This window comes from Pogona vitticeps, chromosome 2 (assembly GCF_051106095.1).
Source record: "Pogona vitticeps strain Pit_001003342236 chromosome 2, PviZW2.1, whole genome shotgun sequence".
NCBI lineage: Eukaryota > Metazoa > Chordata > Lepidosauria > Squamata > Agamidae > Pogona > Pogona vitticeps.
In genome coordinates this window covers 19,408,198-19,633,335 of record NC_135784.1, presented here as the reverse complement: position 1 = coordinate 19,633,335, position 225,138 = coordinate 19,408,198, and the positions used below count along the sequence as shown (strand labels likewise).

At 45.6% G+C, this 225,138-nt stretch overlaps 10 protein-coding genes and 2 long non-coding RNA genes across 20 annotated transcripts; 7 read left to right on the top strand and 5 right to left on the bottom strand.

Annotated features, from left to right (window-relative positions):
* Positions 1–16,713: 16,713 nt before the first annotated feature.
* Positions 16,714–19,021, bottom strand: LOC144587496 (uncharacterized). Its single transcript, XR_013542651.1, has 2 exons — positions 18,321–19,021; positions 16,714–17,905 (listed from the first exon to the last, which is right to left on the bottom strand). It is a non-coding gene; the product is annotated as an uncharacterized LOC144587496 (long non-coding RNA).
* Positions 19,022–19,147: 126 nt separating this feature from the next.
* Positions 19,148–31,891, top strand: LOC110070280 (uncharacterized). Its single transcript, XM_072988310.2, has 4 exons — positions 19,148–19,235; positions 22,896–24,063; positions 26,365–27,145; positions 31,021–31,891. The coding sequence occupies exons 2-4, from the start codon at positions 23,386–23,388 to the stop codon at positions 31,782–31,784; spliced, it is 2,223 nt and encodes a 740-aa protein (XP_072844411.2). The 5' UTR covers positions 19,148–19,235; positions 22,896–23,385; the 3' UTR covers positions 31,785–31,891.
* A 4,759-nt stretch (positions 31,892–36,650) lies between these two features.
* On the top strand, positions 36,651–48,322 carry LOC110070279 (uncharacterized). Of its 2 annotated transcripts, none has more exons than XM_072988295.2 (4): positions 36,651–36,713; positions 39,118–39,958; positions 43,535–43,661; positions 45,992–48,322. In XM_072988295.2, the coding sequence occupies exons 2-4, from the start codon at positions 39,242–39,244 to the stop codon at positions 47,434–47,436; spliced, it is 2,289 nt and encodes a 762-aa protein (XP_072844396.2). In that variant the 5' UTR covers positions 36,651–36,713; positions 39,118–39,241; the 3' UTR covers positions 47,437–48,322. The 2 variants fall into 2 exon arrangements, with proteins under 2 accessions (XP_072844396.2, XP_020633607.3); XM_020777948.3 differs by having other exon boundaries at positions 36,695–36,842.
* Positions 48,323–59,756: 11,434 nt separating this feature from the next.
* Positions 59,757–83,360, bottom strand: LOC110070284 (uncharacterized). Its single transcript, XM_078386816.1, has 7 exons — positions 77,739–83,360; positions 76,449–77,270; positions 74,085–74,211; positions 70,101–71,284; positions 63,482–64,237; positions 62,946–63,075; positions 59,757–61,183 (listed from the first exon to the last, which is right to left on the bottom strand). Exons 1-7 carry the CDS (start codon positions 77,745–77,747, stop codon positions 60,459–60,461), a joined length of 3,753 nt encoding a protein of 1,250 aa, XP_078242942.1. The 5' UTR covers positions 77,748–83,360; the 3' UTR covers positions 59,757–60,458.
* Positions 83,361–86,354: 2,994 nt separating this feature from the next.
* On the top strand, positions 86,355–102,740 carry LOC110091639 (uncharacterized). Its single transcript, XM_072988225.2, has 5 exons — positions 86,355–86,480; positions 90,529–90,595; positions 92,883–93,604; positions 95,168–95,306; positions 98,201–102,740. The coding sequence occupies exons 1-5, from the start codon at positions 86,418–86,420 to the stop codon at positions 101,071–101,073; spliced, it is 3,864 nt and encodes a 1,287-aa protein (XP_072844326.2). The 5' UTR covers positions 86,355–86,417; the 3' UTR covers positions 101,074–102,740.
* A 1,715-nt stretch (positions 102,741–104,455) lies between these two features.
* Positions 104,456–113,869, bottom strand: LOC110091642 (uncharacterized). The gene is made up of 4 exons (XM_072988386.2): positions 113,462–113,869; positions 110,462–111,338; positions 109,228–109,306; positions 104,456–106,543 (listed from the first exon to the last, which is right to left on the bottom strand). The coding sequence occupies exons 2-4, from the start codon at positions 111,173–111,175 to the stop codon at positions 105,804–105,806; spliced, it is 1,533 nt and encodes a 510-aa protein (XP_072844487.2). The 5' UTR covers positions 111,176–111,338; positions 113,462–113,869; the 3' UTR covers positions 104,456–105,803.
* Positions 113,870–115,856: 1,987 nt separating this feature from the next.
* LOC144587469 (uncharacterized) lies at positions 115,857–124,041 on the bottom strand. The gene is made up of 3 exons (XR_013542624.1): positions 123,918–124,041; positions 122,394–122,558; positions 115,857–119,308 (listed from the first exon to the last, which is right to left on the bottom strand). It is a non-coding gene; the product is annotated as an uncharacterized LOC144587469 (long non-coding RNA).
* On the top strand, positions 123,978–147,522 carry LOC110091645 (uncharacterized). Of its 2 annotated transcripts, none has more exons than XM_072988390.2 (4): positions 123,978–124,281; positions 132,761–133,691; positions 137,475–137,601; positions 145,729–147,522. In XM_072988390.2, exons 2-4 carry the CDS (start codon positions 132,903–132,905, stop codon positions 146,301–146,303), a joined length of 1,491 nt encoding a protein of 496 aa, XP_072844491.2. In that variant the 5' UTR covers positions 123,978–124,281; positions 132,761–132,902; the 3' UTR covers positions 146,304–147,522. The 2 variants fall into 2 exon arrangements, with proteins under 2 accessions (XP_072844491.2, XP_072844492.2); XM_072988391.2 differs by lacking the exon at positions 123,978–124,281 and adding an exon at positions 124,830–125,222.
* A 2,256-nt stretch (positions 147,523–149,778) lies between these two features.
* On the top strand, positions 149,779–162,072 carry LOC110091646 (zinc finger and SCAN domain-containing protein 9). Its single transcript, XM_072988392.2, has 3 exons — positions 149,779–154,174; positions 157,443–157,563; positions 158,676–162,072. The coding sequence occupies exons 1-3, from the start codon at positions 153,404–153,406 to the stop codon at positions 159,257–159,259; spliced, it is 1,476 nt and encodes a 491-aa protein (XP_072844493.2). The 5' UTR covers positions 149,779–153,403; the 3' UTR covers positions 159,260–162,072.
* A 3,737-nt stretch (positions 162,073–165,809) lies between these two features.
* Positions 165,810–189,159, bottom strand: LOC110091643 (uncharacterized). 5 transcript variants are annotated; one of them, XM_020815831.3, is made up of 4 exons: positions 189,019–189,159; positions 185,208–186,257; positions 178,462–178,612; positions 165,810–175,456 (listed from the first exon to the last, which is right to left on the bottom strand). In XM_020815831.3, exons 2-4 carry the CDS (start codon positions 186,021–186,023, stop codon positions 174,153–174,155), a joined length of 2,271 nt encoding a protein of 756 aa, XP_020671490.3. In that variant the 5' UTR covers positions 186,024–186,257; positions 189,019–189,159; the 3' UTR covers positions 165,810–174,152. The 5 variants fall into 5 exon arrangements, with proteins under 5 accessions (XP_020671490.3, XP_020671493.3, XP_020671492.3 ...); XM_020815834.3 differs by having other exon boundaries at positions 165,810–175,453; XM_020815833.3 differs by having other exon boundaries at positions 189,023–189,089.
* Positions 189,160–189,162: 3 nt separating this feature from the next.
* LOC110091644 (zinc finger protein 213) lies at positions 189,163–204,981 on the top strand. 3 transcript variants are annotated; one of them, XM_078388155.1, is made up of 7 exons: positions 189,194–189,239; positions 190,741–190,900; positions 193,545–194,103; positions 194,295–194,418; positions 195,855–195,940; positions 196,248–196,377; positions 203,430–204,981. In XM_078388155.1, the coding sequence occupies exons 3-7, from the start codon at positions 193,690–193,692 to the stop codon at positions 204,419–204,421; spliced, it is 1,746 nt and encodes a 581-aa protein (XP_078244281.1). In that variant the 5' UTR covers positions 189,194–189,239; positions 190,741–190,900; positions 193,545–193,689; the 3' UTR covers positions 204,422–204,981. The 3 variants fall into 3 exon arrangements, with proteins under 3 accessions (XP_020671494.3, XP_078244281.1, XP_072844471.2); XM_020815835.3 differs by lacking the exon at positions 190,741–190,900 and having other exon boundaries at positions 189,163–189,239; XM_072988370.2 differs by lacking the exon at positions 189,194–189,239 and having other exon boundaries at positions 189,257–190,900.
* Positions 204,982–210,113: 5,132 nt separating this feature from the next.
* On the top strand, positions 210,114–220,131 carry LOC140703999 (uncharacterized). Its single transcript, XM_072988420.2, has 4 exons — positions 210,114–212,824; positions 214,545–215,042; positions 218,103–218,197; positions 219,542–220,131. Exons 1-4 carry the CDS (start codon positions 212,791–212,793, stop codon positions 219,575–219,577), a joined length of 663 nt encoding a protein of 220 aa, XP_072844521.2. The 5' UTR covers positions 210,114–212,790; the 3' UTR covers positions 219,578–220,131.
* Positions 220,132–225,138: the final 5,007 nt, after the last annotated feature.

Sequence of the window (225,138 nt, the reverse complement as noted above, 5' to 3'; positions counted from 1 at the left end):
AGACTCAAACCCAAAAAGGCTGAGTGTTGTAATAAAATCAAAAGGCACTTCGACAAAATATTAGTTTAAGGGTGTGCACACAGATGCAACCATATTATTAAAGTTTTTTTATTTTTACTTCACCTAAAAGACTTCAGTTTGTTGTTCAACTGAGTTGTACAGCTCATAGGTCTCATTAAAGATGGAAAAAATTCTGAAATGATTTATCTTTGTCTCATTTTTTTTACCTCAGATACTCTTGACCAGTGGTTCTTAACGTGGGCGATAATGCCCCCCAGGGGGCGATTTCATTTTTCAGGGGGGCAGTAGAATGAAAAGGGGCGGCAGGGGGGCGCTGGAGCAGAAAGGGGGCGGTAGGGGGGCGCTGGAGCAAGCCAAACCTGTGAAGATGGCTGCAACCTTTTTACAATGTGCATGAATATATATTTTCCTCCAATCTTAATTTAGTTTCAGAGTTTTCGTCTTGAAATTTTTAGTTCCTGTATTGCGGTTTGTTTTTATGCTTTTTAATATTTCTTTTTCTGTCTTAAAATTCGCTTGCAATTAATCATTAAATGTTACTTTTTGGGGGCATTTCATTTTCTTGGAATTGAATTTTGTTTTCAGGTGTCATTGGATTTAAGTGTCTTAAATAAATAAATAAATAAATAAATAAATAAATAAATAAATAAATAAATAAATAAATAAATAAATAAATAAATAAATAAATATCATCACCGCAGGGAGGGGGGGGCGATGATAACTTCCTCAATGGCTCAAGGGGGCGTTTCTTTCAAAAAGGTTAAGAACCACTGCTCTTGACATTTTAACAGGGGTGTGTAAACTTTTTATATCCATTGTAAGTCAGAATTAACTTGACAGTAAACAATATTATTAAGACAACTTCCTATGGTGCTAGTCCTCAGCAAGAATGCAGAAGACCTTGGCAAGTCATTTGCCAGTTTACTGCAACCCCTCTGCTTGCTTGTTAATGAGAGAACACCTCTCAAGTCCCTCTCCCTACTGAAGACCAAGTAGTTGCTACTGATTTAGCAGCTAAACTCTAGGAACAGTTGTTCTGAGCGTAACCATTGATCCACCTCGCCCAGTTTCATCAACTCTGTAAGTCAGCAGCTTTGGCTGTTCTTGAGACCAATTGTTTCAACTGTCTTTCGTCCACACAGATCTACAAAACATGGCGAGGGAAAAGACACAAGACTGAAAGAAAAAAAACAGAATGGCCTGGCTTCCACAAAGCTGTTTGTTTTATTCAAAATATTTACCATACCTATTATTATGCCAACACTGAAAGCCATTTAGGTCAGTGGTTCTTAACCTTTTTGAAAGAAACGCCCCCTTGAGCCATTGAGGAAGTTATCATCGCCCCCCTCCCTGCGGTGATGATATCTTTTATTTATTTATTTATTTATTTATTTATTTATTTATTTATTTATTTATTTATTTATTTATTTATTTATTTATTTATTTATTTGTTTGTTTGTTTGTTTGTTTGTTTGTTTGTTTATTACACTTAAATCCAATAACCCCCCTGAAAACAAAATTCAATTGCAAGAAAATGAAATGCCCCCAAAAGGTAACATTTTATGATTTAGTTGCAAGTGAATTTTAAGATGCAAAAAGAAATATAAAAAGGGCATAAAACAAACTGCAATGCAGGAACTAAAAATTTCAAGACGAAAACTCTGAAACTAAATTAAAATTGGAGGAAAATATATATTCATGCACACTGTAAAAAGGTTGCAGCCGTCTTCAGAGGTTCGGCTTGCTCCAGCGCCCCCCTACCGCCCCCCTTCTGCTCCAGTGCCCCCACGCCGCCCCTTTTCGTTCTACCACCCCCCTGAAAAATGAAATCGCCCCCTGGGGGGCATTATCGCCCACGTTAAGAACCACTGATTTAGGTCATAAATATCAATCTTAAAAAAATTTATTTTAATAAACATTTTTTATAAAGTTAAAAAAATAAAGCAAAACAAAGCATTAAAAACAAACAACAATGTAAATGTAGAAAATCAGCACAGAAAGCCTGGACAACGTTGATCATAATAATCTTGTGCCTTCAAGTTAATGGTGACACATGAAAGGGTTGTCATAAGTCAGAATTGATTGAATGGCAGATTATTATTATTATTATTATTATTATTATTATTATTATTATTATTATTATTATTATTATTATTATTATTATTATTATTATTATTATTATTGTTATTGTTATTGTTGTTGTTGTTGTTGTTGTTGTTGTTGTTGTTGTTGTTGTTGTTATTTCTACTTAAATATGAAGTGGCCAAGTGTCTAAAAAGGATTTATTGTTTATTTATTTATTTTATTTTAGGCATTAAGTCGTGTCCGACTCTTCGTCACCCCATGGAGCAGAGCATGCCAGGCCCTCTTGTCTTCCACTGCCTCCCGGAGTTTGGTCAAATTCATGCTGGTAGCTTCGGTGCCACTGTCCAACCATCTTGTCCTCTGTTGTCCCCCTTCTCCTTTTCCTTTCACGGATTGCTGCCTTGTCATGGCTAAGGGGCTTGAGTAATTCAGAGAAGCTATGGGCTATGCCCGTGCAGAGACACCCAAGACAGACAGGTCATAGTGGAGAGTTCGGACTAAATGCGATCCACCTGGAGCAGGAACTGGCAAGCCACTCCAGTATCTTTGCCAAGAAAACCCCATGGACAGAAACAAAAGGCTTAAAAGGGATACCCCATGAGCAGTTGTGCCCAGAAATGCTGCTGGAGCAACCAAGCTAAAGAGGAAAAATACCCTCTTAAAACTCTCTTTCTCACAGAAAAGTCACCAAATATTTTCTCCAACACTTCCCCACTACACATATCACAGAAGCGCCTTCTGCAGTATTTCTGTGAAAAGCGTTTGCGTGCAAAAACTGGGAAATGAATTTGAGCCCAATGGCATTGCACATCAAGTTTTAAATTATACCCAATCGCTGCTGTTCTTGTGGCTGTTTATCTTCAAGGGAATACTTTCAAAACAATCGGTTTGACAATATATGAGATGCTCATGGGAGAATATTTAGCCAAACTTAATTTGATTGGCTAAATGCTCACTTGTGCACCATTTTGAACAGGAGCATGTAAAGGGAATGGGAGTATGGCGGTCATTGTGTGGGGGAAAAGATCAAACTCTTCATTCTTTCTCCTGCCCTCAAATGTGACAGGTCTTAGAGCTTCTAATATAAGAAGCACACATAGTCATTCCACAGAATGTAAGAGGCACACAAAGTTGTTCCACAGAATGGCAATAGTTCACTCCTGAATCACCACTTTTCTTTCCACAATGAAGACAGCTATGTCTGTAGTTCTAACCCCTGCTGGATTGGAAACCCCACTGATTGCCAGCAAGCAACCTCAAGTCGCCCCAGGTGTTAGAAAGCTAACTAGCAGGGCGTTCTGAGCTCCCACAAGATGTTGCCTCCAGCTGAAACTGCTCCCCACATTCAAAAGCTCTGATATTGTCATTCAGCTTGTACGCTTTCTGAGGCAACCCACGTGACCCATGCTGATTTACATTTTGACTGAATGCAGGGCCTTTAGAGGATTTCTCACCAGCATGAACTCTCAGGTGGTAAATAAGACTGGGTTGTTTGGAAAAACCTCGGTTACAGTCTGTATTTTTATGCATTTTCTCCTCCGTGTGGATTCTTTGATGAGAAGCAAGATAGGTGCTCCGACTGAAACTGTTTCCGCACTCCATGCATTTGTGGGGTTTTTCTCCAGTGTGAATTCGCTGGTGTGCATTAAGGATTCCTTTCTGACTGAAGCTCTTGCCACACTCAATACACACATAGGGCTTCTCACCCGTGTGAATCCTACGGTGTTTAATGAGAGTGGACAGGTCACAGAAGCTTTTTCCACAGTACGAGCAGCTATACGGTTTCTCCCCGGTGTGGATCCTTTGGTGTGAAGCCAGGAGGTCACTCCGAATGAAGCTCTTCCCACATTCCAAGCATTTATACGGTTTCTCTCCTGTGTGGATTCTCAGGTGTATTTTCAGGCTTGACTTATAACTGAAAAATTTCCCACAGACGCTGCACTTATACTTTCTCTTTTCATTTTGTTTCTCTTCTGGAACAGACGTGTTATGGAATGTGACACTCTGGCAAACCATGGCGTTTTTTCCCCACTTATCGGTCTGGTAGTTTCTTATCTTCCTCCTGGGACTTTCAAGGTTCATGTCCAGTTTTTGCTGCCCCACCCTTTCTGAGGGGGCCTCTGAGATGTCATCTCTACTGTTTTCATTCTGCCAAATATCACCAGCTGAAATAAGTTCAAAAGGCAGATAAACAATCTCTACAGCAGGAAATGAACAAAATAACCAAACCCATAAATAAGCTAAAAAAAAGTTGTCATTCTGCTAAATGATACATTTCTATACTAGTGGATGACAAAAGCAAAAAAAAAAAAAAAAAAGCATGCTACTTATATACTGCCCCATAGCGCTTCAAGCACACTCTGGGAGGTTTAGAAGTTAATCATGCAGGCTACACATTGCCCCCCCCCAGCGAGCTGAGTGCTCATTTTACCGACCTTGGAGGGCTAGAAGGCTGAGTGAACCTTGAGTTGGCTACCTGGGATTGAACCACAAGTCATGAGCACACTTTTGGCTGTAGGACTGGAGTTTAACCACTGCACCACAAGAAACCTCTTCCCACAGTCAACACAAAAATACTGCCTCATGCCTGATCCATCCTTTCTCCACCAGCCTGCTGTAGTTGCTTTCTGGTAATACAGTGGTGCCTCGCTTAGCGATGTTAATCGCTGCAGCAAAAATCGCTGCTAAGCGATTTCATCGCTAAGCAATTTTAAAAAGCCCATAGAAACGCATTAAAACACGTTTAATGCGTTCCGATGGGCTTAAAAACTAACCTTATGCGAAAATCCTCCATTGCAGCAGCCATTTTCGGTGCCTCTAAAGCAAGGCAGCACAGCGGGCGGCCATTTTGGAACTGCCGATCAGCTGGCCAAAAATGGGGGCTTTGTGATGATCACTTCCCTGTGATCATCGCAAAGTGAATTTCCCGCATAGGGGCCATCGCAAAGCAATCGCTTTTGCAATCACCAAAACAGCGTCACAAAGCGATTTCGCCGTAAAACGGTGCCATCGCTATGCGAGGCACCACTGTATACGAAGAGGAATTTCTTTGTGTTCACCTATTCTGAACTTCTAGTCACCCTTGGCAATCAGACATTGTAACAGCAAAGCTGGACTGTGGTTTTTTTTCAAAGACAAGTCCTACGTCTATCTTTCTACTTTTCTTGTTCCTTCTCAAATTTTATCTAACAGAGACAGACCTACCCCTTCCATAATTACATTTTTATTTATTTATTTATTTATTTATTTATTTATTTATTTATTTATTTATTTATTTATTTATTTATTTATTTATTTATTTATATTTAATGTATATGCTGCCCACACTACCCAAAGTTCTCTGGGTGGCATACAACATTTAAAATACAATGAAAATTTAGAACAATTTATATATATATATATATATATATATATATATATATATATATATATATATATATATATATATATATATATATATATATATATATATATATATATATATATATATATATATATATATATATATAAGCTAATATTATTTCAATTAAAAGCCTTCTGGAACAGGAAGGTTTTGACCTGGTGCCGAAATGTCATCAGCATCGGCGCCAGACGAATCTCAGTCGGGAGGGCATTCCATAGTCTGGGGGCAGCTGCCGAAAAGGCCCTTTGTCTACAAGCCATCCCTCTTACCTCCTTAAGGGACGGCTCTTTCAAAAGGGCCCCCTGGCTAGATCTTAATTGCTGGGTAGGTTCATATGGAAGGAGGCAGTCCTTCAGGTATTCAGGGCCCAAGCCGTTTATTACAGTAATATTAATATATTAGGGTAGAATTAAGGTGGTGCCTCACAAGACAATTTTAATTCGTTCCGCGAAAATCGTCGTGTTACGAAAACATCGTCTTACGAAACACGGCTCTCCACTGGAATGCACTGAAATCTAATGTGTTCCAATGGGCAAAAAAAATCGTCTTGTGGGAAAAAAAATCTTGCAAAACGCGGTTTCCCATAGAAATGCATTGAGGTCTAATTAATGCATTCCCATGGGCAAAAAAAGTCCGAACAAAGTCAAATTTGGTTTACAAAGGGTTTATTAAATGCTCTTTAACGTCAAAAATACTGTGCAGGTAATTTCAAAAAATTCAATCAAAAACTTTAACTTTATAAATATCATAGAAAAACATTTTAAAATCAGCAAACATGTGGCAGGAACATCTGCCTTCATTGAAACTGAACAGGAACAGTCACTATAACAGTCATTGGATTGTGCAAACTCTTCAGAAAGTCCGTAAACGTACAGAAACCAACAGTACAGAAACTTTTTACATTTCACATTTTAAAACTGAACAAGTGAGGCTGAAGTCTCTAAACCACCAGGACCAGTGTTTTAATTGGGGAAACTGGAGGCACACAGAGCTGTCCCCACATCACAGCAGCAGTCTTCTAGGAGGAGGAGGAGGAGGAGGAAGAGGAAGAAGGCAACTGGGCACCGTTGGTGGAAGCAGCACGTTCCTCTTCCTGCCTCGGCCTCTTCGTGAGGACCTTCTCCACAGTCATCTGCTTCTGCCGCCTTTTCAGCATCCTTCTGAAAGGGGATATGACCCTCGCGTCAAATGTGTTAACAAGGTCATGCGCCACAGCCTTGTCCGGGTGGTATTGCTGCGCTATAGTCTGCACGTTTCGCCACTGGTCTAAGAACTCTTTCAGTTTCCTGGTGGGCAGCTGTCCCTGCCCTGGCTCTTCTTCCTCACCCACAGAGGCCTGCTCCTCCATAGCCTCTGCTTGCAGCTCGACCAAGTCCTGGGTGGACAGATCCTGGTCGTGGCCCTCCACCAGTTCCCAGATGTCCTCCTCTGTGACCTCGAGGCCCATGATCCTCCCCAAGGTCACAATGTCCTCCATCAATGTTGACTCTGGTGCCGGCGCAGAAACACCAGAGTCACTTGTTGCCACGCAGTCTGGCCAGAGGTTGCGCCAAGCGGAGTTCAGATTCCTCTGGCTGATCCCGTCCCAGGCCGCGGCGATCATCTTGAGGCAGCTGACGATGTCGAAGTGCTCCTTCCAGAATTCACGCAGGGTGAGGTCGGTGGAATCGGTCACCTCGAAGCAGCGCCGGAAAAGCTCCTTGGTGTACCTTTTCTTGAAATTAGTAATCACCTGCTGGTCCATCGGCTGGAGTACCAGGGTGGTGTTAGGTGGAAGAAACATGATTTTAATGAACTTGAACTCCTCCAACAAGTCCTCCTCAAGGCCTGGAGTATGAGCTGGGGCACTGTCCATGAGGAGCAGGGCCTTGAGTGGCAGGTCCTTCTCCACCAGGTAACGCTTGACAGCTGGGCCAAAAGCAAGATTGAGCCAGTCCACAAAGAGGACGTGGGTGACCCAAGCCTTAACGCTGGATCGCCACAACACGCTCAGCTGGCCTTTGTTCACCTTGTGCTTCTTGAAAGCCCGTGGGTTCTCCGAGTGGTACACCAGCAAGGGCTTAATCTTCAGGTCCCCGCTGGCGTTGGCGCACAAGAGGAGGGTCAGACGGTCCTTCATGGGCTTGTGGCCAGGCAGCTTGCACTCCTCTTGAGTCAGGAAGGTCCTTTTGGGCATCCTCTTCCAAAACAGCCCGGTCTCGTCGCAGTTGAAGACCTGCTGTGGAAAGTAGCCCTGTGTTGTCACCACCTCCAGGAACTCCGTGGCAAAGTCCTCAGCCGCAGTAACATCGGAACTGGCAGCCTCTCCGTGCCTGACCACGGTGTGGATTCCAGATCGGGTTTTGAAGCGTTCTAACCAGCCTCTGCTTGCCTTGAAGACTTCTGGCTCGGCTGAGGTTCCTGGCTGTTGCTGCACGAGGTCTGTGTACAAGGCCTTGGCCTTCTCGCAAATGACAGCGTCAGTCACTGTGTCCCCTGAACGATGCTTCTCCTGCATCCAGATGAGCAGCAACTTCTCCACCTCATCTAGAACAGGTGGCCGGTTCTTCGCAATCCTGGTGACTCCCTTGGCTGTATTTGTGGCAAGGATCTTCTCCCTCATCTTCACGATGGTCCCGATGGTGGATGGATTCCTCCCGTACTCTCTGGCGATGTCCGCGATGCGTGTGCCCCTGTCGTACTTCCTGATGATCTCCTTCTTCATCTCAAGGGTAATCTTCTCCTTCGTCATCTTCCCGGCCTCTGCAGAAGCAGGCTTCTTGGGACCCATGTCAGCAGCTGCTACGTTCACAAAAACAAAAGGCAGTGCTTTACATCCGCTTCACCTTCCCAAACACCTTCCCACCACTGGCCAAAAGTGCCCTGGACAAACAAGTAGCATAACACACACATCCCAGCACAAGCTAAGAAGAAAAAATAAATAAAACTTGGCATAATACCCACCCACACCAACACAGGAGAAGAAATGCACACCTACCTTTTGCTGGCCAAAAAGTTCTGGAAAACTCCAACTTCACCGAAGACCACACCTACCTCAACAAAGACAGGATGTCTTACCAAAAAATTTTAAAAAAAATCAAACTTGGCATCAAATCCACCCCCAGCAGAAGTTGATCCTCTAACTTTCCTGTGCATCTTACCAAAAAAATAAAAAAATTTCAAACTTGGCCTCAAACTCCCCCCCAACACAAGCTAACCCCCTAACTTTCCTACGCAAGTTACCAAAGAAATAAAAAAAATCAAACTTTGCATGAAATCCCCCACCAGCAGAAGCTAACCCCCTAACTTTTCTCTGCAACTTAACAAAAAAAATACAGTAAAACTTTCAAATTCATGATGTTTTCAGAACTTTTTGGCCAGCAAAACCAGAATGCCCCACAACACAGACCACAGTTGCTCCTCACGAAGTCAACCTTGGAACTGCACGTGGAAAAGTGAACCCAGGCTGCACTGGGGAGGCTTTTTAAACCTTCCTGGCACAATGCACAATGCATCCTGGGTATTAACGGTTGAGATTTGAACCAAAACAGGGTCAAGGACCCTAATGGCAAAAACACTGTCTTGCAAAGTATCGGTCTAAAAATAAATCGTCTTGCGAAGCATGGACCCAAACATCATCTTGCGAAAATCGCCCACAGAAAACATCGTCTTGCGAAGCACCACAGCAATTGCAAAAACTAATCGTCATGCGGATTAATCTTCCTGCGAGGCAATCGTCTTGCGAGGCACCACTGTATATTCAAAAATATATGGGACATGGTGGTGCTGCAGATTAAACCAATGAAGCCTCTATGTTGCAAAGCCAGAAGACCTGCAGTTGTAAGATCGAATCCTAAGATCGAATCCACACAACGGAGTGAGCCCCCGTCGCTTGTCCCAGCTCCCGCCAACCTAGCGGTTCAAAAGCATGCAAAATGCGAGTAGATAAATAGGTACCACCTCAGTGGCAAGGTAAACGGCATTCCGTATCTAGTCACGCTGGCCACGTGACCACGGAGGATTGTCTGCAGACAAACAATAGCTCTATGAGTTGGAAACGGAGATGAGCACCGCCACTTCGAGTCGGACACGACTGGACAAATTGTCAAGGGGAACCTTTACCTTTTTATATTCAAAAAAATATTTTAATGTCTTTTCTTTACCCTATTAAAAGTGCCTTTTTATGCAAATATGGTGAGGGATCACAGGTTACTTGGATATTATAAAAGGGGGTCTTGATTTGAAAAAGGTTGGGAAACGTGTTTTAATCATTCAGCCTATGAACTGGCAATCATGGTTTTCAGTCCCTTGGTGTTTCACTCACTGTCTGAGTTGATATCTTCAGGATCGGTCTCCTCTTTGATCACCACGTTCAGAGTCCTCCTCCCAGTATCAGACAGAACCGGCTGCATTTCATCCAAGGGTGCAGCTTCCGTCACCACCTGAAACAGCACGCAGGATCACAACATGAGACGGGACTGAGTAATGGAGCCGGGAGCAGGGCAACGAGAAAGAAGGGTCCGGTGTTTCCTCCTCACCCCAAACCTGCCACAACAAATATACATCCCTCCACAATCTACAACCAGGAGACCCCGGGGATCCATCTAGATGATTACAGTGGACCCTCTACTTACGGAATTAATCCGTATTGGAACGGTGGCTGCAGGTCGAAAAGTCTGTAGGTCGAGTCTCCATTGACTTACAATGCATTGAAAACCGATTAATCTGTAACCGGCCGGTTTTGTTTCATTTTGGGTTTTTTCTGGTCTGTAGGTCGATTCTCCGGCTGCAAGTCGAACCTGAATTTTGCGGCCAGAGAAGCCTGTAACTCGAAAAGTCTGTAAGTCGAGCCGTCTGTAAGTCGAGGGTCCACTGTATGTGGGGCTCATGACACTACAATTCCCAGAAGCCCTAGCTGACACAGCAAACAGTCAGGAGCTTCTGGGAGATGTCGTGCAAACATGGCTGGCGTCCCGTTTCGGAATTCCTGTTCCAGTGGTTTGACATCCTTTTCAGATGTCTAGATCCTGCAGAATCTTGAAATCTGTAGTTCCATGAGATGGGTTTAAATCGCCTGCTGCCATTCAGGAGAGAGTGGAATGCAGCTCTCCATTTCACTTCCCCAAACTACAAGTCCCAGGATTCTGTAGGAGGCAACCATGGCACTAACAAGGGGTACCAACCTGGTGCTCTTTTGTGGTGTAGATGCACCTCTTCCAGGTCCACCTCTGGAAGGATGAAGCCCAAGGGTGCTGAGGCAGTGGGATGGGCTGCCCAGCACCTGCAGACTTGTGGGTAGGTGGGCTTGTTTATTCTGAAGGACCACCGAAAAGCTGAAACCGTATGAAACCATATGTGGGCTGCTTCAAAATGGCCACCACCCACCTCCACCCTCCTCAGATCTGTGTCCAAGTGGAAAGTGGCTTTTTTTCTTCTCTTGGGCATCGGATCTTCCTCTCCTCCTGAAAGGAGCAATGTGGTTTACGGTGGTATGAGAGAGGCCGTGGGGGGAAAGGTGGCTCTGTCTTTCTTTCTTTCTTTCTTTCTTTCTTTCTTTCTTTCTTTCTTTCTTTCTTTCTTTCTTTCTTTCTTTCTTTCTTTCTTTCTTTCTTTCTTTCTTTCTCTATTTTTGTGTTGTAATTTGTTATTGGAAGGCTTTATGTATTATTCTTGTGTTATTTTATTGTTCTTTATGTTATATTGGAAACTGCCTAGAGTGGTCGCATAGACCAGATGGGCGTGATACAAATCAAATCAAATAAATAAATAAATATAAATAAATAAATAAATTCAGAGGGAACAGGAGGGCAGATGCCATCCAGGACCTGCGGCCTGGCCTGGTGACGACACTCTGCCTCATGGTAGGGCCGGCCTTGCCTTGCCTAGACCTCCCTCCCCCCAGAAGACTCATCAAGAGCAAGAGAGGACCCACCTGCTTCTCCCATCGCTTAGACTCCCTTTGCATCCAGAGGAAATCCTCAGCGAGGGCCACCGCTTGGGGACAAGACCCGGGGCCGCGTTCCCTCACCCAGTCCTGGATCTCTGGGGGCAGGACGGTCAAGAACTGCTCCAGGATGAGCAGCTCCAGGATCTGCTCCTTGGAGTGACTCTCCACTTTCAGCCACCGGCGGCAAAGCTCTTGGAGACGGTCATACGCCCCCCTCGGCCCCTCGGCCTCGTGGTAGCGGAAATGGCGGAAGTGCTGGCGCTGTCTCTCCCGACGGATGGCGTCCCCTTGCAAGATGGCCCCCTTCACCTTCTGGTAATCCTTCTGGTCACTGCCTTCGAGGCGGCTAAAAGCCTGCTTGGCTTCTCCCCGGAGGGCTGGGAGGAGGCGGGCCGCCCACTCTTCTTCCGGCCACCGGCAAGCTTCGGCCACTTGCTCGAAGGAGGTTAGGAAACCCTTGGCGTCATCCCATGGCGTGGGCTCTTCCAGGATCTCTGGGACCCCTTGCCCTGTCTGAGAGGACTCCACAGTCTGCAGGAACTCCTGCCACTGGGATTCCCACTCTTGAAGCACTCCTTTACAGGGCTCCTGTTTAATCTCTTCTCCTGGATTCCTCTGAAGAAATTCCTGAATACTCTCCTCCTGGAACGTACAAGGTGTCTGCGGGGCAGCCATCTTCCAAAAGAGACTCTTACGTCCCTCAGGCAATAAGACTCTCCTGAATGGGTCCAACAAATGGAGGGATTCTCACCCGGTTCTTAAATGTTCTTTACTTGCAGCCCAATAGACTTCAATTTGATATGATTCACGCAGTATCAAATGAAAATGGCAGGCATTGCCTTCCAGAAAATGTTAAATGTTTCCCTTCCTGTAAGGGAGGAGGAAAAAAAAACCTTTTTAGAAAGAGGAGGAAGAATAAACAAAGTATATACAGAGGTGTCGTGAAGGAAGTGCCAGGGAAGACTGCTGAATTTACTGTCTGGAGGTCGCAAAAAACAGAACACAGAGTGAAGCTTAGTAATACAGTGGTACCTCACTTAACGATTACCTCATTAAATGACGAAACCGCTTGACAATGAAGTTTTTGCGATTGCTTTTGCAATCACAAAACAATGTTTTAATGGTAAAAATTCCCTTAACAATGATCGGTCCCCTGGTTCGGGAACAGATTTTTCGCTAAATGACAATTTTGAAACAGCTGGTCAGCGGCTCTAAAATGGCTCCCCACTGTGTTTTCAGGCACCGAAAATGGCCGCCCTATGGAGGATCTGAGGACGCTGAGGTATTTAGCCCATTGGAACGCACTGAACCAGTTTCAATGCATTTCAATGGGCTTTTTCATTTCACTTGACGAGGATTTCGCTTAACAGCTATTTCAACGGAACGAATTATCCTCATCAAGCAAGGCAGCATTGTAAACAAAAAACGTGATAGCTTTCAAAAGCAGATTCACTCACACACACACACACACACACACACACACACACACACACACACACACGGTATATGTGTACAGTGAGTCTCACCAAATAACAGAAGAGTTTACTCTTCCAAGCTCCAAATTTTCTTGGACTACAACGCCCAGAAATCCTGGCCATCACAGCTAGTGAAGGATCTGGGAGTTCAAGAATATCTCGGGACCCAAAGTTGGGAAGCACTTAGCATTTATCACATGTTTATCCTTCCAAACAGCTGAGAGATATGAATTTTCTCCTCCCTCCTTTCTCCTGACAACTAAGAAGAGCAGATCAGCCTAAAAATTTGTGACTCACCCCAAGTACCTTTTATATCTAATTTGGGGGACCAGACTTGGGTCTGCCCTTCTAACCATGACACCCCAACACTGAACGCCCTCCTTACTTTCTGATAAATCTGGGGTGGGTGGGTTCAGGATTTGTCTATTCAGAAAAGTCACATTTAATTTGCTGGGGCTTCTTCCCCCCTTTTTAAACTACATGGCCATTTTCCTACTTCTAGTCCTAACTAAGAGCAGAGCCATCTGATCTAATGCTGAACAATAAGTCCCATTAAATCAAAGGGTTCGGCAAAGTATTTATTTGATTTTGTAATTATGTCATTCTGTACTCTTCAGTAGTTTTGCTCTTCTATATATATTTTTAAATCTAGGTCTAAATTTTGTCAACTGCTGGGTAAGCTCAGTAGCATCTGGTTGTGGACCACCAGGTTCTGAGTTCGATTCACATGTGCCTCCATGATAAGGTCTGGACTCAATGATCCATAGGGTCTCTTCCAGCTCTGCAGTTCTAAAATAATCATTTGTTAACTACATTAACAAAATTAATTACACCTTAACAAAGTTAATTCTTTAACCTAGTTATGGAGCTCTTATGCCATCACATTTCTAATATGTGTCTTTTGTAAGGTACTATGTTATCTTTCAATAACGGAGAGGGTTGGGGAGTCCTACAAAAATCTGATTCCCACAAACGTGTGACCCTCTGAAGGTTTTGGTGCTCCATTCCTTTAAAAAAACCCAAACTAGCCATTTGTCAAGGATGATGGGCTTTGTAGTCCTCCTTCCGCTCCCGAGATTCCCCAGTTCTAGTGTGTAAAACTGGATAATAATCATAACATTCAAGCTAAATCCTCTTCGGGAATCAGAGAAGGAAGCAAAGTCTCCCTGTGCCCACGATCCGCCTTTCTCTCCTTCCAGCTTTCCTTCTTGCACGTTCACACGTGCATTTCCTGCTCCTCTTGGGAACGCAGCGCCACTCACCAGTCTGTCCCTCTCCCAACGAGGACTTCCCTTTCTTTCCAGATCTTCGAGGCTACAGCTATTATTCCCGTTCGGGTGTTACGAGTAGAAGCGGGAAGCACATTCACAAGACTCCCTTATCCGGAGGAGGAGCAGACACGACAGGAAGGGGCTGGGCCAGATCTGGAAAGAGACTGTCTAGGAAGTGGCTAAATTGACTTGTTCCTGGGAGTTTTAACTACAGACCTCAATTCCAGCTCTGTGAAAGGCAGATTGCGTGGCAGTCCCTTTGTTTGAAGAGAGGGGCCATCAATTCCAAACTGCTCTCTGGGAAGGAACTTGGAAACAACCTGCATACTGCACTCTCTCCATCCAGGAAAGGAACTTCAGCATCATCAACCATGTAGATTTGGGACACTAGTAACAGCACACGAGTTTGGAACGACCCCCAAGAACTTGATGCACAGCCCTGAAGAAGATGTTTTATCCTTGAAAGCTCGATGTTTGTTCCAAACGCATGTGCTGTTATTATATCATGTGAACAGCACATGATTTTATTTATTTGTTTATTATTTGATTTGATTTGATTTGATTTGTATCCCGCCCATCTGGTTGAAACAACCACTCTAGGATATAAACCAGAAAACAAACAGGGAGCTTTCAATTATAAAACATATTCTTCAAGGCCGTGCCTTGAATACAGGAACAGGTGATACCTTTAATCAACCATTAAGGAGATCTCTCTCTCTCTCCCTCTCTCCTTAATAATGGTCAATTAAAGGTATCACCTGTTCCTGTGTTTGTATTTTTTTTTCCACGACCTTGCAGTCTTTTCCTGAATTGGAAACTAGGACTACAGAAAAAAAAATATTAAAAAGGCCGTGAGGTCGTTAAGATTTACGCGTGATGCTTTAAAAAGTGAGCCAACCATAAAATCCATTTCTCTTCTATGCCAATATTTTAAGGGTAATGCAGAAAAATTGTAAATAATAGTATCAAAAATTCATGGCAGATGTCTGGGCCAAGTTTGCTTGAGGTGAGTTGAAACAATTAAATAAATTTTGTTTGTACGCTTATTTACAATTTTCTACATCACCCAAGGGATATGGTGGCACTGTGGGTTAAACCGCAGAAGCCTCTGTGCTGCAAGATCAGAAGACCAGCCGTCGTAAGATCGAATCCACTCGACGGAGTGAGCGTAGAATATACCAGATGGGCCGGATATTAATTAATTAATTAATTAATTAATTGTCCCATCTCCTGCCAACCTAGCAGTTCGAAAGCATGTAAAAATGTGAGTAGGTACCACCTACTCACATTTTTACCGCCACAGTGGGAAGGTGACGGCGTTCCTTGTCTAGTCGCGCCGGCCATGTGGCAATGGAAACTGTCTTCAGACAAATGCCGGCTCTACAGCTTGGAAACGGGGATGAGCACCGCCCCCTAGAGTTGGACACGACTGGACATTTGTCAAGGGGAACCTTTACCTTTACATCATCCATAAAAATATAAACCTGAACAGGTGGATGTTATCTTGCGATTGGCCTGATTTTTTTAAAAGTAGTCTCATAAAGGTATCACTTGCTCTTGCAACTTGGACTACAACTCCAATCCCCTCTGGTTGGCGTTAATGGAAATTGTAGTCAAGAGCTTGAATGGGGATACACCTGGCAATGGGAAGGCTGACTTAAATACTACATCTGTAATCCTGGGCCATCTTTCTTGAGAATGAAGTTTCATTTGATTTCAATAAGACTCTCTCCTGAGCAAACATACATCATCAGACAATGAGATGTAACGTTGTCCAGTTTTAGTTGGGTTTCGTTAAGTTTGGCTGAACTGAATAGAACTTGTTTCTGAATACAGATGCATTGAAGGACCTTCTGAGTAGCAAATACAGATTTGGGATGGTGTTTCGAAGAAGAAAGGAAGGGTAAACCCGTCCTCTGTATTCTCTACCTAGAAAACCCTGGAAAGGGTCACCATATTTGACTTGACAGCTCTCAACTGTTATTATTATGGTGGCCAGATCCCTTTTCAGAATTTCGTTGTTGTTATTGTCACTATTAAAAAGGAATAATAAAGCAGGTAAGGCTCAAGGAAGGAGATTCTGTCTTCGGTTTAAACCCTCCCCCCCCAAAAAAAATTCAATTGTCTAGTATAATATTGTCCTTAGTGAGGTAATGGGCACTGAGTGACAGCCTAGGCCTCGAAGTCCAGGGTTCGAATCCCCACTTAACCATAGAAACTCTCTGGGAGACTGAAACTGGTAAAACCATTCCATAAACATCTCCCTTACCTTGAAAGCATCATTAAGGTCACTTACCTTCAATTGCTGATTATATCAATCTTTGGCTTGCGGAGCCAGGAGAGAAATGCCAGCCAAGAGCTACTAGGGGTGGAGTTTGGAGCCGGCATTTTTAAAAAAATCACCTTTAAGAAACAGACCTGGCACAGACATCTGTCCAAATTTAGGGAGGCTCTCAGGTTGGGAGTTGGACTTCCCAATGTGTATCCCAGAAAAGCCAACCTATGTTGCCTTGTGCAAGCTGCACAGTCCTAGGGCATGCTCAGAATTATTTATTTATTTACATTTTAACTCTGCCCATCTACAGTATTAGCAAAGCAACTACTCTGGGCAGCTTACAACCGAAATAGGAAAAGGAATGGTAAACCACTTCTGTGTATTTTCTACGTGGAGAACCCTGAAAAGGGAGCCAGAGGCTGGGAATTAAATTCTCCCCTGTCCCTCCTGAGGGAAGAGCCAGCCTGTGTGGCCTTCAGCCAGCTGCCCATCCCCAGGGTGGCACCAGAAGAAGGGAAGAATAAACCACTTCTGTGTATTCTTTACCTAGAAAACACTGGAAAGGATGGCCATAAGTCAGAATTCACTTGATGGCACATTATTATTCAAAAACATCAGGCACAGTCAATCAAAAATTTTAAAACATTTACTGTTATTATATAACAAATAAAAGTTTTAACCAAAAACCTAAGTCTCTGTTAAATATCGGCACAGTATGTATACTATTCCTAATATTCCTGTTTTCTGTAGTTCTGATGGTGTTATTTCTGAGATCTGCAACTGCTTACAGTATAATGCTAAGTTAAATTTCTTGATATTGTTCCCAGATCCCCAGTGACTATGGGGACCCCTGAAGTATGTGTCTCATCCACAATCATCCACAAGTGCAAGGTTTCAATTGCCAAGTCTCTGTATTTTGTTAGTTTTTCCAATTCTTTATTTTCAGTTCTGGCATCTCCAAGAATTGCAATCTCAACGATTCAAGACATTTCTTCCTTTTATTACTACTATGTCTTGTGTGTTGTGTTCAAGGTGTCTATCCGTTTGGATCCAGAAATCCCAAAGGATCTTGATGTCATCATTTTTTGACACTTCTGCTTGGTATTCCCTTGGGTTTTTGCAATCTGGCAAGTTATATTTTTTTGCATAATGACCAGTGAAGTGATTTTGCCACTCTGTCGTGTCTAATTTTGTAATCTGTTTTTGCAGTCTTTGGACATTCACAGATGAGGTGTGACAGAGTTTCATCTCTTTCCTTGGCAGAGTCGACATTTGCTGTTAGCATAAATTCCTTGGATCTTATCTTTCATCGCATCAATCTGGAGCTCTTGTCCTTGTACAGCAAAAAGAACAGAAGAAATGGGCTGCCGTCATGGAAAGCAGGGGGCACATAAAAGGTGCTAGTCCTCAAGGGATCACATGACTCTTGGTCACATTTGTTGCTGCCTGCTACAGAGATTTGAAAAAAATGAAAAGTCAAATTTCAGTAAAAAAACAAACAACCCCAAATCTGTTGGGAGGGAAGGAGACAAACGAAACAACTGAAAGGAAATCAGGTCCAAGGAGTCAAACTGAATTTATACTTCTTTATTCAAGAAGGGGGGCTTGTTTACAGCATCTTCCATCATCCCTACATTTCAAGTGAGAGAGAAAAAAACTATAGCTGTCATTTTTCCTCCCCTTTTCGTTTCCTTCCTTTTCTGGTCTGTTTTGTGTGTGGCTTTTAAATGATCTATCAACCTCCCCAAAACCCCGACTTCGCTCTCTGTTACTTCCTGTCCTTTTTTAACCTCTAGTGAGAGCTATCCCATTTGGCTTCTGACAACTTACAGGTCACCCTCTAAAACAGGAAGACTGTCCTTACTTTTTGTTTCTTCGTCTCCAGGTGAACCTTTCATGTTTCTTGGCTTCCGTAGACCTTTGTTATTATTTATTTAACCTAACACAATCCTAAAATTAAGCTCTCCACTTTAGCTGATGTGGACGTTGCCATGTTCTTCTGTGCTTCTGCTCCCTGGGGATACAGGAGCCTTGTGTTTCTGCCAAAGACAATACCACTCTTTGTCTGCTAAGAGGGATGAAGGCTGTTGATTCAGCCTCCATCCAGAGCTGTGTACAGTAATCTAATATCCCTGCACCTATAACTGATTCCACCCACCCACCCTCTCCCGTCCCACTGCCAAGTCTTTTTATTGCTATGTGCTGTCAAGTTGCCTCTGGCTTAGGGCAACTCTGTGAATGAGGAATCTCCCAGATGTCCTGTCCTCAAGGACCCTGCTCAGCACTTGTAAACTCAAGCCTGTGGCTTCCTTTAGGGAGCCAGTCTATCTCGTATTTGATCTTCCTCTTTTCCTACTGCTTTCCACCTTTCCCATCGTTATTGTCTTTCCGAGACAGTCCTGAAGTGCCCACCGTAAATCAACCTTTTGCATCCAGAGATAGTTCAGGTTTGATTTGATCTTGGACCCACTTGTTTTTTTTTTTTTTAAATTTCTGGCTGTCCAGGGTAGTATTCAGAAAGCTCTTCTATATCTAGACCACTTTGCATTTAGATGAAGCACTGAAAGAGGGCTGACTCCGGATTCCTAGACAGTCCTGGGGGGGGGGGAAGAGTGCAAGCTCCGAGTCGAACCCCCCCATCCCGTCATGATGTCAAAGGGCTAATCCGTCCCCTTCCTGCTTTGCTCCCTCCCTCCGCCTTCCCCGCGTGCGTGGGAAACTAGAGTCCGGATTTTCCCAGGAGCTGGAAGAGGGAAGTTTGGGAGTGAAAAAAAAACGGGTGAGTTGAGTGCGCCTGGGATGCAGGGAAGGGCAAATCCACATTATTTTCTTCTTTCCTCCCTCTTTTGTTTTTAATTTGTTTTGTTTTACAATCCCTACTCCATCCAAAAAAAAACCAAAAAGCAGATTCCCAAATCAAAATAATTATTATTTTTGATATTTTAATTTATTTGCATTCCGCCGGATCGCGTTGGCACATTGTGGTTACGATCCATTTGATTTGGTGATGTGTAAGTACAGCGCCTAGCGCACAGATCCTTAGCGCGCAGGATTTGAGGAGCGGAGCAAGGCTGCGCAGGCGCGCGGGGGAGCGCGTGGGGGGGGGAAAGAAAAAAGGTGGGGCTGCCCTCGCGCTGTCTCGTGACGCGGCTTTCCTGTCAGATTTTTTTGAGGAGGTGCGGAAACCCCGCCCTTGGCAGCCGCTTCTAGGCATGCGCGGATGGAGAGAGAGAGAGAGGAAGCGCGGTCTGTGTGTGTGTGTGTGTGTGTGTCTATTTTTGTGGGCATGCTCGGAAGAGTGTAGTGAAGGCGGACCGTGCCCTTCGTGGCGCCCTCTGGTGTTGAGGTCTTAATACGCGTTTTATATACAGTACTGTACTGTACTTAGTGGCTCCCTGGAGGAAATAAAAAGAGAAGGTCGGAGGCTTGGGTGTCTTTTGAAGAAGTTATAGAAGGAAAAGTACATGTGCTTGGAGAAAGAAATGTTTTTATTACCTCCAGGAGAAAAAAAATAAAATGGGTTTATACCCATTTTTGCAGCCTGACCACTGAGGACAAGAGAGTTTGCATAAGAAAATGGAGGAGGCTTTTAAATAAAATAAAATAAATTCCATTCTTGAGATTGCGATCCTATTCAACCCGGCATTTCCCCCAACCTCTGCCCCCTTTTGGCTCTTTATGGGCTGCAGTTCTCATCTTCCCTGGCTAGTGCCTATGCTGGCTGGGCTGAGACTGATGGGAGTTGTAGTCCATCCATTGTCAGGCTTGGGTGAGGCTGTGAGGCAGACTTGTGGTTCAATTGACAGTGATGTTTTGTGGTGCTTGGAAAAGACTCTGGCTCTGGGGGATGACTCCCAGAACCTTGCGTCAGTGTGCCTCTCCCCCCCACCCCCCAAAAAGGAATTTTCCCCAGCCCTGTTAGCTGGGAAATGCTGATAGCTGTCATCCAGAGAAATAACGTTGCAGCATAGCGGTGAGCGTTGGGAGTTTTTGGGAAAAAGGAATTCCCAGCCTCATAATTGAATAGGAACGTGTGGGCACAAGCCAACGTTTGGGCCTGAAAACCACCCAACAGCAGAGCGGCCCTCTTCCCTTCATGCTGAGTCACGAGAGCGCACAGGGAAGCAGATCCCCATGTGGGCTGCATCATTGTGGGTTTCTCACTAAACTGTGGAATTGGGAGATACCCTCCCATACACAAACTCCCATCTCTAAGAGTTGCTAAGTAGTGACTGTAGGCCAACCCACTTCACAGGGTTGTCGCGTGGATGAAAAAAAAATGAGACGAGCCAGGTAGGTACTGTATGTCATTTTGAGCTCTGTGGAGGGAAAGATGATAGAAATGTAACCGGTGGCCCTGATTTTTGTTGTGCTAAAATCCTCTGGCATTGTTACGTCAAAGGCTTAACTTTTGGAGATAAATCACCTCAAGCTAAGAAGACATAGGCATTGTCTGTTGTACAGTGGTGCCTCGCTTAACTATTACCTCATTAAACGATGGAACCGCTTGACGATGAAGTTTTGCGATCGCAAAATGATGTTCTAATAGGGAAAAATCACTTAACAATGATCGATTCCTTGCTTCGGGAACCAATTTTTCACTAGACGATTATTTTAAAACAGCTGATCAGCAGCTCTAAAATGGTCGCCCGCTGTGCAAAATGGCTCCCCACTGTGATTTAGGATGGATTCCTCACTTTACAGGTGCAAAAAATGGCCACCCCCATGGAGGATCTTTGCTGGACGCTGAGGTATTTAGCCCAATCGAATGCATTGAACCGGTTTCAATGCATTTCAATGGACTTTTTCGTTTCACTTGACGAGGATTTCGCTTAACAGCAATTTCAATGGAACGAATTATCCTCATCAAGCGAGGCACCACTGTACATTGAGGTCACACAGTGACAGATGGAAGTGCAGCCTACCAGATGATGTTGGACTGCAAAGGTAGCAAGCTACCTTGAGTGATACTTTGTAGTGGAAAGGTGGGATATAATGTAATACAGTAGGAGTCCTGTATAAAGGGGGGATCAGTATCAGCTGATCTACTTATCCATGATCTGAAAATATTAAAAATAAAATTAAAATCCTAGAATTTTTTTAAAGATGAAGTTACCAAAAATAGCCAGTAGACAGAGCAGGAGACAAGGCCATCCAGTCCAACCCCCTGCTCAATGCAGGAATACAATCAAAGCATATCTGCCAGGTGATTGTCCAAGTTTTTCTTGAATGCCTCCAGTGTTGGAGCCCTCACCAACTCCTGAAGTAACTGGTTCCACTGTCACACTGCTCTAACAGGAGGTTTTTCCTGATACTCGACCGAAATCTGGCTTCCTTTGAGCCCATTGTTGCATGTCCTGCATTCTGGGATGATTGAGAACAGATCTTGCCCCTCCTCTGTATGACAGCCTCTCAAATATTTGAAAAGTGCTATCATATCACCGCTCAAGTCTTCTTTTCTCAAGGCTAAACATGCCCAATTCTTTCAGTCCTTCCTTAGAGGGCTTGGTTTCCAGCCCCCTGATGATCCTTGTGGCCCTCCTCTGAACTTGTTCCAGTTTGTTAGCATCCTTCTTGAACTGCGGTGTCCAGAACTAGATACAATAAGGCAGTGGTTCTTAACGTTTGTTACTCGGATGTTTTTGAACTGCAACTCCCAGAAACCCCAGCCAGCACAGTTGGTGGTGAAGGCTTCTGGGAGTTGCAGTCCAAAACTCCTGAGTAACCCAAGGTTAAGAACCAGTGCAATAAGGTGAGGCCTAACCAGACGGAGACTAGCACCTTGTGGGATTTGGAAACTATACTTCTATTAATGCAGTCCAAAATAGCATTAGCCTTTTTTGAAGCCTCATTACAATGTTGGCTCCTATTTAGCTTGTGATCTATGACAATTCCAAGATCCTTCTCGCTCAAAGTTTTGCTGAGCCAGGTATCCCCCATCTTGTAACTGTGCAATTGGTTTCTTTTTCCGAGTTGCAGTACTTTACGCTTATCCCTTTTGAATTTCATTCTGTTACTTTCGGCCCAGCGCTCCATCCTATCAAGGTGAATTTTGAATTTTGTTTCTGTATTCTAGGGTATTAGCTATTCTGCCCAATTTGGTATCATTTGCAGATTTGACAAGCATTCCCTGCACTCCCTCATCTAAGTCATTAATAAAAATATCAAAGAGCATTTGCTATTAAAATAGCACTCACTATAATATGCATTTTTCAACATCTGTACGGAAGGCTTGGAACCAATTCCCCCAGGACACAGAGGTCCCACTGTAAATAAAACAATGTAATATACACCCCCACTGCAACCACTACACCACACAGGTTATCAATATAATACAAGTATATATTTTTAATTCTATTCTGCTCATCAATAGCAGCTTTACTGTTTAAAATCAAGTGATTTGTGTGACATCACAATGATTTTTTTTCTTCCTACTCAGAGTAAAACCTAACCCTCTGGAACTAGAATACCCTTGTTTGCTGTATTGCTCCCCATCAGGACCACAGTATCCTCCATTTCCTCAGATAGAGAGGGAGAAAGCCAACAGCAAGAGAAGCGCATTGCCTGAAAGAGATGTTTGGAACACAACCAGTCTCAGAATTGAAGGGTTTGGGGTTAGACCCCAATGAAAGTTTGCCCATTTTCTGAGACTTAGCAAGAAAAAGAATCATAGAATCATTGAGTTGGAAGAGGCCTACGGGTCCATCGAGCCCCGTCCCCCAGCGCGAGGCAGGAATCCAAATCAAAGCAGATGCGCAAGATGATTGTCCCAAGTTTTTCTTGAATGCCTCTAGCGTTGCAGCACTCACCGCCTCCCGAGTTCATTGGTCCCATTGAACGTCCAACAGTTAAGGACTTTTTCCTGAAAAAATCAGTTTAGGTAAAAGCTGGCATTGGCTTCACATTTGAGGGCAAAAATTCCTCCGGGAATGAAAACGGAAAATCAGTGCCCAGAAGACATGAAAAGCAAGGTCAAAGGCCTTCGTGCTGCTCATTTTGGGACCACCAGAGTGTCTCTTGGAGGGGTACCATCACAGCAGGTGAAGCAGGAGCCCGACGAGGGCCTGGGCCGATCCTGGGAGATCCAGTTGGAAGACTTTCCCAAAGTAGGTCAGTCCCCACAGTCTGGACGGGGAACCCTACAACTGCTAGATCCGCCCCCCTGGGATGGCACCAAGGCATTTCTTCCGTCTTTCAAGGTAGCTGCAGAAACTAGCCAGGGATCTCAAGAAAGAAAGGCCCTTGAACTTGCTTCGGGGCTCCAAAAGGGTGTCTTGAGAGCAGCCAAGGACGAGGTCTCAGGGGAGGACGGCCCGAGCAGAGACGCTCTCCGACGGCTCTTCCGGGAGTTCCGATACCAGGAGGCGGAGGGACCCCGTGAGGCCTGCGGGCGCCTCTGGTACCTCGGCCATCGGTGGCTGAAGCCGGAGAGATTCTCCAAAGAGCAGATCTTGGAACAGGTGATCCTGGAGCAATTCCTGACCATCTTGCCGTCCGAGGTCCAAAGCTGGACGAGGCGAAGTAATCCGGAAACCTGCTCTGAAGCTGTTGGCCTAGCGGAGGACTTCCTGCAGATGAAACAAGAGATGGAGGCTGAGGAACAAAAGGTAAGGAACCGACAGTAATTGTGACTCCCCCATGTCCATCCGGTGAGCAATGGGTCAACACTGTGTGACCTTACACCAAATCAGATGTTTTTTTCTCTCTCTCTATCTTTAGGCAATGAAATCAAGTATCTCTAGGGCATAAATGACAGCGGCAAATTGCAAAACAAAAGAAAAGTTAAAACAAGACAAAAATGTTCTGGCACGTTACAGACCGACTGCTCTATTTCAGCGGGATTTTTTGTGGACGAGTCCACTTCTTCCATTTTTTTTGTCTTCTTTATTGCTCATTTTGTTTTTGCCATAGGTAAGGATGCTACGCAACAACATGGCATTGGAGATTTTTTTGGAATTCAGCCCCTAGATATCTGCTGCAATTCCTTTAGCCAGATTTCTCAGGACTTTAGGCGAAACAAACAAAAAATAATATGTTCAGGTGTCTGCAATCAGTTTCAGTGGTGAAGTAGTGGTTTCTCTCAGATCGGGCAAAGATGAAAGAAGTGGCTGAGTGGGGCTAAGTTCTAAGTTTCTATTTTTATTTTATTTTTTTTTAAAAAAATTGCTAACCCCCCTGGAAATCTGACTGGGGAATTCCTACAAACATTATGGGGCTGTAGTCCATGAATTCTGAAAATCTCATGCCTGGATATCAGCTAGGTGGATACATGTCTAGAGAAAAGCAACCCAGGATCTGAAAGCCAATTTTGTAAGGACTCTTGAAGGAGTTGAATATCGTTAGCCTGAAAAAGAGAAGAAAACTGTACAACTCTGTTCTTTTGAATAAAGTAGGATCTCCATATCTACGGGAGGGTTGGTTCCAACCCATCCCCTGCACAGATACTGAAAAAGGCAGATTATAGTGAAGGCTATACATAGCATGCCGACCTAGCAGTTCGAAAGCATGTAAATGCAAGTACATAAAATAGGTGCCACCATGGTGAGAAGGTCATGGCATTCCGTGTCTAGTCACACTGGCCACGTGACCATGGAAACGGTCTACAGACAAACATTGGCTCTACGGCAGGGGTGGGCAAAATGCAGCCCTCCAGATGTTGCTGAACTGCAACTCCCATAATTCCTAGCCCACACAGCCAAAAGTGAGGAGAGTTGGGCCTAGCCCACACAGTGAGGAATGTTGAGATTTGCAGTTCAGGAACATCTGGAGGGGCGCACTTTGCCCTGGTCTGCTCTACGCTTTGGAAACGGGGATGAGCACTGCCCCCTATAGTCAGACTCAACTGGACTAAATGTCAAGGGGAACCTTTACCTTTACCTAGGTCCTATACAGTCGTGCCCTGCTTAACGATTACCCCGCATTACAACGAATCCGCTTCACAACGATGTTTTTTGCGATTGCAAATGGTTTTTTTTTCGCTTTGCGAAGATCGGTTCCCTGCTTTGGGAACCGATTCTTCGCATTACGACAATCAAAACAGCTGATCGTTGGGTTCTCAAAATGGCCATCCGGTGCTCAAAATGGCTCCCCGCTGTGCTTAGGGACGGATTCCTTGCTATACAGGCATCGAAAATGGCCGCTGTATGGAGGATCTTTGCTGGACAGTGAGTTTTTAGCCCATTGGAACGCATTAACCAGGTTTTAATGTGTTTCAATTGTTTTTTTATTTTCGCTTTACGACGTTTTCGCTTTACAGCTGGAACGAATTAACGTCATTAAGCGAGGCACCACTGTACATAGCATGGTCTCTCGCTCCCTCTAGTGGATAGTTCTGTTATTGACATTGTGGAAATAGATTTCTTTATTGAATGCTATACATGGCATGGACTCTGGCTCTATTGGCCAGTTCTAGTAACTCCAACTTTAGAAATATACAGGCGCTCCTCACTTAATGACTAAGTTCTATTCTTATGACTTGGCCATTAAGCAAATTGGTCCTTAAGTGAGGAGCAAGAAGGCAGAAGCAAGAAAGAGCTGGATCTGGAACTAGCTGGAGGAGCAGCACCGGGGTTGCCACTGGCTTGGTGAATAAAAACAAATAAAAGTTTCTCCATTGCTCCTGGTTGCATTGAGTTTGGTCATTGGTCCTGGCTAGTTTGGTGGTGGAATGAAACAAAGACTGAGAAAGGGGATGACCTTCGCTAGAGAACTGGTCGTTAAGTCGGAGTGGTTGTAAAACAGGTAAGTCATTAAGTGAGGAGTGCCTGTATTTCTAGGATATTGCTTTTAATATTTTCAGACTGTGGATAAGTGAATCAGCAGATACTGATCCCGTGGATAAGAGGTTTCTGCTGTACTTTTCTTAACAGTCTGGCTCATAAGGTCTTTCTTTGGCTTATTTCTTTCAGCAAATGGATGTAGAAGCTGAGGCCGAGACCTCTTGCTTAGCTGCTACAGAGCTCTTCTCTTTGTCCGACTCTCTCCCGAGCCCTACGGATGTTGACCTTCCCTCTCCAGAGCCCCGGCGGAGGAGGGACGCCTGGTCGCGCAAGGAGACCATTGCTTTCATTGACATCTGGAAAGCGGAGGACATCCAGATGGCCTTGGGACAGCAATACCGAAATATGAAGCTCTTTGCGTGGATTGCAGACCGCCTGCGTGAGCGGGGCTTCGAGCGAGACGCGGAGCAGTGCCGGAGCCGGGCGAAGGACCTCAAGCGGGGCTACAAAGAAATTAAGTGTGGCAACCTCCATTCGGGACGGGCCCCCAAAACAGCCCCGTATTTTAAGCTTTTGGAGCAGTTCCTGTGCCTCCGGAAGGGCATCGTCTGTGGGAAAGTCTGTGGGTCCGGCGTGGTGGAACGCCTGGATAAGCGGCGCAAAAGGCTTCCCCTCAATCCCATGGCGGCCACCCAGATCGCCCGCGAAGCCCTCTCGGCCACCCCAGACGCCACCGAGACGGGAGGGTTCAAGCGGCGGCTTGTCGCGCCATCGCTCCGGGCGGGTTTGCCCAAAGAAATTCAGAAAAGTCCTGGCAAAGAGATTCGAGAAATCCCCACTGACCAAAGGCAGATGGCTGAGAGCACCCCAAAAGAGGAGGGCGCACAGATTGTGGAGAAAGAGGACTCAACCCGGGGGGCTCGTGTTTCATTGCCCTCCAAGGAGATTCCAATTGAACCTCAAGTGGCAGGTGAGGGCCCCAAACTACTCTTTAATTATGAATTTGTATTATTAACCATGTAAGGGCAACTTTTATACATGGGGGGAGGTGGTCACCCAACCACCCCTGCCAAACGTGGAGGCTCTCTATCGCCCCACCGCATTTTTAAAAGCCAAACAAGACCCATAATGCTTTGTAGGATGTACAATAGGACCCCCATAGCTGCAGAGAACCAATTTCCAAGCCCCACCCCTGCGGTTGCTGAAACATGCCTATCATAGAGAATGTCATTCGTAGCATGGGCTCTGGCTCCCTCTAGTGGCCAGTTCTAGTAAAAACATTGATAAAAATATATACAGTTTGTGTCTCGCTAGACGACGAATCCGCATCGCAAAACGATGTTTTAAATGGCGATTTTCATTTGATGATGATCGGTTCCCTGTTTCGGGAACCGATTTTTCACTTTATGACGATCAGCAAATAGCTGATCGTCGGTTTTCAAAATGGCCGCCGGCTTTCAAAATGGCCCCCTGCTGTTTTCTAGGACGGATACCTTGCTATACAGGCATCAAAAATGGTCGCTGTATGGAGGATCTTCGCTGGACAGTGAGTTTTTCAGCCCATTGGAACACATTGAACGGGTTTTCAATGCTTTTCAATGGAATTTTTTCGTTTCGTTTGATGATGTTTTCGCTCTACGGCGATTTCGCTGGAACGAATTAACATTGTCAAGCGAGGCACATCTGTATTTCCATGAAATTTTGTTTTGATATTTTTAGCATTTTCAAACCATGGATAAGGGAATCAAAAAATACTGATGCCATAGATACAGGGGTCGTACTGTATTTGTTGTTTTTTTTACATGCCACCAACTTGCCTCCGACTTACGGTGACCTTCTAAACGAGTGATCTCCAAAATGTCGTGTTCTCAACAGACCTGCTCAACTCTTGCAAACTCAAGCTTCTGTTATTTATTCTTTAGGGAGTCTGTCCATCTCGTATTTGGCCTTCCTCTTTTCCTGCTGCCTTCAGCCTTTCCCAGCTTTATGATCTTTTCCAGAGAATCCTGCCTTCTCAGGATGGGCCTCAAGTAGGACAACCCCAGGATGTATAGGGTGATTTGGGGTCTCACTGATCCTGTTTTTTAAACCTGTGGCTGGCTTCCTAATAAGAGGACGTTGTGTCCATTTTTAAAAAAAATTGTCTTCACGCGGCTCCCAGAGCTATGGGGAGAATAGAACAAAACTGACACTTGTCCACCCAAAAGGGTACGAGGGGTAATTTTTGTGATCACAAAACTTCATCGTCAAGCAGTTTCATCGTTTAATGAGGTAATCGTTAAGCAAGGCACCACTGTACCACACTAAAACATGGTAAACAAAAACAGCATCAAAAAAACACAATGCAATAAGGCACAACCATCCATTTAAAAATCTTACTCGGGCAGCTAGTCAGTCAGGGAAAGCGTGCCTGAAGAGAAAGGTCTTTGCCTGCTTGTGGAGGGTTTCCTGTCTCTGAATGGAGCCGGGGGAACCTGTCCAGACACGTTCCAAAGCCGTGTCTATGAGACAGAATCGGCTTGGGCTCCATCCATGTGGTTGTCCATTTGCTTGACAATATGCAACCATGTCAATTGAGCATGGCCTTTTGGGAACTGTAACAAGATGTTGCAGCATGTCCTGCTGCTGCTTGGGGTTCCAGCCACTCCATCCAATCCCAGCCTCCCTCTTCCTTCTTTTCCATTCATGAGCCCACCACCGTTAAACCGATCTCTCTGTGTCCACCAAGATACTCAGTCTTCTCTGAGTTGCATTTGTGTTCAGTTTTCGTCCCACCCCAAGATGTTTTGGTAATGTTGTAAAACACTGAGGTTCTCCTAAACTTGTTAATACCGTCCTTGTCTTGTAAAAAAGATGCACACATCCAAAGTGGGGCAGTATCCTTACCCGATTATCTGCAGTTTTGCTTTATGTTTCTAGGATTATGAGTTATCCTGCCATGGAATGATCTTCCTTCCTTCCTTCCTTCCTTCCTTCCTTCCTTCCTTCCTTCCTTCCTTCCTTCCTTCCTTCCTTCCTTCCTTCCTTCCTTCCTTCCTTCCTTCCTTCCTTCCTATCCAAGAATTTTACAATTTAAAATTACAAAATAGAAGTAATTTGTAAAAATAAAATTAAAATGTTAAGAGAATTAGACTTTTTTTTTTGCCCAGAAGAGGACAACTTTGATAGTATCACCCCAGGCGTTGGCTAGACCTTCTTTTCTATCCGGCTTGCCGTCTCTTGACTTTACTTAAGTAAATAATGAAGAATTAATTTCCAGCTTTGCTAATATTTTTAAGATGCCATGTTCCTTCTTGCTTTCTTCCTGTCAAAATCCTGGGCCCCTTTGCTCACGACGTGAAATGGATCAGATCTAGGCACCGCTCCAGAGAACCAGGGTGGATAAAAATCAGTGATTTTTAAACCACAATTTAGTTTAAAAGATGTATTTTTTCAAAATGTAAATAATCTAAAACACTATTTTAAAAAAAAATAATGAATCATGATTTAAATCAGTTTGATTTAAATCAAATCTACCCTTCAGGCAACTAACATCCATCACCATTTACAAAGGGGAGAAATCATTGTTGTTTCAGTAGACCAAATGGATCACGTTATTTGGGGGTACATCAATAAACCCTCCGTGTCCCGGGGCCATTTTTCCAGCCTCAGGATGTTTCGACACCAGCCTCTCAAAGTGGTGCCTTGTGTTGAAGGGGGGGAAAAACCCTTCCAAATTTTTTTTTGGGGGGGGGGGGAAGAAATCCTGGGAGGGAGGGGGCTGGTAAACTAAAATATTTATAGGAGGCTCCATGCCTTACATTACAGGAGAAATGTGCCACTGGTGGTGCAGTTCTCTGGCTTTGGGGTGTGTGTGTGTGACTATTTAAACAATGTGGTGTTGTGGATAAAGCGATGGACTATGGCTCGGGAGACCAGGGTTTGATTCCCTGCTTGGCCATGAAAACTCACTTAGGGGAATGGAAGTGGTAAAAATATCTCACTTACCTTGAAAGCCCTGTTTGAGTCGATATAAGTTGATCCAGACTCAATGGCACTTGGCACACAGACATTAAAACAGGGTATGCTGGGGTGTAGGGACCTAGTGTGGTGTACAGTGGTGCCTGGCTTAACAATGTTAATTAGTTCCAGCAAAATCGCTGTAGAGCAAAAACGTCGTAAAGTGAAAATAAAAAACCAATTGAAACACATTAAAACCCAGTTAATGCGTTCCAATGGGCGAAAAACTCACTGTCCAGCGAAGATCCTCCATACGGCGGCCATTTTCGGTGCCTGTATAGCGAGGAATCTGTCCCTAAGCACAGTGGGGAGCCATTTTGAGCACCCGGCAGCCATTTTGAAAATCCAATGATCAGCTGTTTTGATCGTTGTAATGCGAAGAATCAGTTCCCGAAGCAGGGAACCAATCTTCACAAAGCGAAAAGACCTCATTTAAAACATTATTTTGCGATCACAATTGCGATCGCAAAAACATCGTCATGAAGCGGATTCATCATAATGCGGGGGTATCGTTAGGCAGGGCAGGACTGTACTGGATAGAGTGATGGACTAGGACTCCGGAGACCAGGGTTCGAATCCCCCTCAGCCATGGGAACCGACTGAGGAAAGTGGAACTGGTAAAACCGCTCTTTAAATTCCTCACTTACCTTGAAAGCCCGACCCTCCTCTTAAGGTCAGTAGAAATCACTTCCGACTTGACAGCTTGGAACGGCAACAACATGCTGGGTTATATGGCTTAGGAGCCAGAAAAGCTCCCTTAGGGACCGCATCCATTCCTGGCCATAGGTTCCACAAAAGAAAATAAAAAGTATGACTGATGATCTCTCCCGCTTGGTTTCCCCCCAGAGGTTGTGGAAGAGCCCAGGAGAGGGCTTGTTGGCGGCACGGAGCGCGTGCGCTACAGGCGGGAGCGGAACTGGAGGCAGCGCGTGGAGTCCACCAGGCGCCCGATGGAGTCCTCCTCCTCGTCGTCGTCGTCTTCTCCCAAAGGGAATCCTGACCTCGTGGAGGCCCTCCGCCAGCTGCACCAGCAGGACCTGCGGGCCTTCGAGACCACGAGGCGGGAGGAGCGGGTGGAGGACAAGCGGGAGCGTCAGCTGGAGAAGCGGGAGCGCGAGCAGGACCGGGCCACAACCCACCGCATGATCGCCGCCATCGAGCGCTCGCACCAGACCCTGGCCGACCTCATGGGGAGGCAGACCTCTGCCATGGAGGCTATCGCCACGGCCTTTTCCAGCCAGAGGCATCCTTCCTCTGGCTCCTTTCCAGCCTACGATACGTGTCTTGGATTTGGCCTGGCCAGGTCTTCTCAGAAATCGGCCCCGAATTCTGGCAAGAGGCCAGTCGAGACATCCGGAAGCAACACGCCATCGCTACATTTGCCAGCCCTGGAGGAGGAGCCTGGAGCAGACATTCCCGCAGTGGTGCAAAATGATCCTGCAGAGCCCGACCCAGCCCAGCCCTTCCTCAGCCCTTCTGCTGGTGTCCCCACAGGCCCTGATCCTCCATTGATCCCGAGTTCGAAAGGCATCTCGGGGGGTCCGCCCACCCCCCCTCACCCCATCAGTGCCAGTCCAAAGCGGGTCACCAAGAGGAAGAATTCTGACTGAGATAAATATTGGGTTTGTGCACTTTTAAATCTGACTACCACCACCCGTCCCCTCAGTCTCTTCCAAATGATCTTCCTCCATTTTGAATTAAAAAGATGGATTCTGTTGATGTCGTTTCAAATTCATGTCCCATTCTCAGGTATTTCCTTTGCAAAAGGACTTTTGGGCCTCGGCTGGGGAACCTCTGGCCTTCCAGAGGTCTTTTTAGCTCCAATCACTACTTTTGGCCATGCTGATGGGGATGATGGGGAGCTGTAGAGCAATAGACCCTGCATGCCAAAGGTTTCCCCTCTGAAATATCCACTTTGACTTTGTTCTGTGTGACTAGCCTTAATGCACAGGGGTCGGCAACTAAGAAACTGCAGGGCCCAGCCCTGCCTCCTTCCTCCTCTATGGCATTTTTTTAAAATTGTTGTTTCTTTTTCCCAGAAATTTTCTCAACACCACCTAAGGACAAAAAGGAGTGTCAGTAGAATCGGAGCATTTCAGGTTTTATGTTTATTTATTTAAAACATGTTTCTAGTTCCCATGGAAGTCTATACGAGCTGGCCCCATGAAATCTGGATAGATCAGAGGCGTTATTCAATAATTCTTGCCATGGTCAGAAAGTGAGAGCAGCGGAGCAGCAAGAGGGAAAGAAGAATGTGATTGTCTGCAGAGTTCAGGATACATATTTTTCTCCTTCCTTTTTCTCATATTCTTCCCCGCAAAAGTGAGTTAGCGTTCTACGACCATAGAACACATTCATTCTGTTCCTCCTTCTACTTAGATCTCTCTCTCCCTCATTTTCCATTTCTGCAAATTTCAGCATTTTGCCAAGTTTGTTGATGTAAAAGGCTCAGAAATACGTACAGAAATACCAGGCTGCACAAGCAGCTTTCATGCCACTCTCTGAGATGATTGGGGGTTGGTGGGTTGTCTCTGTCCTTATTTGGTGGTTCAGGGAATGCACTCTGTAGCTGCTTTGGAGTCGTTCCCTCTCGTCTTGCGTTCAGCCATCTGGGGTCAATCCTGCCTCGAAAGGCAAATATTGGAATTGAACACCCACGACCCCCTGCTGTAAATGTTCTTCTCCTGATTTCAGGAAGAACCTGAGGTAAGTTAGTGGAATAATAATATCCGTTGTGGAGAAAATGGGGAAAGAGTTTATTTCCCCCTCTCTGCCCTGGAATAAGGGGGCGGGGTGGTGCTGCAGGCTAAACTGCAGAAGCCTTTGTGAGCTGCAGGATCAGAAGACCTGCAGTCGTAAGATCGAATCCAAATGACGGAGTGAGCTCCCATCGCTTTGTCCCAGCTCCTCACCAACCTAGCAGTTCGAAAGCATGCAAATGCAAGTAGATAAATAGGTACCACCTCAGTGAGAAGGTAAAATGGCGTTCCCTAGTCACGCTGGCCACGTGGCAATGGAAACTGTCTTCGGACAAGTGCTGGCTCTACGGCTTGAAAATGGGATGAGCACCACCCCCTAGAGTCGGACACAACTGGACTGAAAATGTCAAGGGGAACCTTTACCTTTACCTTTTTTGCCCTGGAATAATAGAACCCCTTCGGGCCACCCAATGTGGACGGTTTAAGGCAGAGAAAAGTGGGAATGGACTCACTGTCAAATTGGACTTGAGTCTCACCAGTGACTTGACTCAGGCTTTGTTTTTTTCAGTGACTCAGACTCTACTTAGAACCCACCTGCTCTCTCTCCCCCTTTTTTTCTGGGAGGAAAAAAACATGTTTTTAATAAGGACTCAGAGATGGGACTTGGTGCCAAAGGCTCAGACCCAAAGACTTGACAACATCCCTGGAAATGTACAGGAGAGAGTTAGTTAAACTGTGGAATTCACTGCCACATGATTTAGTGGCAGCTGCCCATTTAGATGCTTTTAAAAAGCACTTGGATCAGTTTGTGGATGCAAGGGCCATTAATCATCGTCTTAGGACTGCAGAGCTGGAAGGAACTCTATGGATCATCAAGTCCAGCCCCTGTCAAGGAGGCCCAGTGGGGGAAATCAAATTCCCACTTTTAGTTCCACAGCCAGGTGCCTAAACGACTGAGCTATCCATTAATGTCTACTGGCAGAGAGATCATTAGTAATCTTGACACCAAGGGCAGGTGGCCCTGTCTCCTCTCTGCTCTTCCCTGAGGCGTGGATGCGCCTCCTCCAAGAAAAAGAGGGGTGAATAGAGTATTCCCTCCCAAAGCAAGAGGAAGCCTATGGATTTGGAAAAAGAGAAGTGAATAGGGCCAGGAGGTGTGTCACTATTTTATTTTCACCAATATTTATTTATTTATTTATTTATTTATTTATTTATTTATTTATTTATTTATTTATTTATTTATTAAATTTATACCCCGCCCCTCTAGACCATGTCTACTCGGGGCAGCTTACAACATAAAAATCAATATATATATAATCATTAAAAATACAGTTACTATATTAATTAAAACAATTAATTTAAGAAAAAAAATTACCAAGATGGGTAAGATAAGGAGAGAAGAAATAAAAAGACTTAGCTGACTGGAGGGAAGGCCTGCCTAAATAGCCAAGTTTTTAACTGTCTTTTACAAACACCCAGCGAGGGTGCCAGCCGAATTTCTGTTGGGAGGGCATTCCACAGCCGAGGGGCCACTGCCGAGAAGGCCCGGTTTCTAGTTTTCTCCTTCCGAGCCTCTCTCGGCGTCAGGCCCCTCAGCCGTCCCTGTTGGCTATGGCGGGTGATTCGGGTAGATCTGGGTGGGAGAAGACGATCTGCCAAATATTGAGGTCCCAAACCGTTTAGGTTTACCTCTAGATTTTGGTGCTCCCTAAATTTTGGCGCCTCAGTTGCCCTGCCCCAGTGATGAGCCTGGTGACCAGTTTGGGTGGCTGCAGACCACCTCCAGGATGAGACACGACATGCCCCTCCCAAGTCATTTGCCAGGGGAACGTGAGGGTGCAGCCAAGGCCGGCTGGTGGCTGCCCAGGTTGGCTTCTGGTTAACACGATCCTTTCCAAAAACAAAATAGTGGACTCGGTGAGCCTCTCATGACATTCCACATGGCTGTCCTTAATCTTATTTTAATTTATGCCATTTATTATTATCAATCAAGGCAGCATTTATGTACTGCCTTGGAACAAAACTTTGGTGGATTCAGAAACCCATCCTGCTGCATCAAAGAGACACAAAGCAGGCTGGCGGAAAAGAATGAATAATTCCCCCTTAGTCCATTTTTCACACTTTTGCCCATGAAATGCAAGATGAGCGGATGCAGAACAAATATATATCCAGATACCATTTTAATTCAGCCTCCTAGGGCTGATGCACCATATTTCTCTGCCTGGAATGAAACAGTTTTAGAAGGGGCAGCTGTGAAAACATATCAGGCAAATGCTAAAGAAACAAAACAAGACAAAAGCATGTGGCACTTTAAAGACTACTATATTTTAATCTCTGGAAGATGAGTCATGGCAACTGGACTTCTTATTCTTATCAGATTGAAGAAGCTACTTGGATGAGTAGCGAAATGTTTCAACCGAATAATAAAGAAGTCCAGTTGCCAGGACTCAGCTTCTAGATAAACTCAAACCACCTGGATGACTGAGAACCTTCACAGAATTATACAGTATTTTTAATGTGAGCTTTCATGGACAAGTCCACTTTGTCAGAGATATGGAACAAAAAATCAAAAACCAAAAGAACCTCACCCCAAAATGTAAACTTCATCATTCCCTTATTTGGGGGGGGGGGTTGCCCTGGGACTGTGCAATTTGCCCAAGGCTGCATAGGCTGGATCTTTTCCCAGCACGGCCAGTGGAAGAATCGAACTCCCAATGTTTGGCTGGGCAGCCAGATATCTAAACCCCGCAGTCAGCCCACAGAGACAAGGCTGGAAAATTTTGCAGGCAACAGGAAAAGAGAAAGCCTGAGTAGGAGATGGATTGAGTGAATACCGCAGCCTTGAGCTGGAAAGACCTGGAGCAGGGCTGTTACTGATACAAACTCATTTCATAGGGTTGGTTGCCTTTGGTCAGGATGACTGGGTAGCCACCACAGACCCAAAGCCCGCCAAATTATTTTAACACTTGAGGCAGGAAATCCAGAGGTAGCTTGTGATCGCCCCTTAAATTTTGGGGTGAGTTTTTTTTCTCCTTAACACACAGTCCGCGGGGCACTCTCAAGAACCCTAGGCAGTCACAATACACGAACCCATGAAATACAAACAGTCAAGTGCTTTTTGCTGACACCCAAAAATCTGCCACCTGAGGACACTGCCTCAGGTTGGAGGCCAGCCCTGTATTCTTGAACTCAGGACAGGCTCTGTTTCGTCCCCTTTCTGGAGAAGGAGGCGGGAAAGCCTTTTCAAAATTCGCGAAGACCTCCAAAGATGGAATGTGTCCATGATTTAGTGCTAAGGTTCTTAACTTTTGTTACTCAAGTGTTTTTGAACTGCAACTCCCAGAAACACCAGCCAGCACAACTGGTGGTGAAGGCTTCTGGGAGCTGCAGTCCAAAACTCCCGAGTAACCCAAGGTTAAGAACCAGTGAGTGTGGTTCTTAACCTTTGTTACTCAGGTGTTTTTGAACTGCAACTCCCAGAAACCCCAGCCAGCAGAGCTGGTGGTGAAGGCTTCTGGGAGCTGCAGTCCAAAACTCCTGAGTAACCCAAGGTTAAGAACCAGTGAGTGTGGTTCTTAACCTTTGTTACTCAGGTGTTTTTGAACTGCAACTCCCAGAAACCCCAGCCAGCAGAGCTGGTGGTGAAGGCTTCTGGGAGTTGCAGTCCAAAAACATCTGAGTAACCCAAGGTTAACCAGTGATTTTAGGTGACTGAGAGCCCTCCGCTAAGGGTTAAAGCGACCAAGTTGGTGGTTGCTAGAGAGACCAGGGAGGAGAGAGAGAGAGTCCGTTCGAAGGCTTGCATGTTCCTTCCTGTTCCTGGAGGGGAGGAGAAAAGAGGTTAGTTGTAAAGGAGGAGGGCGGGAGGAGGGGGGGCGCGCGAGCAGGCGGTTTGCATTTTGTATGAACCTCCCGCTTCAAAGGGCTGTGCAGGAGGCACGCGAGGGGTGGGGGAGTCTCGTTGCAAAGGTGAGTTATTGCCCTCATGAATGGGGAGAAATTAATGCATCATTAATTATTTTAATGTCAGTAACTGATCTGTACAGGAGGGAAACTCGGGGGAAAAAAAGAAGAAAAGAAGAAGAAAAATTAATTCGCTGGCTTCTTTCCTTCATCATCACCCCCACCAGCATCATTCACAAGATCATCATCACCATCATCCGTCTCCCTTTCACTCCATGAAGGACAGACAGTGGGATTGACTTCTGAGTGGATCGTGCCTGAAACTGGTTCGGAACAATGCAAGCCTGGGTCGGGTCGTGGCAGAAGTCAATCCCACTGTGTCAAAAGGTGTGTGTGTGTGTGTGTGTGTGTGTGTGTGTGTGTGCTTCTGGGTAACGGGACTCAGGATCGTTACTTTAAGAGTCCCGAGTTCTGCCCGTTAGGAGTCAAACGAGGTACAGTGGTTAGACCAGCCCTCTTCAAACTGGTGGCTTTCAGGGGTGTTGGGACTACAAACGCTATCATTCCCAGCCAGAACCCACAGACACTTTGGAGAAGGCTGGTGTAGAGAGTGTGGAAAGAGCTGGGTTCAAGTTCCACCTCAGGCTTCAGGGCACACCCAGTGAGACTGAAGGTTGATCACAGTTATATCTCTATCTGATCTACCTCACAGGGGGTGGATAAAACAAGATCAGGGGATGAGTCCGCCTATGCTGCTTGGAGAAAGGGCAGCATGAATGGAATCAATGAATAAATTAAATCTGGCGAAGCATATTTATTGGCTTGACACTTTGATCTGAGATAATTTGAGTTGGGATGTTACCTCTGAAGCTCATTGAGTGCCTTGCAGCCTCAAGCCTCACAACTATAATAATGGGCTAAAAATAATATCGACTGTCAAGAGCGTGAAATAGGCAATATACAATATATGGAAAGTTAAGTAGTTTTCTTTCCAGAAATTCCTTTATCTTTGTAGCCTTGGGGCAGATATGTATTAGGGTCCAGCTGGCTTCTGGATTTACGTTCTGGTTGCTGTGTCTTTTAGGGCTAGGAATCTTCTATTGTTCTTTAAAATTGCACGTGTCCGACTGATGATGATCAGCCATGAACTGCAGTTGAAAGACACAAGTGCAATAAATAGATGAATTAAAAGGCATTTGATCCACCCTCTGTGTCCTTTTCTAGAAGAAGGACTGGATCTACCCCATCGTTTTTCACTACTTTGTGAGCAGCCTGGGGAACATCCATTTGCACTTAAAATGCAGGATATATATGTGTCACGCACCCCCAGTTCCCTTGTTTGTTGTTCTACACACCCAAGTTCCCTTTTGGGCACGACATGTACTTTTCACCCTTTTTCGCTGCCAGTTTGCTTTTGAAAGTGAAAAGCGAAAAGTTTGCTTTTCACCGACTATTAGATCAGTGTTGTCAAATATAACAATGTTTGGTTGTTGTGGGTTTGTCGGGCTCTTTGGCCGTGGTCTGAAGGTTGTTCTTCCTAACGTTTCGCCAGCCTCTGTGGCCGGCATCTTCAGAGGACAGCACAATAACAATGTTTATTTATGGGTTTGTAGGTAAATCAGATAAAGGAAATCATGGATGGGCTTTTATTATTCATTCAATAAACGTTGCTTTGATTACATTTATGTTTGCTTATGTAGATTCACTTTAATCATGGTATTACTATATTCAACTATTTATTTATTTCTTAGCATTTTAAACTCTTTCCAATCTCAATTACACCAACTTTCCAAGTTCTTGTTTTCTATCCTTCCCTAACTATTCCTCTTAACTTTTTCAATCTCTCTCTAGATATCTCTGTCTCATCTTCTCTCTAACTGTCCAACTCCCTAACTGCTCTAACTGTCATTTTTCCCCCTCTTAGTTCCGTTAGTTCTGCTCCTCCTGTCCTGTCATAGGCTCCCACACCAGAGCTCTAACCTGACGGACAGGAGTGATGTGTGAGCTGTCCGTCACAATATGTAATTAAATTGTACTTAAAATATCCTTTAGTATATTTTAGATCCCTCAATATGAGAGGGGTAGATTGCAGAAAGGAAGCCATGGCCTTCAGCTTGCGTAACCTGATAGCATCTTTTGGAAGCCATTAATCCATCAACAACAACAACAACAACTGCTGTCTAGATATAAAGTTTTTGGTCATGAAGGCTTCTGGGAATTGCAGCTCAAGAATTATTGGGTTACCCAAGGATGGGAAGCACAGCATTAAAGCCCGGTGCTTCTCCACAGACCATTTAACTCAATGGAAAAGTAAATTATGCTCTCTTTTTTTGTCACACAGATTTGTGTAGCAAAAGGTGGGCCCCGACCATAACCTTCTTGGCCCACCACTGTTGATTTTGGCTACCTGACCCAAAAACGACAAGGGGTCGGCACTGAGGCGGAAGCGATCTGAGCAAGAAGGAATGGCTTCGAGGGAGGATGAAGAGGTGGCTGTCCCGTTGGGTTTCCGGGAATACTTTCCCATGGAACAAGCCAGCGAGAAAATGGCGGAGCCGAGCCCCCCAAGTCCTCAACATGTTTCGAGGGGAACCGGAATGAGCAACAACATAGACCTGGTTAAAGATGAAGCTATTACAGTATGTAAACGAGAACCCACCATGGAGATGATAGAAATGGCTCCTTTGGAACCAGAACAGCCCCTGCTCCCGGACCCCCCACGCTGGGACGATATATTTCTGACTTCTGTTGAAAAGGCAGTCAATACTGAGCCAGGGAAATGGATGTCCCCGCTCATCACAGGACTCATAGAGGAAGGGCAGAGATTTGAGGAAAGAGACGTGGGGGATTATGGGAAGGTGAAGGCGGCCATCTTGCGGGTGGACGCGATCAGCACTGAGGTCCAGCGGCAGCACTTCCGGCGTTTTCAGTACCGAGAAGCCGACGGGCCTCGCGAAGCCTGCAGCCGGCTTTGGTTCCTCTGCCACCGATGGCTGAAACCAGAGAGACACTCCAAGGAGCAGATCCTGGAGTTGTTGATCCTGGAGCAGTTCCTGGCCATCCTGCCCCAAGAGATCCAGAGCTGGGTCAAAGATGGCTGCCCGGAGACCTGCGCTCAGGCAGTGACGTTGGCAGAGGATTTCCTCCTGAAGCAACAAGAAGCTGAGAGGCCAGCACAGCAGGTGAGATCTTTCTGGCCTAGGAGGTATAGTTCCAGTCAGGGATCTAGCATAGTTGCCAGATTCCTATATTGACTAAGTAATCTCTTTAAGATTGTCTTTCAGCTATAATAATAATAATGTGCTGTCAAGTCATTTCTGACTGACGGCCACCCTTTTCAGGGTTTTCCAGGTATACTCAGAAGTGGTTGCCCCTTCCCTTCCTCTAGGGAGGAGACTTGGGACTGTGCAGCTCGCCCAAGGCTACATAGGTTGGCTCTACTCGCAGGAGGCTCAGTGGGGGAATCAGACTCCCCGCCTCTGGCTCCACAGCCAGATGCCCAAACCACTGAGCTATCCAGCCAACTCTCCCAACTGCACTGGTGCCTTGCAAGACTAATTTAATTCATTCCGCAGTTAATGTTGTTTTGCGAAAAATTCATCTTGCGAAATGTGTTTTCCCATAGGAATGCATTGAAATCTAATTAATGCGTTCCTATGGGCAAAACAAGTCAGAACAAAGTCACATTTGGTTTACAAAGGGTTTATTAAGTGCTCTTTAAAGCCATATATATTTTCAATCAAAAAACTTTAACTTTTTAAACATCATAGAAAAACATTTAAAAATCAGCAAACACGAGGCAGGAACAAAAAATGGAAAACATTCGTCTTGTGAAGCACAGCCATAGGAACATTTGTCTTGCAGGTCATCAACCCCCATCGCCAAAACCATTCATCTTGCGAGTTTTTTGTCCTGCGAGGCATTTGTCTTGTGAGGCACCACTGTATATAATTCTGTAAGAAAACCTCGTGGCACCTTAAAGACAAACTAATTTTATTTGTCATTGACATTTTGTGAACTACAACCCACTTCATTACATGCACAGAGTGTCACCTGAAGTAGGTGCATATTTATACCAAAGCTTGGAAATAACTAATTACAGGTAACACAGTTATTTGTAACATGGTTGTCTGTAGTTACTTTTTAGGGTAACGATTGCGTAGTGAACCTACGTTTGAAAACGAGGATAACAAGTAGGATCAGAGTTACTTTGTGTAATGAGTAACAGATCCTAATTTGTTGTGCACAAGGTAAGAAGGGAAAAGGAGTATTAATGCTTCTCTCAGTAGCGGAGTAAACATTATGTAGACATGTGGGCTGTTGGTCCCACTGTATAGCAAATAATAATAATCATCTGCCATCAAGTGAATTCTGACTTACGGCAACCCTTCTCAGGGTTTTCCAGGTAGAGAATACACAGGAGTGTTTTTTTTCATTCCCTTTTGGGGTGTCCCAGGACTGTGCAGCTTGCCCAAGGCCAGCCAGGCTGGCTCTACTCACAGGAGGCCCAGTCGGACTGCTCCCAACCTCTGGCTCTGCAGCCGGGTATCTAAAGGACTGAGGTATCCAACTAGCTATAAAGGAAGTAGAAGCAGTTAAAACAAACAACAAATAATTATTCTATTCAAGGTAAAGGTTCCCCTTGACAATTTTTGTACAGTCGTGTTCGACTTTAGGGGGTGGTGCTCATCCCCGTTTCCAAGCCATAGAGCCAGCGTTTTTGTCAGAAGACAATTTTCCATGGTCACATGGCCAGTGCGACTTAGACATGGAATGTTGATACCTTCCCACCGAGGTGGTCCCTATTTATCTACTTGCATTTGCATGCTTTCGAACCGCTAGGTTGGCGGGAGCTGGGACAAGCGACGGGCGCTCACTCCATCGCGTGGATTCGATCTTATGACTGCTTGGTCTTCTGACCCTGCAGCACAGGCTTCTGCGGTTTTAGCCCGCAGCGCCACCACGTCCCTATATTCAAGGTAGAAGAGTTTAAACCCTTTGTTTAAAGGAAGTAGAAGCAGTTAAAACAAACAACAGATGATTATTATATTCAAGGTAGAAGAGTTTAAACCCTTTGTTGTTGTTTAGTCGTGTCCGACTCGTGCCAGGCCCTCCTGTCTTCCACTGCCTCCCGGAGTTGGGTCAAATTCATTCTAGTAGCTTCGATGACACTGTCCAACCATCACGTCCTCTGTTGTCCCCTTCTCCTCTTGCCTTCACACTTTCCAAACATCAAGGTCTTTTCCAAGGAGTCTTCTCTTCTCATGAGATGGCCAAAGTATTGGAGCCTCAGCTTCAGGATCTAGTTTAAACCCTAGTTCTAACTAAATAAACATAGAAGGCACCCAGAAAAGGGCAAAAGGAGGAGAAGCGGGATGGACAGAGCAGACCTGTGCATATCGGTCTAACGAGAGACAAAGCAGGGAACAGAGGTCACCGAGTCTCTCCCTTCCTGACCCATAGATGCTCCTTTTGGTCAACTGGGCTGGATAAGTGCTACGTGGTGGTGCTTGGGGGGCTTTCAGGCCAACAGTTACTTCCAACGGTTACTTTTAAAGGGTACTTTGGTTGGCTGGTTCAGTGGTTTAGATCTCTGGCTACGGAGCCAGTGGTTGGGAGTTCAGTTCCCCCACTGTGCCTCTGGGGAAGTAAAGCCAGTCTGGGTGGCCTTGGGCCAGCTGCACAGTCCTAGAAATACTCCCATAGGAAGGGAAGGGTACTCTCTACCTTGAAAAGGGTCACCGTAAGTTAGAACTGACCCGGGGGGCCACCAATTATTCTTTTAAGTCATTTTTAGATTTATCGCAACAGGATGTTTTACAAACTAGAGATGTACGTAGGCTGAGGAGGCAAATTAATTGAAAGTAAAAAGCAGCCCAACCTATACTGTAACAAGGTACTTTTTCAGTGATGGAACAAGTAAAAGCAATGAGGTGCTTTTCAAACGCAGTATTGTACTGTGTAACAGCCACATGCTACCTTTAAAGTCACTTTCCATGCTTTAGTTTGTACAGATGGGGGGGGGGGAAGCAAAGCCTGCCGTGTATACAGTGGTGCCTCGCTTAATGATTGCCCCACATTACGACAAATCCGCAAAACGATGGTCTAAATGGGGGAATTTTGCTTAGCGATGATCAGTTCCCTGCTTCGGGAACCGATTTTTGCTTTACGATGATCGAAAACAGCTGATCGTCGGGTTTTCAAAATGGCCACCAGGTGCTTAAAATGGCTCCCCGCTGTGTTTTAGGATTGATTCCTCGCTATACAGGCAGCGAAAATGGCTGCCGTATGGAGGATCTTCGCTGGACAGTGAGTTTTTACCCCATTGGAACACATTGAACGGGTTTCAATGCGTTTCAATGGGGTTTTTAATTTCGCTTTACGATGTTTTCGCTTAACGGCGATTTTCTTGGAACGGATTATCGTTGTTAAGCTAGGCACCACTGTATACCGTCCCATAGTGCTTAAAGCACTCTCTGGGCAATTTACAAGTTAATTATGCAGGCTGCGCAGGGAAATCAGAATGCAAAAGGTCTGAATGTTGAGGATTCCCTGTCATTGTTTAACCAACCTTTCTTCGGAGGCGAGAAGGACGTCTGAGCCCAGATAAGCAGATTCCACACGTCTTCAGGGATGAAGTGCATCTGTCCAATCGAAATACAGGTGACAGAGTTTAAACCTTGCTGACTAAGGGATTCTGGGATTGGTAGTCCAGAGAAATCTAACCTTTCTGTTTTCTAATCCTTTGTTACTTTTAGGTGCCAGGATTGTTTGAAGAGACTGAAGGTTGCTCCCCAAATGGGGACGAAGCTCCATCAGACGGTGACCAAGGGAGGACGTCTCTCGAGGTCAAGCAGGAACGTCCTGTGAACAATACCAGCTTAGGTAAAGTGCTCCATCTGTTATAAATGTTACGTTTCCTTGCAATACGTTTTTTTCATATTTAAAGTTGAAATCCAGAGAACCCTTGAATGGCAAAGAGGTATCTCGGAGATACATGCTCTTTGGTTTTTGAGCCAGTTGGGAGAGAGGGGTGTCAGAGGGGAGCAGCCCTCCAGGGTCTGGGGGAGGAAAAGCAATGGCCCCAGAACCTCGGAAATTGCTCACCCCTCAGTTACGAGGTCCGATGCTGAGCTCCCAGAGCAACTCACGGGACTAATATCTTTTTGGTAGCATGTCATCTCTCCTGTAAAGGGTCCCGTGACTGAACTGCTGGATAGCTCTGTGGTTTGGGTCTCTGGCTGTGAAGCCAGAGGTTGGGAGTTTGATTCCCCGCTTCTGCCTCCTCGGCAGGGGTTGGACTAGATGATCCACAGGGTCCCTTTCCGCTCGGCAGTTCTAAGGTGGTTAAAATGACTCTCTTGTTATACAGCAAGCTGGATGCAGGGATATACATCAAAGAATCATTGCAGGGGAGGTTCAGGGGAGGGGTCACCCAATAAAGGAAGCCACGGCTTTCGATTTGCAGGAGCTGAGCAAGGTTGTGAATTATAAGACTTTTTGGACATCACCCGTACATAGGATTGCCCTAAGTTGGAGGCAGCCTTGACGGTATGTAACGACAACAGGTCAGTGGTGGAGCGCCTGTCTTTTAAGTAGCAACCTCCAGGCTTCCTTCCTCTCTAGTACCTCCAGTTTACCTAAGGATTAGGTGAGCAGATGATGGCAGCTGGTGGGTTAGTTTGATCCTGACATATTAGCAAGTTCAGTTCAAAATCCTGTGGCAAGTGAACTTTGGCGGAGAAGCAAAAGAGCTTAATAATCCTGCATAATGTGCCGGTAATATTTATCATTTGAAAAATGTTTACCCTGTCTTTCTCTTTAAAGAGGACCAAGGGCAGCTTACATCATTAAAATATAGCATTTAAAAGCTAAAAACAGTATGCAAGTATACAAACAGTAAGTATACAAATACTAAGAAGGATCAAACAAACACTGGAGTAAAAAAAAAGGATAATCAGGGGAGAATCTTGGTTCCCCGACCTTCATGGGTCCATTTGGTGGACACCTGGGAAAGGGGTCTTCTCCGTGGCTGCTCCCAGCCTCTGGAACTCCCTCCCACTGGAAGCCAAGCTGGCCCCATCTTTGCTTGTCACTTCAAGCAAGCTTTCAGTGACTGGCTTCCTGACTAGGGTTTTTAAATAGATTATTGTGTCTTTACTGCCTTGAATGTGTTTTTGGTGTTGTTTTTGTTTATCATTTTTTGGTGTGGTGTTTGTTTGTTAGTATTTCTATACTTAACTGTTTTTAGCGTTATATGTTGTCTTTGAAAGATGTAAACTCCCCTGGGTACTTTTTAAGGAGAAAGGCAGCGTAAAAATATATGAAAGAAATTAAAAAAGAAATGACAGCCACATGGGGATGGACAGAGGCATGGATTTAAAACATTGACAGCCTGCCCTATCTTGCAAGATCTCAAGAGCAGGTGACTGAGCTGTGTAAGATGATTTAAAAACGTAAAATATTTAAAACAGTTTAACATTAAAACTGTTTGAAATATGTACAATTAGAACATTAAACCATTGCATTAAAACCTGCGCAGGCCAAGATCTTCAGCCCTGCAAAACATCTGGTAAATAAGCATGTTTCGACTTGGCATTGAAATGGTGCCAGTGTCAATGCCAATCAAGCCTTTTAGAGGAGAAAGCTATTTTAGCATCTGCACTGAAGAATCATTTACTTTGTCTTATGTAATGCGTATTGCCACAATATCCTCTGGTTGAAACTGAGCTGCATAATTTACACTGTGTAAGGCTGATAATGTTATTGCCTATGAGATATACAATATATAAAATTAAAATTTCCGATTCTAACCTCTCCCGAAGGTCTTGAACCCCCTCTTGGGGGTTCCTTTTCTTATAGGGAAAATGTTGGGGGCCATGAAGCAGTAGAAGCAGTCTTTATTTTACGGACATTGCCACCAGAATGACTGTATCTGTGAGGGTGATTTTTGGAAATTAAAGACCTCTCCCCGATTCTGTTTCCCACCAACCCATGACAAAACGGATCCCAAAGGAGCCTCAGAACATTTTGTGGGTGGGTAATCAGAAAAATTTAATTTCAAAAAAAAAGTGCTAATGACATCAACAGCCTTAAGCAGCTTAAGTTACAGCTACAGGATTTCAGTCACTGCACACAGGATCTGTTTATAAATGATACACCTGGCGGCCTACCCAGGGAGACTGGTGATACTCATCCTCTTCTGTTTTCTTCAGGGGTTTTCCCTGTTCCCTCAGATAATCTTCACAAGAGTGAGAACGATGTGGAGAGTCCGGAGCTGCAGAAAAGCGATCACGAGGAAACGCATGGGCCGTCGGGGGACGTTACTGGAGACATGTTTCCCCTCTTTTGTGGGCAAGGAGATGCATCTGAAAGTCATCAGAAACTAGAGAAACCGCCAAAAAAGCCTCTGAGGAAAAGAGTCCAAAAAACTATTCCATTGATGGGTGGCTATGAAGATCTCCCAATGACTGCAACGGAAAAAAACCCCAGTGATGGTGAGGTGCCCATGAAAGTATGTGAAGAAACGTTCAGCCCAGGTTCCGACGCGGCAGGAGAGAAAATTCACAAGTGCCCCGTGTGCGGCAAGTGCTTCAGCCTCCGCTCACGGCTGATCGTCCACGAGAGAACCCACACGGGGGAGAAACCCTACACGTGCTCCGATTGCGGGAGAAGCTTCAGCGTGAGCTCGAGTCTCATTGCTCATCGGAGGACTCACACAGGAGAGAAGCCCTACAAATGCACTCATTGTGCGAAAAGCTTCAGCGTGAAGTCAGGTTTGATTGCTCACGAGCGAACCCATACTGGAGAGAAGCCGTACAAATGCTTGTACTGCAGTAAGAGCTTCCGTCGCAATTCGGGCCTGGTTAGTCACCAGAGAATCCACACCGGGGACAAGCCGTACCAGTGCTCGGTGTGTGAGAAGAGCTTCAGCGATATCTCGAATCTCATAACGCATCACCGGATCCACACAGGGGAGAAGCCGTATAAGTGTTTGGAGTGTGGCAAAAGCTTCAGCCAGAGCTCGTATCTCAACAGCCACCAGCGAATCCATACAGGAGAAAAGCCGTACGAATGTTCGGAATGTGGGAAAACCTTTAGTGTGAGCTCACGCCTTAGGAAGCACCAGAGGAGCCACACAGGGGAGAGACCGTTTGTATGTCTGGACTGTGGCAAAACTTTCAGCGAAAGCTCGGATCTCCTTGCCCACGAGAGAGCCCACACTGGGGAGAAGCCCTATCGGTGTTCGTTCTGTGGGAAGAGCTTCTTGCGCAGCTCCGAGGTGGTGAGCCATGAGAGAATCCACACCGGTGAGAAACCGTATCACTGTGGGGAGTGTGGGAAAAGCTTCAGCGTGAGCTCACGCCTTAGCGCCCACCGGAGAATCCACACAGGAGAAAAGCCTTTTCAGTGTATGGTGTGCGAGAGGAGCTTCAGTTACAAATCACACCTCATCACGCATCAGAGGATCCACACGGGGGAGAAACCCTTCCAGTGCTCCGTCTGTGGGAAGAGTTTCCGTGGCAGCTCCAGCCTCGTGGCTCACGAGAGGACACACACAGGGGAGAAGCCTTACCGATGCTTAGACTGTGGAAAAAGCTTTACACAGAGCTCTAACCTCATTAGCCATCAGAGAATCCACACAGAAGGTCATTCCTGAAGATTCAGTCTGACAAACCTCAGAAGAGACTAAGCAATTCTCCTTACTTCCTGTTTTCTTAATAGGACTCGGTTCTTTGTTAGTGGCTGCTCTTCCGTTCTCTGGAAGGACCATTTTTGAGCACTTGTGCAATAGCAATTAAATCTCTCTACCCCCCAACCCGCCCCAGAACAAGCCACCAACATAAACCAGTTTTAAAACAAATAGGGGTTTTATCATTCCCTCCAAACTGAAACGGGTGGAACTTAGTAACTGCGGATCAATTGCTCCACAGAGATTGATGAATTGAGTACACATCAAAATGCAGATGGATAAATTCGTTTCTTAAATGCCTCACCTGGCTGTAGGCCAGACCTTTGGACGTTTTCCCTCCTTTTTTTTTCACTCTGCAAGTAAGAGCGCCACCTCCAGGTTGAAACAGGACGGTTGAGAGTGCAAAAGAAGCCCTAAAAATCAGCCAAGAGAGATCTGAGCTTTCGAATCTAAACCTGACCGCTTTGCCTTGTATTTCTGGGTTACCTGCACAATGATAAGAATTCGAATGGTCGAATCCCACTTTGAAAAGGGACCAATTCTGTCCAGCGGGAAGCAAAGCACTCTTGCGAAAAAGTTGCAAGCAGAACTTAGAATCTCTTGAGGGCTATCAGCTTCCCAGCAGTGAGATGCCATAAAGCTGGAGACTGGGGTAGGGGTGGGGACGTGGAACCTGTAGTTTCATTTCATAACCTTAACTCTAGAAATTCCAATTTGTTGTCCCTCTCCCAAATCTACAGCCTTGGGTTTTAAGATATTGTATATGTATGGCTTAGGTTCCAATGTGGATGATCCCTAGAGGGCCTGAAAGACAGTGGAAAGCAGAAATACATCTTTAGGTTCTTTTTTAAAATATGTTTTCCCTTCCTTTGTTCTTAACTAACCAAAAAGCAAGTTTGTCAAATCTACAGAGTCACTTGGTAAATCTTGACTTGGGAATGTACCATGTTAGTCTGCACCAGAATAAGTCTTAACAGGGAAGAATATTGCCCAAAATGCGAAACAAACAAACAAACAAAACATTAAAAAATATCCTCGGCGGTAGATAAATGACATGTAAGGGCATAACAGCCAGTTTGAGGCTGTCTTCTTGATCCACATATAGGTTTACCCCCCATTCTCCCACCTCGAGAAGTATACAAGCATATGGGTTCTTCCCCCCCTTTCCAGCTGGAAGTGGTAGAGTCCAAAATGGCATTATTCATGGGTTTTGCTGATCGTATAACCTGGTCAAAATATAGGAATGGGAAGGTGGGTGCTTTAAAACAAACAAAAAATAGACATGGAGGATTTAGTTTAGGTTGGGATGCTTTGTTGAGCAAGCCTAGGGAAAATGAGGTGGAGTGGAATCGCAGATCTGGAAGAAGTTAATGTATGGAAGGAGGAATCTTTCATCGAGGGAGTTTCTATGTGAATATTTATTTTAAAAATTATTTGGGTTTTTTTTTTTTGCCTGAAACTGGTGCAAACATGCAAACAGGATGTGGCCAAAGATATTTTGCTGCCTGAGGGAAAGGGCAAAAGTTCTTCCCTATCTGATTTCCTGTCCAGATGTTGACCGGATGTTCACTGTTGAATCCATAGCAAGAGTCATTCTACAATGAAGCGAAGGCAGGTTAAGCTTCAGGCCCTGAATCCCGGAGGGGCCCCAGAAGCAACTGGAGTCCATACTTTTTTTAAAAAAATGTGGTCCTTTGTGGTGAACAGCCCCACTGAAGAAGGGAACAGCGATTCCCAGACCTCGTTGCTGGTTGCAAATGAGCCCCCATAATAGTTCAAGCTTCAGGGTCTGCACTGACCAATAGCTTGGGTCCTTGCTACTATTGCCTTGGATTGATCCATCCGTGTCAACTCGTCACATTCTGTGTTAATTACACATGCACGTTAACTCTTCTAGGCTGAATAGCCTTCCATGCCCTCAGAAAGAGCCCTCACCTCCTGTCCTACTTCTGTTCTTTTAAAGGAAATTCAAACCAGGCAACGTCATGGGTGACTTTCCTGAAATCCTGCTCGCAATTCTGAAACCTTCCTGAAAGCTTTTATGGTGTAGTTTTGGGCATGTCATAGAGCGCTGTGGCATCTAATATGAGCTCTAGAGCAGTGAGTGGTTCTGGATCTTGGGTCCCTGGAGGTTCCTGGACTACAACTCCCAGAAATCCTGGCCAGCACAGCTAGGGGTGAAGGCTTCTGGGAGTTGAAGTCCGAAGAACATCTAGGGTTCCCAAGGTTTGGGAACCACGGCGGTAGGGCGTTTCAGAGCTATACGAGGTCTGCCGGCTGCTGTGGAATTCACACCATTAATACTTCTGGGAGTTTTCCCAGAATAATAGAATGATTTGACAAGAAGCTGTGCTCATCCCATGTGGCTCGCATTTTGGTTTAAAGAAAAGCTAGTGAAAGAAGGACTCCCAAGAGAAGAGATCTGTTTTGAGGTTGAAAGTGGAATATCTCACACCTAATGATGGCGAATGTGGGGATTCCTATGCGTGTTGGGGACAAAGGAACATTTGGACTCGCCTGATCTGGATCAGGGTTGGTGATGTTGGGCAGTTGTAATCCACCACAAGGAACTTGTTGTGGGTAACATAATATTTTAATGCATTACTTCCAAGCCCTGGGAGAATATTCCTTCAAAACTGGCAACACAGCAGCATCCTCTAAATAATAGTAATTTATTGTCATTGTAAGTATATACACATACAACGAAATTCAGGTGACTTAGGAAGTCCAAGACAGGTCCTGTGAGATTTACCTTGTCCTCTAACAGAGGAGAAGACCTGGGGAAAGAAACATAAGAACAGCCAAGTCGCTGTCCTCCATTATCTGCCACCTGAGGCCATCATCTCCCTATCTCCTAGCAGGGTCAGCTTTGGCCAACAACTTTGGAAGTAGCAGTTTGAGTTGGTATCCTGATGAGAAGGTATTTAAAGAGAGAGAGAGAATATTCTTGTTTGCTGGAATCCTGTTGAAACAGTTCAGCTTTTGTGGCTGCATTGGTGTTAACTTCCCCTCTCTCTATGAATGGGCCTGACGTTCAGGCCTCACCAGGTGAGTCAGTGTAGCCTGTCCGTGTCCGTCTTCCATTTCCTGGCAGACTTTTGGCTTAACAAAATCAAATGTTGCTTTCCTCTTGTCTATGAAAAGGGCAGACTTTTGAGTACAGTAGGACCCCCATATCTGCTGGGGATTGGTTCCAAGCCCCTGCGGATACCAAAAAAATGTGGATAATCACAAATGCTGGAGAGAGAGAGAGAAAGCATGGTAAAAGGAGAGAAAAAAAGACTTTCACGTGCATTATCAGACCTGGACATTAGAGGGCGCCAGAGACCATGCTGTATAACAGTGAACCTATGGCACGCGTGCCACACCTGGCATGCAGAGTACTCTCTGTGGGCACGCAAGCTATAAGACACTGGATTACTACTCTTCCCCCCCCCCCCCCGCCCAGCAGCCAAACCTGAGGAGGCAGCTGCAGCCACGGCCAGGATCTGGAGCAGCTGGCGCTGGTGGCAGATCTGGAGTGGGGTCTTGAGGCACCTCCGTGCCCAGGATTCCTCCTCCTGCTGCCACTTCCAGTTCCGCCACTGCCCCTTCTGATTCCACTGCCGCCCATCACCCGCTGATTTTTTTTACCCCAGTTTGGACACTCAGGCCCAAAAAGGTTTGCTGTCAGTGCTATATAATCTTCATCTTCATAGCATGGTCTCAAGCTCCCTCTAGTGACTGATTCTGGTAATGCATGTGAAAATAGGGTTTTTTTTTTTCTTTTAATATTTTAAAAATATTTTTATACCGTAGATATGTGAATCAGTGGATACTGACCCCATGGATAAAAGGGTCCTACTGTATTTTTTAATTCCCTCGCTCCTTTTAAAAAATGAGGGGCAATTGATTTTTCAGGTGAGACATTTATTTCCACACCACCAATTGTCAAAAGAACTGGATTCCTATATCTTTCAAAAGACATACACGTACCTGATTCACCTCTGTCTCTTCCATTTCATCTTGAATGAAATGGAAACCATTTCACCACGTGAACTGGAGAGCACTTAAGTGGGGAGATGGTGGAACTTTTTTGTTTCCTCAAGGAGGGTTTCCATTCAGGTGAAGAAAATCCATCTCTGTATAAATTTTCATTTAGTTTTACCTTTTTAGTATTCTTATTTTCTTTGAAAATACAGTAGGAACCCCTTCTCTGCAGGATCAGTATTCGCTGATTCACTTATCCAGGGTCTGAAAATACGTATTAAAAATAATAAAAGGAAAATCCCCAAAATAGATACAGTACAGTATTTATAATGATAAACTGGCCACTAGAGGGAGCCAGAGACCATGTGTTTGCTATTATAATTGCATCTGCTATAATTTGCTTTTTTGAGCTTCTGTGGAGGGACTTTTCCCTCCCTTCATTTTATGTGTTTTACCAATTTCTTGCTTTTGAGACATGGCATACAGGCTGGACCTACCTGAAACACTGCAGCTTCTGTTTCCGCTGTTTTCTTCCATTATCTCCCCAACAGCCCCCCCCCCGCTTCCTTTTTAAGTACTCCCATCCTCAGGAGTCTTTCGGGGTTTCTCTCTTAATTTTTTATTGGGGGGGGGAGGGTGTATTAATGCTGCATGCCTCAGGTTCCTTTGAGGCTGCAGCTTGGGAAGACTATTTCTGGGAATTACAACTTCAGAAATCCCCAGCTGACATGACCAGGGTATGAGGAGTGCATATAATTTATTTTTTTATTTGTTTGTTATGTGGTTTTGCTTATCTCTCACCCAATTTAGTGAGGGCACTGTTCTGGGCAGTCATGACGATATTTAGAGATGGGCACGAACTGGTTCAGCCCAGTTCATCAAGGCGGCTGCTCTCCTCCCCTGCTTCCTCTGGTTCAATCATCCACTTGTGTGCTGGCTTCTGGCCCCTCCTCAACTAATCTTCCGATCTCAGCAACAGCTTAGCCTTCTCTGCCCCGCCCTCTTGGCTGATCGCCCACTCAGGCAAAAGGGCGGGGCAGAGAAGTCTGTGCTCCTGCTCCTGATTGGGAGATCAGCCGAGGAGGTGGAAAGAGCAAGCAAGCTGGACCTGGTGACTGGCTGGCTGGCTGAGGAGGCCTTTATGAATTGGGACGAACTGGTTCATGCCCATCTCTAAATATGAAGACAGAGGGGCGACACGATAACACTTTTCAAATACTTTAAAGGCTGTCATACAGAGGAGGAGCAGGGTGATCTGTTCTCGATCATCCCAGAGTGCAGGACACACGACAGTGGGCTCAAGTTAAAGGAAGCCAGATTACAATTGAATATCAGGAAAAACTTCCTAGCTGTTAGAGCAGTACAGTAATGGAACCAATGATCTTGGGAGGTGGTGGGTACTCCAACACTTGAGGCATTCAGGAGAAAGTTACCATCTGGCAGATATCCTTTGATTTACAGTGGTGCCTCGCTTACCGAGCGCACCGTTTAACGACGAATCCGCATAGCGATGTCGCTTTTACGATCGCAAAAGCGATCGCATTGCGACGTTTAGATAGGCAAAAACTCGTATTGCAATGATCGGTAAACGTTTCGCTTACCGATCTTCGCATTGCGATGTTTTTACAACAGCTGATCGGCGGTTCCAAAATGGCCACCGAGTGCCCAAAATAGCCGCCGCAAGTGTTTTCACACCCTGTACTCACTTACCGAGGGCGCGAAAATGGCGGCGCTATGGAGGAACTTCGCTGTGAGTTTGGGCCCCATAGGAACGCATTAAACTAAGTTTAATGCATTCCTATGGGGTTTTTCGATCCGTTTAGCAATGTTTTTGCATAGCGACGATTAATCTGGAATGGATTAACGTTGCTATGCGGGGCACCACTGTATATTCCTGCATTGGTTGGATTTATAGGCCGCTTCCAGTTTCATTAATTTATGATTATATCTACATAAACACTAAACCCCACCCAACCATTCCCCAACCCAATAAATAAAAAATAAACCCCAAACTAATCAAGCAAACCAGGTAAACAAAATGAACAGAACTAAGTGGTGGCGACAGCCTTCAAGTAGCACAGTTACCAATGTAACTGAAGGGGAGAATATCCTTCAAGGTTTCACTAAACATTTGTCATCTAGAACTCTGTAGGGCGGAGGCCTACCAGATCACAAGTGGAAGACCGCTCCAAAATGTGGAGGCAGCTACCAAGAAGGCACATGTTCTAGCTGAAGCCTTGCTTGCCTCCCTCAGCGTGGCGATGTGCAGCAGCGGGACCAAGGAAGATCGAGTGGAACAGGCAGCATTTCTGTAGGAGAGATTTTGACGAGTAGCGAGGTCCTTAACCATTAAGGGCTTTGTGTGTTAAAACTAACACCTTGATCCTGGCCTGGGACACAACAGGCAGCCAATGCCGTCGAGCCTGGACTGGGGATATGTCATCAAACTTTCTTCCAGTAATCAACCTGGTCGCCACATTTTGTACCTTCTGTAATCTCTTGGTTAGCTTCAAGGGAAGTCCCATGCAGAAGGCATTATAGTAGTCAATCTATAACAGAACCAACGTTGTCAGAGACTCCCAATCCAGGAAGAGGTGCAACTGCATAATCTGCTGGATGTGACAAAAAGCAGACCTAACCACACCCAAAATTTAGTGTTCCACTGGAACTGGATCTAGGATTGCTCCCAGGATGCGCAAACCATCCAGCCTAGGGTTGGAGGGCGACACCATCCAGCCTAGGGACAGTTACACTCAACCAATCGGGAGCGTCCCAACAGGAAGATCTCCATCTTGTCTGCGTTCCACTTCAGCCTGCTAGCCTCCAACTATGTCCAGACTTTGGACCTGGACAGCATCCACTGCAGAAAAGAGCGATAGAGCTCTGTCACTGGCATATTGATGACAGTGCAATCCACAACTCTGGATGACGCCCCCCCCCCGAGTCTCATATAGATGTTAAAGAGCATTCAGGAGAGCGGCGAGACCAGCTAGCCCTGGACAACCTGTCCAGGAAAGACACCTATAGCAAGTGCTTAGGAAGCTATGGTGGTTTTTTTTTACATTTTGTACCTCCCCTTTTTTAAAAAAACTTTTTTTTTTGTAGGTTTAACATAACAATATAAACTTAAATTACACTAAAAAAAGTTTAAAATGAACAAAACAGAACCAAGTGAATAAAACAAACAGATGGACAAAAGGTCAATACAATACAAAATAGTATGGTATTATACACGTTCACAATAAATTATCTTATGCATTTACAATGAGTCAATGAAAGGCTTCCATATATCTACATAGATATCCTCATGGAGTTGCTTTCTGTACGATATTCGTTCAAATTAGGCTAATTGTTGCAGATCTTCTGACCATTGTGTGAAGGGCTTCTCTTCAGAGCGTATAAATCATTTGCCTTTTACATTTTGTCCCTCCTGAGGGAATGAGTTTTAGAACCTGGGAGCAGCTACAGAGAAACATCCTCATCAGATGTGTTTGTGAAAACAGTGGGGCCAATGTACAGTATACCAAATTTAGTGATAAGGGACTAGAGCAGTGTTTCCCAACCACTGAGTGAACAGATGCTCTTGGACTACAACTCCCAGAAATCCTGGCCAGCACAGCTAGGGGTGAAGGCTTCTGGGAGTTGTAGTCCAAGAACGTCTGTTGACTCCAGGGTTTGGAAACTACTGGACTAGAGCTGTTTTGTCTGTGGAAATTATTTTCCTCATTCCCACCCTCACTGAGAGGATTCCCTACATCCGACATTCCTCTTCCTGTTTACCGAAATGCAAACTGGGTGTGTATGTGTAAAGGTAAAAGGTAAAGGTTCCCCTTGACAATTTTTGTCCAGTCGTGTTCGACTCTAGGGGGCAGTGCTCATCCCCATTTCCAAGCCATATAACCAGCGTTTTGTCCGAAGACAATCTTCTGTGGTCACATGGCCAGTGCGACTTAGACACGGAACGCTGTTACCTTCCCACCGAGGTGGTCCCTATTTATCTACTTGCATTTTCATGCTTTCGAACCGCTAGGTTGGCGGGAGCTGGGACAAGCGACAGGCGCTCACTCCGTCACGTGGATTCGATCTTACGACTGCTTGGTCTTCTGACCCTGCAGCACAGGCTTCTGTGTTTTAGCCCACAGCGCCACCACGTCCCCTACGTGTGTGTATGAATAACAATTGCAAAAAAGAAAAGAAAAAAACAGGTAAAAATAGCCATGAAAGGAATGGAGAACATTCTACAGGATCTAAAAACACAACGCTTGAAATTGATGCTTCTTGGAGGTTAACCATGATTCATGGGCAGCACTGATGTTCTTCCAGAAGCTCCATCGCAACCATCATTACAGTCCATGTCTGAGGCCTCTCTTCACATGGCTCAGTTAATATGCCACGTGGATTCTCTGGTGTCTATTCAGGCCAGTGTTGCAGAAGGAGTACGACAGTGGGACCACTTACTAGAGGAATGCGACAGTGGAACCAGTGACCTCGGGAGTTGGCGGGTGCTCCAACACTGGAGGCATTCAAGAAAAACTTAAATCACCCAGCAGACATGCTTTGATTGTATTCCTGCATTGGGCAGGCGGTTGGACTGGATGGCCTTGTAGGCCCTTCCAACTTCACTATTTCTATTAATCTCTTCGCATGCTCTGTGCACATGCGTGGCTTTTTCCCCATGGGGATCCGACTGTGGGTATTCAGGTTGGCCTTCTGGCTGAAGCTCCTCCCACAGCGCAAGTACTCGTAAGGTCTCCCCCCGGTGTGGCTTCTCTGGTGAGTATTGAGGTAAGATCTGTGAGAGAATCGCTTCCCACAGACGGGACACTCGTGAGGCCTTTTGCGTTCGCATCTTTTCTGACCAAACCTCTTCCCACAGTCCGAGCATTTGAAGGGCTTCTCAGTCAACAAGGGTACTTTCATGTTTAAGGAAGCTTGGGCTCTGACCAAATCTTTTCCTAAATGCATTGCTCATATTTTGTCTCTTACCAATGTGGATCCTCTGCAGGAACACATCTGCCTTGAGACCCTGGAAGGGTCTCCCAAACGGAAGAGATGCAGCTACTTCTTGCCCTGACTTGGTCTTTAGATGCCTCCCGAGAGCCCTCCTTTGCTCGCCAAATTGGGGGTGGGGGCGGGGGGAGGACGACGTTGTCTTCTCCTCCTCCCCAAATCCTCAGCCCAGGTGACTGCAATCCCTCCATGATGTTTCCCCCCTTCACTGATATTTAACCATCCTTGAGCTCCTGAAAGAAAGAGTCAAATCAGTTCTGGACACCACCCTTTAAGAAGGATGCTACAAACTGGAAGAAACTGAGAGGAAGGCAGGCAGAATGATCAGGGGACAGGAAAACAAGCCCTGTGAGGAAAGACTGAAAGAAATGGTCACGTTTAGCCTTGAGAAAAGAAGACTGAGATGAGATAAGATAGCACTTTTCAAATAATTGAAAGGTAGTCATACAGACGAGGGGGAGGACCTGCTCTCAGTCACCCCAAAGTGCAAGACATGTAATAATGGACTCAAGTTACAGGAAGCCAGATTGAGGCTGAATATCAGGAAAAACCTCTTAACTGTTAGAGCAGTACAGTGGTGCCTCACTTGACGAGGATAATTCGTTCAATTGAAATCGCTGTTAAGCGAAATCCTCGTCAAGCGAAACGAAAAAGGCCATTGAAATGCATTGAAAACCACTTCAATGCGTTCCAATGGGCTAAATACCTCAGCGTCCAGCAAAGATTCTCCATAGGGGTGGCCATTTTCGGTGCCTGTAAAGCGAGGAATCCATCCTAAAGCACAGTGGGGAGCCATTTTGCACAGCGGGCGAACATTTTAGAGCGACCAATCAGCTGTATTAAAATCATCGTCTAGCGAAAAATCGGTTCCCGAAGCAGGGAACCGATCATCATCAAGCAAAATTTCCCTATCGTTTTGCGATCACTATTGCGATCGCAAAAACCTCACCATAAAGTGGATTTGTCGTTTAACGAGGTAATCGTTAAGCGAGGCACCACTGTACAACAATGGAACCAATTACCTTGGGAGGTATTCAGCGCTCTAACACTGGAGGTCTTCAAGAGAAAACTGGACAATCCTCTGTCAGATTTGCTTTGCTTTGGATTCCTGCCTCGTGCAGGGAGTTGGATTCAATGACAATATAGAATCGTGGAATAGTTTTGTTTCAAGAGGCCAAACTCAACATTTCCTGGTCTTACACCAGCAGAAGAGGAAGCGTTTGAGTGCATTGGCAACCCTGCCATTAGGCTGAGCGTGGCGATGACTTCAGGGGTGGGGCCACAAGGAGTGGCAAATTTTGCTGCTTTCTCCATATCGGTCTCCAACGGCGTACATGTTGATTCCCCTTTTAAACAAGCTGGAGCTCCTGCCACAATACCCTAATGAACCAAATCACCATCTTTACCAAACTCGAATATGACTTCCCACATACACTTCCCCAATTGCGAGGGCAAGACATCACAGATATTTTCACAGTTGCTGGGAAAGGCTGAGGAAATGATGACCTTGTTTTTATCAAACAAGCAGAAGTCACACATCAGAAATGTTACTATCCAAGGAGAAAGCCAAGCTGCCAAGCTCCTGCCAGGATTTGCATTCAAAAAAAGTGCATAGAAACCTCACAAGATAACAGAAGACACTGTCATGGATACCTCATAGTACAGTAGTCTGGTATTATAAATCTGATTTTTCAAGGTGGCTTATGGAATACATCTGCCACTATGTACTTTTTCTTGTAGCTTTACCTTCTAACTTTTTCGAACGTAGCAAAATATTTTATAGTAGAGAAATTCATTTCAGCCTTATCTCAGACTGATTCCTTATTGCTTGTATTAATTATATATTGTTGTTGTTATTTAGTCATTGTGTCCGACTCTTTGTGACCCCATGGACGAGCACGCCAGGCCCTCCTGTCTTCCACTGCCTCCCGGAGTTGGGTCAAATTCATGTTGGTTGATTCGCAGACACTGTCCATCCATCTCATCCTCAGTCGTCCCCTTCTCCTATTTCCTTCACACTTTCCAAACATCAGGGTCTTTTCCAGGGAGTCTTCTCTTCTCATGAGATGGCCAAAGTATTGGAGCCTCAGCGTCAGGATCTGTCCTTCCAGTGACCACTCAGGGTTGATTTCCTTTAGAATTGATAGGTTTGTTCTCCTTGCAGTCCAGGGGACTTTCAAGAGTCTCCTCCAGCACCACCGTTCAAAAGCATCAATTCAGTGGTCAGCCTTCTTTATACAGTAGTCCAGCTCTCACTTCCATACATGGCTACTGGAAAAACCATACCTTTGACTACGCAGACCTTTCTCAGCAAGGTGATGTCTTAAAGATTACAGAATGTGTTCTCAAAGCAAGGTATGGCTCAATGATTTCTCACAATCCTGTCTCACTGAGAGGGTGACTACACGGATATTTAGCCAGTTTTCCAGATTGCTCCTAAAGGCAGTGAAGAGGCACCTTCTTTGCTAGAGTGAACCAGCCTACCCCCAGAGTGGTCCTATCCGTACATTTCTGCTCCCTGTCAGAAGCGTCTACTATTTTGGTGCTGGTGGGTTTGTTCTGTTTTGGTTCATTTCCAAATGTGCAGAAACTGGAAACAAAACAAAGTGAATCGTCTTCTTTGAATTTGCTGATATTGTGGATTGGCTAAAGAAGAAAGTCACTTCAGGATATTGGCGGTTTAAACAATTTCCAGCTCTGTGGATGGACTAAGAGGAAATTAAGTTAATTAGAGCAGTAAATATGCACTGTAAATAAATGAGACTGCTAAATTGACTAGAGGAATTCATTAGCTCAGCTCTCTACTATGTAATGAGGAATTCCCTTTTTAAATACAGTGGTGCCTCGCTAGATAGTTACCCCGCATGACAGTTTTTTCGCTAGACATTGACTTTTTGTGATCGCTATAGTGATTCGCAAAACAGTGATTCCTATGGGGGAATTTCGCTAGACAATGTTTGGTCCCTGCTTCGCAAACCAATTTTCGCTAGACGACAATTTTGACAGCTCCCTCCGCACTCGCAAAACAGGTGTTTTTGGGACCTAAGCTTCGCAAGACAGCTATTTAAACAGCTGATTGGTGGTTCGCAAAGCAGCTTTCCTATGGCCGATCTTTGCTAGACAATGACGATTCTTCCCCATTGGAACACATTAAACAGGTTTCAATGCATTCCAATGGGGAAATGCTTTTCGCTAGACAATGATTTCGCTAAACAGTGATTTCAGTAGAACGGATTATCATCAGCTAGCTAGGCACTACTGTATTTTTGTGCTAAAAATAACAACACATTAATAATTCAGCAAGCCAATTTTGTAGAGTGAAAAACTGTATGGTTTATCTAGAAGTTTGTTCTCAAATAAATATTCATTACTAAAGAAAAAGTCATGAATATTTAAAAAAATACAGGAAATGTTTATCAATCATGCAATAAGTAGTTAGGAAAAAAGCAAAGAAAATGAGTGTAGATATAGTGTAGATACCCACATACAGATACAGTGCTCTCCTCATTAACAGCTGTTTATTTTCCTCTGCTTCTGATTTTTATGCTCTGTATCTACAGTAGGACCCTCTTATCAGCAATAGGTAAATTCCAACTCCCCCTCACCCACGGATGCTGAAAAACATGATTATAGCAAACACTATTTTAATAGCAAACGCTATACATAGCATGGTCTCTGCCTCCCTCTAGTGGCCAGTTCAGGTAATGTCATCTTTAGAAATTCATATTTCTAGGAATTTTCTTTTAATATTTTTAATACTTTCAAACCATAGATAAGTGAATCAGTGGATACTGATCCCGTGGATAAGGGCTCCTACTGTAATTTGCTTTGGTCCTAATTATCCAAACAGGCACTTGTATTTCTCTCCAGCCCCCACAAGATATGTAATCATTCTCGATTTTTAAAATCCATTTTTTCTCCAATCTCTACTGTTTGTATCCTTTGAGAATGTTCAGACAGTTAGGGCAGGAAGGACAGCTGAGTTTTATGGAAAAACCCGTCTCACTTTTTTACGTCTTTTCCCCTGTGTGCATTTTTTTATGGGATGAAAGATGATCACTCCGGCTGAAGCTTTTCCCACATTCCAAGCAATTGTACGGCTTCTCCCCTGTATGCATTCTCTGATGTATGGTAAGGCGGTAGCTCCGGCTGAAATTCTTCCCACACTCCAAACATTTGTAAGGCTTCTCTCCCGTGTGGATTCTCTGATGGGAGGTGAGGTCGGTGCTCTGACTGAAGCTTTTCCCGCACTCTAGGCACATGTACGGTTTCTCCCCTGTGTGCGTCCTCTGGTGCAAAGTCAGATGGTCGCTCCGGCTGAAGCTCTTCCCGCACTCGGAGCAGCCGTACGGTCTCTCCCCCGTGTGGGTTCTCTTATGCGCTGTCAGGTTGGAGACCTGGACGAAGCTCTTCCCGCACTCGGAGCACTTGTAGGGTTTCTCTCCGGTGTGGACCCTCTGATGCGCCTTCAGGCTCGATTTGCAGCTGAACATCTTGCCGCACACGGGGCACCTGTCGCATCGCTTGCTCCTCTGTTGGCTGAGGAGCTCGTGGAGGCTGCCCACCTGGATGGCCACGGATTTGTTCCTCTGCTCCTCGCCCAGCCCCAGATTCCTTCTCTGCAGGCAGTTGGGGCTCACCTGATGGGCGGCGCTGTCTCCCACCTCCTGGTGCAGGCCAGGGGCCAAAGAAAAACCTTCGGACTCTCCCTCCGCCTCACAGGGCCACACGCCTCCTGGTGGAATGAAGGCAGGAAGCCAGTCAGCCCCTAATGGGGTGCCTATCCTTCAGCAAGACAATTCCGATGGCTAGCTGGTTCTAACAACAACAACACTCTTGGAATGGCAGAGCTGGATGGAACCCTATGAGTTTAGCCCCTCTGAAGGAGGCGCAATGGAGAACCGAACTCCTAACCTCTCTGGCTCCATAGACAAGACACCTAAACCACTGCGCTATCCAGCAGTTCATTTACGGAGTCCATTTTTATCCCACCTTTCTTCTCTAGGAATCGTACAGAAACCAGGTGTTCGGTTCTCCTCCTTCCCACTCCTAGAATTACATTGACCCTTGCTCCCTGCCATCATGGTCACTGTCCCTATGTTGGAGGGTGAACATCTGCAGCAAAAAAAAGGCAGCTGTACTTGCAAGGATTCTCATACATTGTCCCATAGTGCTTAACGCACCATGTTTGGATGGAAAGGATTAGCTGGCTACACACCCTTGCCCAGGGATTCCCCCAAGGGTATTTGCAATGCTTTCCACTCTTCCAGGAGGCTCCTTTTATACCCTGCCATGTGTATCAATGAAGACCTATAGTTGAAACTGAAAACACTGCCCCCTCTAGTGATTAAAAAAGTAAGATTTTTTTAATGGTGCAAAAGCATGGGGACATGGGTGCTGGGGGCCCCTCAATCCATGGAGAAATGGCCCCTAGGCTCCTTAGAGCCCTTCCCCACCCCCACCCCTGGTCCCGGAGGCCTACTTTCTGTCCTAAGACACAACAGCCTCAGTGCTTCCTAGGAGGCCTAGGTCCTTGCGAGAGGTGTAGTTCTTCGGGAGGGGCCTTCCACAGAGCCTAACACCCCTTGAGATGCCACATCTCACCGAGATCTAGGTCTCCCAGCAGGCACAGCAGCCTTTGCCTTTTTCAACAGGCAGCAAGGCCAGGTCAGTGAAATGTACATCTCTGTAGGTATGTGATTTGTGGCCTGGAACTCCCAGACATTTGTCTGGTGAATTCTTGGGAGAATTCTGGGAATCGAGTCTTCCAAGAATGAAAGCATCCCTCTACTGTGCATGGCCCATGGGCTAAATCATATGGAGCCCCAGGGGTCGATTTCGACTTGCAGGGGGTCCATGTCAGAAAGGGAAAAAAATTAGGGGTACCAAGATGTAAATGGGGGTCTACGGAAGCAGATCCTATTAGGCAGATCATAATAAATATTTAGGCGATCTGTAATTGCACCAAGCACAGATTCTGTGCACATAATATTTCATAACATTATTTAATTAGGTACTATGTACTATCTGTATTGTGGTGTGCTACATTCATGTGTAAGTTTATAAAAATATTGGTAAATTTTTTATGGTAAATCTCGGTGTGTTGTAAATGGGGTCTATGACATTTTGTCATTTCTTCTCATTATTGAGCTATACGGGCACACACATCGCGCGTGCACGTAGTTAAACCCTTAAAACACGTTTGAACATTAATAGGTTTAGGAAAATGCGATATTAGGTAGGCAGGGGTTCTACGGAAAACAAATACGTGGGCAAGTGGTCTACGGGACAAAAAAAATTTGGGAACCTATGGGCTAAGTGTTGCCCACCTCTGCATCAACCTCACTCCATAGCATAAAAACCTCCTAATGTTCTCGTCTTCCGGCATGGCTTGGGCTGAAATTTGGGGTCTGCCCACCTGGAGAACTGGGGGAGCCTAACAATTCTTGAGATTTCTCCCAGACCTTTGAGAATTGACAACAACCCTATTCTTTTACCCGAGAGGCCGGGCTCCTCCTCCTCCTCATTTTCTTGCTTGGTCCTGCTGCGCAAGTGACTCTGTTCGATCTCAGAGGGTGCCTGGACAGCCTCAGTGCAACTCCGAGTGGCCTCCTCCTCAAGAGCAACCTGGAGGAGGGAAGAAAAGCCCTTTTAGAGACACAGAGCTGAGAGGGCAAGACAGCCGGTTTCCTAGGAGGGGGCCTGAATGCATTCTCAGTAGTAGGCCAGCAAGACTAGATCTAACGGCCAGAAGCTGCAAGTGGGGGAATCCATAGCTAAACTATAGAAGAAACTCTGGACAAGAAGGGCAAAGGGCGAGTGGAACCAATTAGGTAGAGGAGTGGTTCCCAACCTTGGGTAACCCAGAACTACAACTCCCAGAAACCCCAGCTGGCAAGGTTAGGAAGCACCCTATAGTTGACTCATTGGCATCTGCAGCTCCCTTGCTGTAGTGCAGGTGAAGAACTGCCATAAACCTTGTCCCATTGGTTGACCACTGGCACCCACTCATTGCCCAGTGTAATGGCCTCACCTGGTTTGCTTGCCTCCTGGCTTCTCGCTGCCCCCGTAAGAAATCCTCAGCCAGGGTGACCGCTTGGGAGCAGGTCTCAGGCCTGTGTTCCCTGACCCAGTTTTGGACCTCCGAGGGCAAGATGGCCAGGAACTGCTCCAGGATCAGCAGCTCCAAGATCTGCTCCTTGCTGCGCCTCTCGACCTCCAGCCACCGGCAGCAAAGTTCCTGGAGCCGGCTGTAAGCGGCTCTCGGCTCCTCCGCCTCCTGGTAGCAGAAAAGCCTGAAGTGCTGGCGGTGCTTCTCCCGCCTCAGGGCATCTTCTCTCAAGATGGCCGCCTTCACTTTCCCATAGTCCTCTCTGTCTCCGGCTGCCATCCTGAGAAAGGCCTGCTCAGCTTCTCCCCGGAGGGCCGGCAGGAGCCGGGCCGCCCACGTTTCCCGGGGCCATTGGCAGGCTTCGGCCACTTGCTCAAAGGAGGCCAAGAAGGCTTTGGTGTTGTCCCATGGTGGGGGCTCCTCCGGCGGCAGGGAACTAGCCCGCTGTGGCTGAGGGGCCTCCACGGTCTTCAAGAACTCCTGCCACTGGGCTTCCCATCGCTGAAGCGAACCCTCGCCCGGTTCCTGCTTAACCTGTTCTCTGGGCATCCTCTGTAGGAGCTCCCCAACATCCCCTGCCTGGAAGCCAGGAAAGGCTTTTCTTCTGCCTTCTGATCGCTCTCCGAAGAGGGGACTTGCAAGGTGGTGGCGCTCCATTTTCATCCTTCGAGGGCTCCCCTAAACCTAGCCCGGCAGCATAGGAAGCGCTTGAAGAAATGACAGCAACCTACGTTTCGGCGCTGAGCCTCGTGCTAGGAGAAGAGACCTTGAATCAAGAACAGAATGAATACATTGGCTTTCTAAAACGGGATTTCGGGAAAGTTACGTCTTTTGGGAGTAATTAATTAATTACATGTATATCCTGCTCATCAAGTGGCACGCCACTACTCTGGGCGCCTAACAACAAATAATGACATAAACCACTCACGTACCCACCCATCAACAGAAAACACCCAAGTCATTAAATATATATATAGAGAGAAAAAGTTATTTTGGACCTTAGCTGCTAGAATCCCCAGCTAACATAGTTACTGGCAGATTCTGAGAGAGAGAATCTCTCTCTCTCTCTCCAAAATAACTTTTTCAATCTCTGTCATTTCATTTGAGAAATATCCAACAAGTGCTGGATAGCTCAGTGGTTTAGGCATCTAGCTGTAGAGCTAGAGGTTGGGAGTTCAATTCCCTGCTCTGCAACCATTTTATGAAGTGAGCTATAGTGCAAAAAAATAAAAAATAAAAATTATGCCAAAGAAAACTTGTTAATCTTTTAAGAGAGCACTACATTTTCAATCAGAGTCAGTAAGATGAGTTCTTTAAAGACTGGCAAATTTACTAGTGTGGCATAAGATGCTTCATAGCATTTGACTGGGGCATCAGCACATCAGTTATGTGGAACTCATACGATTTTGCCAACCTGAACTAATTCACAGCGTTGTAATGAGTATAAGATGGAGTTGAGAACAACCATAAGTTCATTGCAGTAATGCCAATATGTTAATGAGCAAATATTTTATTTATTTATTTATTTATTTATTTGATTTATATCCCGCCCATCTGATCTGGTCGACCACTCTGGGTGGCTTCATAATAAGGTATATACGAAAACATAAGAATTTTACAAATAGTCCATAACACATACAATAATAAAACAAATAATAAATGAAAGAAAAAAATAAAATAAATAAAATAAAGACATGCATACCTGCACATGTACAAAAAAGAAAATGGAACTCCTTCAACCAGCAGGAATGTTATGCCAAGCGAGCAGAGAAATATTCCCGTGGGGTTAAGGAGAGAAGAATGAAATGCCTTTCCTCCCAACCCACCGCCATTAAGCCACCATTTAAGTGAAAGGTGAGTTGAGCCTTCCCAATGGTGTGTGTCCTCCTGATCTGCTGATCCAAAGCCACAGCCAGCCAAGAGTCAGGGTGGCTGGGGATCATGGGAGTTGTGATCAGCCACACCTGGAGAGCCCCTGGTAATTCCGAAAGGAACTACTACTGTGTCCATGGGCAAGGCCATTTTGATTAGGCGTTGTAGCACCCATGGCTAAAGTTACCCCACCATCATCAAAAAGTGAGGGCGGTATCCCACTCCCCATAAAACACTCCCCTGCCCCTTCCTCTTCCTTTGCTTCTCCCCCGCTCCTAAGGGATAAGTGCACGGACTATCCAACCCATGTGGCTTTAAACAAGGACGGGGAGGGCAAAGACAGCGGAGGGGGATTGGAAAGACCTGCTCCAGGTACCAGGATCCGAACTGGAGGGAGGTGGGAAGAATGAAATAACCTTTTTAGGGACAAGAAAGGCACCAGCCCTCTCTTCCTCCAGGCCCCACCTCGTCCGCTCACTTCTCCAGGCAGCCTTCTAGTCCTCAGTGTTCTCCCGCTGTCTTTCTGCAGGTACAGGGTAACCCAAAGCCACGCCCCTTTCCTCTCCCCCCCTCCCCTCGGCCTTACAGGAAACTTGTTTCGCTTTTCTTCCGGCTCCGTCTAGGAAGAAGAACTCTTTGGTCTTAACCCTTGCCGGTGGCGTGCCAAGCGCCGTCCACGGTGGCAAAAATGCGAGTGATCGGCTGGGGGTGGGGTGGGGTTCGGAGCTGGAAAGCTAACGAGTTACCAAGTAACGTCGTCAGTCTAGTCCCTAGTAATGTTTTGGTGGGAGCGTTTCAACAACAAAGCAATGAGGAGCAAGGGAGTTACTTTGTTGGTGCAATTGAAAAGTTGGATCAGAGTGGTGGATGTAAAGAGGAACGTTTCCTTAGTTACTTTTTAAAAATTACTATGATTTATAGACTACGGTAAAACTTTGAACTGTGTCAAAGAACTGCGTTGTTCTGCAAGAAATGGATGTGCCTGAGTACAAGAAGGTGTGGTTAGGACAGAATAGCGAGAGAGAGAGGATGGCTTTCTGTAGGCAAAGGTAACAGATAAGTGTGCATTTTATCTCGTTACCTGTTCAAGCAAACGTTTCATACAGAAAACCAGATTACATTCATATGAAGGAGTGAAAATTAGCAGAAAAAAGATCAATAATTTGTGAAGGAAAAGGTTCAGAGAGTCTTGCTCTAACCACTTGGTCACATTACCCTATTGATTCTGGAGTGGGTGAGCTCAAGAGAGTTAAAGGCGGTGATGGCTTGGGAGCCTGCCTGGAGTTCCAAAAATCCACAAGGTTAAGCGCCTAAGACTGTCAACACCAACCTTGCAAGGTAGAACTGCCACCACACCCACAAACTCCCAGTGGGTGTTCAAGGCAAAGACTTAAGGTACCCCAAACCCTCGCAGCTAAAAGTTGAGACAATTGAATGGAGACGTTCTTATTAAAGATTGCGAACATTTTTATTAAATATAGTGAAAAGGAAAAAGTTTCAAAAAGGCATCCAAAGTGTTCTGATGGAAGCAATAAAGTCTAAAGTTGGAAGAATATGGAGCAAGCGCAAGAAAACAAGAAGACTAGCTAACCAAGTATTTACACATTTTATAGTATAGTCTCGGAGCATGTACAGAGTGCATTCCTCACATCACAGCCTAACAGGACAGCAGCTGTCTCCTGTGAAGGAGCGGGGCACACGACTGGGCCAGTAAGGGCAGGGGTAAATGACTCCGTTCAATAAGGCATGGTGCCAGAATTTCTAAAGGAGGCAGTAGGTTTTAAAAACTCTTCCTTGACTCCCCCCTCCCCCCGTATTGGATAATTATCGACCAGTCTCCATAATGCATTTTTGGGGAAGGGCTGGGAGCGTCCTCTCAGCTCCAGAGGTTCCTGATTGAAGAGGTTGCTTGAGCCATTTCAGTCTGGCTTCAGGCCTGGTTACGGAATAGACACGGCTTGGGTCAACATGGTGGATGACCTACACCGAGAACTGGATCCGGGGGGAGGGTGTCAGGTTTCAAAACCATCGCCCTTTCTGGGATGGGTCTTGGAGGTACATGGGTTCCAATCCTTCCTGGATGGTTGGACTCAGGTGGTGGTGTGTGTGTGGGGGACTCTTCTTCAACACAGTGGCCGTTGGCCTGCGGTGTCCCTCAGGGCTCAACCCTGTACCCTGTGTTTTTCAACATCTACATGAAACCATTGGGGACACATTTTCTGGAGTTTTTGGATTCAATACCATCAGTACAGTGATGACACTCAGATGTTTTCTCTCTTTCCCGTCTGATTCCAAGGAATCTGTTCTGTGCTTAAACCAGTGTCTTTTGTCAGTGGTGGACTGGATGAGGGCTAACAAATTGAAACTTAATTCAGATGAGACAGATGGAGCTTCTGGTCAGTCATAAGGAAAACTAGGAGAGAGGGATGCAGCCTGTACTGAATGGGGTTGTTGTTGTTTAGTCGTTCAGTCGTGTCCGACTCTTTGTGACCCGATGGACCAGAGCACGCCAGGCCCTCCTATCTTCCACTGCCTCCCGGAGATCGGTCTAATTCACGTTGGTCGCTTCAATGACACTGTCCAACCATCTCATCCTCGGTCGTCCCCTTCTCCTCTTGCCTTCACACCTTCCTAACATCAGGGTCTTTTCCAGGGAGTCTTCTCCTCTCCTGAGATGGCCAAAGTACTGGAGCCTCAGCTTCAGGATCTGCAAATGAGACCATCTTACTGGTAGAAAGGAGCAAGGACATGCAATAACTTCTAATGAAAGACACAAGACTGCAGCTGAACATTAAAAAGATAACTTTCTCCCACCAACTCTCCTCAGACCTGAAGAAGCTACTTGGATGAGTAGCAAAACGTTTCAACCTAATAAGAAAGAGGTCTAGTTGCCATGACTCAACCTCCAGATAACCAAACCTGGATGACTGAGAATCTTCAGAGATATTAAAAAGATAAAAATCATGATTACAGAAGAATTAGCCAATTTTAGTGCCGACAATGAAGAAATTGAAACAGTTGGCAATTTTGTATGCCTTGGTTCAATCATCCATCCAAAGGAAGGCAGCAGCCAAGAAATCAGAAGAAGACTGCGATTTGGTAGGATAGCAATGAAAGGAATTAGAAAAGATCATCAAGCGCAACAATGTGTTACTGGAACCGAGACCAAGATCATCCACCCTCTTGTATTTCCAATCACCGTGTATGGGTGAGAAAGTAGGACAGTGAAGAAAGCGAACAGGGGGAAAAAAAAGATTCATTTGAAATATGGTGCTGGATTGCAGATACCCTGGACTGTCAGACAGACAAACAAGATCAAATCAAGCCTGAACTTACCTTTGGAGGCAAAAATGTTGAAACCGAGGCTCTCCTATTTTGGGCACATCCTGAGAAGGCAGGATTCTCATCATGCTGGAAAACGTGAAAGGCAGTAGGAAAAGAGGAAGGCCAAATAAAAGATGGACCGATTCCGTAAAGGAAGTGACAGGCTTGGCTTTGCAAGAGCTGAGTTGGGATGCCCCTTGTAAAGGGGGGGACGGGACCCACCGACCCCCCAAAAAACCCCAAAACTCCACAGCCTTAAGAATCAAAATACCGAAGGCTGTATGCCAGTTTGTATTTATTCTACTTAACTTTTTTTTTTTTGCAAGGGGTTCATTTAAAAATGCAAGCCGCGTGTATAGACTGGTTCAACACATCCTACTATCTGGTTCTTCAGGCATTTACAATGAAGAAAAACTTCAGATGTATTATGGGCTACATTTCTTTCTCTCTTTCCCTCCAGCGAGCATATGGAGCCATCTTCCTCCCCAGGCAAATAACTTGCAAACTGAGGCGGGTGGAGAGTGAAACAGACGCTACCAAAAGAGTACACCTTCGAATGGGAGAGTTCCGCATCGCAACCCTGTTGTACGTCCGTCCCACTGGGTCCTCCTTCTTTCGTGGGAATTTTGGAATGTGCCTCCACAGGAGCCCCTTTGCACACACCACAGATTTATACAATTTTATTACTTAATACACACCCATTAATATACAAGAATAAAAATATAATTAAATTATTCCAGCCAACCCAGGGAAATACACAATATAAACAGCAGCGGCAAAAAAAATATAGGCAAGAACTTCTGAAAACAATACAGTGATGGTAAAATAGAATCATGTCTTGGTAGGCTTCGAAAAACCAGTTGGACGAAATCCAGCAGTTAGGTGACAATCTGAGTAGGCCCACTGTATGACAGTTACAGAGGAGTTGAGTCACCAAATCCTTCCTGATTCAATGGGCCTACTCTGGTTGCCCATTACAGTAAGGCCACCTTATCCAGGGTCAATTGGTTTCAAGCCCCCACCCCTACCCCCGGCCATAGATGCTGAAAAATAAATAAATTCTAGTGATTGCTATTTGAATAGCAAATACTATCCTGTACATAGGATGGTCTCTGGCTCCCTCTAGTGACTAGGTATGGTAATTTCATCTTTGGAAATACAGGTTTCTAAGATTTTTCTTTCAACATTTTTAATATTTTCAGACAATGAATCACTGAATCAGTGGATACTGATCCTGAAGATAAAGGGTTCTAGTGTACCACTGGCCTAAGCGCATGCCTGTGACAAAGGGGTCGGAATCTTGTGACATTTTACGGGGCAACAAAAGAAGTGATCCAGTTTTTCACGACGCCACTAGACTTTTTGCAGGATTGGCTGAAAAGACTAACACAGTCATGCCTGCGTTGAGCAGAGAGGGAGGTTCGTGGGAGAGCTTCCCTTCCGCATGGATCCTCTGATGCAAAGTCAGGTTGGTACTCTGGCTGAAGCTCTTCCCGCACTCCAGACATGTGTACGGCTTCTCCCCCGTGTGGATCCTCTTGTGCCGGATCAGGCTCGATTGATCCCGGAAGCTCTTGCTGCATTCGGAGCAGGTATACGGCCTCTCTCCCGTATGCATCCTCTGATGGGCACTCAGACTCCCCCGGTGGCTGAAGCTTTTCCCACATTCCAGGCACTGGTACGGCTTCTCCCCAGTGTGAACTCTTTGATGTTGGATAAGGCTCGGTTTGTCCGAAAAGCTCTTGCTACAGTCCGGGCATCGGTGCGGCTTCTCCCCTTTGTGAATCTTCTGGTGCCTAAGGAAGTTCGTGCTTTTGTTGAAGCTTTTCCCGCACTCAGGGCACTGGTAGGGTTTCTCCCCAGTGTGGATGATCTGATGCGAGGCCAGGTGAGCGCTCTGGACAAAACTCTTCCCGCATTCTAAGCACTGGTAGGGTTTCTCCCCAGTGTGGATGATCTGGTGTGAAGTCAGGTGGGCGCTGCGGCCGAAGCACTTGCCGCACTCCAAGCATTTATACAGCTTCTCCCCTCTGGGGATCCTGGGGTGCTTTGGGAGGCTTGACGGGTCCCCTAAGCTCGGGCTCAAGTCCGAACTTCTATACTGCCCGTCAACGGCCAGGAGACCCTGATGCGATCTAAGCGTGGTACTAGGGGCGAAGCTCTCTTCGCACTCCAAATACGGATAGGAGCTCGTCCCTTCGTGAAGCACTTCATGCTCTGTAAAATCCCCCCTGTGGTGGAGGCTCTTCCCAAACACAAGACTTCCGTCTGGTTCTTCCTCCATGGGGGCTCCCCAGGGAATACTGGGGGACCTTTCCCTTCTCTTCTCTTTCCGGTTTTCTGGTGACATCCGATGGAAGTCTCCAACTGGACCAGGGAGGGATTGGGTTGTCCTCTCCTCTGCGTGGTTTCTCTCTTGGCTCGCCGAGCCCTCTTGGGACCAAATACTCTCCTTCAGCTCTTCGTAGGCTCCTCTTTTCGCTAAACTCCCATACAGTTCTGTCTCACTGTCTCGTCTCCACTCGTCACCTATCGGAATTAAAGCAGAAGTTCAACAAGAGCCTGAGTCAAACTACAGTAGTGCCTCGCAAGATGAAATTAATCCGTTCCGGGGTTAATGTCGTGTTGTGATATTTTCGTCTTGCGAGCTGCGGTTTCCCATAGGAATGCATTGAAATTTAATTAATGCGTTCCTATGGGAATTTTTTTTAAAAAGTCACTTATCAGTTAGGGAGCTGGGGAAGCACCATCTGAGGACTGGCAGGGGGCCCCCTCACCCGTATCGCTGCCTTAGGAGGTCCCCCCGGGCTTCCCTTGCACCATCAGAAGACTGGCAGGGGTCCCTCTGAGCAGCGAGCGGTGCTTGCAGAGGCTTCTCCAGCACCATTTTTGAAGATCGTGCCCTTTCCCCCGGCCTTCAGCAAGCCTCCGAGCAGAAAAAGGGGAAAAAAAAGAAAGCCTTTTCAGAGCCTTACCGAAGGCTGGGCTAGCCTCTGCAAGCGCATTCGTTGTGCAAAAAACAGCCATAGGAAGAATCGTCTTGCAAGGCACCAAAAACCTCGCCGGACCCATTCATCTAACTAGTTTTTCGTCCGGCGAGGCAATCGTCTTGCGAGGCACCACTGTATGTCAAAGCATTAACATTTCCTAAATAGAGGTGGAATTCACAAAGGGTGTGCACTTTCCTGTTTTTGGACGACAATTCCCAGAATTGTTGGAGAATTCCAGGAACTATAGCTCACAAACCTAAATCGGTGAGCCTTGTAGGTTTTGCCCTCCCTAGAGAAATACTTTCAAGTTACTTACCTGCACCATCAGCTTCTCTGGCTTTTCTTTCCTGTTGCTGATTTGTAAACAAGCAAAAAAAAAAACTGCTGCAGTGCTTCTGTGAGTCTTAGTTCTTTGGGAGGTACCCGATGTAAAGCCTAATGGATGATGAAATTATGACTCCCAGGGAGCACTACAGCAGTTTCCTTGCCTTTTCTGTTTTTTCTTTTAACGAATCAACAATAGAAACCTAGAAGGTATACAGATTTGAGCTTGTGAGCTACGGTTCCTGGAATTCTTAGAGAATTCTTAGAACCACTGTCCAAAAACACGTGAATTTATTTTTTAAAAAAATCTTAATATATGTTTAGTTGTTTTTTAAAATATATTTATATAGTGTTCTTTTTAAAAGTCACGTTTTATCTGTTGGGAGCCGCTGTGAGTCCCCTATTGGGGGGGGGAAGGCTGCATATAAATAATTTAAGTAAATAAGTAAGCAAATAAGTACATGAAATAAAGAGTAGACCCCTAGCCTTCATATTAACAAAAATCTAATATTTTATCTTCTGATTATTAGGCTACACCTTAATGAATGTTCGGGGTGGAACAGGTCATGTTGGGAACACAAAGATGGGCAACTTGTGGCCTTCTAGAGGGCGCTGTACTACAACTCCCATTATTTCTCTCCGTTGCCTATGCTGGCTCAGGCTGATGGGAGTCGTAGTCTGAACACACACTAGCCCATCTGTACTGCAACGTGCTTTTCTCAGACTGCTTATTTTGCCAAGCTTGGGAAAAGGTTCCCTTTAGGGACTCCAACTCCCATCGTCCCCCACATAGCACAGCTAAGCAGCTACACTAGTTAATATGTTCCGAGCACTGTATGGCTCCCCCAAAAATCACTTTCTAAACTGTGATTTTATGGAGATGTCAAAAGGTAATCAGTGTTTGATCGCAAGAAAATCCTGATAATGCTAACGGTGATTTATGTCTCTAAAAACAACCCAAACAACATGGAGGCATTGTTGGGTTTTGTGTGTGTGTGATTTTTTTTTTTAGCAGACTCACTAAATAATAACTGCAATCAGGAAAAAAAAAGATTGGAGAAATGCCGATACCATATATTAAGGGCTGGCCCTCCTTGTATTTCTGCTCATTTATGACTGTAATAAATCTTTGAAACCTTGAATAAGAAGAACCCAAGTGATAAAATAAAACAGCTCATACAATTTATAATTTTTTTTTCATTTCAGGTTTTGTCTAAACATGTTTTGGGCCAAACCGGGCACGTGGGCAACTAACTGCTTAGGTCCCTCAGTCCATTCAGCTGTTCCCCTCCCCATGAAGCAACATAATGTTATTAAAAGTATTTTGCTAAAAAAGGTCCTTTGTACTGCCTAAGCAGCAGGGACGGATGGAGGGAACTATACCCCCTCCCACCTCAACAATCTCCCATACCCTAAAAAAATAAAATAAAATAGCTAAAGAAAATTATTTTGAGAGCGGAGGATGTGGAACAGCCTCTATGGGTATGTCCATGTAGTCCACTGACCTCAAGACCGAAGGGTCAGCTGTCTTTCTGCAAGCAGATGAAGACCTTTCTCTTCAGACAGGCTTTCAATTCGTGATTGGCTCTCTGAGAGGAATTTGTAAGTGTTTCTTAAATGGAGTGTTATGCCTTGTTGCTTTATTTATTTATTTATTTGTTTATTTATTTATTTATTTATTTATTTCATTCATTCATTCATTCATTCATTCATTCATTCATTCCCTGCCCATCTACTCTGGGTGGCTACCCATAAAAATAGAATAAAAACAGTATAATAAAATAAAATTAAAATTTGCTTTGATCTGTTTTTGGTGGTGATTTTCTTTACCCTTTTCTAGCATGGTATTTCTTTGATCTTTTTTAAGTTATTTGCAGACTGACTCTTTTTTGGCTTTTAAATATTGTCTCTTAATCATGTAAGCCCCCTTGGGTCCTTTTAAGGAGAAAGACGGGGTAAAAAAAATAGGTGAAACTAATCAATCAATAGTTGAAATCAGTCAATGAAACGCTTACCCAACAGGCCAGCGTCTCTGTGGTCATTCTCCTGCTTGGTCACCACGTGCAGTTGGGTTTGCTCTGCGTCAGACAGGATTGGGCCTGCTTCAGAGGAACTCATGGTCTCCGTGCTTTCTGACGACACCTGAAATTATCAATTATTTACACATTTACATCCATACACAAACTTTCCTTCAATAAGGGCAAGCTTTCCCTTCATGACTAGCTGCCTGAGTGAGGTTTTTAAAAGGATGGCTGTGCTTTACTGCATCAAAGTGCGGTTTTCGTGCTGCTTATGTTTGTTTGTTTGTTTATTTATTTTCATTTTATTTATTGGATTTCTATCTCACCCGTCTAGACCAAAGGTGTACTCTGGACGGTTTACTGCCTTTCAGTGTGGTATTTATTTGATCGTCTTTTAATATTTGTACACGTAACCGTTTTTTAACTTTAACTGCGTCTTTTGATTATGTGTAAACTGCCTCGGAGCCTCTTGAAAGAGAAAGGGAGGGCAAAAATATTATATATTAATTAAATTAAATTAATTAAATAAAGTAGAAAGAGCTGCCTTTCCTCCCACGCAATATGTTTATTCATTAGTTGATTTAAAGCAGAGAGAGACAAAAGGTAGCCCATTCTAATGGGTTTAACTTTTAATAACTTCTGGTTTAAAAAAAAAAGGAAGTTGCCTGAAGCAACTCAAGAGAGACCCTGTCAAAATTGGTCCTCTTCCCATGTCCCCTGGAGAGCAAAAATGAGGGTTTCTGAGGAGGCACTCGACTTTCTGGAAGTCATTCCCCTCTCGGTTTAAAGCAATAGAGGCTGGCAGCCCAAGGGTCAGGGGTGGTGTGTGGGTCCCCCTTGGCTGTTAGTTCAAACTTAAAAAAAAAGCTCTCTAAAGCAGTGGTCCCCAACCTTGGGCCTCCACATGTTCTTAGACTACAACTCCCAGAAGCCTTCACCACCACCTCTGCTGGCCAGGATTTCTGGGAGTTGAAGTCCAAGAACATCCGGAGGCCCAAGACTGGAGACCACTGCTCTAAAAGCAGTGGTTCTTAACCTTTGTTACTCGGATGCTTTTGAACTGCAACTCCCAGAAACCTCAGTCAGGACAGCTGGTGGTGAAGGCTTCTGGGAGTTGCAATCCAAAACTCCTGAGTAACCCAAGGTTAAGAACCAGTGCTCTAAAGTACTGACCCTGGTGGCACAGTGGTTGAACTGAGGTACTGCAGTCAGAACTCTTGCTCATGGCCTGCGTTTGATCCCAACCGGCTCAGGCGGCCGGTTCAAGGTGGACTCCGCTTTCCATCCTTCTGAGGTTGGTAAACTGAGTACCCAGCTTGCTGGGGGTGCAAAGCGTAGCCTGCATGATTAAATGATGAACTGCCCAGAGAGCGTCTTAAGTTCTATGGGGGCGGTACATAGGCGGCACACTTTGCTTTTTTGCTTTGACCCTATTCTGGGGACAAGGTTAGGATTCATGAGAATGGCATATACCTCGGAAATTCCTCTTAATGTGCCTCTGAAAATGAAAGCGATGTTTAAAAGTACAGTGTTGCCCCGCATAGCGATGATAATCCGTTCCAAAAAAAACGTTGCTATGTGGATTCGTCGCTATGCGGGGCAAAAAGCCCATAGGAACGCATTAAAACATGTTTAATGCGTTCCTATGGACTATAAACTCACCACTATGTGGAAATCCTCCATGCGGCCCCCATTTTCACTGCCCGGTAAGCGAGGAAAGGGCGCGAAAACGCCGCGGGTGGCCATTTTAATTACCCGGTGGCCATTTTGGAACCACCGATCAACTGTTCCCAAAACATCGCTATGCGAAAATCAGTAAGCAAAACACTTACCGATCATCACAAAGCGTTGTTTTCCCATTAGAAACATCGCTATGCGATCACAAAAAGGATTGCAAAAAACACATCGCTAAGCGGATTCGTCATTAAACGAATCGCTCGTTATGCGGGGCACCACTGTAATGAGAAAACATTACTAGTTACACCAAGAAAGTACTGTAACTACATTCCGATCAGGTCCATTGCTTTTGATAGTCCACTTTATTCTGCCCTCACGACCTCCCTCAAATATCACAATACAGGTAAACAAGGATAATTGCGATTTATGCAAGCCATTTTCAGTCTGCCTCAGAAAAGGGCAGGTCTCAACCCCAGTGAATCTATGTGGTCTGTTAAGTAATAATTATACTAATCATATTTATCTTAGAACTGCAGCGGTGGAAGGGACCCTCTGGATCATCAAGTCCAGCGCCTGTCAAGGAGACAGATATGGGGAATCGAACTCCCAGCCTCTGGCTCCCCAGTCAGAGACCAAACCACAAAGCGATCTAGCAGGTGTCCCACCATGAAAGATCCTCACCGGGTTCCCCTGTCTCTTTGCCTCTTGCTGCCTCCAAAGAAAATCCTCGGCCAAGGTCACCGCCTGGAAACAGGTCTCCGGGCCATATTCCTCGACCCAGTTCTGGATCTCCGGGGGAAGGACCGCTAAGAATTGCTCCAGGATCAAGAACTCCAGGATCTGCTCCTTGGAGTGCCTCTCCACTTTCAGCCACTGTTGGCAAAGCTCCCGTAGGCGGCTGTAAGTTCCTCTTGGCCCCTCCACTTCTTGGTAACAGAAACGCCGGAACCGTTGCCGCTGCTCCTCCCTTCTCTGGGCGTCCCCGCGCAAGATGGCGGCCTTCACTTTCCCATAATCCTCTCTGCCTTTGGCCTCCAGACCAAGAAAGGCCTGCTCGGCCCCTCCGCTCAAAGCCGGCAGGAGTCGGGCCGTCCACTCTTCTTTCGGCCACCGGCAGCCCCTGGCCACTTGCTCAAAGGAGGCCAGGAAGGCTCTGGCGTTGTCCCACGGTTCCTCCCTCAGTTCCGAGGTCCCCCATCCCGAATGCGGGGCCTCCACCACCTTTAGGAATTCCTGCCACTGGGTTTCCCATTGTTGCAGAGAGCCATCATCTGGTTCCTGTTTCACCTCTGGTGGTCTCCTCTGCAGGGACCCCTCAAGTGCACCAGGCTGAAGGTGATGATGCTCTTTCCTCGCTCGCAGCAACAGATCTCCTAGAGGACGTCCCATGGTGCCCTGCTCCTCCATCTTCATTCTTGGGTGACACCGTCCAGAAATGATATTGCGTTGCCGAAAACTGGAGAATTGACCGAGGAAACCCGAACGCGGATGTAGAGCTTCTGGCTGAGGAATCAAGAGAGGAACAGGACATATATGAAGAGGGAGGGGGGGAAACAAACAAACATGAAAATAACAATTTAGAGCAAAAGCACTATTCCTGGAAACTAAACCTGGAGTCCTGTCACATGTCAAATACTCCGGACTGAATCCAGTTGTTGGTTCCAACTAGGTTATCATCACCCTCAGGTGCCATGAAGTCCATTCTGACTTATGGCAACCCTTTTCCAGGGTTTTCCAGGTAGAGAGTACTCAGAAGTGGTTGACCTTTCCCTTTCTCTAGGGGGAGCCCTGGGATTGTGCAACTTGCCCAAGGCTACCCAGGCTGGCTCTTCTCCCACAAGGCACAAGTGGGGAATTGAACACCTAACCTCTGGCTTCACAGACAGATACCTAACTCACTGAGCTATCCAGCCAGCTTTCCAACTAGATGGGCCCATGGAATCAACAGAGTTTACTTAAATGGTGACTTACCAACACCATGTTTGTTTAATGGGCCTACTTCAGTTGAAACTAATAATTGTATTTAGCCTTTCAAATGATCATGCTCCTCACCACGCTGTGTAGAAAATAATGATTTGTACTTCAATTCCTAGAGCCTTGGACAGCCTGGCCAAGGGCTGAGTACGGAAATCCAAAATATCTGGAGGTTGAAACCCACTGATTTTCCATTAGTTTTAAGGCTTGAAAAAGTAGTTCCAGCTATTTCCCGGTTTTGAAAAGGAACTAAAATGCTTTTAGTTTGTTTCTCTTTCTCAGAATGCTAAAAGCTACTAGCCTGTCATCAAAACACAACTAAATAATGAGGTCTGACATCAGTTTTAAACAATAAAACACTAGAATTTAATTTGAACACACAATAGTTCATTATTTTGAGCTGCAACATCCGAAATCAAAGCAGCCATGATGATGAGATAAAAAAAGAGAAAAACAATGAAGTTATACTCTAAAAGCATTCATGATTCTCCTCATTAACTTACAACCTCTATGACACTTACTTTTTTGTTACTAGGAAAAAAATGAATTATTTTCAAGTGCAGTGGTGCCTTGCTTAACGAGCGCACTGTTTAACGACGAATCTGCATAGCGACGCGTTTTTTGCGATCGCTTTTGCGATCGCATTGCGATGTTTTAGATAGGGAAAACATCGCTTTGCGATGATCGGTAAGCGTTTCGCTTACCGATTTTCACATAGCGATGTTTTAAAAAGAGCTGGTCGGCGGTTCCAAAATGGCTACTGGAATAAAAAATGGCCACCCGCAGCGTTTTCGTGCCCTGTTCTCGCTTACCGGGCAGCGAAAATGGCGGCCGGATGGAGGATTTCTGCATAGCGGTGAGTTTTCCCCCCACAGGAACGCATTAAATGTGTTTTAAAGCATTCCTATGGGTTTTTTCCCCCGCATAGCGACGAATCCAGATAGCGACGATTTTTTCCGCACGGATTATCGTCGCTATGTGGGGCACCACTGTAGTTACTTCTGAGCAAAATATGCCATGTTATTCTTCACCCTTCCTCTCCTCCTTCAGAGGGAGGTCCTTGAAAATCCTCCCTCAGAACATGGTGGCTATTAGCCTAAACTTGTTTCCAAGGGAGCAAGTCCCTCATAACATGCACAACATTTGTTAGTTTTTCAAGTGCCACAAACTCTTTGGTGTTTTTGCTCCCACCGACTAACACAACTCCAACTGTTGTGGCAATAAAATATACCTATTTTAGCTGTATGAGAATGGAAATCTGTGAGGAGAAGCTCACTCATGTATAGAACTATATCATCATTCTTTGTCATTATGACGTCAATACCTTTGCATTATCTATAGTACCCTAGTTCCCACTCCCACCTTATACAGTATTAATCTGTGGCATTGCATCATGCATTCGAAGAAATGGGCTTTGCAGTTCGTGACAGCTCACGCTACAATAATCATTGTTTGATCTTTCAGGTGCCAAAGAGTTTTGGGTAGTTGTTTTATTTGCTACATCAAACAGCATGCACCACCCCTCTGGAAAAAGCTGCACTATATGCAAAATCTCCCTTGGTAGAAACAACTTAAAAGACACGCCGGTTTGAGTCGCCCAGATGTTCTTGGACTACAATTCCCATAAATCCTGTCCAATATAGCCATTGGTGAAGGCTGCGTGGAGTTTTAGTCCAAGAACCTCTGGGGTCCCAAGGTTGGGAGCCACTGCTTGAAAATATCACAAAGGCTCTTTGTTGTTAAGTCGGTCTGTTGCATTAAAAGGCATTAAGACAGAAAACAAGGAATCGTGGCACATATTAAAGACCAACAGACTCATGAGTACAGCATAATAACGTTCAATGGGATGCCCTGGGCATTATGCTTTTTGGGTTTTTTTAAACTGAAAATGCCTGCAGGTTTTTAACTGCAGGTTCCCACCCCATTCACACGCGCACCCAAATTCTGCCTGCCGCGTTGTCTGCAAATCTTGGAAAAAGTCTTCCACAATCTGGGTTCTTTCCAGAGGTTCTAGACTACAACTCCCATGGCCCACAGGCAGCTGTGAAAGAGTGATGGGGGCTGTAGTCCAAGACTTGTGATGAAGCCAGGATCCGGGGAAGGTTGCCTTAAAAGAGGGGGCTACTAACCCCCTCTATAACATGCCTGCAACACAGAAGGTGGTGAGGACTCAGTGCCTATAGCTCACTACTAGCCATTTCCCAGATTCTGGTATTTTATTTATTTATTTATTTATTGCATTTTTATGCCACCCATCTAGACATAGTCTACTCTGTTCCGAATGAGATGCAAAACATTTCCATGCTGGATTAATATTCCCTCCCACCCCTCCAGCCTCCAACTCACCCAATCTCTCTCTTGTTTGCCATCTACATTTAAGAGAATCCCTGCTTGGAAAATATATATATATATATATATATATATCTTTTTTCTTTTCCTGAAATTCCTATGGAATGGGGGTGAGGGTGGGTGGGAAAACCATGCATGCAATTCCCCCCCCCCCAAAAGCTACTTTCAGGAGGAGGAGTCAAACCAGGAAGAGGATGTCACAATTCACATCCTGATCCTCTTTAAATAAATAAATAAAGATAAGCCGCCTGAAGCCTCTCTAGGACTCAGTTCTCTCATTCTGGGTTTGCAAGAATTCCTCTTTCCAGGGATTACTCTGGGTTTCCTTTCCTACAACCCCAACATTTTTCTGAACGCAGAATTTCCAAGGTCGTTTCACACTGATTTCAAAGTGTCACAAGACCTTGGTCTGATTTTTTTTAATTTTATTTTGGGAGGAGGTATTCCTAAAAGGCAGGGGGGAAATCAAAACAAGGCACTACCCAAAAACAAACAAACAAACAAAAACAAAAAAACCTCCAGTCCTGTTAGATGCGATGATTTCTCTATCAGAGTGTTAAGTTTTATTCTACAGTCATAGACCCGAAAACTCAAAGATAAAAAAAACATAATATAAGATATACAGAGACAGTAAACATTTGAGTCGGGTGGTTGTCTTAATATAACATTTTACGAATTCTTAAAACTGAGAATAAAAGTCCTCAGAGTGAAAAGCAACTGGAGGTCATGCTGTTCATGAACCACTAAAATATAGAAAACCGATCTGATTCCCAGTGCCACAAGACTTTGATTCAGGCCGGGTGCTGCCCAGCCGGAGTGTGTGGGGATCAATTTGGAAAAGTCCAGCAATTATTCTGTACGGGCAGAATCTATGTTAGAATAAGGTCCCAAGGTAGGAAATCTGAACTGGCTTTTGGTTTCTGTACAAGGAACCCTAACAGGCAGTATTTTTTTTCTCTTTTGTGTAGAAGTCAGAAGCTTTTACATACTAAATAGCAATAATTTATTCTTACTGGCTACACGGCATGATTCACGTACGATGACATATCGAAAATAAAATCCGTTCCTTACCCAAATAATGCTGCCATGGTTTTCTCGGCAGGTACTACTCAGAAGTAGTTCAGCTCTCTCTTCTTCTGGGAAGACCCCCTAGACCCACTTGCATAGCTTGCTATCTGTAGGGAAGCACGTTGGGGCATCGAACTTCCACACTCCAGTTCTACCAACTCCACACCTCCTGTGAATTTCCATGGCTGAACAGGGATTTGAACTCAGGCCTCCTGAGTCCTAATCCATCACTCTGTCCATCGCACCATGCTGGGTATTGCCTCTTTCTTCCCCTGTGGCAGAATAATAAATTATATCACTAGCATTTAAAATGCCTTTAAATGCTATTAAAATTAACTTATGAAAATAACTAGCTGTAATTCATTGGCCAAAACTCTTTCAGTTACACTCACAAGCGTAACCCAAATGGCATAACTTTTGGAGGTAAATAACCTCAAGTAGATACAGTATAAGCTGTTCAATAAGGAGCTGCAAGATTCAGCATACGACAGAGAATGTCTACAGTTTTCTTAACCTGAGGCCGTTTGCCTTATATTAGCATGAAACACCAATAGGATTTTGACCTGGGGAAAAAAATTACTTTGTAACCACTAAGCACATTCTGGATTACCCAAAAGTAACTAGTTCCATGCACTTTAGTTACTTGGAATTAGTTTTGTACCAACCCTGAGTGAGAGGTACCCCAGTCCTAATGTATTAAACTGCCTACCACAATAATGGCAATTGAAATACAGAATAATCAATTTTAAAAAGAACCCGAAACAGGAATTCTCTGGCTAAACATGGCCAGCCTCAAGATGAGGCAGAGTGATGCGGCCACATCAGGCATCAGATATATTTTTTATGTCACTAAAGGCAGTAAATTGCTACTTGTTACCATTATTACCTCATGCCACACTTGTTACCATTATTACCTCATGCCTCATGCAACAATCCCATGCGCTTTGACAGGAGATGGGCATCTGTGCTGTGTCTTGGGTAGCAAAATGCTTCAGGCTGGGCATGTGAATGAAAAAAGGAGAAATGTATTGTTCTCAGAGCTTTGGAATTTCCGTGGGGAGAAATATTTCAGAATAAGAATATTTCATGGATGAATTATATACAATTAGAAAGATGGACTAATGAATGGGTAAAGAAATATAACAAAGGTAGAGAATGCATAAAGTATGAACAATTCTTATTATCATCTAAAGACATTCAGATGACTGATTCAGTAAAGGGTACAGTGAGTAAAATTTATGGACTTCCTGATTTAGAGGAAGAAAAAAAGCAAGAAAGAAGGATCGAAGATAGTGTGGGAACAAGACATTAGAAAAAGAATAAATTAGGAAGAATGGAAGAAGATATGGAAAATGAGAGTTTTAAGATTTATGTCAGTGAGAATAAGGGAAAACTTTTTTAAACTGGGTCTAAGGTGGTATTTAACACCAATAAAATTAAATAAAATTAATGCTAGTTATCCGAATGTCTGTTGGAAATGCGAGAAAGAAATTGATACATACAAAGATTTTGGAAACAAAATTTTAAAGAATTAAATGACATATGTGAAAAAGATATAGAATTTAATTCCGAGATTGCTTTGTTATCAATATTTGAGAATGTGGAATATGATAAGATGACTAAAGAATTGATAACCAATTTATCAGCAGTAGCTAGACTGATAATAGCTAGGCAATGGAAATCAAAATCTGAAGTTCAAATCGATGAATGGTATAATGAAATATAGAATATAGCTATAAATGATAAACTAACTTGTAATTTAAAGGTTAGGAAAGGAGAGTTGAAAAAGAATAATTTTTATGAAACATGGGGCAGATTTTTGGAATATGTGTTAACAAAAGGAAAAGGGAAAGCTCCAAATCAAGAATCAATGCAGTTCTGGAGAAGAGGACAATAAAAGAAGAAGAATATAGATGGAGGAAGAAGAAGATTACAGCAAGAGGTCCCATCTATGGTGGTGGGGAGCACGATTAAATTTTATTTTGGTTTGTGTGTTTTATGTTTATGTTTATGCTATAGTTATTTTTTTAAAAAGATGAAGGCAGACAGAGGGACTCCATGTACATTGTCCCAGCCACTGGGGACTAGGTGGGGAGTCTGTTGCCCCTACACATTCGCCACCTAAAGTTTTAGAAGCCCCACCCAGCATGGCCAATGTTAGTTGTAGTCCAAAGGATTTGAGAACCAAGCTTCTTTAACTTTGTTCCAAGAGAATAGACACACTAAAGTACTGTATTGATCAAACTTGATCAAGAAAGATACTATATTAGACTGAAACATTAAATGTTCTCTCTTGGCTTCTTTCTCTGCTCTGAGTCAAAAGTGTGTTCTACCCAAAGTGGCAGTACCGAGGAGCTGAAACGGTATAAATTCCATTTTTTTGCTTATTATTTCTGTTCTATTGGCCATTCTGTTCTAAGGGATGAACTATACGAGAGGTCTCCAACCCCGGTCCACGGCCCAGTGCCGGTCCGTGGCCTGACTGGGACCGGGCCATGGAGACAGACCTCCTGCCCCGCTCCCACACACACTCACCCCCACACGGCTGATTCACGCATACACTCTCTCTCCAGCGTGCCCATGCGAGTGCCGCACCGCTATTTGCGCATGCGCATGAGTGCAAGCATGCCCAGACAAGTGCCACGCTGCCATTTGCGCATGTGCACAAGTGAGTGAGCGCCTGCACAAGTGCCACACTGCCGTTTGCACATGTGCAATACTGCACACCTGTTTGTGTGTGTGTGTGAGCGAATGTGCTTGTTCGCACATGTGCACAAGCGTGGGGGTGCCCTGCCTTCCCCAGCTGGTCTGCGGGGTGAAAAAATTGGGGACCCCTTCTGGAATCCAGAACAGACTTGCCTGAAATGCTGTTTTATGCTTTAAAAATGCCCCCTCTTATAAGTTATTAGAAAGAAAGAAACGTTGTGGGATGGTACAATTGATTTGAACAAAATTGCTTTGGACATTTTTTCACAAACAAACAAGCAAAGAACTCAAGTTACTTGAGTTCTCTCTAGAATGTCTATTGCCTTTAAGTGGCTGCCAGGGAGATAATTTTATTATTTTCTTCTCTTTGGCAAATTCTTTCTGGCCATGATGAGGCTGGGAGAAGTCATCATAAAGTTGATTGTAGCTTAGAAACCCTCTCTGTGGCAAGTAATCCTTGCCTCATCTGTATCTCATTTAAAGGCACTTACTGCGTGGATCTAGTACATTCCATTGCAGATCTTTAATCTACTGAGAAACAAGAATTATATGACAGCAGAATTCTTGGCAGAGTGTGATTTATTTATTTTTTGGCTAAAAACCCCTGGCTATACAGAGGAAAAGGTTTAGGAATCTACGGAGCAGAATTAGCTTCAAGAATCCCAAGGTAACGGCGTTCCGTGTCTAAGTCACACTGGCCACGTGACCACGGAAACTGTCTACGGAGAACCGCTGACTCAGCTGGGCATGACAGGAAAATTTGTCAAGGGGAATCTTTACCTTTATCCCCACAGTAGACCATTCCTTATTGCTTGTCTCATCAACTGGCACTTACAGTCTCAATAAATAACTCCAAGAAACTGGTAAGAGAAAGAATAAAAAGTTCAATTTGCTCAATAGATCAGAAACAGTATACTGTAGAAAAATAATGACGGGTTACATAACTAATGACTGATTGACCACAAGATCGACGAAATTATAGCTCTACATGACTACATGAATACTAACTGACAAAAAGCAGGAAAAGGACTCTTGAGTAGAGAGGTGTGAATCTCTTCAAAACCTGAGGCAGAGGGAACAATTGGTTAATGCTGGAATGATTGACAGTCATCCTGGTTCTGAAAGTTTCCTCCCAGAAAAAAAACTCTTGAAGGCAGCATACAAAGGATTCCAGCAATAATTTCGCGCAATCAAAGGATGGGTGGGCCATATCCAGCCTCTTATGTTCCATTTCATGGCCTTGCCCAAACCACAAGCATGTGGGTAGAAGCGGTTCAGTTCTTGGTGCGCCACAATACATTCAGTGCATTGTTTTTAGCCGAATGTCTTTCTCTCTCCCATGAATACTATTCCCCCCAATTAATCTTCTTCTGATCCCTACGGAGGTGTGTTCCCTGACTGAAACCCCAATCAGAGTCTAGGCAATGACATGGCTTTTCTCCCATGTGCAATCCGTGATATAGAAGCAGCTGAGACATGGAGCTGAATCTTTTTCCACAGTGAAAACAGCTGTATGGATTCTTACACGTGTGGAGCTTCCAGTGACCACCAGGACAGGCTTTTCTCTCGGTCCCACCACCTTCAAAAAGTGCGCTTGGTGGGGACACAGGAGAGGGTCTTCTCTGCTGCTGCTCCGAGGCTCTGGAACTCCCTCCCACTGGAGGCCAGGCTGGCCCCATCTTTGCTGCCGTTCTGCAAGCAGGTGAAAACCGTGCTCTTTTGGCAAGCTTTCTCTGAGCAACTGGCTGCCTGAGTTGGGTTTTTTAATGGATGGTTGTACCTTGTTTCTTTGAATGTCCTTTTGGTGCTGCTTCTGTCTACCATTTTAAATGTGGCATTTTGTTTGACCGTTTTTAGTATTTGTATACCTCCTGTTTTTAGCTTGACAGATTGTCTTAATGATGTAAGCCGCCTTGGTTCCTTTTTAAGGAGAAAGACGGGATTAAACAAATGCTTTAAATATTTAAGTAAATAAATAAATGTTGGACCAAAACTTTTTCCACATTTGGAGCACTTATAAAGCTTTTCTCCAGTGTGGGCTCTCTGGTGTCTGATGAGGTGTGACGGATAACAGAAGTTTTTTCCCCACAGTTTGTGCACTAGTGGGAAGTTTTAGCCATGTCCTGGCTTTGAAATCTGCTATGGCCCACTTGATGGGATACTGTATACAGTATATACTGTATATATATATCGCTACCCCTCTTCTATATTTATAAGCTGTGCGCCTAAATGCTATAAACGCTGGAGTTCCTAACCAAGGTACAGTAAATCCTATTTGTGCTTTGGGGCTGCAGTTCCCAGAATCCCTCACGAAGCGTGGCCAATGGGAGTTGTAGTCCAGAAAACCTAACTCTGTAACAGTCGTACAGAACTCCCTAAGAACGGAAGAAAGGCTCAAGGAGAGAAAGCTGCCAGTCCTAGAACGGCTCTCCCGTCCTTTGTTCTCAGAATGCCATAGAGTTGACCCAGAGTGTGAGGAGCGGAGGAGGAAAGAGCCCGCTTCCGGCTTCAGGCTTTTCCCGCGTGAGGGGCGTTCCATCCCCGGGAATCGCCATGCCGGCCCCTGAAATGGTTCTCGAGCTTCGGAAGTCTGCAAAGAGGGACGCGGCGATGCAGGCAAGGATCGGATACTTAGGAATTCTTGCAGAGAGTTTTTTTTTAAAAAACTCTATTTTTATTGATTTTTGGAACAGGACGACTTGAATTAATAAGTGCAAACCCAATGCTATTGATTTCAGTTGGGAGCTAGCTTAGGAAGTGTGTTTAGGGTTGCAGCCATGCTGGCCAAAGATCTATGTTTTGTGTAACCAGAAATTCAGCCTCCGACCTGTTTCCGTGGATGTAATGACCATTTTTAACTCTATGGGGGCTTCAAACCATTCTATGGGGTGCCCACTCTCCTTATATTGCTCTTATTTCTGAATCCCTAAGTTGGTGCTGCTGGTCTTTTTAATGCCCTGAATCAAGGGTGGGCGACTGGACAAACATCCATCACAATGAAGGATTGTCGACTGCACTTTTGATTCCGTGGGGCTGCCAATCCCATGGCCACTCATCAGGCTGGGGCTGATGGGAATTATAGTCTTGAGAGTAGCTGGAGAGCCACAGAATACCTACTCTGGCCCTAAATCTTTGGGACTGTGATTTAACATGTTAATGTTGTGTTTCGTTTACAAAGGTAAGGGGGGCGGGAGGAGTTCTGTCCTGTTAATATTAGATTCTGTAAAAAAGGAAATGACTGCAACTGCTGGCCACCGTCCTATTGTAGAAATTTGTTGTTTAGTCGTTAAGTCATGTCTGACTCTTTGTGACCCCATGGACCAGAGCACGCCAGGCCCTCCTGTCTTCCACTGCCTCCAGGAGGTGGGTCAAATTCATGTCGGTTGCTTCGATGACACTGTCCATCCATCTCGTCCTCTGTCGTCCCCTTCTCCTCTTGCCCTCACACGTTCCCAACATCAGGGTCTTTTCCAAAGAGTCTTCTCTTCTCATGTGATGGCCAAAGTACAGTGGTGCCTCGCTTAACGACAAATCCGCATAGCGATCCCCTTTTCGGGATCGCTAATGCAGAGGCATACCAATCGTCCCAATGGGCAAAACTCGCATAGCGACGATCGGTAAGCGTTTCGCTTACCGATCTTCGCTTTGCAATGCCCGCGGATCAGCTGTTCGGCGGTTCTAAAATGGCCGCCGGATGCCCGAAATGGCCACGCGCAGCGTTTTCGCGCCCTCCCCTCGCTTACCGAGGGCACGAAAATGGCTGCCACTATGGAGGAAACTTCGCTGAACGGTAAGTTTAGGGCCCATTGGAACGCATTAAACAATGTTTAATGCGTTCCAATGGGTTTTTATGTTCTGTTTAGTGATGTTTTCATGTAGCGAGGGTTAATCCAGAACGGATTAACCTCACTATGCGAGGCACCACTGTATTGGAGCTTCAGCTTGGATCTGTCCTTCCAGTGAGCACTCAGGGTTGATTTCCTCCAAAATGGATAGTTTTTTTCCCCTTGCAGTCCAGGGGACTCTCAAGAGTCTCCTCCAGCACCACAATTCAGAAGCATCAATTGTTCTGCAGTCAGCCTTCTTTTTGGTCCAGCTCTCACTTCCATACATCGCTACAGAAAAAACCATAGCTTTGACTATGTAGACCTTTGTCAGCAAGGTGATGTCTCTGCTTTTTCAGATGCTGTCTAGGTTTGTCATTGCTTTCCTCCCAAGAAGCAGGTGTCTTTTAATTTTGTGGCTGCTGTCTCCATCTGCAGTGATCATGGAGCCCAAGAAAGTAAAATCTGTCACTGCCTCCATATCTTTCCTTCTATTTGCCAACAGGTGACGGGACCAGTGCCCATGATCTTAGTTGTTTTTTTTTAATGTTGAGCTTCAGATCATTTTTGCACTCTCCTCTTTCACCCTCATTAAGAGGTTCTTTAATTCCTTCTCACTTTCTGCCATCAGAGTCTATCATCTGCATATCTCAGGTTGTTGATATTTCTTCTGACAATCTTAATTCCGGTTTGGGATTCATCCAGTCCAGCCTTTCTGCATATAAGTTAAATAAGCAGGGGGACAACATACAGCCTTGTCGTACTCCTTTCCCAATTTTGAACCAATCAGTTGTTCCATATCCAGTTCTAAATGTTGTTTCCTGTCCCACATAAGATGGTCAGGCACTCCCATTTCTTTAAGGACTTGCCATAGTTTGCTATGGTCCACACAGTCAGGCTTTTGCATAGTCAATGAAAGAGAAGTAGATGTTTTTCTGGAACTCTCTGGTTTTCTCCATAATCCAGCGCATGTTAGCAATTTGGTCTCGAGTTCCTCTGCCCCTTCAAAATCCAGCTTATACTTCTGGGAATTCACGGTCCACATACTCCTGAAGCCTATCTTGTCGGATTTTGACCATAACCTTGCTAGCGTGTGAAATGAGTGCAATTGTGTGGTAGTTGGAGCATTCTTTGGCACTGCCTTTCTTTGGGATTGGGATGTAGACTGATCTTTTCCAATCCTCTGGCCACTGCTGAGTTTTCCAAATTTGCTGGCAAATTGAGTGTAGCACCTTAACAGCATCATCTTTTAAGATTTTAAATAGTTCAACTGGAATGCCATCACCTCCACTGACCTTGTTGTTAGCCATGCTTTCTAAGACCCACTTGACTTCACTCTCCAGGATGTCTGGCTCAAGGTCAGCAACCACGCTATCTGAGTTGTCTGGGACATTCAGATCTTTCTGATATAATTCCTCTGGGTATTCTTGCCACCTATTCTTGATGTCTTCTGCTTCTGTTAGGTCCCTACCATTTTTTCTCCTTTATCATATCCATCTTTGCACAAAACGTTCTTTTAATATCTCCAATTTTCTTGAACAGATCTCTGGTTTTTCCCTTTCTATTATTTTCCTCTATTTATTTGCACTGTTCATTTAAGAAGGCCCTCTTGTCTCCCCTTGCTGTTCTTTGGAAGTCTGCATTCAGTTTTCTGTAACTTTCCCTATCTCCCCCGCATTTTGTTTTCCTTCTCCTCTCTGCTATTTGTAAGGCCTCGTTGGACAGCCACTTTACTTTCTTGCATTTCCTTTTCTTTGGGATAGTTTTTGTTGCTGCCTCCTGTACAATGTTACGAGCCTCCAGAGTGTTTGTGATGACCAGCTCGTTCTCTTGACAAAACTCTATTAGCCTTTTCCCTGCTTCGTTTTGAACTCGAAGGCCACACTTTCCTGTTGTTCCTATTATCTCTTGACCCCCTACTTTAGCATTCAAGTTCCCTATAATGACAAGAACATCTTTCTTTGGTGTCAGTTCTAGAAAGTGTTGTAAGTCTCCATAGAACTGGTCAATTTAAGCCTCTTCAGCATGGGTGGTTAGTGCATAAACTTGGATTACTGTGATGTTGAAAGGTCTGTGCACTCCCCTACCCCTTCGCGCATGCACAGAAGCTAGAGAAATACATTTCTGTGATGTCATTACCATAATTGGCCACTAGAGGGAACCATCAACCATGCTTCATCCAGTAGGACCCTCATATCGTCAGGGTCAGTATCTGCAGGTTCCTTATCTACAGTCTGTAAAAATTAAAAATATTAAAAGAAAAACCCTAGAAATACTGCATAGATTTCTAAAGATGAAACTACCACAGCTGGGCACTAGAGGGAGCTGGAGACCACGCTATGTATAGCATGGTCTCTGTAGCTGGCCCAAGGTGGATGCAGTCTTCCTTCTGAGGTTGGTAAATTGAGTGCCCAGCTCACCAGTGGTGGGGAGTGGACAGTGCTTAGTAGCCTGCAAAAAACTCATTTAAAAACCATTTAACTGTATAAATAAGCATGAGTAGTTTTTCTTGGTGCAAAAAAATTAATGAACATGTAACATACTTTAAAGAAGTAGCAGAAGCAAGCAAGTTTACGGATGCTCTTGCATCTCACAGTCTGGTTCTCCCCCCCCCTTGAAAGTTTCTCCAGGCCGTTCTGTGTGGGTCCTGGACCCCATTTCAGGAGTCAGTGCAGCTGACCAATAAAGCTTTTTTTAAATTTTTATTCATATTTTAACAAAATTGAAATCAGATGCAAAACTAACGACTGATTGCGGTTTTGGTTGAAAAGGATAATAAATCCATTCCTCCGTCTAAATTTTATTTATTATGCTTTCCCGTTCTTTTTCCTCACCCACAGAAACGAAGAGGTGGTCATTCCAGTGGCACTGGTGTCGCGGTTGAGAAAGCCACCCAGGATCAAAAAGGTGAGCTGATGGGTAGAGCGCCTTTCGGAGTTGCTGCAGAGGCAGCGACATATCTTGCTTGTTTATGATAAATTAATTTGTGTTTATACCCTGCCTTTCCTTGGGTGAGCTCTAGGTAGCGTACATGAGTTTACTCCTCCTTCACTTTATCCTCACACTCTCCTTGCAAGGTGGGTCAGCTTGAGAGGGAGTAGCCTTCCCTATGGTTGTCTACTGAGCATCATGGATCAAAGGGGGTCCTAGAAACTACATCTGTGGCATCTCAGTAATCTGAGTAGTGCTAGATAGTTCAGTGTTTTAGGTCTCTGGCTGTGGTGCCAGAGGTTTAGAGTTCAGTTCCTCACTGTGCCTCCTTGAGAGGGGCTGGACTGGATGATCCCTAGGGTCCCTCTCTTAAAAGCAGATTGATGGCACCGAAACCACAGACGGTGCAAAGGGATGTTTTCAGCGAAATAGAACAAAATATTCTCAAGGGTAGGTTTTACAGGAATGGCGTGGCTCTTCACACTCCCAGCTGACCACGTGCAAGCTGGGATTATAAACCTGCCTGGGGTTTAAGATCTTGTCAAGAGGCTTTTCTCACTGTCCTGCCACTCAAGTGCAAGAACTGAGAGAGGGCCTTCTTGATGGTTGCTCCCAGGCTGTGTGGAACTCCTTCCCACTGGAGGCCAGGCTGAAATGTTCCTTGCTATCATTCTGTGAGCTAGCAAAGATTTTCCCCTTCAGACAGGCTTTAAGTAAGCAATTGGTGGCCAAAACAGAGGGGTTTTTTTACTGAGGGATTCTGGTTGGAGCTTCTAAATTATTTCAGATTGTTTTCATTTAATAATTTTAAGGGTCCGAATCTTATTACTTAGTATAGTAAATTGCTCTAGCGTCAGCCCATTCAGTTAAGGCGATTTAGTGAGTCATTCCCTCTGTAAGTTCCATCCGTTGAAACTGGTCTCCTCTAACTTTGATTGGCTTTAGCAGAGTAGATCACTGCTAGTGTAGAACCAGGGGATCTTTTGGAGGAGTTGACTCACCAAATCCCCATTGATTCAGTGGGACTGCTCTAGTGTGATTCAGTATGCTAAGCAACAGAACTTGAGCCAATTTGTAATACAGTGGTGCCCCGCATGACAATGATAATCCATCCCACTGAAATCGCTGTTTAGCGAAATCGTCATCATGCGAAAACCCTTTCCTCATTGGAATGCATTGAAACCCTGTTTAATGCATTCCAGTGGGGAAAATACCTCCTTGTCCAGCAATGATCGCCCATAGAGAAGCCATTTTGCGAGCGCCGATCAGCTGTAAAAATGGCTGCCCTGCGAAGCATGGGTCCGGAAAACACAGGGCAGCCATTTTGTGAAGCCGAGAAGATGGTCGTCTTGTGAACAAATGGTTCGCGAAACATGAACCTAATCGACGTCCAGCGAAAATCCCCCATTAGAATGATTGTTTTGCAAATCGCTATAGCGATCGCAAAAAGTCATCATTATGCGGATTTGTCGTTTAGTGGGGTCGTCATCTTGCGAGGTACCATTGTACGTACTAAATTGTTTTTTAATGTTGTGATTTATTTAGGGTTGACTGCTTGGAGGCATTTGAAATTCACCTTGGGTCCCATGTGTGGGGAAAAGTGGGGTGTGAATGAATGAGTGAATGAATGAATGACTACCATTTGGAAATATGATTATCTTTGCACTACAGCTCCTGATATCTCCAGTGGCAGAAGATCTGATGAAGTGGGCTCTATTCTTGAACACATGTGCTGTTATAAAATGGATAGTCTTTAAAACAGAGCTGGGTAAAGTTACTTTTCGAAGTGGGGTAACTACTTCCTAGAATCCCTTAGTTGACCTCTTGTAGTATTTGTTTCATCTGTGGATTGATTTTACTCTTATTATTATTGACTTATGTTTTTCCTTTCATCACTATAGTAGGACCCCCATATCTGTAGGATTGGTATCTGTGGTTTCACTTATCCACTGTCTGAAAATATAAAAAGATGAAAAGAAAAAGATCCAGGACATATTTTCATGATGTATTTACCAGAATTAGCCACTAGAGGGTAGACCATGCTATGTATGCTTGTTAAACAATACTGTACATAGCATGGTCTCTGGCCCCCTCCAGTGTCGGGTTCTGGTAGTACATAGTGAAAATACTTATTTTCTGGATTTTTTTACCCTGCTATGTATAGTGTTAACTATTATCCACAGTTTTCGGCATCCACGTAACTTGTCCCAGCTCAAGCCTGAGCTTATACTGTATAGGTAATTTGTGTGTTTAATGTTCTTAGCTCTACCGATAGGACAACCGGACGATGCAGGCAGGGGAACTCAAGCCCCTGAAGCAGTGCATTCTAAGGGCCTTCGGATATCCTTCAGAAACGTGGGAATTCAACACGAAGTCAAGGAGGAACCTCAAGAGGAAACGGTCCAACTCTGGGAAACTCAGTTGCAGGACTTTCTCAGCAGGGTGGAGGCTTCTCCATCCCCACCCCAAGACCCCCAGTTTCCACAGGAGAGCACCCCATGGAATGACGCCCAGGCTTTTCTGGCGGCCTTTGAGCAAGTGGCCGAAGCCTGCCGTTGGCCCCGGGAAGAGTGGGCAGCCCGACTCCTGCCCGCCCTTACAGGAGAAGCTGAGCTGATCTTCAGCAGCCTCGAGGCTGGAGACCGAGAGGATTATGGGAAAGTGAAGGCGGCCATCTTGCAGGAAGACGCTTTGATGAGGGAGAAGAGCCGCCAGCACTTCCGGAGTTTCTGCTACCAGGAGGCTGACGGTCCGAGAGGGGCTTACGGCCGGCTCCGGGAGCTTTGTTCTCAGTGGCTGAAGGTGGAGAAGAAGACGAAGGAGCAGATCCTGGAAGAGCTGATTCTGGAGCAGTTCCTGACCATCCTGCCCTCGGAGATCCAGACCTGGGTCAAGGAGCATCCCTTGGAGAGTAGCACCCAAGCCGTGTCCCTGGCTGAGGAGTTCCTGCACAGTCAGTGCGTCCCCGGAGTAAAAGAAGAGCAGGTAAGAGGGGACGGGATCCCCATCGTGAGCAGGACTAGGACTCAAAATTAGCTACAGCCCAAGGGCAGGAAATGCGAGACCCCCGGGGGGGCCACGTCTGGGCAGGCGTCTCCCATCTGGAGGCCTCTGGGAGAGGCAGGTGCACGAGTAGTAGAACTGCATAGCTGGAAGGGACCCTAGAGATCATCTAGTCCATCGTCCATTGAAGAGCCACAGTGGCAAATGAAACTCTGGCTCTGCAGCCAGAGACCTCAACCAATTAGGGTTGGGGCTTTTTTCCCCCTTTCCTTTTTCTTTTTATTAGAGCAAAAAAAAAATATAGGAGTCTAGTAGCCAGGAAGGGCCTCCCTCTCCCCCCCCCAAAAAGAGAGCCCGTATAGTTCCCCAGGTGGCCTCTGGGAATCACTTTGTTGTTGTTTTTGTTTCGTCATGTCCGACTCTTCGTGACCCCATGGACTACTAGAGCACACCAGGCCCTCCTGTCTTCCACTGCCTCCCGGAGTTGGGTCAGATTTATGTTGGTTGCTTCGCAGACACTGTCCACCCATCTCATCCTCGGTCGTCCCCTTCTCCTCTTGCCTTCACACTTTCCCAACATCAGGGTCTTTTCCAGGGAATCTTCTCTTCTCATGAGATGGCCAAAGTATTGGAGCCTCAGCTTCAGGGTCTGTCCTTTCAGGGAGCGCTCAGGGAATCACTTTGCCTGTCCTTCATTTAAAAGATGGTGCTTAGGAAGCATGTCCTTTTTCCCCCCCAAGTGGAATAACACTCTTTCAAATCTCCCAGAGGTGTGAAACTGATGTAAAGAGAAGGCTGCAAAGATTTTTCTTTTATATATGTGTGGTGGCAGACTTGTCTGTTCTTGGATGGACCTCTCAACTCTTGATGACTGTTAAAGGTTCAGTAGGACACCCATATCTGTGGGGGATCGGTTCCAGGCCTGATGAGATCCCCCAGTGCAGAGGCTGAAACCACAGATAATACATAGCATGGACAGCGTCAGTGGCCATTTCTCTCACTGAAGAATGATGTATTTACATATTTCTGGGTTATTTCTTTTAATGTTTTTAATATTTTTAGAGTGCAAATAAGTGAAACCGCACATACCGATCCCGTGGATACAGGGGTCCTACTGGGAATAGTACTTTTAACGATGGTTAAGTTGATCACCACGGTGGCATTTTTGTAATTTTTTAATTTCACATTCCTCCTTTACCCCTGGATGGTTCCAAATGGCTACTCTCTGTGCATGGACACCAAAAGATTACTCCTGGGGGAATGTGGTCTGGGGGGAGTTTTTTTAGATCATTCCAGAATCCCCACATTTAAAGTGTTAATATCCCAGAAAAACACCAGGCCTCTTCCTTTGAGCATTTAAGTGTGAGGACAGGCTAGGCATTCTTGTCCTCAGCTAGACTGCTGTTCTTCCTTTGGAGGACTGGAAAGCTGTGGATAATAGCAAACATATTGTAGTGTGGTAAAAGAAAAAAACACCCAAAAAAGGTATTTTCACCATGTGTTACCAGAACTGGCTACTTACTGGGCTTTTGGTTTTCCTTGCAGACCACCGAGCCCCAAGGGGAAGGATCTGTGAATTTGCCAGAGGCGGAAGGAGCCTCACTGGATGCTAAAGAGGGGCTGCAATTGTGCAGAGAATCCCGGGCAGAAGACCTCACTGATTTCTCCGATGCTGACCTGTCAGGTAAAGGATTCCCTGCAGCCAAGAAATTAGCATCATGTAGGAAATCATTGAAGGAGACTGGCCTGTTATGGAATAATTGATTCCAGTCCAGTGGTGCCTTGCTTAACGACGATAATCCGTTCCAGGAAAATCGCCATTAAGTGAAAACATGGTAAAGCGGGGAAAAAACCTCATTGAAACACATTGAAACCCGTTCAGTGCGTTCCAATAGGGTAAAAACTCACCGTCCAGCAAAGATCCTCCATACGGCGGCCATTTTCGCTGCCTCTGTAGCAAGGAATCCATCCCTAAACACAGTGGGGAACCATTTTAAGCACCTGGTGGCCATTTTGAAAACCCAACAGCTGTTTTCGATCATCGTAAAGCGAAAATCGGTTCCCGAAGCAGGGAACCGATCATCGCAAAGCAAAATTCCCCCATTTAGATAATCGTTTTCCTATTGCAATTGCGATCGCAAAAAGATCGTCGTTAAGTGGATTTGTCATAATACGGGGCAATCATAAAGCAAGGCACCACTGTAGTCCATAGTTTGGTGGGCTTGTTTATTTCATTTCTACCCTACTGTTCTCCCCGTAAAGAGACCCTAAGCGGCTTACGAAAGGTTTAAAGGCACAAACGTTGGAACAATTACAAAAATCTAAGAAGAGAAGCAATTCAACCTAGTGATCATTAAAAAGCAGAATATAAAACCCTATTTAAACTGGTTTTAAAAAGATAGAGTAACATTTCTCCCAGTAAAGTACCTTTCTAAGTGACACCTATTAAGCACCTCCCTGAAAAGGAAGGTCTCTGCCTGGTGGCAGAAAGGAGGGGTTCAGGTGGGCCTCATGTGGAAGGGAGTTCCATAGTCCAGGAGCAGCCACTGAAAAGATTGTCAAAAGTGAAAGACTGAAAATGATGAAGGCTCTGGAGACCAAACTCTAGGGCAGTGGTTCCCAGTCTTGGGTCACCCAGATGTTCTTGGACTACAACTTCCAGGAATCCTGGCCAGCACAGCTAATGGTGAACCTTTTTGGGAATTTTAGTCCATGAATATCTGGAGACCGAAGGTTGGGAACCACTGCTCTAGGAGGAACAAATGAGGGACATGGGCTGGAAAAGAGACTGGTGGTGTGGCACCCATAATTAAATATAGCAGAATCCACTGGGAATTGGTTCCAAGCCACACTGGAGATATTAAAAACCGTGGATAATAGCAAACACACACCTGCACACAGTACAGTGGTGCCTCGCATAGCGATTGCTCCGTATAGCGATGAACTTTCTGCGATCGCAAAAGCAATTGCTTTGCGATGTTCCCTATGGGGTATTTTCGCTTTGCGATGATCACAGGGAAGCGATCATCGCAAAGCCCCCATTTTCGCACAGCTTATCAGCGGTTTTATAATGGCCACTGGGTAAACTAAATGGCCACCCGCTGTTTTTTGGGATTCCTCACTTTAGAGGCACTGAAAATGGTGGCGCTATGGAGGATCTTCGCTCAGCGGTGAGTTTTAAGCCCATAGGAATGCATTAATTGCATTTTAATGCGTTTCTGTGGCCTTTTTTATTTCGCTTAGTGAAGTTATTGCTTAGCAGCAATTTTTTCCGGAACGAATTAACATCGCTAAGCAAGGCACCACTGTGTGTGTGTGTGTGTGTGTGTGTGTGTGTGTGTGTGTGTGTGTGTGTGTGTGTGTGTGTGTGTGTGTGTGTGTGTGTGTGTGTGTGTGTGTGTGTGTGTGTGTGTGTGTGTGGTGTTTGCAGTAGGTAGGTAGGTAGGTAGGTAGGTAGGTAGGTAGGTAGGTAGGTAGGTAGATAGATAGATAGATAGATAGATAGATAGATAGATAGATAGATAGATAGATAGATAGATAGATAGATAGATAGATAGATAGATAGATAGATAGATAGATAGATAGCATTTTGTGAGGAACAAGGGAATATTGAAACTTTTAAAAGCTTGGCGTGTATGGCAGAGGCCAGCATCCTTTTAAGCTTCTGCTTATTGGAAGATCCCGCCACCCTATTAAGGTGAGATTAGGGTGCTTGATCAGGTGTTGTTGCCACTCAAGGTAGTGAGTGATCTTACAGGGCAGATAAAAATCAGTGATTTAAAAAAAATCAAATTGGTCTAAATGGTCAAAATTCCAATTTAAAAAATAAAAATAAAATGTGGTTTAAATCAAATTCATGCTGGATCTGTATTAGGAAAACCAGCCCTCCATTGAGTCCATGGCAACACTTAGGCAAACAGTGTGATCCTGTGTTCCTATGCTATCTGGTTCATCACAAGCTCAATAGGATCCTGGGCAAAATCTGGGTTCTTTGAGGGAAGAATCCAGAGAGAGAGGGGGAAAGCCTCAAACTTGTGCTTAAAAAGCAAGATTCATGATTTTGACGGGTTATAAAAAATGGCTTTTCTTGTGCAGAAGGATATGGTCTGGGTTCCCCCCTCCATGTTCCCCCCCTCAATTTTCTGTCAGTTGAATCAGCCATTCTCAACAGAGGCCATATGCCTCTTTGGGGAGCCCTCAAACCCTTGAAGGGGGCCACAGACTAGAAACAATTCTTCACGCACCATTTCATAAGGTTTGTTATATGATTTAAACAATCCCGATTCGGTTCATATTTCTTTCATATTGGCCTTATCCGCAGAGTGGATTTGATTCAAATCACAAGTTAAACTTGTAAAATCTTTTTTTAACAACTTAAATAAAATATCAAATCTTAAAACATTTAAATTGTGACTTAAATCATTTTGATTTTTTTTTAAAAAAATCATTGACCATATTTATGGTAGTTTTTTAAAAAAGGTTGAGAATGGCTGAGTTAAAGTGCCAGCTAACCAAGTGAAACTTATTAGCTTGGCTCATGCAAAGTCTAAGCTGAAGAACTGCTTGTCCTTTCATCAGGTGGCGAAGAAGTATATGAAGACGAGGAGAGGCGTCAAGAAGAAAGCTCTCGCCCGAGGGAGCTGCGAAGGATCTCTTCCGAGAGAGCCAGTGGCAACGGCCCTCAGTTCTGTGACCAGGAGAATGGGCGCAGAAAGGAGAGGCCCCCAGAAGTGGGTGGGCAGGCTTTGGCCGGTCGAAAAGCTTATAAGGCAACCAGGAAAAATATCTGCTCTGTGTGTGGGAAGAGTTTCACTCGTCAGTGGGCCTTTAACCAGCATAAAAGAAAACACCAGATTTCACATTCGCCTGAGCAGGAAGGCCAGGTGAAGACAAACCTTGAAAGTCGTCAGATAATGCATGCTGGAGAACATCCTTTAGCGTGTTCTCACTGCGGGGAAAGTTTCACATCAAGGACATTGCTGGCGGCGCACCAGAGGATCCATGTGGGAGAGAAGTTGCCTCCTCCGGAAGTAACCGTTTATATATGCTGCGAGTGTGGGGAGACCTTCAGCTGCCTACAGGATCATGACATGCATCAGAGAACCCACATAAGAAAAAGGCCCAGGGCATCCGTAGAGCGTGAGGAGAAAATAGAGCCGCGGTCAAGCCTGACAGCACCTCAGAACATCCACGCTCAAGAACTGCCTTATAAATGTACCGACTGCGAGAGGCGTTTCGCGACAATGTCCTCCTATAAAAGACACCGTGTTATCCACCGGAGAAGGAAGCCGAGGTCTTTATTCCATAAAGCTCCCGCCAAAAGGAAAGTCTGTCCCATATGTGGGAGAGCCTTCACAGACAATTGGAAGCTTCAAAGACACCAACAAGCCCACCAGTCAACAACTGATGAAGCTGTTGAGCGTAAGGGAGGTTTTAAGTGGGACATGGCTTTGATAGAAAATGGAGATGCCTGCGAAAGAGAGACAGAAGGGCACCTGCTCCAGAGCAAACCTGGAGTACCGGGGGAAGGCTTCCCGTGTTCTCAGTGTGGGAAAAACTTCCACTGGCTCTCGTACCTCGTAAGACATCAGCGCATCCATTCCAGAGAGAAATGTGGCGAGCGTCTCAAGTCGAGCCTGTCTCTTGGAGAAGACAGAAGGAAGGTTCACAAGGGGAAGAAGCCGCCACCTCTTCTCCCAAAATGCCCTGCCCCGGCAGGGAAATCCTCTACATGTCCCAAATGCGGGAAAAGTTTTCCTAGCCCTGCGGCTCTGACGATACATCGGTGCGCCCACAAGAGAGAGAAGCCATATGCCTGCACGCTCTGCGCCAAGAGGTTCGTGTTGAAAAGTTCTTTGTGCCATCACGAAAAGACGAGCCACCGGGAGAAGAAGTTGGCTCCTCTCTTGCCTCAGACACCACCCGATATGAAAGGACGATCCTCTCCGTGTCCTGATTGTGGGAAAAGATTCAGCTCTTTTGCAAGCCTACGAAGACACAAGCGCATGCACTCCGGAGAGAAATACTACCGTTGCGTCGACTGTGGAGAGAGTTTTCTGTGGGATTCAACGCTTTACACGCATCGGAAGAGGTTCCACCAGGGGGAAAAGACGAACCCCCTTTTGCAACAGATTCCTAAGGTGAAGGAGGAAACCTACTCATGTTCTAAATGCGGGAAAAAATTTAAGCGAGCGTCGATCCTGAGGAGACATCAGTGTACCCACGCTCAGAGTAAACCCTACAAATGTGCCGACTGCGGAAGGCAATTCTTGCACCAGTCTTCTTTTGAAAGACATGGAATGAGCCACCAGAGAAAGATACCCGAGTCTCTCCTGAAAAGGACGTCCAATCAGAAGCGAAACCCCTACGTGTGCGCCGAGTGTGGGAAACGTTTTTGCCAGCCGAGGTACTTAAAAATGCACCAGCGCGTCCACGTGGCAGAGAAACCTTTTAAGTGTGAGGACTGTGGGGAGTCTTTCATGTGGAAAGGGTCTTTAAACTGGCATAGGAAGAAGACTCACGGTGGGGGCACATCGCCCCCCCTTTCGCCAACAATCTCTGGCATGCGGGAAGGAGCGCATACCTGCCGCGAATGTGGGAAAAGCTTTGCGAAGGAATTGGGCCTCCTCAGACACCCTTGCCTCCGTCTTGCCGAGAAGCCCTACAAAAGCTCTGGTCGCGGGAAGAGTTTCCCGCGGCCTCCCTCTTTGGGGAAGGACAGAAAGGACCACGAAAACGCCAAAGCGAAGCCCTCTGGGCAAAACTCACTGGGCGCAAAGCGGAAAGTGTACAGCTGCTTGGAGTGTGGGAGAAGTTTTGGCAGTTCAATGGATCTGGTAAGCCACAGGTACATCCACGGTGGAGGGAAACTCCACAAATGTACGGAGTGCGGGAAGAATTTCTCTCAGCGTTCCTCTCTTGGCCGGCACAGAAGGAAGATTCATAAGGGGAAGAAATTGGTCCCGCTTTTGCAAAGAATCCCTGATTTGCAAGGAAAACCCTACAGATGTTCTGAGTACGAGAAAAGCCTCCGTGAGCCGCCAGACCTGTTAGGACACCAAGCCACCCCGGCAAGCGGAAATGGCCAAAATGGCCAAACTTGTTCCGAGTGTGGGAAAACCTTCAGTTCTTACTCGACCCTTCAAAGGCACCAGAGAATTCACAGAGGAGTGGAACTGTACAAATGCTGTGAGTGTGATCAAAGCTTCTTTTGCCAAGACAGCCTTATGAAACATAAGAGAATGCATGCCGGATTTCAGGACCCCACCTTACAGTTATATGAAAGCAAACCCGATGTTACCGAGAGTAGGACTGCTCCGGCCCAGACGGACACGCTGCCCCACGAGGAGTCGGAAAATGCTCCTCCTCCCGGCAAAACGGAGGCCAGTGATTGTACAACTCAGGATGGGAGTCAACCCTTCGAGCTCCCGAATCACACTGATGCAAGTTAAAGAAGAAGGGGGAAAAAATCATGCCGATGCATGCATTTAATACTGGAAGTATTCGTTGGACTTCTGAATTTGGCAACAGATGTACATATTTTTCCAGAAATGTTTTTAGATATATAGCTGTATATATGTGAGTTGGGCGGGGAGCGAGGAAAACAGGTTTTTTTAAATTCATAGAAGATGAAAAAGGCTGTGTGAACCTCAAACCAATTAAGGGGATCTTAAGGAAATGTTAATTAATTCACGAATTAATGTGATGTCACACTATACTTGCCAAGATTGGATGTCCACCTCGGCTCCTTCACATCATCAGGTCCTTCCATGAGGGAATGAAAGGCACTGTCATTTTTGATGGCTCAACATCAGATCCCTTTGACATTCATTGTGGAGTGAAACAGGGTTGGGTCCTCACGCTGACCCTGTTTGGGATCTTTTTTGCTGTCATGCTGAAGCAGGCTTTTGGAACTGCAACAGAAGGCGTCTTATCTCTGGACTAGATCAGACGGAAAGCTCTTTAATCTCTCTAGATTGAGATTGAAGACAAAGTCCAGCTGAAATGCATGCGGGACTTCCTCTTCGCAGATGATGCAGTTGTTGTTGCCCACTCTGCTGAAGACCTCCAACAACTCATGAATTGTTTTAGCAAGGCCTGCCAAGATTATAGATTGACAATCAGCCTGAAGAAAACACAAGTCATGGTCCTGGGCATGGACTCACCTCCCTCCATTACCATCTCCACACAAGAATTGGAGGTTGTTCATGACTTTGTGTACCTTGGCTCAACCATCTCTGACACCCTCTCTCTGGATGTCGAGCTGGATAAACGCATTGGCAAAGCAGCTACCATGTTCTCAAGACTCACAAAGAGAGTGTGGCTGAATAAGAAGTTGACGGCGTATACCAAGATCCAGGTCTTTAGAGCCTGTGTCCTGAGGACACTCCTGTACTGCAGTGAGTCCTGGACCCTTTGTGCATGGCAGGAGAGGAAGCTGAACACCTTCCATATGCGTTGCCTCCGATGTGTTTTTGGTATCACCTGGCAGGTCAAAGTTCCAAATAGAGTAGTCCTAGAACGAGCTGGAATTTTCAGCATGTATACATTACTGAAACAGCGATGTCTACATTGGCTTGGACATGTCATGAGAATGGCTGATGGTCGGATTCCAAAAGATCTCCTGTATGGAGAATTAGTGCAGGGAAATCGCCCCAGAGGGAGACCACAGCTGCGATACAAGGACATCTGAAAGTGGGATCTGAAGGCCTTAGGAATAGACCTCAACAGATGGGAAACCTTGACATCTGGGCATTCAGCTTGGGAGGCAGGCGGTGCAGCATTTTGAAGAGACCCTTGTCCAGCAGGCCGAGGCAAAGAGGCAATCCTGAAACCAGCCAAACCAGGGAGCTGGACAGGAGACAGCCTGCATTTGTCTTCAGCGTGGAAGGGATTGTCACTCTCGAATTGGCCTTCTCAGCCACACTAGATGCTGTTCCAAGACCTCCATTCAGAGCACGTTACCGTAGTCTCTTGAGACAGAAGGATGCCAACATGAATGTGATGTCATCAAGCAAATTAATCCTGCACATGGGAGGAGTTAAAGGGTTGGGATTATTCACCTAGTATGTATCTTGAATTTTTTTTCCTGCTGCAATAAAATTCTGTTTCAGCCTCAGTATTTATACAGAAGAAAATTTTCAATAAAAACGGTATTAAGATAGAAACAACATACTAAACGCTATTTGGCCCTACATCTCACTGTCTTGCAATGACTGGATGGGTCACGGAAGTCTAGTATCGTATCATGTTCTTTGGTCAGTTGACAGATTTTAGCTTGAGCACCAAATGGTCTTTGTTCTTGCTATGTGCTTCCAAATTGCCTCTGACTTATAGTGACCTATGAATGAATGGTCTCTGAAATATCCTGTCCTCAACAGCCCTGCACAGCTCTTGTAAATTTAAACCTGTGGGGTCTTTTTGGGTCTCGGTCCATCTCGTATTTGGCCTTCCTCTTTTCCTGCTACTTCCCACCCTTCCCAGCATTATTATATTTTCCAGAGAACCCTGCTTTCTCGTCATGGGCCCAAAGTACGACAGCCTCGGCTTCCGGATTTTTGCCTCCAGAAATAGCTAATCCTAGTCTTCTAGTATAAACTTCGTATCATCTTAAAGACCAAGAGATCTGTTTTTACTTCCAGAGTCTTAGGATGTTAAGGGAGAAATCTGTCAGCTTTTAAGGTGCCACAATGCTTTTCAATTTTCCTTATACACTAGGACTAATCCAAGCTTTCACCTCTGTAGATTTGGCCATATTAGGCAGAATGAAGTCATTTTCTCAGCAAATGGTGGGAGGCAGCGGGAAATGACGGTCTTGGAGAAAGAGGACTGTGTTATAACGGGACTGCCTCTGTCCGTCTCTACCCATCCAACTAGTCCTCTGCCTTCAGAAGAGGGCACTGTCTGATCACCTTGTATTAAAACTGTGTTTGCTCCTTGCCCTGTTGTGGGATGGGTCACCCTCTGCTTGTTTTTTGTTCATCTCAAGCAGCAGAATTTCTTTGGTCAGTCACAAGTTCTTGCAATCCAGAACACCCAGCACTGATGGGAGATGATGGGGAAACTTGGCACTGTGAAGTTAGCAGCCGCTAACATTTGGCTTGTCAAGGCAAATGGTACTGTTAATCGAACACACAGGAGATTAATGTATTCGCGAAGGCTTTCACAGCCGGGATCTGATGGTTGTAGGTTTTTCGGGCTGTTTGTGTTCCGAGGGATTTTCTTTCTAACGTTTTGCCACTCCTGTCCTCTGAAGAGGCCGGCCACAGAGACTGGCGAAACGTTAGAAAAAAAACCCCCAGAACATGGTCAAACAGCTCAAAAAATCTACAACCACCACCAGGAGGTTAGTTTAAGGATTAAAACAATAGATTTTGGTTGGGCTAGAGAGTACCAGAGGTGTGAACTGGAGGAAAGTGTTCCCTTTATTGCTTCCCCCTCGGGAAATCTGACTTTGGAAAAACAGTTCCTCTTTTGTCCCACATTCCAGTTGCCCAGTTCCATCCTCCTCTGTGGGTGCAAAATAATTTTCCAAATGCAAAACTGTGACGAATATTACTCTTTTATGAACCATATATTTATATACTTTAATGCAGTGTATCCCATACCTTCTTCCCAGAAAGGAGCCTGGTCTCAGAGAAGATTCCTTTCCCTTTTAAAACCCTTTTACCTTCCCTTCCCTTCCCCACCCCACCTCAGTCACCCAATTTTGAAAGTTCATGGATACCCAAGAATAGATTTAAAGAGATGAACCAGGCTGTCACTCTCATGGCTTGTTTTCATTTCTGAAGAGCATCGTAGACACAGAGAGAGAGAGAGAGAGAGAGAGAGAGAGAGAGGAAAGAAGGTTTAATCTTGAATTATTATTATTAAAAGACAGGGCAGAAGATACATTTAGTCTTCATTTTCAAGTATACAGACATCGCCACAGAGGAGGTTCTTTATTAGAAGAGCTTATGTCGGGAGGCCACAGCCTGCGGGGAGGGGAGAGGATCTTGTGAGGGACAGCCAGGAGAGGAAATCAAACGGCCAAAGGACAATGGTTGGAAAATACAGTATATAAATATCATCTACATTGGTTTAAATACAAGTGGAACTATTTCAGAAGGACACAATGGGGGATTATAATCTAAAAATTCAGATTTCTGCAGTGTGCCGTCAGAAATCAAGTTTGGAAAGTGCGCCCCTAAAAAGGGGAGGTCTTGCCCAGACTATTTGCCTTTTAGACCTATTTCACAGGTGGGAGGAAAAACAGCTGCCAAGCAGGAGGTGGAGGAAGGGAAGGGGGGAAAAGTACCATCCCCTGTAATTCTCTCCCCCCCCCCGGTAATCTCCATTTTATATTTATATATAATGTATATATTGAAATACTTAGGGGGTTTTGGGGGAAGGGAGAGCATAAAAACTGCTGGAGAACTCAGTGGTTTAGGTCTCTGGCTCGGAAGCCAGAGTTTGGGAGTTCAATTCCCCCACTGGGACCCTTTTTGACCTTCCAGTTCTGCAGTTCAAAAGGTGATTATTAAAAAGGTGGAGCAGATCAAACATGGGTCTCTACTGTAGTTCCGTGTCCCAGAACTCACTGCCTCAACCAGCCATGAGGTGTTTTGAGAAACGAAGGCCTGCCATTTCTTTTCTGGTGGCTAAGGCTAATTCATCACAATAACTCATTCCTTAGTTGAACAGGGACTTCCTTCTCTGGCTTGGGGGGCCCTCCCTTTTGGTATTCGCAGATATATTGCCTTTGACCACGGAGGTTCTATATTTTACCTCTCGACCACCTTGACCAGTTGCTAAAATGTGACGTTTTATTTCGTGAACTGCCACGGACGGCGCTAAGGTGAATATCCAGGAACTTGACTTTTTGGGGACCACTGCTCCTGCCTTTAGCCAGGCTGGCTGGGCGATTCTGGGAGGCAGAGTCCCCCCAAAAAAGGAATTTGACCAAACTCAGGTGGATGTGATTAGTGCTCCTGGAGCAGGCCCAACGCTTTCCTTGTCTTGCAACCAGCCTCCCCATTAGGGTTGGTCAAATGAAGCTGGGAAGCCCATGAGTTGTGTGGAAGGTAGGCAGATCCATGGCTGCCTCCCGCCACCAAACAGAAATGGTCTGGAAGCCACTGACTCCCTCCCTGAAAGGAACCCATAAGAGGACTCGTACAGCGCCCCCTCCGGAAAACCCCACTCATTCGCCCGTGTGGGTCTTCTTGTGTGCAATCAAGTACAGGCCCCGGGTGAAGCTCTTCCCACAATCCAAGCACTTATAGGGCTTTTCTCCCCGATGGGTGCGCTCATGGGCGGTGAGGTTAGAGCTGCGCCGGAAGGCCTTGCCGCAGTCGGCGCAGCTGTAGGGCTTCTCCCCCGTGTGCGTCCGCTCGTGGACGATGAAGTCTGAGCTCCAGCGGAAGCTCTTCCCGCAGTCCGCGCACGTGTAGGGCTTCTCCCCCGTGTGGGTCCTCATGTGGGTGGTCAGGTTGGAGTTGCGGTTGAAGCTCTTCCCGCAGTCCGAGCACTGGAAGGGCTTCTCCCCCGTGTGGATCTTCTTGTGCCGGATGAAGTGCGAGCGGTGGTCGAAGCTCTTCCGGCAGTCCTGGCACTTGTACAGCCGCTCCTCGGTGTGGATCCGCCGGCGCAAGACGACGCACCGCTTCTGCCGCTGGCTCTCCTGCATCCTCTCTTCGAAAAGGATCTCGCCCAAGTCTTTGTAGTCCCTACGGCAAGGGACCGGTTCGGACGCTCTCTTCGGCGGGTGGAGCCCCTGGTGCCGTTCTGATGCACGGGGCTGGTTCTCTGAGGCTTTGCCTGGCTCGTGCGGAGGGAGGTTCTCCCGGGGTTTCGGGAGGGACATCCCAAAAGCCTCTCGCTCCAGATACTCCTGCTGAGCCGAAACTTGACTTTCCTGGTCATTGGCCAGCCTGCCTGCTCCTGGAAGAAAAGAGAATGACCGTAGTAGTAGTAATAGCAACAACAACAACATGTTATACAGTAATAATACCAAACACCGAATTGGAGCAAGTTCAGAGGAGGGCAGCAAGGATGATCAGGGGACTGGAAACCAAGCCCCCCAATGAGGAAAGACTGAAAGAACTGGGCATGGTTAGCCTTGAGAAAAGAAGACAGAGGGGTGATAGGATAACACTTTTCAAATACTTGAAAGGCTGTCATTCACAGGAGGAGCAGGTCTCTGTTCTCGATCATCCCAGAGTGCAGGACACAATAATCAACTGAGCGACAGGAAGCCAGATTTCAGCTGAATCAGGAAAAAACTTCTTAACTGTTGGAGCAGTAGGACAATGAAACCAATGAACTCAGGGGGTGGTGAGGGCACCACCACTGCAAGCATTCAAGAGAAAACTGGACAACCGTCTCAGATCTGCTTTGATTTGGATTCCAATTCTGACTTATGGTAACTTTTTTCAGAGTTTTCCAGGAAGAGAATACGTAGAAGTGGTTTCCCCTTCCCTTCCTCCAGGGGAAGCCCTGGGACTGTGCAGCTTCCCCAAGGCCACCCAGGCTGGCTCTACTTTGCAGTGGGCTAGTGGTGGAAAACTGAACTTCCGACCTCTCTGGCTCTGCAGCCAGAGACCTAAACCACTAAGCTATGAATTTTGGTTTTGTTAAAAGCATCTTATTGCATAAGACGTATAGGAAAATATAAATATTGCAGGACTGGAGAAACTGCATCCCTCCAGATGTTTTGGTATTATCTTCCATTTCTAAGATGACGATGATGATGATGATTATGGGTCTTCTGAGAGTTGAAATCTGAAAGTTGTGGAAATTTATTTATGTATTTAAAATATTTTTACCCTGCATTTCTCCTTGAAAGGATGCAAAGCAGCCAAAGGTACTCCTTGCCCATTGAATAGCATTTTACTAACATTTGGGTTTATGGACTACATCTCCCAGAATTTTCCAAAGCAGCAGTGGTCCAAACCAGTGGTTCTTAACCTTTGTTACTCAGGTGTTTTTGAACTGCAACTCCCAGAAACCCCTGTCAGCAGAGTTGATGGTGAAGGCTTCTGGGAGTTGCAGTCCAAAAACATCTGAGTAACAAAGGTTAAGAACCAGTGGTCCAAACCAACGTATCTACATGCTCTTACGTTTTACCCAGTGTGCCAATGAAAACAAACAAAATAAATAAAGAGACGGGGAAACCCCAGCTTAGAAAGGCAATCTCAAGCTTCAGGCCTACAGTCCAAAAGACCAGAACTTGGAAAAGCTGAATTTCAAAAATACAGTTCCCAGAATCCCACAGAGATTGATCTGATCCAGCTGAGAGGTGTCACTCCACAAATGCCACATTCTCAAACTCTGCAGAAGGAAGAGTATGAAAGGTAAAGGGAAGGCGGAGGACTGTAGACCCGAGTTCTCTGTTAGGAAGTTATTTGGTTCTGCTCTCTACCTCCCCCTGGGAATGGTGCCTGTTGTAAGGCTTATCCTGGGAGCTATCCATGGTGCTGAACCTGACCACCAACACCACCAACACCACCAACAGGTTGACTTAATCAGAATGACTCCCTTAAAGATTGGACTAAAACTCAAAACAAGATTCGCTGCCCCGCAGACCTTAGAGCCGCTACTTTCCTCTACTCAAGGGGCTGCTGCTCAGATGAAATGCCTGGTTTAAAGTAGGTTGCTTGCTGAATCCAAAGGCGCCCTCTGGTTTCTTATCACTGCCTTGACTGCAGCAATCATGACTTTGCTATTATATCTAAGGGAGACTCGTGATAGGAGTTTCAGACTTGGGTTCAGGAGACCAGAGTTCAAATCCCTGTTGGGCCAAAAAATATCACTCAGTGTATGTGTTTGTGTGAATAGTAAACTACTCCTTGAAAGTCTAACTTATTTACCTTCTTTTGAAAGACCTACTAGGGCACTGCAGGTCAGACATCACAAAACAACAATATTGACCAAAGGCAAGGGTAACTCAAGACCAGAACTCCACAGCTTTGAATGTGCCAGCTTTCCAAGGGCCTCTGCTCTTCTACATTTTTCTCCCTCTCGTCCAATAGATGAAATATGGAAGAGCGGTTGGAAGGAAGGTGTGTTGCAGTTTTCACAACCCAGGGCAAGTTATACAACCTTTGCTTTGGGGCTGTAGAAATCTGACAGTTATCGGTTGGTTGCTTTGTTGTTCTCGGTTCCCAATGGAAAATAATGAAATGTTTTTTATTCTTCGTACTATTCATTTCTCAAGAGTGTGTTTATTGAGACTGTCAGTGCCAGTTAATAAGAAAAGTGATGGACTCTATGAGGAACTTGAAGCTATTCTCCTCTGTGAGTCTTTATGCAATTCTGCTGTGTATCAAAAGGTGAATTTTAACCGAAAATCCAAACTCTGCAAAAAAGATGACATGGCCCTCCCAAAGGTTGCTGAGCCACACCTCCCAAACATCTCGCCACTGTCTATGCTGGTTAGCACTGAGCCGCAAGTCAACTACATTCAGAGAGCTACCGTGGCCCCCACCTCTGCAGACGTCAAGGTTTACCTTCCACCAACCAACTGATGTAAGGTGTTATTTGCCCTGCCAGCAGGGATCAATAAAGAGGGATGCCAAGCACCCAGGAAACCACTGAGGCTTTAAAATGGTAGTGCCCCATTTTACCTTGCTTCCGAGAAGCACTCAGGCAGACTTGCTGGGCCCTTGGAAAATTCATTCTTACTTCTTCAAAGGAATCCAGGATCTGGAACAGGAAACAAGGGCTCATTATTTGTTGAAATCTGCGGTGCCATTATATCAGGTGAAAGGACCAGAGGCAAAGACTCCATCGTTTTATTATAAGAGTGGAATCCTGATATTTTTAAAATACTATTATTTCCATATATATAATGCTTATATAGGGGTGTGAAAGCTGGAAAGTAAAGAAAGCTGTTAGAAAAATAAATGGATTAAATTGAAATAGGGTGTTGGAAGAGAGGTTTGGGGATACCCTGCCAGAAAGATGAACAAGTGGGTCCAAGATCAAATCAAGCCTGAACAGGCAAAAATGTTGACGTTGAGGCTGTAGGGCCCATCCTGAGAAGGCAGGATTCTCTGGAGAAGACAATAATGCTGGTAAAGGTGGAAGGCAGCAGGAAAAGAGGAAGGCCAAATACGAGATAGGCTAACTCCCTAAAGGAAGCCACAGGTTTGAGTTTGCAGGAGCTAAGCAAGGCAGGAGAGGACAGAACCTTTTGGAGATTGTTCATTCATGGGATCTCCATAAATTGGAGGCGATGTGACTGCACATAACAACAACAACAATGCTTAAAATAAAATTAAGTAGCAAGTTATTTGCTTAAGGCCTTGATTCAAATCTATGTACCTAACAGACTCGGAAGCTTCAGTTTGCGCAACATCAACAACAACAAAAGGTAGAGATTTAAAAATCCACAAATGAAGCTTATAAAGGTATGAAAATGCAACACATTTAGCTCCTGCTCTCGGGTGGGGACATGTGGCCGTATCCAGGGATGCCTAATTAACAAAAAAAGTTAATTAGGAATTAAAGTTAATCTTGGTGCTCAAATAGTAATAATTAGGGGGAGGATTTCTATGACGTGTCGTATTTTTTTCTGAAGTCTATGTTTGAACTTATAAGTGGGTTTGGACATGTTTAGGAGTAATCTGGTGAGTAAAGCCAGACTACTCATAAATATGTTTGCACTTGCTTTTCGGTTCGAGTACAGGTAGCAGAGAAAGTGTGAAATGTCATAGAATATCTTGTAACATTTTCAGACTGTGAATAAGTGATTCCGTGGCTACGGAGGCCCTACTGTATTGCTCTGGAACCCACAGATGACCCTGTCCTTCCGTCAAAAAATAAGGAGGACAGTGAAGGATCACCAAACATCCTCACCAGCTGCCGTGGCCTCTCAGCTTCCTGCTGCCTCAGAAGGAAACCCTCTGCTAAGGCCACAGCCTGGGCGCAGGTCTCTGGCCCTCGTTCCCGGACGCAGCCCTGAATTTCCGGCGGCAGAACGGCCAGGAACTGCTCCAGGATCACAGCCTCCAAGATCTGCTCCTTGGTGTGTCTTTCCGGCTTCAGCCACTGATGGCAGAGTTCCCGGAGCCGCCCGCAGACCTCCCGGGGCCCCTCGGCCTCCTGGTAGCAGAAATGCCGGAAGCGCTGGCGCTGTGTCTCCGTGCTGGCGGCGTCTTCCTCGAGGACCTCTTCCTTCACTTTCCATATGAAAGCTTGCTGGGCCGAACCGCCCGAGGGATGAAAACCTTTCGGGCTGTTGAAAGCCACAAGTTCCGGCAATGGCGGGGTCCCCCACCCCGTGTGAGGGGACTGGACCACCTTCAGGAATTCCTGCCACTGGGCTTCCCAGCGCTGGGCCAAGCCTTCGTCCGGTTCCTGTTTGATTTGCTGAGGGGTCACCAGCTTCAGGACCTCTCTGGCGCCGTCCGCCTGGACCACACGGGGACCCCTCCGTGCTCCCTCCCCCAGTCTGGCGCCCGTTGGGTCCTTCTCCTCCATCCTCACCCCTTGCTCTCGAGCAGCCTGGAAGTGGAGACGCAGGGCAGGCGGCGCACCCCTTTCTTTGATCGCGGTTTTCCTGCAGGCCATTGAGCAAATCTTATCCCATCTCAGGCCCGACTCGAATGATTTCCCCCTCCTTGTCCCTCAAGGAAGCCTAACGTTCCCAGCTCTCCACGTCCGTCTGTCCTTCAGGCGGCAGAATCCCTTAGTCTGCAGTGAACATCCGGGAGCTGCCAGAAATTTCTCTCACCTGTGGAAGGAAAACAGAAATAGGAAGAAAAGAAAGGAGAGGGGAAACTATCAGCGGCAAGAGCACACGGACGCTTGAACTATAAAAAGAATCAGGAGAAGCAATTTAGTGGTTTAAACTTTAAGGGATTGACCAATTCTCCAGAAATCCAGGTTCCAGCCCTATCCCAGTCATGAGAAAGGAGTTTATTGCAGAATGCTCCACATTTTCAGTCTTTGTTGTGTGTAAGCCTTTTTTAAAAATAATGGTCTTTTAATATGGTTATATTCTAAATAAATTTTAATACCAAAAATTGTCGTGTTTTTATTTGTATCTGTTTATTAATCATTTGTGAGCTGGCTTTTGGTATCTACCTTTGCATCGAGATAAACTGCTCCTAAAACTGGAGGCTCTACTGAGTTTACTCTGTCAGCAGTCGCTGACATCCTCCATTATTTTACCTTACCCCTTTTTAAAAGCCTCCACTTTATACCAGTCCTATGAATAAATAAATGCAAGCTATTTTCTTTTCTCTACAAATTAGGCAACAATAATGTGATCAGAAGGGACAGAAGGAAACTTACCTTTCCCCCCACTTTTTCCTATAGACATCTTTAGACACAACCCCATTCATAAATACTTTAGCGAACTTTTTGATATTATACACAGCCCTTTAACAGCCACATTAAACTTAAATCTTACATCAGTAGATCCAACAATCCCAGGTTCCTGAGAAGAAAGGAAGGGTAAATCATTTCGAAGTATTCTCTACCTAGAAAACCCTAGAAAAGATCGCTATCAGTCAGATATTGGCTTGATGGTACATGATGATGATGATGATGGTGATGATGGTGATGATGATACAAAGCTCACCAAATGTTGTATGGATTTAGTTCCTTCAACATTGGGCTGTTCTCAAGGCGCCAGGATATTGACAGACATGTCCTTAAAACATTTATTCATTTGTTTTTAAAGGATTTGTTTATTTAAACTATTCTAAATTACTGTATTTATTTTATGGAAATCCGTGTTGTTCCAAGTAAAGCAGCCTTCCGCAGTCGGTGCCTCCTGCTCTCATTGACCCTTCACATACAAAGAGGATTTTTCTGGATCTTTTGGAGATTACCCCTTAATGACAACCGGCCCCTTTTCCAGTTCACTTTTGCTACCGTCACACCATCTCCGTTTCTAAGTCTTACGCATCTGGCAGTCTTTTCAAATTGCTTTTCTGTGGTCTTAGCCCCCCCAGGCGGGCACTGCCACTCCCATGACACAGACCTTCCTTCCTTCCAGCAATGATCAAACCGGGCATGCTGTGAGCCAGATCGATCACCCTGTGTTTATTTGACCGATTGATAGAGGCCACCCACCTAACCCATGGTTTACTCATCAGGAACTGTTGGACAGCTCAGTGGTTTGGGTCTCCGGCTGGGAGTTCGGTTCCCCCGCATGTGCCCTCTCGAGAGGGGCTGGACTTGAGTGGTCCCCAACCTTGGGGCCTCCAGATGTTCTTGGACTTCAACTCCCAGAAGTCCTAGCCAGCAGAGGTGGCGGTGAAGGCTTCTGGGAGTTGTAGTCCAAGAGCATCTGGAGGCCGAAGGTTGGGGACCCCTGCTATATAGGATCCCATTCAGCTCCGGAGTTCTAAAAGATCATCCAAATTGGACAGAGTCCTTACATCTTAAGTGGGGCCAGAGCACCCCCCACCCCCTAGTTTCCCACGGGTCCTGAACCCCTTCCCATCTATTCCTCCCCACCCCCACCCCCAGCTCTCTGACCTTGGCAATGGGCTGGCAACAGAAACGGGCAATGCTTGCAGGATCAGGCTCCCTCTGGGGCTGCTCCAGATTTGCTCCCCTCTCTCTCTCCCTCTCAGTCCCTGCCTGGATCTCTCCTTAGCCTTGCAGCCAAAAAGACAAGGACCCACACATCTTAAGAGGGTGTGTGTGTGTGTGCGTGTCTATACACACACCCTCTAGATAGATAGATAGATAGATAGATAGATAGATAGATAGATAGATAGATAGATAGATAGGTAGATAGGTAGGTAGGTAGGTAGGTAGGTGTGTGTGTGTGTGTGTGTGTGTGTGTGTGTGTGTGTGTGTGTGTGTGTGTGTGTGTGTGTGTTTGGGCTCTTTACTCACTTCAGCAATCCCGGCTTTTTCAGGTTCTCTCCTCTTGCCCCAGAAGGTCCTCGCCAGGGGCCAGGCACCCCCAAACACTGGCCAGGATGCATCCAAAGAGGAGAAAGAGGGAAAGCCCTCGCATGCAAAGGAAGAAAAGGGGAGGGGGGTCCAAAGCCGGAAGAGGAAAGGAAGGGACTTGGCTGCTTTTGCACAAACCCCCCCTCCCCAAAAATACCCAACACACCACTAAGGCCTCTCTAGCCACTGCGCACCTCTATCCCGTTAACCCCTTGGAGAGAGTCTGGCGGGGAGAGAGGGGAGGGGGGGGCTCAGCGAGCATCTGCTGGGCGTGGGAACCGATCCTGCCTTTGCAGGATCCGCACCCGGGTCGCCCCACCACCACCACCCCCCTCGCTGCTAGTTCGGTATTCCCTCGACAGGTTGATGGGCTTTTTTTTTCTTTGAGAAGGTTGGCGGGGGGGGGGGGAAGGCAGCAATTCAACAGGTGTGGCCTGGAGGGGGGCGGGCACTCGGACACCTGCCTGATTAAACCTCCGAGAAAATTGACTATGGGTCCACGAGAAAGTGCAGGCCTTCCCTCCTGTCAATACTTAATTTTTTCTTTATTCTTTCTTTCTTTATTATTTGTTTTTAGTACAGTATTGTATTTGCTATGGATTGTTTATGTAAAATCTCTGTGTTTTTATTGTATATATGTTCATTGGAAGCCGCCCAAAGTGGTCGAATAGACCAGATGTGCGGGATATAAATCAAATCAAATCAAAAAAATAAATCCATTCATCTAAAAGGTGCCACACAATATATTTTTTTAGAAGATTGAGAAGATTTCGGGGTTGAACCAAAGACTGGGATCATTGAAACACCTTTTTTATGTATACCGTTTCCCCTAAAACAAGACCTAACCTGAAAATAAGCCCTAGTGTGATTTTTTTTTCATGATGCTCATAATATAAGCCCTACCCCATAAATAAGCCCCAGTTCAGTGAAACCCCACCTTCCACCCTTGTGCAGCAACCAGAAGATGACAGGACTATATTTGAATATACATGTGAAAAATAAAACATCCCCTGAAAATAAGCCCTAATGCGTTTTTGGAGCAAAAATTAATACAAGACCCTGTCGTATTTTCGGGGAAACAGGGTATGTTGTGTGTGTTTTTAATCCTCTCCAATGTTCTCTTCCCTATTTCTGTCCTCACAACGTACCTGCAAGGTAGGATCAGGAAGAGGGAGGCCAGCGCCTAAAATCTTCATTCAGGCTACCTCCCTGTGCCCAGTTTGAACTCACTCCCCCCTTGAACTCACCCGGGCTTCCTTCACCTGTCTGGTTCTTGAAGAAAGAGTCCATGAAGGCACACCGTCTGACAGCATGTTGGCAAAAAAAAGGGGAGAGAAAAGGGGGACCCCAAAAATCTTACAGTTCTTTCAAAATCTACAAAAATAATTTAGTTGACATGTGGTGCTGGAGGAGAGCTTTGTGGATATCCCCGCACTGCCAGAGAGACAAGCCAGTGGGTCTGAGATCAAATCCAGCCCGAACTCTCTCTGGAGGTAAAACTGATGAAAACTGAGGCTGTCCTCCTTTGGGCCCATCCTGAGAAGGCAGGGTTCTCTGGAAAAGACCATCATGCTGGGAAAGTGGAAGGCAGCAGGAAAAGAGGAGGAACAAATATGAGATAGACTTATCCGTAAAGGAAGCCACAGGTTTGCATCTACAAGAACTGAGCAGAGCTGTTAAGGACGGACCATTTTGGAGATCACTGATTGATAGGGTGGCCATGAGTTGGGAGGTGACTTGACAGCACACTACAGAAATATTTTATTTTAGTTTTTAATATTTATTAAATTTTCACTGAGTCAGAGAAGATCATAGGTAAGGGGATTCGGAAAGGGATAAAAACAGATTAAAATACAGAATGTGGCAGAGAACAATTTATATCATTATTACTTTTACCTCTTTGTCCTTTAATACTGTACAGTACTTCAGTTTAAAATATCCATCTCTGCTACTTCAAAAACTTTCTCTATTAATTCCTGGATTGTTAGTATCTCCTCACTTTTCCAGTATTTTGCATCTAAAATTCTTCCTGCTGTATTTATATCCTGTTTCCCTGAAAATAAGAAGGGGTCTTATATTAATTTTTGCTCAAAAACCACATTAGGGCTTATTTTCAGGGGATGCTTAATTTTTTTCATGTACAACAATCTACATTTATTCAAATACTGTACAGTCATGTCTTCTGGTTGCTGCACAAGGGTGGAGGGAGGGGTTTCACTTAACTAGGGGTTATTTTGGGGGTAGGGCTTATATTACGAGCATCCTGAACTAGAGGTTATTTTCAGGTTAGGACTTATTTTGGGGGAAATGGTATGTATGATCAAGTATATATATATTTCTTTTTCTATTGTATGTGGTACAGTACTATATTCTACAAAAACAGTTCAGGTTTGTATGGGATTGTACAAGATAACATTTTTGTAAGATCTCATTCATGAACTGTTTCCAAAAGCTTTTAACTTCTGCAAGAACTGAGCAGAGCTGTTAAGGACAGAACGTTTTGGAGATCACTGATTGATAGAGTGGCTGAAAAGTGTTTTCAAATGTTATTTCAGACTGAGCTTTTCCTGAATTTCTTCACACATAAGACTGCAAGTATATATCCTCTGTGTACCAAGATGTGTGTATGTGTTTGCACACAAGCTTGCACACAGACACACCCATTATCAGGGAAAGATACAGTGATTCCTTACCTTTAACACAGGAATGGGACTGTTGCTATGTGTCAAGTTGGAACCAACTTATCGCCTATAGGCTTTAAAGGTGAGATATTTAAGGAGTGGTCTTATCAGTTTCACATCCCATGTATGTTTCCATAGATAAGTGGGGATTTGAACTCAAGCCTCCTGAGTCCTACTGTCACTCTATCCACTTTATCCCATACCTATTAGGAATGGGTGAGCGCAGGTCGGCAGCCTGAATGAAATGAAATTACAGTTTCAGACCTGAACTTCTCGCTCAGCCTGGTCCTACCTTACAGGTCCGTTGTGAGGACAAAAATAGGATGCAGAACAATCTCATCGTTTGAATTTTTAAAAAATAAATGCAATAAATAAATAAGTAAATACAGTGAATACATTTTTTCCAGAAGCCAAATCCCTTCCCATCAACTACACAAAACACACACCCTGGTTAACCAGAATTAAGAGAGGTGTGTGGCTGCGATCCTGTTCTGCCTCCGTTTCCCTGAACGTGACTTCTCGACGCAATGATGAATCTGCCATGTCTACATTTTCTAATAAAACATCTTTATTGTTGAGCAGTTTCATGAGGTTTTTTTTCCCCCAGCCATAACCTCTGTCTCTGATTTCACAGAAACAGCGCCATTTTTCTCTTCTTTAAACAACAATAAGTTATCCTTCTTAGTGAAGGGTGATGATGAATTTGAAACCGGTTTATAATGGTCCAACTCAGACAACAAGTCCCCCTCCCACCCCGGAGAGGTCGCCTTTCTACTTCAGGGTGAAAGATCCGGCCCACTTGTGGCTCCCAAACCTTCTTGCTCGGCGTCGGCCTCAGATTGGGACGAAATGGCCTGGCCCCATGGGGGTGTGTGTCTCCCATCTCTATTTTGCTTATTTTTTTCCTCACTGAACTGTATATCCACTGTATATCCATGCTTTATATCACTTTCTCTTCTGGCTCACCCCAGTAGGGTGGCTTCCTATAGATCTGCCTTCTCCATGCCTTCTCTGCCTACTCTCGAGGAACTCTTAAGTTCCACCCATGTCTCCTGTACAAAGGGTATTCTTGAACCAAATCGACTCTGTAAATCCTGCTTTTCCTCTCCCTTCCCCATCCAGGACGCTTCCTCTCCTCCGTCCTCCTCCAACTGCTCTCCCTCCCTTCCTTCTCTTTCATTTTTTTCTCCTCCTTTTCCCTCCAAAATGGCGGCGCCCCCCCCCCCCCCCGTTTCTGTCCCTTGTAAGTCTTTCATCAGGTCTGTCAGCTTTCCCCTCGTGGTCTCCTTTTGAAGAGACCGGCTTAAAGAGACTTTTCTGAGGCTGCCTCTTGAGGTTGGTCTTAGCCTCACACAATGTGGCGCCCTTCAGAGGAGCACATTTAACACAACATGAACTTTCTTGTGGAGTCAGAAGAATCCACGTCCTTGGGGGGGTGGGAGATGAACCAGACAAGTGCCCTGAGAACCCCAAAGCTATGCCTGTTGAACGTCTGCCTTCTTTTTTCTTGTTCTTTTTTTTTTGTTCTCTCTTTCAACCTTCTCCAAAAAAACAGCACTGCACCCTGTTGAAGGAATAGACCAAAAAAACTTTTCTCTTCAGGCAAGCTTTCCCTGAGCGACTGGCTACCTGAAATGGTTTCTAAATGGACTGTTGTGCCTTACGGCCTTGAATATCTTTTGGTGTTGCTAATGTATTTGTTTCATCCTTTTGTATTTATAAACTCACCGCAGTTAGCATGAAATACTGTCTTTTAAGAATGTAAGCTGCCTTGGGTCCTTTTTAAGCAAAAAGTCAGGATAATTTTTTAAAAAATAAACAGGGTAGTCCTAAATGGGAGTACAGTATTGGAAGCCCTCAAGTTTTGCCATTGGACCCCTCCCTCAATCTATCAGGCACCCTTTTATCCCTTGGGTCTCCAGCTTCATCAGAAAGGTAAATAAGCATAAATAATGTGTGATTGCCCTACATGGTGGTGGACAGACAGAAGAGGGAGAGAAGGTTGTATGTATTTTGTACCAGCTAGCTCCATTTCTGTGCTGGGTATGGATGTGAGTCAGAAGGCGAGTCGGGGCTGAAGCCGGAAAGGCGCTCCAAGGAGCAGATCTTAGAGCAGTTGGTGTGATCGGGTTCTTTGTCAGTATCTGGTAGTTCCTTGTTTTTGGCGGGAAACGACAAGAGAGGAGATTCTTTAAACCATTCTTTATTATCAAAACTAACTGGGTTTTATACCACAACTTCAATAGGGTCTACAGGTTCAACGTTAACAGGAAAGTTAGCCCACAACAAGGCAGTGTCACCTCATAATTGTCCCCTTTTAATGAAAAGATTGTCCGAATCGTTCTTGATCCGTCGGTCTTGTCAGACCGCCACTCCTCACCGCACAGATCGTCCCGCAGCAGGGATGATGTGACCATTCTCCTTTGGGCAGCTTCTCGTGTGGTTGGCCCAGTCCTGGGCCGATCACCCTCTTCCAAGGACCCCGTCCTCGAGGATATATTAAAACTGTCCACTCTTCCGGTTCCAATCCTTCAATAATGGGTTTTCCTTCTTCCCCCTTTTTCTCCTTTTTGGTTTCGGCTTTCAAAACCTACCCCCTTCTGTGGGATCTGAAACATTCTAGGTTCCCCTTCTCCTTCCAGCCATTCCTCCTCTAACACCACTATCTTCCTCGTCTCTCTCGACTCTCCTCCCTCCTCCGAAGTTAAGAAAAGGTCTACCCCCTTCCTCTCTCTCTTTCCCGACTCTTCCGACGACTCCTTTCCCGCCTTTAACGACTCCTTTCCCGCCTTTAACTCTTTCATCTTTGATATAACGTTAACGATCTCTTCCTTTCCAACTTCTCTATCTTTTTCCTCCTCTACAGACGTATGAGGGGACGGCTCACTCTCACTCTTCTCTTTTATCTTCTTGCTCGCCCTGGTCCTCGAGCTGTCCTTGGCTGTCCTGCTGCCGGAAGTCCAGCCACCGGCTCAGGGAATGAGGCCCAGAAACGAGCACCCGGATGGTGGCCTTCCTTGGCTGAGGATGTCCTGCTCTGGAGGCTGAGAGTTGGGAGCAGCAGGGAAGATGGCAGGCGGCCCAGACTGGTGAGGTGGAAGGAGATCTGGGAAAGGAAAAAAAAATTCCAACAAATTACCAGCTTATTGCAACCAGTGCCCTTCAGCCGCGTGGGACTTCTACTCCTATCATTCCAATTGCATGTTGTGTGTGACGGGATCTTGGAGATTTTTCTCTTGCCTCTTTGAGTTCAGACGAATAGTAGTGCAAAGCATTGGTTTCCCCCCCCCCCCCGTGGATGCTGAAAACCACGGATAACAGTGAATGCTATACATAGCATGGTGAAAGAAAAAGAAATCCAGAAATATTTCGCCCTCTAGTGGCCCGTTGTGGTAAAAGTATTTCAATTTTTAAAAAAATACTTTACGTACATTTTTTTGAACTGTAGATAAGTGAAACCACAGTTACTATCCTACAGATATTTGGGGGGGGGGGCTTTCCTCTTTCTACCTTGCAGTTCTTGCCTTTAGGATGAAAGAGATTCCCCCTCTCCCTGCTGTATCAAGGAAAAAGGTTCTAACTGGGAAACAATGATCCCATATTCCATTTCTGGCCTCCTCATCTTTTATTCCTCCCTGCTGCTTTCCCATTTAGAAGTTAAGTGCCTCAAGGGCATGGCCCTGTCCTCTTGAACTTTCTAAATTGCCCTGATAATGATGCTATTGTAGTAATAATCTAACCCTGACATGCATTTCAAGGTTGGGGACTGAAGCTCATGTCAGAGTCCTCCTCCACGGAAAGGGTTTCTCCTCTCCACCCATGCTTTGTGAGGTTCTAGTGTTTCAACAGGATATGAAGAGTACCATTCACACGTGTTGGAAAAAAAGCCCTGACAACTGTTTTGTGTTTTGGTGAACAGTGGTTAACTGATGCAAAAAGCAATCAACTTCTGGGATTTTTCCTTGTGATATCATTTTGTGAATGGCAGTGAGCACAAGAGGGGATCTTGCCGACCGTCTTGACTGCTGCCATGGGTGTTGTCAACATTCAGGCTGCCCTTTGCTATATAAAGCTTGATATCCTTTTTCTTGCTGGCAACGTGGGCATGATATTGTGCAGCAATATTGTTTTTTTGAATCAGAGGCACAATATCCCACCATTCATAAACCAGTTATTAATAAGCAGAGCCTATTTTGATTTACACTCCAACTTATATTAATGTCTTTTGGTGACTTGTGGGGTAAGGAAAGAACGGAACTTATTCCCAACACATAACATTCATTCTGCTCTCTCTCTCTTTTTCCCTGTCACTGGATTGGGAATTATTTCTAGGTTCCCAGGGGCACAGGTGCGAATTCACTCGAAACAGAAGGGACATGCCTGATTTTAGAATAAGGAGCTCACCTGGGGGGATATTTGTGAAGAAATCAACCAGGGATCAGGGATCCAGATGATTCCATTTTCCTGTCAGGTAATCATCATCTTAGAAATGCGAAACTGGAAGGGTCCCTGTGGATCTTCGAGTCCAGCCCCCCCCCCCCCCCCGTCAAGGAAGCACAAGTGGGGAATCGAACTCCCAACCTTTGGCTTTGCAGCCAGAGACCTAAACCCTACATCTCATGCATTTAGCCCAGTGACCTGGTCTTCAGTTCTCCTGCTGTTGGTGGTTTCTAAATCCCGTCTGGAGGTTCTGCCAGCACCACCGCCCCACAATGCAAAATGGAAGGAGCAAAGCAGAATCCAACAGGTAAAGCTCATGTTCAGCATCTAAAATGAGGGCCCAGGGGCTGACCGGACTACATGGCCCCTCATTACTAATTTCTGCCCCACCCCCCCAAAGCATTCCTCCCACCTTTTCTACAGAACAAGGAGATACGGTGGTACCTGGAGGCGTCTGGGAATCAACGCCTGCTCTCCAACCACTTAGCCACACCCTGCCTTTTTAAAAAGAGAAAAGAAAGGGAGACGGAAACCCAAAGTGAGCCAACCTCCAGATGGGACATGAAGGCTGTGGTGGAAGAATTGTTCCCTGGATTCACCAAAGCTGCCCCCACCCCTGATCAGGAAAGGATCCAGGTTTACGCTCTGGAGAGGAAGGACTTCCAACACCGGGCACAATTAGGACTATGAAATGTTGGAATCTCCCTGCAGAGGATCCTGAAAGCTGTATTTAACTTTTTGCTCACAGGCTGAAAGAGCCTGAAACTAATGGTTGCAAAGTTCTGGGATGGGCTCCCCTCCCTACACACACCCACACCCTCCCTTTGCCCACATGTTTATAGGACAATATCATGATCGGAGGAGGCTCTTGAGAGTCCCCTGGACTGCAAAGAGAACAAACCTATCCATTTTGAAGGAAATCAAGCCTGAGTGCTCACTGGAAGGACAGATCCTGAAGCTGAGGTTCCAATACTTTGGCCATCTCATGAGAAGAGAAGATTCCTTGGAAAAGACCCTGATGTTGGGAAAATGTGAAGGCAAGAGGAGAAGGGGACGACAGAGGATGAGATGGTTGGACAGTGTCATTGAAGCTACTAGAATGAATTTGACCCAACTCCAGGAGGCAGTGGAAGAGAAGAGGGCCGGGCATGCTCTGGTCCATGGGGTCACGAAGAGTCGGACACGACTAAACAACTAAATGACGACGATCATGATTTAATTCCTTTGCTTTTAATGCTCATTCTTCAATGCCAGTGTCTGAGAGAATAAAAGGGTATAACTCCATTAACTCATCACACAACACATGCAATTTAGTATATTTACAGTGGTGCCTCGCACAATGAGTGCACCGTAGAATTCACTCTATGAGGCTGGTTTTGCGATCGCAAATGCGATCGCATACCGATGCCTCAATAGGGAAAAAATCGCAGAGCGAAGGTCGGTAAGCGGTTCACTTACCGACCTTCACTTTGCGACCCGCCGATCAGCTGTTCAGCGGCTACAAAATGGCCGCCGGAAGCCGCAAAATGGCCGCGTGCAGCGTTTTCGCACCGTTAAGCGATGGGAGGGCGCGAAAATGGCTGCCGGCCAACGGAGAAACATTGCTGAACGGTGAGTACAGCAGCCGATTGGAACGCATTAAACACTGTTTAATGCATTCCAATGGGCTTTTCTGCTCCGCTCAGCGATGTTTTCACACCTGTGCGAGGCACCACTGTACATACAAAGTGTTGCACTCTGTGTTTATTTACCTGACTGCTGCCACCATTGAACCCACTGGGGCTTACTTCTGAGTAGACATGATTAGACTTCCAGAACGTTCTTTCTTTGGCAACAGTTTTGGACGAAGAACTTCACCCCAAGATGCCAGCAGGGAATATCCTGAGAGTAAAAGGTTCACCTCCATTTCTTGGAGCCTAAAAAGGGATTATGCGTTTTTTTTTAAAAAAATTAAAACATACTTCTTTTTCTTTTCTTTTTTGCCATTCTCACTGTTCTGACTTTAAATGCAGCAACTCTAAACAAGGATATTAATATTACTGCTGCGCCCAGACCAGGGTGTGTGCGATTATTTATTTGTCCTTATTCAATCCACTTCAGTTCTTCACGATCGATCCCTCTCTTTATCTAATAAATTTATTTATTCCTTCCATTTTGATACTGCCCAATTAATGCAAGACACTACTCTCAGCAGTTAATAATAAAACTTGTAAACAATAAAGTAATATGTACTAGTAAGAAGCAATAAAGCCTCCACATCCTCTAACAAATCTACATTTAAAATACTTCCTTTTATAAGAGTCCAACACTAAAAAACAACAACAGCAACGTAGGCCAAGGGGACTCACAACATTCAAATAAGTAAAATAAAAAATACAATAAATGATACAATTGAAAAGCAATTTTAAAAGCAAATAAAAATAAACATTTCTAATATTTGTCTTCTTTTTTTTACAGTTGCCTGTTAAAATTCTAGGATTCTACAGCCCACAATAAAATTATGTACAGTACTGTAGTCACATTCTCAAGGCTAGTTTTAACTTTCTTGTAGTTTTCAAACTTCCATTTTTCTTTTTTTTTTCTTTCAGAAACTACAGATATTTCTGTACCAGTTCATAAAACCGAAAAAGGTTACATTCCATTTTCGAACACGTCACAAATAATCCTCATCACTTGCGAAATGTATGTGTCTCTTGGAAATAATTCCCTTCTCCAACGTTTTTTAAATATATAACTGCTCATTTATTAGGGTTCAGGTTCTCCAAAACGCATTTTATTTATTATACAGTATAAAGAAAATTCTCTTACACACTTGTTGAAATTTTAAATTGACGTTTCTGTGGGTTTTTTTTAAACCAAGAGTAATAATCATCGCCTAGAGTGGTCCATCGGTCCAGATAGGCGGGGTATAAATCAAATAAATAAATAAATAAATAAATAAATAAATAAATAAAATCATCATCATCATCATCATCATCATCATCATCATCTTAGACTACTGCGTTGCAAGGCCCATTTTATCTTCCATGCATGTATACAGCCTTCTTCTTAATGGCAGTGGTGGATGCAGGCCCTCTTTTTATTCTGATTTTTCACCCACAGCTGTGAACCCAGCCTGTGAGCAAAAGTCTACTGGGAAGGCAACTGGATTCACCCCCTTGACCAGTACTATTCCCAGCCTGAAACTTGGCCTCCAGGTCTCAATTCAGCAGAGGCAGACTGCCCCAGAAAATTGAGGTGGGGAGGAGGAAAGGAAAAAAAAAAACGCTCTTCACCTGTTGAATAATGGGCCTGATGGTCTGCTCTTTCAGCCTTTATTTAGAAGCAGCCTTACACCCCGGAGGGGATTGCAGGACAAACACTTAGCAGACCGATTTCCCAAACCCTTAATGCCTTTATTCAGTCCTATTATTATGGGAATTCACGCCTACTTACCTTCCAAGGTCATGGCGGGGTCCTCCTAGCCAGAAATAAGGGGGGAGGGAGGTCCCAAAAGAGCCATTTCTCTCCCGCCCCACAAGAGCCTCCATTCAAAGAGAAGGGGAGCAGCCCTAAAACAAGCCCTCTCCTCTCTTGGGCTGCGTTTTAATTTCATTTTCCAAAGCCAGGCGCCGGTGGGGAGTTTGGACAGGAGCAGAGGTGAGTTTGGGGGGCATTTTAGAGGGTTGTTGGGAGATCCCTATATAATCATGCTTTTAGGGACACACGTCCACGTGGCCGGGAAATCTGCCTCCGCGCGGCCTGGCCTGGGGTAGAGGACGGGCTTGCGGAACTCCCGGTCACTAGATAGGCAGACCTTCAAAGGGGCGCTTTTGTTCTTCAGCGTTTGGTTTGCTCGGGCCCATAGGGGCAAGTAGACTGCTCCGAAAATTAATAATAATAATAATAATAATAATAATAATAATAATAATAATAATAATAATAATAATAATAATAATAATAATAATAATAATAATAATAATAATAATAATAATAAGGGTGGGCGGGTGTGGCCTTGGTGGGAAGGACGCATCAAACATTGATTTCTTCCATGAAGCATGCCGAAAGATTAGCCAGAGTTTGTTTGTTTGTTTGGAAAAGTTGCTTTTTTGGGGCGGGGGAGGTGGCGATTTCCGGAGGGGAAAACAAAACACCCCGGCCGTGTTTAGTTATATTTAGCATTTATTTATTTCATTTATACGCCTCTTTTCGCCAGGGATCGCGTTCAAGGCAGCTTGCAAAGTTTTAAAAAGAAATAAAAGCAAACGTTTTAGTTTAAAACGTTAAGAAAACTCCTGTAGAAGTGCGGTCACGGTTAGGGATGCTGTGATATGTAGTGCAGGGAATATGTATTTTCTAGAAGCAACCAAATGCCAGTGGCCATGTTGGCTGCTGGCGTGGGGGGTGGGAGGTCTGGAAATTACAGGCAAAAAAGTAACTTTTCCAAATTCTGAGATGTATACGTTACCCATGAGGGCCGCGAAAGTTTATGACAAAGAAAGGAACAAGTTTATTGTTTTGGGAACATTGAGCTGTGAGAGCTGAGTAGAGCAACCGTGGATAGGAGCAGTCTACCCGACAGTGAAGTGGGGACTTTTGGGGTGAGGCAATCAGGCTGGCCTTCTTCCTGTGGTTCCTGGGGACATTTTGCTGGCTTTTTGAGGAGAAAAAAGAGTGCACTGGGAACATATTTTTTTTGAAGGAGGTATTGAGTCCATATTTACGTAATTCTTAGTTTATGGTCGACTCTGTCTGTTTGACCGACAGATTCATTCTGTTTCCTTGAGGCTTCATTTACATATATTTTCTAGATATTCTGCTGAAAATCTATAAAAATAATTGGTTTTTCTCTGGTACCTATTAAAGCAAGGTTAGGGAATTTATGGTCTTTGAGATAATTTTTGATTATAACTCTTGCAGTACCTTACTTTGCTAAGTTTTGCTAAGCCCAGCTAAGAGAAACTACTGTATTTAGAGGTCATGAAATCTTTACAACGCCCAACCTAAAGGCAAAAGACCAGGAGAGATGCTGGCAGATGATTTAACTTTTACAGACTTTTCAACTTGTATCAATTTGAAATAATTATCTTGACCGGATTGGTTTTTTTTAAAAAAAAAAATATAGACACTAATAATTAGTCTGTTAAATAAAAACGAAGCATCGCCATGTGGCCCCTAAGTAAAAAATCTAGAAGCAAACCTTGAGAATGCTGTTATTGGGCCAGACAAATATAAAAATAAAATATAAAAATTAAAAAAAAGATGGAGGAGGAGAAGCAAGGTTTGGATTTGGATAGAAAGCAGCGCCAGAGTATGTATTTTTTCAACTCTGTCCTGGCCAGATGTTTAAAGCCATGGGAGTTGTAGTTACGGTACTTAAACTACAAAATGGAGGCTAGATGCATGGAAAGACTGCCTTGAGCCTGTGAGGGAAGCAGATGCCTGTTTGGTTTCTCTCTCTCTCTTTGTTTCCCCCACCCTGTCCTAGAATTATATTTTTTTATTGTCACCAACAGAGGATCTTGTAGCAAGGAGTTCCACAGGTTAGGTTAGCATGCTTTGTTTGTTTGTTTGTTTCTGTCCCACCCAAGGCAGCTATATGGCATGGCATGAGCTTTGCTTGGCACAAGATTGGTGGGGGAGGAAAGAAAAAAAATTGATAAATAAGACTGCAATCTGATACTATAATTTCTATTATTTAGAAATACATACCAGGCACAAGTCAATCAAAATTATAAAAGTATGGACTGGGATTATATAACAGATACATGTTTTAACCAAAAAACTTAAGTATTGGTTAGATAATCTGTTATCATTACCATTATTACTGCGGTACTTTATGTACAGTTAAACGTATTTTTTATTGGATTTACAGTCCTTTGACATCCAGTTTTAAGCCCAGAGGAAATGGATTCTGCTGGTGTATAATGCCTCTGAACATGGAGGTTCTACCCTTTGTCTTGGGGCTAACGGCTGATGTCCTTTGCCTCAACAGCCCTGCTCAGCAGCTCTTGCAAACTCCAGCCTGGGGCTTCTTTAGGGAGCCAGTCCATCTCATATTGACTCTTCCTCTTTTCCTGCTGCCTTCAATATTTCCCTGCGTTATTGTCTTTTCCAGGGAATCCAGCCTCCTCATAATTTGCCCAAAGGAGGACAGCCTCCGTTTCAACATTTTTGCCTCCAGAGATAAGTTCAAGGTTGATTTCGTCTAGGACCCCCCCTTGTTTGTTCTACACATAAACACGTTCCATAAATTCAGTGAGGGGGGAATTATATTTCTACCGAAACCCAATTTACCAGCAATTTTGTGAGCCTCGGTTTAGCCTGAAGAAAGAAAATAACCATTTTAAACAAAATTAAAGTTAAGAGGCCTACATCCAGTTGCTAAAATAAATCCTCTTTTATTTTATTTATTTATTCTATTTGTATCCTGCCTATCTGGCCATTGATGTTGTCAGCATCTCTAGTTCGATTGACCAGTTGAATTAGGGGCCTGGGTTTCTGAGGGAGAGATATGTGGCAGCCTGTTCCAAATAAATTTGTTTTGCAAGAGTTGCCCCCCCCCCTTCTAGCCCCATCAAAGGCCATTATCACTTCAACCTCTGGCTAAAAGTTGCAAAACCACCAGCCCATCATCTGTTTCCTTTCCCCTCAAGAGGGAAGGTGGAAATAGGTTGGGAGGAGGAGAACAGCCTGGGGTGTGTTTAAGGAAGACAAAAGACTTATCTCTTTGAGGGGAAAAAAAAGAGAGATCTTGATAGTCTTCTTAAATCTACAGTATTTAAAGAGTGGTTCAGGCAATGAGTAATTCTAATCTGAATTACATTGGCATTTCTTCAAATCAGCCAGCCCCACCCTGACTCCCGGCCCTTCATTGATCTAGTCCTCTCTTTTTAAAAACCTCTCCAAGGAGTCCATGGGATATATAATCCCAGCCCATGCTTTTATAATTTTGATTGATTTGTGCCTGGTATTTAGAAATAATAGAAATAATAGTAATATTAGACTGCAGTCTTATTTATCAATGGCTTTCTTTCTTTCCTCCCCCACCAATCTTGTGCCAAGCAAAGTCCGTGCCATGCCATATAGCTGCCTTGGGCGGGACAGAAATAAATAAACAAACAAAGCATGCTAACCTAACCTGTGGAACTCCTTGCTACATGATCCTCTGTTGGTGACAATTTAAAAAAAATAACTCTAGGACAGGGTAGAGGAAAACAAAGAGAGAGATAAAAACCTTCACAAAACAGGGATCTGCTTCCCTCACAGGCTCAAAGCAGTCTCTCTGTGCGTCTAGCCTCCATTTTGTGGCGGTCAATTAAGCTCATGAAAGAACAAGTCTATACAATGTGCCTGACCAATTTAATATGTAAAAGAGCGAATGGCATAATTTTGGCACCAAATTACTGGATAGCTCAGTGGTTCAGGCAGAGGTTGAGAGTTCGAATCCTCATTGTGCCTCCTTGAGAGGGGCCTGGACTCAATGGCCCCGAGGGTTCCTTCCAACTCTGCAGTTCTAAGAGAGAACCCCAGGAGCCACGCACTATATATGATCCAGTTGCTTTTTGGTGGCTCCTTTGCCAAATGGCACGGTGGGGGAATTTGAATCCTTGACCCTGTCCTCTGCAACCAGGCCTTCCTACCCACCCAGCTGTATCAACTTTAGGGGGAAAAAAACAGAGTGCCCTAAAAACAGCCAGTGTGGTGCAATGAATAGAGTGACAAACTAGAACTCCAAAGAGTTCTGGGTTCAAGTCCTTGCTCTGCCAAGGAACCTTCACTAGGAGAGGTGGCACGGGCAAAACCACTCATTTTAAAAAAATCTCACATACAGTACTTTGAAAATGTTAATAGGGTCTAAAGTTCTAGGATGATGATGATGATGATGATGATGATGATGATGATGATGATGATGATGATAAATAAAACACTGATACTTGGTCATCTCACAGTCACAAATTTTCACAACTCCATTGCTCAGGGACTGTCTTCCTCTCTGAGGACGCTATATAAACCCAAAACTGTTCTACCAAACTCTTGCCTCCAAATTGAGAATATTCCATTCAAAACCCAAAGGTGGTATCATAGAATCACGGAGTTAGAAAGGGCCCATAAGACAGACAGACAGACAGACAGACTCTCTCTCTCTCACAAGGCAGGAATCCAAATCAAAGCAGATCAAAACAGAGGGTTGTCTTCATTTTCTCTTCAGTACCTCCAGCATCAGAGCACTCACCACCTCCGGGGTAATTTATTCATATTGTATATTTAAATTCATTTAAAATGAATCTTAAATGAATTAAATATGAATTTTAAATGAATTTTCTCCTTAAAATGAACCCAACTGGTTCCATTGTAACTGCTCTAACAGTGACAAAGTTTTTTTTTTGCTATTCAGCCGAAATTTGGCTTCTTGTTTCTTGGATCAATTACATGTCCTGTCCTCTGGGATGATTGAGAACAGATCCTGCTTCCTCCTCTGGATGATGGCCTTTTAAGTATTTGAAATGTGCTTTCCTCTCACCTCGGTCTTCTTTCCTTGAGCCAAAACATGCCCAGTTCTTTCTGTCTTTCCTCCTAGGGCTTGGTATCCATTCCCCTGATCATCCTTGTCCAGGCTTGGTATCCATTCCCCTGATCATCCTTGTCCAGGCTTGGTTTCCCTTCCCCTGATCATCCTTGTCCAGGCTTGGTATCCATTCCCCTGATCATCCTTGTCCAGGCTTGGTTTCCCTTCCCCTGATCATCCTTGTCCAGGCTTGGTTTCCCTTCCCCTGATCATCCTTGTCCAGGCTTGGTTTCCCTTCCCCTGATCATCCTTGTCCAGGCTTAGTTTCCCTTCCCCTGATCATCCTTGCCTAGGCTTGGTTTCCTTTCTCCTGATCATCCTTGTCAAGGCTTGGTTTCCATTCCCCTGATCATCCTTGTCCAGGCTTGGTTTCCATTCCCCTGATCATCCTTGTCCAGGCTTGGTTTCCCTTCCCCTGATCATCCTAGTCCAGGCTTGGCTTCCATTCCCCTGATCATCCTTATCCAGGCTTGGTTTTCATTTCCCTGATAATTCTTGTCCAGGCTTGGTTTCCATTCCCTTGATCATCCTTGTCCAGGCTTGGTTTCCCTTCCCCTGATCATCCTTGTCCAGGCTTGGTTTCCATTCCCCTGATCATCTTTATCCAGGCTTGGTTTCCTTTCCCCTGATCATCCTTGTCAAGTCTTGGTTTCCCTTCCTCTGATCATTCTTGTCCAGGCTTGGTTGCCCTTCCCCTGATCATCCTTGATCAGGCTTTGTTTCCATTCCCCTGATCATCCTTATCTAGGCTTGGTTTTCATTTCCCTGATAATTCTTGTCCAGGCTTGGTTTCCATTCCCTTGATCATCCTTGTCCAGGCTTGGTTTCCCTTCCCCTGATCATCCTTGTCCAGGCTTGGTTTCCCTTCCCCTGATCATCCTTGTCCAGGCTTGGTTTCCCTTCCCCTGATCATCCTTGTCCAGGCTTAGTTTCCCTTCCCCTGATCATCCTTGCCTAGGCTTGGTTTCCTTTCTCCTGATCATCCTTGTCAAGGCTTGGTTTCCCTTCCTCTGATCATTCTTGTCCAGGCTTGGTTTCCCTTCCCCTGATCATCCTTGATCAGGCTTTGTTTCCATTCCCCTGATCATCCTTATCTAGGCTTCGTTTCCATTCCCCTGATCATCCTTGTCCAGGCTTGGTTTCCATTCCCCTGATCATCCTTGTCCAGGCTTGGTTTCCCTTCCCCTGATCATCCTAGTCCAGGCTTGGCTTCCATTCCCCTGATCATCCTTATCCAGGCTTGGTTTTCATTTCCCTGATAATTCTTGTCCAGGCTTGGTTTCCATTCCCTTGATCATCCTTGTCCAGGCTTGGTTTCCCTTCCCCTGATCATCCTTGTCCAGGCTTGGTATCCATTCCCCTGATCATCCTTGTCCAGGCTTGGTTTCCCTTCCCCTGATCATCCTTGTCCAGGCTTGGTTTCCCTTCCCCTGATCATCCTTGTCCAGGCTTGGTTTCCCTTCCCCTGATCATCCTTGTCCAGGCTTAGTTTCCCTTCCCCTGATCATCCTTGCCTAGGCTTGGTTTCCTTTCTCCTGATCATCCTTGTCAAGGCTTGGTTTCCCTTCCTCTGATCATTCTTGTCCAGGCTTGGTTTCCCTTCCCCTGATCATCCTTGATCAGGCTTTGTTTCCATTCCCCTGATCATCCTTATCTAGGCTTCGTTTCCATTCCCCTGATCATCCTTGTCCAGGCTTGGTTTCCATTCCCCTGATCATCCTTGTCCAGGCTTGGTTTCCCTTCCCCTGATCATCCTAGTCCAGGCTTGGCTTCCATTCCCCTGATCATCCTTATCCAGGCTTGGTTTTCATTTCCCTGATAATTCTTGTCCAGGCTTGGTTTCCATTCCCTTGATCATCCTTGTCCAGGCTTGGTTTCCCTTCCCCTGATCATCCTTGTCCAGGCTTGGTTTCCATTCCCCTGATCATCTTTATCCAGGCTTGGTTTCCTTTCCCCTGATCATCCTTGTCAAGTCTTGGTTTCCCTTCCTCTGATCATTCTTGTCCAGGCTTGGTTGCCCTTCCCCTGATCATCCTTGATCAGGCTTTGTTTCCATTCCCCTGATCATCCTTATCTAGGCTTGGTTTTCATTTCCCTGATAATTCTTGTCCAGGCTTGGTTTCCATTCCCTTGATCATCCTTGTCCAGGCTTGGTTTCCCTTCCCCTGATCATCCTTGTCCAGGCTTGGTTTCCCTTCCCCTGATCATCCTTGTCCAGGCTTGGTTTCCCTTCCCCTGATCATCCTTGTCCAGGCTTAGTTTCCCTTCCCCTGATCATCCTTGCCTAGGCTTGGTTTCCTTTCTCCTGATCATCCTTGTCAAGGCTTGGTTTCCCTTCCTCTGATCATTCTTGTCCAGGCTTGGTTTCCCTTCCCCTGATCATCCTTGATCAGGCTTTGTTTCCATTCCCCTGATCATCCTTATCTAGGCTTCGTTTCCATTCCCCTGATCATCCTTGTCCAGGCTTGGTTTCCATTCCCCTGATCATCCTTGTCCAGGCTTGGTTTCCCTTCCCCTGATCATCCTAGTCCAGGCTTGGCTTCCATTCCCCTGATCATCCTTATCCAGGCTTGGTTTTCATTTCCCTGATAATTCTTGTCCAGGCTTGGTTTCCATTCCCTTGATCATCCTTGTCCAGGCTTGGTTTCCCTTCCCCTGATCATCCTTGTCCAGGCTTGGTTTCCATTCCCCTGATCATCTTTATCCAGGCTTGGTTTCCTTTCCCCTGATCATCCTTGTCAAGTCTTGGTTTCCCTTCCTCTGATCATTCTTGTCCAGGCTTGGTTACCCTTCCCCTGATCATCCTTGATCAGGCTTTGTTTCCATTCCCCTGATCATCCTTATCTAGGCTTGGTTTTCATTTCCCTGATAATTCTTGTCCAGGCTTGGTTTCCATTCCCTTGATCATCCTTGTCCAGGCTTGGTTTCCCTTCCCCTGATCATCCTTGTCCAGGCTTGGTTTCCATTCCCCTGATCATCTTTATCCAGGCTTGGTTTCCATTCCCCTGATCATCCTTGTCCAGGCCTACACTGTTTGAGGAGGGTATTTTAAAAAAAGATTTCAATGTAAAGAATGGCATGGAAAAGCATTTAAAAAACCAGAATCGCAGAAGGCACTTGGTTCAGGTGAGGCCCAGGTCTCGTACGGCCTGTGGCCTCTTCTGGTGGCAATTAATTGTAATCTGAAGCAAGCGAAGCATGAATGCATTGGCTTGGTGCTGTTTCTTAAAAGGCAGCCACGTTTGCTGGGTGCCATTAGCTGAAGTAGAAGACATTGCAAACCGTAAGTCGGAATTTGAGGGATGCCTCTCTGTTTTTTTGGACTACAACTCCCAGAATGCCCCTGGCACCATGGCCACTGGATCATACTGTCAGGGAGGGAATTCTACTGGAGGGCATTGAGGGAGAACCGTTCTAGCAATGAGGAGGGCGATGTTTGGGGCAGCTGTCTCTTCTTGACCTTTGGTCCTGGTTTCTTTTTTTTGTCGGTCAGACGGTCCCATATTTCTGCTTGTTGTCTTAAAGTCTTTATCTTTTCTGGGGAATTAATTTCTCTCATTTCCTCCACAGCTTTGCAATACCGCTGGGGGAAAAAAAGGATCTTCTCTTTTCCCGTCGTCACTTGGTCTTCAACGGCCATTTGAAACACACACACACACCCAGTGGCAGTGCGGTCCAATTTAGGCGACTGTCCAACCCCCCTGAATGAAAAATGGCGTCAGCTTTGAGGAGCCGGAAGATAGCTTCCCATACTGAGTTCCAAGGAGTGCCGAAGGAGGTTCAGAAAGGTAGACCTCAAGAAGGAGAAGATGGTTTTGAGCCAGAAGAAGGTCCGGGAGATGCCCTCAAGAGCCCCAAGGCCAAGCAGGCGGGAAAGCTTGAAGGCCGGCCCAGTCCAGGAACACCAAAGGAAAGTCAATCGAAGCCAGAGAAAAGCTTCCATCTTTGGGAGACGGAATACCAGGAGTTTCTGGAAGATTCGGTCTTGGAGGACCAGTTACTTGAGCAGTTGTCCCCGTGGGCTAATAGCCGGGCCTTCCTGGCTTCCTTCGAACAAGTGGCCATGGCCTGCCGCTGGCCGAGAAAAGAATGGGTCGTCCGGCTGCTGCCTTCCCTCAGCGAGGACGCCGAGAAGGCCTTCGTCAGCCTGAGCACCCAGGACCGAGAAGACTTCCAGAAGGTCAAGGTGGCCATTTTGCACCGCGAGGCGGCTGCCCGGGAAAGCAAGCGGAAGGAGTTCCGCCGCTTGTGCTACCAAGAAGCGAACGGCCCCCGAGAGGTCCATGCGCGGCTGCAGGAGCTGTGCCACCAGTGGCTGAACGTGGAGAGGTGCGGCAAGGAGCAAATCCTGGAGATGCTGATCCTGGAGCAGTTCCTCAAAGTCCTGCCGCAGGAGATGCAGAACTGGGTCCAGGAACATTTTCCTGAGAATTGTGCCCAAGCCATAGGTTTGGCGGAGGAGTTCATAAAAAGGCTGCAAGGAGATGAAGAGGAGGTGACGGTAAGAGATTTTTTCAAACTTTGGAGAAGTTCCTTCCTTCCTTCCTTCCTTCCTTCCTTCCTTCCTTCCTTCCTTCCTTCCTACCTACCTACCTACCTACCTACCTACCTACCTACCTACCTACCTACCTACCTACCTACCTACCTACCTACCTACCTACCTACCTACCTACCTACCTACCTACCTACCTACAGTAGGAACTGTTTATCCACAGGGAATCCAAGCTTCCCAATGAATGCTGAAAACCTTGGATAATAACAAAAATTATATATACAGTCATGCCCCGCTTAACGATTACCCCATATAATGATGAATCCGCTTCATGATGATGTTTTTGCGATTGCAATTGCGATCGCAAAACAATGTTTTAAATGAAGTTTTTTCGCTTTGCTAAGATCGGTTCCCTGCTTCTGGAACCGATTCTTCGCATTACAATGATCAAAACAGCTGATTGTCAGGTTTTCAGAATGGCCACCTGGTGCTCAAAATGGCTCCCCGCTGTGTTTTTGGATGGATTCCTCGCTCTACAGGCACCGAAAATGGTCGCTCCTATGGAGGATCTTCACTGGACGGTGAGTTTTTCAGCCCATTGGAACACATTGAACAGTTTTCAGTGCGTTTCAATGGGCTTTTTAATTTCGCTTTACGACGTTTTCGCTCTACAGCGATTTTTCTGGAACGAATTAACGTCGTTAAGCGAGGCGCCACTGTATATGCTAACACAACCCTTGCTTGCATGCAACAGAACCAAAGCAAATCCAACAACTTTCCATGGTGTCATTACCAGAATTGGCCAGTAGAGGGAGCCAGAGACCTCTCTCTTTATAGAGGTCTCTGTCTCCATCTACTGGCCAATTCTGGTAATGACACTATGGAAAGTTGTTGGGTTTGGTTTGGTTCTGTTGCACGCAAGCAAGGGTTGCGTTAGCTTTTCCCAGCCTCCTAAGGTTTGGGAATATGGAATCCTGTGGCTCAAAGGCTAGAAAATGTCTGGAAGGCACAAGGTCTGGGAAATACGCAGCTGGATCATCAAAAGGCTATCCAAGTAGCCTTTTGGTCTGGGGCAAATTCTTCTGAGATCATTGTCTAAAAAGGATGGGAGTCTCTGAGCTAAAAATTCCTTCATAAAATCCCAGAATGGGAGGGAACCATGGAGGTCATCTAGTCCAGCGGTTCTTAACCTTGGTTACTCAGGTGTTTTTGAACTGCACCTCCCAGAAACCCCGGCCAGCACAGCTGGTGGTGAAGGTTTCTGGGAGTTGCAGTCCAAAAACAACTGAGTAACCCAAGGTTAAGAATCACTGATCTAGTCCAGACCCTTTTTGGTCCTGAAACGTACAACTAAAATAAGAAAAACAGGAGCCCCATATCCAGGGAGGAGCTGTTCCATGGCCCTCCCACAGATGCCAACCCTATACATCACATTTTGATCCAACTCTGGGAGGCAGTGGAAGACAGGAGGGCCTGCTGTGCTCTGGTCCATGGGGTCACGAAGAGTCGGACATGACTTAATGACTAAAGAACAACAATAATACTGGTGGCCTTCTGGTGGGTAAAAATCAAATAAATAAATTCTCTGGTAATTACATGATGAAAACACATATTTTTGGATTTTTTTTCCTTTTAATATTTTTGATATTTTCAGACTGCCAGTTAGTGAAATCATGGATACCGGTCGCTTGGATATGGGGAGGTCCTCTTGTACAGCATCCTTACCCCGATAGCTACCCAGCCTCTGCTTCCACACTTATCTAGCAAAGCAGAGCCCATCATCACCTCTAGAGGGAGCCTGTTGAGCTGCTCCTGAACAGCTTTTGCTTTTATTCATCTGCTTTTGGTGATGAACTGAACATTGAAGGCTAGCCGTAGGCAATGGGATTGAATGGTTAGAGCAGGAGGGCGCACGCGTGTCCCATAGGCTGCTTGCCGCTCCGAGGGCCCAATTTGCTGGTAAAGTGGAGTATTCCTCCCTATATCTCCCAGTTGAAAGCAAAAAAATAAGTGTTTAAAAAGTCCTCGAAACTGTTCAAAATAGGTATCGAGGGAGCTTAGGAGGTCATTTAGAAGGGAGTTAAGCACCCACGAGTCCCCCACATCTCCAGTTTTAATTTAGAAAGCTTATTTTGGCCACTAGAGGGTATTGGGGTATTTTCAGTTTTTTTTTTAAATTATTTTTTAGGATGTGACTGGTTCAGAAGCAAATATAGCCATCTGTGGTTCAGGAACAGGCTTTTGCAAGCCTTGAACTTTTGGCTGGTATCTCCTAGAACAGTGTTTCCGAAACTTTAAGTCCCCAGATCTCTTTGCCCTAAAACTCTCAGAAGCCTTCACCACTAGCTGTGTTGCCCAGGATATCTGCGAGGTGTCATCTTAAGAACATCTGGGGGGCCAGGGTTGGGTACTACTTCACTAAAGACATCCAGATGTTTGTATGCAGCTTAGTATCCACCACTGGATTACAATGGCCTTGGAAATCCAGCCATGGATACGGCTGGATTTCCAGCAATTCCACAGTTCCAGCCTGGGGAATTGTGGGAATTGAACCATGAAACTAATTGGGTGATTCTCAGGTCAGCCCCTCATGCTTCCCTGCCCTTTCTCTCTCTCACACTGCCCTCTACCTTGAAGGGTTATTGTGAAAATATATCCAAGTACAATAAAACCTCACTATTTGCAGTATCCGCTCATTCACTGATCTGCTGCTTGAAAATACAAAATTAAGATCCTCAGAAATACATTCCATATTTTTCCGTGTATAAGACTATACTTTTGTCTAAAATCCTTAGATTGAAAATTGAGAGTCGTTTTATATACGGAAATAAGCTGAGGAAAGAACAAAAACAAGTGGAGGGGAAAGCAGGAATCAAAGTAATCCTGCAGCACTTTGATCCATTTCCCCCTACATTTTTAAGCCCCACTTAGAATTCTTAATTTTGGGTTAGAAAAGTCTTATACAGTGGTGCCCCGCATAGCGAGGTTAACCTGTTCCGGATTAACCCTCGCTATGGGGAAACATCACTATACGGAACCGAAAACGCCATAGAAACACATTAAACTTGGTTTACTGCGTTCCTATGGCTCTTAAACTCACCGTTGTGCGAAGTTTCCCCATAGCGCCGCCATTTTCGCGCCCTCGGTAAGCGAGGGCACGGTGCGAAAATGCTGCACGTGGCCATTTTGGGCGTCCGACGGCCACTTTGGAACCGCCGAACAGCTGATTTTAAAAAATCTCTCACAAGAATCGGTAAGTGAAACGCTTACCAATCGTCGCAAAGCGACTTTTGGCCATAGAGAACATCGGTATGCGATCGCATTAGCGATCCCAAAAAACGGGTTGCTATGCAAATTCGTCGTTAAACGGTGCGCTCATTATGCGAGGCACCACTGTACATGGAAAAAAAAGGTGGTTATATATGTTCCCAGCATGTATTTACCAGAACTGGCCACTCGAGGGTGCCAGAGACCATGTACAGTATTGTAAAGTGTTTGATACTTTTGTGTCTTTTGGAATCTGCAGAAGGGGGCTTGAAACAGATCCATGGATACCATGATTCAGTGGGTCTCTCATACCTATTGGAATATCCACTGAATCAGTGGTGACCCAGAAAGCCACCCACTGTTTTAATTGGGGCTCTCGACTGAAATTAGGCCTTGGTTGCGCTTGTGGCAAGAGACTTAACATGGCTCATCTCTGCCTTGTTCCCCCACCTTGGTCAGCCAGTCTTGCCTTCTGTTGTTAGTCTCCGTTTTCTCATTGGTATTTCATGTGCCATTTTTTTCCAGGAGGCAGAAGAAGCGGCTTCGTTTTCTCTCCAGACGAAGGAGATCCAGCTGGCGACGGGGAAACCACAGACCGAGGAAAAGAGGGAGATGGATAAAGGGTCCAACTTTTCAGAGAAACGTCCTCAAGGTAAGATGATTTATTTCGATAAGGTTTTAAGTCACGAGACATTTCCCTGAGATCCCTTGTCTGGCAAGAGTGCTGACCAGAACTTGGAAATGTTATATAGTATAAATGTATATGGGACCTCCATATCTGTGGGACCATATCCGTGGGTTCATTATCCTCAATCTGAAAATATTAAAAGAAACCCTCCCACCAGTTGAAATACGTATTTTCTCGATGTATTTACCAGAACTGGCCACTGGGGGGGGGGGTCAGAGACCATTCTGTGTAAATGTACAGTATTGAAGAATACATAACATGGTCTCTGGCTCCCTCTAGTGGCCAATTCTAGTAATACATGGTACATAATACTGGATGATTTTTCTTGACCTCTGAATCCACACAAATGGGTTTTACTGCACCTGCACAGGAGTTCTTGAAATATTCTACTTAAAAAGACGTGATGAGTAGGATGTTGCCCCGTGGAGCGCATGCTCCGCCTGTCAGTATTACCTCAGTTCCTTTTAGCTGCCGCTGAAATCGGATTTCTTGACTTGAGCTAGTGATTCTATTGCATTTCTATTAACGGTATTCTTGGACTGCCTTTACAACTTACTCTTTCGGATTATGGACTGAATCAAGTTTTTGCTTTCTGGACGTTTCCCTGTGAGTTTTTTTTTTTTGTCTTTTCCTCCCCCCCTTCCATTCCCGCCCTTTTTATGGCCTCCTCAGCCCTTTTCAAGCGTTGCACGACGTGCGGCAGGAAAATACCATTCACTGACGGCCACAATCGTTGCTTGTATTGTTTGGGCGAGAGTCATCAGATGCAAAATTGCCCGGAGTGTAAGAAATTAACAAAACCAGCTTTGAAACTCCAGTTGCAGCGACTGAGATCCCATTTGTGGGAAAGATCTTTGGCACCCTCAAATCTGCTTGCTAGCCCATCGATGGAACTCACCCCAGTTCCACAGGCTTGCTCTGGGTCCTCCACGGCTCTTCTGTCCCGGTCACTGAGGTCCTCCAGCAAGCCGAAATCGCCTTCGATGTCGAAGTTTTCTTCGGTCTCCACAAAGACCCAATCTGGCACTAAGAAAAAGGATAAGGATAAAACTAAACAGAAGAAAACCAAACAACCTTCGAAACCCCATCATCCTCCTGAGCCTCCAGTAGTGCAGAGCTCCCTCCCGTCACCCATTTTGGAGGAATCATCCAGAGACGCCCCAGAACAAGGCTCCCTTCCTGAGGCTAGAGAATCCAACCTTCCAGATTGAGCCCGACCTTCGGTCTCGCGACCGAGTTTGTCGCCAAGTCATGGCCATCCAGAGGCTGATGTTACATCCAGCCCAGCCTCGGCCCATTCTAGCCCTGTTTCTACCCAGCGGGCAACTGTCATACATTTATCGAACTCGGAGGTGTCGATATCTCATTCTCCTCTGCGGAAGAGAACAGCGAAGAGGCGACATATCTCCCCGTCTCCACAATACCGCGAAGTGGTGTTTCTCCCACGTCCGTCTCGATGCCGTGCCTTTCCCGAGTACGACGAGCCTCCTTATGATATCGAGCATCACAGTGATCGGCATCGATACCGATACGGCCACATTGATCCTAGGCTTGTATTTGAATACTATGAACATCCTAAGCATATTCGGTACGCCTATACTCTCTCTGAGTCTTCTCGGTCGCCATCACCACCTCCGGTTCGGAGTCAGCACCGAGCCACCTACGAGCCTGCTCCTATGGTGCAAATATCTAAAAAAAACATCTAAGCATATTACTAAAAAACAGCATCTGGATCATGTTCCATCTTGAAATAGGGCTATTCAACATGAAACTGTTCCTGCGAGACGTCATTCTGAAATATCAACAGTCCCTACATCGCGCCAGTCTGTTTCTGCATCCCGGTCCCGTTCTGACCATCAGATCCCTCAAACAACCCCTCTGGTTTCTTCTCGGGATCACCACCGTTCTCCTTCTCCAACTCTTGTCTATTTCTAGTGCCTCTTCGGCATCGACCGAGTCGGATCACATTTTCTCCCTCCATATCGTCCAGGGAATCGCCATTGAACCTGCCAACTCCAGATTCTGAGGTTGCTGATGTTCATTCCCCCGTCTCCGTCAGGATTTCACTTCCTATGCTCAGCTTCTTCTATGTATGGCTAAATCTCTTGAACTGGACACAGAACAACCACCCCCTCCCAAAAATGATCTTGTTCTTGAGGACATTAATCAGGAGACATTGTCTCCATTAAGTTTGGCGTTCATCCCATCTATGCTGGGTATGATCAAGGAGTCTTGGGATAAACCTTCCCCTTCTTTGCAAATCTCAAGACATGCGGAGAATCATTACTGCACTCACATCATTTCTGACACCTTATTCGATTATTGTCCAATCAAATCAATCAGGAGTGGGCAATCGATCCTCTGTTACCCCTACCAATAAGGAAGGAAGAAAATTAGACGTACTGGGACGCTGTTTGTATTCTCTTGCTTCCTTTGTGATGAGGGTATCAAGTTACCATGTTGCGATGGGTGCCTCTCATGGGCAGCTGTGGAACAAGATTCTTCCTATCCTTGAAGCTGCCCCCAAAGACGTCAGATCTGCAGCTCTAAATACTCATCTGGAAGCCACAACTTTAGCCAAGCAGCAGCGCCTGGCATCTGGTGACACGGCTGGCACTGCCTCAAAATCTATGGCTTCCTCTATTGCCTTGAGGAGAACCTAGGTACCAGCGCAATCAGTGGCGGAAACCTTTTACATTTCATCAGTCTTACCAACATCCTTGCCGCCCATAAAACCTCCGGTTCAGGCTCCTGAGAGATCCAGCTTTACTCAGCCGTCCTCCGCTGCTCCGCCTTTCCGATCACAGGTCCCTGCTCAGCGTAGACAAGGTTTCCGCCAACCTACGAGGAAGATCAAACAATACCTCTACCGTTCTACCATCATCTTCTCCGACTAGCGCCCTTTCTCAGCAAGTGGTCCACTATCGCCAAGGACACTTGGGTGCTTACTGTCATACATTTCAGTTACCTGCTGGAATTCAAGGAAATTCCTCCTCTCAGTCATGTCAGACCTACAACGTACTCGCCTGCTCTAGAGGAAGAGGTTTCACTCCTTCTTCAAAAGTGTGCTGTCCAGAGGGTGCTTTCCCCCAAGACATCCTGAACAGGTTCTACTCACGCTACTTCATGGTGCCCAAAAAGGATGGAGGACTCCGCCCTGTCTTAGACCTGTGACTGCTGAACACCTTCAAATCAGTCCTCCCTCTATTCCATCCAGGTGATTGGTTTGTAGCTATAGATCTCCAAGATGTCTATTTCCACATTTCAGTTCACCAAAAGCATTTCGGATACCTTCCATTCTTCTTCATGGATACCAATTCTGCGCTCTTCCCTTCGGCCTCTCTACCACTCCAAGGACATTCACAAAGTGGATGGCTCCCGTCGCTGCCTACATTCTGCTACACAACATCACAGTGGTTCCCGTATATAGACGACTGGCTGATAGCAGCAAAATCATACAGCGCAGCCATCAGGGACACCACTTTTTACAGACTTTAGCGGAGCTTGGTCATCAAGTCCAACCAGAAGGACTCTCGCCTGCAGCCATCTCAAACCGTGGATTATATTGGAGCACATCTCGATTCTACTGTAGCCGGGGTGTTTACCCCTCCAGAACGAATAATCAAATTAAGGCAAGCCAGACGCCCTTTCTTGCGTTGCAGCACCGTCCCCGCTCACCATACGCAACACTTGTTGGGTCTGATGGCATCAACTGCATCGATCATTCAAACATGCGAGACTGAAGATGAGGTCTTTACAGCCATGGTAGTTGTCCCAGTTCGACCCTCCGATAGGCCATCCATCGAAGCGTCTCCCTGTGACTCCAGAGTTGGCTCGTCAACTAACTTGGTGGCCATTCGTCCCCCACCTCCTGGTAGGCCGCCCATTCAGGCCTCACAACCACGGATGCCAGTCCGACGGGATGGGGTGCACACTGTGGTCATCCACAGATCCACGCGTTGTGGTCAAGCTCAGAGGGACGATCAACTAGAGCTGTTAGCAGTCATCAAGTCTTTTTGAGCTTTCCAATTCCTGATAGCTGGTTGCGGGGTCCCAAGTCATCACGGACAATATGACCACCCTGTATTACATCAACAAACAGGGTGGCCCCCACTCCTGACATCTTCTCTATCTAGCGATCCAGCTGTGGGAATTGTGTTACAGTCACCGCATCTTTCCAGTGGCTGTTCATGTTGCTACAGAGGACAATGAAATTGCTGACCGCCCAAGTCGTATTACCACCCAGACTCACGAATGGGCTCTCAATGACACCGTCTTCTCCCTTCTCTGCAGTCGTTGGGGCAAGCCAGGTCTCAACGTCTTCGCCACTCAGACCAACACCAGCAGATATTGCTTGCGAGCAGGGAGAGGTGAATGCTCTCTAGCCGACACCCTCATGGGAGATTGGAACGACGTCCTATTTTCCGCTCATCCGGAGGACGATAATCAGGATCCGTCAGCTGGATTGAGATGCCATATTGAGAGCACCGAGGTGGCCTCGTCAACCGTGGTTCACCATTCTCGGAACCATGGCTTCCGACTTTCTCAGATTACCACCTCAACCTTCCCTCCTCACTCAGGACGAGGGTCGGATTTTCCATCCAGACCTCAGCTCTCTCTATACCTCACTGCATGGAGAATTCTCCCAACGTGGCTGAAATCTTGGAATAGAGCAAGGAAGCCCTCTACTCAACTACTTTACTCATATAAATGGAATTTCTTCCTCAAATTTGTTGCATCCCAGAAATGGCCTACGGTCCCAGTTTCCCTGGATACCCTTCTTAAGTTCCTTCGTTATCTGTTTGACCAAGGTTTGTCCCATTCAGTGTTAAAGGTTTATATTTCTGCGATGGTGTTATGCCAACCTGAAGGATCTGAAACTTCCTGTTTGTTTTCCCATCCTACATTAAAGAGATTTTGTGAGAGGATTATGAAACGTGCGCCCACCTACTCGACCTCAACTTCCTCAGTGGTTTCTTCAGGTCGTTCTCCGTGCATCGACTCGTCCTCCATTTGAGCCCATGGCTTCTGTGCACCTCAAATTCCTCTCTATTAAGACTTTCTTTGTTCCTTTGTGGCGATAACCTCTGCACGCTGAGCAAGTGAACTGGCCGCTGTTCGGGCTGATGCCCCTTATATTCAGTTTTTTCTTGACAAGGTTGTTTTATATCTGGATGTGTCTTTCCTTCCCAAAGTGATCTCTGATTTCCACGTTAATCAACGACGTTATTCCCTAATCCATCTTCTGATGTTGAGCACATGCTCCACTCCCTTGATGTTCATTGAGCTCTGGCATTTTATATTTCCAGATCCAAGGACTTCCGTGTTTCTCCCAGACTTTTTGTCTGTTTCCATGGCCCATGAAAGGGTTTTCTCCTGCCTCCTCACAGACATTCTCAGGGTGGATTGTCTCGGCCATTACGTTGACTTACGAATTGGCAGGCAAGACTCCGCCAGAGATGCTAAAGGCACACTCCACTAGAGTGGTGTCAACGTCTACGGCCTTGTTGCGTAGCGTAGAAGTCCCTGACATCTTTCGAGCGGCCACCTGGTCTACACCCTCGACTTTTGTGACACACTATTGTCTTGGTGTCAGGGCCAAGAAGGAAGCAGGCTTCAGAAGGGCTGTGCCAACTTCGTTGCTGGTGTGACGGCCCTCTTTCTGGTAAGTGAACTTGCTAGTCACCCATTTGTGTGGATTCACAGAGGCCACGAAGAAGAAAAAGAGGTTACTTACCTGTAACCATGGTTCTTCGAGTGGTCCTTTGTGAATCCACCCATCCCGCCCAGCCTCCCCGCTGTCCATCACTTGTTGTCGTGAGCTTTGTGGGGGTCAGACCTTTGACAGTGGCGGACATTGGGAACTGAGGTAATATTGGCGGGCGGAGCATGCGCGCCATGGGGCAACGTCCTACTAATCACGCCTTTTAAAGCTCTAGAACATTCTGAGGAGTCCTGCGCAGGCGCAGTAAAACCCATTTGTGAGGATTCACAGAGAACCACTCGAAGAACCATGGTTACACGTAAGTAATCTCTCTTTTGTTATTTTACTCTGCTGTGAATAGCATTTGCTATTTGCAGTTTTCAGCATCCATGGGTGTATGTCGGAACCAAACAGGATATAGGCATCATCCTCTCTCCCTCTCTGTGTAAACACATACTCACATACCGGAATAGCTATGTAGACTTGGGAATTATAGTCCAAAAATATCACCTTTTCCAAGCTCTCTGCCTGCCCTCTGGATAACGGTACAATTAAGATCTCAAAGCCAAAGTCCCAGTTCAAACATGGAACACGTTGTCTACCTTATGTCACTTCCAACTTCACGGCAACCCTGTGAATTGACCTTTGAAAGGTCCTCTTATTAAGAGCCCTGCTCAGATCTTCAAAACTCAAGGTCGTGCATTCATTTATGGAGTCAGTCCATCTCATGTGCAGTCTTCCTCCTTTCCTACTGTTTTCCTAACACTTGAGTTTTAGTGGGTGAGGGGAAAGAAGACTTGCTGAATTCTTGAGGAAAGCCAATTAGTGCTTGGTTTTGTGTTTCGTGGTACACTTGCTTTGCACATATCTGCCGAGAAGTGAGACCCACTGAATCCCGATGTTGCACCTGTAATCTTTGCAATGAGAGAAGGTTTCCGAGATGGGAAGCTATGGAGGCTCAGAGGAACAAAGATTGGGCAAGCTATCCGTTTACACAGCTCTCCTCTCTGCAGACCTAAAAGACAGTTTGAGAGATTGGTGGTTCATCCTGGTTTCTTTACCTCCGCAGTGGGTGTTGGGTGGTTTGACAGGCGCCCGCTCGGAAGCAGTGTCCCGGCTTCTCTGGGTGGACCACCGAACCGCCAAACATCTCTTGTGGCCGTAAACGAACTGGACTGAATCAGTGGTTTATGCCTATCTCTAGGAAGGTTGCACAACCAAATCTCTGTCCTCGGCCCTGGTTGAGGCAGAGAAAGGGTCTCGTGAATTCGCTTAATACAGAAGCACTGCTGCTGTTATATAAGCAGAGATGAAGTTTTAATTTAGGCTTTTTTTTCTTGATCAGAAAATCAATTGAAGCCAAATGTGGCTGGAAGGAAATCTATTCTAGAACGCCTTTCTCTGTGTCGATTATTTATTTAAAATATTTATAGTCCGCCTTTCTCTTCAAGAGGACCCAAGGTGGCTTACGATATTAAAAGCCAACAATATGAAACTGGAAGGGGGAAGGGGAAAAAACAATTACAGTGGTGCCTCAATTAACGGGCGCTCCGTTTAGTGACGAAACCGTATAGCAATTAACTTTTTGCGATCGCATTGTGATGTTTTTAATGGGTTTTTTCACTTTGCGATGATCGGTTCCCTGTTTCGCTTACCGATCATCGCAAATCGATGATTTTTTAACAGCTGATCGGCAGTTCCAAAATGGCCGCAGGGTAAAAAAAATGGCTGCCCACTGTGTTTTTGCACGGATTCCTCGCTTAAGAGGCAGCGAAAATGGCCGCCATATAGAGGATCTTCGCTTTAAGGTTATTTTTTTTGCCCATAGGAATGCATTAAACAGGTTTTAATGCATTTCTATGGGCTTTTTAAAATCACATAGCTTAGCAGGTATTTTTGCTGCACGGATTAATGTCGCTATGTGAGGCACCACTGTAAAAAGAAAAAAAAAACATAGTGCAAGTCTTAGGGAGCCTGTGGCTCAAGAGAACACCTGCCTAAAGAGAAAGGTCATTTGGCCTCCTTGCAGAAGGACAGCCAAGAGGAGGCCAGCCTGGCCTCTAGTGGGAGGGAGTTCCAGAGTCTGGGAAGCACCACAGAGAAGGTGCTCTCTTGTGTCCCCACCAGAGGCACCTGTGAGGGTGGCAGGAACGAGAGAAAGACGACTTAAAAACCTAAGGTAGGCTGATCAAGGGAAATGCAGTCTCTCAATTTGCTTGGATCCAAGTTGTTTAAGGTTTTATAAGCCGAAACCAGCACTTCGAATTGTGCCCAGCAGTGGACCAGCAGCCGGTGGAGCTGTTGTGACCGGGGACTTGGCTGATCATTGATAAATCCAGGCAGGATGGAACTAGGGCCTGTGAGAATTCCTGTCTTCTTTCCAACAGGTTACAAGCAGACTAACGTGAGCAAGAAGGGGTACCTGCATTGGGCCCGCTATGGAGAAGCCAGATTGAGAGCCCGCTTTCCGGGAAGAGCAAATACGGTGCTCCCCTACCGCTGGAAACAAAGAGGGCAAACCTTGGAATGTCGCCTCTCGCAGCCGCTGAGGAGAGGCCGCCCCCTGCGCCCAGTCGAGACCTTCCCCTCCCCTCCGCCGCTGCCGTCACCAACGCCGCCGTCTCCTTCTTCTCTCCCAAAAATTGTGGTGAAACGGAGGACGTCCCGTTTCCTCCAGAACGAGGCCCTCCAGCATACAGTCAAAACCTGCCCGGAATGCCACGTCACCTTCAACGGGCTGGCCAGCTTCCGCCGCCACCAGATGTGCCACACGGGGGAGAAGCGGTACACCTGCTCTTTCTGTGGCAAGGGCTACTGCTTCAGGTCCGAGCTGGCTCGCCACGAGTGCCGGCACGTGGGCCGGAAGCCCCACGAGTGCTCCTACTGCGGGGAAGGGTTTGACCGCAAGTGGTGGCGTGACCAACACCAAATGGAGCACATGAAGAGCTCCTCCAGGTTTTGATCGGCTGGGCGGCAGGGGAGAGAAAATGGAAATGGGATAGAGATGGGCACGAACTGCTGATTTGGCGGTTCGTGGCAGTTCGCTTAGTGGCCAAACAGGTATTTGGTGCTTCTCAGCCCTGCCTCCCCCAGCAGGAACCCATTCAGGGGCAGCGCCCAGAGGAGGCAGGGCAAGGAAGCCAGGGTGCTGCCTTTGAGTGGGCACGGCTTTGAAACACTAAACACCTGTTTGACTGATAAACGAACCAGGCATAGCCGGTGGTTTGTGCCCATCTCTATAAACAGGAACATTTTGTAGATAAAGGGTGGTGATAAGTAGAATATTTTTACTATTTGCATCCAATTTTTTTTTTACAGTTTAGCTGGCTCACCCGGGCAAAATTTTCCATTTTTTTAGAAGGGTATTTCTAATGCTTCTTGTTGACTTAGTCCATCTTTCCTCTGGGAACCCACAGCAAAATGTGGTTTAATCAGTAAAAGTTAGATTTTCTTGTATAAGGGTAGCGGCATTGGAAGTCCTCCTATTATTACGGATTATAACTCAATTTAGCCAGCTTCCCCATACAAAATAACTGAGCTGGTTGTGTGGTTTAACACTTGCGAACCAACCGCAAAACCCACATTACTGTCGGTAACCAGAGAGGCAATATAGGCTTGAGCCTGTACATGCAACATTCCCAGAGATGACAAAAATAATAGATCTGTTTTGAGTGGCCCGAAGTAAGTGTAGGCTTTGCACCTACTGAGGCCTCTCATTTTTTGACTGGAGGGGGTGATCCATGGTCTTTGAGCAAATCCCTTTGGTCTTTGAGCAAATCTCTGCTTGCAAAAGTAAACAACTTACTTTTGTGCAAGTAAATTCTGCTTGCACAAGAAAGTTCTTTGCTTGGCTGGAAAAATTATCCAAAATGGTGCCTGGAATGGGAGAAGGTAGCATTCGGGTGCCCACCCTGGCCATTGTCGAGCCCTAAGAGTGTCGCTCTGTGACGCACTGCTCGTCGCCAAGATTCAAAAGCAAATTTTTTTGGCGTCTGTTGCTTTCAGAGTTTTATAGTTTTATTCGGTGTTTTGGTGCTTTATGGCATTCATTGGATTTTTTAAAAAGAAGAAAAAAAGTTGTTTTATGGAGTTGGGTAGATTTTCTCTCAGACATGAAAATAAAACTTTGTATTCCATAACAAACCACCTTACAGTATTCTATTAAAATTTACTTGCTTTGATCGTTGTGTAAGTGTTCTTGGGGAAAGCCAACTGGTGATTTTTAGAACATCTTGTTGAGCTGTTGATTTCATGCGTACATTTCAGTTCCATGGTATGATTGCTTTGGAGTCTTAACGGGTGCAGTCAAATGCATGTCTACTCAGAAGTAAGTCCAACTGACGGCCTATCCAGACTGGCCATTTTGATATGGGCTGGATCGAGCTGCAAAGGGCTAGTTGAGGTGGGGGAAGGAGTGATGTGCCATTTGGTGAGTTCCTCCCATCCAAATGGCATACCAGCCTCCATGTCAAACAATCATCATCATCATCATCTTATAACTGCAGAACTGGAAAGGACCCTAGGGAGTATTGCATCCAGCCCCTGTCAAGGAGGCACAGTGGGGAATTAAATGCTTCCCCTGATGATCTGTGGAGGGTCAGGGAAAGTGAAATTATTTTTTTAACTTTTGCTAGATGGTCACTGCTTTGACAAAACACTTCAATTAAATTTTTTTCTTTGACTTTCTGTGTATTCCTGTTTGAGAAATTGCCTGCAGCCGTGGTCTCAATCGGCAGTACACAAGACAGGCAGAGAAAAAATGTTTTTAAAATTTAATCAAAGTGATTCATTGCATCAACAACCATCTAGCAATCAAAAATAATTTCACTTCCCCTGATCCTCCGCAGACGATCAGGGGAAGTATTTGCCAGTAATTGACACCAGAAAGAGCTGCCAGGTTCTAGATTAATCTGTTCCAAATGACTACGCTTGTTGGGAATAGACTAAACTGAAACAGTCCAGCCTACATCAGAATAGTAGAACCCCTGATAGGGGTTCAAAAAGATATGGTTTGGGGCAAAATGGGACAAATGCCTGCATGGAGAGGCTCAGCGGAATGTGTCCCAGGTGAGCAAGTACAGGACTGGAACTTAAAATGAATTTTTAAAAGGCAAAGAAAAATAGGCCAGCCTTCAGCATGATAAAATCACACTTTTGAGGCTTCTTAAAAGACGACCGCGTTTTATTCCCTTCCTGGGAAATTTAAGCTGACACTTGTCTCTTGAGCTTCCAGCAGACAGCTACTCTTGTATTACTCATTAGACATATGTGAATGGCCAGTGACCAAAAACTGCTGGAATTTTGTACATGCTCAGGAAGAATCATGTTGACCTGGTGTGGCTACCCGATGGTCATGTGCCCGGTTGCCCTTGTGATCGAGTGTCTGGCACATGTCAGGCACATCAGCTGACTAAAGCCATTTATATGCATGTTTGTGATCCCAACAAGTTTACAACCACTGTTCAGGCAATTCTCATTTCCCGTAACTGTTGCATGTCTATCTTTTTCTGGCCCTTTTGCTTAACAATCCTGTACTCACAGAAGTTGTATTTTTACACGGAGATTGGGCAAAATCTTTTCATTATCCTCTACTTGGATGTATCTGCTTATCTGTGCTAAATGCCCTTCTCACTTCCCAGTGACTGATCGTGCTTAAAATTTTCTTCTGGATTTTTGCATGGGTTGGATTGCCTCTAATTAAAGAGTCCTCGTTTTGATTCTAGGCGAGGTCCCCCAGTTTGCATCCAATGAGATTACACTTAAGCAGCCGGAATTCCGTCAATTATCCGCCATCGACCACGGCTGATGGTGTTGTTTTCCTTATGCCTGCGTAACGTACAGGCAGGCCACAGAGGAGGGATATTTGTAAAGCAAAAAGCAAAGCCCGCTAGCAAATAAAGCTACACGTTACCTGCCCCCCCCCAGCAAGCTGGGTGCTTAAATCTACTGACCTTGGATGGACGGAAGGCTGAGTGAACCTCTAGTCCCTCTGAGTCTTGACTGCAAGTTAACCACTGTGCTATCACAATTTTGGGGCAGGGGAGAGGTGACAATTGTGGCAACAGTTGTGCTAGATGACCAATATAGCAGTTAAGTGGTTTAAGGTGCCACAATGTTTTTGTCTTCTTTATTTTTTGTTGGTTTTTGATTTGTTTTTGTCCGATATGCTAGTGTATATTAACAGGGCTATCTGCACTGAAGCTTATTGGGGTAATAGAGTGGTCAGTTGATCAGATGGCCGGGATATATATAAATATATAAATATAAATATAAATATAAATATATAAATATAAATATATATATATATATATATATATATATATATATATATATATATATATATATATATATATATATATATATATATATATATATATATAAATAAATAAATAAATAAATAAATAAATCTTGAAGAGGAAAAGTAAAGAAAGGAAGGGAATTTGCAGTTTGTGGAGTCAGCAGGATATGTTGACCATATTCAGAAGAAGAGTGCCCTGAAAGGGTTAAAGATGGCCGTTTGACGTAGAACGTATTTCCCTCTTCTTCACCATTTTGGCCTCATTACGTACAAGAATGATGTGTATCTCTTCATTTTTCTAACATCTCGGTTCTAAGCAATAACATGCTGGGATGTATGACCCAAATGCACAGAGGCTGAAATCCTGTTACTTACAAGTTACACCACCTAAGGCCGATGACATCACCAGCTTTACACAGCCTCACCTAAGAGCAATTGGATTTCAGCCACTGTCTATTAGGTAAAAGTTTGCAGAAAGGCTGTGCCTGATCCGCTACCTAAAAGTTATAATTGCCCTTAACAAAAACCAAGAACATCTGGGAATCCAAAGTTCCGAAGCACTGCATAGACACTCTGAAGTAAAAAAACAAACAAACTGATTAGCTTATTGTTATGATTTTGTATTTTTATAGTACAGTGCTTAAATCTAAGGTACTCCAATGCCATCCAGAAGAAAAGGCAATAAAAAAGAACTATCAATTTTTTTAAAAAACCTATCAATTAGTTACTGATGCTTGATGCATGAACATGTCTTAAGGCTGAGACAGCATCTGGAAAACTGGTACAATGGGTTCTGGTGGAAGCTGAAAAAAACAACCCAGAAAAGAGAGCACTAACCAGTTTTTTTAAAAATAAAATTTGGCAGGAGGTGCAACAACACTGTTTGGGCAGAATACAGTAGGACCACCTTATCTGTGGGTTCAGCATCCACTGATTCTCTTATCCACAGTGTGAAAATATTTAAAATATTAAAAGAAAAATCCTAGAAATATAGATTTCTAAAGATGAAGTAATCAGAACTGGACACTAGAGGGAGCCAGAGTCCATGCTATATACATATACTGTACTGTACAAACATACTGTATAACGTTTGCTATTAAATAAGTTTGCTATTAACTACGTTTTTCGGTATCCACGGGTGAGCCTGGAACTGATCCGCTCAGAAACACTGCTGTCAGGGCTCTGCTTTAATACCACAGAAAAGAATATACATACTTCAGAACAAAGCTCTCTTTAGGCTGATGGATGTGTGTAAATACTGTAACAGTTATTTGCGGGGAGCTGAGGAGGTAAGATCTGCATATTTCAGAGCCCTTCATGTTTCCCAGTAATTCAAGTACTGCTTCTAAAAGGAAAGGCACTGCATGCATGCCCGGCGTTCCTTTTTTTTAAAGACCCAATTCAAGAAAAGAATCTCCTCCCGAAAGGTTGGGGAATGGCACTCTTCACATGGTCAGAGGCATTCAGCCCTTGGAAAGTTTTTGATTATGTATTTATTTATGTAAAATATTTTCACCCTGCCTTTCATCTTAAAAAGGCCATAAAAGCTAAAACCAGCAAGTATACAAATATTTAAAGGGATTTTAAAATGGTAAACAAAATAAAAAATCAAAACAAAAATAGATTGAAAGCGACAAGTCACAACAAACTATTTAAAACACCCACTAAGACAGCCAGCCTGTTTGAAAAGAAAGGTCGAGTCCGCCTCCTCTAAAATTACAACTCCCAGAATGCTTAGCCAGCATGCTGACTGAGGATTCTGAGAGTTGTAGTCCAAAAATTTAGCATTTCTAACCTATGGGGAGAAGCATCTCGGTCCCTAAAAGTTCTCCTCCTCAATTTTTTGTCCCGTTTGTGAGAATTACAAAATATCGAGACAGCCATTCTGGGCATGAAACAAAAATCCATTTATACCTTTACATTTTAAAAAGGTTCAAAAATTGCGTGCAAGCTTTCGAGATCTGCAGATCTTTTCTTTAAAAGATGTTGCCAAAATGCAGGTAGAGAAAAACAGATGGGAATGCCGTTTAAGGTAAAGTACCAGATCTCCATTTAAAAGAGCCTTTCCTTTAAATTCCAACTCGTCTTCAGCCCTGATCGACTCAGAGAGAAGGCAAAAAGGTAAAATATCTGGCTTCTCTGTGGGGTTAGACTAGATGGCCCCTGGGATCCTTTTCAACTCCACAATTGCTGCTTATTATAATAATTATTATAAAAATTATAATAATTGCATCATGCTAGTTATTTTTCTACATTGTTTTAATGTGTTTTAATTTTTGTAAGCCGCCCCGAGTGGACGTTGTCTAGAGGGGCGGGGTAAAAATTAAATAAATAAATAAATAAATAAATAAATAAATAAATAAATATTATTGTGAATTATTCTGAATATACAGTAATAAAGTCCCAAGACAGTCTCCTGATTTGGAAGCGCAAAAAAAAGGTTGATAAAAACCAGAAGGAAAATAATTTGAGTATTTTAGATAAAATTTCGTTTTTATTTTAAAGAATCAGTAAAAGTCTATGGGGTAATTTTTTTTTAACCAGTGATCGGTGGGAATGGAAAACCAGGGAATTCAAAGAGATTCTTACTCCGGGTTCGCTGATTATTATTATTTTTTTGGCCAGTCCCTGAAGGGTTAAGACAGACAACGCGGCCCATGCCTAGAGAGGACCAGCAGGAAACTTGGGATGGAGCCGGAAGAGAATGTAACTCCTGGGGGAAGTCCCACTTCCTGTCTCTCCCCCCCCCCCCCCATTCTCCACTTTTATTTGCTGGGAGCGAAGCCGTGGTAGCTTTGAATGCGAGGAGAGGGAGGAACCCCAAGAGTGCTGTTTGATTCGGAGGACGCCTTCATTCCGGAAGGAAGCAGTGAGAAAAACCAGCCTCTATGGGCTTTGGAACATGCCTGGAGCTTCTGCAAGATTCGAACCCACCACCTCCGGGTTTCTTAGGTGATCCCACGACTTCAGGGTAAAAAAACACCAGCGCTTCAAGCATTTTTCACCTTCCTGGGCAAGGAAATATTCTCATTTCTCCCCCCCCAAAAAAAGGCGTAGTCCACCCCCCTCCAGGATCTTTCTGGGGAGCCCCTCCTGGATAGGAAAGGGGGAAAAAAGGATATAGTCTTTTAACTTTTAATTAATCTTAATTGGATTTTTTTGCTTGAGTGTGGAGCCCTTTGGCTACATCACTTGATTCCAGATTCCCGCCCTCGGATTGTGTTCTGAACTTCCTAGTTTCAGTGGGTTTACGGATCTGGTCGCAGAGCCAAAGGTTGGGAGTTCGATTCCCCCAGGGTGCCTCTCTTGTCAGGGGCTGGACTCGATCATCCCTTAGGGTCCCGTTCATCTCTACAATTCCAAGATCATTATAAGATGATTATTCTGCGTACTTACATGTCTGCATCAGGTTCAGGCATCTGGAAAAGTAGGGACTTATGAACTTGCCTTATATAGCATGAGAGCATTGGTGTGTGTGGACCAGTACTGTCAACTCTAGAGGTGTCTCTACAGGATTTTTTCCCCCCTCGCTGGTGACCTTCCTTCTGAGTAACAACCAGGTGTGATCCTGCTCAGCTTCCAGAATCAGTCAAGATTTGTTCAGAGTGGTATTGGGTATTGTCTAGGAACATTCTGGCCGTGCTAAATCCATCTGTCTTTGAGAAGAGACTGGGTTACCTCCCTTCCCTCCTCCTTTGTAAGCAAACACCCCATCCACCCCCTTAAAAAAAGAATTTGCTGCTATTTGCCAAAATCGGGAAAGAATGGCTGCGTTTGGCCCAGGGCGCAGTGTCGTGACAGAGGCTGGAGAAAACGCTGGAGCAGGGGCCCAACCCAGGATCCGGTTGGAAGGAATCAAGGAAGAGGATCCGGTTTCCGCCACTGGCCAGACGGTGGACTTCCCGAGATGGGATGGAGGGCTGAAGGTAAAACAGGAGTCAGAGGAGCTGCTGACCCCGTGCTGGGAAACACAGTGTCAGGAGGAGGAGGAGCTGCTAAAGCCCAGGGAGGCCCCTTGCTCAGGCTGTGGGGTCCCGGTCTTGCCAGAGGAACCCACGCCGTGGGACGACCCCAAAGCTTTCTTGGCCTCCTTTGAACAAGTGGGCAAGGCGTGCCGGTGGCCCAAGGCGGATTGGGTGAGCCGGCTCTTCCCAGCCCTGGCGGGAGAAGCCAAGCAGGCCTTTGAAAAGATGGAAGTTGGGGACAGAGGGGATTATGGGAAAGTCAAGGCGACCATCTTGCAAAGGGACGCCATGAGGCGGGAGAAGGAACGCCAGCACTTCCGGCGTTTCTGCTACCGGGAGGCCGAGGGGCCGAAGGGGGTGTGTCACCACTTGCAGGGCCTTTGCCACCAGTGGCTGAAAGTTGAGCAGCACACGAAGGAGCAGATCCTGGAAGCCTTGATCCTGGAACAGTTCCTGACCATCCTGCCCCCAGAAATGCAAACCTGGGTCCGGGAGAGAAACCCTGAGACTTGTTCCCAAGCAGTAGCTCTGGCAGAAGAGTTCCTGGAGAAGGAGAAGCAGAAACTGCAGGTAACAATCACAGCTAATTTTTATTGTTGTTGTCGTTGTTGTTTAGTCATTAAGTCATGTCCGACTCTTCGTGACTCCATGGACCAGAGCATGCCAGGCCCTCTGCCTCCTGGAGTTGGGTCAAATTCATGTTGGTCGCTTTGATTACACTGTCCAACCATCTCGTCCTCTGTCGTCCCCTTCTCCTCTTGTCTTCACACTTTCCCAAAATCAGGTTCTTTTCCAGGGAGTCTTCTCTTCTCATGAGATGGCCAAAGTACTGGAGCCTCAGCTTCAGGATCTGCCCTTCCAGTGACCACTCAGGGTTGATTTCCTTTAGAATGGATAGGTTTGTTCTCCTTGCAGTCCAGGGGATTCTCAAGAGCCTCCTCCAGCACCACAATTCAAAGGCATCAATTCTTCGGCAGTCTGCTTTCTTTATGGTCCAGCTCTCACTTCCATACATCACGACAGGAAAAACCATAGCTTTGACTATTCGGACTTTTGTTGGCAAGGTGATGTCTCTGCTTTTTAAGATGCTGTCTAGGTTTGTCATCACTTTTCTTCCAAGAAGCAGTCGTCTTTTAATTTTGTGGCTGCTGTCTTCATCTGCAGTGATCATGGAGCCCAGGAAAGTAAAATCTGTCACTGCCTCCATGTCTTCCCCTTCTGTTTGCCAGGAGGTGATGGAACCAGTGGCCATGATCTTAGTTTTTTTAATGTTGAGCTTCAGACCATTTTTGGTGCTCTCCTCTTTCACCCTCATTAAGAGGTTCTTCAATTCCTCCCCACTTTCTGCCATCATAGTGGTATTATCTGCATATCTGAGGTTGTTGATATTTCTTCCGGCAATCTTAATTCCGGCTTGGGATTCCTCCAGTTCAGCTTTCCGCATGATGTATTCTGCATATAAGTTAAATAAGCAGGGAGACAATATACAGCCTTGTTGTACTCCTTTCCCAAATTTGAACCAGTCAGTTGTTCTATATCCAGTTCTAACTGTTGCTTCCTGTCCCACATATAGGTTTCTCAGTTGATAGATAAGGTGGTCAGGCACTCCCATTTCTTTAAGGACTTGCCACAGTTTGCTGTGGTCCACACAGTCAAAGGCTTTTGCATAGTCAATGAAGCAGAAGTAGATATTTTTCTGGAACTCTCTGGCTTTCTCCATAATCCAGCGAATGTTAGCAGTTTGGTCTCTAGTTCCTCTGCCCCTTCGGAATCCAGCTTATATATATATATAACTTTTATATATGGCTTTTTTAAAAAAGCTGGCTTGATAGCTCAGTAGTTTAGGTCACTGACTGAAGAGCCGGAGGTTGGAGGTTCGATTCCCCCACTGGGCCTTCCTGAAGGAGAGCCAGCCTGAGTATCCTTGGGCAAGCTGCAGAGTCTCAAGATACTCCCAGAAGAAGGGAAGGACAAACTATGCCTGAGAATTCTCTGCCTGGAAAACAGTAATAATAAAAAAGTCACTGTAAGTCAGAATTGACTTGACGGCATAGGATTATTGTTAGAGTTCAAATTACATACGGTTGCACTCTTTATGACATTCTTGTGAAGTAGGTCGAAGGCTGAGAGGTGTCCGCTTCCTCAGGGCACCCTCGGCAAGTATTTGTGACGAGGGAGATGACATTTGAACCGGGTGCCCAGCCCAATTTATCCACCAAGCCTTTCAGTTCTACATCAGTAGTTCCTTAATACTGAAGCAGACTTTCCTAATCAGTGGTAACAAAATATAGGATTTGAGAAAGTCATGCCAAGAGTCCATTTGGTGGAATTAAATTACCATTTAAAGGTAATTTCCTGTCGCCCCGGGAAAATAGGTGAACCCGAAGGTCCGTTGGCTTGCCATATAAAATGGCCAGCTACGAAACTGGAGATTGTGGGTTGCGCATGGGGTTTTCAGGATTCATGGACTCTACTTCCCCGAACTCTGGCTGAGGGAATTCCTGCAGACTTCTGGAGGCTGTTGCTCACAAAACACAGAAATACCCTACCAGGTTGCAGGTTCAAATTCCAGGAAGATACCCGGGCTTCTCAAATCCCGTACTAGCTTGCTTGAAGCAGTTCTCCCGAGTCAAATGGCCATCCAGGCTACTTACTCTCAGTTGATTCAGAGGGCCCTCCCTCCGAAAATCCCTGTTTAGAAATGAGAATGGGCCAGCTGGTCACCACCTCTTTCTTGAAAAAAAAAAGTTCTCCCTGGATTTAAAGCTAAGGGAATAAAATTGCTTTTAAAGGGGAACCAGGCTTTCTTAGATTGTAGTTTGCAGTTCTGGAGAAGCTGAAGAGTCATCCAGAGGAGGAACTGGGAAACCGCTTCTGAAGGCTTTATTATCTCTGCACTAATGGGGCTGCGAGTATGGGGTTTCAAACGTGCCAGGAACCCTTCTGGGATTTGAACCCACAACTAGAGATGGGAATTTTATATTATGTGAACTAAGGCCCTCCGATGTCTGCAGGAATTCCCTCAGCCTGCAGGTTGTGGAAGAGAGAGAAAAGGAAATCAGGATTCCCGTTCGGAACCCTGAGATGTCAGTCCCATCGGCCTTTACCTCTTCCCAGCTTTCATCCAGCAGCTATCCCACTAAAGTGGGGAACTCAAGACATGAAAAGTTTGCTGAGGGTTTTCCCCCACCCCCGCCTCTTCCCTTCCTCACTTCATTTTATGTCATGCCATTTTTCATTATAAGCTTGGGACTCTCCTGATTTGTTTCTTTCATTGCCACACAAGTCGTTCTGAGGTGCTTTTCAGCTGTAGAGTAAATTGCTTGGAAATATGCTAAGGGGAAGAGATTATCTGTTCCTGTGGTTGATGGGTGTCATTAGCTGGTCTTTTGTGTGTAGTGATCCCCAGCTAATGACACCCATCAATCACAGGAACAGATAATCTCTTCCTCTTAGCACAACAGTACACCCACAACAATACACACTAATCACCCATCTACAGAAAAAGACAAAAGCCTATCTCACAGCCATAAATACTGCACTCCCAAGCCTACTACACCAGAGCACAGGTCGCTGTCCTCTGAAGATGCCGGCCACAGAGACTGGCGAAATGTCAGGAAGAACAACCTTCAGAACACGGCCAAAGAGCCCGAAAAACCCAGAACAAGCAGATTAACAGCCTCTTTAGTCATTTTGCTTCCAGGCCAGTCATATTTGTGAGCTTAGTTACAAAGATAGTAGGGTGAGTTGGATAATAAAAATCCCCTGTCTTTTCTATAGTTGTGGGACTTTGCCCAGGTGATAGCTCTGTCTTGATGAACCGTCCCTTCTCTTTCAGATCCCTGCGCCGGTTGAGGAGCAGGCTATGAGGTTCTCCAAAGAAGGACAGCAGGAGATGGAGGTCAGGCCAGCCGGCAGAGAAATCAAACTGGAAAGTGTCGAAGATGCCAGTTTGCTAGGTATGATTTACTGATCTGAGAGTTTTTGATGAGATCGACCGCTGCCAGAGGTTATGCTTGCTGGGGAATTCTGGGTCTTGCCTCCGTTTGTTTGTTCCAACACCTCGCCTTTCCTGCCTGTGTGAGATCCAAAGCAGCTTATGGAATGAATTAATGCAGAGTAAAGGATCATTCTTATAACCTTACCCTGTTTCCTCAAAAATAAGACAGAATCTTATATTAATTTTTGCTCCAAAAATGCATTAGGGCTTATTTTCAGGGGATGTTTTATTTTTCTCATGTACAACCATCTACATTTATTAAAATATAGTCATGTCATCTTCTTCTGGCTGCTGAACAAGGGTGGAGGGCGAGGTTTCATTTAATTGGGACTTATTTTGGGGGTATGGCTTATATTATGAGCATCCTGAAAAATCATACTAGGGTTTATTTTCAGGTTAGGACTTATTTTCAGGGAAACAGGGTAGCTATTCAGATCATAGGCATATGCCTCTTGGATTTTTTAGATTACACATCTCAGAATTCTCCACCCTGGAGTTCTGCCCAACAGACCCACACCTACAGAAAGCTAAATTTTGCTCACCTGGAGAAGGCCTCACATGGCCTAACGTACTGTCCAAAAAAAAAAGAATAAGCTACCCCTACAGTGCCTGGGAATCTCCCAGCTAACAGCGAGGCCAAGGCAACTTCCTTTTTTAATAGGAAGTTGGCTTTTGCTAGGCCGTGAAGCCTCTGAGCAAGAGCTTTCTCCAGGCGAGCAAAATGTAGGTGTCTCTGTAGGTTGTGTATCTGTCAGACAGAACTTCGAGAACAGAGAATTTGGGGATTTGTCTCCCTGGAAAGTCCAAACGTCACATCTCTAACAGATCCCGACCAATGCTCTTGAGTTGTGCTTCATGGATTTTCAGGAGCCAGGTAGGCTTATAGGGAGAGAAACGAATCTTTCTCATCATAACCCAAACGCTGTGGAGCTTTCTAGGAATGCTTGTTGCCTTCGGGCTTTGTAGATCAGGATAAAGTGGACTAGTAGATGTCTTCTTAAAACTCTATCGTTTTGTGATTCGAAACTCTCTCTTGTCTGTCGCCCTGAGAGTCTCTGTTTATCCCAACAGTTAGCAGGAAGGCCAACGAAAACGAATGGCACCCCCTGCAGTGGGACAATGAAGAAAAAGTGGAAGTCCGTAGGATTACACTGGGAGAAGCCGAGCAAAATTTTTCCCAGCACTGGGTTGTGGGGGAAGCTACGCCGAACGAGCCAAAGCTTCGGCTGGACGAATATCATTCTAGAGGGGCGGTCCAGAGCAAACCCCGTGAAACCCCTATGCTCCATGCTGGAGGTCTCAAGGACAAGAGGAAAAATGTCTGTGCCGACTGCGGGAAGAGTTTCCAGTGGAACTCGAGGCTGCTGATCCACCGGAGGCTGCACACTGGGGAGAAGCCGTACAAATGTATTTTCTGCGGCAAGGACTTCCGCCGGAGTGCCCACCTCTACCAGCACCACCGGATCCATACGGGGGAGAAACCGTACAAATGCGCCGACTGCGGGAAGAGCTTCAATGATAAGTCGACGTTCCTGAAGCACCGGCGGACTCACACGGGGGACAAGCCGTACAAATGCACCAGCTGCGGGAAGAGCTTCATCCAGAGCTCCCATCTTTCTAGACACCTGAGAACCCACGCTGGAGAGAAGGTGTGAGGAGCTTCCAATCGGCTTCAAAGACTTGTCGAGTCTTCCTATATAGGAGAGGTCCCTGCGCAGAAGCAGTGCTATAAGGAGACAACCTACATACAGCAATGAAGTGGCACAGGGGGAGTTGGGAGAAGAGAAGTGACACCTGTTTCCTTCACTGTAGGCCTTCAAACTAGGTTGGCCTTGGGATGGGATTTTTCCGGACTGCATATTCCATAATCCCCTATTCTGGGTATTCTACCTGTTTTGCAGATGTCTGTGGATGGAATCCAGGCACCTTAGGTAAAGGTAAAGGTTCCCCTTGACATTTAGTCCAGTCGTGTCCGACTCTAAGACGTGGTGCTCATCCCTGTTTCCAAATCGTAGAGCCAGCGTTTGTCCGTAGACAGTTTCCGTGGTCACGTGGCCAGGGCGACTAGACACAGAACGCTGTTGCCTTCCCGCCGAGGTGGTACCTATTTATTTACTCGCATTTTTACATGCTCTCTTACTGCTAGGTTGGCAGGAGCTGGGACAAGCGACGGGAGCTCTATCCGTCTTACAGACACGTAAATGGGATACACCTGGGAGGAAAGGCCTAGGCTGGAAGGTTCTGAGGCTGAGTTAGGCCGAGCGCCACCCAAGCTTCCTGTTCCTGCCCCAGTGCTAGCTGGGAGTTTTCTTTCTGAAAGCTTGGCCAGAGCAAGGCCTAGCTCAGCTTCAAACCCTTCTGGTTTAGGCCATTTTTCCCTAGATGCATCACATTTGAGAGTTTAGTAGTAGCCTTCCAGGTAGATAAAACCCCCAGAATTAAGAATTTTTTGGTATTTATTGTCCAGAAAATCCCATCCCTAGTTTGAACCAGAAGCTGGTGTGATGATGAGAGTTGTAATCCAATGCATTTGTAGACTGGGTAAAGTACTGTTTTTCCCCTACTTTTCTTTGGGTAAGAATTACGACAAGAGTCCAGGCCAGAGGTGAGGCATCTAATGTTACGCCCTCTCAGCGTCACATTCTTGCTACAAGGGTGGAAGAAGTCTCAGGGCGTCTCTGCCCAGTGAAAATTACAATGGGGGGTAACTTTATATACTGGTCTCTGTAGATTTTCTATAACCAGACTTGATCATGCACCTATGTGGGATGCTTTTACAGGATCCGGCCCCCGACCAACACACAAGGTGGAGTCAACATGAGCCCCTCTACAAAGAGAGAGGTGGTCTAGTTAGTAAATAAGTAAACAAACAAACAGAGAAAAGAATAATCATTACATGCTGTCAGCTAATTTCTGACTTGGGGTGAACCTTTTGAGGGTTTTCCAGGTAGATAATACTAAGAAGTGGTTTTTCCCTTCCCTTCTTCTGGGGTTGCCCTGAGACTGTGCAGATGGTTCGAGGCTACACATGATGGCTCTACTCATGGGAGGCCCTGTGGGGGGGATTGAACCCCTGGATCTGCAGCCAGAGACACCCAACCACTGAGATTTCCAGCCTGAGTAAGAGGCAATGGGGGAGGGCAGTTCAGATCAGGATGGTGGGGGAGTGGGGGAGGCGGCAGTGTCCTGTTTCATCTGTGGGAGATTTCTGACCTGGATTGCGTAGGAGAGGTATTTGCCCTTTATAGGAAACAAATTCATATACAGTGGTGCCTCGCTAGACAGTTACCCCGCATGACAGTTTTTTCGCTAGACATTGACTTTTTGCGATCGCTATAGCGATTTGCAAAACAGTGATTCCTATGGGGGAATTTCGCTAGACAGTGTTTGGCAAACCGATTTTCGCTAGACAACGATTTTGACAGCTCCCTCCGTGCTCGCAAAACGGGTGTTTTTTGGTACCTAAGCTTCGCAAGACAGCTGTTTAAACAGCTGATCGGCGGTTCGCAAAGCGGTGTTCCTATGGCCGATCTTCGCTAGACAACGACGATTCTTCCCCATTGGAACGCATTAAACAGGTTTCAATGCATTCCAATAGGGAAATGCTTTTCGCTAGACAATGATTTCGCTAAACAGCAATTTCAGTGGAACGGATTATCATCGTCTAGTGAGGCACCACTGTAATGGGAATTGTGTTAGAGTGTTACATCATGTTTGATCCTTATCTTCGAAGAACATGGAGCAGTACATTATTGTCTTATATTCTGCAAAGGGTGACTGAAGAATCTGACCTTGGACTCAAAAGGTCCCATCAGCATCAACCCTGAGACCCATTAGTCGGGAAGGATGATGTGTATTGTAATCAGATGGGATCTTTAGTTTTGGAGGGGCTACAGATCTCATAATTCTCCAGTCTGGGCGCTCCCTGACAGACAGACATCTTACAGTACCTAAATATGGCTCACCTGGGAGAAAGGCCTAAACTGAAATGCTTTGAGCCTAAGCTAGGCCTAGCTCTGCTGAACCCTCCTGCTTTTGCCTTGCTGCTAGTTGGGAGCTTTTTTTTCTGAATAGAAAGCTAGGTCTCATGGATTTCCAGTCTTGGCTCTTCTGTCAGGTGAGCCACGATTAGGTGTCTGCCTGTCAGGGAGAACTCCCAGATTGGATAATGATGGAATTTGTATTCCAAGAAATCCTATCCCTAGTCCTGTAACTCAACAGGATCTGGAGGGCTACAGATTCCCCATCTTTCTCCTACAAGGGCTGACATTTCAGTTCCCTTGCATCTCCTCTCACGTGGCTGCATACTTTTAGTAATGTTTCTGCAAGACATGAACAGATCCCTCTGACGCTTATAGGAAAACATTAGCAGGGACATGTTTGTGGGTATCTGGCCTGAGTAGAATGGAGCTGAAAAAGAATCTAGACATCAGTATTAATAGTATAAATAAAATACTCTGGTATTGTTGGCTACTGTCTCCTTTCTTTGCATCTTAAAAGACAATCTACAGGGTGGGAAGTGTGAGTCAAAAAGATAGGGCTGACTATTGGTATAATAAACCTGGACTGCGAATATCGTGTTTCCCTAAAAATAATACAGGGTCTTATATTAATTTGTGCTCCAAAAAACTCAATAGGGCTTATTTTCAGGGGATGTTTTTTTGTTCATGTGCAACCATCTACATTTATTCAAATAGAGTCCTATCATAATCTTCTAGTTGCTGCCCAAGGGTAGAGGGCGGGATTTCACTGAACTGGGGCTTATTTTGGGGGTAGGGCTTATATTATGAGCATCCTGAAAAACCATTTTTGTTGTTTAGTTGTTAAGTCATGTCTGACTCTCCGTGACCCCATGGACCAGAGCACGCGAGGCCCTCCTGTCTTCCACTGCCTTCCAAATTCATGTTGGTTGCTTCGATGACCCTGTCCAACCATCTCATCCGCAGTCGTCCCCTTCTCCTCTTGCCGTCACACTTTCCTAACATCAGGGTCTTTTCCAGGGAGTCCTCTCTTCTCATGAGATGGCCAAAGGATTGGAGCCTCAGCTTCAGGATCAGTCCTTCCAGTGAGCACTCAGGGTTGATTTCCTTAAGAATGGATAGGTTTGTTCTCCTTGCAGTCCAGGGGACTCTCAAGAGATGTTCTCAGACTGCAACTTCCAGAAGCACCACTAGTGGTGAAGGCTTCTGAGCATTGCAGCCCAAGAAACTGTAGGGATCCAAGATTGGGAACCACTGATCTAAATCTTACAAAGGGCCCCCTTTCAGCTTTCCTACTCTCTCTAAAGCATCTGTGGAGGTCATCAGTACAATCGGGTTCTCCTGAGAGAATCCTTAGATCAAGACATCCCCGCAATGTCTACCCATCTACACTTCTTCCCCAGCTAAACATTGAGCCCCAAGCCTCAAATCCCTGCTTGGTGCTTCCGAGGGAAGACGAGGCATCCTTTCTTCTGCCTTCCCAAGCCCTACAAAGCAAACCCAGAAGCAGACTTCTGGTGGGGTGGATCAGCCCGTGATGGGCCCTTCAGAAGATCCACACACCCATCTTAAAACTACCCAAAAATCAAATAATCCTGGGGATGGTGGGAGCCAATGCTCTTGTAGGTTTTCAATCTAATGGAAATAAGTGTCTGGTTCCTGCTCAACCTTTTTCTTTCTTACACATGCACTCTACTTTCATGTGGACCTATACAATCTGATGAGGAGGGTGTGTTGATTTATTGGGTTCATATGCCCTCCCTCCCCTGTTTGTCAAAGACATAAGAAGGAACCAAATTATTTCAAAAGAGTTATAAGGTCAACATATAGGGATAGGTTAGAGTACTGCTCTCACCGGAGCTTGGAAACATTGCTTTGGACTAAATTTCCCAGAATTCCCCAGGGATCTACTTCCAAATGAAAGTTACGCCCAGGGAGGTGAGTGAGAGAGTTGGATTGGAGAAAAGGCAGGTGGTCCAAATATAGGCGATACTTTTATTCAACTTGTGAAAATACTGGAGAGATGCCAGATTTTGTTTCTTGCAGGAATTTTCCGCGTCCCTCTTAAAAACAAGCTCCCCACCTCCCAGAAACAAGGGGATGGGTGGTTGGATTCCAAATCATGAATCAAGTCCAAATCATTGAAAGAAAATCTGAGTTGAGTTACTAATTCACACACTAGGCAAGTCAACTGGTAGGTACGATAGATTGATATATAGACAGAGTCTATAAAATGTCAATAATACGTATCTACGTTGTATGGATATGTTTGTACTCATTAAGATTTAAATCAGACTACAGTGGGGTCTTAAGAACGGCTCGAGTTAAGAACATTTTGACTTAAGAACCGCTCTCATAGGAAAATATTGACTTGACTTACATACTTAGATTTGAGTTAAGAACTGAAAAAAAACCATGTGGGAGGCAGGGAAAGTGCAAAATTGGAACTTTCAGTTAACTGTTGGCCAGTGAAAAGGGTGCCTGTCTGCTTCCTCACTCCTCCCAGCGTTTAGAGAGTGGATTGGGAGACAGTCTTCAGACTGCCTGGTACTGCCTGGTATTTTCCCTGCCTTCCCTGAACCTTTCTTGACCTAAGAAAAAAAGAAACAAAATATCCCCCTCTAGTGGTCGAAGGCAGAATAGCAGTTTCCCATTAGTTTCTATGGACGGAAAAGAGCAAATACGGATCAAATGGTTTTCAATGCATTCCTATGGGAAATGCAGATTTGACCTGAGAACATTTTGACTTGAGAACCACCTTCCAATACGGATTAAGTTCTCAAGTCAAGACCCCACTGCATATACATTTAGACTCTGTCTCCGTCTCTATCTCTTTATATGACCAATATCCTGTTGCATAACATAATGGGTAAGTTTCTGTTCAATTCCTTGTAGGTAAATAAAAAGGCTCTGCTATTGAGTGTTGGAGGGGCGACACACACATGCTAGTTTGGTGCAGATTCATGTCCCCCCCGTGAATGGCAGTGGGGGCTCTTTATTCACCTCTAAAGAAAAGACTGAAACAGGAAGATTTGCTTGTGTTACGCAACAGGATTTGTGCCATTACAGTAGATGCCAAAGGCAACCTATGGCTCATGAACAGCCCTAAAGGACTTTCAGGTTGTTCACATATTAGTCTAGAACTCTCCTGAAACCGTATAAAAATATCATCACATGTCAAGAGATTTCTAGGGACATCGTTTTCCATTTGCGGGCTTGGGGGGAAAGGCCTTCAAGGTCTATGTGTTGTGTGCCATCAAGAAGTCAGAACCAACTTACAGCAACCCTTTTACAGGGCTTTTGAAGTAAATGGAGAAGGAAAACTAATTTCAAACCTCCACTGCCTTGCGGCTATATCCACTCATGGAAACTGCTTCAGGAGTTAACCTAGAGGCAAAATCCGGAGCTGGAGTCCTGAAGGCAGTTCATGTCGTTCTGGCAACTCCCGAAACGTTGCTGGAACCAGTTGTATTGGCTCTTGCCTTTCCATTGTACCATTTCAGCAACGTGGAGAGGGGGGATCTGCTGTTTGGGTAACAGCCTATCCTCCATATTACTTTACCCAGGCTTCATGCTCTGAAGCCTTCTCGATAGAGACCATGTTACCGTAGTCTCTCGAGACTGAAGGATGCCTGTGTTTTTATGTATGAAGTAAATGGGTTATTTAGAGAGTGGTTTTACTATAGATGACCCAGGCCTCTATCCACTACACCGTGCTGGTTATCCCCCCGAAAGGTCTTGTTGCGTGTCATCAAGTCAGAAGTGACTAATAGCAACCCTAATAGGGCTTTCAAAGTGAGATATTTAGAGAGTAGTTTTACCCCCCAGGGAGCTTCCATGGCTGAACAGAGAATCAAACTAGGGCCTCCTGAATCCTAACGCATGCAGTTCACCACACTGGGTATGCCCTTGAAGGTCTAGGGCAGTGGCGTCGAACTGTGGCCCTCCAGATGTTCTTGGACTTCAACTCCCAGAGGCCTTCACCACCACCTTTGCTGGCCAGGATTTCTGGGAGTTGAAGGCCAAGAACATCTGGAGGGCCACAGTTCGACACCACTGGTCTAGGGGAACAACAGAAATGTCCATCTGACTCTTAGATGTTACCTACACCTCCTTCATAGCAACCCTTTGACCGACTGTTTCCAAAGCAGTTATTCTTCATTGCAGACAAAGTACTATAGATGATCTGTGATAGGTTCCCTGAACCAAAAAAGGAGGAAGTCGCTTTTTCTGGTCACATGCAATAAGCCTTTTATTAGTATTAGTAATAGTAAAATATGCAGCACTGTTTACATGCACAACCTAAAGAGTAAATAACAACAGGATGGGACTCTGCCCTGTCTTAACACCGGGAAAGCAGCAGATGGGGAGATGATGAAACTGGGGAGGGAAACATAGCATATAGCTTTGTAATGCATTAATAAAGTTGTCTGCCATATTTGGTGGACGGGTTGGTATGGTGTATTTTCCCCCCATTGATCAACAGGTTTTTAAACACTTTCAGGCAGCCCATGATCTCTGTAAAGCTCTCATTCACACTGTACTTTAAACAAATTTATCCCCCACTCCCCAGGGATTCTAGAGACAGAAGGTAAAGGGTCCCCTTGACATTTTTAGTCAGTCATGTTTGACTCTATGGGGCGGTGCTCATCCCTATTTCCAAGTCGTAGAGCCAGCATTTTGTCCGAAGAGTTTCCGTTGTCATGTGGCCAACACGGCTATTCACGGAACGCTGTTTACCCCCACCGAGATGGTACCTATTTATCTACTCGCATTTACATGCTTTCGAACTGCTAGGTTGGCGAGGAGCTGGGACAAAGCGACGGGAGCTCACTCCGTCGCATGGATTCGATCTTACGACTGCTGGTCTTCTGACCCTGCAGCACACAAAGGCTTCTGTGATTTAGCCTGCAGTGCCACCATGAGACAGAAAGAACCCCAAATATCATTCAGCCCAGGCCCCTGTCCATGCAGGAAACCCACAACTAGAGCATCCCTAGTAGGAGGTCAAAACCTTTGCTTAAACATTTCCACTGAAGGAGAAGAGTTCCTCATGCTGTGAGGTCATCAGTTCCATTGTCAAACACCTCTTTGTTAGGACATTCTTCCTAATGTTCAGTCAAAATCTACTTTCTTGAAGCCTGCATCTGTTATTTCTGGCCTTACCTTTCTGAACTGCAAAAAACAAGCCCGCTCTACCTTCCATGTGACAAGCCCTTCAATTACTTGAAGTTGGCGATCATATTACCTCTCAGCCTTTCCTTCTCAAAGCTAAGCAGGCCAAGGGCTTGATTTCCAAACCTCTTAGTATTCTGGTTGCTGTTCTTTGGACGTACTCCAGTTTCTCTGTATCCTGCTGAAACTGCAGTGCAGTCCAGTGAGGTTGGACCAAAGCAAAATAGAGTGGTACTATTATTTCCTTTGATGTGGACACAATACTTTCGTTGATACACCCTAGTGTATCATTGGCTTTTTTGGCTCCCGCATCACACTGCTGCTCATGTTCAGTGTGTGATCTACTAAGACTGTTAGATCCTTTTCGCATGCACTTCTTTCACGCCAGCCAATACCTGTCCTATACTTGTGCATCTGATTTTCCTACTTAAATGCAGCACTTTACATTTCTCCTTCTTGAAACTGATTTTGCTTGTACACGCCCATTTCCTTAATCTGTTAAAGTCATTTTGAATCCGGATTCTGTGTTCTGATGTATTAGTTACCCCTCTGAGTTTGGTGTTATCTGAAAATTTAATGAGCAAGACCTCACTCAGGTATTTTATAAAGATACAGTGGTGCCTCGCTTAACAATTGCCTCATTAAACGACAAAACCGCTATACGATGACTGTTTTGCGATAGCAAAACGATGTTTTAATAGGCAAAATCGGCTTTGCGACAATCGGTTCCCTGCTTCAGGAACCGATTCTTCACATTACGTTTTTAAAACAAACAAACAAAAAAAGCAAAGCGTGCTGCTTATATACCGCCCCATAGTGCTTCAAGCACTCTCTGGGCGGTTTACAAGTTAATTATGCAGGCTACACATTGCCCCACCCCAGCAAGCTGGGTACTCATTTTACTGACTTCGGAAGGATAGAAGGCTGAGTCAACCTTGAGCGGGCTACCTGGGATTGAACCCCGGGTCGTGAGCACAGTTTTGGCTGCAATACAGTGGTTTAACTACTGCACCACGAGGCTCTTGCTGATCGGCAGCTTCAAAATGGCCCCCCGCTGTGTAAAATGGCTCCCTGCTGTGTATTTGGATGGATTCCTAGCTTTACAGGCACCGAAAATGGCTGCCCCTATGGAGGATCTTCACTGGACGGCGAGTTTTTCAGCCCATTGGAACACATTGAACGGGTTTTCAATGCGTTTCAATGGGATTTTTTATTTCGCTTAAAGAGGATTTCGCTCTACAGCGATTTTGCTGGAACGGATTATCCTCGTTAAGTGAGGCACCACTGTATCAAACAACGGCAGCCTTAAGACAGAACAACGTATCATCCTATTTTTTGCCCCCATCCAGGATCATGGGAAGCCATTGGTGAGCACTCTTTGGCACAACCTGTCAACCAGCTATAAATCCATCTAACCATAGCATAATCTATCCCACACTTTAACAGACTGGCAAAAAAAAAATCACGAAATTGCTTGTATGTATGTAAGCCACCCTGAGTAGACTTTGTCTAGAGGGGCGGTGTATAAATCCAATTAAAGTTAAGTTGTGAAAACCTTGGTGATATCAAGCTACACTAACATCTACAGCAGGGGTGTCCAACCTTTCATGTTCCCTGGGCCACATTAGAAGATGAAAATTTGGTTTGGGCCGCACATACATTTGGTTTGGGCCGCATGGGGGGGCAGCCCTAGCCGTCCTCCGCAGCCCCGCTCCAAGCGCACTTACCGGCAGCTGCGATCTCAGAGGGCAGAGGCTACCAGCTTCGACTCCAGCAGCTTTATGGGGCCGGGAGGGGGGGTCCACCTATTGACGGGGACGGTGCAATGCAGTCACGCAGCTCCCCTCCCCTCCCACTACTTCCTTCCTTCCCTCTCTCCCCCTCTACTGTTGTGACATGCCCCAGCCACATTCCGGGCCGCAAGCGCCAGCAGTGTAACTTGAAACTTCAGAATTTTTTTAAAAATAAAAAATTGCACGGGGCCGCATTATGAGCTGACCTGGGCTGCATGCGGCCCTCGGGCTGCGGGTTGGACAAGCCTGATCTACAGCATTCCCCTTATCTACAAAGCTTGTGACTCTTGGAAAAAAAAAAGAGATAAGCTTAGCCTGACATTATTTGCTTTTTAGAAACCCATACTAAGTCTTACAAATCTCATCAGGTGAAATCCAAAGGAAAAAAACCCAAAACAAACATATGGAATGAAATGAAATACAGAATGAAATACAGTAATACCTCGGTTTGCGAAACGGATCCGTTCTACGTGACGTCACGTACAGAAATTTCACAAAATGAAATGCCGATTACGCTACGAAAGGGACGGCATTATAGGCACAATGCGCCCTGGGAAAACCCATTTGTAGTGTGAAAAAAGGAAAACAACATAAACGGGGGCTTTATTTCTTACGGATTTCAGTTCATAAACTGAAAATTATGTAAACTGAGGCATTCACAAACAGAGGTACTAGTGTACTGAATTCACAAGTCGAACAATCAAAATATTCATTGGTTTTAAGAATTTTGGGTGGGTGGTTACATCTTACATACGGTAATTTATGGCCTACATTTGGTGTTAAGATCTATTCTAAATGTTCCCACAGGAGACAAATGTCTGAAGTGGACGTGATCCAGAAAAGCTCACATTAAAATAGAATAGTTCCCATATTTTTCCGTGTATACGATGCTACTTTTTCCTAAAATAATTACACTAAAAATTGAGGGGTGTCCTTTACACGGAAGTAAGCTGAGATAGCTGAGGATAGCTGCCTCAAATAGGCTTCCTTCAGTCACGAGACTCAGCTTCCTACAGTCCGGCGATTGAGCTTCCTCCAATCATGAGCCTTATGGAACTGACATCAGCTGATCCTGAACAAATCAACTGGAGCAGACCTTGTGGAAGGTGGAGCCTGTAGGCTCAGATTCAACAGGGACTCGTAATGTCTGATGTTCGGAGCCCGGAGGCTGAATCCTCAAAGCTACGTTTTCTTAATGTCAGAAACCGTGTGTGTGTGTGTGTGTGTGTCTTATAAACGAAAAAATATGGCAGTTTTTAAGATGCCATATTTTTGTTTTGTTTTTTTCCTTTCGATTTTCCAGGTATGCTTGGACAGACTAACACGGTTACCTCCTCTAAATCACAGTGTCCTTTCTAAGTGGTCACAGACCAACTAACTGTTGAATGACCTGTTCTGATTTTTCTTGATACTGATGTCAAGCTGCCTGGTCAATACAATGGACCCTCTACTTAGGGAATTAATCCATATTGGAACGGTGGCTACAGGTCGAAAAGTCTGTAGGTTGAGTCTCCATTGACCTACAATGTATTAAAAACAGACTACAGTGGTGCCTCACATTACCATGTTAATTTGTTCCAGCGAAATCGGTGTAGAACGAAAATGTCGTAAAGCGAAAATAAAAAAGCCATTGAAACGCATTAAAACCTGGTTAATGCGTTCCAATTGGCTAAGAACTCACAGTCCAGTGGAGATCCTCGATAGGGGTGGCCATTTTTGGGTGCCTGTGCAGCGAAAAATGGCTCCTAAACACAGCAGGGAGTCATTTTGAGCACCCGGCTGCCATTTTGAAAACCCAACGATCAGCTGTTTTAATAGCCGGGAAGCGAAAATCGGTTCCCGAAACAGGGAACCGATCATCACGTAGCAAAATTCCCCCAATCAAGAACGTAAAAACCTCGTTGTAATGCGGATTTGTCGTTAAACGGAGCGCCTATCTTGCGATGCACCACTGTAATCCTGTAACCAGTCGTTTTTGTTCCATTTTTGTTCCATTTTGGTTTTTTCCTGGTCTGTAGGTTGATTCTCTGGCTGCAAGTCGAACCTAAATTTTGCCGCCAGAGAAGTCTGTAACTCGAAAAGTCTGTAAGTCAAGCTGTCTGTAATTCGAGGGTCCACTGTAGTGGCCATCATCTTCATTTAGGCTTCTGGGAGTTTTAGTGGAAGGACATCTAGAGACCCAAGACTGAGAACCACTAGCCTCCAGTGTGTGTCATACTGTTCTCAATTTTCACGTTCTGCAGAATAACAAATGCCAAAAGAGCATATTCCACCCCAATATTTAGACCAATTTTTCTAAGTTATGACCAGATCTCTAATGAGCCTCATGGCACAGTGGTTAAACTGCTGCACTGCAGCCAAAACTGTGCGCACGACCCAGGGTTCAATCCCAGGTAGCTAGCTCAAGGTTCACTCAGCCTTCTATTCTTCTGAGATTGGTAAGATGAGTACTCAGATTGCTGTGGGGGGGAGACACACAATGTGTAGCTTGCATAATTAACTTGTGAACCACCCAGAGAGTACTTTAAGTGCTATGGGGCAGTATATAAGCACCACACTCTTTTTTAGCTGATCCTCCTGTTGCTCCTTCTCCCACCTGGAAGATGAAGTTGTCAGCAAGGCAAGTGAGAAAGTTGGTGGACTTTACATTCTTGAAAGAGCTGGACATCCCTATCAGAATAGTCGAAGTCTCCCATTACAGTGGTGCCTCGCTTGACGAGGATAATCCGTTCCATTGAAATCGCTGTTAAGCGAAATCCTTGTCAAGCGAAACGAAAAAGTCCATTGAAATGCATTGAAACCGGTTCAATGCGTTCCAATGGGCTAAATACCTCAGCGTCCAGTGAAGATCCTCCATAGGGGCGGCCATTTACGGTGCCTGTAAAGCAAGGAATCCATCCTGAAAACACAGTGGGGAGCCATTTTGCACAGAGGGCGGCCATTTTAGAGCCGCCGATCAGCTGTTTCAAAATTGTCGTTTAGTGAAAAATTGGTTCCCGAAGCAGGAAACCGATCATCGTTAAGCGAATTTTTACCATTAAAATATCGTTTTGCAATCGCAAAAACTTCATCATCAAGCAATTTCGTCGTTTAACGAGTTAATCGTTAAGCAAGGCAGCACTGTACTACTATATTTCTGCTCTCTGAATTCTGGGCAATCTGATCTGGAAGGGTATCATCCACATCTTCAGTTTGCCGAGGGGTATGTGGCAGATCCCCACAGTGGCATCATTATTATTTCTCTTAACTTTGATTTTTAACCAAATGCTCTCCACCATTCTTCTATGCTCCAACTCATGTACCTCGTGCCACCTGTACACATTCTTTCCATTCAATACTACTTCTCCACTATTCCTGTTTAGATTGTTCCTTTTGAATAAGTTAACACTCTTCTCTCATTACATTCCAGTCATGAGCCTCATCGCACCAGGCTTTGGCAATGTCTATTAAATTATAATTGCCTTCCTGTGTTAGAAGTTCCAGTTCACCTTATTAGTCTCCCACACTCTGTACAGAAACATTTGGAACTATAGGTTCAACCCTTCAACTGCTTCAAGGTTGTTGTTTTTCATCTCGATTTGAGGGTTCCTTTTGTTGTTGTTTAGCCATTAAGTCGTGTTTGACTCTTTGTTACCTCATGGATCAGAGCACGCCAGGCCCTCCTGTCTTCCATTGCCTCCCGGAGTTGGGTCAAATTCATGTTGGTAGCTTCGGTGACACTGTCCAACCATCTCGTCCTCTGTCGTCCCCTTCTCCTCTTGCCTTCACACTTTCCCAACATCAGGGTCTTTTCCAGGGAGTCTTCTCCCTTCTCTATTTCTGATGCATCCCTGACACTCCTGTCCTTAATACTTGCTGTCTTCTTGTCTAAGATCAACTCCCTCTTCTGCCAGCTTTTTTCACTGTTTAACTTTCACATCCATACACAGTAATCAGGAATACAATAATGTAGACGATCTTGGCTTTTGTCTTAGAATCATAAAATAATTGAGTTGTAAGAAGCCTATAAGGCCATTGAGGCCAACTTTTTGCTTAATGCAGGCATCCAAATCAAAGCAGTTCTGACAGATGGTTGTCCAAATTTCTCTTGAATGCCTCAAGTGATGGAGCACTCATCACCTCCCAAGGTAACTGGTTCCACTGTCATAATGTTCTAACAGTTATACTTGATGATAAATTCTAATTCCTTCATAGCTGCTCTTCTGGTTTCTTGGATGGAGTCTGCATTTTGGTTGATGTCCGAATCAAGAATCAAAGCATACAAATTCTTTACCAACTTCAAATTCTTCATTGTCAAAATAAAATTGTGTCATTCTTCTGTAGTCCATGATGTATTTATTTTTTTGCTTTTTTAAAAGATTCAATTACAGTTCCGCTTTTGGATTTTTTTTTTCCTTTCACAATCATCAGAAATTGTTTAACAGTCTTCTTGCTTTCTGACAATAATATGGTGTCATCTGCATATACAGTGGTGCCCCGCATAGCGAGGTTAATCCGTTCCGGATTAACCCTCGCTATGCGGAATCGTCGCTAAACGGGTAGGGAAAACGTATTGAAACGCATTAAACTTAGTTTAATGCGTTCCAATACCTTGCTTACTTACCCGTTCAGCGAGGATTCCCCTTGCCGGCAGCCATTTTCGCACCCTCGCTAAGCGAGGGCAGGGTGTGAAAATGACTGCCGGCAGCCATTTCCGGGCTTCCAGCGGCCATTTTGGAGCTGCCGAACAGCTGTTCGGCGGCTCCAAAATGGCCGCCGCAATACCCGATCTTCGCAATGCGGGTTTTCCCCATTGCGAAGATCGGGTATGTTTCCATATAGTGATCCCGAAAAAGGGATCGCTATACGGAAACATCGCTATACGGTGCACTCGCTAAGCAAGGCACCACTGTATATTTAAGATATGAAGGGGCAACCCCAGGACAAAACCTATGAATTTCATCTTAGCAAAAAATATATGGTTGAATTGGCAGTTGAATGAATCAATTAAGGGTTTTCCAGCCCATTCCATTTCCAGACGGAATTGAGATAAACAGTTTCTACCTGAATAAAGGTGTTGATTCTGCTGACCAAGGTTGCTTATGTGATCATCCACACTGCCTTGTGCAAATTGCTGTACTTCATTTACATCCATCTAAATGTTCAGGTAATCCCCATTGTCTGAGCCAATGCCATAATAAACTTGTTATTCTTAAAAGTGCTACAAGGTACTTCCTATGGAAAAATTACAATCTCATCTCTAATTCATTAAGTTCTATCTAGTTAAAATCCATGTAAAATATATTCGGCAGTCTTTTTCCTCATCCTGTCATATGACATCTAAGTCCTTGTTTCCCCAACTTATCCCTTTTCCTATGACATGATTCTACATCTCTAAAAAACAGCACAGTCCAGATCTTTGTGCCAAGATCCCTAGAGGCATTCTCTGAAGTATTGTGTTCTTCTAAACTGCACAACCTGCCTGCAAGGTAGGTCAGAATGAGAAGTGCCATGTTATAAGAGCGGATTGTGCAGTTTCCTCATAAGGTAACAGCAGAAGAGAGATCTATGCCTTAAAAAAAAAGAAGAAGCATCTGTCCCTTATAAAATTATGTGACGTTTCAAGCTGACATTCCTTCTTTCTCTCCAGCATGAGTCAATTTGTGTTTCATAAGGTGCGATCGGTCAGTGAAGCTGTCTCCGCAATCTAAGCATTTAAACGTCTTAAATCCTTTGTGGGTGTTCAAATGCAGACTCAGATGAGAGCTCTGTATGAACGACTTCCCGCAGGTGGAACATTTATAGGGTTTCTCCCCGGTGTGGATTTTGTAGTGCTTGTGAAGATTTGAGGACTGGTTGAATCTCTTGCCGCAGGCAGAACATTTATAGGGTTTTTCTCCTGTGTGAGTCATCTGGTGCTTCAGAAAACTCGATTGATAACTGAAGCTTTTATTGCACACGGGACACTTGTGGGCCCGCTCTGGGGCATGTGTTCTCTGGTGTTTTTGAAGGAGAGAGAGCTGATCAAAGGTCTCCTCGCATTGTGAACAGGGATATCTTTCCCCACTTGTGTGGACTTTACGGTGCTGGTAGAACTTGACCCGTTGTCTGAAGCTCTTCCCACAATCTGGACACTTGTAGATGGGGACCCCGACATGCATCTTTAGATGTTTCCCCAAGTTTGCAGACTGGCGGAAAGTCTTGCCACAGTCCTCGCACTTGTAGGGCTTCTCTCCCGTATGCAATCGCTCGTGCTTTATGAGGTGTGAGCGCTCCCGGAAGCGCCTCCCACAGTAGGAACACTGATGAGGCTTCTCGCCCGAATGAATCCGTTGGTGCTTAGAAAGGTAAGCGCGGCAAGAAAAGTGCTTCCCACACTCAGAGCATTTGTAGGGTCTCCGCCCGTTCCGGATACTTGGGGGCTTCAGCTTGAAGCTCTTTGTGCTCGGAGGAGATGCACTTTCTCCTTTGTTCTCTGCTTGGGTTTCATTCAGTTTCTTGGCAACTTTCTTGTTCGAACTTTTCTTTGCATCTTTTGCTGACCTGTTTGAACACCCAGATGTTTCTCCTTGTTCCCAGTACTTGGAGCACATATAGGGTCTCTCCCCAACCTGGATGCTCAGGAGCTTAACACAGGGGATTTTCTGTGTTAAGCTCTTTAGGATTTGAGAGGATGAGGCGTCCTCCTTGTTCCCTGAGATTCCCAGACGAATTTGATTCAGCCTCACAACCAGTTTCATGTTGGGATTCACCTTGGCCTCTTTTGCCAGCCCCTCTGAAGTCCCAGATTCTCCTCCCTGTTGACAGCGCTGGGACACCTCTTGCTCTGTTATCGGTGATGCCTCTGGATCCATTGGCAAAGGGGACTCCCCTGGAAGATGACTCTTTTCATTCTCAGTCAATGAATCATTCTGTATTGGATCTGCTGGAACAGAGAAATTGAGAGAGATTGAGAGAGACAACAGGGATCCATCTCAGTATGAAACGCTGTTGTGTTTACACATTCATGACTGTAGCTGAAGCTGTGAGAGATATGCCAACTGGAATTTTTAGACTACATTAGTCTTCATTCTGAATTTTTAGATTACATTGGTCTTCATTCTGTCTGACATGCATACACCTACAGACAACTAAATGTGGCTCACCTGGGAGAAAGGCCTAAGCTGGGAGGCTCTGTAGCCTGGCTAGGCCTAGCTGCATATGAACTTCCTGTTCAGAAAGGAAGCTGCCCCCTGCCTCTGAATGGCACATTCCCAGCAGCTGCATCCAGCATTAAAAGCTGGAGATTGAACTGTAATGACCCCACATCTTTCCTGCCAAGAATAATAACTTAAATATTGCTTTCACGAGCCTCTGCAGGGAGATCCCAGTGCTTCACAGGCCAGATTGTGCCTGTTGTTGGAAGTCCCTCCTCTCAGAGTGTGAACCTAGAGCCTTTCCTGGTCAGGGGTGGCAGCAGATTTGGAGAGTCCAGGGGAAAATTCTGCCTTCTTAGGACCCACCACAGCCAACATGACAAACACAGAAACAGCTCACTTTGGGTTCAGTCTCCCTTTTAAAAAATGCAGGATACGGCTAAGTAGTTAGAGAGCAGGGATTAGAGAGCAGGGACTGGATGAGGGTCAATAATCTTGAGGCTTAATCCAGACAAGTCAGAACTGCTGCTGGTAGGTGCACTGGCAGATAGGTTAAAGGGCCATTTAACCTGCCCTAGACAGGGTTGCACTCCCCCTAAAGGACAGGGTTCACAACCTGGAGGTGCTCCTTGACCTGGGTCTGATTTTGGAAGCCCAGGTGGACTTGATATCCAGGGGTGCCTTCTTAGAGCTGCGAGAATATATCAACTTCACCCTTACCTGGATGAGCGGAGCCTGGCAACAGTCACATATGCATTGGTAACAACCAGACTGGACTATTGCAATACACTACACGTGCGGCAGCCTTTGAAGACAGTCCGGTGACTACAACTGGCACAGAACCAAGCTGCCCGGCTGGTAAGTGGTGCTGCCCTACGGACTCATAGCACGCCAGTTCTGGCTGCAAGTCGAACCTAAATTTTGCCGCCAGAGAAGCCAGTTGCTGCTCAGACCCAATTCAAATTGCTTACTTTGACATACAGTGGTGCCTCGCTTAGCGACGTTAATCCGTGCAGGGAAAAATGTTGCTAAGCGATTTCATCGCTAAACAGAATTAAAAAGCCCATAGAAACGGATTAAAACGCCATCCTATGGGCTTCAAAACTAACCTTAAGCGAAAATCTTCCATATGGCGGCCATTTTTGCTGCCTCTTAAGCGAGGAATCTGTCCCTAAACACAGTGGGCGGCCATTTTGTTTACCCGGCGGCCATTTTGGAACCGCCAATCAGCAGGCCGAAAATGGGGGCTTTGCGATGATTGCTTCCCTGTGATCACTGCAAAGCAAATTTTCCCCATAGGGAACATCGCAAAGCGATTGCTTTTGCGATCGCAAAAACAGCGTTGCTAAGCGATTTCTTCGTTAAAAGGAGTGATTACTATGCGAGGCACCACTGTATAAAGCCCTAAACAGCTCAGAACCTGTTTACCTAAAGGACCACCTTCTTCCGTACGAGCCTGCCCATCCTCTAAGAACAGGCAAGGAGGCTCTTCTGAAGATGCCTTCTTGAAAGAAGTGAGGGGGATGGCATGTAGAAATAGGGCCTTCTCGGCTGTTGCCCCTCAACTTTGGAGCACCCTCCTTATAGAGTTCCACCTGGCTCCAACTTTTTTGGCATTTCGGCACCAGGCAAAGACCTTTCTGTTTAGCCAGCATTTTAATTAAATATGCTCATATGGAAACTATTAATTAAATAGTATCCATATGAACAGCAGGATTTATTAATGGTAAATTGACTGTTTTAATATAGGTTATTATTATAATAGAGTGGTGCCTCGCATAACGAGCGCACCGTTTAACGATGAATCCGCACTGCGATGCGGATTTTGCGATTGCTAATGCGATCGCATACCGATGTTTCTTCGCATTGCGATGGGGGAACAGCTGTTCGGCAGTTCCAAAATGGCTGCCGGAACACCCAAAATGGCCGCCGGAACACCCAAAATGGCCACCGGAACACCCAAAATGGCCGTGGCCGGATGGAGAAACACCGCAGAACGGTGAGTTTTGGGCCCATTTGGAACACATTAAACGAAGTTTAATGCGTTCCAATGGGCTTTTCCGTTCCGTTTAGCGATGTTTCCCCATAGCGAAGGTTAATCCGGAACGGATTAACCTCGCTATGCGGGGCACCGCTGTATTGGGTATTTTTAATGGTTTTAATGTTTTTATAAAGTTTTAATATTGTTGTACACCACTCAGAGACCATTGGTAATGGCATGGCTAAAGATCTTGTAAGATCCTGCATAGGGTGGCCATTTTCCATGCCTTTGCAGTGAAAATTTCCTTCCTGAACACAGCGGGGAGCCATTTCGAGCAACCAGCAGCCATTTTGAAAACCCGACAATCAGCTCTTTTGATCGTCGTAATGCGAGGAATCAGTTCCCGAAGCAGGGAACTGATCCTCGTAAAGCGGTTTTTGCCCATTAAAACATCATTTTGCGATCGCAAAAACTTCATCGTGAAGCGGATTCGTTGTCAAGCAGGGTAAGCGTTAAGTGGGGCACCACTGTAAATTAGTTCGCAGAAGCTTCCAGGTACAAATGTCTCTCTTTGTTCTGTAGAAAAGGTGGCTTGCGAGGGGAGAATCAGTGAGGGAAATGTATGTGGCCTCCGTGCCCCTGCCTCTATTTTATTTATGCTAAGAATGTGCTCTCCCCATTGGATTCTGCTTTTTCTTCCATTTTGAAGATTGAGGGCAGTGGTGCTGGAACAATCTTTGAATGCTATTTACCAGGAACCGATGGCAGGTGAGATGAAGACCCAATCGCTGGATTAAAACCATTAAAACTTACCCGACAGGAAACTGGCATTGTCAGCATTGCCGGTTCCCTGGCTGGTCTCTTCACAAGGATCCACCATGCTTGGTCCCTGCTCTGGAACCAGCTGAGTCCCCTCTGTTTCCGGTGAATTCAAACCTGCCCTCCTGGGCACTTGGAGGTCATTCTGAATCAGTGGCAGGAAGAACAAGAAAAGATTAATATTATATGTAGGAAACACATCCTGCTCTCATTTCACCAAAGGACACTCATGTAACAAATAGGGTTCAAGACAAAATTCGATTATTAGTGATATATTTCCATTATGTTCAGAGTGATCTGGAATGGCGATCGGCTTGTGTAACACTCGGGGCGCCATCTTCTGGACAGCCAAATGTCCTGCCATAGGAATGTCATGGGCCACTTCTGTCTGCATTTGTAGGGGACCACTAACTGCTTAGTCCCTTCCTTATTAATTTGATATAGCAAGCCCTCACACATCTCAAACCCTAACACCCCAGGCTTAATTGTGCTGTCTTCTTTCCCTTGTTTCAAGAACTCAGCCAAAGTACGGTCATCTTGTTGCCAAAACCGGGTCTGTTCCCTGGAGAGCCCTTCCAGGAAACCTTCAGTTTTGTTTTCCCTTAAACACTCCCCGTGCACCCCCTCTTTAAACTGTATTAATTCGTGAGCCCTTACCCAGTCTCAGCCCAACAACATCTCCTTAGCTAGACTGGGTACCACTCCTACCTTTAGCTTTCTTTTTTCCTCTGCTATCTCCACTTTGGCCCAAGTTGTTCGATATGCCTTCAGATCCCCGTGAATACACCGAATCATCATGCTCCCCCCTAATTGTGCTCTTCTCAAGTTCTTCACTAAGGTTTTCCCACAACCTGTATCAACCAAATCTCTTTTTATTTCCCCGTTAACATAGGTCTTCACCTCCCATCCAGTTTGCTCTGAACCCTGAACCTGCAGAATGTTTGAGTTCTGGCCAACCCAGGAGCAAACAGGGCAGTCCCAGCTGTCATGTCCTACGCCACCACACTGATGGCACATATCCCGGTTTTCTCTCCCTCCTCTCCAGTTAGGGTACACCTCGTGGATTCTTGTGTCGACCATCGCAGGCTCTATTGGTTTAGGCCCCATGGGTCCAAAACCTTCTCCCCTTCCTCTCTGGGATCCATTTCTCATTGTTGGTCCACGTGGCCCCACTCCAAAAGAACCTCCAGTCACCATCTTCTCTCTCCCTCTGTTTTGTTCTTGGATTAGGGCAGAGCTATCTCGGCCAGTTTCTTAGCAATGCCAAAATTCTCCACTAGCTGGACTGCTTCTTCTAAATCCTTCGGGTGTCTATGTTGAACCCAGCAACGCACATTACTATTTTAATGGCTGATACTAGTCTCAGATCTTGAAATCTCTTCTGACAGGCTTCTTCGGTTAAACTGAGTGTCTGTAGGATTGTAGATTTTACTTTTTCATATTGTACCGCTTCATCGGGAGCCAATGTGTCTACCACTTCTTGAAAGACTCCAGATAAACAAGGAGTTAGGATCAGGGTCCATTGTTCCTTCAGCTAACCCACTGCAATAGCTAGTCATTCGAATGTATGTAAATAAGCCTCAGGGTCATCTTTGGGACCCATCTTCTGCACTCGTATGGGGGCTGGTCCCGCCACCCAGGGATTCTTTATCGGTACCACTGTCCTATAATCTCGTTCTTCGCTTTTTGATATTTGTCCTATCAGCAACTGCTGCTGCTCAGCCAGCACATCTATCAGCCTTTCTTGTCTCTCAATAGTTTTCTGTAATCTCCACTCTCCTGATTTTATCGCCTTTGGAACTGCCCCACGTTGGGCACCATTGTGATCAGGTTGTTTGTCAGTGAATGATAGTTCCTCATTTTTGGTGGGAAATGACAAGAAAGAGGGTTTTTCTAGCAAAGAGTCTTTATTAACAACAGTGGTCAGTTTTTCTACAACTATCTCATGGGATCAACGTGTTCAATACTAACAGGAAAATCAGCCCACAACAAGGGCAATGTCTCTTCATAACTGTTCTTCTTTAGCGGAAAGATTGTCCGAACCATTCCTGGTCTGTTGGCTTTCTCAAGTATCCACTCCTCACTGCACATATCGTCCCAGAGCAGGGATGACGAGACCAGTCCCTTTCGAGTGGCTTCTTGTTCTGCTGAACTGGTCCTGGTTGGATCACCTTCTTCCAAGAACCCCACCCTCAAGGGTGCACTAAGACGGTCCATTCCTCAGATCCCAGTCCTTCTACAGTATATAGCTTTCCTTCCTATGGCTTTCCTTGTTCCCTTTTAATTCCAGCTTTCTTACACTCTACACTTTCACCACTTAATGTCCCTTTCCAGAATCTTAAACATTCTGGGTTCTCCTCCTACCTCCAGCCATTCTTCTTCCCATACCACCACCTTCTTTGTTTCCCGATCTCTTCCCCTCGTCCAATGTCAAGAAAACATTTATCTCCTTCCTCCCCCTTTTCTCTGGCTCCTCCTCCTCTTTTCCTGCCTTTAATTCTTTCATATTCTCTATAACTTTCGCTACCCCTTCCTTTCTCACTTCACTACCTTTTTCCTCCTCCGCAGACGTATGAGAGGACAGCTCACTCTCTTTTCTTCTCCTTTATCTTCCCATTCACAACATGAATCTCAGTTCGGAGGTTCATGCCAGTTCGTTGCACTGGCACTATAGGTGATGCACTTTACCTTCCCTACCCACTTGGTCGGCATGTGAGCAGCATATAACCTAGCCTGCATTCAAGCAGGAGATGCTTGGAAGACTGTCTTCCTGACTCTGTATATGTTTATAGTCATGCCATTTGGCCTGCGGAATGCTCCTGCTTTCTTGCAGCATTTCATGAATGACATTTCCAATGAGGATGTGGGCTAGTTTGTTGTGATTTACATTGATTACCTCCTGATTTATCTGCTTAGCCCTGAAACATGTATAACCCATGTATGAGCCATCTTGCAGCACCTGCGAGAACACCATTTGTACACCAAACTAGAGAAATGTGCCTCTGACTTATAAGCAACTGTACTGCTCCTTGGGGGACTGAGACAGACCCCTCCATCATTGAAGTCATTGTGTCCTGGACCATACCTTGGGATGTAAAGGTCTAGTAGTTCTTGAGGTTCATGAATTAGTACTTCTAACTCATCTCTGACTTTGCAAGACTTAAAGCACCCTTGTCAGTCCCCTAGGGCAGAGGTTGTCAACCCCCGGTCTGTGGCCTGAGCCGGATCGGGTCGCGAAGACAGACCTCTCACCCACCCCCCACAGCTGCTTTGCGCATGTGTACCAGCGCCAGCGTGAGCACTACCCACCCCTTCATGCATTTGTCCGAGAGCCTGCGCAAAGGGGTGGGGGAGCATGGGCGGGCGTGCAGGTACTGTGCCACATGCGTAAAGGGGTGTGGTAGCAATCGCGCACGCTCCACTGCTTCGTGCATGCACAAGAGTGTGGGGGTGCCCCGCCTTCCTCAGCTGGTCCGCAGTCCCGAAAAGGTTGGGGACCGCTGCTCTAGGGCCATAAACCATTCAAGTGAGATGCAGCTGCCAAGCAAACATTCCAGTGATTAAAAGATCTATTTGTCTCCGAATCTATCCTGCAGCACCCAGATCCGTCCTACTCCTCTTGTGGTGGGAACAGATGCCTCCAAGGCAGCTGTGGGGGCTTTGCTCCTCCAACTCATGGAACCAGGGTGGGAGTATTTTTTTTGCCCTGTGTGGTCCACTCCTGCAAAGTAACCCCAACTTAGCAGAATTACACCATCAGGGACAAGGAGCTCTTTACCATTTGACAACTGGCAACACTTGCTGGGAGAAGCTGTGCCCCTGATGAAGGTTCACACAGACCACCAAGACTTGGAGAATGGAACGTGGAGATTATGGAGGTCTTTCTTCTTTGTGTGGTTCAGTTTCAATAAGGACTTACATCCTTCACGCTCAGAATAGGCAGGCTGAGCATTTGTCCTGCAAACCCATTCATGCTCCCCTCAAGGGTGAGGGATCCCAGGGTAGTGGGGTCCAATCTGAGAACTTTGCAACCACCGTCTTGACCAAACCTCTGACTCAGAAGCTTCAGGAGCAACAAGCCCAGAACCTCTTGGCCCAAGCCAGTCAAAAAAGATTGATGGCCTTTGTTACAGACCTGCCCTTGTCAGGAGACCACACAACTATTCTCATAGTGGTGGAACCTGTTTTCAAAGATGGCTCCTTTTATCTCCCATATGGGAACTCCTGCTGTGATAGAGTCAATCCACCTCTTCCTCTTCTTGGAGCATGTTTCCTCCTCAATTTTTTTCCTCCTCAGTGGGTTGCCTAAAAGGATAGTATGACTTCTTGCTTCTGGCAGAACTGGTTCCAGCTGCTAGACACAATGTTCCACCAGGCTTCCGTCTACCACCTCCAGTTTGATGGCCAGACAGGATGTATCAAACAAAGCCACTGTCAAGTAGTATCTTCTTTGTTACATTCATTTCCAACAAGGCAACCAGGTTGAGCTCCTGCCACTGGCTGCCTTTGCCCTATAGCAATTAGATTCATTCATCCTTGCCACAAACCCCTTTCTTGGAGACCTACATCCTCGTTTCTTCCCAGGGTTGTCCATGAAGTCTTCAGTCCCTGCCGTTGACCAACCGTGGCAGGAGCTACAGTCTTTTCATATTCTTGTAAGGGAGCATTTGAAGAGGTCCAAGGAGACTGACAAAACCTTCTGCAAATGTGAAACAGCAACCTGGACCTCTCTTAAGGATGGGTGGTAAGGTTGGGTTCTTCACATGACACCATTCCAAGTCATCATCCCCGAGGGATATTGGATGCCTTTTCCACCAGACCCTTTCCAATCACAGCCCATATCAGCCCTGTCACATTTCCTGCATCCTTCCACATCCATCCTGTCTTCCATGGCTCATGTATAAGAAGGAAGAATATGAGGTGGCTGGCATACTGGATATCCACATGAAGAGGGGATGCTTGTAATGCTTGATTGACTAGGCAAGCTGTGCCCAAAAAGAAAGCTTATGGGAGCGTGTTTCTGATATCCAGCAATTTGGGAGGGGAGTAATGTCATCTCTCATCCACCGGAGTCCTCTTCTGAATAACAGGAGGAGCATGAGAAAGTTGTCCTGGAACATCAGTTGGAAAATCAGAAATTCTGTCAGATCGTGGCAGGTCTGTAACTGCTCCCTCAGACATCAGGAGAGCAAAGAGAACGCTCTGTATTCTCGAAGGCTTTCACGGCCAGGATTGGATAGTTGTTGTAGGTTTTTTGGGCTGTCTGGCCGTGTTCTGGAGGTTTTTCTTCCTAATGTTTCACCAGTCTCTATGGCCAGCACCTTCAGAGGACAGGTGCTAGAACTCTGTCTGTGTTCTGGTGTAGGGTGTGGGACTGTTGAGTATTTGTAGCTGTGGGATCAGGGTTTTTGTTCTTCTCAGGAGATTGGGTGATTATTGTGATCAGGGTGTTTTTTGTTATGGGTGTGTTGTTGTGATAAGGGGGGAGATGATCTGTCACTATGATTGTAATCTCACCTCATAGTGCTTAAAGCACTCTCTAGGGGCATTTATACTACACACTGCTCCCCTTCCCAGTGAGCTGGGCACTCAATTTATTGACATCAGAAGGATGGAAGGCCGAGTCAATCTTGGGATCCCCATTGGGATCAAACTCAGGTGATGAGCAGAATCTTGACTGCAGTACTGCAGTTTAGCCATTGTGCCATGAGGCTCCTCAGCCCCAACAGCCAGACGATCAACCTCACCTGTCAAAGGGAGTGCCATCCATTCTAGAACAAGTTGATCCCAATTCCTCAGCCTGACTTCTCTTCTGACCAGTAGCATTTCTGTCTTGTCACGACTGACGCTTATTTATCCTTGTCCAGCCCATTATTGAGCTCTGGCAATGCTCAAGGGTCCTGATGGCTTCCTCAGTGTTGGGAAACTAGAAGCAGTAGAGCTGGGTGTCATCGGCATACTGATAGCACCTCACCCAAAGCTCTGAACGACCTCTCCCAGAGGCTTCACACAGGTATTAAATAATACAGGGCATAACACAGAACTCTGAGGCGCATTATAGGCCAAAGGCCGTAATGTGACCCTGTAATTTAGTGTTCCCAACACCCAACCTGGCATGAGGAGCCTCAGATGAACCACCTGTAGCAACTTCATGAATGGGTGAAATCTTTAAAAAGGAGGCAGGAGACCCTGATCCAAACCCTGACAAGTGCTGGTGGTGGTGATGGTAAGGGAGCATTCTTGTTTGGCCTCAAGTTCCAGTCCCTATCTAGATCCGACGAGGGCGACGCACTTAACCTTTATACAGGAAGAAAAACTGTGATTAGTATCGGTGGGAGCTTCCTTTTTGATACTAACTCATCCTGTTCATTGTGTTTGCAGCCTGATCCAGATTGGGAGGGTCTCTCACGTGGGACTGGGGGAGTGGGGGCTGGGAAAGGAACCCCTTCAGGGTCCTTATCCAGAACAACTCTTTGCACCTGCCATTTCCAGCTTTTAAAGAAAGCTAGTCTTCAAATCTTTTCAAGTAAAACACTTCCTCCCCGCTTGGTGCCCTCTAAATGTGAACTCCAAACCCTATTATCCCCACACAGCATTTCACTGGAATGATGGGAGCAGGTGCTGGCTTGAGGCAAGCCGGAGTAACGTCTGTTCTGTCATGCGGCCTGCCTGGTTCTCTTCAGGTCCCCCCTCTTCCACCCCACCAGTCTGGAGACAACCTGGGCCGCCTGCCATCTTACCTGCTGCTCAGCCTCTGGCCTCTGGAGCAGGACATCCTCAGCCAAGGCCACCGCCTGGGCGCTGGTCTCTGGGCCTTGTTCCATGAGCCGTTGCTGGACTTCTGGCGGCAGGACAGCCAGGAACTGCTCCAGGACCAGCTGCTCCAGGACCTGCTCCTTGGAGAGCCTTTCTGCCTTCAGCCACTGGTTGCATAGCTCCTGAAGCTGGTTGTACGTTCCTCGTGCCCCCTCGGCCGGCTGGTAGCTGAAATGCCTGAATTGCTGTCGCTTCTTCTCCCTGCGATCCCTGTCGCCTCGCAAAATGGCCGCCTTCACTTTCCCATAATCCTCTCTGTCCTCAGCTGCCAGGCTACCCAAGGCCTCTTCTACTTCCCCATCGAGGGCCGGCAGGAGCCGGGTCACCCATTCCTCCCGGGGCCACCGGCAGGCTTTGGCGACTTGCTCGAAGGAGGTCAGGAAGGCTTTGGTGTCCTCCCACGGGGAGGGCTCGGGTGGGGATGACGGGACCCCCCACCCTGAGCAAGGAGACTCCAGCGTCTTCAGGAACTCCTGCCACTGGGTTTCCCATTGCTGAAGCAACCCTTCCCCCGGGATCTGAGTGAACGACTTTCCCGAGGCTCTCTGAAGAAATTCTTGAATGCTCCCAGCCTGAATGACATGAGGCGCCTTTTCAGGCTCCTTGGCCCCCGTCTCGGCTCTAAGGACTGGGATATCCGGTTCCTTCTCCTCTATTTTAACAGTGCTCGACATTTGTGGCTCAATCAGAGTTTGGCCCTCGGGGACCTGATCTGTCACCACACGCTGCTCTTCTATCATTCTTGTCCTTTCTTCTTTTTTTTAAAAAAAACCCTGCAGAGCTTGGGGAGAATCTTTAACTGGGATTCTGGGGAACACTAGAGAGTTCTGGGTAAGCCGGATCAGTAGCCTGTCTTCCTACGAGGTAGCCACAGATGCTCAAGGAGCACAGCTTAACCTCACGGGTCTGGGATAGGCTTTTGGGGTGGTTGCAATCAGAGGTATGCACAGGAAATCTGCGAAACAGCAAAATCCCTGGAAGAAAAAGACAAGAGGCTTCTGTCTGTGGGGGAAAAAAAATTAAAAGTAGGAACGAGAAAAGCAGACAGGAAACAAAACACATGTAAAGAGCGAGGACGTGCACCCAACCCTACTAGAAAAGTTACTGTCACATTAAAAAGTTTTCCGTTTCTTAGACGGAAGCTTGCAGAAGCCTTCACCGGCAGCTGTGCTGACCCAGATTTCTGTGAGTTGACGTCCAAGGACATCTGGTGACTCAAGGCTGAAAACCCTGATGACAGGAAATCTGCTCCTGCAGAACTTCTGAGCAGGTGGCTATGCAGCTTCTGTTTAAAATACTCAAGGGAAGGACAGCTCACCATCTTCAGAAGTAGCCCCTTCCAGTGGGGAGAGGCTCAGAGAATCAGAAAGTTCTTGCTGCTTGGTTGTTGTGGGTTTTTCGGGATCTTTGGCCGTGTTCTGAAGGTTGTTCTTCCTGACGTTTCGCCAGTCTCTGTGGCCGGCCTCTTGAGAGGACAGGAGTTGGAACTGTTAAACATCAGAGCATGGACAGAGTTCTGACTCCTGTCCTCTGAAGATGCCGGCCACAGAGACTGGCGAAATGTCAGGAAGAACAACCTTCAGAACACGGCCAAAGAGCCCGAAAAACCCACAACGACCATCAGATCTCGGCCGTGAAAACCTTCGAGAATACATGCTTGCTGTTTAATCAGAAATTTACTTTTTGTTTAGTCATTTGGCTCTTATTTTAACCTTAATATTGATGCTATGTAAGAGCACTCGAAGTTGAAAAACAGCCTCTCTTGAAAGTTAACGTTCTCCAAAATATATTGAATTGTCGTTTCCTCTTGAACCTTAACTTTTAGGGACTTAATCTCCAGACCCAAAAGACAGGGCTATCTAGACAATGGAAGACCTTGACACAAAACTCCAGATAAGTCCTGGTCAAAGCAGAATATAACAGTCTCTCTCTCTCCTTCTCTCTCTCTCTCTCTCTCTCTCACACACACACACACACAAACCATAGCACCAATTTAACACATATTCTGCCATCAAGGAAGTCAAAAATGTTTCTTCCAAATGTTTGCTTGATTCTCAGGTGTTTTGTGACACAGGCAATCAAAGAGAACAGAACCAGCTGGGTTCAAATCCCCTATTCAGTCATGAGGCTCATAGGGGGTGAGTGGGGGCTATGGATCTGCCTCAGGTACCAGACAAGGTTGTTGTGAGTGGATAAACATGGAAAAAAGCAAGCCACATGCACCCCTTCCAGCGCCTTGGAGGAAAGAAGCGATATACTCTGTGCTCAGATTAAAAACAAATTTAAAGGGAACAATCCTGAAAGAAATGAATCAAATCAAATTGACATACATGCATGAATGAAATGCAACAATGGAGTAGGAAAAATGAGCACATTTCATTGAAAGCCAGTTCATAACTTTCTCTTAGCAACTGTTTTGCTTATATCCTTACATAACCTGCTTTTTCTTGGAGGCTCTGGGTGGGGGTGTAAAGTAAAATTTATACAGCCATATAAAATGTGAAGACGATTTGGCAACATCTAATTAGTAAAACCTTAAGAGAACAATCCACTTCCAAGCAACTACCGTACATTGCTCATGATCCCTCCTGCAGAGAGAAGGCGAATGGGTTGTTCCTCCTCAAGCTGCCTGTGGCCGGATCTTTAAGAAAATAAACTCGAACTCCTGTTTTGGTTTATTTTGCTTTTTTCTTTTTTTTTTTTTTTTTTTGGACGGCATCTCCTCCTTAGAAGGTCACAGCCCAGCAGGCCCACTGAGGAGGCTGGGGGATCGGCAGTCAAAATAATTCCTCAGCTTTCGGAAGGTCTGGTCACGAAGGCTGGTAGCTGGACTGCCTTCCCCCCCCACCCCACCTTCACCCCCCATCCAAAAAAAGAAAAAAAAAAGAAAAGAAACTTCCCGGCGGTGACAAGGGACAATCGGGCTCCTCCTAGGTTTGCAAAATGGCTGCGAAAAAAGGGTTAGGTCTAGAGGGGAGGTCCTTAGGTGCCCGACATGGCAAGACCAGGCTCAGTCGGAAACCTGGGCGAGAAACTGAAGCCATTGCACCCCCTGCGCCCTCCAATGAGGGGCAGCATGCACAAACAAACAAACAAACAAACAAACAAACACACAAACACACACACACACACACACACACACACACACACACACACACACACACACACACACTATCCATGGGTCTCCTTGAAAGGTCTGCTTGCAAGACCCCCACTACCAACGTTCCTCAATCCAAAGCTGCAAAGCGCTTTCAACCCGGACCCAGAAAAGAAACGTGGGAAGGTGCACCCCGATGCTACACGGGTGGGGGGGGCTTAGTCACCCCACAAATTGTGCACCCACAGCTGGGGCCCAGCGCTGCCTCCCAGCTTCTGGCATTTTACCAGGATCCATCGGCCATCTTCGACCCCACCCCACCCCGAGGCCAGTAGAGCAGGGCCACGTTCCTCTTGGGGGACTACAACCCCCAGAATCCCCCACCCACCCACTCGGCTGTGGATTCTGGGAGTTGTGATTCCAAAATCGGGAGGCATGGCCTACTCTCCGCCTTCCACCCCCCTCAAAAGATGCCAGTCACAGCCATTCATATACCACTCTTGGGAGACTTACAACAACAACCCACAATCGGGCTGGGGATTCTGGGGGCTGTAGTCCCAAAAGAGGATCTTCTAGTCAGACTCCAAGGGGGGGATTTAGGGAGACGAGGGGCCCGCCCCATAACCAGACTTTCTCACCTACGCTGCTTAAGGCACGCGTGTCCCAGGCGTCGCAAGATGGGCCCCGCTCTGACGTTTCCTCCTTCGGGAGATTGAAAAGGTTAAAGTCAGGGAGTTTCACGTCCTAGAGAGGCGCCCGGAGGAAGCGAGGAGGAGCAGCAACTTCCGGTCCAGACTCCCATCTCATCCCCCTCCCTTCCCCCACCCCATCTCATCCCACCCCAGCAAAGGAGAACTGGGTGAGTGTAAAGGGAGTTCCTGGTATAGGAGGGAGCTTGGGCTGCCTTTCTAGGGATGAGGAGGGTTCCTGATTTTTTTTAAAAATAAGGATTTTGATCCATAGGAATTAAATCTAGAACCTGCCAATGCCTTGAGTAGCTGAACCAGCTGCAGGGTTCAAAAACAATGTGCAAGCTTTTGAGTACAACAGAACTCTCTCCTGTCCCTAACGTTTTTAAGCGGTTCAACCCAGTGGATTGCAACCCTTTGGCTTGCTCGATGTTTTGCTCCAGCTCCCAGAATCCCTGGAACCTTCCCTCTACTGGCTGAGGCTTCTGGGAGTTGAAGTCAAAACATCTGGAAGACTCAAGTTTGAGAACCCTTTGATCTAGCCTGATGAAGCGTTCTGGAGAAGCTGAAAGCTGGCACACTTGTGGAGGCGCAAAGAGGCTTTCTGTCACCTGGAAGACTTATCATTCAGAGTCATGAAAGCTCTGCCTTTAAAGGAATATGTTAAGGTTTTCCAGATGTCTCTTGGCTTTTTTTTTTCTTGTCACAGATGAACATAGCTAACCCTTTGGAGGCATTTGGAGGTGGAAATGGAGGATGAGATGGTTGGATGCTGCTCGGGGACAAAGTGGTTGGAGGACAGGGGGAAGGAAGAAAATTGCGGAGGGTGGGGGAAGACAGAAAGTGGGGGAGTGAAAGTTTCCCTGAACCCAGATTTCGAGGAGGAGGTGTGATCAGGGCTTGAATTTGGGAAAACTGCATGAACCGGAGGGCAAAAGAAAGAACTTTAGAAGCAGAAAGACAGCGTGGTGCAGTAGTTAGAGTGATGGGCTGTGGAAGGCTCTGGTCCCCATTGATCCGTGAAAGCCGCTGGGTGACCTTAAGGCTGTCACTCTGCCTAACCTTTATCTCACAGGGTTATTCTGAGGACAGAATGGAAAACTGCTGGATAGCTCATTGGTTGAGGTCTCTGGCTATGGAGACAGAGGTCGCGAGTTCGAATCCCCACGTGTGCCTCCTTAACAGGAACTGAACTTGATGATCTATAGGGCCCCTTCCAGCTCTGCAGTTCTGAGATGAGGATGATGAAAAAAAAGGAGCTACAAATGTGGTTAAATGATAGAGGTGTAAGATTGTTCTAATAAATGAATTCAAACTGCATCTCTTCCCCCACCCACAGGTATGGAAAGATGCCGTTGATCATCCCATAGCCTGCCTTCAAATATTTTGAAGGTGTAACAGGTTGTTCTTCACTGTTCCAGGGGGCAAAATGAAAAGTAAAGGGGCCTCTTGCTCTTTCTCAGGCTGGCCTACCTTACAGGGCTGTCGTAAGGATAAACTACTGTTTCTTGAGCTTATTGGAAGAAAATATATGAAACGAAAAGGGCCACGAAAGAGGAAATTCAGTTAGGAAATGCAGGGAGGATACCGCTTGACTAAGCAAACTGCAGCTTATTGCCTCAGATTTTAGGGCCTTGAAATAAAATATAATTCTATTCCTTTGTGCTATAGGTAAAGGTTCCCCTTGACATTTAGTCCAGTCGTGTCTGACTCTAGGGCACGGTGCTCATCCTGGTTTCCAAGCCGTAGAGCCAGCGTTTGTCCGAAGACAGTTTCCATGATCACGTGGCCAGCGCGACTAGACACGGAATGCTGTGATCTTCCCACCGAGGTGGTACCTATTTATCTAACTCGCATTTTGTATGCTTTCGAACTGCTAGGTTGGCAGGAGCTGGGACAAGGGACGGGAGCTCCCTCCGTCACGTGGATTCAATCTTACGACTGCTGGCCTTCTGACGCTGCAGCACAGAGGCTTCTGCGGACCGCTACCACGTCCCTCTCCTTTGTGCTATAGATGCTGTCAAATGTGGCAGTTTCTGGCACAGACCGGGGAAACTGTGATTATTGAAGGCTCTATTTCAACTCTCAGCCCTTTCCCCTCTCTTTTTTTCTTAGCCGGGAAAAAGAAAGAAATTTCAGGATCTAAAAGTTTTCAAGAGAGGTGATTCACTTTTTAAAAACATTGGCGGTCCTGCCCCCCCGACTGTTCCCCCAAACACCCATTTTTCATAACTGGAAGTTCTAACCATTACTGGACTTGTTAGTTTTTTTTAATGGTTTGGCATTTTTAGCAAAAGCAAAAACAAAACCTTGCCATGCCAAACCCACCATCGTTGCCCATACTTGGCTGAAGGCCTCAGAAAGTCGTAATATTGCCATGTGAGAAACTGAAGGGCTGAAGGACTACTGATAAGGCAAGTGTGCTTACAGATGAGGTGGGGTTTATAGGGCCAGATAAGTGATGGGGGAAAGCCATCCTTTCCACCAGCTGTTGAATTTCTTCTTCTTCTTTTTTTAACCAGTGGTATAATGGAGCCAGAGTTTATAGGATTGAAGCTCCAGGACCTTTCTAGCAGCAGGGACTACGGCATTATGTATTTATTTAAATATTTTTATCCCAGTTTTCTCCTTAAAAAGAACCCAAGGAGGGTTCTTCCTGCCATTCCCCCCCCCCCAAAGGGTTCCCTTTTTTCCCTGAGGTTAGCTGGACTTCTCACAGTCATGAGGAGAGAAATGGATTTCCCCAGGAACACTACAACATTCTAAGCTATTTCTGTTGTATCAGAAAATATTTGAAAGTGGTTTATTCTTGAATAGACAATTAAGAGGTATTAGCTGTACAAAACCCCTGCTCCTTAATTATGAATATTCACTAATCCAGTGGCCTCCATGTTTGGATTCTCCTTTTAGGCCTGAGTGGCTGTGAAGACTCTCATGGTGAACGCTGAACTTCTGAATGTACTACTGTATCACTGTTTCTGCATCCGTTTCCAGAAATATAAAATCTAACTTGATTTTTTCTTGTTCAGGTATTGAGACCAGTGTGGTAGCTGCTACTTGGTTGGAGGACTAATGAAAGCAGTAGCATGGGATGGGTTCTTTTTTATGATTATTCAGCATGGGTTGTGTTCATGTCTGTGTCTTTATGTGCCTCACTTCACAAAGGGGGGGGAACACTATACAGTAGTTTTGTGCAGAATGTATTTTGTGCAAATTGCAGAAAGCCTGATAAACATTGAGATACCAATATAGATATTGATATCTCAGTTTTGCATTGGAAGCAAGATCTATTGAGGGGGCAGAAAAATACGTGGTGCCTCGCAAGACAATGTTAATTCGTTCTGCGAAAAATGCTGTCTTGTGAAAACATCGTCTTGTGAAACGTGGCTCCCCATTGGAATGCATTGAAATCTATTTAATGCGTTCCAATGGAAAAATCATTGTCCTGTGAAAATCGTCCATAGGAAACATCGACTTGCGGAACGCGGTTCCCCATTGGAATGCATTGAAATTATTTAATACGTTCCAATGGGGAAAAATCATCATCTTGCGAAAATCGTCCATAGAAAGCATCATCCTGCGAAGCGCAACAACGATCGCAAAAACCAATCGTCTTGCGGATTAATCATCCCGCGAGGCAATCGTCTTGCAAGGCACCATTGTACTGAAATACCGTCTGGTCTGAGAATCTTACCAAATATGAAATTATTATGTACAGTGGTGCCTCGCTTAACGAGCGCACCGTTTAACGACGAATCTGCATAGTGACGCGTTTTTTGCGATCGCTAATGCGATCACATTGCGATGTTTTGGATAGGGAAAACATCCCCTTGTGATGATCGGTAAGCGTTTCGCTTACCGATCTTCGCATTGCGATGTTAGGGAAACAGCTGATTGGCAGTTCCAAAATGGCCACCAGGTGCAGAAAATGGCCGCCCGCATTGTTTTCGCGCCCTGCCCTTGCTTACCGAGGCGGCGAAAATGGCAGCCGGATGGGGAATCTTCCCTTACCGGTGAGTTTTCCCCCTCATAGGAACGCATTAAATGGAGTTTAATGCGTTCCTATGGAGTTTTCCTTTCCGTATAGCGATGTTACCGGATAGCGACGTTAATCCTGGAACGGATTAACGTCGCTATGCGGGGCACTACTGTATTTTTAGTCTTAAAATTCATCTGCAGGGAAGATTATTCACTAGCGCAGTTTGGAAGCCGCGCTCTGACTACAACCCCTCAAATACTCTAACCGCTATGATCAGGAGCCATCTGGGAATTCTGCAGGTTGTACTGGAAAAATATTTGAAAGTGGTTTGCTCTTAAATGGACAGTTAAGAGCCATTAGCTTTACAAAACCCCTGCTCCTTCATTATTGATACGCGCAACAACTCTTCTATATTATTGACATGCAGTAGTAACTCTTCCATACTTAGCTAGCTAAAATCACCGGTTTGTAAAATACTGTACATTTCTCTCTCCAGGGTGTCATATTTTGCACGTAGAGCAACATCTCGGCTTTTTAGGGCTTCGTAGAGATGTTTGCCTGTGGAACCCTTCCTTGAAGACAGGGAACGTCACAACAAGGAGGGGGGCTTTATCTTGGAAGCAACCTTAGAGTGAACGAAGATGGAAGAGCCAGACTCATTTGCTCCAGCAACAAGAAGGCCCGTGTTAATCGAGGCTCAGCATGGCGAGGACAGGTGGAAAGAAGAATCTGGCCAGGATTTCCTGGGTGAGGAGGAAAACAGCCCCGATGCGCAGCGCCAGCATTTCAGGCGGTTCGGCTACCTGGAGGCCACGGGTCCCCGAGAGGTCTGCACCCGACTCTACAGCCTTTGCTGTCAGTGGCTCAAGCCCAGAAAGCACACCAAGGCTCAGATCCTGGACCTGGTGATCCTGGAGCAGTTCCTGGCTATCCTGCCCCCAGAGATGGAGAACTGGGTCCGGGAGTGTGGGGCAGAGACCACTGCCCAGGCGGTGGCCTTGGCCGAAGGTTTCCTTCTGAGCCTGGCAGAGGAGAAGAAGCAGGAAGAGCAGCAGGTGAAAGCACCTCACCTTTAATAATCGCAGGGGGTAGAGAATATTGTAGACTCGTCTCCTGGGAATCCTTGCCCTTTCTCCAAGTTTTGGTGCCAGCCTGCTTGGTCTGGGCTCACCTGTTGCCCCTCTCTTTCCTCCTTAATTTTTTTTCCTTCCCTCTTCCCTGCCTGGGACACATTTTCCCCTTTCAGATGGAGGACCGGGCAGAAGCGGCCCGCGATTCCCCGAAGACAGAGAAGGTTACACTCCGCCCAACCCAGGGGCTGCTGTTCCGATGGATCGTGCAGGCGAGGGAAGGAGGAGCAGCCTCGTCAGGTAAGTATCCATGCGAGGATCTCAGCTTCCCAGAAAGTAGCTGTGTTAGACTATTGGCAAAAGGAAAGAAAGGAGCAGGGGAAACACAATAGCGTAGCACTTTTAAAGACTAGTAGTTTGCTTTCAGCGTGAACTTCTGGGGAATCAAAGTCCACTTTCTTGGTGACTGGAGTGTAAGCTCATGACCTGTGTGCAGTATATATATACAGTAGTGCCCCGCAAGACGATGTTAATTTGTTCCATTGAAATCGCTGTCTTGTGAAAACATCGTCTTGCGAAAAGCATTTCCCCATTGGAATGCATTGGAATCTGTTTAATGTGTTCCAGTGGGGCAAAATCATCATTGTTCTGCAAAAATCGCCCACAGGGAAACAATTTTGCAAAGCGCCAATCAGCTGTTAAAAATCATCATCTTGCGAAAAATGGTCTGCGAAGCACGGACCCAAATATCATCCAGCGAAAATCGCCCATAGGAAACACTGTTTTGCGAAGCGCTATAGTGATCGCAAAAACTCATCGTCATGCGGATTCATCGTTTTGTGAGGTCATCGTCTAGCGGGGCACCACTGTATATCCCCAGAGATGAGGATAATAGAAATGTGACATTGGTCTGTCAGTATAGAAATGCAGCTATCAAGTAAGGGTCTTCAGTTGTTCCAAATATTCCTCCTGCTGTTATGTTCTTTCTTGATCCTGAGATGACCTTGATGCCACCATCCCTTGACCCTCTCCTGCCGTCGCCACCATGAAGAATACAGGTGTTCTCCCTTTTTGATTGCTCTTTCTTCTTGGAAGCAATGTATGCCTTCCCTGTTCACCTGGTTTCCTAGCAGACTCTCACTCCAAGAAGTGCTGAGCTGATGGCTGCCAGCTCCTTGGTTTGGGTCTCTGGCTGGGGACTCATAGGTTGGGAGTTCGATTCCCCACTGGGCCTCCTTGACAAGGGCTGGACTCCATGATCCATAGGGCCCCTTCCAGCTCTGCAGTTTTAAGATGATGATGATTGGTAAAGCTTGTTTTGAAAGAAAGCTAGTGATTTTAGAGTTTGACCACTTTTGATTGCAAGTTTTCTAGTGAGATGGCAGGTGTGGATTTGCAGATGGGAACGTAGCCCCCAATTTCCAGAACTTGACCCTCCCTCCCTTCATAAGGTGGAGGCCGCTATAAACCATCCTGCCAAGGATGTGTTTAAAAAGTCCTAGATTTAAAAATAGTAAATCATGGCCACCCTAATTTCTTTCATCTTTCTGTAGACCATTTAGTGCAGTGAGAAAGGAAAGATCGGGGGTAAGTCATTTTATTTTATATGGGGAACACACCCTCTTTGTAGGTTTTCATGCTTTGGGAGGCATTGATACTAAGGACTAGCACCTTGAGTAGTGCCCCAGAGCAAACAAAATTCAATGGCTTCCCGAATGGTTTGTTTTTCCCGCCAGGTGATGAAATCATCTCAATGCTTCATCCCAAGTCATCTTCGCTGCGTGATGGAGCAGGAACGGTTGCCGAAGAGCTGCTGGATCAGGTAGGAGAAGAACAAGCCTTTGGAGATCTGGTCTGGAGACAGGCTGGTTGGCTTTCTCTTCGGCACGCCTTCCCAGTCATTAAAGAATCTACTTCTTTTCTTTTGTTTCTGTCCAAACTGTCTGCTTAGCAAGGCTTTGAACTCAGCTGAGGAAGAGTGGGGGCTCCTGCAGCCGCTTGACATCTGTTGTTTTTACTGTTACCTCTCTCTTTATTTATTTATTTATTTATCGAATGAATGTTTTCCCTTATACAGAACATCTCTGTCTTTCTCTCATTCATACTTTTCTCCCTTCTCTCCCATTCAGGATGCGGTGGTGCCTTTTGAAGAGGTGGCCGTGCGTTTCAGCGAGGAGGAGCGGGCCCTGATGGATCCAGGCCAGAAGGCTCTGCACAGGGAGGTCATGGAGGAGAATTATGGGATGGTGGCCTCTCTTGGTAAATATCCCCGTGCATCTTGAAGACGGATTGCTGCAATCTTTGGTCAGGATCACTTACTGCTATGGTTGGCTGCAATCTGCTCTGCAGTAATATTTTGCTTAGCACTCAAGATAATTTTTAAAAAATTGCACTAACTGAATCAGCAGTAAATAGAGTTATTTTAACAAATCAGCACAGCGCAGATAAACTAGGCTCCATGTCTCCTGGAGACCCAGCCTACCTCTTTTAAGTAGACTGAATCTCAGTTAAGTACCCCAAAATGGCCGCCCAAGCACACGCTATAGCAAATCAGTGCTAAACTGGGCAGTGCTATGCAAGGTATTATGGTATTTGTTTCGTATACTTGCACCTTGCCTTTCCCCCCAAAATAAGTCAATGGCTTCTCCTTTTTTTAAATTCTCACAACAACCCTGTGAGGTAGACTAGGCCGAGAGATAGGCACGGTCACTCAGGGAGTCCTGCTTTGGATCCCCCGAGTCTCAGTTCAGTGCTCCAGCTACTACACCATGGTGGCTTTGGGTGGCGATGTCGTGGAAAGCATGAGTGGCTGGCCTATGTTGCCTTCAGTATTGTGTACAGTGGTGCCTCGGTTAACGACGATAATCCGTTCCAGGAAAATCGCCGTTAAGCGAAAACATCGTAAAGCGAAATTAAAAAGGCAATTGAAACGCATTGAAAACCATTCAATGCGTTCCAATGGGCTAAAAACTCACCGTCCAGCGAAGATCCTCCATACGGCAGCCATTTTCGGTGCCTGAATAGCGAGGAATCCATCCCTAAGCACAGCGGGGAGCCATTTTAAGCGGTCAATTTGAAAACCCGACGATCAGCTGTTTTTGATCATCGCAAAGCGAAAATTGGTTCCCGAAGCAGGGAACCGATCATCGCTAAACGAAATTCCTCCATTGAGACCATCGTTTTGGGATCACAATAACATCGTTGTAAAGCAGATTCGTTGTAATGCGGGGCAATCGTTAAGCGGGGCGCGACTGTATTTAGTCCTCATCAGTGGTGTACTGGTAAATTTGGAAGCACAGGTTGTCGTAAAGACAGTCCCCATAACTGCCTCCATGAAGAACGGAGGCAGCTGGGTCAGACTGTAGTGATACATGAGGAGGAAGAGGATGTCTTTTATAGAGCAAATGACTCTTCATGACCTCTTGAGGTGGGTCACTTCAAGTTGGCGGGCCATATTCTGCTCCCTCGGGAATGAACCACTGCAGACTTTTTCCTATACCTACTGTAACGTGGCTGTGGCAAACCCAGACCTACTGGGATCTGCCACACGTTTACTAAGCTGCCACCAACCATTCCCTATAAGAAGTCACACAGACCAGGGATGGATTTTTAACAAATAAAAAAATAAGGTTTATTTAAAACAACACACAGGCAAAATAAAATGATCAGGTGAATAAGATATAGTAACGTGGCTTAGTCTCATTCATACATGCATACAGTTTGGTTCACACAGAACCCTTAACTTGAAGCACAGACCCTGAACCTATCAGTTCTGGCTAACCAACAGACACCTGAACCTATCAGGTTGGTACTCTGACACACAGTAGTACCCTGTCTGACACACAGACTCCCACACCAGCTTCTTCTTCCCAGCTGCTGCTTCGTCACATCCCAGCGTCTCTCCACACACCACACAGGCTTCACATATATATACAGTACAGCCCCTCCTCCTGATGTCCCGCCTTCCACTCCCCATAGGATGGAACTTTCCCTCCAAACCCATGACAGACAGGTAACATCAGTGCTGTATGTAACACCTCCCCTCTTTATAAGTTGTTTTGTAGGGGGAAAGCTAAGGTGCTTTTTCCCAAAAAAACAACCTGGATAAAACACATAACAACAGTTATACATACCATATTATACTTACTCATACTTACATTCTAAGTTAACCATAGCAATTAGGCATTTAAACATTTACCATATACATTACATCAATTTACCTTTATTCTTACAAACCAAATTCAAAAAAACAGGTACATTTAACTTTTTGTTCACCAAAATATATACATAGTCCATGTTCTTTCGCCGTCTTCATTCTTCAGGTCTTCTTGACAAGGCGTCAGCAACACAGTTCACTGACCCTCTGACCACCTTCACTTCAAAGTCATAGTCCTGTAGGTTTAAAGCCCACCTCATAAGTTTGCTATTGTGGGTTTTCATTGTCTTTAACCATTGCAGTGGTGAATGGTCAGTGCACAGAACAAAATGTCTTCCCCAGATGTAAGGCTTGGCCTTCTGGATCGCGTAGACTATGGCCAAACACTCCTTCTCCACGGTCGCCAAATGTCTCTCACCTTTTTGAAGTTTCCTACTCAGGTAGGACACTGGATGCTGGTCACCATTCTCATCCTCCTGGCACAGAACTGCTCCTACCCCGCTGTTAGACGCATCGGTGTAGATGATGAACTCCCGCTCGAAGTCTGGAGCACGCAGCACTGGATAGTTGATGAGCGCCTGCTTCAACCTCTGGAACGCCTCCTCACAGTCGCTGGTCCACGGGATGCGGTCATCAGTCTTCTTCCTCGTCAGATCGGTCAGCGGAGCCGCAATCTCGCTAAACCTCGGGATGAACTTTCTGTAGTAGCCCACCAACCCAAGAAATGATTTGACTTTTTTCTTGGTGTTGGGTCTGGGCCAATCACGAACAGCTTCTATTTTGGCCTCCAGGGGTTTTATCACTCCTCCCCCTACCATGTGACCCAAGTATTTTATTTCTGGGCTACCCAGCTGCAGTTTGTTCTCTTTGCAGAGCCTAGGCCAAAGCACTTCCTCCCCTGGGTCAAAGCGCCTCTCCCCGGCTCTCTGGACACACCAGGCTTTCTTTCTGACCTTTTGAGCTTGCAGGGTCTCTGCTGCTAGCTCTAGGTTTCTCTTTAGGTCATTCATCAAGGTGTCTATGTATGTCACAACGTCTTGTGGGTCATCCTGGGTGATCTGCTCCCAATTTTGTTTGATCAAATCAAGGGGCCCTTTCACCCTTCTCCCAAATAAAAGTTCAAATGGACTGAACCCGGTACTGGCTTGTGGCACTGATCGATAAGCGAACAAAAGGGGTTGCAGCTTCTGGTCCCAATTGTTTGGATTCTCTGCCAAGTAAGCCCTAATCATGCGCATTAGAGTCCCATTGAACTTCTCAGTTAACCCATTACTTTCAGGATGATAAGCAGTGGTTTCCTTGTGCTTAATTCCACAGATTTGCCATAAGCGTTTCATGAGCTTTGATGTGAACGATGCGCCCAAATCTGTGATTATCTCTGAGGCAAATCCCATCCTGGACATATACCCCACCAAGGCATCTGCCACTGTGTTAGTTTCAATGTTAGTCAAGGGTATGGCTTCAGGGTACCTCGTGGCATGGTCCACAATTGTGAGAATGAACCTGTTCCCCCTCTTTGTGGCCTTGGGCAAAGGTCCCACAATATCCACCCCTATGCATTTGAACGGAGTGTCAATCACAGGCAAAGGGCACAACTTTGCTTTGGTCCTGTCGCGGCTATTCCCCTGCCTTTGACACACATCCCATTGTTTACAGAACTCCCTGATCTGCTTCCCTATGTCAGGCCAGTAGAAATTCTGTGTGATTCTCTGCTGTGTTTTGTTCACCCCTAAGTGCGCAGCAAACATGTCAGAGTGCCCCCTTTGTAAGATCATGGGGCGATACTTTTCAGGTACCACTAGCTGACTTCTGATCCCATCTCCCCCTTTTGAGATATTCCTCAGGGTCCCTCTATATAAAATCCCCTTTTTCTCCAGAAATCTCACTGGGGTTTCAGGTGTTAGCTGGGCGTCAGTCACCTGTTCAAAACACTTTTGGAGAGTGGCGTCTGCCTTTTGCTCTTGTCCAAATCTGCTGTCTGTGGTTAAGGTTTCCACCACAGCTTCTGAACTCCCCTCTGCTTCCGTCTCTGGCTCTTCAATACCCCCTTGAACTGTCCCCGTGGTGGCTTGTGAACGTGTAATCACTAGCACCCTTTTCACATGTTCAGCCAGGTCATTTCCCACGAGCACGGCTGCTGGCAGAGTCGATGAAATCGCTAGCCGCCAAACTCCCCTCCAGCCTTGAAAGTTCACAGGTACCTCCGCTACTGGCAGAGAGATTACCTGCCCCTCAATCCCTGCCACCTTCATGCTCTCATTTGGGATTACATACTCCCTAGGAATAATATCTGGATGGCACAGGGTCACCTGGGAACAAGTGTCCCGCAGCCCCCTATACTGACGGTCAAGTATTCCTACGTCCACCCCTGCTGTCTCAAACAACTGAGAATCTGTTCTCACCAGCAAGCATCGCTTGACCTCCACAAGAGGACCACCTTCCTCAGCCTGATCAGCAGATGCAGCCGTTCCAGACTGAGCAGCCATGGCAACAGGCTCCCTCAGTGACAATGAGCCTTGCTCTTTCTGGACACAGAACACAGCTTTTGGCTTGGTTCCACTAGAATCCTGAGGCACAATTCCTTTTAGCTGCTTTAATTTCTCACACTCTGAGATTAGATGGCCCTTTCCCTGACAGAAATAACATTTTCTGGTGTATTTTGATTCTCTCTCATCTTGTTTTGGTTTTCCCTCCAAAATCTGAGGTCTTGGTTTCATGTCTGAGGGCTTCCCTTCACCATGGGCCCCTCCCCCTTGCTGGCTTTTCCCTGGTCCCTGAGAGTACTTGCTGTAGGTTTCTTTGGGTTTTCCTACAGATTTCTCCTCACCTAAGGGCTTTCTTATCTGGTGAATAAAATCTGCAATCTCGGCGGCTTCTGCCACAGATTTTGGTTTCCTTTCCCTCACCTGGAATTTCAATTCCCCATGCAGGACTGAATAGAACTGTTCCAGCGCTATCAAATCTTTAAGCTGCTGAAAGGTCTCTGTCCCCTCCTGCGATAGCCATTTCTCAAGCAGCCTCACCAATTGGGCCCCCACTTGGGTAAAAGTCTGCTCTGGCTTTTTGGTGATTGACCTAAATCTTTGTCTCAGCTGTTCCGCATTTATCCCATGTCTTGCAAACACCAGTTTTTTAAACTCTGCAAAATCTCTCATCAGTTCCTCTGGCATCTCTGAATAAACCTCAGCCAGGCTACCACTGATTAAAGATCGCATGATGGTCATCTTCTCAGTTTCCCTCACTGAGAAGTCCACAAACGCTCTTTCCACTAAGGAAAAGAACACCTCAGGACAATCTCCCTTGTGGTACACAGGGAATTTCTTCAGGTCAGCCTTAGACAATTGGCCTCCCTCAGAATCCCTATTGTTATTATTATTCTGATTCATCAGTTCCAATTTTCTTAGCTCAAACGCCATTTTCTCTCTCTCCATTCTTTCTTCTCTTTCCATTCTCTCAATCTCAAATTGCCTTCTTTCTCTCTCTAATCTTTCCTCCTTTTCCATTCTCTCTCTCTCTAATCTTTCCTCCATTTCCCTCACCCTCAGTTCATGCTGTTGGGCTAGGAGTAATTTTCTGAGTTCTGGGTTCTGCTCTCCTGTGCTGTCACCCTGCACTGAGCCAAATTCATCCTCAGAACCTTGGTCAATCTGGGGGTCTTTCACTTCACCCATTTCTGCCATCTGGCTTCGAGTCAAGGGCATACTCCCCCCTCAGAACAGGCTGCTTTAAAAGTCAAGCCTCAAAATAAAACGACCACTTTTTTTCTCTTTTGCCTCAGAACCAGCTTTCTATAGATTGCTGCTGTTCTTCAGCACTTAACTTGCAACTGTAGCGATTTAGAGTCTACCCCCCTCTGCTGGGCCTCTCAGCAGGCAGGCTAGATCACTGTTACTACACAGTTTTGCCTCAGCTTTTTTCCCGCCAAAACCAGGCTGCCTCAGAGCACTCTAATCTAGTCTCCCCAGTTGGCACGTTCTTCCACTAGCGCACCTCCCCGTGAGGTACACCTAGAAGATTACCTACGCGCCTTAGATTGTCCCTGACTAGACCCCCCTTGCTCTGGGCACACTTGCCAAGGCTTTGCTGGACCGCTGGACAACTGGACCAGTCGTATCCCACCGCTGCCACCAATCAATGTGACAAACCCAGACCTACTGGGATCTGCCACACGTTTACTAAGCTGCCACCAACCATTCCCTATAAGAAGTCACACAGACCAGGGATGGATTTTTAACAAATAAAAAAATAAGGTTTATTTAAAACAACACACAGGCAAAATAAAATGATCAGGTGAATAAGATATAGTAACGTGGCTTAGTCTCATTCATACATGCATACAGTTTGGTTCACACAGAACCCTTAACTTGAAGCACAGACCCTGAACCTATCAGTTCTGGCTAACCAACAGACACCTGAACCTATCAGGTTGGTACTCTGACACACAGTAGTACCCTGTCTGACACACAGACTCCCACACCAGCTTCTTCTTCCCAGCTGCTGCTTCGTCACATCCCAGCGTCTCTCCACACACCACACAGGCTTCACATATATATACAGTACAGCCCCTCCTCCTGATGTCCCGCCTTCCACTCCCCATAGGATGGAACTTTCCCTCCAAACCCATGACAGACAGGTAACATCAGTGCTGTATGTAACAGTGGCAACTTGCCACCCAAGAACTGCTGGATAGCTCAGTGGTTGAGGTCCCTGGCTGCAGTCTTGGAAGCTAGGAGTTCAATTCCCCACTGGGCCTCTTCGATAAGGGCTGGACTCGATGATCCCCTAGGGTCCCTTCCAGCTTTGCAGTTCGAAGATGGTGGTGATGATGGAGTCACTGATATAGGAGTTGCTGAAACTCTTTGTAATCAAGAGGAAGTAGCTTTCTGAGGCAGTCGGGGTCCCTCCTCTGGCTACTTCTGCTTTTGCTGGTGACACAGATCACCCTGATTGTAGTGGCAAATGGAGGCAGTTTGTGCTAATCAGCAGAGGGTCTTTGGTACAGGATCAGAATTATTAGCAAGATGGAGAGAAGCCGGCCAGTTTCTAATCATTTTATACAGCGTTCTTTTATTCTCAGGACCTGGGATGGGGTTTCTTCTCTGATTTAAGGATCCATTTCACCTTTGTCAGGTTTCTTATATTTTATTTACTGCAGGTGATGGCAGGGAAAGCAGTAAAGGGAGCGAACAACGGATGAGGGAAACTGAAGCAAAACACGAGTGGAATAAATCCGTTTCTTCAAGAGAAATGGATTCCCTTGAAATTCCAAACCCACAAGAATACTACAGATGGACCAAAATGGATCAGACTCTTCTGTCTGCGGAAAATGTAACTAAGAGAACAAGCATGAACATATACAAAGCTGTTCAGGCCGAGGAGAAGCCTTATAAATGCTCCGAATGTGGAAAGAGCTTCTGGTGGACCTCTCACCTTTGTTCACATCAGAGAATTCACACGGGAGAAAAACCTTACAAGTGCGCCGTTTGTGGAAAGAGCTTCAGTATGATCGGGAACCTTACACAACACCAGGTCATTCACACGGGAGAGAAACCACACAAATGCTCCACCTGCGGCAAAAGGTTTTGTAAGATTGGAAACCTTACACAACACCAAATAACTCATATGGGAGAAAAACCACATGAATGCCTCGTGTGTAGGAAAAGTTTTAGTAACATTGAGAATCTGGCCCAACACCAGATTATTCATACAGGAGAAAAACCGCACAAATGCTCAGTGTGTGGGAGGAGCTTCAGGCACCGCACACACCTTTGTTCCCATCAAAGGACCCACACGGGGGAGAAACCACACAAATGCGCCACGTGTGGGAAAAGCTTCAGTATGGTCGGAAACCTCACGCAACATCAAATCATTCATACAGGAGAGAAACCCTACCAGTGCCCCACGTGTGGCAAAAGCTTCAGTCGGATCAGTAACCTAACACAACATCAAATAATTCATACCGAGGAGAAACCCTACAAATGCTTTATGTGTGGGAAAAGCTTCAACCGCCGCACAAACCTTACTTACCATCAGAGAATCCACACAAGGGAGAAAGCTGTGGATTCCATAATTATGGGGAGTATGATACAATATGCTGAACAAACACACCTCTTTCTGTTGAAGGAGCCATGTTCAGAAGATAAATAGTAAGATTATAATGTATAAACAACTCTATTTTTTGCAAATTCGGCCCTCCAATATACATAGTTTGGTTTTGGATTTAAGGACTTTAGAACCGGCCGGGCAAAGTGAACCAGTCTCCTCAGGTCACAGATGTCAGGGACAAATTCCACCTCACAACTTTTCCCTCTGTTGAACAACAACTGCTTGTGTCACACAGCCTGTGCTTCACACACCCCGTCAAGCCTGAGGAACCCTGTTCCATTGCTGCTGTTGAAATAAGACTCAACAGGCAGCCCAGCTGGCTTATATACAGGAAGGTGAAGAAGGGGGTCATCTTGTCTTTTGCCTCAGGAGGTAAAATATTCTTGGCCAGCCAAAGCAATTTGGGAATTTTTTTTTATAATGCCTGGCAACTGATGAATAATTACTTCTGTTTTAGATAGATTGGCTATGGTTAGCATATTTTAACGTACTGATTGTTTTGTTTTTTTTAAAAAAAGTGTTACTATAATCTGCCCTAGCAATATATCTCTAGGACAGAGTAGACATTTGGATAGTAAAATAAAAGACATTACATACATTGACTTTTGAGATACTTTTTCATCTAGTGGTTGCTCCCCCCCAGCTTTAATTTTAAAAGATTCCAGGGAACTAATTAGAGTTTTGATAGGAAATGTATGGCTCCTCAGGTGATCTCTGACTACAGCTTCCATCATTCTTCACCTTTGGCAAGGTTGGCTAAGGCTAATGGGAGTGACAGTCTCACAACTTTTTAAATGGCCACCAGTTGCTGAATCTGAAGGGATGTGGTGGCGCTGCGGGCTAAAACCGCAGAAGCCTGTGCTGCAGGGTCAGAAGACCAGCAGTCGTAAGATCGAATCCACGTGACAGAGTGAGCACCCGTTGCTTGTCCCAGCTCCCGCCAACCTAGCGGTTCGAAAGCATGCAAATGCAAGTACATAAATAGGAACGACCTTGGTTGGAAGGTAACAGTGTTCTGTGTCTAAGTCGCACTGGCCATGTGACCACGGAAAGATTGTCTTCGGACAAACGCTGGCTCTATGGCTTGGAAACAGGGATGAGCACTGCCCCCTAGAGTCGAACACGACTGGACAAAAATTGTCAAGGGGAACCTTTACCTTTACAATTGTCCAACCTAGAGGATTATGAGGGGATGTTGAAGGGTTTAAGATTTCAGGAAATTTTGAAGCCATGGCAACAAGCGGGAAAATTTAATTTTTGTTGGTAGGGGGAGAAAATTGACATTTTGGGGGAAATAAAAATGTCTGGGAATGTCCAGCCAGAGCTGACCGCCCCTCCCCCCCGGCCTATGCCTATGTCTTAACTTACTCCTTCCTCTTAAGGTTACCAGTACCAGGTTTTCCTATGAGGTTGGTGGGGAAGTGGCAATCAAACTGGCTGTATTTGGTTATAAAAGGATTAAACGGAAGCCTTCATGCAGTGGGTTTCCCTGGAAAAAAACACTAATGTTGGGGAAAATGGAAAGCAGTAGGAAAAGAGGAGAGCTGGACCAAATAAGAGATGGTTTGACACAATAAAGGAAGCAGGGCTCCTAATTACAGGCTATTTTGGAGATCTTTCATATATAAGGTTGCTAGTAAGTGGGAAGCAGCTTGACAAAACATGAAAATGGAATTTTGAAATACTGTACACATTTTATACGGCAATATGGTTGTGGTCGGGGCGGGGGGGGAAATATATTTAATTATTACATCCAGAAAAAACGATTGAATCGACACATCCTCTCAAAAATTTTGTGAGAAGGCGCTCTCAGATAAAGATTGTGTGTGAATTAACGCGCACGCACACACGGGTTTCATTCCTAAGTAGGGTTGATGTGTCCTAGTCAGATAACTGAAGGCAAAAATCACTTGAAATGGGGGGGGGGGGGCAAAATTTATGTTTGTAGGTGAGGATGGCCTTACAGCAGGAATGGGCAACTCCTGCAGGCAGCATACAGCTAAAAGCCCACTCTCCATTTTTTTTCTTCATTTCCTCAAAGGGTCTTAGGAACTGTTCACTTTTGAAAAGAGAGAGTTGCAACTTGGTCGTGAAATTGAGGAATAATCATTATATGCAGTTAGTTCTGACTTAGGGTAACCCTTTCCAAGGTTTTCCAGGTAGAGGGTGCTCAGAAATTGTTCCCTTCCATGGGGGGTGGGAGTGGGGGTTATCCTGGGACTTTGCAGTACGCCCAAGGCCACCCAGACTGGCTTTACTCGTAAGGAGACACAGTGGGGAATCAAACTCCCAACCCACGTGCCTAAATGGCGGAGCTATCCAGTCAGCGGCTAGCCATCAAAAGAACAGTTTGCTTCAATGAGGGCCGTGTTCCTTTGAAAGATGTCCACTGCTGCTCACAAGAAGAAATGTCTGTCTTCCTCCTTATAACCACCCCTCCCCCTTTATAAAGAATCAATCTCCTTGTCGTTTAAAACCAAACAGGCAAGCTTTCGGTATTTAAACAGCACCCTCTGTTCTTTCATGTCAACCACGTTGTAAGTGGTCGGGTGCACAAAGTTGATTTAAATTTATTTGATAATGGATGAAATGTCATAGTTCATTTTTATTCATCTTCAATCTCGGCTTAGTGGGTTTACAGAATCATAGAAAAGTGAAGTTGGAATGGGGCCTACAAGGCCATAAAGTCCAACCCCCTGCTCAAGGCAGGAATACAATCAAAGCAGATCTGCCAGGTGATTGTCCAAGTTTTTCTTGACTACCTCCAGTGTTGGAGCCCTCACCAACTCCTGAGGTCACTGGTTCCACTGTCTCACTGCTCTAACAGTTAGGACGTTTTTCCCCAATATTCAACCGAAATCTGGCTTCCTTTAACTTGAGCCCATTGTTGCATGTCCTGCACTTTGAGATGATCAAGAACAGACCTTGCCCCTCCTGTGTATGACAGCCTTTCAAATATTTGAAAAGTGCTATCTTATCACCCCTCAGTCTTCTTTTCTCAAGGCTAAAGATACCCAATTCTTTCAGACTTTTATCATAAGGCTTGGTTTCCAGCCCCCTGATCATCCTTGTCTCCCTCCTCTGAACTTGTTGGACATTGTCACTTAGGGGTGTACTCACTTTTGTTGCCAGTGGTTTAGACATGAATGGCTGTGTTTTGCTTTATTTTGAGAGGGCAGCACATTTACACTGTTATACAAGCTGTATACTCACTGCTTTACATTGTAGCCAAGTGTCATTTCTTCAGTATTTTCACTTGAACAGATACACTAAAATATTTATGAAATGTGAGGAGGTGTACTCAATTCTGTGATATAATGTACATTTGCAGGTGAGTGGTGTTTACTAGTTCCACCCCTACACACCACAGTGAGTTTCCATGGCCGTGGGGATTCAAACTCTGGTCTCCAGAGTCCTAATCTGTCACTCTATGCATTACTCCAAAATAATCCCACAAAATCCTCCAAAGACCCTGAAATAAATTGGTCCTTTCTGCTTTGCTGGCCACAAATCAACATTCCAGTACCCGTTCTGGGCAGAAAATCGATACAGTATCCCAGAATGGTGTCTTCCAAGTAGAGGAGCTTAACTAAACTCACCTGTTTTCTTGGACTGGATGCAACCAGACCCCAAATGATCCTGGGAGCAGTGTTCTGGTACTCGTTCTAGGCAAAAAATTGAGATGTTAAAAAAGAGCCCAGGACCATGTCTTCTAAGGAGAGCAGCTCAACAAAATTGACCCATCAAAGATGAGTATGGAAAAACAACATACAGTGGTGCCTCGCATTACTACATTACTTCGTTCCAGCAAAATCGCTGTAGAACGAAAACGTTGTAATGCGAAAATAAAAAGCCCATTGAAACGCATCGAAACCCCTTCAATGTGTTCCAATGGGCTGGAAACTCACTGTCGAGTGACGATCCTCCATAGGGCGGCCATTTTCGGTAGCTGTCTTGCGAGGAATCCGTCCCAGAAAACAGTGGGGAGCCATTTTATTTACCTGGCGGCCATTTTGAAACTGCCGATCAGCTGTAGGAAAATCGTCGTTTTGCGAAGAATCGGTTCCTGAAGCAGGGAACCCCAAAGCAAAAAACCCTATTCAGACCATCGTTTTGCGATCGCAAAAGCAATCACAAAAACGTCATAATGTGGTTTTGTCGTAATGCGGTTTTGTTGTAATGTGGGGCAATCATAAAGCGAGGCACCACTCTATTTCCTCCCAGTTTTCTCTTCTTCAGGATAACCCAAAGTTGATGGGCCTGTTGAATACTGGCAGAAACTATACAGCCAAACCCGTTTTTTTTACTCCCATCCAGTCATAAATGATTGTTGAATTGGTTGCTGTCACAAGGTTATTTTCTGCACATGGGCCTTTTCAAAAATATGAGACTTAGACCCAAAACAGGCCCTGGAATGTGGATCTGGGAGCTATTTCATGGCCAGTGGCATCTGTCGCTCTCTGTTCTGCTTGGAAATTGCCCACCTCGGCGGTCTTGCAGAAATGTTGGTTTCCTGTCTGTAACGGGTGCTAGAAGGTGCTTCCTGATGAGGTTTTGGATCTTGTTTCATCATTCCCCTCTCCTCTGATGTTACACGTGATTAGCATTGTTCTGGTGATTTTGTGCAATGCAGATTTTTCTGATTGGAACCCGTACCTGTTTTGTAAGCTGGCTGCAAAAGTCCCCTCTTGTCAGGTGGGATGGTGAATTTCACTGGGCTGTCCTGCTTTGAAGTTGCTGTTTTAGGCTTCCCCAACCCCCCTCCAATTGATTTTCTGCCTGAAGTGGGTACTGGAATATTGTTCCTGCAGATGTTTTGTGGCTAGTTGCATCAGACCCCTCTGGTTGGACAGGATGGGTGGATTTTATTTTACCTTGAAGGAGGGTTCACTATCTAGTGGCCAGTTCTGGTAATTACATTATAGAAATATATTTCTCTAGCAGATGCTATACAGTGGTGCCTCGCATTACGATGTTAATTCGTTCCAGCGAAATTGCTGTAGAACGAAAACATCGTAAAGCGATTTTAAAAAGCCCATAGAAACGCATTAAAACCTGATTAATGCATTCCTATGGACTTGAAACTCACTGTCCAGCGAAGATCCTCCATAGCGTGGCCATTTTCGCTGCCCATGCAGTGAGGAATCCATCCCAGAAAACAGTGCGTGGCAATTTTATTTACCCGGTGGCCATTTTGAAACGCTGATCAGCTGTGCGAAAATCTTTGTTTTGCTATAATCGGTTAGCGAAGCAGGTAACCGATCATCGCAAAGCAAAAAAAACCCATAGAAAACATTGTTTTGTTATTGCTTTTGCGATCACAAAAGGTTCTTTGTTATGCAATTTCTTCGTTAAATGAAGCGCTCGTCTTGCGAGGCACCACTGTACATAGCATGGTCTGACTCCTTCTTGTGGCTAGTTCTGGTAATTTCAACTTTAGAGACATATTTCTATGATATTTCTTTTATTTCTTCTACAGTGGACCCTTGACCTACGGAATTAATCCATATTGGAATGGCGTCTGTAGGTCAAAAATACATTTCTCATAGGAATGCACTGAAAACCATTTAATCCGTAAGTAGCCCAAGAAAACCCCCCCCACACACACACAAAGAAAATAATAGAACATACCTTTCTGAAGCCTTCGAGGGGTCCCCCACTGCTGCCATCGCCGCTGCCGGAGGACTCCAAGGGTTTTGGCGCTGCTGCTGGAGGCCTCTCGGAGCTCTCCCACCGCCAACACAGGCTTTCCCAGGGTGGCCCAGGCCTACCAGGGGAGGGCTTCTGCCGGTAGGCCCGGTCTACTCTCCAGGCTTTCCCGGGGAGTAGACCTTGGGCACCCTTAAGCCTGATGCCAGTTCATTGGTTATCCTTCCTTGCACCACTTTTGGTAGATACTAGCCACTGCAAAACCTGGAACACCCTACAGTACTTGCCATATTGAAGATGCTCTGACCCAGTGTGAGGGTTCAACTTTGGGCTCCCTACTCGCTTCAAATAAATCAGGAGATTTTTGTTGTTTCAAAACAGGTGAAATATTTATTGGAGTATTTAACAAGTAACAAGTATCCATAATGTGGTTCCAATGCTTTTCTCCTTCCAACAACGGGGTTTCCAATCATCACCAAGGAACGGGTTTCTTTCACAGGTATTCCATGGATCCGGCAGTCTGTAAAGATGTTGTCGGCTACAGTCTGTTCCGTCTCACCTTCCAAAAAGGGCATGGTCTCGTCATCCTGGCCATCATTCCACACTGGGCATCCTTCTGGTGTAGGGTCTTTCCAGGGTCCTCCATGTAAGCCTCTCCCCATTTCAGCTGGACTTTGGTCTTTGCTCTCAATCTAGAGAGATTAAAGAGCTTTCCATCTGATCTAGTCCAGAGATAGACGTCTTCTGTTGCAGTTCCAAAGGCATGCTTCAGCATGACAGCAAAAAAGATCCCAAACAGGGGCGTTGTGAGGACACAGCCCTGTTTCATTCCGCTTCGGATGTCAGAGGGATCTGATGTTGAGCCATTAAAAACTACAGTGCCCTTCATTCCCTCATGAAAGGACCTGATGATGTTGAGGAGTCGAGGTGGACATCCAGTCTTGGGAAGTATTTTAAAAAGGCCATTCCTGTTAACCAGATCAAAGACCTTTGTAAGATTTATGAAGGCCACAAAGAGTGGCTGTCGTTGTTCCCTGCATTTCTCCTGCAACTGTCTGAGGGAAAATACCATGCCAATGGTGGATCTATTAGCTCGAAATCCACACTGTGATTCTGAATAGACTCTGTCTGCAAGCACCTGGAGCCTCTTCAGCATAACATGGGCAAGCACCTTCCCTACAACGCTGAGAAGATAGATGCCACGGTAGTTATTGCAGTCGCCCCTGTCTCCTTTGTTCTTATACAATGTGACGATGTTTGCATCCTTCATGTCCTGTGGTACTCTATCTTCGCTCCAGCAAAGATGAAAGATTTCATACAGTTCGGTGGTGATGGTCTCTTTGCAGCACTTCAGCACTTCAACAGGGATGTTATTCTTCCCAGGTGCCTTGCCAGAGGCGAGGGAATCCAAGGCCGCTTTTATTTGGTTCGCTGTCCAACTCTTCCAAGACAGGCAGGCACTCAATGTTATTTAATGCATTTTCTGCATTAATCAGAGTAAATAAACATACATATAAATTGAAAGCAGTTGTTCCAATTTAACTTGCATATATGCACCCCTGAATGTCCCGTGAGTGCAAGGGTGGGAGGAAACCTAAGGCAGGTGTTTCTGTGTTGGATGACAGGAGTTTCCTGTGGAACTACTTGGGGCCAGCAGTGATAATGGATGTGATTAGATAGGGAAATAGGTTGCAGTTTGGACCGCTTGTACCCAATCTGTGCCCAAGATGGCCTTTTTTGGTCCAGCTTGAGGAACCCTTAATTTTGAAGACTGGGCTGGGGCAATCCCCCAGCAGACAGGGTTTTTTAAAAAAGCTTGTTGCGTCATTGTTCCAGGCTGTTTTTGTTTGTTTGTTGTTGTTGTTTTTGTATGATTAATTTTCTGCCCAGAAAGTATACTACAAAGTTGTTCCTGTGGATGATTTTTGACTTACTGCCTCTGTCTCATCTAGTCACACATGTGTCGTGAATTCCAGCTGCTGTTCTGGACCACGGTGTTCCTTTTCACAGCGGGTTTTTGCTCAACAAAAGGTCAATGAAAGTTTAAAAAAAATAACTTTGAAATTTAAAATGTTTGTTCTGATGTTTGCCCACTGCATCCCGCTGCTTTTGGCCTCCATGTTTATGAAGAAGTCAATGTTTATGAAGGAGTTCCATTCTGGATTTTACCAAGTTCTGGCCTTAGTTCCTCTTCTCATAATCAGTGAGTCACAAAAAGCTGCCCTCTTGGGATTCAGTTCTGCTTCTGAAATATCGTCCTCCTCTGACATCTTACCATGCAAGATATCTTTGCTGAACCACATCCTTTATGGTGGCACTGAGAGAACGGTCTTGTTGGACGGGATCCTGCACCCCCAAATCTTCTGCCTCTTTCAGGCCGGTGACAACATTTCAGGGAACGAGGAAATCAAAGATTAAGGTCCACCTGCCCAACTTTCTGTTTCCTTTCTCCTCACGACTTCGCTTTTTCAGAGAAGTTGTCCTCTGTTTCTCATTAAAGAGCCCAAAGGCATGACTGGATTGTCAACGTTTTCATTTGTACCTAGCTCAGACGCCCTGTGGCCTGTAGTGTTGCTTTCGAGACCACATCCTGACCAGACCCTGCTAAAGCCGATCTTTCACTGAACAACAGAAATATGAGCTGCCCAGAAAGAAACACATCTTAAAGAGTTCGGATTTCTTTACGTGGAGAAAAGATTTTCTGAAGCCTTAAGGAGGATTTGAGGTGATAGATTATATACTGCGGGTTGGTCTGCATCGTAATGATCGGCAAGGTGCTTCTGTGGGCTCTCATCGGTAAGTAGGAGGGCTTTCTATGGGCCTGGCCCATTAGATGGAGTGAAGTGGCCACCTTGGGCAAGCAGTTTCATGAAAGGGCAGTGAATATTGTTATTATATTTCTTTTACTGGGAATGGGGAGAGGTTAGGAGCCTCGCAGCGCAGTCGTTAAACGACAGTGCTGCAGCTAAACCTGTACTCGCAACCCCAGGGTTCAATCCTGGGTAGCCAGTTCAAGGTTCACTCGGCCTTCCGGCCTTCCCAGGACACGATATTTGGCTACCAGTTTAAAACCATTTCCAATTGCTGCTCGCTTGCTTCCTGAAATTCAACCATCAGCAACTGTACAAACCTGGCATCTCGCCAGCAACTATTACGATCTGACTCCTCATATTTAGGCTTGCCCCCAGGTGTCATCAATGCTGTGAAATTAAAAAAAATATTATAACAAAAAAATAGTAGTAGGGTGATGGCAACGAGGAGTAGCATTTACTGGATGAATGTTTTTACAAAGACTCAAGGCGTTTTATCATGAAAAACTTCAGGTGTCTTACAGTTTTTTAAAAAAATTATCGTGACTGGCCTTGGGCATTCTGCGTCTTGAGTTGGGTGACCTTTGGGGTGGGCACCCCTTTCCCACTCCACCTCAGGCAGCAAAATGTCAGGGTTCAGCCCTGAAACTGAAAAATTCGGTCTTGGGTGTGGTTTCCACACTGAGAACAAAATTGATCAAGAAAGCCTGACAGAAAACTTGCAGGCTTGTGGATCTGTCCTTTAGAAGAACTTTAATAAAAGCTGGCTGGATAGCTCAGTGGTTTTGGGTATCTCGCTGGGAGTTCGATTCCCCACTGTGTCTCCTGGGAGTAGCACTTGCCTTGAGCAAGCCTTATAGTCCCCGAAGGGAAGAAAGACCACTTCAACAACGGCAACAACAACACTTTTTTGCCTCCTGCTTGTTATTGAACATATTACATTTGCTGGTGCTGATGGTGTTTAGTGAATTAAATTTATTGTGTTTTGCATGACAGAATACAGACCTATTGCACTTTTCTAAATAAATGTAGGATGAAAACTTGTGGTTACTGCAGTATTACTGTTTCAGATTGCACCTCTCCTTTTGAAGACTAAGTTCTTGACAGATAACAAAGATTTTACAAGTCCCCCCAACTAATACTGCTTTATGTATTTATTTGATTTATAGTTTTGATTTATAGTTTTGCTCACGGCAACTCACACCAAGATTTTAAAAAAATTGTGCCAGTGAATATCTCCTCATGAGTGAAATTAAAATCTATAATCAAACAGTTTCCACATGATAACAGTATACAGTTGTGCCCCGCTATACGATTACCCCATTTAATGATGAATCCACTTGACGATCGCAAAACGATGGTTTGAATGGGGTTTTTCCGCTTTGCGATGATCGATTCCCTGCTTCGGGAACCAATTTTTGCTTTACGACGATCAGCAAACAGCTGATCGTCGGGTTTCAAAATGGCCACCAGCTGAAGAAAATGGCCCCCTGCTGTGCTTAGGGACAGATTCCTCACTGCACAGGCATGGAAAATGGCTGCCCCTATGGAGGATCTTCACTGGACGGTGAGTTTTCAGCCCATTGGAACGCATTGAGCGGTTTCACTGGAATGAATTAACATCATCAAGCGAGGCACCACTGTATTTCTTTGTACATTCTCTACTTCTCTCAATTATTTCTAACCAGTCACTTTCTGCTATGCAGGTTCCTGTACATCAGTCACTGTGATCACACCCCAAACCCGAGTCTGGGTCTATTCTGGCAAGACTGCTGTCCTTCCAGTTTTAATCCAGTTCCAGAATCCAAAGTGGGAGTATTTTCATGTCCGGTGGGAATTCCTCACACAGAATTGCCCCGTCCTGTTCTATGTTGTGAATTGCTCCACTCCTCCTCCTGGGTCACAGAAACGTACCTGTGACCATCAGATGGAAATGGAAGGACGCTTTTCAGGAAGGGTCAACATTTCTAGGGATGTTTCCCTGGAGCTGAGGGATGCAAACCCTGAGGATGCCGGGATATACGAGGTAACCATATACGCGCTTGATGAGTCTGGCAGAGGACAAGTAGAACTTGTGTTCATGGAAGGTACCACAAAAGATCTCAGGTTCATGGTGACCAAAAACCACAGCCCGGTGGGAGAAGGAGGGGTCCAGACGCCTGGATTACGTACTTCAGGGAAGTCTAGTCCTTCAAACAAAGGAGGTAAGAGAAGTACAAATTTAGTCATTCTTCAATAAAACACGCAGAATATTTGCCCATTTTTTCAATACCTTAGCAGAGCAGAAGGGACCATATTTTTCCATGTATAAGATACCCCCATGTATAAGATGCCCCCCCATTTCTAATTCAAAATTAAGAAATCTGAGTGGTGCTTAGCAAGTGTTTGGGGAAAGGGATCAAAGCACTGCAGGAGCGCTTTGATCCCTGCTTTCCCCTCCAATTGTTTTTGTTCTCTCCTCAGCTTACTTCCGTGTATAAGACGACCCTAATTTTTTAGTCTAAAGGTTTTAGACAAAAGTATAGTCTTATACACAGAAAAATATGGTAGTTGTCAGTTTAGTGCCAAAAACTCGGTAGAAAAAGAGGGTTAAGGACAGGCCGTATGTGAATGGAGACAACTCAGGCTCAGTTCTCTTTGGTTTCATCAGGGCCGGCTCTAACATTAGGCAGTGGTGGCCACCTCAGAAAACAGATCTAGGATGTTAGGTAGATGGCAAATAGTTAATTATTTCCTCTGCTATTGCTGATTTTAATTTCATCCAGGAGGTGTTTATGAGATTTTTCCGCTGCCACAGGTACCAAAAATAAAGGTGAAAATACACAGTATGCTAAGCACATATGACGCTGTTGAAAATCCTTTTCTGATTTGTTGTTCTTGTTTTGTGCCATCCAGTTGTCTCTAATGTATGGTGACCCTATGAATGAGCGATCGCCCGAAGGTCCTGTCGTCAACAGCCCTGCTCAGCTCTTGTAGACTTAAGCCTGAGGCTTCCTTTAGAGATCAATCTGTTTTGTATTGGGTCTTCCTCTTTTCCTGCTGCCCTTTACCTTTCCTACCATTATTGTCTTTTACAGAAAATTCTGCCTTTTCATGATGTGCTCAAAGTAGGACAGCCTCAGTGTCAGCATTTCTGCCTCCAGAGATAGTTCAGTGTTTCTTTATCTGTCCGGAGAGCCAGAGGGTGGGAGTTCAATCCCCCAGTGGGCCCCCTACAAAGCAAGCCAGCCTGTGTAGCCTTGAGCAAGCTGTGTCGTAGCCCCGGTGTGCCCACAGAGGAAGGGACCGGTCAACCCATTTCTGAGCATTCTTTAACTAGAAAATCCTCCAAAGGGCCCTCATAAGTTGAAGTTGACTGGATGTAATTAGGATTTGAGTAAGTGCCCGTGTGGCTGGAGCTGTGAAAGAGGATCATTGAGAATGAAGAGGACGATACCAGCATGCTGAGAAAACAGACAAACATATTTTGCAAAAGTATAAAAGAAACCCAACTCTGTGAGGTGGGTCAGGCTTAGAGAAAAGTGGCTGGCCCCACATCACCCCTGTGAGTTTTATGGGTCTGTTATGGGCCAAAACCCATTTCCTAATTTAATCTCTGGCAAGGGATCAGGCAAGATGCAAACGGCTGGACCAAAGTCCAATTTTATTGAGAATAAGCAATGCAAAGTCAGCTGGAACTTCTCTTAAAAGCAGAGACGACCCCGAAAGTACAGTGTACAGATATTTTATGACATAACAAAGAGCCATAAAGTTCTACAATTCTATTGGCCAGCTTCTCCTAAAATTAGGATTTTGCCCCCAAATTAGGTAATGATGCCAAGAATTACAAAGTTATTTGTCCATTATAGATGTACGTAAGGTGCCCCAACTCCCCTTTGGCCTGCCCCAAAGATGTGCCTACAAGTCTGAAGGAAAGGGTTGTGACAAACCCAGACCTACTGGGATATGCCACAGTTTCACTAAGCTGCCACCAACCATTCCCTATAAGAAGTCACACAGACCAGGGATGGATTTTCAACAAATAAAAGAATAAGGTTTATTTAAACAACACACAGGGAAAATAAAATGATCAGGTGAATAAGATACAGTAACGTGGCTTAGTCTCAATCATACATACACACAGTTTGGTTCACACAGAACACTTAACTTGAAGCACAGACCCTGAACCTATCAGTTCTGGCTAACCATACAGACACCTGAACCTATCAGGTTGGTACTGACTGACACACAGTAGTACCCTGTCTGACACACAGACTCCCACTCAAGCTTCTTCTCTCAGCTCTTCTTCAGCTTCTCCTTCCTCTCCACACAAGCTCCACATATATATACAGTACAGCCCCTCCCCCTGATGTCCCGCCTTCCACTCCCCATAGGATGGAACTTTCCCTCCAAACCCATGACAGACAGGTAACATCAGTGCTGTATGTAACAAGGGTATTCCATCTTTTGATATGTTTACCGTATATTTCTGTGTATAAGATGATACTTTTTATGTAGATAAAAATTGAGGGTCATCTTATACATGGAAGTAAAGGGGAAAGGGATCAAAGCCCTGCACGACTGCAGCCCTTTCATGGCTGCTTTACCCCTCCATTTCCTAAGCCCCAAAAGGAGGGGTAAAGCAGCTATAAAAAATTCTTATTTGGGGATGGAAAAGTGGGGGGTCATCTTATACATTGGGTCATCTTATACACAGAAAAATACGTTATGTGTGTCCTTCCTGGGCCTGAATGTACGGCCTTCAACCTCGGGCTCCCCGCTGGTTTTATGTTGTGACTATGACCTCACTGTGATCCTGGCAACATTCCTAAGCTTGGCCATCTGCTCATCAAAAGTGAGTGGGCGGAAGGTGAGAAACAAGAGAAACTTTATACTACCCATGAATGCCTTTCTCTGGCTAAATGTAAGAGGCCTGTTCACCTCTTAAACTGTGTCTGAGCATATCCAGGTATCAGGTCAATGAAGATTAAAACCCAGATTTCCCCCATTCCAGTCCAATACTCTGCCCCCTACACCAGGCTCAATAGCTGCCAGATTTTTAGTGTCACTTAAGAAGAAGAGATAGATTGGGGTGTGAAATACCCTTTCTGAGACCAAAGCTCAAGGAGTCTGGAAGAACAGTGGGTTGGTGGGGGGCAGGAGAGAAATCATGAACTTCTCATTACTACTCTATTCATGGTTCCCATTGTTTTTAAAAGCCGTAAAACATTTTCATTTTTAGCTCTTTCAGAAATTCCTTTTGGGCTCCTCACTTTCTGTTGCAGGATCGTTGACTTTGGAAAGACACAGCATAGAAAACATTATCCGTATGCTTTTGGCCTGCCTTGTCTTGGGTACCATTGGCTGGTTGTTGTGGGAGGTGAGCAATGTGTGACTAAATTTAAAACAAAACAACACAGCAACAACAAACACATGATCTGGGGGTGGGGGGAACCTGTCAATTTTCTTGCTCAGGATCTTTGCTTGCAAAGAACAGCCACAATTCCTGGCTGGTCTCATAATCTGCAGAACGTTGCCATTTTAGATCCTTCAGTCTTGCCCTGCACGGCTCACAAACATCTAATAAGGGAATGGCTGGAAATGGGCAAGTGGTACAATTAAATAACTTTTAAAAATTTATTTTTAAAGGTGGAAAGGCGCATGGTCCTTGTATATACAGTGGTGTCTCGCAAGACGAATATGTCACGGGATGAAAAAACCGCAAGATGAATGTTTTTTTCGATCGCTCTGGTGCCTCACAAGACGGCTTCGTCCATGGCCGTGCTTCGCAAGACGATCCCCCCCCGAGACTGATGCCTTGCAAGACGAAAAAATTAATTTGTCTTGCGAGGTTCCCATAGGAATGCACTGCAATGCATTCCTATGGGAAGCCACTTTTCGCAAGACTATTTTTTCGCAAGACAGCTCTACTCGCGGAACGAATTACATTCGTCTTGCGAGGCACCACTGTAATCAGAAAGCAAGGGTGGGTGATACATCTATTAGACCACTCATCATCATCATGTGCCATCAAGTCAATTTGGACTGAGGGCAGCCCTTTTCAGGGATTTCCAGGTAGAGAATACTCTGGAATGATTTCCCATTCCTTTTTTTTCTGGGGCTATTTCTGGGATTCTATTTCCAGCTTGCCCAAGGCCATCCAGGCTGGCTCTTCAGAGAGGCACAGCAGAGAATTGAACTCCCAGCCACTGAGTCCATAGCCAGATATCTAACTCACTGAGCTATCCAACCGGCACAATCACTACTAGTAAGAGGAAATTGGATTCTCAGTGTGGTGTATTGGATAAAGTGATGAAGGGGAGTCTGGAGAAGGGGGCTTGAATATCCACTTGGCCAAGGAAACTCTCTGGGGATGCAGAACTGGTAAAATCCCTCCTTAAATAACTCATTTACTTTGAAAGCTTTGTTGGGGTTGCTATAAGTCAGTTCTAACTTGACAGCACAAAATGCACAACATGCACACATGCAGACTTACAAGAGATTATTGCTATTTATTATTGCTATTTATTCCTTTGCTGCCACATCTGGTGTTCCAAACACATCACCAGATTGCCCACCATTCCTTCCTTCCTAACTGGCATTACAAGCCCGCCCTTTATACTAGGATATGGCTCCATACAGGTTAATATGGGATAGGGAGCATCATTGAAATGTCCAGAACTCAACTCTGACTCACTGTTTTCCCCTTTCTTCCCCCCCCCAGCACATCTGTTCTTTGCAAGGGAATATTACGGCATAAGAGGAAGGCTTCAGGCCCACCTAGAGACTGGTTGAAGATTCACCTTTGATTAGGGTGGACACACTCAGTGATCATTTCACTTACTCCTCTTGTGGATCGACAGACCCTTTTTCAGATAACTTTCTACAATTTTCTCCCAGCTTTGCAAAATCCGACATACCAAGCAACATAAACTTTGATGTGGTATGAGCTGGATGCCCTGCCTTGTGATGCTAGGTGAAGGATCCTGGAAGGGCCACTTCTAAAGTCCAGGGATGACCACTCCAAAACACTCTGGCTCATGTGGACAGAGAGGCAGTGACCCATATTCAGCTTCAAATAATTTCTGAAAACATATTTATACAGGTTTTCCTTGGCTGGAACTGAAACCCCTCTGCTTTTGTACTACTGCAGCTTTTTTTTATACACACGTACACACACACACAGTTTTCAAGCTGTTATATATTGTTTAAATGCAGTATTAATTAATGTCTATGTACGATTTCTTAATTATTTTAATTCATCAAGAAGCAGGCAAGCAGGGTAAACAAAATAAACAACTAAACAACTTGGAAGCCAGTATAATTTATTTAGAGAATGAATGATTTAATTAGCCTTTTTCATTTATTTAGGGACGTGGTGGCGTTGCGGGCTAAACCGCAGAAGCCTGTGCTGCAGGGTCAGAAGACCAAGCAGTCATAAGATCGAATCCACGTGACGGAGTGAGCTCCCGTCGCTTGTCCCAGCTCCCGCCAACCTAGCGGTTCGAAAGCATGCAAATGCGAGTAGATTAATAGGGACCACCTCGGTGGGAAGGTAACAGCATTCCCTGTCTAAGTCGCACTGGGCATGTGACCACAGAAGATTGTCTTTGGACAAAACGCTGGCTCTATGGCTTGGAAACGGGGATGAGCACCGCCCCCTAGAGTCGAACACGACTGGACAAAAACTGTCAAGGGGAAACTTTACCTTTACCTTACCATTTATTTACTTTGTTTGGTGTACAATTTAGAACAATTTAACTTTTCAAAATATATACAGTGACTGAGCCGCAGTAGTAAATCACATCAATACCTTTCCTTCCTTCCCTCCGTCCGTTATTAATATGCTTTCTCTTAAGGATCCAAGGCAGCTTACAGTATTAAAGAAACAAACTTAAAAGCAAAAATAATAAATTAGAATATCTAAAAAGAATTAAACAGATGTTATATTTTGTGTGTGTGTATGTGTGTGTGTGTTTTCTAATCATATTTTAACCAAATTAAGTGAACATCAGCACCATTCCAACCTCTAAGACGAGAGTCTTGCATAGTGGAGGTGCCACAGCTGAGATGGCTTTCCCCCATGTCCTCACACTACGCACCCTTCTCACCGGTGAGGACATGGGGAAGGCTTCCCAACAACATTTAATCATTGAACAGATATTCACACCCTTTTCTCTAAAACACATCAAATCACAGACTGAATCCCCACCAGTCAGAATGGGCGGTGTTTCGAAGACAAAGGCCACTGTGCTCGGATCTGCCATGCTCAGGAAGGGGTGCAACTGGTAAACCAGCTAAAGTTGGGCCAACGCATTCTCCCTATGAAATCAAGATTGCACTTTTTAAAAATAAATTGTATCTTTTGAAAAAAGCTGAGCCTTCTTCCCATATAATATTCTAGTGTTGGTCTGAACCACTAAGTGAAAGCAGTCTTCCCTTCCTGTTTTTGAGACTAAATTTCTCCTAATGCAATGAAAAGGAAACAGAGAACCTTACTATTCAAGCCAGATCTTTACTATTCTTTTCCATAATTTCTGAGGGTGGAGATTTCTGGTCTAGATCGAGTAGAGTTCTCCTCCTCTGTAAAATTCATCAATTTTAAAAAGAGAGAAAGAAAACAATAGATTTGTATAGGTAATCTTAGAGCTGCAGAGCTGGAAGCAAGCTGTTGGATCATGAAATGTGCCTTTCTAGCTTCAGGGAGGCATAGCGGGGAATTGAACTCCCAGCCTCTGGCTCAGGTACCTAAACCACTGAGCTATCGAGCAGTTCTAATGTATAACTAAAAAAAATACCATAAAGCTGAAGGAGCTGTGAATTTTCAAATCGTCTCAGCAGTTGGGGAAAACAAATCTAATGCTTATTTACTATTTTTTAAATATCCCTTTTCTAACATAATAACAAAACAGAGTATAATAACTCAGTAATATCAGTAAAACAGGGCAGAGCTGTGACACCCGTGAGCCGGGTAGAGAGGTGATGCTAGGAGTGCCGTCTCGCCCCAAAGCCTCCGTGGGCACGCAGACCGCTCCCAAGCCATTCCCACCCCGGATGTTACACCAGTCTGTAGATACAGGAGACTTGGAGAAGGGGTTGAAGGGGTTAAATATATCTACCCAGACTCCTCGGGTCTGGGCAGGGAGGGGGACGAAGGACCCTGAGGAGGGAGCAGCAGGAGAGGTCAGTAACCGACAGGCAGGGGAAGAGAGCGGATGGGAGTGGGTATCCATCCAAGATCCCTGGTCGGGGAAATGGGAACAGGTCTGCCTGACTAAACAAGAGGCAGAAGAGAGGAGGAGGAATGAGGCTAGAGTCCGACCCTCTTACTGGGGAGAAAGAGAGACCCGAGAGTGGCGCAGGAAATTAGTAGAGGAAAAGAGAAGGGTAGAGAGAGAGAAAGAGGAGAAGACCAGATGGCATCTGGAGGAGCTGAAGAGGCTGGGGTATTATCCGGACCCTGGGAACAACCCGGGGCAGAGACCTCCATACCCTGGGGATACGCAGGGTTCGAAGAGACGACCCCACTATTAACCACGGAGCGGGAGGACTTCGATCCCGAAGAACCCTCACAGGTTCAGGCCGGTCCATGGGCGTCGAAGTCAAGCAACCCGTTCGACGAAGATTGGGTGCCCCTGTATGAACCGTTACTTCAGCAGGAGAAGTTCATTCCCAAGTTGATTGACGTTTCCATCCCTTTACCCCAGTTAAATAAAGAAGACAAATTGTTTAGTTCAAACGTGCCTTCTGCTTTATTTGGGACGGGGGAGGTGAAGAATAGCGGACCCTCACATATTGGCGCCCAGAACGCGGGGCCTCCCCCGCAACCTACAGATGCAGAGAAATGGATGCAACGGATAACGGAAGGGCAAGAGGTCTTGTTAAAACAGCTAGCCGACCAACAACGGATGATAATCGAACAGCTGAGATCCCCTCAGCCAAACCAGACCCCAGAGAGCCCTGGACAGAAACAACCCATCGCGACACGACCCCCCATTAAGTTACAGAAAATGGGCCCTCAAGACGACCCAGCGGCGTTCTTACACACATTTGAGAGGATTGCCACCTCAGCGCATTGGCCGAAAGATCAATGGGCACTCATATTGACCCCTTATCTCACAGGGTTACCTCAAGAAATCGTCGATACCCTGGACCCAGAAGAAGCGGGGGATTACGACATAGTAAGGACGGCCATTTTGAACACCCTCAACTTAAACGAGGAGGCCTACCGGAGGAAATTTAGAGGACTAAAGCTGAAACCCGGGTTACACCCCAGAACGCTAGCCCAGAAATTAAGGGTCAATGCCACGAGGTGGATTCAACCAAAGGGGAAGACCGCAGAACAGGTCTTAGAAATAGTTGTTATGGAGCAGCTAATCTCAACGCTAAACAGCGGGGCACGTAACTGGGTCATCAAGAATAAACCCTCTAGCCTAGAGGGCGCTGTAACGCTGTTAGAAGACTACCTAGAGGCTGAAGACACGTGGCAAATGCGAAGTGCGTCACAAGGAGACGGAGCTAAGCAGCGAGAGAAAATGGCGGAGCCAAGCGGGCAAGCTGACGCAAGAGGAGCCGGACAGACGGGGACCAAAAAGAACAGACCGGACAGGATTGAGTACGCGAATCCAGTGGGTAGTAGAAGCGAAGGTCAATGGCCACGTTAAACAGGCCTTGGTGGATACGGGGTGCAGTAAGACCCTAGTGAAAGAGCTAGAGGGCGAACTGTTGCCAGAGATTACCGTCATTCGATGCATTCACGGGGATACCAAAGAATATGCAACCACGAAGGCTGAGGTGGAGGTGGCCGGTTTGAAAAGAAACATGGAAGTGGGGATAGTCCCCGGGATGACCCGTGAAATGTTGTTAGGGAGAGACTGGCCGGGACTGAGTAATTTGACTTCAAAGCCTGGGGAAGTTGGCTGGGCACAAGAAGAAAATGAGGCCAGAGAGTTAGAAGTCATGAATTTGTCTAGAGAACAGATAAGAAACCTTCAACAAGATGATGAAGGACTTTCCAACTGCATGCAACGAGCCCTGGAGGAGGGGACTACCCCAGATGGGGAAAAAGGATTTGAAATGAGGGGAGGCTTGCTATATCACATTAACAAGGCGTCCAGCGATGATGAGGCTCAACTGGTAATCCCAGAGGGCTTAAGATTCTGGGTGATGCATTGGGCTCACGATTTACCAGTGGCAGGGCATTTGGCTACCCAAAAGACATTGGACAGAGTGAAACAACGCTTCTTTTGGCCGGGGATGGCTCATGATGTGGAGGAGTTTTGCCGGTCTTGTCACAATTGCCAAATGACCCAACCCAAGGCAGGACCTGGGGCAGAATTAGTCCCTATGCCCCTGGTAGACTGGCCCTTTGACAGAATCGCCTTAGATATCGTAGGACCCCTCAATAAGTCGACGGGGGGACACCAATACATATTGGTAGTGATTGATTATGCGACCCGATACCCCGAGGCGGTGCCCCTAAGGTCTACAACGGCTAAAGTGTTGGCAAAAGAGTTGTTAGAACTATTCTCCAGAGTCGGTTTCCCAAAGGAGGTGCTAACAGACCAAGGCTCCAATTTTATGAGCCTAACCTTTAAACAGATGTGGCAATTACTAGGGGTCAAGCCTTTAAAAACATCTGTCTATCATCCTCAGGCTAATGGCCTGGTAGAAAGGTTTAACCGGACCCTTAAAGGGATGCTTAGGAAATTGTCTCTAGAGAAGCCCAAATTGTGGCATACTTTTTTAGCTCCCTTGATGTTTGCTATTCGCGAAGCCCCTCAGGCGTCCACGGGGTTTTCTCCATTTGAGTTGTTATACGGACGAAGACCCGGGGCATCCTTGATCTAATAAGGGAAAGATGGGAAGAAGGAGAGGATCATTCGAAAGGGGTGTTGCAGCTGATAGCAGAAATGAGAAATCAGCTGCAGGTGGCCTGGGAGATGGCCAAAGAGAATTTAGGCCAAGCCCAGGCTAGGCAAAAGGCCTCTTACCATAAGAGAGTAAGGCCTAGGAGTTTTGAACCCCAACAAAAGGTGTTGGTACTGTTGCCCACTGACACCTCCAAATTTTTAGCTAAGTGGCACGGACTGTACACAGTGTTAAGAAAGTTAAATGAGGTAGATTATGAAATAGAAACACCAGACCGAAGGAAGAAGACACAAGTGTTCCATGTAAACCTATTGAAGGAATGGGTAGACCGGGAGGCATTGTTCGGGTCTGAGGTAGACGACGAATTAGGGCCAGATAGAGAAGAGCTCACCTCAGGAGGTGACGTGGTTATAGGAGACCTGTTGTCAGGGGAACAAAAGCAACAAGCGT

Excerpts from the sequence above, each read along its gene's own strand:
- LOC140703999 (XM_072988420.2), top strand. The coding sequence starts at position 212,791 with ATGATCGGCAAGGTGCTTCTGTGGGCTCTCATCG. Across the intron at positions 215,043-218,102 it reads TAGTCCTTCAAACAAAGGAG|GATCGTTGACTTTGGAAAGA; the intron begins GTAAGAGAAGTA and ends TTTCTGTTGCAG. Across the intron at positions 218,198-219,541 it reads TTGGCTGGTTGTTGTGGGAG|CACATCTGTTCTTTGCAAGG; the intron begins GTGAGCAATGTG and ends TCCCCCCCCCAG.
- LOC110091644 (XM_020815835.3), top strand. The coding sequence starts at position 193,690 with ATGGAAGAGCCAGACTCATTTGCTCCAGCAACAAGAAGGCCCGTGTTA. Across the intron at positions 194,419-195,854 it reads AGGAGGAGCAGCCTCGTCAG|GTGATGAAATCATCTCAATG; the intron begins GTAAGTATCCAT and ends TTTTCCCGCCAG. Across the intron at positions 196,378-203,429 it reads TGGGATGGTGGCCTCTCTTG|GTGATGGCAGGGAAAGCAGT; the intron begins GTAAATATCCCC and ends TATTTACTGCAG.
- LOC110070284 (XM_078386816.1), bottom strand. Across the intron at positions 71,285-74,084 it reads CAGAGACGCTGGCCTGTTGG|GTGACGAGTGGAGACGAGAC; the intron begins GTAAGCGTTTCA and ends TAATTCCGATAG. Across the intron at positions 64,238-70,100 it reads CAAAAAGTCTAGTGGCGTCG|GGGAGCCCTCGAAGGATGAA; the intron begins TGAAAAACTGGA and ends GGCTAGGTTTAG.
- LOC110091642 (XM_072988386.2), bottom strand. The coding sequence starts at position 111,175 with ATGGCCTGCAGGAAAACCGCGATCAAAGAAAGGGGTGCGCCGCCTGCC. Across the intron at positions 109,307-110,461 it reads CTGAGAGGCCACGGCAGCTG|ATCCTGGATTCCTTTGAAGA; the intron begins GTGAGGATGTTT and ends TTCCTGTTCCAG. Across the intron at positions 106,544-109,227 it reads GAGTGCTTCTCGGAAGCAAG|GAGCAGGCAGGCTGGCCAAT; the intron begins GTAAAATGGGGC and ends CTTTTCTTCCAG.
- LOC110091639 (XM_072988225.2), top strand. The coding sequence starts at position 86,418 with ATGCCGGCCCCTGAAATGGTTCTCGAGCTTCGGAAGTCTGCAAAGAGG. Across the intron at positions 90,596-92,882 it reads AGCCACCCAGGATCAAAAAG|CTCTACCGATAGGACAACCG; the intron begins GTGAGCTGATGG and ends TAATGTTCTTAG. Across the intron at positions 95,307-98,200 it reads CTCCGATGCTGACCTGTCAG|GTGGCGAAGAAGTATATGAA; the intron begins GTAAAGGATTCC and ends TCCTTTCATCAG.
- LOC110091646 (XM_072988392.2), top strand. The coding sequence starts at position 153,404 with ATGGCTGCGTTTGGCCCAGGGCGCAGTGTCGTGACAGAGGCTGGAGAA. Across the intron at positions 154,175-157,442 it reads AGGAGAAGCAGAAACTGCAG|ATCCCTGCGCCGGTTGAGGA; the intron begins GTAACAATCACA and ends CTTCTCTTTCAG. Across the intron at positions 157,564-158,675 it reads CGAAGATGCCAGTTTGCTAG|TTAGCAGGAAGGCCAACGAA; the intron begins GTATGATTTACT and ends TTATCCCAACAG.
- LOC110091645 (XM_072988390.2), top strand. The coding sequence starts at position 132,903 with ATGGCGTCAGCTTTGAGGAGCCGGAAGATAGCTTCCCATACTGAGTTC. Across the intron at positions 133,692-137,474 it reads GAGATGAAGAGGAGGTGACG|GAGGCAGAAGAAGCGGCTTC; the intron begins GTAAGAGATTTT and ends ATTTTTTTCCAG. Across the intron at positions 137,602-145,728 it reads TTCAGAGAAACGTCCTCAAG|GTTACAAGCAGACTAACGTG; the intron begins GTAAGATGATTT and ends TCTTTCCAACAG.
- LOC110070279 (XM_072988295.2), top strand. The coding sequence starts at position 39,242 with ATGGCTTCGAGGGAGGATGAAGAGGTGGCTGTCCCGTTGGGTTTCCGG. Across the intron at positions 39,959-43,534 it reads CTGAGAGGCCAGCACAGCAG|GTGCCAGGATTGTTTGAAGA; the intron begins GTGAGATCTTTC and ends TGTTACTTTTAG. Across the intron at positions 43,662-45,991 it reads TGTGAACAATACCAGCTTAG|GGGTTTTCCCTGTTCCCTCA; the intron begins GTAAAGTGCTCC and ends TGTTTTCTTCAG.
- LOC110070280 (XM_072988310.2), top strand. The coding sequence starts at position 23,386 with ATGAAAACGGAAAATCAGTGCCCAGAAGACATGAAAAGCAAGGTCAAA. Across the intron at positions 24,064-26,364 it reads TGGAGGCTGAGGAACAAAAG|CAAATGGATGTAGAAGCTGA; the intron begins GTAAGGAACCGA and ends TATTTCTTTCAG. Across the intron at positions 27,146-31,020 it reads AATTGAACCTCAAGTGGCAG|AGGTTGTGGAAGAGCCCAGG; the intron begins GTGAGGGCCCCA and ends GTTTCCCCCCAG.
- LOC110091643 (XM_020815831.3), bottom strand. The coding sequence starts at position 186,023 with ATGATAGAAGAGCAGCGTGTGGTGACAGATCAGGTCCCCGAGGGCCAA. Across the intron at positions 178,613-185,207 it reads GGCCAGAGGCTGAGCAGCAG|AATGACCTCCAAGTGCCCAG; the intron begins GTAAGATGGCAG and ends CCACTGATTCAG. Across the intron at positions 175,457-178,461 it reads CAATGCCAGTTTCCTGTCGG|CAGATCCAATACAGAATGAT; the intron begins GTAAGTTTTAAT and ends TCTCTGTTCCAG.